This window comes from Lepidochelys olivacea (genome assembly GCF_965140295.1).
Source record: "Lepidochelys olivacea isolate rLepOli2 genome assembly, chromosome: 2".
Taxonomy (NCBI): domain Eukaryota; kingdom Metazoa; phylum Chordata; order Testudines; family Cheloniidae; genus Lepidochelys; species Lepidochelys olivacea.
The window spans coordinates 185,138,252-185,426,609 of NC_140412.1; the positions used below are offsets into that span (position 1 = coordinate 185,138,252).

Genomic DNA, 288,358 nt, shown 5'->3' on the forward strand with positions numbered 1-288,358 from the left:
ATAGGGAGGGTGGTGGCCTGATCCTATACTGTAATACCAAGATACCACGCTATGGTAGATCCTCTTCATAAGAGGCAGTCCTGCTCTAAAGGGCTTAAAAGCTAAATCAACAGGACAATGGGAGAGAGAGAAAGGGGCTAGTTTTTATTCCCATTTAGAAGATAGGCACAGAGATTAAGGGTAAGATATTTAGGTGCCTAATGCTTAGGCCTCATTGGAAACAATGGTAGATAGGTGCCTAGGTGCTTTGGAAAATTCCATTAGGCACCTATCTGTATCCTCAGGTGCCTAAATACTTTTCAAAATCTGGTTCTAACTGAGTGGCCCATGGTCACACAGAGAGTCTGACAGAGCTGAAAATTGCACCCAGATCTCCTGGGCCCTAGCTCAGTGACTAAACCCCAAGCCCATCCTTCCCCATTTATGAGCAATCTTAAATGGTAAAGGCCTGATTCTGCCAGCTGCAGCACCTGACAAAGTGGCTAGTCCAGTTAGCACTATATTAATTTGGATGGCTGTTTATAAGATACATACCACATGTAATATTTGTCCCTATAGTGTCACCCTAGCCTCGCCCACCCTGCTATAAAATGACATACCTGATGGCTGTTTGTAAGCATCAAGGGGTGTCATGCGATGAGAGTATGTGTGAATAAAAGTCTGCTTGTATCTAATTTTATACACCATCCATTCCGTGCAAAGAATTCTGCTTCGTTGGTGTCCATGTGGGCTAGTCAGGTCTAATTAACCTCACCATATAAGATTAAAAACCAAACACAACACCTCCCAGATGACCGTAAAGTAGTGAATGCTAGTACATCACATCACTCTCCAGTGACTGGCTTCGCAAACATGCTTCAACTGATGCTCAAGGCTCTTGTGCTGGAGTTTAGTCACTTCACATTGCAAGCTGCCTCAGCACCACCCAGAAAATTAAGGAGAGAGAAACAAAACTCCCATTTCATCTCACATTTTGCTGCAATAGTGGGGACAAAGACATTCTCAGGATACTTCAACAGGGCCATGCCAGTGCCACAGAACTTGCCAAATGAGATGCAACATCATCAGCCTAAAAAAACCCACAACGAGGAATTCCTTGCAGTGACTTAGCTACCATCCACAAGGAGCACAGCCCTTGGCGAGGTGGCAAGAGGAAAACATACTGTTCAGGCCTTGGAAACGTGGTCTGTGTCCCAAGTGTAAAGAAGCATTTTTTTGCGGTCAGACATGCACCCCTCTTCTGCTGCCTGCCCCTCCCCGTCTCAGATCAGCCCTATGCTCCTACTCAGCTTGCTGACCAGTGGCTGGTAGGGAAGGCATGCAGGACCTGTGTTTCAGGGAAATTGAGATTCAAGATAGATTCGCTTTAGGGAAGAGGCTGATGCAGGCGTGCATAAGCGAAAGGATGCACCATCAAGGGCGAAGTGTCAGTCAGCCCACCAGCCATTCGTGTTTTGGTTGCACTAACGGTGACTCGGGGCAGGCCCAGATGTTTAATAGTCGTTGTGACAATTGGACCATGACAGATAGACACAAGAACTGGCAGGTCTGCATATGGCTGTGTAATGTGTCATGAAAAGGGGCACACTGTGAAGTTGTGGGGCTGCCTGTTGCCATTTTTAACTGTCAGTCATGTGGGGACAAATCTAGTGCTTTCTCCAATGGGTGCAGCAGACCCCACCCCCAGCAGAAGAAATGTCATGCGTACACTGCCGGGCCGAGGGGGAGGCCAGACAGGCTTTAGCGGAGCCACCCAGCAATATGCACAGCCTGTATAGCAAATAGCTCAGCGCTAGGGTGGCTCTGGCATGCCAACATAGTGAAGGGGTCGGTGAGTGGGAAATTACTACTGTGCTGGGGCTAGTAGGGGAAGAGTGGGTGCCAAAGAGCTGATGCTACATCTGGGGGCGGGCAGGGCAGGGGGTTGTCACTTCATCATCAGTGCTGGATTGGAGGACTTGCGGGGCCTTGATTAATTTCATGTTGGCAACTGAGATATATATTTAGGCAGGCTATCCCGATTGGTTGTTTGTTTTGCGCTCTTATTGTTGGAGCTCATTGCAGCTTGTTTTGATGCTAAAATAACCTTTATTTATGTGTCACTTCCCTTTGATCATCAGGTATCAGTGGCCTAGCAGGACACTTAGTTAGCTGGGCCAATGGGCTGTTTCTGTCTCATTGATGTAGATTTTTCATATTGTGCCATTACCATAGCATCTGTGCATTGGACACTTTTTTTTGTTTAAATCCATCAAGCCCCAAGTGAAGAGAGAGATTTTGAGTGTCTTGTTATAGTGAGAAAGCTCATTTCAAGAGGTGAGTTTTACATATCGAGCTGACTGTGGTTCTAGGGTTGTGGTAAAATAACCTAATTGTGATGAGCTAGGGGCATGCATTTTGGAAACGGAAAGTGTTTTGTTATGAGTATGCCTACAATAGTGTGTGTTGGCGGCATCGATGTGCATTTTGTCTAATGCAGATCTCACCCTCTATCTCTTTACCTTGCCAACTCAGGGTGCCACTTACAAGAGTATCTAGGTCCCAAAAACATTAAGAAAACCAGTCAATAAAGCAGGATGATAAAGGGATTATGCGCTTGCCATCCATTTGATGCTTGTGACTACAAAGGACTAATAGCATAAGACACGTAGTTAAATGTTGACTTGCCGCAACCCTGCTGTTCCAGCTCTGGGCCTCTTGTGAGCAGAGTCTGCCAAATGCTTATTCCCCAAGTACACTACCAATGTCTATATAAAGCATGGCTTTAAAAATAACACTTGTGTACTTCTTAACTTAGATGATCTTCTTTTTGCTATGGAAAAAACTAAATGTGAGGAATTCGTTGACACATAGTGCCTGGCTCCTAAATGTTTTCCAGTGGGACTATGTGCTTCACAAAACGCATTGCACACATCTTGATGATGATTTGTAACTCTATACAAAACGTATAAAATGAACTGGTTTGGTTGGTTTATGATTATAAATAAGCTAGTGAAGTACAGAATAATATACATGGTAATATCTTTCTTACCACCGTCTATTCCAGATAGAATGAAAACTGACTTTTTGTGCACTTTCCCCCCGCTTTCACTGATGTGCAAAAACACTTGTTTAAGCATGAGACAAACTTATGGAAAATATGTAAATAGTATGTCTTTCTATCGTGCAGACAACCACCGTGTATCAGACCTGTGGTCCAGCCAGTCTGGTATTCTGTCTGACAGGGGCAAGGACCAGCTGCTTCAGAAAGTGTTGCAAGAAACCCTGCTGTAGGCAGATGTAGGCGTGATGGGTTTAGGGTGACCAGATAGCAAGTGTAAAAAATCGGCACCGGGGGTGGAGGGTAATAGGAGCCTATATAAGAAAAAGCCCCCCAAATCAGGACTTTCCCTATAAAATCGGGACATCTGGTCACCCTAGATGGGTTTGGGCTGTAAAACAGCGGTCTGAAAGAGTGGTAACATCTTTTCAGTGACTACTGGTGAAATTCAAGCCCCGTTGAACTCAGTGGAAGTTTTGCCATTGACTTCAGTGAAGCCAGGATTGATATGGTTAATTGAAATTGTTCCATTTCCTTTATATGAAGACTGATGAAGTGGGAGTGCTCTGTAAAACAGAGTTGTCTGTGTAAATAAATAGTTAATACATAAGGTGCTGTAGATGATTCTCAAGAAATATGCAGCATTGTTCCTGGGTTTTGCAGGACTAATAAAACTTCTTGTGCACAGTAAATGTTTTTTTGTGCATAGAGCTTTCCATGCAACTCTTAGGAATAGTATAAGCTGATCCCGAGCGAATTATTCTCTTAGCCCCTAATAACTAGAGATTGGTTTAGGCCCTGCAACATGAGGTTTTATATCCCTTCAAAACTCTTAAAAATATGTACTAGTATAACTCTGGATATCTTGTTATCCATACACTTTTAGTCTTTCTTTAAATTGTGCTTTAGATTTCTTTAAATCTGATCGCCTTAATTATAGCATGTGGCGATGAGTTCCACAATCTAATTGTGCATTGTAGACTACAGTTCCATAGGAGGTCACTGAGGCATAGAAGAATGAGTATGATATAAAGGTGATAGTGGTCTATGTCTGAGATGCTGCATTACTCATGACTGGCAGTCCGTGATTGATGTAGCTTATCCCAAATCTGCACTGATAAAACAAAACCTTTATTCCACACTGCACCATCCTGTCTATACAACTATTTTACAGAAGAACTGTTTTTGAAATGTTTCAAAGGAGAAACGCCAGTGAGGGCAGGAGCAAGCCCTATAGGGTTTAAATGAAAGTATTCAATAGCTCCTGTTGCTGATGCCTGCAGTAAGTGCTCTGATATCTCTGTAATCATAAAATACCCATTGCAATGAAAAGATTGGAACACGTGTTCTCCTTCCAGCCAGCTGTTGCATGTTCTTTATTTAAGCAAAATATAAAATTAGATATGAACAACCCTTATCTCCTAAAATACAGTTAATCTGAGCAAGTGCCAGATAGGCCAGCCGCAATGATGGACTGCACCGTTATCTGTTTATTAATGCAAATATCGATGATGAACTGCACGTGGTAGAAAAAACTATGGAATGCCAATCTGAAATCAAAGTAAGGTCTCCAAAATTGATGAGTGAAACGTTTAAGCAAGTGCCTGGCTTCAAGCATATGATCCATTGGTTACTCTTCTGCTTAAAGTTAGGTACATGCATAAGCAACTTGCTGAATCAGGGACAAAATACACATGGAACAATGACAGAAAAGGAAAAAGTAAAAATAACCATGAAAGCTTTTATTTAGAAAGCAATGCTTGCTCCACCATGATGTAATCCACTTAGGGGTTTTTCAGTCACTTTATTATTTATTGCTTGGTATCAAAAGAAATCAAACTGACACTGATTCAAGGCCATTGTGAATTGTAGTTAATGTTCATATTCTTTGAATAGTATGATGCATGTTTTAGAGAGAAACTGAAATAATAAGAGTGACAGTATGATGCAATCATGTAAACAAGAGCATATATGTATAGATTAAAACAGATTTCCCTAGTCTTATGCATAACAGGCTGGACCAAAGGAAGCAATAATTTGAGTTGTAACAGGCATTTGAGATTTTTTTAAAATTGGTGAATATCAAATAAAATCCTATTATAAAACAGGATGGATTAATAACATTTCTGCTGCTTTTCCTCTTGGTCTCTAAGCCATATCAGCATCTTCACTCCCCCGCAGGAGTTTTCTCAACACCTTGGAAAATAAGCGGAGTTAAAGTAGTTCATTGTTTACATGGAAAAAGGCCATTAATATATCTTTGATCTCCTCACTGAACACTGTCTGAAATGACATGGGATTTGTTTACATTACATTAGCTCTGAAGAAAAACGGTTCAGCAGCAAACACTGCCACAATAACGAGAGCCAGACGAGCGCGACAATGTCTGGCTCTGATCTTGCACGCTGGGTGGACCTCTGAGGCTGACTGGAACCCCGTTATCCTCAGGAAGGCTCTGCATGGACAGTTCATATAGGCCACTCTAGCTGCAGGACCAGGGCTTATGGATACAGATTCACAATTCTCCAGTGTGTGATTGCAGGATTGAGTGGTTCAGCCCATTTTAGAGAGTGTGGCCACATGCAAAGTTCAGATGCAGATCTGAAACTTCTCCTTTGTGTGGGAATATGTGGATTTAGGCTTTTGATTTGGGTCTACCTCTAGTAGTAATCATAGGTGCTAAGCGGAACTAGGGGTGCTGCCGTACCCCCTGGCTTGAAGCGGATTCCATTATATCCAGGGTTTACAGTTTGGTTCAATGGGTCTCAGCACCCCCACTATAAAAATTGTTCCAGCACCCCTGGTAGTAATATAGAGTAGGGTTCTGTCACAGGCTGGACAACAAAGGCAAGAACTTAAGTGGAAAATATTATGAGCCCAATAGACCAAGGCCCTGATGCTGCAATCTGATCTGCACTGGCAGACTCTAATACCTGCACAGAGACCATTGCAGGAGTTCATAGGTACAGAACAGATTACAAGACTGGGGCCTACATGACACAATCAGTAGGCCAAACATTGTCCTGACAGACACCTCTTGCAACCTTACTGGCATCAGCAGGGTTTGCATGTGTGTGAAGGCAGAATTTAGCTTAGTCTGATTCCTAAAAGCTCCCGTCTAGTCAATGAAGCAAGAGACTTCATGTTAATATAATTAAATGATACCTTAGTTTATTTCTCTCTCTCTCACTGATCCTGGAATGGGAGGATTCCTGGCTTCACCATCAATTACTTACTAGCTTTTTCACTCTAGAAGGGGCTTGGTTGGCCATCTACTACTTATAAACAGGCTCAATATATAAAATCTCTTCAAATTTAATACTCCAGAAAAATAGAAAACTTTTCAAGCATGGGGCTCTCACTCAGCTCTGTATTTCTGACACTTTCTCTGCCACCAGATAAAGGAACAGGGATCACTGAGGAATACTTCTAGCCTGGCCTTCTGAACAGGAGGGACTTTAAGTTTGTCAGCTACCAGAGCAGCTGTTACATCCAACATGTGCCAAGAGTTTTGTTTGTATACAAAGAAAGCAAAGGACGTAGAAGTTGGCCGCTCTTTTCTACAGTCCGAGCATAGAGAGAAAGAAAGTCGTTGGCGTCTAGACAATGGTGCATTAACGTTTCAGACTGACATTTACACAGTGCCTCCAAACTGCTTTGTTATGAGACTTGACATCAGGATTAAACACGATGCTGTTTGGCTAATACTGTGGACAAAACTCTAGAATCATAGTCACACTTTACTACAAGATCAGACTGTATTACAAGGACAGTTTGACCCTCCACCCACCCCCCCGAAATCACACTTTAAACAAAAACGCACTCCAACAGTTTTTTTTTTGAAGACAGATGAGCAGGTATGAGGTTAGTCTTTCAGAACAGCTGTCTGTCTTGTCTCCATCAGGATAATTAATAACCATCTTGCACTGGAAATGAGCTAGTCCAGCCATTTCTTACCTTATTCCTTTTACTTTCCTTGGCCCCTTTTCCCCCTGGAGGTTTCCTGATATATTCTTTTAATCAACCCTTTTATCTTTTTTATTTCTTGTTGCTGTAACAGTCTAAGTGTCCTTTTTTGTTGCTGCGGTCATCTCACTAGTCCGTGATCATCTGCAAGACGGCCCAGCGGGGTTGACACAGTGTGAGATGAGGCAGACAGGCATTGCCAGCAAAGCTTTCCTACTGCAGTAAGTGCAGTGCTGAAATCAGATGATTTCTAAGACGTCTAGGGGGACAAAGCCTTTCTTCTTCCCACAGTAAACTTTGATAAAGCCATTGTGTTCCTTTTCAGAAGTCACGCAGATCTGAAGTTAAAGAGGGGGAGAAATATTCAGATAAACAGTCACTTTATTCCACGAGCGAGTACTTACTGTGTGGGGGAGACTTGTGCTTATAAAGCCTGTATATAGAGCTGTCCCCTTTATATTTGAAATGGAAGAAACTGGAAGAAATGGAAGAAACTCCACCTCCACATATAAAGTGATGAAGGGTTTCCTTTTGAAGTGCCAGTATACACCTGCAGTTTTCTCTGACATAGGTGGGAAGTGTCTTCAATCATGGATTTTAAAGCAGGAACTATCACTGTGTGTGTGATTGTATAGCGTCTATGACAGTGGGAGCCAGTCATGAGGGAAGCATCTGGACTCTCCTACAATAGTAAGGTTAAATAATATATTCTCTGAAGTGACTAGTGATTTTAGGTAGTGTAGTTTTAGAGGGCCCAGCTTGAGACACCTTTAAGAGGCCTGCCTTTTACACATTACTGAGCAGCTGTCTTCTAAAACTCAGGCCCTATAAAGTTTATCAACGGGGCAAGCAACAAACAAACAAAGCACCCCAAATCTCTTTCAGAAATGTAAGCCAACAGTGAACAATGTGGCACTAAGGATCTGAATACTTCCAGCAAACAAGCTATTGAAATCAAACAGCATTCTAAAGTTGGGCATAAAACAGATGCATCCACAGCAGTGATGTGGGGCACTGAACAGTATCTCTCATGGACTCTTGCATCCTTGATGCTGTGCCAGGTGAACAATCACTTCATGGTGTTGTCTCTGTACAGGGGAGAATATGCTGCCAGTATGTGCAATATTTAGTTACTCAGAGGACCTGCAACTGACACATGGCCCTAAAATATATCTTATTGCATAATTTTCAGCTGGATGATGACTTATATTTATTACAGTAGTACCTAAAATGCCTCATCTTAGATTAAGGCCCAATTCTGGTAGGTATTCTACATACGTATAGGCTCAGATCCTCGAAGATCTTTAGATGCCTAACTTCTAATGAGCATAATTCTTTGTGGGTCAAAGAAAATCACTTATTCACATACTCAAAACATTCTCATTTCATCCCCCTCTGCAATAACTGAACAAGGGCAAGGTGGGCTTTCAAAAGGGTTTTGATCTTGCTGCTGATTCCCTTCAGAGCTCCCACTGCTGTCAATGGTAACACCCTCTATGAAACTGTGGGTTTCAGAGTAGCAGCCGTGTTAGTCTGTATTTGCATCACGAAAGCTTCTGCTCAAATAAATTTGTTAGTCTCTAAGGTGCCACAAGTCCTCCTTTTCTTTTTATGAAACTGGGGCAGATTTAGCGCCTAATTAGGTGGGAGGATATAGTTTCATAGAGATAAAGGGAGCATTAGGTCACGTACTCTGGCCTCTTGTATATAACAGGCCATTAAATTTCATCCAGTTACCCCCGTGTTGAACCCAGTAACTCGGATTAGACTAAAGCATTTTAGTCCTCAGACTAAAATGTTTTGTGCCCTACTGAGATGTCACCAGCACCCCAAGCCCCCTGCAGGGGCAGAGAAATGATTAGGTAGGATAGACCCAAATGATCCTAGCAGGTGAACCACACTCCATGCCACAGAGAAAGGCGAGAAAAATCTAAGGTCCCTGAAAATCTGACTTGGGGGAAAAAAAAATTCTTTCCAACCCCAGATCTGGTGATCAGTTGGACCCTCAGCCCATGAACAAGATATTCCAGCCAGGCCTCTAAGAAAGAGCCTCTATCACCTCAGAACACCAGTACCCCCTGTCCAGTGGCCTTCTTCAGCTGTGGTCAATCCCTGATGCTTCAGAGGAAGGCAATAAAGCAAAGACAGAATACATCTGGCCAATTGTGCATTGGGGAAAAATATTCCTCTCTAATCCCTGTAAGGGGCTGCCTGTCCAAATTACATGTCGCTTGCAAGCTTTTGATACTCTAGGTCTTACCTGTGGGAGCCTCCAGCTGGCACTCTGCTGCCCATTTCCAGTGAATAGGATGTATTGGGGCAGAAATGGGCACACTGTGCCCTGGCAATCCCTTGCCAGACATCAGGTCTAAGGAGGCTGTAGCAGCTGCCAGAACTTAAATCAGGAGCTACAAGTTGTGCAGGGGGCCAAATCAAGCCCTAGCATCCTCAGGGACTGTGGGAATGCAAAGGTGGCTTTAAGCTGTTTTTTTCCTTCCTTTACCTCTCAGGGGGTCCTGCATGGACCAGAGCTTGGCCAGCTTCAAGCTTTGGCTGCAAGCTGTAATCCTTGGACCCGATTCTTCTCTTGCTCAGGGGTAAATCAGGAGTAACTCTGTTAAAGCACTGTAAAAGGCATCTAAATTAATGGAGACTGAAGCCCCTTATTGCTAACAACTGTCACATTCGATTGGGACCCTGCACAGTGCTTCAGCTGCTACGTGGAACTAGTGCAGCTGATAAACGCAAAACAATATTGTGGCTGGGGGATGGGGGGGGGCGGGGGAAGAGAGTGAGAGACTGTTGGGCACTTACAGCTTGCTGTATCAAATTGAAATCTTCTTAAAATGGCACTTGCTCATGCTGCCAAAACCAGGGAGCAGCTGGGAAGCAACTCCCCAAGAAATTAACAATACAGACACTGAAAACCTGCCGCGGGTTCATGAGGTTAGAAAGGGTGTAAGTGCCCATTTCCCAGGCTACGTCTAAGATAGCGGGTGGTCCAAGGAGAGAACTGGAGGCAGAAAACACGATCTAATATTAGAAGGTCACGTCCCAATTCTTTGTTTCCGTTCTATTTAAAAAAAATTTGCTGGGATCCTGACTGTTCTCTGAACTTGGCAGCATATTCTGACCCTGAAGAATTCTTGTCCATCACTTTCCTCTTAACAGATGGGCAAGATGAATGATTTGGAAACGATCTTTTAAACTGCACTGTTTATTAATAGACTCCAAATCACATGAGTCCTAGACTTTGCATTTTGCCAAGTGGAAAGCCCCAAGTGGAAAATGCCCTTTGTCCAGCAGCAACTCTGAGTTTTTGCTGATTTTCACTGCTGTCTCTTATTTTCACCCCAGAATGTTCCCCTGGCTCCTGCACGTCTTAAAAATACCATTTCTCATTGCCATGCCACGCCTTGGTTTCCATTGAATCGTAATTTGGATACAAACTCACTACAGTTTCTTGCGGGAATTTAGAACTTTGGAAAGGTATCCGATTGACAGTCCTGGAGGCTGATGCCCTCGATTTATCTGTAAAACTGGTGCGGCCGTGTCCGCGTCCCTACGTTTTCTTGCCAATGCACTTCAATCCTGGCCTGAAATCACCAACTCTGTGGACTGAAGGAGGGTAGTTCAATCGCCCCATTCATTCTTTTTGCTTCTTGATTGAAACTGCCTGCCAGGATGCCTTTTGGGGTGATGTATTTTGTGCCCACTAGCTCCCTAGCATTTGGACTGATAGCACCCGCTCGTTTCACACAGGTTACCAAAGAATGTTCAGATGGTAATGACTACCCATCGGGCTAGACTGAATCATTAACAGACTAATGCAAGGCTACAGAGTCTATTCTCAATCCTCTGTGTTAGCCAGTCCCTTTAATACAACAGGGACACAGATTTCAAGTTGTCAAGACATTGATAACTTCAGTTCCAGGAATGGCCTGGAGGAAGATCTGCCCTCCACCGATCTGAGGGAAGTTAGTTTGGCCTAAATTTTCAAATATAATTTAGTGTTTTTTTGGGGGGAATCTTAATTTTAGGTTCCTGAGATACCTTAAAGGGGCCTGGTTTTCAGACAGTGCTGAGCAACTATCAAGTGAAAATCAGGCCCCTTTACAATATTTCAGGATGGGAACTCAAAAACTGTGCTACCCAAAATTACTAGTTAATTTGGAAAATGTAGGCTTCTGTGTTTTGGAGCTAGGCTGGGAGCATGCTCCATGGGTTTCAGTGTGCTTAGGGACTGCAAAGCCTAAAGCTGGATTAGTACAAGGCCCTGAGATTCTGTCCAGTTATTGGACTTTGGTGCTATAACAGCATGTCAGTACAATATTGCTATGTAGCAGTGTCAGGTTATAAGCACAGACTCTAGTTCTCTCGTTGTAGCAATGGCTCTTTCCTGGGAGGTTCTTTATGTAACAGAAACAATTTACAGGGCCGTGTTTTGATAAATGCATCACACTATGGAAAATTACAACTCTCCTTTTTGAAGGCATCTGCTTATCCAAGAAGCAAAGGACTGGATGAAAGGCATGACTGTTAGCCTTGGGTGTGAATTTCTTTGCCGCTTTGGATCTTTTGGATTACAGTAGTTCAACTTTTTCTGAAGCACAGGGGACCAGATCCTCAGCTCATATAAAATGGTGTAGCTCTATAGACTTCAATGGTGCTACTCCAATTTACAGGAGCTGCCCATCTGGCTTCAAGGCTTTTTCCCCCAGTGTTCATTTCCTTTGTTTTAAATAAGAAATTAGGGAGAATAGTAAACAGAGATTCAAAACAATAGATTATTCTGAGTCCTTTAAAGGCCATTATGGTCAAAATGTAAATGTTATTGTTAATGTTATTTTTCAAACATAGATTGCATAGGGATATATATTTAGATATGTTTCAAGATGCAGATTTCTTTTTTTGAGCAGAGGTTCACTTAAGACCTGCTAAGGTATAAGGGGAAGGCTGTAGAATGTGTGTTATTGAACTGATATGCTGGGTCAGACATTTCAGGCTAGAGAAAGATTTTCACATCCAGCTGAGGACACAGTCTCACATGGGAAAGTTTACACAACTAGTGTCGTGCAAGAGTTTTGTTTCAAAATCAGAAAAGCTGCAAAAGTTGTCTAGCTTTGGTTTCAAACTCAAAAATAAGAGCCTGCTCTTACTCTCCTGAAATCAACAGCAAAACTCACGTTTTATTCTAGAAGGTAATATCTTTTATTGGACCAGCTTCTCTCACCCACAGAAGTTAGTCCAATAAAAGATGGTATCTCACTCACCTTGTCTCTCTAATAGCCTGGGCTACAACACTGCACGCACATTTTTTTTTTTCTAGGAGGTGCAAAATTGAGCCCTATAGAGAAATTTTTCTTCTGAACCAGTTTCAACCCACACAAGCCTGTCACTGTACCCTGGCATGAAAAATGTTGATGTCTTTGAAGAATGCTTTTTTCCCAGGCTGAGTTTCATCTTTCATAATGAATTTTTCAAGAGCTCTTATGTTAAGTGGAACCCTTACATAATGCAAGAGACGGAGGAGCAAAATGTGCTGTTTCCCTTCTCCCCCTTCGTGTCAGTCTACACAGCCCACAGAAGCAGGCCTCCCAGCCCAAATCTACAGACTCTGGCTAGAGTGGCTTGTCCTAGATTCTAAAAAATAGTGATGTAGACAGTGCTTTGAAGTTGTGGCTTGGGCTGGGGCTCAGGCTCTAGCACCCACCCCACTCCCTAGGTTTCAGAGCTAAACTCCAGCTCAAGCTGCAATGTCAACATGCTGTCTATACAGTGCTAGCACGAGCCCTGCTAGCCTGAGTCTGTTGATCTAAGCTCAGAGGCCTGCTTCTGCGGGCTGTGGAGACATACTCTTAGCATCAGCTTTACCACAAAAGTTTGGATGAACCTGGAACTCAAAGTGTTTGAAACCATGCAAAGCAAAGACACAGGCAGACATGCCCAGGGTGCCTATGATACTGAAAACCTCTTCGCCTGTATTTGAAAATAGCCTGTATTTTTGCCTGTCTGTTATCATGAATTTTTGCTCCCGATTTGATATAATATTGTGAATACAAAAATTTCCTCATTTTCTGCACCGAGCACTTTATGGTTTGTATATTCTCTTCCTGATGTGCATACATAACATCCATTAACATGGCAGGGAGTTATGTCCAAGCATCAACAGGAGCATCCTGCAGTATGAAAGCCCTTGGTGACAAGCACTGTATTCGAAAAGGAGAAGCTCACATTAAACTCAATGGGCCAGGTCTCTGTTTTTTTTTTTTTTTTTTAAAAGTTCAATGACTCAGACTTGTGCCAGTTAAGTACAGCCCTGTGTGGGGGTCAGACCACCTCAGGGATAGTCCCAGGATGGTGAGAGGGATTCCTGTGATAGAATGACCCTTGTGGAAGTTGTGCAAAGTGGCCTAGATATTCCTTGCACCTCCCCTTCTGCATCTCCTTGAAGTGGCTGATCATAATTTGACCCCCTACATTTATTGCTTCGTTAGATTTTGTTCAGTCTCTACACCTTTCCCCCAGATCCCTCTGCATTTACTTGCTCACTCTGCCTGAGCTCTGTGCTATTTTCTGTTGAACATATTTTCTCCCTCTTCACTCCCTTTCCCCCAGCTTCTCCTAAGCAGACAGAGAACACCATAGCATTCAGGTTGAACTTCAGTGTTTGCATGGGTTTGGAATTAAGCAAGACGAGTTTGCTTGTCCTTACTAAAAGGGAACGAAGGGGTTGACAGACAGGATGAATTAGTCCACCTCTATTTACCTCATATATTGAATTGAAACAATGAACTGCTCCTGATGATAGCTCCCATACACTCCTATTGTGAAAGAAGGACAATAGGATGGTTTCATGTTTAGAGACAAGTGCCAGACTTTATATCGGACCTTTTAGAAATAATAGTTTGATGGGAAATGATACAATAAAATTGATCCATAGCATTTACAATGGTAGTCATGTTAACAGACAGGATATCATGTGTTTAACATTATAATCTGATTTAATTGCACAAATCATCTGTCAATCTACCTTCATGTTGACACATCAAATTCCCCAGGGTAGATTCCCCACTCCCTTCCCCCTTACCTAGTAATTTACACCTGTGCAAAGTGGTATAAACCCCTCCTATCCTGACTGGATCATGTTTTTCTATCCTTTTGTGCAGATGAAAATAACCACACAAGGTGCAGGGCAGTGGAAAATCAGGATCACAGCGAAGATATTTGCATTAATTTACTGTGATGGTAAAATACTTAATGCAGCTCATCTCACTTTAACAGCTTCAGCGTTGCCTAATGTACTTGCTGCAGGAGGCAGTCAAACTATATAATCTGAGTGCTCTTCCAATGTCTTATTTACAGGGATGATGTTGCCACAAAATGTTAGCATTTAGACATTCTTCTACATCAAAGGGGTGAAATATCCTAACCCACCATCAAACTGAAGTGCTAACAAATGTCACAAGCAAATGCTACATTAAAGAAACATTAGGGGCCAAATTTTACGCTGACCTAGACCCTCCTCCCCCATTCAACCGCATTAAGGTCAGTGGCATTGCAGAGTGCAAGTCAGCACAGAATTTGGCCCCTAGGGATATGAGATGTGATGCAAATCTCCGAAGGAAAGAAAAAGCCCCATGAAGAGGGGAAAATAATTATCTTTAACAGGATACACTGAGAAAGATTTCAAGCTGATGTCCATTCGCATCAGAGAACCTTGACTATATTTTCTCCCTTAGTTGTTTGTTGCCTTAGTTATGTTACTGTGTTTGTCACAGTGCTGATGTTCTTTTAATGTAGAATGGGCCAGATTCTGCTTTCATTTACACCAGTGCAATCCCATAGAAGCCCTCCATTGACTTCAACTGGATCCATTCAGTGTTCAGGAAAAGTAGTTATAAAACCAAATTTGAAATAAGAACACACCAAAGGCATATCCCCAGATGGAAGATATGCCCATCATTTTGTGTGCACATTTAAAAACAACATTAAAGAGGAAGATTTGATCAAAGACCTTCAGAGTGAATAGCTTGTGAGAGTCCAAACTGATGTACAGTAAACATTTGAAACAGGGGTGTTTTTAATTTTTTTTAAAAAAATCAGTGTGTAGCAATGAGGGGGAAAGAGAGGCACAAGGAGTTATGGAATGAGAAGGCATTTAAAATGATAATTAAAAGATCTCTAAGGATGTTGTTATCTTAACTCTGCTCCCTTTGAAGTCAAGCCTTTGGGAATTGGCATCCGTGGGAGCAAGGTCAGGCCCAATGCAAAGCAGTTTTGAAAATCCCATCCTGAATTATTTGGAAGCCTCTAGTGGTTCACATATTGCCCCATGTATCAGCATTCCCGTCACTATTACCCTCAGCCTCCCCTTCCCTCCTTTTGTCTGTTAAACACATTTGTTAAGTCTTGTCTTAAATTAAGCCCCAGTTCTGCAACAAACTTATATATGTGCTTAACTTTATGCATTGTTTGTTGACCCATCTGAAGTCACTAGGACAATTCACAGTCTGTAAAATTAACCATGTCCATAAATCTTTGTGGGATTGAGGATTTAGACCATAAACTCTTTGAGGCACAGTCTGTCCTCTCAGTGTTTGTTACAGCTGGTCAGAATTTTCTGAAAACATTTTTTCAGTGGAAAAATGTTGATCTGTCAAAACTGAAACTGTTTGTGGGAAAGGGTTGGTTTTCATAAATCTCCTGATTATTATTATTTTTTTAAGTTTATAAATGGTTGAAACATCTTGTTTTGAAATTGTCAACACAAAGAGTTTCATTTTCTGGTTCATAATTACTGTTTTGACATTTTTGAGTTAATTTATATTAAATAAAGGATTAAAAAGGCCAATATAAATGAAATGTATCAAAATTATTGAAAGGAAACATTTAGATCAGCCTGATCTGACTTTTGTTTCCAGACATGTTCATGCAAATTTTTGACATTTTGATTTTTCAGCCTGAGTTGGCATCTGAAGAAATTTTAAAATCTTGAAAGCTATCAGGGGATGAAAAAAAAACAGTTTCATACACAGCTCTAGTGTACATACCATGCGGCCATGATCCTGACTGTGCACTAGGTATTACCACAATACAAATAATATTTACTGAAAAAAATACTATGTGCTGTGAAAGAGTCTCCTCATGATTTCTTTGCACACCGAAAACTTCTAATGAAGTCAAGCAGATTACTGGGTACACAAGGAATGCAGAACTATGCCCTTAATGTACAGTAAATGGTATACTTCACTTACTTGGTTCTCTTTCAGAGTAATCTGTCCTTGCTCCTTGCATCCAATAAATGTTCTGACACACTTGAAAATCTTTTCGTCTTGTTGCACTCTCTGAACAAAATTAGCGGGGAAAAATCCTATTCTGTCCTCAATTCTCCCCTATGGAGCAAGCACATTGACAGAAGAATGACCTTCATACTTATCATAAATACCATTCATTTATTTTGTTAAAGGATATAGAGTATTTGGCTCGTACCTTCCACCAGTCTTCATTAGAATCTTCCAGCAGTGTGATCATATCACCTGGTCTATAATTAGAAAAGACAGATGTCGGGAATTTCGATTAAGATGTGTCTTAATTGCACAAGCACATCAACATTCATAGTGAAATTCTCCTAGAAGTGTAACCCAGCCTTGATCATTATATCTGATTAATCACTACAAGTGGATCTATGAAGCAATGAGAACTTCCTAAGTCAGATATGAGCACAGAAGCAAAATTTCCATCTTCCAGGCGAGAGAGGGTCAAACTCTGCTCTCAGTTATACAAGTGCCCAGCTCAGTGACGCTAACGTGGTTGTACCATTGTAACTGGGTGCAAAATTTGTCCCATTGAATTCTCCTGTGTATTTTGATGCCAAGGCAGCGCTATCAGGTCCTGAATGGCTCTGCTGATACTCCCACAAGCTGTAACATTTTTTACCTGCAGCTGAGTGGAGACACAATGAAGTCAGTGGCGCTGTGCTGATAAATATCAGCTGAGGATTTGGCCCTGTGTTTTTTGCACTGGCTCACATTAGAGATAGTTTGGCAGGGTACAATACCAGGATGAACACCCTGAGGTATTTTGTCTCAAGCATAATCTCTGGCCCAGCAACCTGATGGATGGCAAGGGAGAGTGCGTGTAACATCATTCTGTAGACTGGGGCAGTCTTCTCCTTCCTGTAGCCATGGACTGGTGAGGGTTGCATTAGGTGGAAGTTGGGGGGCACATGGCCATGACCCCCATTTCCCCCCAGGTCCTTTGGTGTAATTTGTACCCACAGGGCTAAAAGGGAGGAGTTCCTGTGCTCTCTAGAGTGGAAGGACTATTATTGTGCCTGGCTAATGCAGGCACTTGGCAGAGAGAAGGCTCCTGCAGCCCTCCCCCAACTTCATCCATTCTAGGGCCAGACACAATATGGCCCTGAGGTTTGATCCACACAGTCTGAGCCTTATTCCCATTCAGTTTAGCTACTGACTTCAACAGGAGCAGTAAATGGCTGTGAACGTGGTGGGTGATATATTAAACCAAATTTCACCCTACCTCAGCAATTATAACCCGACATCCCAGTTTAGAATACACAATCTCCACCGCTCCTTTTTATAGAAAGATATTTGTAGTAAAATGAAAAATCCTGTGTGATGTACTTTGATTCCAATTTAGTCTGAAACTGCTTAGAAATACCTATTTGTACCAGGGATCACCATGTTACATGAAGGCATTAACTATTGTTGGGACACAGAATCTTATCAGCCAGGTTCTCATGCTGTTACTGCTAAAGGAAGGCAGCAAGAAACCAGTTTTATTTAACTGACAAATATAATTAATCAGCACGGATGTAATTCTACACAAATATCTTTTTGATTCAAATGGGACATATTTACCTTTATAATGCATGGAGTCATGCTGTAATTGTTGAGTATCATAAGCCAGCTGACTATTTCCAGCCTCGGGCTGGGAGAATAATTTGGCCAGAAATATTAGCCTACTCCAACTTGCCATATTTGAGTCTGCTGGGCTCATCCCTAATATTGCAGCGTTAGTTCAGCAGATATCTGAAGACCCACTTTGATGCTGCATCAAGTTGTTACACAAACATGACACACTGTGCTGTTGGACGCAAGTTCTGCCCACTTCCCAATGTGACCAGCTCCAAGAGCTCTGTTCTGCTGGGTGTGAGCCTTTCCTTGGGGTTATGGGGGTTTTGCTGAAATTAATGGGCAATAGCCGATCCCTAATTTCTCCAGCTTTCCCCACATCCTATCTTGAACTCATTGTACAAGAGTGATGACATCACAGAACCATAAAGCTTCCAGTCTTTTTGGAACATGTCAGGAACTGTTTGGACAGTGCCTGCTAGAGACGGCACATCAGACCTGGGTTTGATTCCAAGCTACGCCACTTAAAAGCTAGACCAACTCCCATTAAAGTCAAGGGACTGAGTCTTTAATTTCTCTGTCTCTGTTTTCCCCTTTATCAAATGGGGATAATAATGCTTGCCAACATTTTTAAAGTGCTTTGGGCAAGCTTTTAAAAAGGTATTTAGGCAATCCACAGGTGCCTAGTGGAATTTTCAAAACCATCTACGTGTCTTACTCCCATTGGTTTAAATGAAAATCTAACCCATAGTGAGCAATGTGAATCCAGCCCAGGTCAGTAGCAACCAAACAGCATTGTTATCTGGTGGCTATTTGATGCTCTTCGTTGTGGTGGCTTTTGGCCACACAACAAAACCTACCACCATAACAAGTGTCACTAATCAAAAACTTAGCTGGCATCTCAACAGAGAAGGCAAGTCAATCCAAAGCAGTCCTTGTTTATCAACCATCAGGACAGACTGCAAGGCACACTTTTATACCTTGTTATGAGGGTGTGGGAGGACTCTGGCGGGGATGGTAAGCTCTTACGTCCGTGGTTCAACTTCTGGGTTATTAGACATGGTTGGGGAGGGTGGTTACATTACATTTTTAAATGGTGGTCCTTTGTAATTGAATGAGTGAGTGCGTAAACCAAAATAAACCAATAATGCAAAATGAAAGTCCAACATGCAGAGCATTTAGACATAGCAGCTCTGGATTCCTAGCAAGTGTCATCCTGCATGTGGCTATTTTTATCCAGTTATCACACCTGAAACAAAGCAATCATGGAAAAATGCCAGCCATGCAAAATGATAGCTCTGTCTTGAGCAAGGAGAGGGCACAGACTTTTCTTGAGTGACTTTGTAAGTATATTTTATTGGAGTCAGCATCCAACTGGTTTGATCTTGGGTGAAGCATGAAGAGAGCGGATATGTTTTGTGAACAGTGCCCAAAGCAGACAGCACTCCTAGAGCCTATTAAAGTCTCTGCAACAATCTACTCACTGTGGGCCTGCATCAAAGCCCACGGTAGTAAATGGAAAGATTTCCTTTGACTTCAGTGGGGCTTTGGAACAGGCCCTGTGAGACTGGACAAATCAGCACTAGTGCAGGGTTACATGAAAAAGTGCTAAAGAAAATATATTTGAACCAGAAGATTTTGCAATTCAGACCAACCTTCCATATAATGTAAAAGAAAACACACTAGCAGCCATTCACCATCTTGAGATCCTCCTCATTCCCCTTTTCTGAGACAAAGTCTCTGGGGGTGCGGGCAGTGGGAAGTCAGGGAGGGAGCAATCAGTTAAATAACACTGGTAGAAGTTCCAACATTGTTACTAGAGCTGGTTAGAAAATGGGGATATTTTTTCCTGTGGAAATTTTTTTTGTCAAAATCCCCTAAATTTAAAACCGGATACTTTTTCAGTTTTTTGGTTGCTGAAAATTGAAAATCTTTTGGCCAAAACAAAAGAAAGTTTGTCATTTTCTGATTTAAAAAAAAATCTAAAATGTCAAGGAAAGCAGATACTTTCTGCAAAAATATTTATTTAGTTGACAATCCAATTTTCTGTTAAAATTTTTTCAACCATCCCAAAAGAGATTTCAGCACTTAGGAACCTAAGTCTCATTAGAATCATAGAATAGCAGGGTTGGGAGGGACCTCAGGATGTCATCTCGTCCAACCCCCTGCTCAAAGCAGGACCAATCCCCAACGAAATCATCCCAGCCCGGGCTTTGTCAAGCTTGAAAGTAATTGAATGGGAGCATAATTTTCAAAAGCGCCAAAGTCACTGGACTTTGGCACCAAAATGACTTGAAAGTTTTACCCATTATTTTCTTTGTAAAAAGCTTCTCCCCAGCTCTGCATCATTTTCATAAGTAGAAAGAGGGAAAAGATACATAATTAAATAGCTGTGAGACCATTATATATATAAATAATATAATGCAAATAGCATAGCAAAAATTAGAATTAAAAGTACAACACTGATTTAAATCTGCACCATTCTCAGTTTCCCTGGGTCAAATCAATAAGTAAATATGACAGCACTTTACCTCATCTCCAAGTCTTCGTTCTCTTGTGGTACAAATTTGTACAAGGCAACGTAGGCGTGCATTTGTGATGTGTCTTTATAAACAGGCCCCTTTAAGGGGAAGAAAAAAAAAAACATAAGAAAACCTGTAAGTTGCTGGCTGCCTGAATTGCCATGTCCTGGACAGAGATGGGTCTGAGATGTAATATTTGGCTCCAGATCTGAACTTTTTTAAAATCTGGGGCCTTTCAATCCAGGATTTTCGTTCATCCCATTAAAGACATAGGGACAAGAGTCACAGCTGGCTCTAAATCAAAGAAACGTTTACATTATAGGAGGGTATTAGGGGATAAACATGACTTCTGAAGTTTGCAACAATTAGATCCTCTAGAACCACAGGTTCAAGTTCTTGCAGAGCTGACTCAGCTTTTCATCCTCCAGAAACAGATAAAGAGTGCTTTGTGCAGTTTACTATTTGTGCATATTTTGAGTGAGATCTTAAAAAAACCCATGCTCTCCGCTGTATGTTAAGGGCTGCATGCTATGTGCCTGGCAGTTTTTTACTGTCATATAGAATCATAAAAATATAGGGCTAGAAGGGACCTCAAGAAGTCATCAAGTCCAGCCCTCTGCGCTGAGGCAGGACCAAGTAAACCTCGACCCATCCCTGACAGGTGTTTGTCCAACCAGTTCTCAAAAACTCCAATGTTGGGGATTCCACAACCCCCCTTGAAAGAACAGGAAGCTTTTCCAAATAGTTAACCTAAAGCTCCCATGCTGTAGATTAAGCCAATTACTTCCTTCAATAAACATGGAAAACAATTGATCAGAGTCCTCTTTATAACAGCCCTTAACATATTTGAAGACTACTATTGGGACTCCCACCAGTTTTGTTTTTCTTTTCTCAAGACTAAACAGTTTTTTAACCTTTCCTCATAGGTCAGGTTTTCTGTACTTTTATGATTTTTGTTACTCTCCTCTGAATTCTCTCCAATTTATCCACATCTTTGTTGTGCCCAGAACTGGACACAGTACTCAGCTCTGGCCTCACCAGGGCTGAGTAAAGCAGGACAATTACCTCCTGAGTCTTACATACAACACTCCTGTTCTTACACCCTGAAAATATTAGCCTGTTTTGCAACTGTAGCACATTGTTGACTCATATTCAAGTTGTGATCCACTGTAACAATCAGATCCTTTACTCTAGTACTACCACTTAGCCAGCTATTTCCCATTTTGTAGTCGTGGATTTGATTTTTCCTTCCTAAATGAAGTACTGTGCACTTATCTTTACTGAACTTTATCTTGTTGAACTCAGACCAATTCTACATTTTGTCAAGGTCCTTTTGAATTTTAATCTTGCCCTCCGAAGTGCTTGCAACCCCTCCCAGTTTGGTGTCATCTACAAATTTTATAAGCAAATTATCTACTCCATTATGCAAGTTATTAATGAAATCACTAGATACACCCTCCCACTATGACAGTGAACCATTAATAGCTACTATTTGAATACTGTTTTCCAACCAGTTGTGCACCCACCTTGTTGTAAATTCATCTAGACCACATTTCCCTAGTTTGCTTATGAGAATGTCATGTGGGACTGTATCAAAATCAAGATATATCACATCTATTGCTTTCTTTCTATCCATTAGGACTGTCATCCTGTCAAAGAAGGAAGTTAGGTTGGTTTGGCATGATTTGTTCTTGACAAATACATGCTAGTTGCTCCTTATAACTCTATTATCCTCTAAGTGTTTACAAATTGCTTATTTAATAATTTGTTCCAGTATCTTTCCAGGTATTGAAGTTAGACTGACAGGTCTATAATTCCTGGGGTCCTCTTTGTTCCCGTGTTTAAAGATAGGTACTATATTTGCCATTCTCCAGTAGTCTAGGAACTCACCTGTCCTCCATGAATTCTTGAATATAATTGGAAATAGTTCTCAGATTGCTTCAGCTAGTTCCTTAAGTACCCTAGGGTGAATTTCATCACACCTTGCTGACTTGAATAATCTAAATGTTCTTGAACCTGTACGTCTCTATTTTGGCTTGTGTTCCTTCCCCTTTCTTGTTCATATTAATTAGCTGGTCACCATTAGCCTTTTTAATGAAGACCGAAGCAAAATAGGCATTAAACACCACTGCCTTCTTAATATCATCAGTTATAAGTGCTCCTTCCCTTCTAAGTATAGTACCTATGCTTTTCTTTGTCTTTCTCTTGATTTTAATGTATTTAAAGAATCTCTTCTCATTCCCTTTTATGTTTCTTGCTAGGTATAACTCATTTTGTGCCTTAGCCCTGGTCTACATTACACGTTTAGGTTGAATTTAGCAGTGTTAGATCGATTTAACCCTGCACCCGTCCACACGACCAAGCCTGTTTTGTCGACTTAAAGGGCTCTTAAAATTTATTTCTGTACTCCTCCCCAACGAGGGGATTAGCGCTAAAATTGACATCGCTGGGTCGAATTTGGGGGTACTGTGGATGCAATTCGACAGTATTGGCCTCCAGGAGCTATCCCAGAGTGCTCCATTGTGACCACTCTGGACAGCACTATCAACTCAGATGCACTGGCCAGGTAGACAGGAAAAGCCTTGTGAACTTTTGAATGTCATTTCCTGTTTGGCCAGCGTGGCAAGCTGATCAGCAGAGGTGACCATGCAGAGCTCATCAGTACAGGTGACCATGGAGTCCCAGAATCGCAAAAGAGCGCCAACATGGACCAAACAGGAGGTACTGGATCTGATCGCTGCATGGGGAGATGAATCTGTGCTATCAGAACTTCGTTCCAAAAGACAAAATGCCAAATATATTTGAAAAAATCTCGCATGCCGCTTCTATGATGAGCTGCATGCAATTCTAGGGGGCGCCTCTACAACTACCCCACCCCTGTACGTGGACTCCTGCCAGGGAGTCTCACGCAATGGGGATGAGGATTTTTGGGACAAGGAAGATGATGATGAGGAGGAGGTTGAAGATAGCGCACAGCACGCAAGCAGAGAAACCGTTCTCCCCGACAGCCAGGAACTGTTTATCACCCTGGAGACAATACCCTCTCAACCCAGGCTCCTGGACCTTGAAGGCAGAGAAGGCACCTCTTGTGAGTGTACATTTGTAAATATAATACACGGTTTAAAAGCAAGCATTTAATGATTAATTTGCCCTGAAGACTTGGGATGCATTCGCGGCCAGTACAGCTACTGGAAAATTCTGTTAACGTGTCTGGGGATGGAGCGGAAATCCTCCAGGGACATCTCCATGAAGCTCTCCTGGAGGTACTCCCAAAGCCTTTGCAAAAGATTTCTGGGGAGGGCAGCCTTATTGCATCCTCCATGGTAGGACACTTTACCATGGCAGGCCAGCAGCACGTAGTCTAGAATCATTGCATAAGAAAGCATGGCAGCGTATGGTCCTGGTGTTTGCTGGCATTCAAGCAACATCCGTTCTTTATCTCTGTGTTATCCTCAGGAGAGTGATATTATTCATGGTCACCTGGTTGAAATAGGGTGCTTTTCTTAAGGGGACATTCAGAGGTGCCCGTTCCTGCTGGGCTGTGTGCCTGTGGCTGAAAAGAAATAATCCCCGCTGTTAGCCACGCGGTGGGGGTGGGATGAGGGGGTGTGAAGCAATCTTCCCAGAGAATTGGGTGTGTGGGGGGGTTTAGTTGGGTTTGTGCTGCATGTTAACCCGAAAACCACAGCCCCTCCTTTTAAATGGCCAACCCAATGGGTGCTTGGTATGGGAAATGAGGGTGCTGCTATTTGAAACCATTTCCACATATTATGAAGGTTAAAGAAGCCAAAAGACTGTGGCTTACCATGGCTGTCTGCAAGCCGAAATCTGTTGCCCAGCCCTGCATGTGTGATCTCTCACACCAACTGGCAGGCCCTCAATGTAAGAGGCAAAATATGACCTTGTAAAGAAAGCACATGTGCTATGTAATGTTAACAGCTTGGTTCACCATGAAAGAGTCTACCTATTGTTCTCTAAAATGTGTCTTTTTAAATACTACTCTCCCTTTTTTTCCTCCCGCAGCTGCAAATGTTTCAACGCTCCCCCTATCATCTCTGTCCCAGAGGCTAGTGCAGATAAGGTGGAGAAAAAAATGCAATCGCAATGAAATGTTCTCTGAGCGCATGCAGTCCTCCCACACTGAAACAGCCCAGCAGAATGTGAGGAGGCAGACAATGTCAGAGTCCAGGAAAGCATAAAATGAACGCGAGGACAGGAGAGACACATGTGAGGATAGATGGCTGGAGCAAGAGGAGCGGTGGTGGCAGTGTGATGAGAGGAGGCAGGAAGCAATGCTGAGGCTACTGGAGGATCAAACTGATATGCTCCGGCGTATGGTTGAGGTACAGGAAAGGCAGCAGGAGCACTGACTGCCGCTGCAGCCCCTGTGTAACCAACCGTCCTCCTCCCCAAGTTCCATAGCCTCCACACCCAGATGCCCAAGAATGCAGGTTGGGGGGGCCCTCCGGGCACCCAACCACTCCACTCCAGAGGACTGCCCAAGCAACAGAAGACTGGCATTCAATAAGTTTTGAAGTGCAGTGTGGCCTTGTCCTTCCCTCCTCCCCCAACCCACCTAGTACTTCCCTCCTCCTCCACCCCTCCTGGGCTACCGTGGCAGTTATCCCCCTATTTGTGTGACGAATTAATAAAGAATGCATGAATTTGAAACAACAATGACTTTATTGCCTCTGCAAGTGGTGATCGAAGGGGGGAGGGGAGGGCGGCTGGCTTACAGGGAAGCAGAGTGAACCAAGGGGGTGGGTTTTCATCAAGGAGAAACAAACAGAACTGTCACACTGTAACCTGGCCAGACATGAAACTGGTTTTCAAAGCTTCTCTGATGCGCAGCCCACCCTGCTGTGCTCTTCTAACCACCCTGGTGTTGGGCTGCGCGTAATCAGCGGCCAGGCGATTTGCCTCAACCTCCCACCCCGCCATAAATGTCTTCCCTTTTCTCTCACAGATATTGTGGAGCACACAGCAAGCAGTAATAACAATGGGAATATTGGTTTTGCTGAGGTCTAACTGAGTCAGTAAACTGCGCCAGCGTGCTTTTAAACATCCAAATGCACATTCTACCACCATTCTGCACTTGCTCAGCCTATAGTTGAACAGCTCCTGACTACCGTCCAGGGTGTCTGTGTATGGCTTCATGAGCTATGGCATTAAGGGGTAGGCTGGGTCCCCAAGGATAACTGTAGGCATTTCAACATCCCCAACGGTTATTTTCTGGTCTGGAAAGTAAGCCCATTGCTGCAGCCATTCAGACAGACCAGAGTTCCTGAAGATGCAAGCGTCATGTACCTTTCCCAGCCATCCCACGTTGATGTTGGTGAAACATGTCTTGTGATCCACCAGTGCTTGCAGCACCATTGAAAAGTACCCCTTGCAGTTTATATACTGGCTGCCTTGGTGCTCCGGTCCAAAGATAGGGATATGTGTTCCGTCTATCGCCCCACCACAGTTAGGGAATCCCATTGCACCAAAGCCATCCACTATGACCTGCACATTTCCTAGAGTCATTACCCTTGATAGCAGCAGGTCAGTGATTGCACTGGTTACTTGGATCACAGCAGCCCCCACAGTAGATTTGCCCACTCCAAATTGATTCCTGACTGACCGGTAGGTGTCTGGCGTTGCAAGATTCCAGAGGGCTATCGCCATTCGCTTGTGAGGGCTGTGCTGTGAGGACTACTCTTATCTTGGTATTCTTGTGCTTCAGGGCAGGGGAAAGCAAGTCACAAAGTTCCATGAAAGTGCTCTTACGCCTGCAAAAGTTTCGCAGCCACTGGGAATCATCCCAGACCTGCAACACTATCTGTGCTTGTTTCCCGGGCCCAGAATCGGCATTCAACAGCATGAACCTGCCCCATTATCACCATGATGTCCAAATTACCAGGGCCCGTGCTTCGAGAGAAGTCTGTGTCCAGGTCCTCATCACTCTCGTCACCGCGCTGCCGTCGCCTCCTCACCTGCTTTTGCAGGTTCTGGTCCTGCACATGCTGCAGGATAATGCGCGAGGTGTTTACAGTGCTCATAACTGCCACGGTGATCTGAGCGGTCTCCATGCTTGCTGTGCTATGGCGTCTGCAGGAGAGCAGAGTGGCAGCAGAAGCGGTTGCGTTCCGTCATTCGATGACGATGGTTTGCAGCCTTACTGCACCGTCCGCTGCCAGCAGCACCCAGGACACAACAGTGGCGGCTGAGCTGAGCGGGCTGCATGCTTGCCATGGTATGGTGTCTGCGCGGAAAAAAGGCGTGAAATGATTGTCTGCTGTTGCTCTCACAGAGGGAGGGGTGACTGACAACATGTACCCAAAACCACCGACGACAATGTTTTTACCCTATCAGGCATTGGGAGCTCAATCCAGGATTCCAATGGGTGGCGGAGACTGCGGGAACTGTGGGATAGCTACTGTCATAAATATAAAGGGAAGGGTAAACCTCTTTGAAATCCCTCCTGCCAGGGGAAAGCTCCTCTCACCTGTAAAGGGTTAAGAAGCTAAAGGTAACCTCGCTGGCACCTGACCAAAATGACCAATGAGGAGACAAGATACTTTCAAAAGCTGGGAGGAGGGAGAGAAACAAAGGGTCTCTGTCTGTCTATATGCTGTTTCTGCCGAGGATAGACCAGGAATGGAGTCTTAGAACTTTTAGTAAGTAATCTAGCTAGGTACATGTTAGATTATGATTTCTTTAAATGGCTGAGAAAAGAATTGTGCTGAATAGAATAACTATTTCTGTCTGTGTATCTTTTTGTAACTTAAGTTTTTGCCTAGAGGGGTTCTCTATGTTTTGAATCTAATTACCCTGTAAGGTATCTACCATCCTGATTTTACAGAGGGGATTTCTTTACTTCTATTTACTCCCATTTCTATTAAAAGTCTTCTTGTAAGAAAACTGAATGCTTTTTCATTGTTCTCAGATCCAAGGGTTTGGGTCTGTGGTCACCTATGCAAATTGGTGAGGCTTTTTACCAAACCTTGTCCAGGAAGTGGGGTGCAAGGTTTTGGGAAGTATTTGGGGGGAAAGACGTTTCCAAACAGCTCTTCCCCAGTAACCAGTATTTGTTTGGTGGTGGTAGCGGCCAATCCAAGGACAAAGGGTGGAATATTTTGTACCTTGGGGAAGTTTTGACCTAAGCTGGTAAAGATAAGCTTAGGAGGTTTTCATGCAGGTCCCCACATCTGTACCCTAGCGTTCAGAGTGGGGGAGGAACCTTGACAGCTACCCACAGTGCAATGCTCTGAAAGTCGACGCTAGCCTCGGTACTGTGGACACACTCTGCCAACTTAACGCACTTAGTGGAATCGACCGTATAAAATCGCTTCCTAAAAAAATCGACTTCTATAAATTTGACCTAATTTCGTAGTGTAGACATTAGTCTCTCTGATTTTGTCCCTATATACATGTGCTGTTCTTTTATACTCCTCCTTAGCAATTTGTCCATGTTTCCACTTTTTGTAGCATTCCTTTTTGATTTTCAGGTCATTGAAGAGCTCCTGATGGAGTCATATTGGTCTCTTATTATTCCTCTTATCTTTCCCTTGCATCAGGATAGTTTACAGTTCTCTTTAATACTGTCTTCTTGAGAATCTGTCAGCCCTCCTGAACTCCTTTCCCCCTTAGATAAGGTCCTATGAGAAGAGAATCTCTCCATTCTCTGAGTTTGTTAATATCTTCTTATTTGAAGTCCATTGCCCTTATTCTGCTGTTCCCATTCCTTCTTTTCTTTAGAATTGTGAAATCTATAATTTCATGGTTACTTTCACCCAAATTGCCCACTTCAGATTCACTACCAATTCCTCTCTGTTGCTCAGAATCAAATCTAAAATGGCTGTCCTCCTGGTTCCTTCCTCTACTTTCTGAAATAAAAAGATGTCTCCAATGCAATCCAAGCACTTATTGGAAAATTTGTGTTTTGCCAGTTTATTTTTCTAACAGATGTCTGGGTAAAGTCCTCCCATTACTACCAGGTCTTTTGTTTTGGATATTTCTGTTATTTGTTCTTGAAATGCTTCATCCACCTCCTTGTCCTGATTTGGTGGTCTATAATGGACTCCTATCATGATGTCACCCCTATTTTTTTTTTTACCCTTTTGATCAGACCATTTTCAGCTGGTCTGCCTCTTACCTCCTCCTGGACTATAGAATAGGTGTATATATTCTTGATGTATAATGCAACACTTCCTTCCTTTTTATCCTGCCTGTCCTTTCTTAAGCCATAATTTAGCTTATGGACTAATACTTTCAGTTCTTTCTGTTTATTCCCCACACTCCTTGCATTTATGTAGAGACATCTAAAATGTTGAGCAGATTCCTCCACTGATTTCCTTGTTATTGCTCCTATGGCCCAACTGTAATTTTCCGTGTCTCCTCTCCAGCCTCCTTCCCCGCCAACATCTAGCCCTCTGTTAAAGTCACCTTTTTTATACGACGGGTATAAAGAGCTAGCCTGTGCTGATCATGCACAATGCTGAGTAAGGTGGTACATAACCATGAAAGCCAGAGCTCAAGGAAGGACTGGGCACTTTCCCACCTCAGGAAGGTTTGCCCAGTGTGCTCAGTGAGGGAGACCACTCCTTGCATTCCTTCTCTCCATATATGCCCTCACACAAGGGCCAAGGACAATTTGGCCAAAAGAAACTGCAAAAAGACCAAGATCCTTTTCAAATGATGTCAGACTCTGGATTGTGCAGCACCATTTTTATGCTGTCACAGCTGTTAGACTGCTCCATTGTAATCACATTCACATTGCTCTGGCTCACCTGTCATGATGCTTGTGTTGACCAGGCCAATTTATAATACTCACCCAAGCGTGTTTCTGTAAAAACAAGCCCCTTAAATCAATTAACATTTTCACTATACCCTCACTAAATCTTGGCCCATACCAGGGAGTTTATCCTTTTTGATTCTTCTCCAAAGTCTTCTGTTCCATTTTCTGAGTAGGTAAACACTGAAATAAAACAAAACACATGACATTTTAGGGACAGGTGAAGGCAATTCACCTCCCGAGGCCCACCTTATATCTCTCTCCCCTAATCCTCCCTTTCTAATTTTCACTACCGCTCTCAGTAATGTCCTTCTTTTATTAATCAGTCATTTTGTATTGCAGTAGCACTTATATGCCGCAACCAAGTCAGGGGCCCCATTGTGCTAAGCACTGTACAAAGAAGTAGCACAAGATAGTCCCTGCTTGAAGAATTAACAATCAGAACACACAAAATAAAAGATGGGAAGGGATACAGGAGAATTGCCCAAGGTCATGTAGCAGGTCAGAGGCGGAGTTGGGAATCGAGCCCAGGTCTCTTGATTCCCAGGCCAATGAGATTCTGGCAGCCTTACTCACACTGTGTAACACCTCACTTTGTGGGTAACTCCACTGAAATCAATGGGTCTACTCAAGCTGAAAGGTCCCACTCAGGGTTAATAAGGGTATCAGAATTTAGCTTAATCTACTGTAATTGTTTCATTAGCTGATTTATAACATGCTTCAGGTGCCTTCCCTGCTAACATCAATTGCTTTATTACACTGACTATGTTCCTTCTTCACTCTCTAAGAACAGTTTCCTAATTTTTAGAGAATGGTGTCCCCTACTTTTGGACAAAGCCCATCCATGATTTTAGTAGATGGAACCCATCAACTGTTCTGGGCCTAAGTCACTTTTCTAAGAGTTTAGTCCCAGTATTGGATTACATTTGTTGTTAGAAAAATAAGAAATACATGACAGAAGTCTCCAAAAGCAGTCCAAGCCAGTGATTGTTCTATGTATTGTTGTCTCCCTTCTCTGTGATTTAGTTTCATACTTTCAGAATAATAAAAGCCAAGAAGCCAGTGCACTCCTGCTGAATCTCTCTCTGCCTCCCCAGTGACATAGCAAGAAAAGGTCAGTAAGGTAATATCTGTTTTTGGGCCAACTTCTGTTGGTGAGAGAGACAAGCTTTTGAGTTCACACAGAGCTCTTCAGTTCTGGAGAAGAGCTCTGTGTAAGTTCAAAAGCTTGTCTCTGTCACCAACAGAAGTTGGTCCAATAACAGAAAGGATGAGTGAGGTAATATCTATCTAGACTTACATCATTCATAATGTGAAAAAGCTTTACAAAATTTTAGAGTGCATTTCTGACCTGAAAAGTCGACTGACTAAATATAACTTTTTTGTTCATCAGATTGGCTACCTCTGTGTATTCAGGGTAATTTCTGATTTCTCCATTCAGAAAAATAAAATCTTACTACTATTTTTTACTCTGGTCAGCAATGCAGAATCAGCTGAGTGCGTGAGCATGGTTCTATTTCCGGTGCATTGACAGAACTGAACACTAAGTGTGCTCCTTCCTGGAGATTGTTTCCTATACCTGAATCAGGTACATCTACACACACTCACTGATGGCAATGGGACTGCACAGATGTCTTTTACAGAATAATTTGGCTTGCAGAACTTTTATTACTGGTAATAATGCATGCAAAGTAATTAGCCCAATTGACTGGTGGAGACCAGGGTGAGTTTACAGAGTTGGCGGTTAGAAAATCCATCTTTTTATTTGTAAACTAAGCACACTTGATATTGTTATGCTTTAGCACTGTAGAGAATTAATTTCCCCTTGAAATTATTGCAATTAATCTATAGAAATGAATAAACCAGCCCATGTTTGCTGTGTCTCCTAGACTTCTCCATAGTGTGTTCCTCTTGCTGTTTCCCTATTGCATAAACCCTATTGCATAAACTGACACAAATCTGCATTTTTCTAAAACATTCCTTGAGGAAGGCTGGGAAAAATAAAACACATGGGGCCTGATTCATTGCTGTGTTACTCTAGCTTTATGGTGTAGTAACATCATTTAGAATCACTGAAGTTATTATCCCTTGTAAAGCGGGAGCAATGCAATGGTGAATAACACCCCAAGAATATTTTTAAATGAGTTCATTAAACTTTTAATCTTTGTTTAACTCATGCTCTTTGAATATTACTGGGAGACATGTAAAAGTAAAGGTCATAGCAACTATGGGGTTCATCTCTACACAAACCAGAAATCCATCTGTTTGCCCTTGCAGCCGTAGGAAAACCATGTGAGAACTCTGACAGCATGAAAAGGGTCTTGGCATTTCCATCATTAGCACAAAAAACACAGACAGTTTATTAAAATCCACCAAGAGGAAATATTTGGAGCAATTGCTGCATAATTTATACACTAGGCCTCTGAAGGATGGATCGAAAAAGAAAGTTGATGCCGATCAAAGGAATCATTAATGTGCTGAGGAAGTTATTTGGAGGTTTGGCACATGCTGAGTTCTTTAAACTGATCTATTTGAGCAAGTTTCTTGAGGCCTCTAAGTCATGCAGATCCCATAGAAAAGTTTCTTACAGGCTCCAAAAAAAAAAAAAAAAAAAAGGAGGTAAGTGATGAAAAAAAAGCAATCTGAAAACCTTAGGGGAAAAATGAAACTCAGGTAGAATGGATTCTTTCCAACTGGCCAGGTTGAGTTACAGTTCCAAGTGCTCAAGTGAGGTGGAAAATCCCCCCTCAGCATGTAACCCACCCATCAGGAGGAGGTGGGTGCCACTGATTGGTGGGCCACATGCTGAGAGGGAGGAAAAGGACTGAAACCAGAGATGTGAAATGAAAGGGTCGGAATGAGGAGCAGGGAGAAGTCTGGGAAGGAGGTAAAATGGGAGGTGGGGGTGGGAAAGGACAACTACATTTGACACCTGACCACTGTAAAACTTACTAGCCATATGCCAAAACCAATGGGGGATCTGCACTGTGGAGGAGGTGGATGTTGGGGTTCAAAGAAGAGAGGTCCATTCGCTGTGCTTGTGTTTCCCTCGGATTCAGCCAGTCTGCCCCTGCCTGAAGTTTGGGAATACTAATTCTTCTTGGTGGTATCGGTGAGCCTCGGTGCAACAACTCCTCCACTCCTGGCTTATAGGGTTACTGGGTGCCCCGAAGTTCTTTCTACACACAATCTTTCTATTGCCAGGACTGAACTGGAGCCCAATGGACACTGCAATTTCACAACTCAGTGTTCCAAGCTCCTGGCTAAGACTCCGTCACTGCACGCACGGAAGTCTTCATCACTGGGCTGCCAGTGATGGAGTTACCTCATAACAGTTACAACAGTACAAGAACATTACATTCAGATTCAAAAAGAGGACAAAGCATTTGGACTATTAGTGTTATTTATGATTTGTACTACAGTAGCACCAAAAGGCCACATCTGAGATCAAGACCCATTGTGCTGGGCCTGGTATGGAACACATGTAACAGACTCTCTCTGCCCTGATGAGCTAATAGTCTAAGTAGACGAGACAGACAAAAGGGTGGGAGGAGAGGAAGTATCATCATCCCCATTTTACAGGTGGGAAATTGAGGAGAACAGACATTAAATGACCAGCCTAAAGTCTCACAAAACATACAGGAAGTCTGTACCAGAGGCATGGACTGAACCCAGATGTGCTGAGTGCCTGTCCACTGTCACCTAAATCTGGTCATAGTGGGTATGGAAAATCAGTCCCCACAGGCCATTAGGAGCCAAGTAAATATGCAACACTGGTAAAGAGACCTTCCCAGACTCCTGTTCCCAACCCCTTGGCCAAAACTCTTCCTTAACTCAATAAACGAATAAACTCCCTTAAGGACATAAGAAAGGTCCACATTGGGCCAAATTCATCCCTCATGGATTCCACTTGTGTGGGCCAAGGTAGTGGAATAATTACACCAGTCATTTAGAAGAATATTTTTGTGCATCTGAAAATACTAGATGGTTCCAGAACTCACCACTGTTGCTGCGTTTCCTGTTTATATCAAACATGCTTCCTGAACCATCTGCTTCCTCAGGAACTTCTGCCAGGTCTGAAGTCTATGAAGAAAGAGAGGATGAATGGGACAAAATAAGGAAGAAAGTGGATAATGAGGTGAAATAAAATCACACAGGAGCATTAAGTGAAAGCAGCAGCTTGGTGTTTTGAGAGTGGAGGGAGTCAACATGAAGAGATTTGCTGATAACATGATATCCAACGGGGCAGTTCAAATTCTTAATGGGAAGCAGCAGGAAACCCAAATGAATGCCAGTTCTAGTATACAACAGATTTCTGGACAGCAGAAGAAGTTGGGGTTTAGGAGTTAATAAAAAAAGGTTGGTATCTGTACAGAGTAGCTATTTTTTGGTGCTTGTAAATCTTTATTTGCAGTTACACTTCATAACACTATAACAATTCATTAACCATTTATTAAAACATATATAATTCATTTATTAAGGTTTTAGAAACAGTTTAGAAACATATCCTTAAGAGGAAGTCTGACCTTAATTTCTCCAATTTGCTATGGAAGAAAGCTCAGGAGCGTGAAAGACCTACTGAAATTAGTCACATAATCACTGCACCTAATTTCTTCACTGGTATAATTAAAAAATTGAAAGCTAAATACCTTTGTTACACTTATTTTATGTATTGGTTGTACTGCAGTAGTGCCTAGAGGCTCCAATCAGGATTAGTGCCCCCATGGTACTAGGTGTTGTACAAACATAGAGGACAATCCAGTGCCAGGCTTCAAAAGTATATAGTCTAAGGGCCAGAGTCAGATATCATTACTTGTGTTGAGTAGCACCTTTCTGCATGGGTAGCTACATTAGGAGCTACTCTAGGATGCTACATTAGGAGCTACTCTACTTCTGCATGGGTAGCTACATTAGGAGCTACATAAGGAGCTACTCTAGATAAAGTCATCAGAATCTGACCCTCTGAACCTTCAGATTCTGAGTTCAACATGCTCATCTACTTTGGGGATTATTTTTAAAACATCTCTATAAACTCAGGAGTTTTCTGATGCATTTTCTAGTCTGAAAACCTATTTCCTTTTGTATATTCCTAAGGTTTGTTTATTTCTTGATAACATCTTTTTAAAGTGCTTTTGAGGATTTCATCCTACCATTTAATTTCTTCATGATACGGTGTAATTATACTTTACACACAAGTAAACTAACTGCTTTGCAAGCCTACGCTTGGGACACAAGAAGAAAAGACAAAAAATGTGCTCCAGCTAGCTTTAAAGCTCACCATCAATGATGTGGCTTTCTTCAACAATTTTCTAAATCTTGTTTTCTGTCACATGTTTATAGCAAAGCTGCTCGCTCATAGACTTTAAGGGCAGAAGGTACCGTTGTGATCATCTAGTCTGACCTCCTGCACATTGCAGGCCACAGAATCTCTCACCCCCATCTGTAGTAGAACCATAATCTCTGGCTGAGTTACTGAAGATCTCAAATAATGATTTAAAGACTTCAAGTTACAGAGAATCCAACATTTACTTTAGTTCAAACCAGCAGGTGACCCGGGCCCCAGGCTATAGAAGAAGGCAACAAGCACCGAAGGTCTTTGCCAATCTGACCAGGGGAAAAATTCCTTCCAAATATGGCAATCAGTTAGACCCTGAGCATGTGGGCAAGACCCACCAGCCAGACACCTGGAAAAGAATTAGCTATAGTAACTGAGAGCCCTCCTCATTGAGTGTCTGGTCTCTAGCTGCTGGGGCTACTTGCTACAGCAATCGCACATGGGCCACATTCCATTGTAGGCAGTCTCATCATGCCACCCTCTCCATAAAACCTATCAAGCTCAGTCTTGAAGACTACTAGGTTTTTTTGCCTCCACTGCTCCCCTAGGGAGGCTGTTCCAGAACTTCACTCCTCTGATGGTTAGAAACCTTCAACTAATTTCAAGTCTAAACTTGTTGATGGTCAGTTTATAGCCATTTGTTCTTGTGTCAACATTGGCCCACAACAAATAACTCCTTTCCCACCCTGGTATTTATCCCTCTGATCTATTTATAGAGAGCAATTGTATCTCCCCTCAGTCTTTGTTTGGTTAGGCTAAACAAGTCAAGCTCCTTGAGTCTCCTTTCATAAGGTAGGTTTTTCCATTCCTTTGATCATCCTAGTAGCCCTTTTCTGCACTTGTTCCAGTTTGAATAAATCTTTCTTAAACATGGGAGACCACAATTGCACATAGTATTGCAGATGAGGTCTCATCAGTGCCTTGTATAATGGCAATAACACTTCCCTGTCTCTACCAGAAATACCTTGCCTGATACATCCTAAGATTTCATTAGCCTTTTTCACCTTGGCAGCTCATAGTCATCCTGTGATCAACCAATACACCCAGAGCTTTCTCCTCCTCTGTCACTTCCAACTGTTACATCCCCAGTTTATAGCACAAATTCTATACTTACCTACATGCCTCCAGTTTCCATCCAGGACACACCACACAATCCATTGTCTACAGCCACGCTCTAAGATACAACCGCATTTGCTCCAATCCCTCAGACAGAGACAAACACCTACACGATCTCTATCAAGCATTCTTACAACTACAGTATCCACCTGCTGAAGTGAAAAACAGATTGACAGAGCTAGAAGAGTACCCAGAAGTCACCTACTGCAGGACAGGCCCAACAAAGAACATAACAGAACACCACTAGCTGGCACCTTTAGCCCCCAACTAAAACCTCTCCAACGCATCATCAAGGATCTACAACCTATCCTGAAAAATGATCCCTCACTCTCACAGATCTTGGGAGACAGACCAGTCCTCGCTTACAGACAGCTCCCCAACCTGAAGCAAATACTCTCCAGCAACCACACACCACACAACAAAAAAACTAATCCAGGAACCTATCCTTGCAACAAAGCCTGATGCCAACTCTGTCCACATATTTATTCAAGTGGCACCATCAGAGGACCTAATCACATTAGCCACGTCATCAGGGGCTCGTTCACCTACACATCTACAAATATGATATATGCCATCATGTGCCAGCAATGCCCCTCTGCCATGTACATTGGCCAATCCGGACAGTCTCTACACAAAAGAATAAATGGACACAAATCTGACATCAGGAATCATAACATTCAAAAACCAGTAGGAGAACACTTCAACTTCTCTGGCCACTTAGTAAAAGATTTAAGGGTGGCAATTTTTCAACAGAAAAAATTCAAAAACAGACTCCAACGAGAAACTGTTGAGCTTGAATTAATATGCAAATTAGATACCATTAACTTGGGTTTGAATAGAGACTGAGAGTGGCTGGGTCATTACACATATTGAATCTATTTCCCCATGTTAAGTCTCCTCACCCCTTCTTGTCAACTGTCTAAATGGGCCATCTTGATTATCACAACAGAAGATTTTTTCTCCTGCTGATATAGCTCATCTTAACTAATTAGCCTCTTACAGTTTGTATGGCAACTTCCACCTTCTCTGTATCTATATATCTCTTCTTACTATATGTTCCATTCTATGCATCCGATGAAGTGGGCTGTAGCAACAAGGCAGTAGGCCTTGAAGTGGGCTGCAGGCAACAAGGGCACACTGAGTCAGCAGTGTGCCCTTGTTGCCAAGAAGGCCAATGGTATTTTAGGATGTATAAGTAGGGGCATAGCGAGCAGATCGAGGGACGTGATCGTTCCCCTCTATTCGACATTGGTGAGGCCTCATCTGGAGTACTGTGTCCAGTTTTGGGCCCCACACTACAAGAAGGATGTGGATAAATTGGAGAGAGTCCAGCGAAGGGCAACAAAAATGATTAGGGGTCTAGAACACATGACTTATGAGGAGAGGCTGAGGGAGCTGGGATTGTTTAGCCTGCAGAAGAGAAGAATGAGGGGGGATTTGATAGCTGCTTTCAACTACCTGAAAGGGGGTTCCAAAGAGGATGGCTCTAGACTGTTCTCAATGGTAGCAGATGACAGAACGAGGAGTAATGGTCTCAAGTTGCAGTGGGGGAGGTTTAGATTGGATATTAGGAAAAACTTTTTCACTAAGAGGGTGGTGAAACACTGGAATGCGTTACCTAGGGAGGTGGTAGAATCTCCTTCCTTAGAGGTTTTTAAGGTCAGGCTTGACAAAGCCCTGGCTGGGATGATTTAACTGGGAATTGGTCCTGCTTCGAGCAGGGGGTTGGACTAGATGACCTTCAGGGGTCCCTTCCAACCCTGAGATTCTATGATTCTATGAAAAGCTTATGCTCTAATAAATTTGTTAGTCTCTAATATGTCACAAGTACTCCTGTTCTTTTTGCAGATACAGACTAACACTACTCTGAAACCTGGCTACTACTCTGAAACCTGCCACAAATTCTTGTTAGTCCTTAAGTTCATGACCTTGCACTTTACACTATTAAATTTCAACCCATTTCTATTACTCCAGTTTTCAAGGTCATCCATCTCTTTTTGTATGATATTCTGTTCCTTCTCATTATTGGCAATACCTCCCAACTTTTGCAATTCACAAATTTTATTAGCACACTCCCACTTTTTGTGCCAAGGTCGTGAATGAAAATGTTAAAGGTTTAAATGCTTGAAAGATGAAAAATGAAATTTGTTTTCCTGTAAATATATTCCACCTTTATACACACATTAATTGTTATTGCAGGGTTGCTTATAAATGTAAGGCTGTTGGCACTGATCTGTTAGAGCAAAAAACCAACCGACCAACCAACCCAACAGCATTAAAACATGTGCCTGGAATAAAAGTTATTTGGACTTTACAAACATACCAAATAAAATAAACCAGATAATGAATTAATTGACTTTTATAGTGCCTTTTTAATGGCAGCTGTATAACAAAACATATAAGGCTGGGTTAGCCATAATGTCTGAGTCAAATCACAACGTGATTAATTCCATTTGGCTTTGCTAAATTTCTCAGCACTTTCAGTTGGACACAGTATTTTCGTCACTTCTTTTCCTGAACTGTTGTTTAGAGCTACTTTGCTCTGTCAGTCCCCAACTCAGGAACACATCCTTAGCTATGGGAGTTAACAGGGAGCTGGTGGGACTGAAAATCATTTTATCTTGTCTCCCTTGCCAACACCCTGCCCTCCTGTTTGTCCCATCCACCTCTTATGGCTTGTCTTTTAAACTGTAAGCATTTCTGGGCAGGAGCTGTCAGTTATTATATATTTTTACTGTGCCTTACACAATGGGGTCCCAACCTGGTTGAGGCCTTTAGGCTCTATCGCAATATAAATGTTAAGTGATAAGAATACTGTGTAAAGTGGGGCAAACTATGGGGAATGTCACAGGCTGAACATGGACTTCCTAGCTCTTAGGTGGAAAACAGACATCGTTGAAAGAAATCCCAGATCACAGTTATTTTTCAACAGTTTGCAAAGGCTGGATCCCTGGATTTCCCACCAACTAGCTTCAAGACTTAACCTTCAGCAAATGTAACCCTTCATTTTGGCGCATTCAACACCAGACTCCTGCATCTCTGTAATGATTAAAAAGCCTTTGGCTCCATACACTGACAGTGTTGCACCTGAGGTGAGAATATCCTGCTATAATGAAATGTTTTGCTGAATATTGTGTCAGTGCCATAACAATCTCTGCATTATGGGCCTGATCCAGAGCCCACTGAAGTTAGTGTGTGTCTTTCCACTGACATCAATGAGTTTTGGATCAGGCCCTATAGGACAAATACTCTCACTTTGAAATACAAAGCCTCACTCCGAAAGAATTGATCCATCAAACCCTGAAGGAAGACTGGTGCCAAGTTTACATTACCTCAAACAATTTCCCCATATAAATATGCGCTAGAGGATTACATTTTGAGGGAAGCAGTGAAGTGATAGGTGCTCAGTTCGGAGCATATGCCTACCTTCCATTTATGGTCATTCAAGAAACCAGGCCAAAATCACCTAGAGGGACATGCAGATTCTAGATGTTATTGTGACATTGGTCTCAATAAGGTCATAAAAGCTGTATTCCTTCCTGCTTTGCATCTATTACCCACTTCACTGTAGCATAATCACAGCTGGCACATTGGGCAAACCAGGCACATCATTCACAACCTCCACTGTGATTGTAATGAAACAACAGCTCAGGGATGTGGGATGGAAGGACCAACAGTGAAGAAGTTAAGTTTCTGTAACTGCTTACCCATTGCTGACTCAGAATTTAACTGTGAGAAGTTAGGGTTTCCCATGTCTGTCTCTCTGTCTTATGCTTTTCTATATTATCTAACCACTGACGTGTGCTACATTTAGTCACAATCTGACTCCCTGGGAGAATAGCCCATGACAAAAGGGCATTCTGTACTTTACACCCACTCCCCATCTTGTTATGATCAAAAGTCCAGGGCAAGCTGATAATGCATCTGTGTTTTCTACACCTGAGTAATCATTCATAATTTAACATAATGCTTTATTGATTTAACAGGTAATAATTACATTTGTAGAACTCCTGTTCCAGTATAAATTAAATAAGCCAAAGAAAGAGCTGTAATCACAAACCGTGAAAGGTTTTAGAACTGGTTTTGGAATTAAAAAAAGGCGGAAAATTACTAAGTTTCTTTTAAAAGAGAAAACACTGGATGAGGGGCATGTCCTTTACTAACTCCTGTGCAGCTTTTACTTAGGAATTGTAAGTCTCTGGTTTCAATTTCTCTGTGCTTGCCTTTCTGAGTTAAATTAATGTCTGTTTAAAAGGCCATCTGTACCATTTAAGGCCCTGATTCAACACAGCAATTAAGCACCTGTTTAGGTCCCAATGAAATAATGGCTTAAGTGCTGTGCTGAACAGGGATGGATTGAAGCACCAGTTTAACATTAAGCAAGTGTTTAAGTGCTGAGCTGAATTGGGGCCTGAGTCCTATAGGCACTTTCTTGCAGTGATGAATTTCACTCTAAGGCAGAAGTTCCCTTTTCAAGTGCAGACAACACTGTAACAGAGAGATTGTCTGTTGACCACCTCCCTTCTCATTCATGATGGAGAATCACTCCCCCGCCTATGCCTCTCCCCCAGGCCCATGTAATGTATTGTTTCCAGCCATCTTTAATGAAATAAGGACCCAAGCTAGCACCATGTGATCAGCCAGGGCTTAAATTCAGCTGGAGCCCTCGGGAGCAGAGCTCCAGTAAATATTTTTAAACCTGTGGGAGCCTTGGCACCTCCCCAAAGGGCTAAAGCCCTGAGCCCAAGCGCCTCCCTATGGGGCTAATGCCCTGCAGCTGAAGCCTGGAGCCCCAAATTGTTGGGGGGAGGTGCGGGGAGCTCTGGGAAATAGTCTCTGAGAATTTAAGTCCTGCAGCCAACTATTCCTAGACTACTACTACTATCTAGGTCCTGAATTTCAGAGATGCCAATCACCTGCAATTTCCACTGAATTCAGTTAGAGTTGTGGGCATTCAGGACCCCTGAAAAAACAGCCTTCTGCTGCTTCAGTCATGGACTGGCCGACATGCTCAGGAATGAAAATGAGGGGATGTAAGGTGCTACCTTAATCACCTGCACGGTCTACCCAGATCAGGGATCCCAGTGCCATTGGGCAGCTACTCCCTCTCCTCTGCACATGGGCAAAGAGTGGGTGGAGGCAGAATTCAGTACCTGTTCTGCCCCTAGAACAGTGTGACTATACATTGCCTGCTAGTCATAGCTAGTTGCAAGATACCAATGGCTTTTTTAAAGCCGGTGCTGTGCCCATGCAAGTCACTTTTCAAATTTAAACAGTTTTGCTTATTTTAGGTTTTTACTTCCCCTCCTCTCCCTCCCAAATGATTCTAGCCTACGTGGTTTGTTGAATTTCAGCATTTTCAGATCAAAGTGAAACAGGAATGCTCACCTGTTCAACGTCTATTTTTCCTTCTTTTTAAGGGTTAGTTACAAGATGTTCACAAACTGGGTTTACAAAAAAGAATTTATAGGCCCTTTTCTAGTCTGGAATGTATTTTTTTTAATAGCCTGAAATTTGGACTTTCTGATGGAAACTAACACAACTATTGTGTATGGATGTGCTGTGATCCTGCAAAAGGAAAAGGGAAGATAAAACAGAAGAATTACAGAGTTCCGTTTGGGTGAATCAGATCCACTTCCAGAGCTGCCCCTCTTGGTCTTCTGTGCTAAGGAGGTTCCAAATCGGAGGGTTTCATACACGGGGTCGACTTTGTTGCCACAAGCTGCAACAGAAGAGGCAAAACAGAGATAAACACGTGAAAGAAAGTACCCATCATTATGTCTCCTTCACTTAGAGACTTAACTGCCCATCCGTCATTCCACTCATTCCTTGCTCCCAACCTTCCTATTGACTGAGCCGCCCCTAATCCTCTCCCATTGCAACTAAAATCACCTCATTTGTGAGAAACTACATGATCTACACCCATTCCCACTGTCCCACAGCCTCTCCCTTCTCCCACTTAGGATAAGTCTACACTGCAATTGGGATGGCATGTGTAGGCATCTCCATATTAGCTTTGATTGAGCCAGCTTGCTATAAGTAACAGTATAGGCGTGGTGGCCTGGACTAGCTGCTCCAATTCATATCTGGGGTCCCAGGTGGGCCTGTATTTGGGCAGTTAGCCTGTGCCACTGCCTGTACCGATGCAATTTCCCTGCTATTTTTAGCAAGCCAGCATGAGTATGCCAATGTGCGCTGCAGTTGCATCGCCTATTGCGGTGTAGACATACCCTTAGGCCATCCATCTCACTCGTAGATTCCTTTTCTCTGCTTTCTTGATCCCTCCCACACACACACACACTCTACGACTGGCTCTTACTTCCTTTGCAAGAGAGAGATGGGCCTTATCTCAACATCCAGCAAATTCTGGCCTTTGTTTTGAATGGAAGATATTTATAATATATGGTAAAAGGACAAAAGTCATTAGCTGTTCATGAATGGAACTGGATCTTCGCATAAGAGCTTAGCTCTACTTTGTGTCTTTGTGGCTATTTAAGGACCTAGCTGAAGCAATCTCGGAACCATTACCAATTATCTTCACAAACTCATGGAGAATCAACTGGTTCCAGGTGACTGGAGAAGGGCAAACATGCTAAATACTTTAAAAGGGGAATAAAGAGGACCTGGTGAATTATAGACCAGTCAGCCTAACTTCAATATTTGGGAAAGGTACTAGAACAAATGATTAAATAATCAGTTGGTAAGTACCCAGAGGATAATAGGATGATAAGGAATAGCTAAGATGAATCTGTCAGGAATAAATCATGCAAAACCAACCGAATTTACTTCTTTGACAGGGTTACTGGCCTAGTGGATAAAGGGGAAAGCAGTAGACGTGATATAACTTAATTTTAGTAAGGCTTGTGACACAGTGCCACATGACAGTCTCATGAGCAAACTAGGGAAATGCAGTCTAGATGAATTTACTATAAGGTGGGTGCACAACTTGTTGACAGCCCATGCTCAAGGAGTCATTATCAGTGGTTCGCTGTCAAACTAACAGGGTGTATCTAATGGGATCCCATAGAGGTCAGTCCTGGCTCTGGTACTATTTAGTATTTTCATTAATGGGCAATGGAGTGGCAACTATGCTTATAAAATTTGCAGAGGACATCAAGCTGGGAGGGATTGCAAGTATTTTGGGTGACAGAATGATAATTCAAAAGGACCTTGATAAATTGGAGAACTGATCTGAAATCAACAAGATAAAAGTCAATAAATACAAATGCAAAGTACTACACTTAGGAAGGAAAAAGCAAATGCACAACTACAAAATTGGGAATAACTGGAGTAAAGGATCTGGAGGGGTTATAGTGGATCACAAATGGAATATGAGCCAACTACGTGATGCATGAGAAAAAGGCAAATATCATTCTTGGATGTATTAAGAGGAGTGTTGTATGTAAGACACACTACGAAGCACTGGTGAAGTCTCAGCTGGAGTACTGTGTCCAATTCTGGGCACAAAACTTTAAGAAAGATGTGGAAAACTTGGAGAGAATTCAGAGGAGAGTGATAAAAGGTTTAGAAAACCTGACCAATGAGGAAAGGTTAAAAAATTGGGCATGTTTAGTATTGAGAAAAGAAGACTGAGTGGGGACCTGATAACAGTCTTCAAATATAATAAGGGCTGTTATAAAGAGGTCTGTGATCAATTGTTCTTCATGTCCACTGAAGGTAGGACAAGAAGTAATGGGATTAATCTGCAACTAGGGAGGTTTAGGTTAGATATAGGAAAAACCACCTAACTGTAAGCACTGAAACACTTTACTATGGGAGGTTGTGGAATCCCCATCACTGGAGGTTTTTGAGAATAGGTTGGACAAACACCTGCAAGGGATGGTCTCGTTATGCTTGGTCCCACTTCAGAGCAGGGGAATGGACTATATGACCTCTTGAGATCCCTTTAAGCCTTACATAGCTATCATTTTATAAGAACTGAGCACTTCTCCCAAATCTCAAAACAGCAAAAGTTTCAGTTGAGTAAAGAGAAAAATGATGCAAGCTAATGAATATGGGACTCCAATCCTACATTTAGAATCACAGGAGAGGACCCTTGTCCCCAAACAGAGCCCCAGTTAAGTCAGTAAGGTCAGTCCACACAGTTGTAGGATCAGGGCCTTACATTCACCTAGCACTATTCATCCCAAAGCACATTCAAGAACTGTGGACCTGATTTTCTATTATTAGAAATTTTAAAATCAAGACCGGATGTTTTTCTAAAAGTTTTTCTATGGTCTAGTTCAAAGAAGAATTATATGGGGAAGTTCTGTGGCCTGTGTTATACAGGACGTCAGACTAGCTGATCACAGTGGTTCTTTCTGGCCTTGGTATCTCTGAACGTACGCTCTCACTTACACTGGTGTAAATCAAGGTAAGTCAGCCAAAGTCTATACATTTACAGCAGTGTGACAGAGACCAGATTCAGGCTCTATATAACACATAGCATCACAGAAATGCAGCCTCCTCTAGGGTGGAAGGTGGTAACTAGTTAACCTACATAGCGGGGAGGTGAAAGATACTGGGATAGAGCAAGACAAACCTTGTTTTTACAGAAGAGCTGCTCAGAATATTTTGAACAGAAACAATTCTCATATTAAAAGGGTCTTTTTTTAAAAATGAAAATTTACACACAGCCATTTAATTTTAAAAAAATGTTTTGATGGAAACTACAGGCAAAAATATGAGCCCATTGGCTGCTCTCAGACACATTCTTTCATGTTAGTTATTTTCTTGGTTTTCAGTTTTTGCATTGTCAGTTTTGAATGGTCACCCTTTAATCACATGGAGGAAGTTTTTCAAAATTGAATTTTTTTTTTGGTTCAAAATTTTCATTTTCAGAATCGGGTGTAACAGAGAGCAAAATCTGGCCCAAGTATCTGAAGAAATAATAACTAAATCAGTAAAAATCAAACGAGAAAAGAAAGGAAGGTGAACAAGAGAGAATGGAAGCATAATTCATTCAAGATCCTGATTAGACCAGTGTTGAGCATAGTTCACTGTTATTTTAATATACAACTCTTGTGGTGCTTCTTCCCAAATCAGGCCTGGCTAGCAGCAATGCACAGGCTCCTCCCACTTTGAGCACAAGCATTGGTTTGGTGAACGTGATGACAGTGAGCATTTTATGTGCATTGTGCCTTTGAATCATGTAATATTGAAAATAAAAATAAATACATTTCTTTCAGTTACAGCTTTGAAGGACTATTTCTCTGAGATGGTGGAAGAACACCTGGCCCCTCACTGGCAAAGGAGTTGAAGGGCTGCTAAGAACAAACATAACTTCTGAGAGCATAGCGCAGCCCAAAAGAGATTGAAAGATAAAGCAGTTAAAACTCACCAATAGGCATCACTTCTTTGATGCAGCCAAACTGTTCATGAATGAGTAGTGGGGAACTGTAGTAACGCCGAAACCCCTTTGGCTAGAGAGAGGAAACATGTGACGTGTGTCTCTGACATGACTGATATTGTGTCACGGAGCATCAGAAATAATCTCAGCTGTTCTGCTAGTGGCATCATCCTTATTCCCACTAAAATAAGTCTTGAGAGCAGGAACAGACTCTCTGTTACAGACCAGCAATTTACCTCCTTCACTGCAGGGTGCCGAGAATAGGGGTTTATTTTTTTGCCTACTGGAAACATCTCATTTCTGTTTCTTAATGTTATCTGGAATAATGGCCTTCATTTTCAAACTCTATTTTACCTTCAACCTTACACAAATTTAGCATTAATAAGTTTAAATTAATTACAGCAGAAATGCTGGATCATAAAACAGAGGTTTTGCAATATTCTATGCTAAGGAATATTCTATTGCCACAGTATTTAAAGTATCGGGAATTGCTGATTTTCTTGTGGGTCTCAGTTTGGGTCTTTATCCCATATTGGTGTGACCCACTTTGGAGCCTTGGCAGGTAGAGACACACACTCATAAATATTGGCTTTAAGGGTGAGTCATCTTTCCTTATACAAAGCCAGAGCGGATGGGCTTTGCTCAGCAATTCTTTCCAGGAATCATCCCTTCGGGATGCAATGATGGTCCATAGCCTGTACTACAGCCCACTGGTTGCAGTAGCCTTCAGGATGGCTTAATCCTTCCTCTCCCATGCAGGAGTATTTGGCCAGTGAATGTATATAGTGATGGATCTATTCGCAATGCCTCCATCCTGCCCTGCTCTAATGTCAAATCCCTCTGCTGCCTTGTACATAGCCTATTAGAGCACAGTCTGCAGTGCACAAAGGGGATAGTCTGCCTGTGCCCGACCACTCCCTGTGGGTCCTATGCACTTACAGGTCGAAGGAGCAGGATTTGGGCCTATGTAGCAAAAGATTTCAAACAAAATAATCACATAGCCCTCAGATATTCTTTCTAGGGAGATACGGTATAACAGCCAGAGCGATGCCGCTTTTTTAGCACAGTTCATAATGAATGAAGTACTTTGTTAACTCAGTATTTACCATATCTTGAGATAAGACATTCTCAGCCTAAGGCTCAGGAATTCACTAGCCGGCAACATGGCTGTTACCATGGACATCGTTTTGATTAGTTATAGCTCATAGCTAATCAATGCTACCTGCATTTGGCTACCTTGTGTTTCCGCACTAATCTACGCTACATACAGGCTCACGTCACAACAAGAAGTGTGGAAGCCTCACAACTGGGTGACTTCATTTAACAGTGGCATTTCCAAATTGCCAGTAAAGAAATGTTTAGGGAGGATGTGTATAGCTACAATATCCAGATGGGTAAAGTTGCAGGGTGTTAATCCTGCTGCTATCGTGCTTCCACATAAAGACACAAATGGTGAAGGAATGATGGGGTTGACAGTTGTGATGCCTGTGGGGAACTGATGCTAGTGATTTAGAGCCTTACTTCCCCAACTACAGGCGAAATTCTGAGCGCCCGTAGGCCCGTAAAACTCCGGACTTAAGCTGAGTGGTGCCTGCTTCTGACAGTTCTGAATTTGGCCTTTCTTCGTTTGCTCCTGTATAAAAACTAAAGCACCACCACACAGCTTTAGCTGGCAATGTGTATAATGACACACTCCCCCCTCCTGAAGTCTGAAACAATTAATATGAACTAAATATGCAGCTTACACCAGACCAGCAATTCAATTCTTTAGTATCCATCTATCCTTGAGACTCAGCTTTCTGCACCAGAAAGTCCCAGGCTGTGACTACAATTCCGGTTAAAGCACATTCTGTTTTACCTCATGTGTAACTTCCATTCATATTAATAGGAACTACTGTACAAACACATGGAGAGCGCAGGCCCTGCAAGACTATGGGTGGATCTCCTAGCCCCTTTCAAATCAATGACAAAACTTTGATTGACTTCAGAAGGGCCGGGGCTTCAACCTATTTGTTCCTAACTTGTGTCTGGTGTAAAGCTTTGATTTCCCTCTTTAGCCTCCAAAACTAATGTGTGTGAAATATTTGCAACAAAACTCGAAATGTCTGAGATGCAAGCATTTGCTCATTGAGTTGCAGAGATCCGTACTATATAGCATATTCAATTAAAAATAACTAATATTTAGATTAATTTGACCCCTGTGTAACCATATACGCACATCCCTACAACAGTACAGAAACTGTACGTGTTTTCTCAGCCCTCGAGTCATAATTGCCATAGTCTAAATGAAAGGAATTTGATTTCAGATTAGCCAATGGGCTGCATTCAGGAGGTAATTGCTAACAGGGCCGTGTTTAGAGAGCTAATGGATCAAATGGGAGCTGTGTAGCAGTCTGTTCAATTTGTACCGAGCAGCTTGCTTACCAGTTTGCCCATACAACGCTGTTGTCCAATACTGTTGGTGCACTTGTGGTGGATGCTCATCTTACAAGCCTTGCAGCGGAGTCCATGTTTAGCATTTGTCCCTGTCCAATGCACAGAGATAATTTAATTAAACAAAATCAATACTTTCCATGCATTTAACAAGTGACCTAAATGCATCACAGAGAAGGTCAGTTTCAGTTTTGTAGGTATTGGTAATAGCCGTTTTCCCCCATCCTTATTTGTGTACAAACTCCCTTTGGCTTTTCTAGGTTTCTCCTGTTTAGGATAGTCTCTCCCAGGCTTCTCCCTGTTTTCCAGGATAATACTGACCTTGGTTATGAACTGGATTATTCTTTGGTTTACCATAATTCCTGTCCATGACCTCATAACCCCATAAATGCTATCACACCGGCCAAATCCAGGAACCTAGCGCCCAGACCTAAGAGCAGTGAGGGACTAAGCCCCAGGCTATAGGAGCCGCTCCACGGAGGCTGCTTTAATCTAGTGGCTGAAGTTAGGTTTTGTGTCCCAAATGTGCCTCCAAAGAAGTGATGGGCGGTTGTTTGAAGATCCACGAAAGGATGGATCCTATGGCGTGTCCTGGTCAGATTCCAGGGCACCCAGCCAGGCCCCCACCTGTCTCTGCCCACTGTAGAAAGAAGCTACCTTCCTGTGTCTTTGCGCAGTTGCTGGGTACATTTGTTGTCACTAGTCTCCTGAGGCATGCAGAGATTTTTCTCTCCATGTGTTTTCTGAGGTGCAAGACTCCCCAAGGGGATGGGGAGACGATGAGGCCATGGCCCCGGCTCTCCTGTGCACTAGGACAACAGTGCTTGTTGGACATACCGTGGTGAGTATGCAGCACCACTGAAGGAGCAGAGCAGCAGGCGCACTTCGCTTGCATGCAGGGGAACTCCCGGGGGGAAATTTTGCCTTCCTGGCACAATACTGGGTTCAACTCTGCATGGCCTCAACATGGAGAAGCACCTAATGACACAAGTGAGCCCACTGACTGCAGGGCAGGAAACATCCCTCTTGTTTATATATTCACTCACATCCATAAACTGTACTTAAGAATTCAATGTGAATCAACAGTTTAATGTTTAGGAAAGTATAGAAGAGCTGCAAAAATTTGCTCTGGGCTGAAACTTTGCTTTTCTGGGCCCATGCAGATAATTTTTGTTTTAATGGAATGAATACATTGAACTCCTGCTCATTGTTATCTACTCCGATACAGACTGTTGTGTGCAAGAGTTGGATTCATCTGCAGGCTGAGCACAGCAGAAAAGCTCTGAGATCTTCATCCGATGAAGTGAGCTGTAGCTCACGAAAGCTTATGCTAGTCTCTAAGGTGCCACAAGTACTCCTTTTCTTTTTGCAAATACAGACTAACACGGCTGCTACTCTAAAACCTCACATAGTGTGGGAGATATTAGAGCCTAATGGAGGGGAAGAATTGCATAAAGCCATAACAGAGAAAAACGATCGCTATTTGGATTGAATTTTCAAAAAGACATAAAGGGAACTGAGTTACTAACTTACAAGTCAATGGAAGTTGGTTACCTAACTCCCTTAGGCGCATTTGAAATGCCCACTCCCTAAATGGAACAAATTCACATGAGGGCACATTTCTGCTAGGGAAGCATAGGTCCAGAAACAACAGGATTATTTAGAAGGCATTTGTATGAGCTAGCAGGTTCTTGTGCTTTGAAAAGAGTAAAGAGGACTGAACATATTAAAGATAAATTTGTCATAGGCATCTTAGATAGGCAACTTTTCCATAAACAGCACTTAGGTCTTTAACCTCGCACTTATAAGAGCAGTGAGATGAGCTATGGGACAGTATGATCAGGCTGGTAAAGATTAAAATCCATGATCACAACGCCTTTCAAAATGATTTGTCATTATGATTTGTCATTATTATTGGCTGAGCTTAGTATGGTTATTTGGTGGGTTAGAAAACATTTCTGCTTTTGAAAGTATGCATGTGGAGATTGGTTATTTGGCTAGTTAAACTGGTGTACAAGCCGCTGTAATAAAACCTGAGTGATTGTGATTTCCATTGGCCAGACGACTTAACCCAATGAGGTACTGCTGGTGAAGGAAGTATGGCTGGAAAGGATGTCATTAAGTAGATGACAAAATATTAGCCTCCCCAGAAGTTACTTTCAGGTTCAGTCCTTTCTGAAATGTCAGGTGTCAAGATGGTGATGCTGGGTACCAGCTATAACCACAGGCAGATCTGGGAATTTTATGGAGTGTGCAAGCGATCAAATAGGCCAGCCATTTCAATTCTGGTCATGTCTTAATGTTATGGACCAAATTCTTCCCTGGATCACATACTGTATCTCCACTGGAGTTGAATAAGGCTGAAGTGAATAGGACTGCACAGGGCGTAGGTCAGGATAGAATTAGGTCCAACGTAATGTCTGACAGGGAGGGCATTTTCTGGCATTTGGAGACTGACTACAGAAGCTGAGGGCTGCAGTTAAACTGCTAGGTAATGCCCAATCCTGAGAGTTATTTTTATTAAAGTCATATAGGAAAAAATCCTTTTTCCTGTGCAGTTCTTTTTTTGAGTACTGTTTGCGTGACTATGGATTTTTTTTTTAAATTTACACATTGGGCCAGTTTCAATCACACATGTACAAACCAGTTTTGACTTCCAGCTTGTTTTACTGAGAACAGAATGTCTCCTTTTCGAAAAGTGAATGACTGGTGTAATCAATACAAAAACAGGACTTTGTCCTCTCTATTCTATTAGATTTATTGGGTGGAATAAAAATTTGAAAATGACAAGCTATTGCACTTGCAAGGAATAACTACCATGCATATTTGATACAGTGTCTACACTGGGTCTGATTTTCCTTTCACTTACATTGGTATAAAACCAGAATCTCTCTACTTATGCCTGATTTTCACCAACGTGACAGGAGAATCAGCCCCCTCGTCTTTATTTTTCATTTGAGTTGCATTGCTAGTCCAGTCATTTTAATATTGTTTATTTGAATGTCAGTATTTTAAATGTTTTTCTGATAAAAGCCTCTTAATAAAATATGTGATCTTAGACATCTATTGCTCTTATATATAATTATACACCTAAAAGATGTGCTAAATACATGCACTGTATCTACATACACTCTTTTCAAAACCAGAAGCATTTTCTCTTCTGGAACACACATCTGTGAGCATTGCCTGCAATCAACTCAACAAAACGAATTATAGAAGGGCAAGCACTTTATATTTTTATTAGTGAGCATCATTTGTCACCGATAGGTATGTCGTAACAACTTGAAAGAGAGGAAAGTTTATTTCAGGTGCACACTGGCATATAAAGAGAATCTGTAAATTAAAATGGAATATCTTTTAGCCACTCAAAACTTCAGTTTCTATTTTGCTGTCTTTTCTAACTGCACAATTTATTGCGAGAACTAAGCAACCCGGGAACAATTTTGCATGTATCTACCAGGCTTCCTTTGTGCAATAGCCAATGGATTTAGGAAAGAAGAGTTTACTTTGTGTCTAAATGACATTTCATTGCCATAGCTCAGTCTTTGAAAATGGAATTGCTGTATCATACATTTGACCCACAATAAAGCCTTCTGCTCTGGTTTCTCATCAGTCATGTTCCAAATCCAATTTGGTCTTGAAACCCTGGCCAAAATATTCACACTTGTGTAGCCAAAATTAAGTCCATATTTAGACACCCAAATAAGTAGCCTTTCGAAAGCACTGAACAACCAGTTTCCAGTTAGCTCAACAGAATCACATTACATTTTATAAAGGTGTAAATGAGAGCAGAGCTTGGCTCTTTTGGTTAGATTTTACTCTCATGCTTATGCAATCCCATTGACTTTGGTGTTACAGAGTGTAAGTGGCAGGGTAGATTTTGGAACACTGTTTGGTAGACTGCAATGTAAAAGAAAAAGGTTATGGACCAAATTTCGACGTCAGCTACACTACATACATTTGGAGTAGCTCCATTCATTTCAGTGGAGTTACTCTGAATTTACACCTGTGTACTCACATTGTGTCTAAAGAAATGTCATTGGGTATAAATGGTGCGTTTCAATGTTAATTGTAGCTAATAGGATCTGCCTATCTAAATCCCCCAGACATCAAGAGGAGACTATGGATCTATCTCAGCAGAAACCTCTTTACTTCTAATGCTAGAAGGCAGATAATGACAGTATGACTGGAAAACAGTGTACAAGAAAGTGTTTGTATATTTGAAGCAGTCTCTGCACTGAGGACTGTGCTTTGTCTATTTTAACTCTGCAGAGCCAATGGAAAGATGATGATGATGTAGAACCAACTCTTAAGGAAAGATAAAGGATGCGTACACCAGTTTCCTTTGGAGGTTTTCCTAAAATCTTCTGGGAGGCTGCAGTAAACAAATTACTAACGACAACCTGTTTGGTTCCTGGAGATGATTTTTCCTTGCAATGACTTGCTTCTCTTGGCAAGGCTCTTGTGTTTGACGAGAGAAGAATCAGGCTCATTGTGGGCAGGCTCTGGGCAAGCATTTCCATATGGCTGTGTCATTGTGCACCTCACACTTGAACACCAACATCTGTGTGAATTCAGTTCTGGGTCCTTCCAGAATGGTGACTGCTAATGTTGTCAGACAATACCAGATTCGGATGTACTTTTATGATGTGGCCTAGCTCACATTCAGCTACAATATGACCTAAGTCAGATGTTGTACCCAGATTTTCTGATGTGAGAGGCTCATGTGCAACCTTTTGACCACATTACTCTTTGTTTGTCTTTAGGACTCTTTTGGAGCATAATTTTCGTTTTATCCTGACAAGATTATATTTTGCAGATTTCCTGGGCACAATTTGCACCAGCAAAATTGGCATGCACATTTTCATATTGCAGTTCAATTGCAGATGCAAATCAGCCAAGTAGAGGGGCATGTGCTCTGATTTGTAATTTAATTTGCAGGTTGAAAACTGCAACTTCAAATTTGGTGGCCATAATCCACACACACAGAAAGGGAGAGCCTGCATCTCATCCTTTTAAAGAAAATTACCCCCTGTGACGCTTTCTTGGGGTGCCCAGAATATTAAGTCACTGTGTAACCCCCCTGCCTCAGCGAGTGAGAGATTTGCCGGTGCTAAACTAAGTGTCAGGGAGCTGTCACCCCTCTAGCAGATATCTCAGACAAACTTCTCTGGACAGAATTGGTTACAAATAAAACAAAAGTATGACCCGCTTCTAACAAATGAAACATAAAACTTTAGCAACCTACAATCATTTGGCTAAAGCAGTTCTCTTACCCTTAAAGTTTTTCTGTAGAGCTTACTGATTTTCAGTCAAATTAGGATCCAGATTTTCATGATTCCCCCATGCCCTACCAGGGGTCTCCTCAGCAAGTGGATAACAAAATGTCTTTTCACTTTGCCTTATATTTCCACAAAACTCATTGTTTTCATCCCAGAGACAAGACAACCCCTGTGGCCTTTGGTTTCCTATGCGGATTTCAACCTGTTTTCCTGTTGACTTAATATGCAATGAGAGCTTCCTTTGTGTTGGCATATGGGCTTACTTTGCATCAGAGATTTAGGAAGATCAACATTCCTATGTCTGGGAAAAACTTGTTGATCAACGCTGCCTGGTTATGTGATTTAAACATATTTTCAGTGCGTACTTACAACTTCTTGCATGACACCCCTACATACATCCCACAATGCTTATGAGGACCAGTGTGATATAAGCTTTTATTTGATACCTTATAGATGAGATCACTGGTCTTTCTAGTTCAGCCTCCTGCAGTGCCTAACCTGGTGCTTCAAAGAAAGATAAATTGCACTCCCACCCCATGATGTTCCTGTCCAGTTGTACAATGCTGTATGTGGAGGAAAGCAGTTCTCCTTATCCCCCATGCCGGCCGTTTTATGTCCTTCATTCATTCTGTATACACTCTTAGAACCATTCTCATGGCTCAGTGTCTTACTGCATATGGCTCGTGTGTCAGAAATGACACAGGTTCATGATTCCATCCCTTGAAGAATGAGCAAGGTTCGTCTAGTTCCTCAGCCCTGGGAAAGCTTAAGCGCGCACACACACACATAACTCACAGAGCTTTAGTCAGCTGATTAGTTCACAGCGAGAGTGATTGCAAGAAATGCTCAGCGTACCAATTTCTGCCTTTAGCTACTTCCCTGCAGCTTCAGTGAAATCACTGGTGCCCAGTGTATAGTTAAACTCTCTCCCCCCCACTTCCTGTTCTGCATAAACAGACCACAGACTGCAAAAAGAAAAGGAGGACTTGTGGCACCTTAGAGACTAACCAATTTATTTGAGCATGAGCTTTCGTGAGCTACAGCTCACTTCATCGGATGCATACCGTGGAAACTGCAGCAGACTTTATATACACACCGAGATCATGAAACAATACCTCCTCCCACCCCACTGTCCTGCTGGTAATAGCTTATCTAAAGTGATCCCAAGCTTTGTGAGAGTGTTGGATCATCCTTTAGGATAGGTTGCACTCTCACAAATCTTGGGAGACAGGCCAGTCCTTGCCTACAGACAGCCCCGCAACCTGAAGCAAATACTCACCAAGAACCACATACCACACAACAGAACCACTAACCCAGGAACTTATCCTTGCAACAAAGCCCGTTGCCAATTGTGCCCACATATCTATTCAGGGGACACCATCACAGGGCCTAATAACATCAGCCACACTATCAGAGGCTCGTTCACCTGCACATCCACCAATGTGATATATGCCATCATGTGCCAGCAATGCCCCTCTGCCATGTACATTGGTCAAACTGGACAGTCTCTACGTAAAAGAATAAATGAACACAAATCAGATGTCAAGAATTATAACATTCATAAACCAGTCGGAGAACACTTCAATCTCTCTGGTCACGCAATCAGACATGAAGGTCGCTATCTTAAAATAAAAAAACTTCAAATCCAGACTCCAGCGAGAAACTGCTGAATTGGAATTCATTTGCAAATTGGATACTATTAATTTAGGCTTAAATAGAGACTGGGAGTGGCTAAGTCATTATGCAAGGTAGCCTATTTCCTCTTGTTTTTTCCTACCCCCCGAGATGTTCTGGTTTAACTTGGATTTAAACTTGGAGAGTAGTCAGTTTGGATGAGCTATTACCAGCAGGAGAGTGAGTTTGTGTGTGTATGGGGGTGGGGGGGATGTGAGAAAACCTGGATTTGTGCAGGAAATAGCCCAACTTGATTATCATGCACATTGTGTAAAGAGTTGTCACTTTGGATGGGCTATCACCAGCAGGAGAGTGAATTTGTGTGGGGGGGTGGAGGGTGAGAAAACCTGGATTTGTGCTGGAAATGGCCCAACCTGATGATCACTTTAGATAAGCTATTACCAGCAGGACAGTGGGGTGGGAGGAGGTATTGTTTCATATTCTCTGTGTATATATAAAGTCTGCTGCAGTTTCCACGGTATGCATCCAATGAAGTGAGCTGTAGCTCACGAAAGCTCATGCTCAAATAAATTGGTTAGTCTCTAAGGTGCCACAAGTACTCCTTTTCTTTTTGCGAATACAGACTAACACGGCTGTTACTCTGAGACCACAGACTCTAGCAGCTGACTAACACATCACTTAGGGTCAGGTTCTCTCTTACTTTCGTGCAGAAGCACAGGGTCTCCTCTCTCTTCATACACTTCCAGGCACTCAACTCACCCCAAAGGGGTGCAAACTAGGTGGAGCCATGGTGCCTCTCTACCAAGCTGGCTCAGCTTGCCAGGGGAAATCAGATTGTGCCATCCTATTCCTAAAGGGATTGTGCCCTCAACGGCACAATTTGAGCCCACAATGGGTACACAGGTTAAAGGAATTGGAATCAAATCTAGGTTTTATCTCTTCCTTACTATGTTGACTAATTGAAGGTTAGAGGGATATTTTCACCTGTCTCCCACAGCTCACGTGGATGTGTTTGGAGCACCTGTTTGAAATGAAAGACTCCGTCTGAGTGCTTGATCCCATTAGAATGAACTTTCTGAACAGAAAGGGAAGAGGTGAATATTATCCTTCTACATTCATATCTGAAATGGCCACCTTGTAGCCTAGAAGATGCTGCTCCCAACAAAAGTGGAAAAGGCCTACATGTGAGTCTGGCCATCTCTCTGTTGGCTTCCTTCTGTCCCTGACCTCAAAATAGCTGACAGTCTGACTCCATCCTACTATTCATCCCCATCAGCAGATGTTCCACTAAACCAGACTTAAAGCACAGCTGGAAGTAATCACTGTAAAGTGCTAAATAAAATGTTCTTACCAGTCAGGATCGTGACAGTAACTTCCATTTAGGAATGATCAGCAATGTAGTAACTACTGCCCTTGCAATTAGATGTCAAATACTTCAGGCAACTTCAAATACAGACATACTGATCTGAGTTTCTAGAGAGAGCAATAATACAACTAACCATCTTGTTGGCCTATTTACTATTACATTACAAAAGCTACATTAAAATAATGTTATTAAGGTTGCAAAGTAAAGCACATGAAAGTTAGGAAATGCCAGATTTAAGGTTGTCTGTGCAGCCTTAATTCAGCCTCCTATTACATATGCATTATGATACAGTCTTTAATTAAATGATCACATATTACTTTTTCCACATTAAGTGTATAGGATGGACAGTGCTTACTGAATAGATAGCTCTTCAATATTTCTTTTCATCTTCATCACTCAGTATGTAATCCCACACATTATTTATTGCACATTATCCAAAACTTACTCTTCAGATAGGCTTATTAATTTCTTCCTGGGCTTTGCTCCAGTGCACTCATCATGTTATCTTAGTATTTTAAAAAATATTAGTGAATTTCACAACACCCCTGTGAGGTAAAGTGGTATTATTCCTATGACACCCATGGAGAACTGAGGCAGATTACAGCCAAAATATCAGAAAAGTCAACTAATTTCAGGGGCCCAATTTGAGAATACTAGGGCCTGATTTTTCAGAGGGGTCCAACCAATAAGTCTCCATGCACTACAAAACCTGGATTCATTCCCAGAGCACTGCTCCATAGCTCTTGCTTTCCCCAGCTCCTAGCCACCCCTATCCCTCCCACCCATTCTTGTTCCTATCTCCCCATTTTCTGCCCCCTTTGCTGCTACCCAGTCCCCGCTGCAAGCATTTTCTCCTAACTCCCCTTCCCCACTTCCCTCCTTGAGTTCCCCTACCCCTGTCCTCCATCTCTTCTCCTTGTTCCTGATCCCTTTGCATTCTAGTCAGGTGACTTCATTCTCCTTGCTGTCTGGGTGCCAGCAAGGGGATCACAAGAGAGAGTGTCTTCTTGTACTCAGTTCCTGTGCCAGGCACCACACAGGCTGGGGAGAAAGTCCTTCTCCTTCTCTCAGCTCCTGCTCCTCTGGGATGGAGCATGCTCAGTGCAAATGGAATCTTCAGAGAATTTAGCTACCAAATTCCAACAAGTGTCTAACTGAGCATGTGCAAACTGAGATTTTTTTTTAAAGAGGCTTTTAACTTGACCAGATTTGGGTGAATTTTCATGTAGATGGCAAAAAGCACATCCCTGACACCAGGCTGAGCCCTATGCCACATTTCGAGCTCCAAAGTATGAGGCATTAGATCTTCTCATTAAAATGGTTGTAATTTTTTTAACATGGGCAAAATGACATGCTTTCCCCTTAATACCATTCTTTGAAACAGCAGAACCCTTTCAGCTGGAACTTCCCCAAAATACTCAGCCTGAGGCAGACACCTGGCATGGGAAATGTCAGCCTGAACAATTTAAGTTTGGAAAAGTTACAAGCAACTGGAAACAGGCAAGTGCTAGGCAGCCTTCACTACCTGTAACATATCTGTCAGTTCAGAAAGTGGTTGAAAAGATACCTGGTTTTAATGTCCCTTAATTATGATAACACAGACACATAGACATGCATATAGTATCTCTCTCATTCATGCACACACACACACCTGAGGGAGAATAGACATTTCACATCTGTTAACAGGAAGGCCACGCTGTTTCACAATGTATGAAATACTGCATCCCTGCAATGTCATTTTGCTGAGGGGAATGAAAGAAACAATCATAGACTGTTGTATTCTATAAAAAGAAAAGGAGGACTTGTGGCACCTTAGAGACTAACCAATTTATTAGAGCATGAGCTTTCGTGAGCTACAGCTCACTTCCTCAGATGCATATCGTGGAAACTGCAGCAGGCTTTATATATACACAGAGAATATGAAACAATACCTATTCCCACCCCACTGTCCTGCTGGTAATAGCTTATCTAAAGTGATTTCCAGCACAAATCCAGGTTTTCTCACCCTCCACCCCCCACACAAATTCACTCTCCTGCTGGTGATAGCCCATCCAAAGTGACAACTCTTTACACAATGTGCATGACAATCAAGCTGGGCTATTTCCTGCATAAATCCAGGTTCTCACATCCCCCCCACCCCCATACACACACAAACTCACTCTCCTGCTGGTAATAGCTCATCCAAACTGACCACTCTTCAAGTTAAAATCCAAGTTAAACCAGAACATCTGGGGGGGGGGGGTAGGAAAAAACAAGAGGAAACAGGCTACCTTGCATAATGACTTAGCCACTCCAAGTCTCTATTTAAGCCTAAATTAATAGTATCCAATTTGCAAATGAATTCCAATTCAGCAGTTTCTCGCTGGAGTCTGGATTTGAAGTTTTTTTGTTTTAAGATAGCGACCTTCATGTCTGTGATCGCGTGACCAGAGAGATTGAAGTGTTCTCCGACTGGTTTATGAATGTTATAATTCTTGACATCTGATTTGTGTCCATTTATTCTTTTACGTAGAGACTGTCCAGTTTGACCAATGTACATGGCAGAGGGGCATTGCTGGCACATGATGGCATATATCACATTGGTGGATGTGCAGGTGAACGAGCCTCTGATAGTGTGGCTGATGTTATTAGGCCCTGTGATGGTGTCCCCTGAATAGATATGTGGGCACAGTTGGCAACGGGCTTTGTTGCAAGGATAAGTTCCTGGGTTAGTGGTTCTGTTGTGTGGTATGTGGTTGTTGGTGAGTATTTGCTTCAGGTTGCGGGGCTGTCTGTAGGCAAGGACTGGCCTGTCTCCCAAGATTTGTGAGAGTGTTGGGTCATCCTTTAGGATAGGTTGTAGATCCTTAATAATGCGTTGTAGGGGTTTTAGTTGGGGGCTGAAGGTGATGGCTAGTGGCGTTCTGTTATTTTCTTTGTTAGGCCTGTCCTGTAGTAGGTAACTTCTGGGAACTCTTCTGGCTCTATCAATCTGTTTCTTTACTTCTGCAGGTGGGTATTGTAGTTGTAAGAAAGCTTGACAGAGATCTTGTAGGTGTTTGTCTCTGTCTGAGGGGTTGGAGCAAATGCGGTTGTATCGCAGAGCTTGGCTGTAGACGATGGATCGTGTGGTGTGGTCAGGGTGAAAGCTGGAGGCATGCAGGTAGGAATAGCGGTCAGTAGGTTTCCGGTATAGGGTGGTGTTTATGTGACCATTGTTTATTAGCACTGTAGTGTCCAGGAAGTGGATCTCTTGTGTGGACTGGACCAGGCTGAGGTTGGTGGTGGGATGGAAATTGTTGAAATCATGGTGGAATTCCTCAAGGGCTTCTTTTCCATGGGTCCAGATGATGAAGATGTCATCAATATAGCGCAAGTAGAGTAGGGGCTTTAGGGGACGAGAGCTGAGGAAGCGTTGTTCTAAATCAGCCATAAAAATGTTGGCATACTGTGGGGCCATGCGGGTACCCATAGCAGTGCCGCTGATCTGAAGGTATACATTGTCCCCAAATGTGAAGTAGTTATGGGTAAGGACAAAGTCACAAAGTTCAGCCACCAGGTTAGCCGTGACATTATCGGGGATAGTGTTCTTGACGGCTTGTAGTCCATCTTTGTGTGGAATGTTGGTGTAGAGGGCTTCTACATCCATAGTGGCCAGGATGGTGTTATCAGGAAGATCACCGATGGATTGTAGTTGTAGACAAACACTCTACACCAACATTCCACACAAAGATGGACTACAAGCCGTCAAGAACACTATCCCCGATAATGTCACGGCTAACCTGGTGGCTGAACTTTGTGACTTTGTCCTTACCCATAACTACTTCACATTTGGGGACAATGTATACCTTCAGATCAGCGGCACTGCTATGGGTACCCGCATGGCCCCACAGTATGCCAACATTTTTATGGCTGATTTAGAACAACGCTTCCTCAGCTCTCGTCCCCTAAAGCCCCTACTCTACTTGCGCTATATTGATGACATCTTCATCATCTGGACCCATGGAAAAGAAGCCCTTGAGGAATTCCACCATGATTTCAACAATTTCCATCCCACCACCAACCTCAGCCTGGTCCAGTCCACACAAGAGATCCACTTCCTGGACACTACAGTGCTAATAAACAATGGTCACATAAACACCACCCTATACCGGAAACCTACTGACCGCTATTCCTACCTGCATGCCTCCAGCTTTCACCCTGACCACACCACACGATCCATCGTCTACAGCCAAGCTCTGCGATACAACCGCATTTGCTCCAACCCCTCAGACAGAGACAAACACCTACAAGATCTCTGTCAAGCTTTCTTACAACTACAATACCCACCTGCAGAAGTAAAGAAACAGATTGATAGAGCCAGAAGAGTTCCCAGAAGTTACCTACTACAGGACAGGCCTAACAAAGAAAATAACAGAACGCCACTAGCCATCACCTTCAGCCCCCAACTAAAACCCCTACAACGCATTATTAAGGATCTACAACCTATCCTAAAGGATGACCCAACACTCTCACAAATCTTGGGAGACAGGCCAGTCCTTGCCTACAGACAGCCCCGCAACCTGAAGCAAATACTCACCAACAACCACATACCACACAACAGAACCACTAACCCAGGAACTTATCCTTGCAACAAAGCCCGTTGCCAACTGTGCCCACATATCTATTCAGGGGACACCATCACAGGGCCTAATAACATCAGCCACACTATCAGAGGCTCGTTCACCTGCACATCCACCAATGTGATATATGCCATCATGTGCCAGCAATGCCCCTCTGCCATGTACATTGGTCAAACTGGACAGTCTCTACGTAAAAGAATAAATGGACACAAATCAGATGTCAAGAATTATAACATTCATAAACCAGTCGGAGAACACTTCAATCTCTCTGGTCACGCGATCACAGACATGAAGGTCGCTATCTTAAAACAAAAAAACTTCAAATCCAGACTCCAGCGAGAAACTGCTGAATTGGAATTCATTTGCAAATTGGATACTATTAATTTAGGCTTAAATAGAGACTTGGAGTGGCTAAGTCATTATGCAAGGTAGCCTGTTTCCTCTTGTTTTTTCCTACCCCCCCCCCCCAGATGTTCTGGTTTAACTTGGATTTTAACTTGAAGAGTGGTCAGTTTGGATGAGCTATTACCAGCAGGAGAGTGAGTTTGTGTGTGTATGGGGGTGGGGGGGATGTGAGAACCTGGATTTATGCAGGAAATAGCCCAGCTTGATTGTCATGCACATTGTGTAAAGAGTTGTCACTTTGGATGGGCTATCACCAGCAGGAGAGTGAATTTGTGTGGGGGGGTGGAGGGTGAGAAAACCTGGATTTGTGCTGGAAATCACTTTAGATAAGCTATTACCAGCAGGACAGTGGGGTGGGAATAGGTATTGTTTCATATTCTCTGTGTATATATAAAGCCTGCTGCAGTTTCCACGATATGCATCTGAGGAAGTGAGCTGTAGCTCACGAAAGCTCATGCTCTAATAAATTGGTTAGTCTCTAAGGTGCCACAAGTCCTCCTTTTCTTTTTGCGAATACAGACTAACACGGCTGTTACTCTGAAACCTGTTGTATTCTATGTGACTGTTCTGATGAAAACAACACTTGGAATTCCATGTCAGAGTTCCAAGTAGCTTTTAATGCATGGTTTCCTGTCTGACAGTCACTTTCCTCAAACTCCAGCGACCGCATCTACAAGCTTGGGACTGGAAGGATGTAGTTAATAAGTTTTTTAAGAAGCAGGTAAAGTTTATAATGCCTTGGTAGAAGTACTCCAGCGCTGGAATTTTTAGCACCCATGACAGAAGCCAGAACTGAATTGAAAAGAGCACAGCTCCTGTTTAAACACCTGAGTAGGTGGCCAGATCTTCACAAGAGCTCAGCAGATTGGGTGCTGAGACCAGATCCTCAGATGTATTTAGGTGCTTAACTCCCATTGATTCTATGAGAGTTAGAAGCCTAAAGATCTTTAAGGGCCTGGGCTTGCGTCATTTTGAAAATCTGGCCATAGGTGTTACAACTAGAGATGCTGCAGCATTTATTTTAATCCTTATTTAGAAAACTAGATGGGAAGAGAACATCTAACCATAGCTGCGTATCAAGGTTGGGAGAAGAGGCGATATTTGACTAATCCTAGATCTCTGGCCCGGGCCTCTCTCTCAGTCTCTCCTATATGCAACATATGGACAAACACTGTGCTGCAGGGAAATAATCTGCACCCCAGAGGATGAAAATACATGTAATCAAACAACCCCGTCCCGCCATCGTTTGCTCAGTCAGTAAACTCATGAACAGAGCTATCCACAACAGGGTAGGTTGGCTTTTTGTAGCTGTTGTTTTAAGACTGTTATCAGCTTGGGAGCCACTGAGAAAGAGCAAAAGTTTTCCAACCTGAAAAAAGTCAAAAACAAAACATAGAATCTAGTATTTGGGAATAGCTGGATTATAAATGGCTATTTGAAGGTAAATATATTATGTGTTGGGTGAGGGTGCGTGAGAGATAGAGAGAGAATTCACTGAGAGTTATTTGGTACAGGAGAATCAGGACCTTGATCAGTTAGGACTAAGGAGAGACGCTAGGAGGTTTTCCCCTTTGAACTGGGACCAGGTCTGTGAAAAAGAGCCAAGCTTCAGCACAAATATAACTACGCTGTCACATACTGAAACATACAACTCATTTTCAGAAGAAACCGAGCAAACGCTGCTGCTCTGTGTGAATCTACTGTGCTCATGTGCATACGGGGACTCTCCAGCATGCACTGAGCTTCAGATGTGGTTGGCTGCTTTCACTGCTTCAGAGGAGGCGTAGTTCCTGTCATTCCTTTCTAACAAAATGGACTTGAAATCTGCCTGGAGGGCAACTCAAGCCAGAAATGGCACTCACCTCTCTGCAGCCATTTGTTCTGTTCAGTAAACAAATGCATGGTAATGAATCTTGAACATCATGCCGATTTGACAGCAATATAAAGAGTGGTGGCTCTAGTTGTCAGGCACTTTACTTTGAGGGCTGATACAGGACGTTTAGCTCTATGACCTTGTGTAATCACATTTTTTCCTTAACTCAGTAAGAATGGGAGATGCTCTTGGATATCTAAAGAAAATAGATCTTGGGCCAAATTTGGCCTTGTTTTAACTAAATCAGCTTCTGTGGAGATATGCTAGGGTTGAATTTAGCCCCCTGTGCATAGTATTTATTCAATAACTGATCAAGGCAGCACTGTGATATCCAGGCCCTGCATTCCAAAGAAGTGCCCTAAACTGGAAACATTTGGTGCTAGTGTAGAAGAGGAAAGACAGTCTCTCCTTCCCCATCTGCTCAAGAAATATGCAAAGCACTCCCTGGGGGAAAATGCAATCCATTTAAAGGCCTTGCTTAATTCATTGCTCCAGCCCCCATTTAGCTTGAATCTATCCCTGGGTTGATTAAAAACTCTTTGGCTGAAATATTGGGTGAAGGCTGGAAGTAGCCACCATTCCACAATATTTTCTGAGGCCGGCTAGCACAGTTTAGATTCAACAGGACACACACCTGTGCAGTGTGGTAGAGGTATGTTAGTGGAAGATAATAATTTAGAGATGTTCTCTCATAAGGGACAGCATTACGAACATAGGAATTTAGAGATATGCCCTGGAAGTTGGGGTTGAGAACACAGTGGAGCTGTGCATAGCGGTTCACCACAGAAGCTCTCTAGTTTGTTTTATTAAAAGTTTTATTCCTTTCTCCTGCACAGTTTTTGTTGTTTAATGAACCCCAAGATTATTACATGGTGTCAGACGTGCTGAATGAGACGGAAACTGCAGTCATTTTGAAGTTAACGCCTGTGTTTGCAACTGAAAGCAGAGGCACCGGGAACATGTGGAGCAGCAGTCAGAGAAGGACAAAAGCTTTTGTATGTATTGTATGAGCACAATAGTAGCTTGACTAGCTTATGAAGGGGAAAAAAGCCAAAAATGGCTGTGTTGCAACCTCCATCCAGTCTGCAATTCCAGTCAGGCTATGCTGCAGAGGACTGGAAAAAATTCAGACAGAGATCTGAACTGTATTTAGCAGTCATAGGGCCAGAGGAGAAAAATGATAAAGTGAAATAATCAATCTTTTTGCCTGTTGTTGGGGAGGAAGTATTGGCTATTTATAGCAATTTTAAGTTTGAAGAAGGTGAAAACATGAAGTTAAGTAAAACGCTGACTAAATTTGAGGAACATTGCATGCCAAAAAGGAATGAAACCTTTGAGAGGCACAAATCTTTTACACGCGTGCAAAAAACTGATGTCACCATAGAGCAATATGTCACAGAATTAAGGAAAGTCAGTAAATTGGTTAGTCTCTAAGGTGCCACAAGTACTCCTTTTCTTTTTGCGAATACAGACTAACACGGCTGCTACTCTGAAACCTGTCAGTAAAACCTGTGACTTCGGTGAGCAGACAGTATCTAGTTGGAGAGAGAGTCATTTGTGGCATTAAAGACAATGTGTTAAGAGAGACAGTACTCCTTGAAGGAGATTTAACTTTAGAAAGAGCTCTCCAGATATGCAGGGCAGCAAAAACTGCGAATATGCAAGTCAAAGAGCTGAATTTATCAGAAGGGGTTATCCATGTATTGAGTACAAAAGAATATAGCCAGAATAGGTAAAATCAAAAAGTGCAACCACTCAGTACAAAAACCACTGCAAGGGGGAAGACTGAATGTGGAAGGTGTGGATCACAGGATCGTCCCAAACAGTGTGTGAAAAATAAACATTTTGCAAAATGCTGCAGATCCCAAATGCAGAAAAGATAAATGCATTCAGTTGAAGACAACCTGGTTGAGGAGTTTTTCATAGACATACTGGGATCAAGCAGTCCTGATGAGAGGGACTGGATACTACCCATGAAACTGAATGAAACAATTATTCCACTGAAACTGGACAGAGGAGCTCGGGTTAATATTCTATCTAAATAAAATTATGAGAAACTGAAAATAAGACCAAAACTGGGAACAACAAAAATAAAAGTAACTGGTTATTCGGGAACAAATATACCAGTCAAGGAGAGGTACATTGCTAGCATCAACCATAAAAACACCATGTACGACTCCTGTTCATTATAGTGCCAAAGGAGGTGACACCAATTTTAGGCCTTGGTGCATGTGAAAAACTCAATCTGGTAAAACAGGTGCTCTCACTACAAGGCCATACTGAACCTGGCTATGAAGCACTCATTCAGGAGTACCATGATCTGTTTCAAGGGTTGGATTGCTTGCAGGGTGAACATACAATCCAGATAAACAAACAGGTCCCTCTAGTTATCCACCCATGTAGAAAGGTGCCATTTGCACTCCATAGTAAACTCAAGGCTGAGCTTGCCAGGATGGAAGCGATGCAAGTAATACAAAAAATTGAGGAGCCAACGGAATGGGTGAGCTCCCTAGTCATTGTGGAGAAAATTAACGGCCAGCTACACAGATGCTTAGAGCCAGGAGACCTCAACAAGTCTAAAAAAAGAGAACATTTCAAACTACCAACCAGAGAAGAGGTTATGGCTCAATTTGCAAATGATCAATATTTCAGTAAATTGAGTAAATATCCTCAGGTTTTTGGCAGCTAAAATTAACTGAAGAAAGCTCAAAACTATGCACATTTAATACCCTATTTGGAAGATACAGATTCTTACACTTACCCTTTTGCATAGATTTAGCACCAGAAGTGTACCACAAATCCATACATATGATCTGTGAACATATTACTGGTGTTGACACCTCAATGGATAACTTCATCATCTGGGGCTCAATGAAAAAGGAGCGTGAGAGTAGATGTCAGGAAGTTTTGGATGCAACTAGAGATGCAAACCTCAAACTAAATAGTGAGAAATGGGTGTTAGGGTTTACAGAACTGGCTTTTGTTGGGGACATTATTTCCAACTAAGGTATAAAACCTGGTAAGAGGAAGAGTTCAGCCATTGAAATGATGCCACCTCCCCAGTCAAAGAAAGATGTTCAGTGGTTTCTGGGAATGGTTAATTATCTTGTAAAATTCATACCCAATCTATCTACCAAAGCAGAAGCTTTGAGAATAATTTTAGAGAATAAAAATGAATGGTATGGGGGTGCAGAACAAGAGGAATCATGGAAAGGCTTAAAACAACAACTGATACAAGAACCAGTGCTGAAGTTCTATGCACCAGGAAGGCTTATTAAAATTTCAGCAGATGTCTCACGGTCTGGGTTAGGTGCAGTGATTTTACAGAAGCATGAAGATTCTTGGCAACCAGTGGCATATGCATCCAAATCACTGACTGAGGGAGAAAGCAGATACTCACAGATTGAGAAGGAGCTTTTAGGAATATTGTTTGCCTGTGAGAGATTCAATCAGTATATTTATTTCAGACAGCGGAAGTTGAAATGGACTGCAAGTCCCTGATAGCATTATTTAGCAAATCTCTAAATGACTGTATAGTACCTTACCTCAAAGAATGATGATAAAGCTGCAAAAGTATGATTTGGTTATTCACTGAAGATGCACTTTCAGAGCAGAGCAGTGACTCCCACTACCAAACCAGAGAAGACTTTAGAGATAGAGATGAAAGCCTATGTGAATTCAATTCCTGTAGCTATCAGGAAACTAAAACAAATAAGAGGAGAAATGGAGAAAGATCTATTGTTGGGTATCCTTAAACAAGTGATAAAGGGGGGCCTGAGGAAATAAGCAGTTGCTGTCCAAATATAAGAGAGTATTGGAACTGCAGACATGAACTTACTGTGATAGATGGGTGATTTTCAAAGGCAAGGTTGGAATTCCAATGAGCCCGCCCCCCCCAGCCCCTCCAAAATACTACAGAAGATCCACGAGGGTCATTTCGGAATTGAGAAGTGCAAACAACGAGCACGAGAGGATCAATCACGACATCACTAATGTGGTAAGAAACTGCTTTTTATGCTTGAAATACAAGCCATGTCACTGGGCTTGTCTACACTGGCACTTTGCAGTGCTGCAACATTCTCGCTCAGGGGTGTGAAAAAACACCCCCCTGAGTGCAGCAAGTTTCAGCCCTGTAAAGCGTCAGTGTAAACAGTGCCCGAGCGCTGGGAGCTACACCCCTCGTGGAGGTGGTTTTTCAGAGCGCAGGGAGCTCACTCCTATATAAATGAGGAAGATGGGGGTTACAGGGTGCTCCCCCAAGGTACAGAGTGTCACAGGGAAGATGTAGAGATATGTTTGTGGACGTTTATAATTTAGAGACGCTCCCTCATGTGGGCCAGTATTATGAATATAGGAGTTTAGAGGTGTGCCCTGAAAGCTGGGGTTGAGAATACAGTATATAGCTGTGTGCAGCATTTCACCACAGAAGCCTTCTAGTTTGTTCCAGATGTGAAGAGCAGATAAGTAGGATGGAGGATTTAAAAACCTCTACATATAATTTAAAAATAGAGAGTAATGAAAGGAGGCAAAGAATTTATTTATAGTGATCTGCCTTAAAAAAGTGACAGTATTGGTCTGACTTTGACGTGTTGTTAAGTTTACACCTTTACTCTCTTTTCTTCTTTTTCTTTTTACATTTTTGTTGGTTGTTAAGGAAAGAGAGCTCCAGCATAGCCTTGAAATCACTCTTTTCAATGAATCGTGAAATATAGTGTCAAACTGTGTACAAACCTCCCTGAGCATAATATATTAGCAGTGTATCAATCAGCAGAAGATAGGATGTTAACGTTTTAGAGCAGGAAATTCATTTCTGCTTGAGTCACTTTTAGTTCCCATGCATCCAGAGCTGCTTAAAAATTTCACATAGGTATTTTTAACATGTAGAAATAGAATGGGAAAAAGAAACGAGTTCCTTTGTATGCAGGCAGGCTGCAAAACAGAGCATAAAATTAGAAGCGACTTCTCAGTGACAGAGCTTTCTTTAGAAATACTGTGTAAGGACAAAATGAATGAACAGGCAAGTTTTTCTTCAGGGATTGGTCCTGAAAAAAAACCCTTCACCAGTAAAAGTGTCACACGTAAGTTTATTTTTCTCTCTCCAACGTGCATTGGTGAGAACACTTGTCCCATCTGTAATTCAGCTCTGTAATGTCTACAGCAGTAACACTATTACTCAGTCATTAGGTCATGAATCGATCCTTGAAATAGAGTTTAAGTGGCACACTGGCCTTCTGTACCAGGGCGAATTTTCTAGGGCTTTTAACGTTATGAAGATGATGAGCTGATTGCCTCACAGTGAAAACATAAAGCAAGAGTTCTCCCAGCATTCACTTATCAAATATTCAGCAGCTTTGCTAACTACTTCTGTCCTTGAAAGGATATCCACCACCACATTTCTTAAAATATCACCTCTTGCTGAAGATTATCTAAATGTTGGTTACGACACAAGAGCAACATGATAAATAAATTAACAGCCAAATGTATTATTGAAGCCAAAAAAGAAATGCAATATATCATCTCTAATTTACTGTATTTTAAACAAACTGGCACTGATGTCTCAATAGCAACTACTCCTCTGCAAAACAGTGATTGCCAGTGTCAGGTGAGCTCTTTGCAAGCCATATACAACAGAACTTTGTAGAGGGTTGGTTGTTTTGTCTGAAAGGCAGATAAAAATTGCCTAAAGCAGCACAGTACTAATATTCAGATTTATCACCTCTGCTGCAACTTGCTAAATGGCAAAAAGCAATACATATGAAACAATATTTTTAATGGGGAAAAGTGGCTCAGATAAAATAACCAACCCAAACACAGCTTTAAAAACACTACAGGGTACTACAGGAGAAGCCAAATTTGGGCCAATATTTTCAAGCTGGGTTTCCTCAACAGACACAACCTAAGCATGTGGCCTGATTTTCAGAGCGGCTGAGTACCTGGATTGCTCATGCAAATCAGGCAATGTTGGATGCCTAAATACAGATTTCAGTGTCTTTACTTCAGTCACCACCACATATATTACAGTAGATGTTAAATAATTAAATTAAAAAAAAACTTCCTATAGAAGATTTCCCTTGGAGGATAAAAAGCAGAAAAGGGGAGAGCTACTTCTGGAAAGCACTCAGACACTTTGGCGATGAGGGTGGTATAAGAACCTGACCAGAACAGAATAAAGAACAGGAGAAGCAGCAACCTGGACCAGTGGCCCAAGTAAGGACCAGCACAGGCCAAGGGTTTGGGCTAAGTTTGGGCAAATAAAGTCCAATCAAATGAGATTTACAATTCAATTCCTAGATCAAAAAGAGATTTTTGATTTGGGAAGCCAGATTTTCAGATAATGGTCTCTATTTTTGTAGGCACAAGTTACTTGACCTGTCTTTTCAAATCTGCAGAAACGGACACCTGACTAAAAAAACAAAGTGGCTCCTGAGTGTTTTGTGAGATAAGGTTCTCAAAAGTTCAGATGCTTATCTGTATTAAACCTGCAATCTCTGAGGTCTACAACCCATGACTAAGAACCTGGAAGGTGCAAAAGGTAGAGGAGTACTTTGGCTATGCTGAAAAGGGGGAAAGAAACCCCAGGCTGGGAAATAGAAGAACAATCTGCTCTGAGTCCATCATAGCTAGGGGATTTTTCATCCCCTCTGTTCTGCTAATAACCGTTTGACGTTTTTCTTGCTTGTGGCACTCCATTACCAATGAATCTGAAGTGAAAGACAATGCTGTGTGCCAAAGGATTAAGACAATTTGACTATAAAATAGTTGCTTACTTAAAAAAAAACTTGATATGTAAACAGCTGATTGCCCTCTGGGCTTCTGCTGTTCCAAACTTCTTAAAGCTTTGGCTGTTTCCTCTTGTGGCACGAACACTAATTTGTTAACCCAACTTCTCTGTTGTGTACCTGGACTTGGTTAATGAAGACAGAGCAGCAGAGCTGATGCTGGAGCAGGCCAAATGAAAAGACAGATATCGGATTCACTTTTGCAACCTCTCCCTCCCTCCATCTTTCCCCCATTTTACAGAAGCTGCCCAGAAAGCAGCAGCAGAGGATAACTACACACACACACGCCTAATGTTCAGGCCGCTCTCAGAATCTGGCTACAAGCAACTTTCTAATCTGAAGCCAAATTCTGCTCTTGTATGCACATTCAGCTCTAACTGACTTGAGCTGAAGCCACAGGTGTGTACAGGTGGGCATAATTTGGCCCTGAGTGAGATAACCCCAAGGATCATATTTAGTAGAGCTGTACAGGAACCATTTCACAGGAAATTCAGCTATTTCAAAATTTCAAAACATTTGTTTTGGGTCAGCTGATGCATTTTGAAGCATTTCATTTTGATTTTGACTTTTTTTTAGGGATGTTAAGCCATTAAAAAATTAATCGCGATTAATCGCATTGTTAAACAATAATAGAATACCATTTATTTAAATAGTTTTGGATGTTTTCTACATTTTCAAATATATTGATTTCACTTACAACACAGAATATAAAGTGTACTGGGCTCACTGTATATTTATTTTAGATTACAAATATTTGTAGTGTAAAAAACAAAAGAAATAGTATTTTTCAATTCACCTAATACAAGTACAATAGTGCAGTCTCTTTATCATGAAAATTGAACTTACAAATGTAGAATTATGTACAAAAAGACCCTGCATTCAAAAATAAAACAATGTAAACTTTAGAGCCTACAAGTCCACTCAGTTCTACTTCTTGTTCAGTCAATTGCTCAGACAAACAAGTTTGTTTACTTTTTGTTCACAATGTCACTTGAAAGCGAGAACAGGTATTCACATGGCATTCACTAAGTTGTAGTTGGCATCACAAGATATTTATGTGCCAGATGCACTAAAGATTAATATGTCCCTTCATGCTTCAGTCATCATTCGAAAGGACATGTGTCCATGCCGATAACAGGTTCTGGTTGATAACCAACCAAAGCAGTGTGGACCGATGCATGTTCATTTTCATCATCTGAGTCGGTCAGATGCCACCAGCAGAAGGTTGATTTTCTTTTTTGGTGGTTCAAGTTCTTTAGTTTCTGCATCAGAGTGTTGCTCTTTTAAGACTTCTGAAAGCATGCTCTACACCTCATCCCTCTCAGATTTTGGAAGGCACTTCAGATTCTTAAATCTTGAGTCAAGTGGTGTATCTATCTTTAGAAATCTCATATTGGCACCTTCTTTGCGTTTTGTCAAATCACCATCCAAGACTGCTATAACATGAAATATATGGCAGAAAGCGGGTAAAACAGAGTAGGAGACATACAATTCTCCCCCAGGGAGTTTAGTCACAAATTTAGTTAATGCATTATTTTTTTAATGAGCATCATCAGCATGGAAGCATGTCCTCAGGAATTGTGACCAAAGCATGAGGGAACATACGAACATTTAGTGCATCTGGTACGTAAATACCTTGCAATGCCAGATACCAAAGTGCCATACAAATGCCTGTTCTCACTGTCAAGTGTCATTGTAAACAAGAAGTGGGCAGCATTATTTCCAAACAAACTTGCTTGCTTAGCGATTGGCTGAACAAGAAATAGGACTCAGTGGACCTGTAGGCTCTAAAGTTTTACACTGTTTTGTTTTTGAGGTGCAGTTATGTAGAAAAAAAATCTACATTTGTAAGTTACACTTTCACAACAAAGATTGCACTACAGTACCTGTATGAGGTGAACTGAAAAATACTATTTCTTTTCTTTGCCATTTTTACAGTGCAAATATTTGTAATAAAAAACAACAATATAAAGTGAGCATTGTCTACTTTGTATTCTGTGTTGTAATTTAAATCAATACATTTGAAAATGTAGAAAAACATCCAAAATATTTAATGCATTTCAATTGGTATTCTATTGTTTAACAGTGCAATTAAAACTGCGATTAATTTTTTAATCATGATTAATTTCTTTTAGTTAATCGCGTGAGTTAATTGTGATTAATCAAGAGCCCTACTTTTTTTTAATAATATGAAATACATTTTGAAGCAAAAAGTCATTTTGAAATGAAAAATCATTTGAAATGGAGTAGTAATTATCGAGATGCTTCATTTCAACTTTTTTTTAAACAAAATTTTGTTGAAATTGATACTTACAGAAAGTTTCGGTTTTGATGAAATAGTGTTTTCCAACAGAAAAACATTTAATTGGAAAATTTCTGACCAGCTCTCATATTAAGAGTTGGACACAGAAATAGGTAAACTCTGCCATCAGTTACAACCTTTGAATAGAATTTGGTCCTGGATCTATGGTTTACTCAATACAGCAGTGATAGCTTAAAAACAACTCTACACAGTAGCTGCAAAGGACATCAATTTTTTTTTAAAGAGGAAAGCCTCTCATTTGCTGGAAAGATCTTTTTCACATGACGAATACAGGGTTTCACTCCATATCTGCAATGCATGTAAAAGGAACTTTTCTTCCTTTGGGTCAATCGTTGGAGCAAGATAATTTTAATGGTAAATAAAAATGTCATTATATGTCATAGGCTTTGGTCATTAGTTCAGCCAGATAACTAAAACCTTGTATATATTTGGGAATAGCCTTCAGTCAGTGTTCAGTAGCTGCCCTGCTGCAAACTCCAGATGTAGATTTCAAGAGTCATGATTTGCATTGGTTGAGTTTACCCTGGATTCAAGCTGGAGTAAGCTGAACCTGTGCAAATTGTGGCTTTCCTTCTCTATGCTTGGGGTTTGCACGACAGCAAATATACCAGTTTCTGGTCTGATAGCTAAATCCCAAGCCTAGACAAGGCCTAAGTGTACTAGAGACAGGGAAGGAAATTGAGAGAGTTGTAATCTAGTGGCTTGTATTTAGGATCCAGTGGAGTCGATCAGGTGAGCCAGTCCCCAACAGCATAACTTAAAACGTAACAGGACTTGACGTGTGTATGTTTCAGAAAGGGACTTGTTGAGGGGCTGGCTTTTGGAAATCAGCAAAGGAGTTTATCTGAACCAATCAGAACCTTACAAAAATTCAGGTTTGATTTGTAGAAAGGGGTGAAGTTTGGGCTGTATCCATCCCTAATGATAACAAATGCTATTAACACAAGCAAGCTCCCACTCAGAATGGGAACAGAGCTCTCTCTCCTTAGGTACGACAGAGCTCAAGGCTGGGAGTTTCAAAAGAACCTAAGGGAGTTAGGTACCCAAATCCCTCTCAAATTCAGTTAATCCCCGTAGGCTCCTTCGAAATTCCCAGTCCTAGACAATAAATGGATTTGGTGCTTACTCTCCCAAAGGTGCCCCAGAGGACTAGCTGCAATGATGTTTCAAAGGGAGTTAACCAAAAGGGCCTGCGGGAGAAGGAAGGATCTTGCTGTTGGATGCAAAGCACCTCTAAACAGTGGAGTCTTGTTGGAGCCAGACAACAAATGTTTTTCACAGGATGACTCAAATCTGCTGCACCTTCAGATACAGCATTCCTGTGCCCTCTTTTCTGGTGCCCTTTCACATGTGTTACCCTCAGTGGTTGCCAGTATCACCTATGGCTACAGGTGGATCAGAACAGGGTAAATATGAACTTTCATGCTGAACAAACCAGAAGATGACTGCTGACCCCTGTCAGTAATTTTAAGACATCCCATAGCATGCAGCACATCAGTATTCACCTGTAAGCATGTACACAGATTGCACCCCATACTGCTGCTAACAATACCCTCTCTCTTCCTGGCAAGCTCCAGGGAACTATTCTGTGTGCATGCTTAAAGAGGACTGCAAGCTGTTCTCCTTTACGCAAATACCTGATGATTCTTAAAAGATCTAGAGCAGCGCAGGATCTATTTTGAGCTTTTCATGTGTCATTGTCCTTGGTGTGTGTGTGTGAGAGACACATTAGTGCTGGTGAAAGGTGCTGCATCAACAACCCTAGATATGGAAGTTTGCTGTATTGTACACTGGCCACTGAATATGCCTCAACCCTGGCCTGGAACGAAGGACCAGCTGGCATCTTCACATACGTTCAGTCCATAACCTCGCTACTGAGTTTATCAACAAGGGAGGCAGTTACATCTGTTATGGAAACACCGGTCGTGGCTGTAAAGTTGAGTCTTGCAATGCGTGCTTGCACACACACACACTGCTTCATAGATGCTGCTGGGGGAAGATGATATCCACTACTCCAGGGTGTACTCTGTGGTGTGCAACAGGGATTAAGCAGGTGGTGCAAGTGAGTCCTTTTAAAAAGAGAGAAGTAAGGTGTGTTCCACCACGTCCCCACCCAGTACCCTCAAGCCATCCTTCACTGGGCTAGCTGTGTGACTCTGGCCGCCCCTACACAGTTGCCGCTGCTCTGCTCCCAACACAGTTTCACACAGAGAGCTCAGGATCACTTTCTACAGTAGCTCCTAATGAATCATTTACTTGATGAATTTTGCTTTTCTTTTCATGAATTGGCTGCAAACAGATCAGTTAACTCTTTATTCAGAGTTACTTGATTAAAACTTTCTGCAAATAATTCCTGGTTTTTAACTTGAGTCCAAAATTTATTTTTTTGTGTTGCTTACACTGTAAAGATAAGTTCACCCTTGACCAAATGAGCATAACTCTGCCAAAGGCACCTCAAAGAGGATCTCAGTGAAACCTGAAGCTTTACTTGAGTTCTCCCAGATAAAATTCATTTACAGGGAGTTACATTTATAGGGTTCCTTTTACAATAATTGGTGTCAATGAAATGAATGTCATAGCACAAAATGTCATGAGACAGAACTGTGGTTAGAGCTGAGATAAGAAACATAGTGTACGTCTACAGTGTAATTAGACACCCACAGTTGGCCCTTGCCAGCTGACTTGGGCTTGCAGAACTCAGGCTAAGGGACTGTTTAATTGCAGTGTAGACGTTTGGGCCTGGACTGCAGCCCAGGCTCCAAGACCCTCCCTGCTCACAGGGGCCTAAAGTCCAGGCTCCAGCCTGAGCCCGAATGTCTACACTACAACTGAACAGCCCCTTAGCCCTGAGCCCATGAGCTCGAGTCAGTTGGCACAGGCCAGCCATGGGTTCTTAATTGCAATGGTGACGTACCCCTAGACTTATGCTCTTCAGGTAGTGACCAAATATTTGGTTTCCAAGTTACCTCGTGCAGATAACCAGGGAACCTCCTAGCCATAGACACGCTGTAATCAGAGTGTCTGTTTGCAGAAAAAATTATTCATAATCTAGTCGTAAGCATCAGCTCTCTGGTGTGTCCTCATGAATGTCAGGCTGGGGTGTCAGCAGGTGTAGAATATCCCCTGCACCCACACATATAAAATAGACTTGTGTCAAAGGAGGCAAAGACTTCATTGTTTGTTTATATTGGGGCACCTCAACTTCTCCAACGTAGGATCCATATTGACGAGTTGTCAGGAACACAACATCCACTTCCATTTGTAATATGACAGTATGGCCCAGAGTAGCAATGGGTCCCATCATGCAGTGCTGAATGCTGGCTCCTAGGTTCATCACATCTCCAAGCCAAGCTACTGTATTAACGATAACGATAGCCACAAGCTATGCTGTAGCTTCCTGTGTGGGGCGCTTTTGCCATCCTTGATGTATGCAACATTTTACTTTCTTGAAAAAGCAGCTCCATTAGTTTCCTTACTTTATGGTTCCTGCAGTCCTTAAGGTGGAACTCCCATTGACTTGGTCCTACATCACACTTACCAAGCAAGTGGCAAATGCAGTCATCTATATAATTGCAATATTTAGATGGCCTACAAAGACAGATCTAGAGGTAGAAAAATAAAGTGCTTTCTAAAAAGGTCAGTTAGATGAGAGTCACGCTTGACAGCTGTATTCACCTCAGGAAAGTACTTACCAATTCTTATGAAAATGGTTCCCCCTGCCCCGCCCAACCCTGCCCAGTGGTGCATTTGAAGTCCAGTTTCTCCCCACATTCTTCTGTTTGTACTGCTCGATGCGGCAATGTCGCTACTGAGCAAAAATGCATTTAGTGAGAATTGTTTCAGTGGTAGTGGTGGTTTCACAAGTAGTCTGGGTTCAAAGTGCCTTGACAACGTACTTTTGAAAGTTTTGCCCACCTTCCCGTTTGCTAGGCAACAAACTTTACCCAGCTGCTTGAAAGTGTCTAACTGGAGATTAAACACATTAATTTTCTAAAATTTACAGTCAGTTAAAAATAATAAAGTTACAAATGTGAGCTATGCTTGGTGCCTTGCAAGGACAAATTAGAATTTGAAGTGGGCTTCCAAGCTCTTTTCTAGGCTAAACAGTCCCTGATCTTCCAATTTAAAGATAAAATTCTAACCTCATCTCAGAGGAGCAAGTCCTCCCAAAGGATAAACAGACCCAATATTTGCTTTTCAGTATTCACTTTAAAGTATGCTTAGATCCCTACTACCAAAGAGAAATATTAATTTCACACAGAGGTGCTGTACATTCCTCTGTTTCTTTACAGATTTATGGCTGGATATCACTGGGCACTCTTAAAACCAACAGGAGAGATAGCTACAGGGCTGGAATCAATTACTGTTCTTTCATGGCTATATTACAAAAGGCCCAGCTGATTGCCTATGAACTATTCCAGTATAACTAGCGCTACATTTAACTGTGTTACATTATCAATGGTAGGGGTTAGTACTTATTAATCGCCAATTTTAACAAAAAAGTCACAGCCTGTTACAATATTAATTTCAAGCTAACAAGGATTTTTAAGTTACAGTTTTATACCAAGTTCTGCTGCCACCTTTTCCTAGTGTTTCATGTCGGTTTCCCACCAGCTCTTCACAGAAGGGACGAGATGAAGCTAAAGTAAACAGGAGGCTGGGATTTTCAAGAGTGTCTCAATGAAGAAAGTGCCTCTGATGGGAGTTTGGCAGAGTGTGCACCTAATTCTCCCAGGTGCTTTTGAAAATACACCTAAAGGGATAAGGGAATTACTCTGTCCTCTTGCAATAATAATATCTATGATACCCTTTGAACGGAAGACTATGGCTCAATCCTCTAAGCCTTTACTCACACCAGTAGATCCATTGGGCCTGATCGTGCCTCCTATACCCTCACAGAGTAGAACAGTCAGATGCAGATCTCCCCCATTCTGTATAGAAATGGGTTTAATCAACGTCTGTGGCAATATTCCTCCCACTCCCCTAGAACAGAGTCTGTGCTGGGGGATAGTGTGGAGACTGGGAAGAAGGCCACGTCCACGCTTACAGCAGCACCGATGTACCAATATAGCTGTGCTGCTGTAAGATTGCTTGCGTCACTTTGTTATGCCGATGGGAGAGAGCTCTCCCATCGACATAATAAAACCAGCTCAGTGAGTGGTGGTAGCTGTGTTGGGATGCTCTTCCACCGACATAGTGCTGTGCACACAAGCGCTTATGCTGGCAAAACTTATGTCACTCGGGGGGGGGGGGGGAGTGTTTTTTCCACACCCCTGAGCAACAAAAGTTTTGCTGACGTAAGCGCTAGTGTAGACATGGCTGAAGAGAGACTGGGAGTGAGCACAGAAGGAGGGCAATGCACATCATTTTTCCGCTGAGCCTGAAAGATCAAGTGAAAAAGTTAATACAGTCACAAGCGGGATTATTCTTTGCACTGAGTCTCACAGGAGTCTTAGGAACTATCACAGCCAAGAAGTGGCCCTGGAAAGGAGCCAGCTGGCACTTCTGGCTGGGCCCAAACCTCATGTGATGGCACAGAGCCTCTCTGTGAATGGCCTGGTTTCATTCGGACCTTCCAAGTTTCAGTGCTGTTCCTATAAACTTTCCCCACAAAGATTTCCTCCACCAAACTCCACTCCTGCAGGTTCCTCCTCAAAAAGAACAATCTTGGCCATTGGCTTTAGGGGACTACTCAGGCACGCAAACAGTTTGCCACATTGAGCCTTCAATTAGGAAGCTTTAATTCAACAGAGATAAAACTCAGTACTATATCCTAATTCTGAGGCACGAACCCTAGTGCACATGAATCCTGTGATGGATTTTTCCATGTGCACACTTCTGGTTACAAAGTACTTCAGTTTCAGAAAAAGCAGTCAAAGGTACTCCAGGTAATGCACATAGCTTAGGAGTTTCTCATCAGCGATACATCCTTTAGGTCAATTACTTAAACAGAAAAAAACCCCAAGCAACTGAACATATACTATATGTAGCAAACTCCCCCCCCCCCACTACTAAAAAATCAAACCCATGTCTTTTCAACTGAAGGCTTCATAGCAAAGCCTTGACGACGGAGGCCACATTCAGCTTTGGTATAAATGGCCACAGTTCCATTAACCTCAGTGCAATTGAGTTATACCTGCTTACACTGCATCTGAGTTTGGCTTGTCAGTGTGCGCTGTCTTATTGTTGGAGGGATAAATAGGATTACAAATGCATGAATTCTGTATTGCACTTTATTAAAACGTTGTGATTTTTTTCTGTCTCTCCTCCTCCAACCCCCTCCAGTTTTATTCTTCTTTTAAAAAAACTTTTCCACAGGAAAAATAAAATAAAGTTGTTTTTTCCAAATTGGAGAAAGTTATAATAACTCTGCAAGGAGAGTATGCGGCAGTAATCTATCTCTCAAGTGACAAAGGTGAGTATCAGAGTAGTAAAAATCTACATAAGATTAGGACTGTTGCAGTCACAGGACCAGCCGTGAATGGATATGTCACAGATGATCAGCATCTAGGCAGACAGAGATCATTTGCCTTGTCCACTTCCCGTTTTTGCAAGATCTGAATTCACTATCTATTATATGGGCTGCTGATCCCAGAATACCCCCTAAATCCTCACAGTGGCCTTATGAAGGCCAGGGTGAACAAACATCTATCCAGAAGGTATTATTGCTTTAATTTATATTCAATGATTTAATGAAAATTAGTTATTCATGGATTTATAGCTGTTGTAATATACATATCACCATAAGGTGGGTGGAGGTTATGGATCAGAGTTAAGGTGAGTAGTGAAAGTCAACTGCTGTGTTAACCATTAAAGAAAATAACTTGTTATAAGGTTGTTTGAAATGAATGGCTATTTACTGACTGGGAACACTGAAAATACATTTCTAAACAGATTTATTTTCATGTCAGATATTTTTAAAAACAAGTTGGGTTAATTTCTTGATATACCATTTATATTTGCCTTAGACAGGATGTATTAACTACATGCAGTCTGCATGGAATGTGTGGAAAATAAGATTTTTTTTTGCCATCTGAGTCATTACGGGACATGAACCCATAAATGAGTAAAATGTTTAGAAGAGGGCCACAGATGGAGCAGGGTTTTTTAAATACACAATGTTTTCTTCTAAGTGTGAAGTACTGACACCATGTTTTCTGCTAAGTGCAAAGTACTACAGTGATGAGTGATGACACTCCATAGACTAGAGAAAAGAGAGGACATGTGGTTTTGATCACCCTATCGTTTTTAAGTTTCTTTTTTCTGACATGACATTACATTTACAGTTCCTGTCTTTGCTGGTGCTTAGATATTAAATGCTGACAGACTTTTTCCTTCACCTGATATGGAGCTGAGTTATCACATTCTGCCTCAAACAAGTGAAATAGGAGATAAGAAACAAAAACTGGGAAGAAACTCCCAAAGCTCTGCGTAGAACAGGGTCCTTGGTAATAGTGACCAGAATATAATTTAATGCAACATTCCTGTAGCGGGGAAAACACCACAGAGGCCTAACACCATAGCATTTCATTTCAGAAAGGGGGACTACACAAAAACAAGGAGGTTAGTGAAACAGAAATTAAAAGGTGCAGGGCCAAAAGTGAAATCCCTGCTAGCCCGCATGGAGACTTTTTAAAGACACCATAATAGAAGCTCAACTGAAATGTAATACCCCAAATTAAAAAACATCGTAAGAGAACAAAAAAAAGCACCACCGTGGCTAAACAACAAAGCAAAAGAAGCAGTGAGAGGCAAAAAGGCATCCTTTAAAAAGTGGAAATTAAATCCTAGTGAGGAAAATAGAAAGGAGCATAAACACTGGCAAATGAAATGTAAAAACGTAATTAGGAGGGCCAAAAAAGAATTTGTAAGAACAGCTAGCCAAAGATTCAAAAAACATTGCTATTACTTTTTGAAAGTACATCAGAAGCAGGAAGCCTGCTAAACAACCAGTGGGGCCACTGGATGATCGAGATGCTAAAGAACAAGAAGGCCATTGTGGAGAAACTAAATGAATTCTTTGCATCGGTCTTCACGGCTGAGGATGTGAGGGAGATTCCCAAACCTGAGCCATTCTTTTTAGGTGATAATCTAAGGAACTGTCCCAGATTGAGGTGTCATTAGAGGAAGTTTTGGAACAAACTGATAAACTAAACAGGAATAAGTCACCATGACCAGATGGCATTCACCCAAGAGTTCTGAAGGAACTCAAATGTGAAATTGCAGAACTGTACTCTGTAACCTATCATTTAAATCAGCTTCTGTACCAAATGACTGATGGATAGCTAATATGATGCCAATTTTTAAAAAGGGCTCCAGAGGTGACCCTGGCAATTACAGGCCGGTAAGCCTGACTTCAGTACTGGGCAAACTGGTTGAAACTATAGTAAAGAACAAAATTGTCAGACACAAATATGAACATAATTTGTTGGAGAAGAGTCAACATGGTTTTTGTAAAGGGAAATCATGCCTCACCAATCTATTAGAATTCTTTGAGGCGGGGTCAACAAGCATGTGGACAAAGGGGATCCAGTGGATACAGTGTACTAGATTTTCTAGTAGAAAATAGACTTTAGATTTTCAGAAAGCCTTTGACAAGGTCCTTCACCAAAGGCTCTTAAGCAAAGTAAGCTGTCATGGGATTAGAGGGAAGGTCCTTTCATGGATTGGTAACTGGTTCAAAGATAGGAAGGAAAGGGTAGAAATAAATAGTCAGTTTTCAGAACGGAGAGAGGTAAATAGCGGCGTTCCCCAGGGGTCTGTACTGGGGCCAGTCCTATTCAATATATTCATAAATGATCTGGAAAAAGGGGTAAACATTGAGGTGGCAAAATTTGCAGACGATACAGAATTGCTCAAAATAGTTAAGTCCCAGGCAGACTGTGAAGAGCTACAAAAGGATCTCTCAAAAGTGGGCAGCAAAATGGCTGATAAAATTCAGTGTTGATAAATGCAAAGTAATGCACATTGGAAAACATAGTCCCAACTATACATACAAAATGATGGGATCTAAATTGGCTGCTACCACTCAAGAAAGAGTTCTTGGAGTCATTGTGGACAGTTCTCTGAAAACATCCACTCAATGTGCAGCGGCAGTCAAAAGAGCAAACAGAATGTTGGGAATCATTAAGAAAGGGACAAATAAGAAGACAGAAATATCATATTGCTTCTATATAAATCCATGGTATGCCCACATCTTGAATACTGCATGCAGATGTGGTCGCCCCATCTCAAAAAAGATATATTGGAATTGGAAAAAGTTCAGAAAAGGGCAACAAAAATGACTAGGGGTATGGACCGGCTGCCATATTAGGAGAGATTAATAAGACTGGGACTTTTCAGCTTGGAAGAGAGACGATGAAGGGAGTGATGTGATTGAGGTCTATAAAACCCTTATTTACTTTCTCCACACCAGTCATGAAGTGTTATTACACCTTCTCATAACACAAGAACTACGGTCACCAAATGAAATTAATAAGCAGCAGGTTTAACACAAACAAAGAAGTGTTTTTTTTCACACAATACACAGTTAACCTGTGGAACTCCTTGCCAGAGGATGTTGTGAAGGCCAAGACTATAGGGTTAAAAAAAGAACTAGATAAGTTCATGGAGGAAAGGTCCATCAATGGCTATTAGCCAGGATGGACAGGGATGGTGTCCCTAGCCTCTGTTTGCCAGAAGCTGGGAATGGGCGATGGGATGGATCACTTGGTGTTCGCCTGTTCTGTTCATTCCCTCTGGGGCACCTGGTATCGGAAGATAGGATACTGGGCTAGATGGACCTTTGGTCTGACCCAGTATGGCCGTTCTTATGTTCTTAACATGGCCTGAAGTTCATCTTATTTTCCTCCTGTTCTTTTATTTCAGTCTGTAGCAGAAGCTTCTGATAAGTTGGAACTCAATTCAGTAAAATCAAATACACTCAAACACACATGCACGTAAAAGTCTTCTGTGCTCTGGAAACCTCTTCAAACCTACAGATATTTGAGTTTCAACCTTCCTCATTGCTGCCGTTAGAGAGAGAAATTCTCTTTCTTTTTTTTTAATTCAGCTGGTCTCTAAGGGTACATCTACACTGCCATTAAACACTCATGATTGGCCAGTGTCAGCTGACTTGGGCTCGGGGTACAGTGATATAAAATGGCAGTGTACACATTTGTGCACAGGCTGGAGCCTGGGCTCTAGGAGCCCATGAAGGGTGAGAGTCCCAGAGTAAAGCTTCAGCCTGAGCCCAAACATCTACACTGCAACTTTATAGTTCTGCAGCCTAAGATCAGCAAGCCCAAGTCACCTGACATGAGCCAGCCATGGGTGTTTTATTACAGTATAGACATCCTCAAAGTACTACTGCAAGAAACTGCCTTAAGATGGGAGCTCCCGTTATCCTGTAGTGCTCCCTTGAATGGGGAAGGCTCTCCCTTGTTTGGTCTGACAGGCAGCAACTGCTTCTGTGCCAAATCCTCCTTTTGCAACTCTAGCACAAGGGAATTGCACCCAAAAAGCTGAGAGCAACACTTGGCCTCCCATCTTTAAGGCCAAGCTTAAAGCATATTATTGTTCCATGTCTTGGTCATTTCCATAGGAATTTTACCTTTTGGGTGCTTTTGAATGGGTTGTAATGCATTTTGGGATGCACTATATGAAAAGCACTAGAGTAGCTTTTCATTGTACCCATCCTCTTCTGTATATTGGAACCGGTTATATGTATTTGACCTTTATCTCCTGACTTGACATCTGTAAAAAGAACACAGACAATAAGAGAGCCCACACTGAAAGGCAGAATTGGGGTCATTGTACTTGATGACAAAGAGGGATGTGATGTGCACATTTTCTGTAGGATAATGATGTTTCATGTTCCATTGTTTTAATTTTGCCTTCAGTGAAAAGAGCAACATAGAGAGCCTGCTGTCTGTGTTGTAAGTTTCTTGTTAGCTCTTAAGCTACAGTAAGATTTTGACACACTGGCAAGACAGAAGATCATGCTATGCAGAGCTCATCATTCAGCACCATACTCAACTGTGCTGTTCAGTTCATAGATCAGTGCTCCATTTAAGGTGAGCCTGGAATCCTTCTGGATGACAAAAAAAAAAAATAAAAAAAAATCAAACCATCTGAAGCCAAGCGGAGATTTTCCTGGACTCTTTCTCTCAGTGACCTTTACAAGTCTTCAAAACATATTTCAGCCTTTCCCTTCACTCCAATCAATAAAGAATTTTAAGCCATACGCTCATTACCCTTAAATATCACAGCTGATGGAAAATATGAATGGAAGGAATAAAAGGTGTTATGTTATTACAATGAAAATTCAGAATCACAACTGACCAGGGCAGAAATGGGTTGGCACAAGCTATTTCATTTAGAAGCAGGAAATACGATGAGATTTCCTGAAAAACTGCCTGTTTTGTTTCAACAGCCCTATGGCCCATAGTTACACAGCTTATCGGGAGTAATTGAGCTATATCAAATATTAATATTCAGTTACCACATGCAGTCCATAATACAATGCTATAAAATCAGACATGGCTATGGGAAGAAGAGATGGAGGGGACTGCTGTAATAGAGCAGCACTTTGTGTATGAGAAGCAGTTCCATATGTCACTTTACAGGGTGTCTAGACTGTAGAGTACAATGTGGTAAAATAAACACAGAACACCTTTGCCTTGCACCTTCAAGCGGAAGATGCAGCAACAGCTGCATAGCAGAGGTCTGAGCTATTCACTTGACTCCTCCAGGCAGCCAGAGAAAGTAGGTCACATTAGCTTCAACTCAGCAGGGATAAAAGGTTTCTTTCTGTAGCAAAAGGGCTAAAGTGTAGGCTAGGAAGCCCTTCAAGGGGAAGCCCTGGGAATATCCAGCTCAGGATGCAGGTAGGGCCAAACTGATGTTTTGTAGTATTGCTGTGCTCCAGGCCTTGCCTGTTTAAATTGTGTCATAAAGGAAGCTGAAAAAAGGCAAAGGGTGTATAAGAACTTGACTTGTGGGAGCTGCGCTTGCTGCAGGGAGTAGGCCCCACCTACCTAGAGCAATAATATTTTGGAATTGTATTGGTTTTCAGTCTTACTAATGTACACCGTTCACAGCATTAGTGAGAGACAGTTAAAAATGTGAACAGTGGGAAGCAAAGTTGTTCTGAGCTTATATTCTCAGCTGTATACATTGTTTAAACTAATACTTGAGATCAAATCCACATTGGCCTGTTAGGTTTAAATAACCTGTTGTCCTCAATCAGACCCACACCAACCACACTTCTTTTGCTCTAGGTCTCTAGTATTCCGTGGTGTTAATACTCTGTCCCATCCTCCTGGCCTCTGATCTCAAACAGGAAACTATTCTCCTCCTCTAAAGATTTTTTTTAAGGCTATATACCTTATATATAATAGTACTTGATGACCTGTCCCCAGATCCTGTATGCCCAAGATCAGCAAGCAGCACTGTCTTCAACTGCCACATTATATTTAAACTTTATTTAAAATACATTTTAAATTCAGAGGCTTCCTTTTTAGTATAGGTGTGACCCAAGAACCTCTTCCACAAGGAGGTACGGAAGGCTTGCCGGGATATCTTGAGATGAACATCAAAGGTTTGTTTGAGTATATTTGGGGGAGCAGGAAGACAAAGGAGATGCCTGGGCATCCCTCACCAAGGAAGTAAATGGACAGCAAATTTCTTTTGCAAAAGAGGGGTCCCAACCAGGCGTGGTTGAGAAGACTTTGGGAGAGATAAGCTTCTTTAGACAGAAGGTTAATCTGTTAATTCATTGAAGTCTCTCAAAAGCATGTTATGATTTTGTTTTGTATGTAACCATTTGTTTCCAATATTCTTACTCTCCATCATTGGAATCTCTCTTCTTTGATAATAAATTTATTCTTATTTTCACCATAAATACATCTCAGTGCTGTGGTGTTAAGGAAAGTGAAGGGCCTGAGTAGAATCTTACAAACTGGTGTGCGCTGTTCCTTTGGGAACAGCAGGCCTAGGTAATTCAATGGGTGTTCATTGGAAAAAGGGTTAGACACTGCAGGTAATGCTCTGAGAACTTGGGAGGTGGTGTTTGCCTATCGCTACCTGTACAAAGAGAGCAAGACCTGCAGAGGCTTGGAAGGCAGTGCTTGTGCTGCCAGAGATTGGTGGTTTCAGGGAGCTGACCCACAGCAGGCACAGACAAGACTCCTTCATGCTAAGGACAGGTAGTGGTGAGGTGCCTTATGACCCTGAGTACCTTTGGGGAACATCACAATAGGAATATCACTAAATACAGCTGAAGTCCTGGACAGTCTTGTCTTCTGCAGACTCACCATCCATTTAAAAACTCTGCAGGACGGCTCCAGGTCCCAGGAACACTGGAAAAGTTAGCTAAGACAGGACCAATGCCGCCAACTGAAAAAAAACAGCATACTAGTATCCTTAGATAAGAGAGCCAGAGACCCTCACAACATATAAGGTGCCACATCCTTATCAGCTCTGCCACATCCACATCAGCTCCCCGAATTCCATGGAGTTACACCAGTTTACACTGGTCCAACGTACAGCTCAGAAAACAAACGTATTTTCTTACATCAAACCTGGCATTTTGAAACCTGTCACCACGCTGAAGAACATGGTGCTGCTGCAGGTTTCTGTCTAATACTTGAGCTAAGGAAGTGTGTCACTTTTTTTACATGAAAGTATTCACTGCTCCACTCTAATTTTTCCTGAGGAATAACATGGGCCCGGTTCTCCTCTCACTTACTCACTTTTACAGTAGTATAACTCCATTGATTTTAATGGAATTGCTCCTGCTTTACATCATCGTCTGTGGGAGAATAATCATCCCAGGTGAAGTGAATCATCTGTAACACCGAGTATGCCAGCCAACATTCTTGAATAACAGCCTCCCTGTTGGCCTATTGATGGCTGGCATGGACCCCCTCCCAATGACATGCAGCGGATGCAGTCTCTGTGCCACCATCCTGCCTGCACCCCTCTCTCTCTCTCTTCTTCTGCAGCCCTATTGCAAAGCTGGTGTGGCAAGCCTCCACACTTGGGCAAATTTACACATAATCTCTGTAGGGTGAATCAGAATAGTAATTAACACTTTGGAATGCAGTGAAATAGTGTGGGACTTTCATTCTATTTGATTCATTAAAATGAATGACATTTTACCATATTTTCTAGCAGTACAGCCAATAGGAACCCATGTTCATCAAACCCCAACAGGGCAAAATTTGGCTCCATAGCTTCTGAGTTGTGATACCTATGTGTGTCATCATGGGGAGACATCTGTTATTTGGGTCAAGCTGCAACTGATGTTAACTACACAGCTTAAAGTGTGAGATCAAGGAGCTCACGATCATGTCAATGGGCTGGCTGGTATGGATCACCAGCCCAAGTTCCTTTGCACTAGTACCGTCAAGAACATCTCTGTGGTCACATATGGTCTGGGAACGCCACTCTGCATATTGTCTCTCACGCACAAACAAAATAATTCTTACCAACAATCATGTGGTTGCAGACATCACAGAAAGTGGGTTTTTTGAAGATGTGCTCCTGGAAAACATGAACCTGATTGCTTTCTGCCTGTTGTTGGAGTTTGATAGGTGTGGAGGACCGGCTCTCTGAGCTGGGGAGCTGGCCGGTGCTGGTGCTCACCTCAGGCAGCAAATCAACTTGTAATTTCACGTCACTGTTCGTCCTCTGGAAAAAGTTGTCTGCGCTTTTACTCCGTAAGCTTTTGGTCTTGAAAGAGAGCGATCTTTTCAGTTTCTGGAGCTGCAATGCAACAACAGAAGAGTTGATCACTTTGTTTTTTTTTTTAAAAACACACAGTTGGTCAGGGTCATGTTGTTAGCTGTATCATCAACTTTGTGCGTACATGTAAATTCCCACTGATATTAACAGTATGTTGGGAATGGATTATCCCACTGATGGGACTGCAATGTAATGACTCCACTCCAGTGAGCTACATAATCCACTCCAAAATCCAACTAGCAACTTGAGAGTTAAGAAAAGAGCTTGCAAGGAGAAAACTCATTACTCCTGTAGGCTCTAACAAACAACTCTGTTGCTGCCTTCTTAATAGGTACAACAACAAAGTCATTACAGAGTGTTATACACATACATCCTGGAGAGAATATATGCTCCTGTGTGTTCAAGCCTTACAGAAATTAAAGTGCCATACACCTATGGCATACGGTCCTTGAGTGGCAGGTAACGCTATTTCAAGAACAGCTGCTAAAGGATGCTGGAAGAGGAATGAATTCAGTGAGGTAGATTATGTATTTTTTAAAATGTCTTCCTTTACAATTCAGTGGAAACAGATACAATATTTACTGGGTTTTGTCCTAGAAATCCTGGTTTTAAAAATAAAAATTAGTGAAGATCAAGAGTTACAGCACTATATGTTTGACCAGAATGTCTGTGTAATTTTCCGGTAATTCAGGCTGGCACTAGTGCTCCCGCAAAGAATTAGCAGTGCTATGAAGGGCAGTGGGTGAGGTCTGGTACCTATCGTGGTGTGAGTTACAGAAGTTGGCAGATTTGACAGGCTCTGAAGTCTAAAGAGGGCAAACAGTCAGGGGAAAGAAAAGCATGCTGGGAAAACCTAAACTGCATCTCCTTTCATGTTCATTTATCTCTGACATACAGCATGTCCATTTTGCCTATCACACAGTATTATTTCAACTACAGCAATGCTGGGCCTTATTTTCTTTCTTGAAATTTTCCATGCCACATAGAGTCTGTCTGTGCTAACTAAGAGCATTTGTTTAGACTAGAAACTATTTACCCTGGAAACAATGGCGATTGGAAGTGATAATTCAAATTAATGGAAGGGAATGAGCTTACATACTTTCCTGAAAGTGCAGGCGCAGGTCTGTAATCCTGGCACGAGACCTGATGTAGTGGACTTGGAGCTCTGTTATAACCACTTTCCACCTCTGCTCCTATTTTTTGTTTTTAATCATGAAGCCTGTAGCAGATATTAGTGGCCAGAGGCTTCATAAAATGGTGTATCCCCCTGTTATGAATGGGAGATAGCCTCATCTCCACACCAGGCAGCCATAGGAACGGGCACAAGGGATACTCAGGCTCTTTTCCTATATTTCTCCATGGTCAATTCCATTGGTCCGATGAACATGCAAGGAGGGTCCACTGCCTTAGCTCAGCTCTCCAGGTTACCAACAGTCCAGGTTGCTCTGTTGTAAAATTCTCGGCACTCCTGTTTTACACCCTTCAATGTAATTAACTTTTTCTCACTAGTGACTTCTACTTGGAGGCTTCATGTGTGGCAAGCCCGGGTGTGAACATACAGCACACTAGCCTGCTGTTCACTCTGCAACTGCACACTAAAAGTTCTGCAGGATGCTTTGATGCCAGAGCCTCCATGTAGATAACTCCTTCCTGGGAGAGATCGTGACAACCCCTAAAGTGAGTTGTCAGATACATTTTCTTTCTTGGCATGCAGAAAGAGCCCCGAGGAGCTGTTCAAAGCAAATGCTAAAGTGTTTGCTAAAGACTCACTTACTTCCATTACTCTCCAGGAGAATCATTACCAAACAGAGATCAAATGGTTAACTACTAAGCGCAAGGACAAAGTAGCTGCTGATTTCCACAGCTACATCCACTGAAGCTTAATACTGGGAATTTCTCAGCCTGAGAAACTCTGTACAACAGCACCAGCAAAATGGCTTATATACCCCCTCTTGCGTCTTAAGCCATTGGCCCCCACTGAGTCTCAACTGAGGTTACTTCATATCCCCAGTGACAGACATGAGATCAGCAATTAAAAAAATAAATCTCCTGCTTGCTATTGACCTCAGAGAAACAAGACCTCATTAGTGCAACCAAACACAGAGAATTATAGCAGCATAAGGTGACTGTAATGGCATTCATTATTGATTTGCTATCCATTTCTGCAGTGCCACATGAAGTTAATTAAATCTCAAACATTACTATGCTTCCACCATGGGCAGAAGACTAAGCTGTACTATAAAGTGTTTTAGCTCAAAAAACAAAACAAAACAACCTTCTCACAAAAAAAACCGCCTAGTTCGACAGATTAAGATTAGTTGAATATTATTTGCTCAGTCTCAGATACAGTGTCGTTTGCCAGAGAAGACCTCCACTGAAAACTAGACAGAGAGGCCCAAAGTTTTCAAAAAAGCCACAACCTGAGTGCCACTTGTGTGTGCAAATTTATGCATGCAAATTCTTTTGTGCACACTGTTACCAAAATGATAGAATTTGCACAGTCAGATCCCATTTGAAATCGCACTTGATGAAACAGACGAGTTGTACTCATATAAATCCGTCACTTTATATGCAAGTAAAAGTGCAAAAATTGTAGCCTGAGTGGTTATATATGATAGTAATGAACACATTTGGAAGCCCTAGACCTGATTCTCTATGGTTTTGCACCTAGTGTAGTTAATTACACACACGTGCAATTTAAGCGCAAATCCTGGTACGGCAGTGTTTTTTTTATCCACTATGCACAGATATAAATGACAGGACAAGGTGCATATGTAACACTGACAGACCCCAGTCATTGGCAGGCTCTTAGCTAAGGCTGTACACAAGACTCATTAATCTTTCTCTAAGTGGTCTTGGTGCCACTCCATGGGACAGAGCACCGCACCCAGGAGGTGTGTGGGTTACATAGGCAATGGAGAATCAGGCCCCATGTTTTGAAAGTTTGACTGAAACTAGTTATCTGTAACTACATTGTGAGGAGAAATTGGCCCATTAGAGAACCCTAAGTATGCTATTGGATGTGAATGCATATCTTTGCTTCTGATTTATCCTAATCTACTAGAGGGAGGATGATGCAAGCAACCAGCTAATTGGGGAGAGTTGAAGACTTTTGTGAACATGTAAATGGCAAAAGATGTAAAATATAGTATTAGTCACATACATGATTATGCTGCAGTCAAGCCAACACTGATTCTTTAAACAAAGATTTCTGTTTAAGGTAATTCATTTTGTTGAACACTGAAAGAGATCTTAAAAGACATGTCATGAAACAGTCACATACACGGTTTGCCTGATTTTCATCTCTTTTAGACAAATGTAATGCTACTGTGAGGCTACTGACTTACTGGAGCTAATATGATGTTTCACTGGTGTAAGTGAGATCAGAATCAGACTGAACATTTTCACTCATCAGAGCAAAAACATACACAGTTTCAAGATTTTTAATCTCTCTCTAGAGACAAGGCCACAACAAAACCCCAGATCTGAATTCCGGAGAAATTTGAGCTACAAACAAAGTTTACACCTAGATCTTGATCCTAGCTGCTGAAGACAGCAGCAACCCAAACTTCTAGGATTACCAACCCCCACAATTTGAAAATAATGAGTCAAGGCCTGAAACCCCTCACTCCCCATTAGATTACTTAAAGACATCTCACGATTTTTAAGCCAATACATGGCGATACTTTTCTGTTTTTAGGGCTTTAGGGTTACTTTTTTTCCTGCAAGCATAAGAGCTAGAAACTTTCACTTATAAATAAAATAAAAGTAAGCTGAGATACTCATTAGTTCAGAAACTGGGGGGTTTAAGACTCCCCCCCACCCCCCAACGAAATATTGCAAGACTTACAATAAAATCACACAGATGAACCCTAGAAGGCTCGAGTTCACTCTCTGATTTGAAACCCAGCATGTTTCTGTGCCTTTGAAATTAGGCACAAAAGTTCGCCAATCCCTAGTTAAAAGCATTATATCATCCAAGCAAATGCTGACAGCACGCACTGTACCCGGAAGGCAGGACACAGATAGCTGCAATAGCAACTTCTAAGAGCGGATTAACCTTTTCCTGGGTATTTTATACCACAATCTCTTCCTCCCTACTGTCTCACTGAGTATTCCCGCCCCAAAGATTCTCACAGCTCCACAGAAATAATAGTCTCATATTGTTTCCTCTGTTCCTTATTTCCTATGGCTTTACTGTGTGTGTCCTGATGCCTCCCAAGGTCTGGGAGAGTGAGGGATCGTTTGCCAGGATAGGTTGTAGATCATTGATAATGTGCTCACTCTCACAGACCTTGGAAGGCAGGCCAGTCCTCGTTTACAGACAGCCCCACAACCTGAAGCAAATACTTACCAGCAACTACATGCCACACCACAGAAACACTAACCCAGGAACTAATCCCTGTAGCAAACCTCGTTGCCTACTCTCTCCCCATATCTACTCTAGTGACACCATCAGAGGATCCAACCACATCAGTCACACCATCAGGGGCTCATTCACCTGCACATCTACTAATGTGATATATGCCATCATGTGCCAGCAACGCCCCTCTGCCATGGACATTGCCCAAACCGGACAGTCCCTATGTAAAAGAATAAATGGACACAAATCGGACATCAGGAATGGTAACATACAAAAGCCAGTAGGAGAACACTTCAATCTTCCTGGACATTCTATAACAGATTTAAAAGTAGCTACATTAGAACAAAAAAAAGCTTCAGAAACAGATTTCAAAGAGAAACTGCAGAACTAAAATTCATTTGCAAATTTAACACCATTAATTTGGGCTTGAATAAGGACTGGGAGTGGCTGGCTCACTACAAAAGCAGCTTTGCCTCTCCTGGAATTGACACCTCCTCATCAATTATTGGGAGTGGACCACCTCCACCCTGATCGAATTGGTCCTATCAACACTGGTTCTCCACTTGAGAGGTAATTCCCTTCTCTTCATGTGTCAATATATAATGCCTGAATCTGTACTTTTCACTCCATGCATCTGAAGAAGTGGTTTTTTACCCACGAAAGCTTATGCCCAAATAAATCTGTTAGTCTTTAAGGTGCCCCCAGACTCCTTGTTTTTATTAGAATTAGTGGCATCATTGTAAGCATGTGGTTCCGCTTGGACATGCATGCTCTGCTCTAACTCTGGGGCCCTAAAGGTGGCTCCTCTCAAACAGTAGAGAAATAAGTGGTAGCAAAACCCCCTTGGGTGAAATTGTGCCCTGGTAGGTATAGGTGCAATTCCCACTGGTTTCAATGTGAGTTGTGTCCAGCTGTACCAGGGATGAATTTTGTTTTAGAAACGCAAACGGCCAACTGTTCATTACTTCTCTGGTTTAAGATACACATGGAAAGTGGGAGGAGCCAAGAGATTTTGGTTCCTTTTTAATTCTGGTTTCATGCAACTAAAACAATTTTGTCTTGCTTGTTGTAACCACCACCTCCTCCTTCTCCTCTCTAGCACCACCCACATCACCCTGTTCTGTCCACTTCAAAATGTATCCCATGCTCACTGAACTTATCATGTGACCCCACTCTGAATCCCTTGGGTGGCTTCTCTGCCTCCATCACATCAGTTTTTAAGCTTCTTGGGCTCACTGTCAAGGTCCTGCTTTACATTTCATTCACCCTCCCTTCCCCATGGAGTTTACTTTATTCCCCAGTCAGATTGCCCCTTGTCTTCTGCTCTCCACCAGCAATGGCAGCAGATTGCACTCCTCTCTCTGGGGCCAGAGGGAGGGTTCTCCCTGGGGAGGACTGTAATGCTTCCCGGGGTTGTGAGGCACATGGCTACCACCTACCCTTAGTGTGAGGAACCCCTGACTGCGTCTGCTCCGGGTCTGTTACTAGCCACAAACCTCTGGCAACACAAGCCCTGCTTTGCAGGCCCCGCTCTTTCTTTACAGGTTAATGATAGACATACGCCAACCTCTGAATCCTACAAGTGTCACCTTGGAGTGCCCAGCTCCTGTTCCACCGGCCACTCACAGAATTCCCAGATATTGCATTCCCAAAAGAACCGTTCAAAGCAGCTTATCGGTTACACCACAGAACACAGCTCTGCTTAACACACAGCACTTAGATTTGTTTATAGGGAAACCAACTATACATTTATTTAACAAAGAACAGAGATTCACATGACAGCAAACAGAAGTACTGGAAACAACAGGTTACATTCAAAAAAACCATAACAGATATACTGAAGCCTAAACTTAACGAATAAGACACTGTCATGTCATAAGAGCAAAAAGCTCACCCAAAATCTTGCTAGCATATTACAGCCAGGCTTGGCTGGGCTCTTCTGTTCATGAAACAAGCATGCTGTCTTGCCTCCTCAGTGGAAAGACCCAGAGTTTTCCTCTGTCCCTACGGGTATATTCCAAAAATCCTTGGCCTGCACTTGTAAACAGGCTAACCCCTGCTGCTTGTGCTTTCCTGTCTAGTGTCCTCCCTGGAGACTTTGCAATCACTCCACTAGCATTTTGCTCAGACTGTAACTGGACGCCCATTGCGAACCAAACAGAGTGCTGAACTGACATGTAAACAGGTAGATCAAGATCTCTTGCCTGAGCCTAACCTGTTTCTCACCTTTTCTTGTGACCAGCCCTAAGCCATACCCCTTAAGTACATACAACTCCTTACATATTATCCGTACATACACTTCACAATGCATATGACGACCTGTGTGACACAGGCTTTCATCAGAGACCTTACATGACACCCTTTGGTGAACTAGTATGTAGATGCCAGACCTTGGGGGGATCCCTGTAACCCTTATGAAACCCTTATGTACCCCTGTGCCCTCTGCCAGTTGTCACCAAGAGGTCCCTGGGTCACAAGGACTGGCGGGGTACCAACGCTGTTCTCTCCTGGAAGTTCTGCTTTACAATCTGGAGCAGCATTTGTGGAGGTTGCCCAAGAGACAGGGCAGCCCAGTACATTTCCCAGCCTGCCTAGCTCCATCCTCTATTCAACCACCCCCACTGTCAGTTTTGGAGGCTGGCTCTGCACCTCCTTGTGCAGGGAGGCCAGTAAAGGGCTGGTGCCACTGCAAGAGGGCGGTGCGTGAATTCACGGCATGACTCTCCAAGGCCAAATAGTTTAGCCCTTAGCTCTAGTCACCTCCTCTCCCACTACACTGCCAAAAATAAACCAACAAGAAAAAGAAAGCACGCTCCCTTTCCCTTGTCAGGTGCTATGATAGCATGGTGGGAATTACAAATAATGAGGGATATTGAGGAAATTGGACTGAATCACCCACACATTTCTTCAGCTGCAAATTTTACAAAAATGCAGTAGTTTTGCTTAACTCTGTTCACTGGCAACACAGAGAATAAAATGCGGCACTGACAGACCACCAACTGCTGCCAGGTAAACACCCACCCTGCCCTTCCTGACAGAACCATTTTTTCCCTCCAGCTTTTCAGAGTCAGATTCAAAAGCATTAAACTCTTGCATTGCAGCAAGGGGAGGACTTCAGTACACGAGGTTCAGGGAGCATTCTCCAGACTCACCAAACAACACATCAGGTGCATTATCTGTTACCATGAGGACTACGGCCAAAAGCATGTCAAATAAAGGGAAGAACAAATGGTTGACAAACAGATAATCTTCTACCGAGTACACTTTGTGTTCTGGGCCAAGAAGCATTCAATTTCCATCATCATCTTCTGGGATGTATTTTAACCTAGATTAGTGTATGTTGATGTTAACAAGATTGGTTGAAGAACTGCATGTTACATATAGGGCCAGATTCCCAGCTGGTACTGATTAGCCTAGGTGACTTTGTTTCAACAGAGGTATGCTGATCTACAGCAGGTGAGGTTCTGGTCCACAATGTCAGTGAAGTGCTTATGGGACATAAGCAACAAACATGTTTATCTTGTTCAAATTGAAAAACAAATACAAAGACAACTGTTTTCTTAAGCCTGGATACATTATTTTTCTGGCTTTGATTTAAAAAGGCATTGCATCAAGATTTTAATAGGCAAATTCATGATTAAAACTATCTCAAAATCTACATCTCCTTTCAGTAATATTACAGCTTTCTGACAGTTTCATGGGACACAATCTAGACCACTGGCCAGATAAAAAGATATTTTAAAAATTCAAGTTAGTTATTTTTGTGTGTGCAAAAACTCCAGGTTAAACCTGTGAGCAAAACAGATTTATTTTCAACATGTACACACCATAGATAATAAACAGGCCAGATCCTCGACTGATGTAAAGTGGTGTAGCTCAACTGGCTTCAACTGATGCCAATTTACAGCAGCTGAGATATAGCCCAATGCATTTGTTCAAGGGTTGAATATCCAGCCTTCTTGGAAAAAACACATCCTTATCCTCCATCACAGTCAAAGGGAGTGACCATCCCTATAGAATCCGTTATGGATTATATTTGTATGGTTTCCTAGCAGATTAGATAGACAACATTATAACTAATACATTTATTTTTGTTTAAGAAAGTCATCAAACTGCCTGCCTGGATATGTATTGAACTAGCCAAAGGCGAAACCTTATACACCATGTCTAATGATAATGGCCAGGCAAGGTGGCCTGTTAGCGATTCATTTACATCTCTTGTTCAGTTATCTGATTTAACAAAGAACAGAGGACTACAAAGCCTCCAAATTGTACCCTTTGCTATTACATGAAGCTCTGTGTTCATGTTACTGTCACTGTTAGCCTCCGCTATCTCCTGACTTTGTGTTTGACGTGGCTTTTGAATTGTGTAATCTCTTTGGGGCAGGGCTTATCTTTTATTTTGTCTTTGCCCAGTGCCCAACACAATGGAGGCCTGGTCTGGATATTACTGTAATACAAATAGCCATAGTGGAAAAGCCTAAGGAACTCAGACGGCTGTGTAACGGGTCCCTGCAGAGCCCTCCTGGCTCCTGCCCTGCTGGGCTGAAAAAGTCACACGAACACCTTTTGGTGCAGTGCTCACCTGGTGCTTTTATTTACAGGCTGTGCTCCGTCCCACCACCTTTCCACCATACCAGTAGTCCCCTTCTTACAGTCCACTGGCAGGCAAGAGTGGGCAAGCTATCTCTCTCTGCTTTCCTCTGCCTTTCCTCTCATGCAGCTTCCCTCTTTCCAGCTCCTCCTCTTGCTTCCTTCCCCTGGGGCTCTTATCCAGCCCCAGCCTGATGAGGCAGCAGCTGTTCCAGCTTCCCCAATCAGGGCCAGGTGATCTACCCAGCTCCAATTCACCTCCCTTAATTGGAGCTGGAGTGACAGAGGGTTGGCTAGCAGTTTTCTGTCACACGCGGAATCCTAATAGACGTTGAACACTCATCACTCTCACTCAAGTCAATGTGAGCTACAATGCTTAGCCCCATTCCAGGTTTCATCAAGAGACGTGCATATCTGATCAAAATATCCAAACCAAAGTATCCAAACCAAATCTCTTGATAGGTATCCAAATGGTTTGTCTGCTCATCCAAACCTTGACGTACCATATGAACCTCTTGATAGCTTAGCATAACTAGGCTGGAAATCTCATGTTCCTTAGTATTTTCTGCTCCATTTGGACCAGAAGCATTGGGACACTGCAGTTTCTGATCTTAAAAAGAACAAAGACGTGCCTATGTATGTGAAAATACAAAGAGGGGGTTTGTGCATGAGAATTTAGTGCCAGTGAAAGATGTCAGCTTGACAGTCCTGGGAATTAAATCTTTTGTCTATTCTGGGAACAAATTCATCACAGAAATTGACAGTAGAAGCATTTCCCGCACTCCTGTACCAGTGTGCCTCAAATCCTGTCTGGGTAAAAGGGTAATTCATTCTTCATGCCCATTCAATCCTTGGCCTTTGCTGCCGTTGAGAACAAGGGTGCTAATAATTGTGGTGGTGGTTACGGTGATGTGGACATGTACCCAATGAGAACTTGTAAGAAAAAAATCAGCATGTACTTAGGCAACTGAATAGCCTTGTGATTAGAGCTAGTCAGAAAAACAGGACTTTTTTTCCCATGAAAAATTTCAAATTTTCAGTGAAAAATCGAAAACCCGCACTTTAAATATTTTGAAATGTCACTAAAGTGCCCCATGGAAGCTGTAGCTTAGGTGCCTCCTGTTCTCATTCTCTCGTATGGGCTGAATGCCCTGGTTGGACATGTCCCATGATGCACTACATGATCTCCCATCTTGGCGAGAGGAGGCAATGCATCATAACAGTCACAGGGCCATGGCGCATCACAGGAGATGAAACCTAGCTGGAGAGACCATCCCATAGTAGAAGGGAAGCATGATATACCCAAACTACAACTACATTGATACAAACTGGCCATCAACACGTTTAGGTTTGAAATTAGATGAATGACAGTTTCTGACCATCCGAGGAACTGCCTTCCAAGGGGAGCAGTGGGGTCAAAAAACCTAACTGGTTTCAAGACTGAGCTTGATACGGCTAGAGAGGGAATGGTATGATGAGACTGCCTACAGTGGTACGTAGCTGATCTGTGGCTGCTAGCAACAAACATCTCCCATGGCTGGTGTCTTCGCTAAGTGCTGCAGTGGAGCAGCTGCACCCGTGCAGCTCCGTAAGCGTAAACCAGCCCTTCTTTCAATAGTCCTTCTAAAGCCCTGGCGTGCAACATTTCAACATAGTCGCTCATTAGATCATCTGACAGAAAAGAATTCATCTGTTTTATTCGATAGCTTGGCATCCAAATCATGAAAATTACATTAAAAGTCTGAAAGTAAATAACATCTGCTGAGCTCATAGCACTCTGCCCAGTGACTGTCAGTAGTTCTTCCTTTGTAAACATGTGTATAAATCACAACACAACACAGAACCTCCATGACAAAGGCATGTTGTTTGTTTTACAGTAGGGCTCATGGATGCATCACCCTCTTCTGCCACTTTTCATGCATCACCTAATGAAAAGAGCCGCTGGCCTCAAGAACAGGGAACGAGACTGTAAATCTTGTAGGCTGTTGAATGTCTTGTTTAACACATGTGGCAGCAGTTGCAGCAATCTTCTGCAATTTAGCTTGTAAAAGATGCTCTATACTGGAACAAACTAAAAAAAAACCTTTATGACTCATTTTGTTGTCACTGTGGGTCAGCTGACTCTTCTTTTTGCCCAGAAATCTAATATGAAAGCTGACACATTAAGTAACAGAAGGCTTATAGTAACTTTCTCATTTTTTCCAAACATTCCTGCAACTTTGTTTAAAATATATATATAATTTGTTTACACCTTCTGGTTTGGTACTTTGGGTTTTACCTCAGTCATCTGGTTGCTAAGCAGCCAGTCTTTGCCATTGTTTGTCCTCATTAAGACGATGCACATGATTAGCATGTCTTTTGCTTCTCAATATGCCCTGAAGTTGAACTGTTATCTTTAAGGTCTCGTCTGGGAATTTATTATTTCACTGCCCCACTTGGATTTCTCTTTTCTATATGGTACAGTGATTTCCGAATAGTAGAAACCTTGACAGTTACTTAACAATTAATAATTATTACGGTATAAGTACTGGTACAAGGTGGGTTTTTTCTTTTCTTTTTGAGAATAAAGGGCCAGATTCCAGGCTGGTGTAAATCCATACAGATCTACTGAAGTCAACAGCACTATGTTGATTTTCACTAGCTGAGGGTCTGGCCATTGAGAATGTTATAAAAAAAACAAAATATAGGCATGACATTTTGCTCACCGTACCCTTCTGAGTAATCCTAGTGGAGTCAAGGTTCTAAGGTGCCAAGCCTTTGACCCTACATAATATCTGTATACTGATGATTTGTGTGACATTAATTTCCACCTCAGGTGTACTTTGCTCATTGTAACTTCAAAATAAGTAATTAAACATAAGCCCCATATACACCTGTGCTTCATGACAGCCATCAGCTAAAGAGCTCTGGCCCACCTACATCTGAAAAGATCCAGTGGATTTTGTTTTGCTCATGGGGTTTTTTTTTAAATCTTAGCCATTTTATAATATTCAAAGTCAGCCTGTTGAATCAAGTATGAAAACTTATTTGGCATAGATGCTGATACACATAACATCAGCACCAGATCCCACATATAATCTCATTTGTACTGTCTTAGAACAAAAAAAGGAAGGTCCAGAAATCCGTGGGAGTTGTTACAGCTAATATGCTAACAGTGTTTCCACTCTTTAAGGGGTTAAGAACTTGCCTGTTAAAATTGCTTCAAATAAAAACATAACTGATCAGTTCTGCAACAACATTGTCACTAGGCCAAATCCTGAGACCTTTGCTCACGGCTTACTCCCACTAACTTCAGTGGGAATTATGCCTGAGTAAGGACTTTGAAAGAAATATGAATCCTAGAGTGGAAAAAAAATAATTTTAGTATCTTGCATTGTTCATAAAAATAAGATTTTTGCACCAGGAAAAGGCCAGCTGGCTCACTGTACTTGCCCTTATCTGGATAATCTTAATTCCAGCTTCTTGATTTTTCACCATCTCTGTGAATCCTCTGCTTCTTCAGCACCAAATACAGGTTTATCTTGCATTTGTCTGTACTTCCTGCTTCTTTTACCTCTCACAGTCACTTGTTTTTATGTGTATTAGTTCTATCTAGGTTTCCTATTTACTTGCAGTGCGTTAAAACTTTGCTAGAGATGGACCTGAACCAAAATCTTGGAAACCCCATGCTATGCAGAAGTTTGGAAACTGAGCCTGGATCTGAATTTTATCTCTGAATTATCAACCAGACCTCAGTACGCTCCTCTATATTCCCCAGCCTACAACTAACTATTCTTTCCCATAAAACTGAAATTGCACATCCGAGTACTGCAGCTTGTCTCCATCACTTTGTTTTAAGCTCTTATCAATGTGAAAGATCTTATCAATATCTCTCTCAATTTTTTTTATCCTTTTCATAATTTTAAGAAATGTCTTTTAGGTGATCCCCAAATCTCAGCTTTTTTTGCTCCTTTATCCTTCCTTCATAACTAAAATTCTTCCAATTTGATGTCATATTTGCTGCTTATGCCCTACCCTCTTGAGAGTAATATCTTTCTGACGTACAGTGGCCAATACTGGGCAAAGAGTTTTGGGGTGGGGTGGGGAGGGGAGTCTAGTGCTTCTTTATATAGCAAATGTGTCACCTTCTTAGTTTTATATCTACGGCTAATACAACCCTGCATCTGGTTTGCCTCTTTACTGCTGCTGAGCCTTATGCTGATGGTTTGAATGATTTTTCCACAAAAGCTCCTATATCTGGTTCAGTGAACTAGATGATTGTTCTATTGAACACATGTTCTCTAGGGGGTGTGTCGACACTACGAAATTAGGTCGATTTTATAGAAGTCGATTTTTAGAATTCAATTTCATACAGTCGATTGCGTATGTCCATACTAAGTGCATTAAGTCAGCGGAGTGCGTCCTCACTACCATGGCTAGCATCAAATTATGGAGCAGTGCACTGTGGGTAGCTATCCCACAGTTCCCGCAGTCTCCGCCGCAGCCCCTTAGAATTCTGGGTAAAGCTCCCAATGCCTGATGGGGCAAAAACATTGTTGCGGGTGTCGTCAGTCACCCCTCCGCCCGTGAAAGCAATGGCAGACAATCGTTTCGGGCCTTTTTAGCATGCATGGAGCCCGCTCAGCTCACCGTCACCGCTGCTGTTGTGGGCAAGTCTACTGTGCGGGCTGTTGTGATCCGAGTAGCCAATGCAATCATTGACGTTCTGTTATCAAGGGTAGTGACTCTGGAAAATGTGCGGGCTGTTTTAGATTTTAGGTGCATCATATTCCTGTCCCTTGTCACTGGTGAAGACATTCCAGTCTGGTCGGTGCTGTAACACCCCATAGCACTTCTGTGGGTGACACATGTAACAGCTCCAGGGCTCTTGCTCTTTTGCCTTGGCCGAGGTACCTTGCCCTACCAGGACCTCCCAGCATTCGACACAGAAGCACCTGCAGCACCTGGCACTGCTACACAGCAGCAGCTCCTGGGTGCCTTCGCAACATATGGTAGGACAGCTAGCTGTCCTCGTACATGGCGTAACAGCTCCACCACTTCCACTTCAACTCTGCTCTCCTGCGAGCTGGAGGCTTCTGCCTCAGGCTGCTCTCCCATCTGGCAGCACCGTGCGGTCGCGCCTAGCCCTTGCCCCCATGCCTCATGAAGCCTGGACAGTAGTAAGGAGCAGTTCAACTACAGGCTGAGCAAGTGCAGAATGGTGGTAGAATGTGCCTTTGGATGTTTAAAAGCTCTCTGGCGCGGTTGGTCAGACCTCAGCACAACCAACATTCTCATTGATATTGCTGCTTGCTGTATGCTCCATAATATCTGTGAGAGTAAGAGGGAGACGTTTATGGCAGGGTGGAAGGTTGAGGCAAATCGCCTGGCGTCCGATTTTGAGCAGCCAGACACCAGGGCGATTAGAAGAGCACAGCAAGGCGCGCTGCGCATCAGAGAGGCTTTGAAAACCAGTTTCATGATGGCCAGGCTTCGGTGTGACAGTTGTGTGTGTTTCTCCTTGATGCAAAATCCTTTGTTGATTTTAATTCCCTGTAAGCCAACCACCCTCCCCCCTTCGAAATAAAGTAACTATTGTTTTGAAACCATGCACTCTTTCTTTATTAATTTTTTAAAAATGAGATAACGGACAAGATAGCCCAGGTGGGGTGGGGGAGGACGGAAGGACAAGGCCATATTGCTTCTTGCAGCCACACTAAAAATCAAACTGTTTGAATGACAGCCTTCTGTTGCTTGGGCCATCCTCTGGAGTGGACTGGCTGGGTGCCCGGAGCCTCCCCCTCTGTGTTCTTGGGCGTCTCGGTGAGGAGGCTATGGGACATGGGAAGGAGGGTAGGCAGTTATACAGTGGATGCAGCTGGGGTCTGTGCTATTGTTGGCTTTCCTGCAGTTCCAACAGATGCTTCATCATGTCCGTTTGCTCCCCCAACAGATGCTTCATCATGTCCGTTTGCTCCCTCATCGTGTCCTGCCTCCGCTCTTCATGCTCACTTAATTCTTTCCTGGCCTCTGCACTGAATGCCTCCATGCATTAAGCTGTGCCCTATCAGTGCAGGAGGACTGCATGAGCTCGGCAAACATGTCATCGTGAGTGCGGTTTTTTTGCCTTCTAATCTGTAATAACCTCAGGGTCGGGGGATGATAGGGGGAGCATAGAAACATTCTACGGTCTACGATTCTGGGGGACTGCATGGCCACCTGTGCTGCTGAGTTTGCCATGCTGACCAAACAGGAAATGAAATTCAAAAGTTCCCCGGGGCTTTTTCTGTGTACCTGGCTAGTGCATTGGAGTTCTAAGTGCTGTCCAGAGCGGTCACAATGGAGCACTCTGAGATAGCTCCCGGAGGCCAATACCATCGATTTTTGTCTGGACCACCCCAAATTCGACTAAGCAAGGTCCATTTTAGCGCTACTCCAAATTCAACTCAGCAAGGTCGATTTTAGCTGTGGGGAGGAGTACAGAACTTGATTTTTAAGAGCCCTTTAGGTCGACGGAACGGGGTTGGTTGTGTGGATGCAGTCATTTTTAAATCGACCTAACATGGCTAAATTCGACCTAACCCCGTAGCGTAGACCAGGCCTTAGTTTCTTGTTCCTAGACCAGTTAGCAAATAATTGACAAATGTAGGGTCACATAAACAATTCAAAACCTTTCCAATCTGATTGCGTATTCCTCACTATCTATCTGGTCTCTGATTTTAGTATTGTCTGCCACTTGGAGATATATATTTTTCACTTCCTGCTTCAAAATGGTTCAGAAGCTTGGAGTAGAAGTGCTGAAATCAAATCTTTGGGCTCCCCACATCAACCTATTTCCACTGCAGAAAATTTCCATCTAAATCTGTATTTTGGCTCATATGTGTTGGGCCATCAGTAAGCTCAGTGCTCTATAAACATAGCCAATGTTCCACCCACAGGGGCTTTCAGTCTAACTTGGCAGAGAATTATTATAATAAAATAAATCCTGACACTTTATAAATATGTAAGAAGGCACAGTCACTGTGCGAAGGAGCTTACAGTGTAAATATATACAGAAATATCTGATAAATTCACTTATCCCCTGACTGCACTTTATCATATACCTTTGACTGCCTCCCTTGCCCTCTGGCCACTAATCCATCTCGTTGGTGTTTATTCTAAGTAGAGCTGTCCAAAACTGGTTAATGGGAAATTGTGATATTTCAAAAATTTGTTTTCCATTCTGATTTGGAACAAAAGCATTTTTTAGAAAATTTCCTTTAAACTGAAAGGTCTGTACATTTTTCGTTTGGGAAATTCTGATATTTCTGAGAGAAAATCTGCTCTCTGGACCCAGTAGCTGCTGACTGAAATTAACAGGATTGTCAGTTTTGCTGCCCACCACTGAATAGCAGGGGTAAAACTGACAAAATTCATGTCAATTTCAGTCAGCAGGTGCTAGGGCTTCCCAGGTTTGAGGGTCTGGGAGGGACCTACCACACAGACGGCCCTGGGGCAAAGGACCCCAAAGCTTCTAGACTGCTGGACCTACTGCCTCTCCAGGCTCTGTGGAGCTTGGGGCAGCTAACTCACCATTTGGTGTCAGACAACCTGGGGAGTCAGCTGGCCTGGGAGTCTAGACGCACTGGGATCCCCAGCCTCTGGGCAGCCTGCCGTCTCTCAGAAAACACATGCTTTTCTCCAATGAAGGCATAGTCCAAGTGTTAGACTAGAAACAGCTTTTCTGTAAACATTTCACAGCTTCCATGTCCATTATCATGTAGCTCTGCAGGGTTAAAAATGTGGAGTTTTACTTCACAGAAAGGGGAGATTCTGAGTTTCTTAGTGAGTTATACGTAAGAATAGGATATGATGCTCAACCAGTGCACCAGAGTCCTGACCCAGCAAAGCCGTTAAGGACATGCATGACTTTAAGCATGTGAGTAATCCCACAGTCAATGGGGTAACTCAAATCCTTAAAGTTACACACAAGCTTGAGCACTTCGCTGGGCTCGAAGAGAAGGAGGGAGTACCAAGCACTCAGACTGTCATGGTCAGAGGTGCATAAATGAGTGAGAAATTAATCAATAGCAAAAAACCCATTGACTTCAATACAGAGAGGGTCTTACCCAGGATATTTTAGAGCAGGAACGGGCAAACTTTTTGGCCTGAGGGCCACATCGGGGTATGGAAATTGTATGGCGGAATTGGAGGTGGGGGTGCAGGAGGGGGTGAGGGCTCAGCTCTGGCTGGGGTACAGGCTTTGGGGTGGGGCCAGAAATGAAGAGGTCAGGGTGCGGGAAAGGGCTCTGGGTTGGGTTGCAGGGGTGGGGTGGGGCTGAGGATGAGGAGTTTGGGGTGAAGGAGGGGGCTCCAGGCTGGGACTAATGGATTAAGAGGACAGGAGGGGGATCAGGGATGTGGCAGGCTGTTGGGGCATAGGGGAGGTGAGGGCTCTGGGGTGGGGCTGGAGATAAGGGGCTTGGGGTACAAGATGGGGCTCTGGGCTGGGATAGAGGGGTTCGTAGGGCGAGGAGGGTGGGAATCAGGGCTGTGACAGGGGATTGGGGTGTGGAGGGATCAGAGGTGCAGGCTCTGGGCAGTGCTTACCTGCAGGGGCGGTGCCTGCAGATGGGGCAGCATGCAGAGCTGCCTGGCCATGCCTCCACATACTACATAGGAGCCGGAAGGGGGTCATGCTGGCTGCTTCCTGGGAGCCATGCAGAGCGGGGCAAGCCTACTACCCTGCTCCCTGGCCGGAGCACTGGAGAAGGGCAAACCCCCACCCCCACTCCCTGGCAGGAGCTGAGGGCCAAATTAAATGGTCTAATGGGCTGGATGTGGCTTGCGGGCTATAGTTTGCCCACCCCTCCTCTAGAGGGTTGCATAGAAGGAACCTAGGCAGCCATAGGAAGAAATGAGAGAGAGACATGATCAGGGCAGAGCTATGTCCTGACTCTCAAGGCGCTGAAAGGGTACGAACTTGATGTGAGTGAGGATTCTGTTCTTCTTCCTGTTTGCTATGAAGGAGCTTACTCTCCCCTCCTCCTATTCCATGGCCCTTTCCCCTTAACCATTAATCGCCATCTCTGCTGAAATCTTTTTGGAATATTTAAATGAACAACAGCTCTTAAAATTCATATATCTGTCATGGCAGAAATAGCTTCAAAAGTCTGGTTCCTGCATTCACAAATAGGCACTGTAATACGTGGCTTGATCTTCAAGAGTGCTTGGCCCCCAGTAGCTCCCAATGACTTCAGCACAGGCATTGACAGTAAATGCTGTGTGCTCAGTACTTGAAAAATCAGGCTGATCACGTAGACCAGGAAGGAGCATGGTCCTGCTGTCCTCTGATGATATTGGAGGGGAGGATAAAAGGCAACCAGCACTTCCACCCCAAAGGCAACAGAAAGATAGGAGGAGGAGAGGAAACGAAAGGTTGATTTGGAATGAAGTCCCAATTCTCCTAGACTGAATCCAGGTTTGTAGCAGGGCTTGTGCCAGAGTCTCAGGTTGGATATGAACCTGAGATGGCACTTTTCTGAGCTTAACAAAATATGGTCATAGAGCCAAATTCTCTGCTGGCATAAAGTGGCATAGATGCATAAAAAGATCTGTGCCAACTGCTCTTGGGAGTCAAATGAAGGCTATTATACTGGTCAACAAGTGCAATGTTTATTACTTTGTGTTGGGTCAATTATTTCCGAACTGTAGTCTTGCTTTTCATATACTGGGGAGGCTACCAGTTTTATTGACCACGAGGTATGATACCTTGGGGGAAGGGGATCTTTTCAGGGGCTCAGCAGTTGTTGGTGGAGCATAACTGTGTGCCCCCATGGTTATTGCTTTTGGTGGACTATATTTGTTATAAATTGCTTATATTCCCAGAAAGAATTGGCTTAATTTTATTACCTTCTTTTTTCAAGAGGTCTGAATTTCTACAGTCTTGTATGGATTGTTGGACTAGCTAACTCCTGTGGACTGAGTCTCCAAAACTGCATTCTCGGTGTAGTGCAGCTCTGAGAAGGACAGGACTGTTCCAATTTTAGAAACTTGCCATTGGTTCCTGATGTGGAAAGGCCTTCATTTATCTATATTAGACCAGTTCTGCTGGAGCTATTGCCATCAATTCCCCCTTTCCTGATCTCTAAATAATAATCTGTCAGAGGTCTGTGCCATGTGTCACTTAGACCAGGTGGGAATCACTGCAAAAGTAATAATTATAGTCTACACGCTACTGGATTTGCTGACACAATAAAACTGAAAGAAAATCCCACCCAGCAACTACACTAGCCAGCTCCCCACTACATGAGGTCCCTCCTGGCCAGCTTGGGGGCACATCAGAAAGCTTGTACTGCCACTGCCCATACTGTACCTATCAAGCATTCTTACAACTACAATACCCACCTGCTGAAGTGAAGAAACAGATTGACAGAGCCAGAAGAGTACCCAGAAGTCACCTACTACAGGACAGGCCCAACAAAGAAAATAACAGAACGCCACTAGCCATCACCTTCAGCCCCCAGCTAAAACCTCTCCAACGCATCATCAAGGATCTACAACCTATCCTGAAGGATGACCCATCACTCTCACAAATCTTGGGAGACAAGCCAGTCCTTGCTTACAGACAGCCCCCCAACCTGAAGCAAATACTCACCAGCAACCACACACCACACACCAGAACCACTAACCCAGGAACCTATCCTTGCAACAAAGCCCGTTGCCAACTGTGTCCACATATCTATTCAGGGGACACCATCATAGGGCCTAATCACATCAGCCACACTATCAGAGGCTCGTTCACCTGCACATCTACCAATGTGATATATGCCATCATGTGCCAGCAATGCCCCTCTGCCATGTACATTGGTTAAACTGGACAGTCTCTATGTAAAAGAATAAATGGACACAAATCAGATGTCAAGAATTATAACATTCACAAACCAGTTGGAGAACACTTCAGTCTCTTTGGTCACTCGATTACAGACCTAAAAGTGGCAATTCTTCAACAAAAAGACTTCAAAAACAGACTCCAATGAGAGACTGCTGAATTGGAATTAATTTACAAACTGGATACAACTAACTTAGGCTTGAATAGAGACTGGGAGTGGATGGGTCATTACACAAAGTAAAACTATTTCCCCATGTTTATTCGCCTGCCCACCCCCCACTGTTCCTCAGACTTTCTTGTCAACTGCTGGAAATGGCCCACCTTGATTATCACTACAAAAAGTCCCCCCCACCCCGCTCCCTTGCTGGTAATAGCTCACCTTAAGTGATCACTCTCATTACAGTGTGTATGGTAACATCCATTGTTTCATGTCCTCTGTGTATATAAATCTGTGTATATAAATCTACCTTCCACTGCATGCATCCGATGAAGTGAGCTGTAGCTCATGAAAGCTTATGCTCAAATAAATTTGTTAGTCTCTAAGGTGCCACAAGTACTCCTTTTCTTTGTACCTATTCTGTTAACATACAAATAACGTTGGCCATGAGGGTTGCGAATTTGGAAAGTCACTTAAATAAATAAATTCCACGTAATGTGCAGGGATTCCTGGCCTGTAGTTGTAACACTCTGCACTACCTTGGGGGGACTTGGGTTTGATTTCTGTTTTTTTGATTCCTGTGCTTGAACTGGCAGGGGCAATGAATGCCTGGGTGTGCAGTGCATTTCAACTCAAAGGGAGGAAACATCCCCTTCACTCCCATTACTTACTGACTACTAAGGCCCAAATCCTAGGAAGACACCCTAAATGAGGAGGAAAGAGATCCATTTTGTTAGCATACCTAACATTTTCCATGACCTGATTGCCAAAATTCCATTTTCTTGGTGACAATAAGGTATAATACAAAAAAGAAAACAACATGAAGTTATACCAAGAGAGAAATAAATTTACATTCAAACATGGTAGACACTTTGTGATGCTTAACATTTTGGGGCAAATAAAAGGGAGCACACAGCAGGCCATAGAGGAGCAGCAGCAATGCCTTTCTTGTTTAAAAAAAAATAGTCATCATGACTCATTTATAGAGGAAATGAGGGTCAAGCCTCTGGAGTTTGCTTTACTTCAGCAATACTTATGACTTGAGCTGCACAGTTCTAGCAGCACTTATAAACCAGCTTCCTCCCACGCTAAAGGATTATCATCCATTTTCATTATAGGCAACTTTTAACTTGACTAGGCTTGACCCTGGACATTTTGTATGTACAGAAAATCTGAGGTCTGGCTCTGGCTTCTGTGATGAAAGCACTTGGGTGAGCTGAGGAACAGAGAGGAGAGAGAAGATGACTGGAAGGCAGAGATTAAGTGAATGACTGTTCATCTAGACCCATGCAATGCCTACGAGAAATAAATACATTTGTCATTAGGACTAACTACTGAAGATAGACTTCACTGCTGTGTACCTGCCAAAGCGTTGTCTATGCCCATATTTCATGAAACTGTTCTAGGATTTATCGAGCAGCTTGGATAAGTTCACATTTCTTTCTGGTTTTGTCATCCATGCAGAACTTTCCACTAGGGCTGGCCAAAAAACAACAGTTTTGTTTTGTGAAAAATTCTGGGGTTTCAAACTTTGTTTTCATTGTGATGTGAAAGGAAGCCACAGCCTTTCACAAAAATACCCAAGTGCAAGGGACTGACTTTATAGCTTGCTGGTTAAGGCATTCAGTTAGGATGTTAGAATCACAGAATCATAGAACTGGAAGGGACCTTGAGGTCATCTAGTCCAGTCCCCTGCACTCAAGGTTCAAGTCCCTGCTCTGAATCAGGCAGAGTCGGGACTTCAATCTTGATCTCCCACCTCCCAGGTGAGTGCTTAAAAGACCAGAGAGACCAGAATTGCATGCAGTGTTCCAGATGAGATCTCACCAGCACCTTGTACAAAGGTAATAATATGTTCATATCTTTACTGGAAATACCTTACCTAATGCATCCTAGGATTGCATTAGCCTTTTGCAATTGCATCACATTGGCAGCTCACAGTCATCCTGTGATCAATCAATATACCCAGGTCTTTCCCCACCTCTGTTGCTTTCAGGTGGTAAGTCACCTGCTTATAGCAAAATTTGTTGTTAGTCCTTAAGTGCATGATCTTGTACTTTGCGCTATTAAATTTCATCCCATTTCTATTACTCCAGATACGGATAACCCTTGAAAACTGGGGTAACATAAATTAGATGAAATTTAGATTTCTGAGACTCTCACAGTAAAGATCCGTTCTCTCTCAGCTAGATCATGTAATTCTACTGAAGTGAATGGAGTCTCACTAGAATAACTGAGATGAGAATCTGGCCCTAAAGCTCTATTCAACATCATTTGCTATAGGTACACCTGCTGGCCTTTGCTCTGTCCAATGAACCATAGCCCTATATTTCTTTGTCTTACTCTAAGGGATGGCTGAAACAAATGATTATTTTCTGTATGTGGAATTTACAAGTCTAAAGTGCGTAGCATTTTGCTCCTATCTGAACCAAATCTAATTGGCATGTACTGAAGGTCAGGTGTATTTTGCTTTCCATTCACAACAGCTGACTGCTAAAATGATTCTCATTAATATAGCAGTGCAAGTGTGGTGTTTTAATAATGCTCCCTTTCTAAATGCCATTTACAAACTTATCTGTATCAAGAAAACTTACTGAGCTGTCACCGATACTCATCTACAGGACTCACTTAGGAATTCCATTGGGGAGTCAAGCTCCCCTGGCTGGGAAACAGCCCCATTATTACAATTGTTAATGAAACAGGTACAGTATGACCGATCAATGACAAAAGCCTAAATGACAGGAATTCAATTTGATAAGTTCTGGCATGGGCATTTGGTTAAAAAGCAGCTCTACTGTGAAATGACTTATATACAATAAGAAAACTTTGCAGCCTAAACAGGGAGGATGATTGCACTTGAATTTAGATGCAATAGCTTCATTTCTCTAAACAGATCTGCAACCTGTTTACAGTGTCTGAATGCTCAATGCCAACATCACAAGAACTTCATTTTATATTCATCACAGATATGGATTGGAGGTTTTCTGAGCTGAGCCAAGGGTCCTTGGTCTCCTATTACAAGTATTGAGGCTCAGTGGAGTCACTCGTGATACTTGCCAGTGTAAAAGGAAAATCAGGCCCAGAGTTTATTCCAGTAAGTCAGTGCAGAGTGTCATTTTCAAAGTTGGATATCTGTGATGCCACAACTGCAAAATCAACTCATGCGTCAATTGGAAATGGACTTTCAAAGGCATGAAATGGGTAATTCCATGCCCCAAATGGCTGGTTCGGTATGTGCACTATTACCCATTTTGCATGAATGCCCATTTGTATGTGTATATACAAGTTTTGTGCATGGGGTAGACGCACTCACAAATCAAGTGAGCCCAACTCAGTCACCCATAGCTGAAAATGTGGTCCTACATCTGAAGTACATCTGGGCAAACCAACCAAATTTTGTTTTATGAGCATTCACATGAAAAAATGATAGCTTTCTACCTGCAAAAACTGCTTATTTTGTTTCAGTAAAATATTGCTTCTCTTTAGGCAAATCTGCTTTTATTGCTGGCACTGAGATTTTTTTCACACAAGGCTCAAGTCAAGTCATTACTAGCCAGTGCTAAGTCAGATATGCATCAAGAGACAGTAGACGTTTTTCTTTACTCTGGATTGCAGGGTGGGTAGGGGAAAGGAGAATAAACAGATCGACTTCCCATTTTACTTCGGATATCCTGATGCCCCAGAAGGAGCCACAAACCTAATTATATAGAGAGAAAATAATGCAGTCCCTGAATATTTGGTCAGCAGGTGAATAGGTGAGAGGTAAGAAAGAAAAGGACAAAGACAAAAGAAAAATATATCTGTTTATGTATATCAGTAGAGGGAAACAAAAAGTGTAGTTATTCAGAGATAGAACACCACTGTCTTACCTGAAATTAAAATTTCTTCTGTATACTTTTATTAAAATACTCCCCCAAATAAATGTGTTAGCCCAATACCTTAGCTCATTTTCTTCCCCTTAGAACTACCAACTTTATTTCCTTCACAATATGTACTCACCATTTTAGGAAGTGGCATGTAAAGCATCTGTGGGGAAGAACAGGAAATGCCCTTTTTCCCCTTAGGTTTTCTTTTTAAGTTGTTTTTTCTATTCCCTTGAAAATAATCATAGCAGCAGTTTGCATATTTGATATTTATTCAGTAGTGTGGAGGGGGAAGCAATAACTGCATGCTATATTACCTGCCCTTTTAAAATATTCATTGACCAGTAACCTATCCCTCATCTATGAAGCTTCATGAAGTATTAACTCTTTATGCAGGGGAGATCTCCATTAAACACTGTAGACCAAATCCTGCAAGATTAAACCATGTGTTATCCTATTAACATCAATAGGGTTGCAAGCCATTTCAGTCAGCTCAGAATTTGCTACTGATATCTTTGTTTAGAAACATTATTTAATTATATTACTTGTATGTGGCCCACAGGGTGGTAGGTAGTGGGTTCAAACTTCTGGATTGCTACTATAGATTGCTACAGGTATGAAGACCAGATCCCTCTCTGGAAGATTCATTATACTAAAAAGGTAGATTTTTAGTATTTTCCATTACCTGTATGCTGATACATAGAGAGTGCATAAATGTGCTGGGTATCTTTAATTGCTGTCACTAACCTGGGAGATATTTTTCTTTATTTACCTGTGAGCTAGTCACTGGCTACGCAGTAGATCTCCACAGTGCCAGCAATTCAATGTGCAAGTCAATTTTGGGTTGTTATGCAAATATCTCCGCTACGGAGCATATTTAATGGTGTGTGACTCTCATACACAGACCTGTACTTTACAAAAGTAGATGGAAATGGGCATACCTATGAAAGAATGCCTGATTTTCTGTGGTGTCCATCGACACCTATAAGAAAGAAATTTCTGGATGGCAATTTCAATGGAAGCCAGCTCACCTTGGCTATAAATCAAACCCTAGTGGCTTGGTGATTATGGTCACTGAACAACCAGAGCTCCCCATTGACCTCAATTGGGACTATAGATGCTCAGCACCTCAGAAAATTAGGCCTTGAAGATGCAAATAGAATATTTAAGTTGTTCTGGTCTGATGTCTCTGAAGATTTGTCCCAAATTATTAAACCCAACACTAATAAAACTTGACTAATTATAGAAGAAGTCAAGATGTGGGCTCAGTTAAGAAAGTTCCACTGAATTCAATAGGGACAGAACTAATCAGTATCTATACCAATAACTCTAAAAAATCCATAGCATTTAATGAAGAATTATCTCCTTCTCATGCGCTTTTTAATCATCCTATCAAACATTATAGCAGGGATTAGAATTCTTTATTGAATTCAATAACATGGTGCAAAAATTGAAATGTTATAATTTTCTATTACCTTCTATAGGATTTATCCAAAAGGTCCTAAAAGGCACAAGTAACCATAGGTGCTGGAACTAGAGGTGCTTGGGGTGCTGCCGCACCCCGTCTTGAAGTGGTTTCCATTGTATGCAGGGTTTACAATTCAGTTAAATAGCTCTCAGCACCCCCACTATACAAATTGTTTCAGTACCCCTGCAAGTGACAAGATCCCAGAGAAATAAATTCTCTTACAGAATACCTTAGTCAATTCCTTCCTTTTTTTAGGTGCGGAACTAGAGGACCCTACAAAAACTGGCCTTTTCCGTCTCACTAGATCTGTGGGGTCAAATACACAGGAGCCATAATTTAGAAACATATGTACATAGTATAATTTATAATTATTACAAATAATTATTAATTTTGAACCCACATAAGGTGGTTCTTACTATATATCTAACACACCGTTTCCGTTGTACTTAGGTGCCAAATAAATGCTTGTAATACCTAATAAATTACTATTATCATCACAGTATTCCTAACCATTCAAGCTGCAGACTTTTGAACATAGCAGGAATTTATATTCTGTTACAAGCAGGCCTAGTTATATTTGTTGCCCTTTGAATACACATCTGATACAACAATATCTACAGTATACTGTCCCTCAGGCTCATACATTAAATTAAGGGCAGATAATCTGAAAACTTGTGTTTATGTAGAGTAAAGCAAACATATTAGGGAATTCCTTAACATAAAGTCGTATGTTCTAAGCACATGTTCTAAGCACGTTTGTTGCTTTATATTAGAGGCTATACAATATTTTGTGTATTCCAATGCAATGACCCAAAGCATAAAGGATCATTGACAGCATGGTTGAGAGGAATGAGGCCTGATCTACACTTAAAATTTAGATTGACATAGCTACACTGCTTAGGGGCGTGTGAAAAATCCAGCAGGTGTAAATGCAGCTAAATCAATGGATTCAACAGGTGTAGATGCAGCAAAATCAATGGAAGAATATTTGCGTTGACCTAGCTATTGCTCATGATGGTGGTGTTCTTATACTAACAGAAAAACCCTGTCCACCGGTGTAGACTGCATCTGCTTTATGGGGTTATGCTGGCCTAGCTATGATGCCTAGCTATGCCTGTATAGTCCCCATAGTGTAGACATGGCCATAGTGTGGTGCTGGGAGTTAGATTCTCCTGAATTTTCTGGGCCACATTCAGACCTCATGTGAGTGCATCCTCAGCTGTGTGTCCTTGAACATATCATTTAGGGTTCAATTCAAGTACACTTACCCATGCTGAATTGTACCTTACTCTGTGAGCAGTTGCATTGAAACCAATCATTAAGGTGCTAGTCAGTATGAGCAAGGGTATCAGAATCTTGAACTTACCCTTTCTATGCATCAGTTTCCTCATCTGTAAAATGGAGTTCACAATACTTACCCAGTCAATGCAGGGTTTGTGAGGATTACTTGATACTTGTACATGGCATTGCAGTTTACTGTTGATTGGGATATACTTCCATATAAGGAATGTGATTCAATTATGAGAGGCTGTCCAATTAGAAATGCCTAATAAACATCTTTGTAGACACTTGCACAAAACTGCATGGCAACAAAGTTAGATTTTCACCAACCACTCACTTCCTGCCTGCTAGAGCCCTCCAAATTTCAGCTGCTTTTCTGGTAGCCTGAAATTGTGCATCTCAAAACATGCTCATCAGGTACTGCAGTATTGCTTGGCTGTCATCTTTTTGAATACAACAGTTTGTGTATGCACATTTCAAGCCTGCTTTCTGAAATATGGCCCCATGAGTCTTTATTCCTCAAAAGTTTTTATGCTGCTGAAGAGCTCCCTGTTCATTTTTAAAGTGGCTTTTTCTGTACAATGGAGAATACAATGTCCCTTCTGATCGCATCTAAAATAAATACTCAAAACATAAATATACACGTTACGTGTGTTGAAGTCTTTATATGCAAATAACAGTATTGACGGATAAAAACTTCAGACATCCAGGCCTTTTGCTTGTTCAAGTGTGGTGTGAGACTGGCAAAGCTAAAGATTATTGTTCGACTAGAAGTCATTTAGCAGTATCATGGCCTCTTGCCAGATGAGCCTAACTCCCATTGGCATTACTGGGAGTAGTATGGATGTATGACCAGGAGAAGAGTAATTTTATAGATAAATATTTTGCTTGATCTGATTTTAGGATCAGAATTAGTCCTTTTTGTTGTGCAGAAAGCATTTTTAACTCATCCAAGAAGCGCCTCATGCACACAGTAGTAGCCAAGTCTGATTAGATGAACAGAACCTAAAGCTTTATAACTTTTTGCTTGGCTCTGCCTGAGGACAGTATCATACAGCACCAAGGAGCCATGGCCGAGCACACACCTTCATGCACCTCATCTGTACATGGGGTAGAGTGCTGAGTGTCTCCTGTGAGGCACTTTCAAATCCCATGGACTTCTCTGGGAGACAAGGTTGCTCAATACCTACCAGGTAGATCCTGGTGGAGTTGGGCCCTCAGTGAATAACTGTCTCTTTTTTCATCTCCTCTAAAAATGCTTCTGTGTTCTACAGTGATGTCCCACAGCCCTACAGTTCACAGTAGTATTGGATCATTATTGCAGAATATTGATGGTGCAGGGCTTTTTCTTTTAAAGATAAAGGTGTGCCTTTATTTAGAGAATTCTCTAATTCTCTTCCTTGTGGTACCAAAGAACACTCTCAGCATGGCCCAAAGCATAGGTGCTGACTCTCTGGCTGCACAGATGGAAAAAAATCTTGGGTGCTTAGCACCCATCAGCAGCCAGCCCCCTGGCGCCTCCCATCCACCAGTGGCCCCACCAATCAACTCCTCCCTCTCCCTCCCAGTGCCTCCTGCCTGGCCCTTCAGACGTTTTAATCTGGCCCTTGAGCTCCCGCAGCGTGTAGTAGGCACTGGGCGGGAGGGGGAGGAGTGGGGAGGAGGAGTGCTCAGGGGAGGGGGCGAACTAGGTGGGAAGAGGCAGGGTGGGTGTGGAGTGGGGGGTCGAACATGGGCGGGAAGAGGCGGGGTTGGGGTGGGGGCGCAGCCTGGTGCAGAGCAGCAGGTTGAGCATCCCCGGGGCCTGGAGGAAGCCGGCATCCATGAAAGTACTGTGGCTTCCTATACTGTTACTACACTGCTTTAGGTCATTATTGTGGAATTCTGTGGAATACTACAATATATATATACTGTGGGCTAAAGCAGCAGTTTGACTTAAATCCAGATACAATGTGCCCCTTATCAGCTAAAGCAGGGGATGGCAAAATACGGCCTGGGGGCTGCATCCAGCCCTTCAGACATTTTAATCGGGCCCTCGAGCTCCCGCTGGGGAGCAGGGTCCAGAGCTTGACCTGCTCCGGCAGTCCCTCTGGGGAGCGGGGTCGGGGGCTTGCCCTGCTCTTCATGTGCTGTGGCTCCACGTGGCTTCTGGAAGCAGCAGCATGTCGCCCCTCTGGCTCCTACACATAGGGGCAGCCAGGGGACTCCACATGCTCCAGGGGGCTCCAGGAACTGCGGCCAATGGGAGCTGCCTGGATGCACCTCCACATAGGAGCTGGAAGGGGGACATGGCGCTGCTTGAGGTAAGTACCAACCGGAGCCTGACCCCCTTCTGCACCCCAATGCTCTGCCCCAGCCCTGATCCCCCTTCTGCCCTCTGAACTGCTCGGTCCCAGCCCAGAGCACCTTCCTGCACACCCAACCCCTCATTCCCATTCCCACCCCCACCCCAGAGCCCACACCCCAAGCCGGAGTCACCCCCCCCTCCACACCCCAATCCCCTGGCCCAGCCCGGAGCCCCCTCCTGCACCTGAACTCCTCATTTCTGGCTCCACCCCAGAGCCCACACCCCCAGCCAGAGCCCTCACCCCTTCCCATACCCAACCCCCAATTGCATGAGCATTCATGGCCCACCATACAATTTCCATACCCAGATGTGGCCCTCAGGCCAAAAAGTTTGCCCATCTTGGGCTAAACTGCCATTAGGTCCTGTGGTTTCTAAATATCTATCCGGACATAAGCAGTTAGGGTCAGAGACCATCTTTTTGTGCTGTTTTTGTACAGTGCCTAGCACAATGAGGCCATGGGCCATGCCTGAGGCTCCCAGGCACAACTGCAATGCCAATAAAAAATAAATTGTGAAATTGTCCAGTAAACAGAAGAGCACCATTATTTTGGAAATCTGCTTTGTTTCATATACTTTTCTCTTCCTAATTATACACAGGTTGACCCAGAAACTTTTCGCAAGTAAATCTATGAAACATTTAAGAGCACAGAAATTGGAGATGAGTGGTTGTTTTTTTTAGCAAAGTAATTTGAGCCAGATAATTAAAATGGATTGGGGGAAGAAAACCATCTCTTATAGAGAGCGGGTACGAATTCTTGCACCAAAATGACCATTCAGGCCCTATTTCAAATACTGATGTGTTTAAAAGGGAATGCCCAAGTTCACAGAAGCATCTGTCAGAAAATAACCCACAACTGTTTCCTGAACCTGCAACACATTCAGTTATTCCAGCCATGAACAAGTGAAAACCTTGGACCCATTCTCATGCCAAGTATTAAAATATCTATTGAAAGGGATTGATTCCCCCTCCCCCTTAAGAAAAATAAATCTCAAAACCATTTCTCCCCCTCAGTTCAAACTCTAGGGTCACCCAGGTGAATGGCAAGTGTTCTGAAGTCTGGCCATTATAAACATGTAATAGGCTTAGAACATTATAAGCCACAACAATAATAAATCCCTATTTTTAATCCTTGTCCAGAATTTCAATTTACAAAAATATACCTCCAGCATAGAGTAAAATCTGCCTTTTTTTTTAAAATACCAAATGGATTAAATACCTTTGATTCCTGGCTGGTAGTAGATGCTGGAGAGGGGGGTTGATCTGTGTTCTCTAGTTCATTCTCTTTCTCCACATTATCCACACTGACTTCAGTAGTGTTGCTTGGCGGAATCATTTTACCTCTAAAATAATACCGTTGCTATCGGGAAGAGAGCTCCAGTCCTCTCCTGCTTTTGTTTATTTAATTTGTTCTTTCTTCTCCGTTCCTGCAGCGCAAACACACTCCTCTCATTCTCAGTTTGGCTATATTTGAAGGCTAGAATTCTCTGGATTTTCTTTTTCTTCTCCTCTTCCTCCCTCACTCCCCCCTCCCCCGCCCCCTTCCCCTCTGTAATTCTGCTGCAAGGGAAGTAAGTTATTGATGGCTCTGTGGGTCAGTTGTGTGTCTGCTTCTGTGTTTTTCTTGCTCCTTCTTTCCTCAGAGTGAAGCCTGGAGGTGTAGAACAGAGAGTCGTGACTGTCAGCCCAGTGATCAAATGGGAGTGAGCTGAAGCAGAAAGCCTGAGCTGCTCACACACATGGGGCACTGGAGGGAGGAGTTGTATTTCTAATGCCTTGAACGGCTTTGCAGGAGCATGTGCTGTCATAGTAGTGAAAGAAAGTAATGCACTCACACACACACGCAACTGCACACGAGGGTTGAAGGAGCTGTTTTACCTTTTAGTAAGGCTCAAGATACGGGAGCGTGGCACCGTTTGAAGAAGTGCAGCTGCTCATTTATGTTCTAGTAAATTGTATGGTGTGGAGTGTGCGTTAGGGGGATTCCAGAAACGAAGAGGAATACATCCCCACCAAATAGGGACATCACAAATCAAAGGAAGCTGGCACTTTTAGAGCAGAAAGCTTCCTCCCAAACTTCTTGCTAAAAGGGGACATGACAGGCACACAGAAAACCCTCCCTGGTATCACATGCCCCTGGGTGAATAGGAAATGCAGGCAAAACAGCATCGCTCTGAGTGAGGCACATGGAATCGAGCATGGCAGCGGCTGTCGAAAGGTCAAATGAAGCATCCATGAGCTGCACAATTCCTACACGTGGAGGTTGCCACGGTGATAATGCTAGATGAGTAACTAAATGATGGTGTCCAGTGAAGCAGCGGGAAATATCTCTCCACACAGCTGAGAATGGTGTTGTCACACCAGGACCCATTGGGGGAATAAGCCAGTGCTGGGGACTTTCACTTAGTGGATCAGATCCTCAGGGTGTGTAAAAAAAAAAAAAAGTGTCACTCCATTGCCTTTCTGATTTACACCTGCTGAGGATTTGGCTCAGTACATTTACAAAGCTACTTACTTGCTGTTTCATCCTCTGTGCCCTTATACACAAGGCTGAGTGCATAGCATGTTCTTTAAAGGGGATTCTATGGGGCATTTTTGCTTGTATTCATACAGCATTATTGTGGCACGTCTCACCTCCTTTCCACACTGATTTAAGGGCTAAGCGCCTTACAGTCAGTAGGATTCGAGAGTGCTTGGCTCCTAGCAGACAGGCTTACCATGTTGTGGGGTGAGCCCCTTCAATTAGAGGGGAGCATATGACCCTTAGATATTAATAACATACTTTGAAAAGTAGTTTCTCCTTTAATCTGTGGTTCTACCCTGAAAAGTGGCAACTGATAAAAGTGGTAAGAATGGCAATTTCTTACTTGGCAGATTTGCTCACCTGCTATATTCAGAGGTAGATCCGCTGAACTTAGAGACACAGATACATTTTGACTGCTTTTCAATCCGTGTCACTATGGGAGAGTGAACTGGATTCTGTAGTGGCCCAGGCCTCAGCCACAGGATTGTTAACTAAGGTTCTGTTGCAGGGCCATATATTGTTCCAGGTAATTCCCCGGTGGTTTCCACAGGTGTAAATGAAGGTGGAATATGAAGACAATGGGGTTGTACGGGTCTAAGGGAGTGCAGAATTAGGCCTGTAGACTTCTTATCCTTTGTAATGATGCAGGGGACAGGAAAAAAGCCGCAGCCTTACTTTGAATCCCCAGGTAAATTTTCAGGGCTCTCAGGAAAAAAAAAAAAGAGCTTTTTACCTTTAAATGGAGTATCTTGGATACCAAAATCATTACCAGCCAATCAACACGGACCCTATGGATGCTCTTTGTACAGTCCCTTCAGAGCAGAACTGTACCTGCAAACATAATTCTTTGTTTGTCCTGTTGTAGTTAATGCCATTACAGCCATAAAAATGCACTTTGGTCACTCACATAAGGGCTGCAATGAAGCTAAGATGGCGCGGGTGGGGTGGGGAGGGGGGGATACAGAACTCACAGCAGTGGACTTGGCAGGGAAGCAAATTTCAAATTCTGTATTTTAAAAAAATTCAAGCAGAGTCCTAGATTGTGCCTCTCTGAGCTTTGGGGCCCTCCATCCATGTGTGGAGCTATAGAATCATAGACTTTAAGGTCAGAAGGGACCATTATGCTCATCTAGTCTGCCCTCCTGCACAACGCAGGCCACAGAATCTCACCCACCCACTCCTGTAACAAACCTCTAACCTATGTCTGAGCTATTGAAGTCCTCAAATCGTGGTTTAAAGACTTTGAGGTGCAGAGTATCCTCCAGCAAGTGACCCGTGCCCCACACTGCAGAGGAAGGCGAAAAAACTCCAGGGCCTCTGCCAATCTGCCCTGGAGGAAAATTCCTTCCCGATTCCAAATATGGTGATCAGCTAAACCCTGAGCATGTGGACAAGACTCACCAACCAGCCACCCAGGAAAAAATTCTCTGTAGTAACTCAGATCCCACTCCATCTAACATCCCATCACAGGCCATTGGGCATATCTACTGCTAATAGTTGAAGACCGATTAATTGCCAAAATTGGGCTATCCCATCATATCATCCCTTCCATAAACTTATCAAGCTTAGTCTTGAACCAGATATGTCTTTTGACCTCACCCCGCCTGCATGGAATATGAGGGTCAGGTGTTCCATGGCATCATCCCTTCAGAGAGTACCTGAGGTAGGAATGGGCCAATAGCAGGGCCTATTAGGCAACAATTGGTCAGATTTGAGGACAGAGTCATTGTCTCTCCTTCTAGCCCTGTGTAGACAAGTTTAAAAATAAAGGTAACCTAGATCCAGACCTGAAGAAGAGCTCTATGAAGCTTCAAAGCTTGTCTCTCTCTCACCAACTGAAGTTGGTTCAATGCAAGAACTTACCTCAACCACCTTGTGTCTCTGATATCCTGGGACCATCACAGGTACAACTACACAGCAAACTGAAGGTCCTTTCTGTTCAGGGGACTCAGGTCAGCTGTGGGCATGGGAGATCCTGCCAGGGAGATGTTGGTGAAGACACATGGACCTCTCTGTGGGTGGCCCTGATCTCCTTTAGATTCCAGGCAGTTTGGGGACACCACATTGGATCATTCCACAGAGGGTGCATGTCCGAGCCCAACAGAGCAATTTTTTCTCCTCACAGAACCCCTCCCAGGAGTATTTCCAGCCGATACTTATCAGTTTGAAGCCTGTACCTGTGTTCTGTTACTGGTTAGGGAGCTCAAACAGGTCTTGTATAAATTTTTTTGCCACTCCTCTCTAAAATAAACATGAGATCCTTTTAAGAGGCAGAGTAATACTTAATGCTCCAAGTATTGTAAAATCATGCACACATTCTGTATTAAAAGCATGTAATGTCATGAATGTAAAAGTGACTCTCCTACCACACTCAGTACTCAATTCTTTTTGTTTAACCAAATTAGTACCGACACCTGCTGCACTCCCTTCCTTCTCCCAATTACTCACTTGTCAGCCATGACTGATCTGCCAGTTACTTGACAATTAGCCTGGGAAAGATGACTCAAAGCTCAAATCTTAAAAATGCCTCTCCCCTCCCCCCATCAACAGTGATTTATCAAAAATCAAATATCAAGTATAATAAAACAGAGAGATCACATTAAATAAACCTACAAATCCTCTCTTTCCCAGTCATCCTTGAAAAAGTTGGCTCTGTGATTGATGCTGATCATTCTCTGGGTGAAGGTTCTTGCCTGATATGTGAGGTACTACAGTATGCCACTAAACGAAAGGCAATGAAGCAGATTCTCTAATGAAAAGATGAGTATAGATTTTGGAGCAGGGAAAGGAATTTTAATGAATAAATGTAAGAGTCTCAACCCCCAACTGTGGCTGCTTAGCTGCATGAAGCAGCTGTAAAGTCACAGCCAAGAATTCCCCTGACAGGGGGATCCTCAGGTGATGAAAAGCCAGCATAGATGGCTCCATGCCATCTGCTCCTCCCTCCACATAGAGGGGGAATTAGGGGCAGGGATGGGGAGCATAGAGGGCAGTGCACTGTGATCCATTGAAGCCTGGCTGGCAAAACGCTTCCTGAAGGACTACTGCAACTGGCATAGTTTGGAGCAGCACAAAGATTGTTCTAAACTACACCTGGGCTGTTTCAGCTCCTAGCCAGTCCAAGAATGGAGGAGTGAAATGGTTGCACAGGGTATGTCTACACTACCAACAACAACAACAAAAAAATCCTATAGCAGTAAGTCTCAGTGTCCAGGTCAACTGACTCAGGCTTGTGCTACGGGGCTAAAAATAGCAGCGTAGATGTGCTGGCTGGAGCTCAGGCTCACTGGGTTTCAGAGTCTGGGCTCCAGCCCCAGCAGGAACATTTGCACCACTACTTTTAGCCCTGTAATGCAGCCCCACGAGCCTGAGTCAGTTGACCTAAGCTTAGAAACTTGCTGCTGCAGGATTTTTTTGATGCAGTGTAGACCTACCTTGAAAGGCACATTTCTCCCCACTTCCTTCGGCTGCACTAAGGGTATATCTACACTATGGAGACTCTATCGGCAGAGCTGCATTGCCGTAGCTATGTCAGCATAACCTCCTGGTGTAGATGCAGCGCACTCTGATGGAAGGGGTATTTCTGTGGGTGTAGGAACACTACCTCCTCAAATGACAGTAGTTATGGCGACAGAAGCATTCTTCCATCAACAGCGCTGCAGCTGCGCCGGGGATGAGGTCAGCATACCTATTGTGGTCAGGGGTGTGGATTTTTAACATCCCTGAGTGATGTAACTAGGTCATCTTAGCTTTTAAGTGTAGACCAGGCCTAAGTCTGAACTCAGTACAGCTGAAAATCTGACCCACCTTCTCTATTCTATGCCATTCAGACACAAACCTCCTGACAGACATTTAACACTCATTTAAAGGAACAGGTATGGAATCTAGTTACATTAACATAAAAATTAAAACAAATGAATTCAGCACTTATAAAAGGGTTTTAGATTGACAGACTATGAGACTAACATCTTCTGATTATTAATGGGGTGGGGTGGGAGGAGAAGGGAGTAAATTACAGGCCTGATTCTTCACTGCCTTGGACCTTGTGCAATTATGTACACCAGTGCAAAGTGGGTATAAAATGCTTACAGATCAGAATGATAACATTTTGCACAGACTGCGCAGGTGTAGAAAATAACTACCTAAGGTGCAAGGCAGTAAAGAAGCAGGCCCTGGACAATCCCAGTCTCTTATACTTAGAATATAGAGGAGTAGGACACTCTCTGAAGCCACTTGGGATCTGACTATGCAGACCTAGCCAACCTAGGAAATGCTTAGATTGTTGGGTGTCATAGAAACCTTAAAAAAGATAGAAAAATTACAGCAGCTGCAGTACAAGTTGCCTCCACATCAGCCCCCACACCTGTGTGCTTCAACCCTGTTTGGGGGTACTTCTCTAGGGATCAAACAGTAGCTGGGTTTCTTTGCCTGTTCAGTCCTTTGCCTGTCTGCTGAGATCAGCAACAAATCTGCCATTGAGTATCATTGTGACAGTGATTATATTTTAAATGTGGATTAGCATTGCACAATTGGCCAGGTGTATTGTGGGATCCTTGTTTGGACTATCCTCTGAAGTGTTAGCTATTGGCCGCTGCTGGAAACCAGGATATCAAACCAGCAGTTTGCTTCAGTATGACCACTCCCCTGTCTCTAAGTAATGAGGTTGCAAGCACTTCTCAGTGGACAGCCACTGCACCATTACAGGAAACAGTATTACAAATAGCATCAGGTGGCTAATTATTATTTTTTTGCTTGCAATTAAGCATGCCTTGTCTGCCTTTAGTACAGTCTTATCAGTTCATCTGGCAGATAATATAGTAACAACCACCCCCACCCCTGATTCTGGTAATCAAAATGCCTTCTTTGAAAGGTACAATCAACCATGCCTTACATTGGAATCACGAGCCAACTAGTGCGGCAACAGCATTCAAGGCAATTGGGACCATTACAGTGCTTTGCTTTCTGGCTAAGGGATCTCAAATTACCTTTCAAAGTTTAAGGAAATAGGCCTCCCAGCACTCCAGAAAGTGATCATCATGAATAAAAAGAGTAGGCATGGAAGACACCAAACTTTAAATTAAACGTTGGATTGAAGGAGGGGACAGAAGGAACCCAAACCTGAATTTTAATTTCAAAATGGTCCCTCTCTCCAATAAGTGATTCAAAATCTGGATCCAAGTTTTGCAGCTTGTGCCTATCTCTAATAGAGATTATTTCACCCACCACTAGATTGGAATATAAGCTATGCAACAGCATGTAGCACCACTACACAGAAGTCTAGGACAGGACATGGAGAATGCACTTGCAATTGCCAGGAAAATTTAAGAAGGCAGAATATACAAGTAGATATTATTATTATACAAGTAGATATTTAACCAAAATCCTGGAATTAATACATCCACGTTTACAAACAGCACTACTGGACCCTTAGAAGCCACCAGGGGCCAGGACCTGATTTCACATCTCTGCTAGCAGCGTAGTGCCCTCTAACTGTGCAGGGATATTGATTCAGAGTCTATGGATTAGGGTTACCATATGTCTGTATTTTCCCAGACATGTCCAGCTTTTTGGTTCTTAAATCGCGGTCCGGGAGGAATTTTTAAATATCTAAAAACGTCTGGGATTTTGCCATTATTATTTTTCCCCAAAGAAGAGTTGATCATTCAAGAAAGAGAGTGAATGTTGATCATTTGAGAAAGTGAAAGTTGATCACTCGAGAGAGTGCCCGCTTTTTCCCCCTAGCTCCCAGCGCTTACACTGCGAAACATCTGTTTTGCATGGCTGGGAGGAGCGGGGAGGAGGGGGAAATTGGCGCGCTTAGGGGAGGAGGCGGGACCGGAGCGGGGATTTGGGGAACGGGTCCAATGGGGCAGGGAGGGGGCAGAGTTGGGGGGGGGACTTTGGGGAAGGGGTTGGAGTGGGGGCAGGGAAAGGGTGGAGTTGGGGCAGGCCACAGGCGGGGGGCACAAGCAAATACTGCCCCCGTGAAGTGTCCTCTTTTTTGAATATTCAAATATGGTAACCGTACTATAGATTCTAAGACCAGAACAGACCATTGTAATAATCTAGTTTGACCTCCTTCATAACACAGACCATAGAATTTTTCCAAAATTATTCCTAAAGAATAGGTTTTAGAAAAACATCCAATCTCGATTTAAAAATGGTCAGTGATGGAGGATCCACCATGACCCACAGTAAATTGAGGCAAGAGAACCACCTACTGAACCACTAACACCCTCTTCCTGCAGTCCGTAGATGCTTTTAGTAGGTTTGTCACCCATGTAGTGACCTAGCCCAACTCTGTTTAGCTGGGACGAGCTAACGTACAGTTATAGTACAGGGTAGCATGCGTTGTTTCTTAATAAAAGCCAATGCAAACTGAATTAGAGCACCATTCTGTGGTGAAAGTAAATAGAATCCAAAATGGGATTTGAGGCACATGCAGAACATAACTGATGGGGCATGTCAGCATCTACATGTATATTTGTTACACAGATATTTATGGCTTTGCACCAAAGTTAAAAAAGCTAGGCCTATACCATACTTTCTGTCTCGGACATCAGGAATGTGCCTATCATTAATATTTAGGCACAAACATTCATGCTGACTACAACATGAACCCTGCTGGTCACTGTAAGCGTGCAACACTTGTGCTACCTTGTTCTGATGAGGAAGAAAAAAGGATTTCTTAAGGTACCAGCCATCTTTGTTGGGAGACAGATCCTTTTCAGCAGTGGATGATGTGACTCCTTTATGCCCAGTGAAATCTATACAGTGCCATGGCATGTTGCAGGATGAAAGGGGCCACAGAAACGTAAGAAATTATCATGATCACGATCAACATTGCACTCTGCTGGATTAGTGCATGTGTCATGTACAGTGTGAATGTGTCTGATTATGATTACCCTACACGATTACTTTACGTAAGTTAATACGAAGGTCTAATTCTAGAGAGTGCAGAAAAGAAATGCCTAATGAGCCACAAATCGGGTATGAGGGCTCTTTAGAACATAAAACTCAATCAAACTAAAGGTGAGCATTTCACATCTCCAGGGGTTAACCCCCAAAGCACAGCTCTGTTGCTAAAATTTTTCAGGAAATGCAAAATCTGAAAGATGAAGCAACAACATGTAGTCTCAGACACGGCACCTTTTTATATAAGTTCCAGCAGTATTGGATTACTATTGCTTTGTATTTCTGAGCAATTCCAGGAACACAAAAAAGTATTTATGACACATCAACTTCTTGAGAATAAACTACTTTTACCTCTGAGAAATTTTAGGTGAGAATATCTGGGGCTAAATGGCTAATTTCAATGGTGGGTGACCGAGATTGTGCCCTAAACAAGGCATTGAAGATTTCTCTTACAGCAGTGAGTCAAAGGGATTTGTTTTGTTTTGTTTTGAAGCAAGGGAATTGTTTTCTAACTAAACTTTGTCCTGTTTGTGCTTGCCCATAAATGAGACGAGATTGGAAACAGCATTAAAAAATTCCCAGAGCCAGCAAAAGTGGGCCTGCACATGGTAACATTTTTCAGAGGAGGCTGAGATTACATAAGTGTCATGGAACAGCTGACTGCAACATTAACACTTTAGCATCAATAATATAGGCAGAGCTGTTTGTTCTGTGTCAAGTATAAAGCGACAGAACCAAGGCAGTCCAACATTCCTGCACACATACCATCCTCTCTCAGCAAGCACTTCCTGAAAGTAGAGTTCGCTAAGTCCCTGTACATTATCTTAGTATAATGTCCCTTACTGGGAAGCTATCATAACACAGGTAGTGCCACCTATAGTTAAGGCTGCCCAACACTTTCCATTCCAGGACTCTGTTTTCAGTTGCATATAACATTGCTAAACTAACCATTTGGACTGAAATTTTCTATCCTGGGTGTCTGTCTCAGGATGCATTTTTGGGGAAAGTTTCAGCTAAAATAGTTCAGCTGTTTCCAAGAACAATATTAAGGAAAAATATGTTGTTTTAACTATGTTAAAAAATTCTTACAACTGTTACGTTGAGAAGCTCTAGCACCTCCCTACTTTGGAGCATAGACTTGAAATTCATCAGGGATGTCAGAATGCCAAATCTGCCATCCCTGCAAAAAATCACCCAAATTATGAGAAATCTCCGTTCAAACATGCTCAGTAGTGACTTGTTAGAGTCTGGCAATCAAATTCTTTGAAGATTCCATCTGCACGGACCATGCTCCATCCCTTCAACAGCTCCTATGTGCCAACTGGACTGTGTCCCCACAAAGCAACTGAGTGTAGCTGAACAGGACTTGCCTTGCATTTACTTGTCAGGGGCTGTTGTGGCACCAGGCACAGGAACTGAGAGCAGAGGGATGTCTCTCTTGTGCTCTCAATGCTCACACCCAGGCAATGAGAGGGAGGATGAAAAAGCCTGATTTGAACTAAAGAACTGAGGAAAGGTAGTGGTGGCAAGGGGTGAACTGAGTGGGGGAGAGAAGGGGATAGCAGCATTCAGAGGTTTTGGGGAGTGGTATGGGGGTGATAGGAACAGAGAGGGCAGAGAAACCTGGAGTTTGTGTTAAAAGAGTTAGAAGGGTTTGGATTACAGGTAAAGAAAGAAAAAAACAAGACTTGTTCCAGTAACAAGTAACACAATTGGATCATAAAATCAGTGTGGAAATCCTAAAACTTGCCTCAAAGAAAAATGAAACACAGTCCAAACTACACATATAGAATTATGGGGTCTAAATTAGCGGTTATCACTGAAGAAAGATCATGGATAGTTCTCTGAAAACATCTCCTCAATCTGCAGTGGCAGTCAAAAAAGCTCACAGAATGTTAGGAGCGGCTAGGAAAGGGATAGAAAATAAGACAGAAAATATCATAATACCACTGTATAAATGTATGGGATGCTCACACCTTGAAAACAGCATGCAGTTCTGGTCATCCCATCTGAAAAAAGATATATTAGAATTGGCAAATGTACAGAGAAGGGCAACAAAAATGATAAGGGGTATGGAACAGCTTCCATAAGAGGAGAGATTAAAAAGTCTGGGATTGTTCAGTTTAGAAAAGAGACAACTAAGGGGGAATACGATCGAGGTCTATAAAATCATGAATGGTGTGGAGAGAGTGAGTAAAAAACTGTTATTTACCCCTCCACAATACAAGAACCAGGGGTCACCCAATGAAATTAATAGGCAGCAGGTTAAAACAAAACACAAGGATGTACTTTTTCCACACAACACACTGTTAACCTGTGGAACTCATTGCCAGAGGATATTGTGAAGGCCAAAAGTATAATGGGTTCTAAAAAGGATAAATGGAGGATAGGTCCATCAATGGCTATTAGCCAAGGTAGCCAGGGATGCAACCACATGCTCTGGGTATCCCTAAACCTCTGACTGCTAGAAGCTGGGACAGGCTGACAAGGGATAGATCATCCAGTAATTGCCCTGTTCTGTTAATTCCCTATGAAGTGTCCAGCACTGGCCACTGTTGGAAGATAGGATACTGGAATAGATGAACCACTGGTTTGACCCAGTAGCATAGGCGCCAACTTCCCTTCTTCCCTGTGGGTGCTCAACCCCCCCACACCTGGCCCCGCCCCTTCCCCATCCTCGCCCTGCCCCAATTCCACCCCCCTACCCCCAAGTCCCCGCCCCTGCCCCGCCTCTTTACCACCTCCTCCCCGGAGTGCGCTGCGTCCCCACTCCTTCCCCTCCCTCCCGGAAACTCCTAAGCACCGCCAAACAGCTGTTAGGTGGCGGGCAGGAAGTGCTGGGAGGGCAAGGAGCAGGGACGTGGCATGCTGGGGGAGGGGGGGAGAAGGAGGCAAGGAGGGGGTGCTAGGCTGCTGGTGGGTGCGGAGCACCAGCTAATTTTTCCCCGTGGGTGCTCCAGCCCCACAGCACCCATGGAGTCGGCGTCTATGCCCAGTAGGGCCATTTTTATGTTCTTATGTCCAAATTAACTGTGCCTTAGAATATCATAGAACTGAATCCTCTTTGGCTTTGGTCCATTATTATGGGCATTTTCTTCCTAACTTTGTCTACAGTAATAAATCCAATGATACTATTTGTAAAACAAGATTATGAATGGGCTTGGACTAAAAAGCATTTTATTAAAAAAAGAACAAAAAAGCATAGCGTATCTGTATTTCTGAACAGCTACAGAAGTTATTGTTTAGAAGGAAGAACTGTTAAATTTATGCTTCATATAAGGCCAAAAAACTGGATTATTTTTGTATCTTTACACATGGGTTCATTAAAACACTAGGTGATTGCTATGTTCCTACTGTGCAGACTGGGTAACATGACTACAAGGGATGCTAAATATCATTTAGAGATCAGACACTGAATTGGACTTGCAGCTTCTTCTCTGGTGACACTCAGACACAAGTAAAGTATTACTATGAAGTATAAAATGCTTTTTTTGCAGTCTCTTGTCTTCAGCATCTTGGAATATGCATGGGAGACATGGACATGCAGGAAACGGAACATTAAGAGGCTTTCGAATTGAAATGTTACAGGCAATTGCTGCATGCTAGCTATACCTCACACACAACTACAGAGGAAGTAATCAGCTGGATTTACAGAATAATTGGAGTGATATCTATTATCATCAAGACGATCAGATAAAGAAAACTTGTGTTTGTGGGGCATGTGGGTTGGATAAGTGGAGCAAGAATGCTGAAGCAAGTTTTGCAGGGACTGGTGCCAGGGGCACCCATCCACAGTGAGTGCGGTTTGATGATGTGGCTGACTGTTTGGGGTACAATGGGGCATGCTTCTCAATGCTGTGAGAAGACTGGAAAGAAGATTGCTGGCCAGTGACTCCTGTGTGTTGTGTTTACTGTTCATTGTGATGTGACTTTATGATGCTTTACATTATGAAAATAAATAAAAAATAATAATAAAATGATCCACATCTATTGCACTCCATTTCAGCTAGAAATGGGCCAGCATCAAATCCAGGGATTTTATCACATACAGGAACATTACTGCTAGCCTCTGTGAGCTGGAGTCTCAGCTCTTGTAAACCAGCCTTCCTCAACTGAAGTCAGTGGAGCTACCTCTGGGAACACCAGCTGAGAATTTTGCTCTAACGGACTGAACCAAACCTTCAGATCTGAACACCCCCAAATGTAGGGGCAGTTCAATTTTAAATATGATTTTGTCTCTCTCCCATTATCTAATCTTATCAGAACCTACTACAAATGCTCACATGTGCAAAACAGGGAAGGTTTTTTCTAGTATAAATGTTCAATCTTTTCCTTTGCTTCCCTCTCCCCTCCTTATTCTGTTATAATAAACAGGAAGGTTAACTTGTGTGCACTGATTATTAGAAACCTTAGGAAGAAGTAGAAAGACCTTATTTTTTTAAACTTATAGCGCTAATAGTATTGTTAAGACTGGAGACTTGAACAAAGACTTTGAAGTAGAGGATTAGGGGCTGAACAGTGGATTTTTATAGAAATATGCTCATATAAAAAAGCCTCTTTACTCTTCCCCGCCCAGCACTGTAACAGCTTTATACACTATAACTGGGATGACTGCTAGACAATAATAGATGGTATTGCTCAGGCACTGTGCTGAAAAGGTCCCCACTCTGAAAACCCACTAGCTCAAAAGAGATACTGCAGAGAATGATCCAATTTAGATGATGAATAATGTAATTTAGCCTATACATATGTGACCACCCAATGAGAGCTTTGTGTAGAAAATCTATTTTTATGTTCACCAAAGAAAAGCAAAGGACACACAGAATTATGATCAATAAGTGTTGAACTCCAAGCAGTTGATGCAAGGCTATTTTTAGAAATGGCTGGAAAAATAGACAGAACTAGTTTCCGCTGGAAAGTGCAGTCCATCAAAATAGAAAAAGCTTCACAAAATCATGTCAAGTTTGCCAAAATTTTGTTTGAGAGAAAAACTGAAACATCCCATATCAACATTTTGGAACGACAGGGTTTGATTTTTCATTTTGAAATGGCTTTTAGCATGGACTTTTTTAAAAAAATGTATTCTGAAATATACATCTAAACAAAACATTTGGGTTTAATCAAACGAAGCATTTAGATTTTCTGTTTCGGATCAAATTTCCAAGATTTCCCTTGGCAAAGAATTTTCAAGTGTTCCGGTTTCTTTCCAATTCTACATAAATATTAAAATCTCAAAATCCTTTGTGAATCAGAACTTCCGTCCCCCACCAGCTCTAGTTATTTTAGTTCTTTAATCTCCTTGAAGTCAAAGGATTTAGGATTAGTTTTAAAATAGGTCTTTAAAGCTGTTTCTCCGCCAACTGAAATATACATGACTAATTCAATGTCTAGAATTAATGTGAGCCTTAATTCTGTTTCCATTGAAACCAATGGCAAAACTGCCATTGACCTCAAAAGGAACAGAGTTAGACCAAAGCTGAGTGTAAAGCCGACAGATCCCGGTATTGAACCAGGGACCTCTGGAGCTTAGTGCATGAGCCTCTACCTCAAGAGCTAAAAACCAACTGACTGTTAGCTAAGGCTGTAGAGCAAACTCATTAATCTCTCTCTCTCTTCGTGGTCTCAGTGCTACTAGATGGGACAGAACACCACACCCAGAAGATGTGTGGTTTACATGAGTACTGCTGAAAATCCCTCCTCTAGTCTAGTGTGAGACGTTCTAAGCCAAAATTTTCTAATTTAGCTGCCTAAAATATTTGTACTTAGGTATGTAAATAAGTGCCCTGAAGTCCTGCAGCTCTTCTTTTTTAACTCTTAACAACTCAGGGTTGGCAGTTTTGCTCCCCAGCCCCAAACTTAATCTGATCATAATTTAAAGAACAAAAAGTTATTAATAGATTTATGGCCATTTGTGCTCCAACATTTATTGTTCTGTATTATTTGTTTAATGGCCAGTCATATGTTACAATGATTACAGACAATTAAAGACAAAAGGGGCAAAATTGTTACAAGCTTGGAATGGGTTACTTCTGTTTAATCTGCCTTGTAGTGTCTGGTGAGGTTTTGATGTTACCCAAATTAGTCACCATATTTTATAAAGGGTTGCAAGAAAATGGAATCCTTCAGCCAGACCTTCTTTAAGTGTTCTCACTAGAAAGTGGAATGGTGGTGTCTTTTGCTTAACATGATGGTGAAACAGCTTCTCGAATGGGGAACCAAACTTAAAACTAGAGTTGCCCAGAGGAGCTAGACCAGACCTGGAAATATCAAGAGGGAAGATGGAACCAGAGTGGCATTGTCTAAGAAGAAGACATAATCAGCAAAGACATTTTAAGGGGAGCAACACGTGACTGGGTTTTGCCAGGAAGAAGTAGGTGGGCCAGGATTCTGAGATTAATCATCTTGCACTGGGTTGACTTTTACAGGCAAATGGGAAGAGACAGCTCAATTGCATCTTGGTTGAGTCCTTTGGGTGACAAATATTTGAGTGGGAATCCTGAGGGAACGTCTCCTTATGCTAGTGTGATGACCGACCGGAATGAGTAGTCAATCCACGGTTCAGTGAGATAATTGTAAGGAACCTTAAAGATTCAGAAGTGTTTAGAATTAGATGATATGCTGATAATACAGAAAAGACAATAGACGTGGGACTTATATAATTAATTTAGCCACCTCAAGCAATCGGAATCTGCTTTTAGTCTCTCCCCTTAATAGATAGCTACAAATATGGAGAGAGGACTATTACTTAACTGGGAAGGGATGTATACATAATCTAATATTTCTATATTTTGTCTTTAAGGGTGGGGATTGAATTAAATGGCTAACAATAGTCTTCTTAGTGGGTTCAGGCATTCTTGCTGTACTGAAGAGGTGAATCAAACGCAACTGAAAAATTGTTCCTTGGAACAACATTTTATCTGTTTCTGGGGTCCCTCTCTTTCACATTCCCCAAAGCGAGCAATAAGCAGGGTAAATTCTGGAAGGAGTTCAGCATTTGTAAAGTAACACATCCCAAGTTGTATTTTTTCCTGTATGCCACAAAAAATTAATTATTACTTTTTAAAAGGTACCTTCTACTTGCAATGTGGATAAAATTGCAGCTGATCTCTAAGGCTGCTTGGAGAAGGAACATATTAATGAGTGAGAACTTAAGGAAAATTTAGATGTATTTCAGTTTTTTTCAACTCTGATTTTTTAGGAGTTTTAACTTTTCTTAGATAATTATATCTCCTACATTAGATGCATACAATTAACATGGTTTGTATTCTGACTAATATTGCAGTCTGGTTTGTCTACTGGATAATCAATGATGGCCTGGTTTTTAGAAGTGTTATACACCCACAAATATCACTGAAGTTGCAGGTGCTCATCGCCTTTGAAAGTTACGCCAGTTGTCCTTTTCAACTGCCCTTTGCGTTTTTTCCCCACCCTCATTTCCAGGTCTTCTTCCATGCAGCCCCCTACATCTCAATCATCTTTCCATGACTCAAATCACTGGATGATACCCTGTCCCCACTGAAGCCGAATTCAAATTTCCCATTGACATCAATGGACTATGATTTGACTCTGAGCCTTGAGAGACTTCTTAAAACACCCTTCTTTCAAAATCTGTTAATTCCATCCATCCCCTCATGGGAGTCTTATGTAAATTGATAGCTGCACCCCGTCACCTTTTCTCTCTGAAAGCAATAAAATAATGGAACTTAAAATCACCTGTACAAAACTACATTGTTCAATCAAATTGTTTTTTGTCACTTCCAAACCTTCATCTATATGCCTGTGTATGTTTTGCTTGAATGAACATAAAAGCTGTTCTGAAAAATTGTCCCTATATGTTTAACTGTATTTTTTAAAAAAGGGGGGTGGGTGTAGGGGAAGAGAAGAATAGAAAATGGGAGAGGAGAGAAATTTTCCTGAAAATTCCAGATACTGATTGTTTTAAAGAGAGATTTCTCAGCTGGTACAAATTGATAATGCCCAGTTGACTTCAGTGGAGAATGGCTATTTACACCAGCTAGGAATCTGCCCCAAAAGCATGAAGCAGCACTAGAAGCCAGGTAAGCTGGTAACCTACATTGCATCTGAAGAAATTTATGGATGTTTCCATTTATAGCTCTTGCAACTTTTTTCAGATTAAGCTGGAAGGCTCTTGTCTCAGTGTGCAGCCCTGCTGCTGCTGCTAGTCGGGAAACAACACAGTAAGGGTGAGTTTACAAAAAAGAATACTATACTAACAGCACTTAGCTTTGTATTATAGGAACTGTATTAACTACACCACTTGAGACATGGAAGAGACACTGCGAAAAAGCACCAATTAATGGCATTGTTGCTCCAATTCTGTAAAAGATTATGTACTAGGGAACTACTTGACAAAATATCAGTCACTGTGCTAAACGACAATGCTGAGCCCATTCCACATAGCTGCCAACCATTCCCAGTCAGGAGGAACAGTTCCTGTTTTTACCATTTATTACTTTCTGTCTCCCAAAGATGTCCCATCACTCCAAAGCATTTCAGTGTGGTTTAAAGGCATGCCGCTGTTAATATCCTTCAAATGCTGCAGTCTATGTTAGTGTAGGAAATAAGCCCTGCTATCTTAAAATTAGTTAGTTATAACCCAATATTTCACTGTTGATTCTGTTCCTACAAATATGCTTCCACCAGAGCCAGCTTTAGCATTTTGGGGTTGGCCTGAGAAAAAATTTCTAAGGAACCTCACATAAATTTAGATGGTTCCTTTCCACTCTTCACCTCAACTTCACTCACACCTGCCTCATCTATCCTCTCCTCCTCTGGCCTAACTCACACATCTCTTTTCTTTCCATTTAGCAGATCCCTTCCTAAGTAACACCTTGCCCCTCAAAAAAAAAAAAACCATCATGGAACTAATATGCTGTTTGTCCCCATCGTACTGTTCACTCTGCTTGTGTGTTCTACTCCTTCCCGCATGCTTTGGCTGCCTTACCTATTTAGGCAATAATGTCTCACTGTTTCCTTGTGCTCTCCCGTCCATCTGTACCCAGCTGTTGTCTCTTGTCTGATACTTAGATTATAAGTGTCTTGGGGCAGGGACCGTCTTTTTGTTCTGTCTTTGTACAGCACCTAGCACAATAGGCTTCTCATCCAAGACTGGGACTTCGAGGTGCTACGATAATACAAATTAATAACCACAACTATTGTGATCATACCCATCATGCAGATTTTCCCCACCCTTGGTGGAGAGGTGGAAGCAATTCTTTCTCCCATGGCGCCGTTGCCTGTTTCCCAGCCCTTGCTGAGGACCCTTCATAAACCAGCAAAGATGCACCAATAGCAAGGGCTGAAGTATCAGTTGTGGAGCAGCTCTCCTGCCACATATTGGGCCTGAATGTGCCCTGCTGAGCTGCGTGCAGACGAGATCCTTGTGTGAAAATCCACTCTCTTCCCATTTGGAAGGAGAGAGGGTGGAGTCACACAATGCCTCCAACCCTTCCCCCAGGCCCCGACTCCGCTGGTCTGGGGATGTGTGTGATAGGAGGAAGCAAGGAGTTCATTGTCACCCTCCACCAGCCAAGAGGAGATCAGGAAACAAAGGTAACTATGCCTGGGGCTGTACTACCTTGTCCGCTACCCCTTCCAAGGTGGGGAACAACGCTCTTTAAGGAGGATCCCGGGCCAACCATGGGCAGGCATGGCTCCAGTAGAGCTGCACTGCAAGGGAATAGGAGAGGTACCCCAGAGTCCCAGAACTAAGCACCCATATAAATTTCCCGCTGGAGTCCATGGGGTCCGTGGGCAGAACAGGTAGGGCAGGGCAACAGGCAGGGCAGGGCAACACACCTGAAATTTTGTAGTGGAAAAATATCCCACCAATAACTGCCAACCCTTTCCTGAATCCAGCTCTTCCTTTCTGGTGCAGACCTATCACACACAGGCAAATATACATCTGATAATATTCACCTGGACCTTTGAACAATTTAAAAGAATCCCTCCTTAATTAATTTGGTTTTCAGATCATTGGGAAGTGCTCACTCCACACAGTCCCTCCCCCACACTTATGAAGTTTCACTGTAGCCATTGTGTGCAATTTATCTGAAATCTTCAGACAAATCTCTTCCGCATTTATCATTTATAACATGGCAAAAGCCTCTGAATCTTGCTAACCATTAGAGTTCAATCAATCAACTTGAGCCAATGAAAGGAAAACCTGAAGCAAGCGAGACTGAGGAAACACTCCACTTTTCTATCTATTGTATGCCTAAAATAACCCTTTTTCTAGATCATTCCCTCTGAGCAATGGTCTTTCTATAAGATGAGGGAAAGCACTAGGTGCATTGCATTTAAATGAGCTTTCCAGTATACATACAGTAACTTCTAGGATCACAGCTGTGCATATCAAGACCCATGTTTTAAAAGGAAAATGGAAATGTTTTATAAAAGTTATCCCTGAGTCAAATTCTTCCCTCATTTGCAGTTATATAATCGCACTGATTTCTAGGAAATTACACTCATGCAATTGAAGGCAGATTTTTGCCCCATAAAAATCAGTAAGTTATGGAATGTTCAGATCTTTAAATGATTAAAAAAGAGGAATGCTGTTCCCCTACTGATATTGGGCCAGATCGTCAGCTGATGTAATTCGGTGTGGCCCTATTGAAATTAATGGAACTACTCTAATGTATACCTGTGAGGATCAGGTCCATTATCTGCTATTATGGGATACTTGTATGTCAAACCAGGTGCAACTGCAAGTTTCCCATTATTTTGATGCAACACCATAAACTGCCCCATATTCATTTGAAAGATTCATGAACCCCAGCAAACTTCGATGAACCCGGTCTCAGTTTCAAATATGCAACAAACCTTGATGCCAGCTGAGTTTCTTGTGGACTTGGGTTTCACTGCAAACATTTTGGATCATTAAAGAACTGAGCATCTGCCAGTAATTAACTCAGTGGTGGCTTAAATAGCTCAGTTTCCCCTATATTTAGGGTAGGGCATAGCTACAATAGCTCTGATACCACAGCGGTAAATGTGAAAAACATTGGAAAAAAGACTTTTAAAAATTATTTTTCATTTCTGCGTGGCCCAGCAATTTATTTGTTATGACTAGGACACAAACGCCTTGATGGTCAGGCCTCTGGTGCTCAAATATGTGAGCCACAAGAAGGGTCTGATCCTGCCAGGTGCTGAACACTTGCAACTCCCACAGACACCATCTGGAGTTAAGGTTGCTCAGTAATTTGCAGGACCAGGGCTCCAAATCTTTAAACTGTTTAGGTGAAACCCTAGCTCCATTGACATCAACAGCAAAATTCCCACTGATTTCCATGTGGCCAAGATTTCACCCTTTGAGTTTCACACATTTCTTAAGGTCGTGTCCTGCAATCCTTACTCACACAAGTAGCCTCAGTGAGGATACTCGTGAGACTCAGGGTTGAAAGGTCAGGCAGGCCCTACATTAGGAATGCCTTTATTCTTGTAGGATTGGGATGACACTTTGCCTTGTTTTTCCATTTGTACTCATAAAGAAGAGACAAAGAACTATGGGGCCTGTTGCACCATAATAATAGGCTTCTTAGGGCTATGACTTTAGTCCAAGGATGGTGCTGTTTACTTGTATATTAACATATTGGCCCAAAGGTCAAATTTTTTTTTTAGTTGTATAAATCAAATAATGCTAAAATCAAATTAACTACTGAGCATCTTGCAACAGAAAACAGGTTTTTAAAAAGGCAGATTAAAATATTTATATATGCTAGCAATGGATTTTTTATTCTGTTTAAGGTCACTGGTGGTGAACTTCTCTGTCTGCAGTCTCCTCTCTAGCAAACGGATAATATTTTTCTCAGAGCTATGATCTGATGTTCCCCACATAGTTTGCTAAATTGGTAAACCTTAATCTATGAAATAATTGACAGTTGGGACCATAGCAACTTCGGAGAATATGATTAGGATAAATTCAGGAGCAAGAAAAACATGACCCACTTCTGGAAAATCAATTTCTCTAGTAACAGGTGATTCAGTATTGAGTTTCGCCTTAATTGGTATAGGAGCTACCATACATTTTATGCATTCAATAAAAAGTGGCATGCCTCTTACAGCTATTCTAATCCAAACCATACTTTCATTTTGTTCCACATCAGCAAGTAACATTACATATCCTGTGTCTGAATATGAAAGTCATGCCATGCACTCCTTTTCTATTTCCATTTTTTTTCCATTAAACAATCTGAACTTTCATTTTTTCTCCCACTTTTGCTATCAGCAGCATGTGATCCTAGTCAGTCTTTTCAGATCAAGAGCAGGCTGAGAGTCTCAAGAGTCTGATACACTGCAAGGCAGCAAAAGGGTTCCTGGTCAGGTAGTGCCGTTTCACAGACTGATCTGCAGCTCTGACGGGTTTGGAGAAATACCTGAGGCTGGGGGGTCATCTGATCCAGACTTGCTTAGGGATAGGCTACTGCTGCATGCCTGAGGGCTGAGTCACTGCAGGCTCTGTTGGAAGGGTAAGGCAGTGCAGCCGGGTTATTGATGCATGCCGGAATGGTGACTCACTTCAGGTCTGTTGGAAGGACAGCTGAATGAGCAGCGCTGGTTTGGCTGTGGGTTTGTCTCACAATGTGCATCTCTCACAATCCAATGTTGCTTCCCGGGTGCCAAAAGTCCTGTACACTGCAGCCAGTTAATACTGGTTGAAAACTGGTTGACCAAAAAAACCATGCTTTTGACAAAATAATTTTTTTTCGTGGTGTGTCTGCTTTGTGTGGAAAATTGACTTTGCATCTAAATTAACTTTTTAATCAAAGAACTGAATACCCAAAACTGAAGTGTTACTGTTTTTCAGCCAAATGCTGAAAAAAATTGGTTAGGAAAAGCCATTGCTGTGTTTCATGGGAGTTGGGCCAGGTTCCCCAGATGAATGCCATCTCCCATAATGCCACACAGCCAGGGACTCCCATGCCACATTGCAATAGCTCAGTAAATGGGGAAAGCATGATGCATGATGAGGGATTTAGCCCTGGTCTACACTACAGAGCTAGGTCAATGCAAGACAGCTTATGTTGACCTAACTCTATAAGCATCTACACTAAACGTTGCTCCTGATGATGTAAGTCACCCACTACGCTGACTTAATAATGCCACTTCCATGAGAGGTGTAGCGCTTAGGTCGACATACTTAATTCAATGTAGAGTTAATGTAGACAGTGTGTTGCTTACATCGACTGTTGCTGCCTTTCAAAAGTCATCCCACAATGCCCCACATTGACAGTTAAATCGGTGCAAGCACTCCTGGTGAGGGCATGCACCGCCGACACAAGGAGCGTAGCGTGGATATGCAAAAGCTATTTAATTACTGCAGTGGCTGTACGTTGATGTAACTTAGGTCAACATAATTTTGTAGCACTGACATACCCATAGTCAGGCCAAGGAGCCTGTCCCACAGCAAAGAATAAGAATGGCAGCATGAGGCACCATAGTGGTATTTCCAAATCAAGTTTTCAGCCAAAATTTATCAAATTTCAGCTAAAACATTTTGGTTTTCAATTTTTTCCAGAAAGTAAAAATTTTCCATGGGAGAAGAAGTTGTCCAACTAGCTCCATTGCCAATATCTTCAGCTTGCCCCCAACAACCCCAACAATGCAGGTATGTGCTGTCAAGTGATATGTCACAAAATAAGTGTCAGAGTAAAACATAGTTAACTTAGTATCAAAATAAGCAGATCTCAGACTACTGCACCGATTCTTTTCATGTTTAATTCAATAAAATGCAGTTTATCTGAAGCAACTACAGAATGATCACCAGTCTATCAAAGAATCGAGGGACCCTGGCAAAAAAATTGAAGGCCATCTTGCTTCAGAGTACCTATGGCCGTGAACATGTGGCATGTAGACACAAACGAAGTTGAGCACCAACCATGCCAGCAGCTGGTTATAAAGTTGGCTAAAAGTTGTAGTCTGTAGTAAATAGAGCTGCTTGATTTTTTTTAATCAAAAAATTTTTAAATGAAAAATGGGACCAAAATGAAAAATTTCAAAAATACTGGTTTTCACTCAAATATATGATTCCCCTTGTAACTCAGCAGTACTATAAATGTTCAAGTGGATATCTAGAAAGTGAATTGACATTTCTAAATCTCCATTATAGGTATAACAAGACTGTAGGAAGTAAAGAAAATGACAATAAGATAGACCACCTTCTGCCTCCAATTAAAATGAAGACCTGACAGCCAATTACTAGTGCATATCTATCTGCAGCTACCCTGAAGAGATGGTATTAATAAGTGCCCTGGTACTGTTGCCTAATTAGAAGGAGAGTTAAAGTTATAATTTCTTGCTTTGAGCCATTGCAACAATCTGTCATAGGCAACAGAGAAAGTGAGAGTCAGAAGTAATATTTCTTTAATTTAATATTCAGAAAATTTCATTTTCTAGCCACCAGCATATATATTTTTCTCTAAAGAGTGAGGGAGAAATCGAAGGGAAAGAAGATAGCCCTAAGAAGCCACAGTTTAAAACAATGGCTTCCAGATTTTGGAAAGCTGAGCCCTCTTCAAGAAAAATGAAGCCCATCATGTCCCCAAGCAATCCTGCCAGGTGATGCTAAAGGACAACCCATCTTAATTTACACACCTTCGAAAACTCACATGCCCCACACTTGAGCAATGGCTGATCTAAAATATATATTTCTTTTGAGCCCTGGATGGTTTCCAAGTTGCTGAGTTTTAGTTCCCTTGGCTCTGACGAGTGAGACGCTCTTGGCTGAAACATCTCTGCTAATTCTATTTTAAATGTTCTGTAGGGATTTCAGACAAGCCTTTTACCTCCCCGCTGTTGTTTCTAAAGGTCCCTTTACCCCGAACTCAAGATGGAATGCAAGATGAGGGATTCAGTTTGTTCACTCTGGTAGAGCGCCAGAGAGGGAGGGCTCCCCGCTCCATTTCTATCCCCACCTTCTCCTTTTGTTCGCGCACCAGTAGGGGAGCACCAGAATCTGGCCTCTTACATGCAGAGGTCAGATCTGAAATTCAGTCATCTCTAGGGCACAATCTTAGCAGCACAAACCAATACTACATAACTGCTCAGGACATTTCTATTAATAATACTTTGCCTGCCCCTAAGCTGGTGTAAACTGGCATGGCTCCTTGGACTTTAATGGACTCCAGCTGAAGTTCTAGCCCATTATAGCTAATCAAACTGTAAGGGGAAGTTTAGGTAGGCATAATATTGTTACCCTAACTGGAGTTTAGCCAGGAAAAAACATTGCTTTTGTGAAAAACAACAAGAGATTTGTAATGACCACAAATTGTCAGGGCCTTAGTTTTAAATATTGTTGAACAGACAGCCTTTCCAGCAGCACAGCAATCCCTAATGTTACCCTGGGTCAGTGGCTCAACAGCGATTCTGAGCGAGCGGTACACCTACTGAATCTGCCACTGCCGGCATCACTTTGGGTTTCCCATCTAAGTCGTGACGAGACCCACTCTGACTTAGTTTATTAGATTTTATGAGACCATAGCTTTATGGTGTGTGCATGAATCGAGACAAACTGCCGCAATAGGTTTATGCTGGATTAACTAATAGTGTATTCCAAAAAACTTCTGCCATGCATTATTTATTTACATTGCTAGTGAAAAATGTGCCATAGTAATATCAACAGAGAGCAGCTAGCACATAATATTTACTACCGAACTAGAGTCATTTCAAGTTCTATTCCAATACTTGGAGTGGGAATCTTAGAAATTACTATTAATGTCATCTATTTACAGCATAATCGGAACAAGCATAATTATTCTTAAATGTTATAGTCTAGCTGCATATGCTTAGTGTTAAGTGTGATGAAAGGTAAGACTTTATACATAAATAAGACAGGTTTTTCCCCCCAGCTGCACAATTAAAACAGACTATTGCTTTCATACGTCAGGTGGCAAGAATGTATGTAAACATGTAGTTAAATGGTATGAGTCTCTCTTCCCCCGCTCTCCCTTCAAGATGGGTGATGGGATATATTAAGGTATGCATTCAATTGCCACAGCATAGCTAACCATTTATCTGGTCTCCAGGCTTCCCACAAAAAAGATGATGATTTCTTACGCAAACTCCCTTAAGCCCAATGGCCCTAGAACATTCCCTTGCTGCTCAGCGGGGGAGCCTCTGCTGTACTGCACAAGTTCAGCGGGGAGCTCAGGGTTGCTGCTCATAATAGCGATCCCTGTGCTCCCCAGAGCTTGCCCAATCTTGTTCCCGTTTTTGGAGCAAGATGCTAAAAAGGGGCTGAGGAGCAGATGGGCAAGGCTTTGTTCCTCTCCCTTCCCTTCCCAGTAGCCTGTAGAAGGGGCCAGCCAGGGAGTAGCAAGCCTAAATGGAAAGAAAAGTTTGAACTTCTGCTGTGTGCAAGGAGCAGTGCACAGGGCTGTGGCTTAAAAGTCACAGTCTAACCGTGTGTCACAGGTAGGGTGACCAGACAGCAAGTGTGAAAAATCGAGACGGGGTGGGAGGTAATAGGTGCCTATATCAGACAAAGCCCCAAATATCTGGACTGTCCCTATAAAATTGGGACATCTGGTCACCCTAGCCACAGGCCTCTAACTGGAGCTGCCTGCTTTTAATGGAACCCTTATTAATTTCAATCATGACGCCGCATACTCCACTTTGCTTACACTATCTCCCTTGCTAGGCATTTTGGCCAAGATCTCTTATGTCAGTAGAATCCTCATTCCCCATTAGCAGTAGAAAATTGAAGCTTTGAAAAAAAGGGAGAGAAAGAAGAAAACAGATTTAAAAAGACAGAACTACCATTTAATAGTAGAATTCAAAACAGTTTGTGTGTGTGTGACCCCACTCTAGGCACCATGACACTTTATGAAAACTAGCATCCAGTATCAGGCTTGATTCTGCCAACTCACTGAGCTTGTGCAGTATAGTCTTTTCTCTGGAGATGTGCCTTCAATTTCTGATTATAGAAGGTCACTAATGAAATGGAGTTCAATGTCTTCTAATAGACAACATGGGGTTAAAATGCCTAAGCCCTGTCTGAGTTACAGCTTTCAGTGATGCCACCATAGGTGGGACTGGGACTGTTGGGAATTGGGAGTCAGAAAAATTCTAGTGTTGACAAGGCCCTGGAGCCTATGGTCACAACTTCATCATTCAGCCAGATAAGGTGCTAAAGAGTAAGTCAAGGTGTGGCATCTGCAAAAAGCACCCCAACTTTCCAGAGTTCATAGCCCTGGCTTACCTGGTATCAGGAGCAAGGGCCTCAGCTAGCTTAATGCCCAGACAATCTAACGAGCACAGCTGGGCTCCAGTTTAGCCACCTCTCTGGGCTGGTGGACTCAGCAGACCTGCTCTTAAGACTAGTAGTAGCAGGATGCAGGTTATTCACAGCATTTGCTCATAGCTGCAATAGTTCCTTGTACCTGTCTTGGACTCAACCCTGCTCCTGCCTGGCCTCACTTCATGCAACCTGGTTCTGACCCTGGGCTCTGACTCCTGGCTCTGATTGTGAGCTCTTACATTTGACCTTTGATTCTAGTTCTGATCCTAGGTACTGGCTCCTGACTCCAGCTGTGACTCTTGGTTCTGGCACCAGGCCTCTAACTCCAGCTTTGACCCTAGGCTTTAATTCCTGGCTACTGACTTCTGTTCTAACTACTAGGAATGACTGCCTACATCCTGGTCACTGGAAGGCATGGATTTCATAGATACACACCCTGAAATTCACAGAATCTGGAAGGGACCTCGAGAGGTCATCTAGTCCAATCCCCTGGAAATTGATCCATTTCAAGGCAGCATAATTGTGTTAGCCATATATAGTTTGTTTCTGAGTGTTTAAAGGTATTAATCATTTATGTGAACTTTGGTTTATAGTTCTTTAAGATGCATTGACATTGATAGAACTTGTGTGTGTGTGACAGAGAGAGAGAGAGAGAGAACATGTGCTCTCATACAGAAATACTTGTTGGTAGGATGACTGAATGATCCAGAGGTCAGAGAGAAAATGCACCTGGAAAGCATTGCTGATGGATGCTCATGCTGTTGTGAGTGATTTGCTTTGGAGGAGGCCAAGACGCTTCTGTTGTGAATTCAGCTTAAGAAGGTCACTTCTACAAAGACACCGCACAGGAGGGGAATGGCAAAGTGATTAAAAGCAGCAGAACTCACAGTTCAGCAGTTAGCTAGTGTTAGGGAATTTTCCCTTGTAGACTTCAATACAGCTGCTCTAAGGAAGCGAAACGGAAAAAATGAGGAACTCAGTATTATGACTCATGAGCCCTGAGGTATGTATTTTCATCCTCTCAAAGTTTTCGTTTTAACTTTTTATTTGTAACTTTTATATAAAAAAATACAAAAATAGTAGAATTCAGATACTGCATTTTTTTTTGGCCTGGAAATATTTTCAAATAAACTTACCTCTAAATAACGAGTTGTCAAGGTTCCTTCCCCACTCTGAACTCTAGGGTGCAGATATGGGGACCTGCATGAAAGACCCCCTAAGCTTATTCTTACCAGTTTAGGTTAAAAACTTCCTCAAGGTACAAACTTTGCCTTGTCCTTGAACCCTGTGCTGCCACCACCAAGCGTGTTAAACAAAGAACAGAGAAAGAGCCCACTTGGAGACGTCTTCCCCCTAAAATATCCCCCCAAGCCCTACACCCCCTTTCCTGGGGAAGGCTTGATAAAAATCCTCACCAATTTGCATAGGTGAACACAGACCCAAACCCTTGGATCTCAAGAACCTGATTGCTTTTTCATTGTTCTTAAAAGAAGAATTTTAATTAAAGAAAAAGTAAAATAATTGCCTCTGTAAAAATCTGGATGGTAAATACCTTACAGGGTAATCAGATTCAAAACATAGAGAATCCCTCTAGGCAAAACCTTAAGTTACAAAAAACACAAAAACAGGAATATACATTCCATTCAGCACAGCTTATTTACCAGCCATTTAAACAAAAGAAAATCTAACGCATTTCTAGCTAGATTGCTTACTAACTTTTTACAGGAGTTCTGAAGAGCATTCCTGATCTGGTCTCGGCAAAAGCATCACACAGACAGACAGACAGACAGACCCTTTGTTCCCCACCCGCCTCCAGCTTTGAAAGTATCTGGTCTCCTCATTGGTCATTTTGGTCAGGTGCCAGTGAGGTTATGTTAGCTTCTTAACCCTGTACAGGTGAATGGGGTTTTGCCTCTGGCCAGGAGGGATTTTTATAGTTCTGTACACAGAAAGGTGGTTACCCTTCCCTTTATATTTATGACACGAGTAATTCTAGTGAAGTGCTTAAGAAACTAGCTCTGGCAGCACACTTGCCAAGCAAGCCAAATGGTTGGCTTTGGAACATCTCCCTTACCGGGGAGAGAGAACTAAGTATGTTACTAACAAAGGGCTACATTGTCACAGACCTTACTCAGCTGCACATGGGGATAAAGGGGAGTAAGGAATGCACCTTGCTGCCCTGATCAGCTCTAGTCAGATTGTGACTCTGGAGGTGGTGAGGAGAATAAAGGTACTTGTCCAATTCTCCCTGTTGTGAACAAGAGTGAAAGAGGGACACAGAGTGGGAGGAGCTCTGGTTTGCCCCACTCTCAATTCACCAGCATTGATCTGCAGCACAGCAGAGTGGGTAAACTGCACCACTGAAATGGTGAAGTAATGAACTCTGTCCCTCATAGAAAAGCAGAATCACAATTAGTTCTCTGATCTGCTCCTTACTCAGGGCACATTCTAAAGTTACAGTGTAGCTATAAGACCCAAATTCTGCTCTCTGTTTCTGCAGCTACAGAATCTTAGTTCTGTAAAATCAAGACCTCAGCCTAACACCCCATCTCTGCTAATCCTGTTTTTAACTTATTATACCATTCAGTTAGGAATGGATGACAAAACTCAAAGGGGGAGGGGGAGGGGAAGGGGAAGGGGAAGGAGAAGGTGAGTGGGGAAGAAGGAAAAAAAGAAAGAATTACAGAAACAGCAACTGAGAAGTCACAGTCTAAATTATGTGTAATATAATCTAGTTTTTCTTATCAGATTGCATCTGAGAGTGTTGGTATCTTTCTGTTTTCAGTTTCTCCAGCTATGTATCTGTGGACTTCCTTTGGTCTAGGAAACCCCCTCCCAATGGAGGGGACATATCTCTTTGCCTATATCTGTTGGCTCTTATCTATGAACAAGATCTGCTGAACACTGAGTTTTATATCTTTCTTTCTGGCAAGGGTCAGGAATCTCCTTATTACATAAGTATGATGAATGTTAAGTCATGGTTGGTAGTTCTTCCGCACTAGATTTAGGACAGATGTGCAATCTGTCCACCATCTAGAGTTAGATTCCTAAAACTCCTGGCAGCCATCTCTCAAAAATACTGTAAATGTTCACGCTCAAGTTGATCCCAATGAACCTTAAGGAACTTCACCATGTTTCAAGAGATAAAAGAGAAGAGAATCTCCCAAGCACTATGCTTTGTTTAGTAACAAAAAATCATTATTGTTCCAATATGAATCTTTCTCTGACAGCTAGGTCTTGCAGTAGCTGACTAAATGGTTCTGATAGTCTCTTGACTGGGAATTTTGGCACTGATTTCAAGAGGGGCAGGAGCAAGCCCAATGTCTCATTTCTGAGCACGACCTGATAGGAACATCAGAATTTCCGTAGTAGATCAGACCAATGGTCCAGCTATCCAGAATGTTGCCTCCACCACTGGGTAGTATTAAAAGCTGCAGAGGAAGGTATTGTTATGGCCTAACCTGCCACAGGGAAAAATTCTTCCTAACCCCCATCACTTTAGGTGATTGACTTATTCCCTGAAGTATGAGGGTTAAAACCCTTAAAACTTCTTAATAGTTATCTAATGTGACTATGGATGTTTTCAGAATTCACTGCCAATGCACCCAAGAGGAAGAGACTTAGGGTGCTGATGGTTGGAGACTCCCTTCTGAGGGCAACAGAGGCATCCACCTGCCTACCTGACATGATGCCCCAGGAGGTGTGCTGCATGCTTGATACCCGCATCCAAGACATTACAGAGAAGTTGTTGATGCTCATAAAATCATAGAACCATAAGGTTAGAAGGTCATCTCATCTAACTCTCCCCCCCACCCACCAAGATGCAGGATTTGGAGCTAAACCATCCAAGACAGACGGCTATCCAGTCTCCTTTGAAAATCTCCAGTGAAAGAGCGTAGACAACCTCGATAGGCAGTCTGTTCCATTGTCTGTCTGTTCTTACAGTTAGGAAGTATTTACTGAGATTTCATCTGTGTGTGCTATGCTGTAGTTTGAACCCACTGCCTCCTGTCCTGCCCTCTGTGGCAAAAGAGAACAACTTTTCTCCATCTTTTTTATGGCAGCCTTCCAAGCATTTGAAGACCGCTCTCATCTGAGACTCCTCTTTTCCAAAGTAAACATACCCAGTTCCTTCAGCCTTTGTTCACACAGCTTGCATTCCATCCTTCTCATCATTTTTGTCACTCACCTCTGGATCCTTTCCAGTTTCTCTACATCATTTCTATACATTGGTACCCAAAATTGGACACAGTACTACAGCTGAGGCCTAACCAGCTCTGTCCCTCTGATCACTACCCTACGCTACTCATCCATGCGGGCACTCATGAGACTGCCAGGTCTGATCCTGAGCAAATCAGCACTGACTACAGGGTTCTGGGAGCTAGGGTGAAGGAGTCAGGGGTGAATGTTGTGTTCTTGTCCATCTTTCCGGTTGAGGGTAATGGCCCAGGCAGGGACATCATCCTGAAGATGAATGCATGGCTGCACAAATGGTGTTGATGGGAAGGCTTTGGCTTCTTAAGCATGGGATGCTGTTTTGTGAAGAAGATCTGCTGGGAAGAGATGGGGTCCACCTGACCAAGAAGGGAAAGAGCATCTTCACACGCTGACTTGCCAACTTATTGAAGAGGGCTTTAAACTAGGTTCAATGGGGGCAGGTGACAAAAGTCCACATGTAAGTATTTTAAAAGGTGACTTTCACAGAGGATTAGATGTTGGAAGGGGGGCACTGAAAATTACAGAAGGGTCAAAGAAGCAACAAGAAGGAAATCAGTGGGGAAATCTGATCAACATTTTAGATATCTGTACACAAATGCAAGGAGTATGGGGAATAAACAGGAAGAGCTGAAAGTATTAGTACATAAGCTAAACTAAATCATAATTGGCATCACAGAGACATACGGAGATAAGTCACGTGACTGAATTAGTGGCATAGAGGGGTATATCTTGTTCAGAAAGGACAGTCGGGGGGAAAATGGAGGAGGGGTTGCATTATACATAAAGGATATATATATATGCTTTTTCTCAGGGCCAGAAGGATATAGGAGGAAGACCAGCTGAGAGTCTCTGGATAAAGATACAAGGGCTAAAAATAGGTGTGATGTCATGGTGGGGATCTACTATGGACCACAAAATCAGTAAGAGGAAGTAAATGTGGCATTTCTAAAAGAAATATAGAAAACACCTGACTACCCAGACGTCTGTTGGGAAAGTAATATGGCAAAACACAAAATTTCCAATAAGTTTTTGGGAATGTATTGGGGACAACATTTTGTTCCAGAAAGTAACCCGGGGAACAGCCATTTTAGTCTCGATTCTGACCAACAGTGAGTAATTGGTATCAAATCTTAAGGTGAAAGGCAATTTGGGTGACAGTGATCATGAAATGATGATTTCATGATTCTATGGAAAGGAAGGAAGGAGGGAGAGCAGCAGAATAAGGATAATAGACTTCAAAAAAGCAGACTTTAACAAACTCAGAAATCTGGTAGGTAAGGTCCCATGAGAAGAAAATCTAAGGGAAAATAGAGTTCAGGCCAGCTGGCAGTTCCTCAGCATTAAAGGCACAACTGCAAACTATTCAGATGCAGAGGAAAGACAGGAAAGAACAGTAAAAGGTCAACGTGGCTTCATCAGGAGCTCCTTGGTGACCTGAAAATCGAAAAGGAATATTACAAAAAGTGGAAACACAGTGAAATTGCTAAGGAGGAGTACAAAACAACAGCACAAGTATGCAGGGACAAAATCAGAAAGGCTAAGGCACAACATGAGTTACACCTGCAAGGGACATAAAAGGCAATAAGAAAAGGTTCTTTAAATACATTAGAAACAAGAGAGATGAAGGAAAGTGAAAAATCCTCTATTTAGCAGGGAAGGAGAACTAACAACTAAAGACATCAAGAAGATAGGCTTAATGCCTGTTTTGCTTCAGTCTTCACTAAAATGGTTAATGGTGACCAGACACACAACACTATTGATATTAACAACCAGGGGGAAGGAATGCAAGCCTAAACAGGAAAAGAACAGGTTAACAAATATTTAAATAAGTTAGATATATTAAAGTCAGCAGAGCCCAATGAACTTCATCCTAGGGTACCTAAGGAACTAGCTGAAGCCATTTTGGAGCTGTTAGCAATTATCTTTGAGAAATCATGGAAGATGGGAGAGGTCCCAGAAGAGTGGAGAAGGACAAATATAGACTCTATCTTTAAAAAAATGGAAAAAGGAGGACCCCAGGAGTTATAGACCAGTCAATCTAACTTCAATATCTGGAAAGATTCTGGAGCAAATGATTAAACAGTCAAGTTGTAAACACCTGGAGGATGATAGGGTTATAAGGAATAGCATTATGGATTTGTCAAGAATAAATCATGCCAAACCAACTTAATTTCCTTGTTTGATAGAATTACTGACTAAGGGGAATGGGGTGGGCAGGGGGAGGGGAACAGTAGACGTGATATACCCTGATTTTAGTAAGACTTTTGACACATTTCTGCATGACACTCCTGTAAGCAAACTAGGGAAATGTGGTCCACATGAAATCACTATAAGGTGGCTACACAACTGGTTGAAAGACGGTACTCAAAAGAGTAGTTATCAATGGCTTGCTGTCAGATTAGGTGAGAGTATCTAGTGGAGTCTGCCAGAGGTCACTCCTGGCTCCCGTACTATTCAATATTTTCATTACTGACTCAGATAATAGAATAGAAAATATGCTTATAAAATTTGCTGAGGACACCAAGCTGGAAGGGGACACCAGCAGTTTGAAGGACAGGTTTAAAATTCAAAATGACCTTGACAAATTGGAGAATTGGTCTGAAATTAACTAGATGAAATTCAATAAAGACAAGTATAAAGTACTTTCAAAATCAAATGGTCACCTACAAAATGGGGAATAACTATCTAGGTGGTAGTACTGCTGAAAAGGATCTGGGGATTATAGTGAACTACAAACGGAATGAGTTGTCACTATGATACAACTGCAAAAAAGGCTAATATGATTCAGGGGTGCATTAATAGAAGTGCTTTACGTAAGGCAGAGGAGGTAAGTGTCCAACTCTACTTGGTGCTGGTGTCCAATTCAGAGTACCACAATTTAGGAAAGATGTGAACAAATTGGAGTCCAGAGGAAAGCAACAAAAATGATGAAATGTTTAGAAAACCTGGCCTATGAGGAAAAGTTTAAAAAAACTGGGCATGTTAAGTCTTGAGAAAAGATGAATGAGAGGGGACCTGGTAATAGTCTTCCTATATGTTAAGGGCTGTTACAAAGAGGACAGTGATCAATTATTCTCCATGTCCATTGAAGGTAGACCAAGTAATAATGGGTGTAATCTGCAGCAAGAGAGATTTAGGTTAGATATTAGGAAAAACTTTCTAACTGTAAGTGTCGTTAAGATCTGGAATAGGCTTCTAAGGGAGCTTGTGGAGTCCCCATCATTGGAAGCTTTAAAAAACAAGTTGGAAAAACACCTGTCAGGGATGTTGTAGGTTTACTTGGTCCTGCCACAGCACAGGGGGCTGGACTTGATGACTTCTCGAGGTCCTTTCCAACCCCACATTTCTATGATTCTGTGATTATCCAGTGAGTATGTGGCTTTGATATTTTTTGACAATTATTTTTGCATATTAATTTTGCATCAAATAAAAAGAATTCCATTTTATGAGTTTTAAATTTTGTTGCCTTTCAGTTTCACTGGAAAGATAATGCAGCATTTCTATTGATCTGTATCAGGAGTAGAGTGTGTACTTAAACAGAGATATGGCCACAACAGATTATAATCCAGAAAACTATTAGGCAAGTATGAATGAGTTTATGGAGGAGATGGTATGATGGGATAACATGGTTTTGGTAATTAAATATTCATGGTAAATAGGCCCAATGGCCTGTGATGGGATATTAGATGGGGTGGGATCTGAGTTACCCAGGAAAGAATTTTCTGTAGAATCTGGCTGGTAAATCTTGCCCATATGCTCAGGGTTTAGCTGATCACCATATTTGGGGTCGGGAACAAATTTTCCTCCAGGGCAGATTGGAAGAGGCCCTGGAGGTTTTTCGCCTTCCTCTGTAGCATGGGGCACGGTTCACTTGCTGGAGGATTCTCTGCTCCTTGAAGTCTTTAAATCACAATTTGAGGACTTCAATAGCTCAGACATAGGTGAGAGGTTTTTTGCAGGAGTGGTAGGTGAAATTCTGTGGCCTGCGTTGTGCAGGAGGTCGGACTAGATGATCATAATGTTCTCTTCTGACCTAAATATCTATGAATCTGTGAGTCCACTACTAATTGGTCTCAGCACTGATTTTCCTTCTTTTTATAACTATTCATCTGGTTGATACAGATTTTTATTTATTAGCATGGTACCTTGGTGTACTGTTAATGCAAAGAGACATCACACCCAAAGAGGCAGAAAGACAGACACAAATTACAGAGAAAGACAGAAAGATGAAACACTGGGAAATGGACAGAGATCTTTTTTAGTTTAAAAAAAGTCAAGCAAACTAATGAAAAATAAATCTCTATGCCAACAGTTCCACATAAAAATCACGTTATTAGTGTGACAGAGTCGGGCCAGATGGCTATAGGAGAGTAATAGAAGGCAGATATATTAGCCCCAGGCTAAGTAGGTCTCTTTTCCCTGGGTAAGGTAACAGGGAAGGTTCCAGAACAATCAGGAACCTTCTGCAGATAGTTAAGACAGGCTAATTAGAACACCTGCAGCCAATCAAGAAGCTGCTAGAATCAATTAAGGAAGGCTAATCAGGGCACCTTTTAAAAGGAGCTCACTTCTTTTTTGTGGTGCGTGTGTAAGGAGCTGAGAGCAAGAGGCTGAGAGGGAGAACGTGGACTGCTGGAGGACTGAGGAGTACAAGCATTATCAGACACCAGGAGGAAGGTCCTAGGGTGAGGATAAAGAAGGTGCTGGGAGGAGGCCATAGGAAAGTAGCCCAGGGAGTTGTAGCTGTCACACAGCTGTTCCAGGAGGCACTCTAGACAGCTGCATTCCACAGGGCCTTGGGCTGGAACCCGGAGTAGAGGGCGGGCCCAGGTTCCCCCCAAATCCTCCCAATTCCTGGTTAGACACAGGAGGAGTCGACCCAGACTGTGAATTCAGAAAAACAGCCAAGCGAGGGCTGCCATGAAGCTCCAAGGCAAGCAAATCCGCCAATAAGCACAAGACCCACCAAGGTAAAGCAGGAACTTTGTCACATTAGGTATTATACATGGGTTGCAACAGACACCTGCAATTACAGAGCTGTGCATACTGCATGGGCTGCAGGGATCTTTTTAAAAAAAATGAGTGCGTTATTTTTGGATGGATTTTATGCATAATTTAGTACAAAAGCTATTTTTATACAAATAGAACTAGAAATGTACCTGCAGAAACCAAAATGAGAGTAAGAGTCCCTCTCACAGGGTTCTGTACAAAGAGCCACAGGAGAGTATTTCAACTCAGCTATTTAAAGGGAAAGTTACCCTTTGACACTGAAGACATTGTACCAAAGAGCTGGAAAATAGCTGTTTCCACGGTTAGGAGGAGAACAGGTGGAACACAGAGAATGCTTGCAAACTAACTGCTCAGGTACTCACAGGATAACAATGTAATGTTGCTTAGTCCTTTGCATATTAAACATTCAGACATTGACATATGCCACCACAGACTAATTGTTAAAAGGATAAGACCTCACAAAAGAGGATTGCAGGTGCAAAACTTGGCACTGGAAATAAAACATATTTTCCAAGACATCGAAGTGCACCATGTATGGGAAAGAACTCAGAAAATCTTTTTTAAAAATGTGGCATGTAAGAAGGGTGTAAAGAAAAAGCAAAGCAAATTACAATAGCAGCTATAACTGGAACAAACATTCTACATCTAGGACAACCAAGCCTGAGTGCAACTCATCAGCTGATGGTTCAGTTCTGATGGTTCTTGTACATAGCCATGACGGTAAAACTCACCCTGCATGTTCTCACAACAACTCACAAAGAGGTACGTCCAACTTGCTTTAACCATGTGTAAGCAGCGTCTGAATGAACTCTCCCCTGACAGCTAGCTGGGAGACGGAGAGACTTCAGGAGTAAACTGTATTTAGATGAACATACCTACTCTGTTTAGATATCCAGCAGATAGAGTGGTGTTGCTCAAAGTGATCAACTTTGGCTGGTGTTGGGTTACAAATCATTTTAATACTGAATGCAGGGGTAGTGAAATGTTGTTATCAATGTTGTTGCCTTTATTGTATGAATAAAGGGGAGCAGAACTGTGCTTAACCTGTCCCAAATGAGAGGGTTACCCTCCTCTGAAAGGACCTCATTAAGCCAAGGGCTCAAATACCAGAGCCCCTGTGAAAATAAGAGGGGTGGGGAAAGGTGTCCCAGCCAGGAGGTGTGGACTCACCCTAAGGGTGTTATTTTAAATGCTTAAATGACAGCTGAAATCGCTTGTGGCAGGACAGCATTTCTGTCCAGCCTGCTAAAAACTGAAAATCACTAAGCCGACAATCACTAAGAGTCTGACCTGCAGAGGTCACAGCAGAGAGGCAGGCGGCGGCAGACGATAACTGACAGTCAGCCGGCGGGAGCGGTGAGCAGTCAGCCAGTGGAAGCAGAACGAATGGCTGGTGGAGCGGCCAGTGGAGAGGAATGAGTGGCTGGCGGGGCACCCAGCCAGAGCAAGTGCTCAGACGGCGGAGCAAGCAAGGTGCCTTCTTCTCTGGATGGGAGATGAACTGACACAGATGCACCTCTGAACCCTAGGTCCTCACTGATCAGAGACAATCACTGTGCGTGGTGAGGGGCACAGAAAAGGAACTTTTGGGTGTAGAACCCAAGAACATGAGGCAGAAGACACTGCCCCACGCACTCTGGAGTGGGTGTCCTGCTCAGTTTTATGATTATGAATCTTGCTTGTGGCATTTTCCCGAATTAATGTTGGGTGACTTCCCTCCTTTCATTAAACGTTTCTTTCCTATGCTCAGACTCTGTGCTTGCAAGTGCAGAGTCACCCAGGGGAGGTGTGTAATTTTGCCAGTTCACTGGGTGAGGGCTCGAGCTGGTTCTGTGATTATACTGTTGAAAAGGAACTCCTAGATATTGAATTCAGCCCTGGTTGCTGCTGGCCCCACCTGGCAGAAGAGTTACACATGTAAGCAGTCCCACAGGTGAGCAGGATTGTGGCTTCATTTACCAACATTAGTGGTTGGTAGCACAACATGCATGTTTCTAATTATATGAAATAAGAAAAGGAGTACTTGTGGCACCTTAGAGACTAACCAATTTATCTGAGCATAAGCTTTCATGAGCTACAGCTCACTTCATCGGATGCATAAAGTGGAAAATGCAGTGAGGATGTTTTATACACACAGACCATGAAAAAATGGGTGTTTATCACTTCAAAATGTTTTCTCTCCCTCCCACCCCACGCTCCTGCTGGTAATAGCTTATCTAAAGTGATCACTCTCCTTACACTGTGTATGATAACCAAGGTGGGCCATTTCCAGCACAAATCCAGGGTTTAACAAGAATGTCTGAGGAACAGTGAGGCGGGGGTAGGAAAAAACAAGGGGAAATAGGTTACCTTGCATAATGACGTAACCATTCCCAGTCTCTATTCAAGCCTAAGTTAATTGTATCCAATTTGCAAATGAATTCCAATTCAGCAGTCTCTCGCTGGAGTCTGGTTTTGAAGTTTTTCTGTCGTAATATCGCAACTTTCATGTCTGTAATCGCGTGACCAGAGATATTGAAGTGTTCTCCGACTGGTTTATGAATGTTATAATTCTTGACATCTGATTTGTGTCCATTTATTCTTTTACGTAGAGACTGTCCAGTCTGACCAATGTACATGGCAGAGGGGCATTGCTTGCACATGATGGCATATATCACATTGGTAGATGTGCAGGCGAACGAGCCTCTGATGTTATTAGGCCCTGTGATGGTGTCCCCTGAATAGATATGTGGGCACAGTTGGCAACGGGCTTTGTTGCAAGGATAGGTTCCTGGGTTAGTGGTTCTGTTGTGTGGTATGTAGTTGCTGGTGAGTATTTGCTTCAGGTTGGGGGGCTGTCTGTAGGCAAGGACTGGCCTGTCTCCCAAGATTTGTGAGAGATTTGCTCCAACCCCTCAGTCAGAGACAAACACCTACAAGATCTCTATCAAGCATTCTTACAACTACAATACCCATCTGCTGAAGTGAAGAAACAGATTGACAGAACCAGAAGAGTACCCAGAAGTCACCTACTACAGGACAGGCCTAACAAAGAAAATAACAGAATGCCAGTAGCCATCACCTTCAGCCCCCAACTAAAACCTCTCCAACGCATTATCAAGGATCTACAACCTATCCTGAAGGACGACCCATCACTCTCACAAACCAGGTCTCACTCAGTGCCGAATCCTCAGAGCGTGACAGTCTGTTACAGCCCCAGCTAGGGAACATTTCCGTTCAAGTGGTAGCCTCTGATACTTTTAGCTCCGGAGGTCCCTGATTCAGTCCCTGGTGACTTGGCCAAGGTGGTGGCCACTATAAATTGTACAGAAGCAACAGTTTTGTCAGCTTCTTCCAGTAACTCATTCTTAATCCTCTGTTTAGTAAATGGCAATTTCTGTCAAGTGAGTGTCAGTTGAGAAAAGGGATAGATCTTAGGCCTGTACAAACAGAGAAAAGAAGATTCTGTGGTTTTGTCTTCCCAGACAGAGAACAATTAAGGAGAGAGACTCTGAACCCAGAATAATAGCATTACAGTTAAGTGCTGGTGTTTTTTTCGGGTATGGAGATTTGACTATCAACTTTAATTAAAGTGCTTCCTCTAAATGCTGTGTAATGCAACTTGACTGAACTGAAGCAGCCAGACATGTCAGACTGAGAATATGAAAAGACTTGATTTTTCAGCAAGCAAAAACTATAATTTAAAATATTGATCTGTTTAAATAGCCTCTTTCCACATTTTGTCATTGGTGTCAGTATAACAAATTAGGAAACTCTGAATCTAAAGGCTCTTCCAGCATACAGATTATTGTTTGACTGTTACTGAATTCTTGCAAAAATCACTTGGTCTGATCCTAATTAATATACAACTCACATATATATGTAAATTGTATATAGCATCTTCTTCCATATTTTGCCCTGAACTCTTAAGCAAGAAGCTGTAAATAAATCTTTATAAAATAACTGTGTAATCTATTTGGTTAGAACAACAATATGTTTTAACAATGATGTAACCGAGTAGGTTTGGATCAAATAAAGAGCTCCCCTCCCCTTACAGCCTCCTGATTAATTCTGGGACCACTTACAGTGCATAATATTGAAGTCCTGCAGAGTCTTTGCAAGATCAGGGTGCTAGAATCAAACCAACCTCAACCTCCCCTCCCACCGTTTTTTTTTTGTTATGAAATGTTCAGATGAGGGGATTTTTTATTATTATTATTATTATTCTTACTTTATTTCCAAGCAGATCTAAAATATCAAGAGAGCGCCTTTTGTGATATTTCCAGCCCAACTTTGTAGACTCAAGAGGTTTGGATAGTTTAGATATGTATCAGAATTTGTGGATGCTTCTTCAAACCGAACCTGACCTCTGACCCTTTGTAGGTTTCACCTCTCAATAGGGAGCTTCATATCAAAGCGTTTGAAGTTACCCAAGATCTGGCAATTTATGAAGTAAACAACTAACTATTGACAAATAAATTAGACCCATGGTGGGCCCCAGCTACCCCAAAGCCTAACTTTGGTACAAAGTGAGCGTCAAGCACACAGCTATGCTTTAACTTCATAGAAGTAATTTAACCCTGGAAAATGCCGGAACATACCCAAGGACAATCTTGTCCATCTACTAGGAAATTAAATTGCAGTCAGCAGTTTAAGTTGGACCACCCTGCTCTATTCTTCCCAGAGTAACTATTTCATCCCAGTTTTCATTGCTTTGGAATACAATAAATGGAAAAAACAAACAAACTTAAGAGTAAAAAAGAAGCAAACTAGCAATCCCCAAATGTGAATTATTTTCTATACCACATCTATATCCACTCAATATAATATCTATCTTCCCTACTTATATGTAGGTTGGCCACTAATGCCTCCCTCAAAATAGCAGACATTCCAGTATTTCCAGAAAAGCGTGGGACTGCTCTTGCCAGAGTGACCTTGCACGTATGGTTTGTGCGAGATCACTCTGCACGGAGGTTGCCATTTTGAAGAACCCACACACATTGTGAGCATGAGGTCATCCTGGCAGGGGCAGAGCCACATGCTCTTCAAAATGGCATCCTCTGTGCATGGTACCAGACAAAACCATGTCCAGTTTTATGTCAGTACTAGGAAAGGGACAAACCATTTAAAAACAGGATTGTACCTGACTTAAAACCATATGAATGGGCTGCCTACTTATATGGTCCCCATCACTATAGTAACTGAGTGCCTCACAATCTTTAAAGTACACCCTCTTCTGACCCAAGGAAGAGCTATTGTCCCCACTTTACAGAGAGAACAAGTGACTTGCCCAGGGTCACACAAAAAGTCTGTGGTGGTGCACGGAATTGAATCCAAGTCTTCGGAGTCCCAGGCTAATACCCTAAGCACTGAACAGTCTTTCTCTCTCTAATATATACATTAAGACAGAGGTGGTACTGACCCTTTGGGGGCCCTAAGCAAGAATATTTTTGGGCTCCTCCCCACAACACATACTTAAAAAAAAGCAAATAGGGGGCTCCTTGAGCTGCTTGGGGCCCTAAGCAATTGCTTGGTCTCCTTACATCTAGTGCCGGCTCTGCAGTAAGATATATATAATAAGAAATATATATAGATAGGTATTTTGCCAGTTTATCTAAATAAAGCTGAGAGACACTATGAGTCGTGTGCTGTGTAACTGAAAAGAGAAGTTGTCTTGATATTTTCCTTATATTCACCTCTAACTATCGAGGACACATCCTGCCTGCTGCAGGAGCAACTGCCATTTTGTGTCTCACTTCCGATGCAAACATTAGAGTGAATCACTGTGTTCTTTCTCTCTCCCTCCTTCATGTACACTTTGTATTTTCATTTTGTTTTGTTGTTTACCTTAATGTGAAATAAACTATGTGTTTTGTTCTTTGCTTTTGGAGATAAACAGCAATGTGTACAGCAGGTGCACTTAAAGTTCATTCTCACTAAAGTTCATTCTCACTTCAGTGTTTTTACTAGTTCTATCACTATTCTCCATTTTAAGCACAGGGGATTTCTCTGGAACTGTTAATACTGCTAAAAGCAGAAAAAAAATTCAGTGAATTCAATGTATTAAATTAAATATGCCAAATATAATTATTAGAGCTGATCAGGAATTTTCCATCAGAATTATTTTCCAATGGAAAATAGTTTCTGCAAAATCATTTTGATTTAAAAAAATGATTTTCTGGTGAGAAAAGCTAAATTAAATATTTAGTTTCAGGTTGGTTTGACCTAAATTGGATTTTTTTTTTTAAGCAAAATGGTTCATTTGACTCAGTTCAAGAAAAGATTAAACTGTATTTCTGTATAATCACACTGCCTCCTGAGACTTGTAGTGCCCTATCGCCCCCATTGTCTCTTATTACCTGGACTCTCTAGAGGAACAATCTCCCATAGTGCAATGTGGAGAGTCCACTTTGACCAAGCTTGATGCATGGTACGTTTTGGGAATCACGTGACCCTGGGTTTATTATGGGAGTTGCAGTCCAGCCAGGGAGCCTGACCCACAGTGGAGAATGCGGACATCTGGGTTCTGAACTATAACTCCCATAAAACAATGTGTCACACTAAGAAAATGTAGCTTTAAGTTGAATGGACTTGAAATGAAGTGTATTGGGTCAAAACATTTTCATTTCAGTTGAAAATGTTGAAATGAAACATGCAGAGATTTCCAAATCCAAATTTTCAGGATTCCTGATCCATAAAAAGTCTTGAAATTTCAACTTTTCATCCCAAGGTGGGACAGAATCAAATGTTGAAATTTCAACATTTCACATGGGATGGAAATTCTGAAATTTGATTCACCCTAAAAAAAAATCAGATGACGTTACCATTCTGTAGTACTTTCAAGCTATCCAGAATGAGCTGCCAGCACCTAATAGGGATGGGCAAAACATCTAGCATCTCCATTAAAATAGCTTAGAGAAACAATTCTCTTTAATCTTTAGGAGCCAAAGCCTGGACTTCACATCTGTGCAAGGCAATAAGAATAATCCCATTACAATCCTGTATGGATAATGGCCAGAGCCTTTGCTTCACTCTCCACTTATTGGCCAGCAAAGCTGAGCTAGTGCAGCAAGTGTCACGATTTGCTGATGGTATGGTCATATCAGGAGATCAGACTGGAACCAGCATATAAGCCAGCAGTGGGGAAGACAATGAGGATCTAGTAGTTGGAAAAAAAGTAGGGAGAAGACAGCAACTGGCATGCTGGGGTGAGAGGGTCAGATTCCCATATTTCATAAATTGTTGCCGAGGTTTAGACGTTTTGTGTTATGAAGGGAAGATGAGTCCAGATTCCTTCTGTGGAGGACAAGAAGCAGGAAGCTTCCTTCCTCAGCTTTGTATAGTGCTTCGGTATAGAGGTCTGAGGATGAATATCCTCAGTGTTCAAAGGTTTAAAGCACACATTAAGTTAGGACAGAAGATGTCCTCTAGGCATCAAAGAAAAACCTCACACAGGGAGGACTGTACTGCATTTAGGAGAAATAATTACTAAAAGCAGAATCTAATTAAGACAAGTCATTTAGAGCATAGAGCCCAAAGCTGGAATTAACTAAGTAAAACACTACGTTCAAGGAGTTTTGGGTTTATGATATGATTCCTCCTTCATCCTATCTCACAGTCAGTGCTATTCTCCTATAATTCTTTTGAACAATAGTGTCCCTGCATGCAGCTCTACACATGTAATTTTGCTATATAATGGTTTTGAAATTCATTTATTAAGTATAATGCACAAGTTTCCATTTCTACATGTCGAGGACTCACGTCCTTCTATTAATGGTAAATTAAATCAGACATTAGTAGAGAAATAATACAAAAGAGTCCACACAAAGCCAGCTTGAGGAATTAAGTAATATTACTTTGCATTTCTGTTTTACTAGCTCCTATTTAATGACCTCAAAGTATGTTGGCAAAGGTTTTCAAAAGTGACTAGTGATTTTGGGTACCTGACCTAAGATACCTTAAAGGAGAAAATGAGGTCTCTTTTTGATGTCTCAACTTGGGCAACCAAAACCACTCAGCATTTTTAGAAATCTTGGCCTTTCTAAATGTTAATCAATTAAAGCTTAATCCCATTGAAGTCAAGGGATCAACCTCTCAGATGACATGAAAGGGGTCAGCCTCATAAATTGCTATTCTTCTTCTGCAGCATCTCCATTACTGGAGATCTGCAACCACAGTAGCCCATTCTGTACGATCCTCTGCTAATCTCTTTGTGGATGAATAGTCCTTTTGATCCATCCAAGATACCACATTTTCCATTCAAGATGAAGTTGCTGTTATCATCCCTATATTACGGATGTGGAAGGCAAGGGAGACAGAGAATAAGTGACTTGCTCAAAGTAGCAAAGGAAGTTAGTGGCAGAGCCAGACAGAGAACCCTATCATACTTCAGACCCAGTGGGCCAAATTTTCAAATTAGTTCAGCAGCCACAACTGGAGTCAGGTTTTCTAAGGAGCTTGGCTCCCATTTAGATGCCAAAACAAGCAGCCAGATTCTCAGGAGAGCTGAGTACTTCTGATGACCTGACCCATACTGGAGTGCCTAACTGGGAGCCGAGCTCTTTTAGAAATATGGCTCCAAATAATAGCTTTTTAAAAAGCAGGTATAAAGGCACTAGTTTGGGAGCAACATGCTCCATCGCCTCTGTCACTTGAAGATATTGCTCCTAAACATTAAGGGAGCAGTTTTTTAAATGGTTACATGCATTTCCAGAGGCTTGTTCATTCCTGATGCTTTCACTACAGCTGCGTCAAGACAGCCCCCATAAAAACAGCAGGGGACCGTGGTGGCATACGGGAAAGAACCAGACATACAACAGAAGGGAGTAGGAGAAATACAAGAGGACAGAGGGATCTGGAGTGTTAGAGAGAGAGATGGGGATTCTCTCTTCAGAAGAATTCAGCCCAAAGAAGTTCCTAACAAACATAAAAACGCTTGCTTGGAAAATTTCTCTGATGTTGGGTTGTGACTCCCCAAGTCTCAGTATGAAGAGCTGCCTAACTATATACACTGGTGTCAAGGACTGTTCTTAATCCTGCCACTCCAGCACTTGGAAACAATCACGCTGCTACAGTTTCTCAGGCACAGCCTACAACTTGTTAATTACATGTACAGTGGCAAACAAACTGAGCTTGATGCAGCCTCTTGGCTGCTGCTGCCCACCGCCCCTTATTTAAAAATAACAATGACTCCCTGTTTAAAGACAGTGATGCAGCTTTTGCAGAAATTGAATAATGATCACCACAACCTGTAACCAGTGGGCCCAAAATACATTGCACAGATCTGACTGTTTGTATGTGTCGTGTGCCCGTGTGAAGTGAAATCATCAAAAGGAAGGATGTGATTTGAATTGGCAAACAATGAATGAACAGTAGTAGACATAAGCACTTTGTGTGTCAAGGATTTGGCATACCATTCTTTATTCTAATTAATGTCATCCAAGCCTCCTACATCTGCCATGGGGCGGTATTTTAACGTCTTTCTAGAAAAGCGTTTTATGCCCAGTGCTATCTGAGTCCTGCTAAAACGCTCAGATTTATAAAAGGGCACATGCACAATTAAAAGCCACAGTGAATCCATGTGTACCTTTTGTTCTATTCAGTGGAACAAAAACCTATGTAACAGCTGGAATTTGTCTAAGTGAGTTAGATCACTGAGAGGCACAAGAGTCTGAAAAGGTTTCACATCTCCAATCCAGAAATACCTTCCTCCCATAGTGATCAAGGATAGGATCTGCATGGTCTGAAGTACCCATTCACATCCTGAACATTGTACTGAGAAAATTCCTCTACAATTTAGTCATATTTCAGCATCTAGCCATATTGAACAAACCTGAGCACCAGCTCTCCTGATCACAGGGAACTAGGATGGAACTGCATATCTTCTGCGGTGGGTAGGAAACTCTACAGTTTTGCCCGAGTCCGACGACAGAATCCACATGCCCCAATACCACCTTGTCCATGTCCCTTTGTCAGAGACAAACATTTGAACACCTGGATAAATAATCTTTCAATGTGTGGGTTCAAAGAATCACCTGTTCTTCCTATTGCCAGAGGCTCTGTATTATTCTGCCTTGTGCATTTGTTCTGCATCTCTACTGTTCAGGGGGGCGCTTTCTTTTTAAAAGCACCCCTGATGGGCAAAAAATTTTCCAACAAAAGTGCTAGTTTAGACAAAGCGTTAGTCTAAACGTATGTCTACACTACAAGTGCTACAGAGATACAGCTGCTATGCTGCAGCTATGCTACTGAAGAGCTGTAGTGTAGACACTTGTTACAGCAATGGAAGGGGTTTTCCGTTGATGTAGTAAATCCACCCCTTTGAAGAATTCTTCCATTGACCTAGGGGCAGCTACAGTGGAGGTTAGGTTGGTATAACCATGTCTCTTAGAGGTGTGAATTCTTCACATCCCCTGAGCGATGTAGCTAGGTCAACCTAACTTTTAGGTGTAGAACGGGCCTAAGTAATAGATTTTTCTGGCTCAAAAGCTTTGCAATTTCTAAACCGTTAAAACAAGAGGAAATGGTTTAGTTTCGGTAAGCAAACACTTACTATGAGAGGACCCCCTGTGCTCTGGTTCCTCATCCTCAGCCATTTACCAAGGCCCTCAATGGGTTGGAAGTTAGAATGTGCAACAAATGAATGAACAATAACAAGACAACTCCTTGGGAGTATCATAAGACACATCACAACCATCTTATTTATAAAAGATACCACAGGGCAGATCTTTCAAATTTGAAATAACACGGCAACATCTCATTGCAACATTCTACAAAATGGTGTAATATCTCAGCCCCTTCCCTCAATTTTCTAACTTAGATATGAACTCTGACCTATCATGAGCCAAACATGAAGCAGCACCACCACCCATGGGCTTCCTGCCATGGCTGCTACTGTTAATTCATAGGGCATAGTCATCCCAGGGCACCATGATTTCAAAGATGGAAAGGAAAGGTGCTAGAAGGATCTCTTGGCCCCCAAATCTTTACAGTGGTGGCAGTGAGAACTCCAGCCCAACCCACACTGTGTGAGCCAGAACTCCCTGCACCCTATCCAGGGGAAACAAATAAAGTGAGAGAATATAGCCCAGTATTTGTGAGACCCCAAATGCGACCTATAGTAAAACACTTGTTCTATATTTTTATTTTTTATGTTATCCCTGCATTTAAGATCCATCCAAAAACCCAGTGGTCAAATTGAATTACAAACTTCAAAGGAATTATTATAAATAGCACAAAGAGGGTGTGGGGGAGAGTGAGATTTTAAAAATAAGTAGATACTTTAGCAAGCAGACACTATTTCCAGAGTAATGCTGACATCATTGATGATGCTGATGCACAAACAAAGATGTTTTGGCAGGATAAGGTGCTATGTACTGCAGCTTCAAGTTGTCAAATAAAAATAGCAATGATAATTTCAGCTGCATCCAAAAGACAAAATATTTGCAAAGTGGAAAAGTTCAAAATTACTTGAAAAAATATTTCCAAGGTTCTCAGAGAGTATTGCAAACAAGGGAGAAGAATAACCACAAATCGGACCTGGTGTGCACACGGATTAGGTACTGGTATACCAATTTGGTTAGGGGGAATGATTTTTCTATCAATATAATTGTACCACAACAACCCCTAGCGTGGACACAGCTATGCTGGTATGAAGGTGCCTTATACTGGTATAATTATTCCCCTTCCCATATGGAAATAGCTATACCTGCATAAAGTGCCTTTATACTGATGTAACTGTGCCCACATTAGGGAGGTTGTACTGCTTTAACTATGCTGGTATAGTTAAAGTGGTACAAACTTCTAGTGAGACAAAGCCTTAGAAACCAGTAACCAAATACTGAAGCCCTTACTCACTGTCACTGAAGTCAATGGAAGTTTTGCCTGTGTAATTACCTGTAAAAACTGAAGGCTTGATTCTCCACTACCTTGGACCTTGTGTAAAAATGAATTCAATTTACACCTGTGTGTAGGTAACATCTGCACGTTTTATACTCACTTCCCATAGGTGCAAGATGCACTGGAGTTGTGACTCTGGCCCTGAGCATGAGCATTGGGATTTGGCCCCATATACATGTTTATTTGATAGAAGTCTTTTAAATGTTATGAATATAAGGAGTTTAGATCAGTGTTGTAACATCACAGCTACGAACGTGTGCAAAACCCCCCAACCTTATGTATGTAAACAAACACATACAAGCCTATCACAAACAGCAGAGCTGCTAATTAACAACAAGTGGGTCCTCCGATCTCAGGATATGACAGTGATTTGCTCTGTTGTAACCGATCAAATGCATAACCAGAGGAGGAGCTGCAAGTCTGTACTGACTGACCACAAATAGCCTTCCAAACAGAACTGGGTTTTGGACACCTTTGCATTCAAGAAGTAAATGAGGCAAATCTTCACTGTGAGCAATGGTGTGTTTTGAGCAGAACATTGCCCAGAAACAATCACAGGAGTGTCACCAAATCCAAGTGCTTTAGAAAGTCCTGACAAACACTGATGCACACACATTACAAAAGACTGCAGCCATCATCAAGAGGGGAGTTACCCATTTTTGGCCCTTAATACACCCTTTGTAATGTACTGGCTGGTGTGTATATTAGTGTCTTTTTGCTCTGTACAGCTGGACAGAATTAGTCCTTTTCAAGAGTTTGTGTTTCTGACACCCTCTGATGGCTGGCCTACAAAAAGGATCTAAACCCTAGGACCAGGGTCAACTCAACCAATTTCCCAAGTAAGCAGGGACATGTCAGGTGAGAGGGGAAAGCACCACTTCCTTGGCAAATAGGATGGAGCAAGGAATTGAAATGCCATCTCCCACCATTCCACCCCCGACACACACTCCTGTACACAAACCAGCAACCCTCCTCCTCTCAATCCAATTCTCCTCACACACTACACACACCTTCACCCACACAAACATATCTTACCAACTCTACACCACATATCTGGCTTGTACTTAGAACCATCTCTGAGCACACACAGGGCTTTCTACTTCCAGTTTTAGAACGGCTCTAAGTTATGTCTGGATGCCATTCTGAAAGCCAGAAATCACTAGAGTGCAGTGTCATTCCGGCTATGTCCTCTTTCCACTGCCCAGGCCCCCTACTGCAGGTGTCAGAAGGGAGGTGACATGGAGCTGCTACACCCAATCTATGCCAACCAGCGTTTCTCCCTACACTGAAGGCATCCTCAGGAGACTGGTCAAACCAGCTTTCCTGCCCCTTGCACCAACAGATCAACAAGAAAGCGTTGGAATGGGACCAAGGTCCTCGCCTAGTGCGTGAAGGAACAGAGTGGGTGGATGAGCATGGGGATGGATGCGGGAGGTTGTACTCGGAACATGCAGAATTTTTGTCTTGACACATTTTTAGTTTGAGCAGGTCTTTATACAGGAAAGTCTAGTCAAAGAAGAGGTGGAACTGGCTAGTATAGAGTACAAAAGGCCTGATTCTCCACTGCCTTTTACACTGAAGGGAGAGAAGTGCCTTCTCTCCTCTGAATTCTTTGGACCTGATTCTCTGTTGCCCTGCACCTTATGCAGTCATGTACGCCTGTGCAAAGGGAGTGCAAAATCAGTAAAAAACACTATTGGCTCAGAGTGTTGGCATTTTACACAGGTGTAAATGACCACACAAGGTGCAGGACAGCAGAGAGTCATGTCCAAACACTTTTAGCAGTAGAGCTGCCCCCCCGGGCAGCACCACTGGAGCCTGGTAGCAATGATTAGAAGGAACGGTAAATGGTACTACACAGGGTTTGAGCAGCGAACATTTCAGATCAAAGTGTGTTTAAACAATGTAGCAAAGAGACTAACAGCTTTCAATAGGCATTTCTTTTTAAGACTCCACTTTCTCCAGTTACTCAACTGGATCAACTCTCTTTAGCAACAAAGCTGAATGCTCATGCTCCTTTCATCTCAGCTCCTCCTTTGCTTTCCTTTCAAAGCTCTGACAGTAGACTGCCTCGGCATTTCTGAAAAGACGTTCTGTTGCGTACCACTCAGGTCAAAAAAAGGACTGCGTAATATTACTCTCTGTGTGTTTTAAGACTGCATGAAGACAGCTGTCACTGACTGTGTTAAATGAAGCAGTGACTCATACTATATTCAGAGTATAGAAGGAAGTGTGGGTAGTATTTCATATCTCTTGAAAAGCTATTATTTCAGATTACGTTTAAAGAGAGAAAGGCAATGACTTTAAAGAGAGTAAACAATAGATTATCTATGATGTATTATATACTAAAAAAGTTTGGTCACATTTTACGCAGAGCTGTCATCATCAGGCAGCATGAGGCTCACAAGTGACAGGAAAGTTCACAGGAACTTTTCAATAAAGTGTATCTGATGGAAAAAATTAAGAACTGGGCATGCTAAATATGCTTTATCTAGTCACTAGAACCAGATTTTCTGTGCTGTGCCAGCAGAGACACGCAGAATGAGGCCTCTTGTTTGCCTGCCTCACATGCAGTCATTCACACCTGTAGAAACTGGGTGCAAAATGCTACCATTCTAATCTGATAGCAATTCCACACCCATTTTGCGCTGGCGTAAATGACTACCCAAGGGGCAGGGCAATGGAAAATAAAGTGCTTGTCTACATGGTTCATTAGTGCATACCAACTCAGGGTTGTAAAGTGTAGAGCACATCAGCGTGTCACCCACTTCCTGGTGGTGTGGACCCCACAGGCACTCACTAAAAATTCTTTAGTGAACAATGATGTAGTACGGTTTGAATCGGGATGATGTAAATGCATGCTAGGAACTTTTAGTACAGGCCAGCAGGCGCCACCTGGACAGTTAGTACATGACACTCCCGTGTGCACTAGAATGTACACCCCCTGCTGGCAGTGGTGGATTAATGATTTTGCTGCCCCAGGCCCAGAAATAATTGCCGCTCCCCCACCCCAGCTCACCTCCGCTCCGACTCGGTCTCCTCCCCTGAGCACGCCGCCAGGTCCTGCTTCTCCCCACTACCTGCCAGTGTTTGTGCATGAAACATCTTCGTGAAGGAGGGGGGAGGGGGAACGCGGCATGCTCAGGAGAGGAGGCACTGCTGGGGCGGGGACTTGGGGAAGGGGACCAATAGGGGCATGGAGGGGGCTGGGGAAGGGGTGGAGTTGGGGCGGGGCCAGAGACAGAGGGCGCGAACCAGCACTGGGTGAAGCAGCCTCTGACTGCTATTATAAATTTGCCGCCCCTGCAAATTTGTCGGCCTAGGCGTTAATATGTCACTGCCTGTTGGTGCACTCTAACACACTGTGTAGACAAGCCCCGAGAGCCAAGGAATCCACAAGGAAAAGACAACAAACCTTGCTTTTTCCTCTTTCTTCACCAACTCCACCAGTATTTCGCTTCCCCTAAATACTTAAAGGAAAATGAAGCCCAAAAGTAAAAGCTGAGAACAGAAATAATCAATGAAATCTCTAAAACATTGTTTTAGTCAGAAACAAAAATTGCTTTCTTGATATCTCTGCTTTCCTGGGTTGCTGGATTCTTTCACAGACAAAGGCCAGGTGATAGCTACCACTCACATTTCCTGGTCTTCCTGCATGCACTCGGATACTATGGTAATGCAGGCCATATAAGTGCCTAGATAAATAGACCACCTATGGCGTGTCGGACTCCTTTTGAAATCATCAGCACTGTTTATTAATAATGAAGGAATTTATTGATGAGAAACCAATGGGAACCCATGGGAACTTTAACTTCCACCTGGCTGCCCATCAGAGAGACAGAAAATTTAACTCTATCATGGAGGACAGCAGCAGGGAGCTCCTCCTGCTCCCTTTAAAGTCAATTGGTTTCAATGCCAGTAGAGTTGGGTCAACACTGAGAGCTTCTGAAAATGCCACTGCTACCATTAATAGTGTTTTGCAAACTATTTGTATAATCTTCCCAATAAACCTGAAGTAGGTGGGGAAACTGAGGCATAAGTGAGGTTTCAGAGTAACAGCCATGTTAGTCTGTATCCGCAAAAAGAAAAGGAGTGCTTGTGACACCTTAGAGACTAACAAATTTATTTGAGTCTCTAAGGTGCCACAAGTCCTCCTTTTCTTTTTGAGGCATAAGTGACTTTCCCAAAGCCACCCAACAAATTGTTGGTATTCAGTTGGCTCTTGATGTTAAATGCCTTTAGACAGATCAATTCTAATAATGTTATAGTCTATGAATACAACAATGCAAATCTGGCAGAAACTGGTGGCTGAGCAGTCATGGTTTGGAAAGTGGATTGTTTACTTTGGCTTTTCATACAGTTGTATTGCTTCTAAGTGCTATTATTTGAGATTCTCCCTTGATCTTCTTTCCTCCTTCCAACATTTGCTATACTAATTTCATACTGTCCAGTGATGCTTTATCTCATATAGTTAGGCATTTATGGTTTCTGTGTTCCAGGGCTTTTCCTTTTTTTTTTTTTTTTTTTTTTGGGGGCACATGGATGTTCATTTTCAGCTTCAGTTGATGGTGCTGGTCTTGCGTGACATCTGATTTATGCTGCTGATTTTCTGGTGCACTGAGCAAAATCAAAGTAATGAAAATGACAACCAGCAACCTCAAAAGTTGCAAGTTTCATCATTTTTTTCCTTCACACTTTTTATTCAAAGGCCATCCAATAGTAAACTAACCAGCATAAACCAAAACACACGTACAAACAACAGGAAACTGTACTCCAGCCTCACTGTACTCCAATGGTGGCCTAAGTGCAGCTTACAGGCTTTTCTACAATGTGGCATAAACCTTCATCTTTAATACAGATCCCTGCTTACATTGCTCCATCTTGATCCAAACTTGGGCATCATACGATCATCTTAAAGACGTTGGCAGCTGTCAGAGTCTCTAGTTGATGGACACTAGTTGTGAACATCAATACAAGGAGTTTAGATCAATGTTGCAGTATCACAGCTAGGAACGTGTGCAAAAAACCCCAAAACCCTTATGTATGTAAACAAACTATCCAACCAAACACAAACAAGCCTATCACAAACAGCAGAGCAGCTAATAATTAACTAGTGGGTCCTCCAATCTGAGGATATAACAGCAACTCACTCTTCTGTAACTGATCCCTTGGGGGGAGGGATAGCTCAGTGGTTTGAGCATTGGCCTGCTAAACCCAGGGTTGTGAGTTTAATCCTTGAGGGGGGCATTTAGGGATTTGGGGCAAAAATTGGGGATTGGTCCTGCTTTGAGCAGGGGGTTGGACTAGATGACCTCCTGAGGTCCCTTCCAACCCTGATATTCTATGATTTTATGATCAAATGCATAACTAGAGGAGGAGCTACACATCTGTACTGACTGACCACAAATCACTCCTGTGATTGTTTGTCACGGACTTTTGTTGGTCAAAGATTGAGAGCCGCTAGTCTAGATTTTATTTCAGATTTACTTTTTATCTATCTGCTCTGAAATGCATGATATGCTCTTCCAAAGTAGTGGACCAGCAGAATTCTATCTGCAGGCTTTCAAGTAAATGTCTTTGGAAAATCCATACAAATTCTGGTCAAGATGTATTTTGTTGTCAGATGCTTTTTCTTCCTTCCCTCTACAAGCAAAAATTCATTCTATAAATGCCAACTTGTGTTCTTTGATGGAACAGTTTCCTGGGGTGTTTCATGACCACTTCATCTGTTCCAAAGGAAGATGGAGGACACCTTTTGAGCACCAGATGGGGAATAACACAACCTATTTGGTATAAATCTTATAACTAGCAGCTTAAAGGCAGTAATTGGAACAGCTTGATAAACACTTTCTTTTTCAGATGCTCCAAACTGCAATCTGGTGGAGAATAACCTTAATTTTTTAACAACCTTCCTCTGTTGTTGTTGTTGTTGACGACTAATACTGATTAGAGTAATTTCATATAAGGTGCCAATTTTGAGGCTCACTAAGGTAATCCGGCAAGTTAAGCAGTTTATATTCTAGGAGGGTTTGCACGACTACATTCCAGTCACACTCAGCCTACCTTTGAGCTCCCACTTCTTCCACAACGCCTATACAAGGATGAGTCAACCAAGACAGTTTTATTTATTGACAAGGTGCATGCAAAGCACATCTGAATAATTTGCATATTATTGCTGTTACTGTTGTCTTTCTGCCTTTGCCATGCTGGTTTGCTGCCCCTTTCCTGCATCCACTGTGAAAGTATGTGTTACATTCCTTGGGGCATGGACCATGTCCCATTCATGATACTGCGAGGCACATACTTGACTGCTGTAACATAATAAATAAATACATACAAATAATGCATGGCATGCAGAATTTTGGAGTAGAAATCTGTGAATCTGAGCAGAACATTGTCATTAGGGTGGTTATTCAGATCTCATAGATGCTAGTGCTGGGAAAGATCTATTATAATTAAACCCATCCAGTTCATCATTTTGTCAATGCAGGAATGCCGCCTCCAATACATCGTCTATTGTTCTGTCCAATAGTTTTAAATATCCCATTAGAGAAGTTTTCCCATTAGTTTTCCTTTGGAGACTATTCCACAGCCTACTACATCTCATTGTCAAAAAGTTTTTCTGATATTCGTTCCATACTCGCCTTTTCTTAATTCTATCCCAATTCCTTCTAGTTATATTGCTTGGAACCCCCCAGATAATTCTTGTCCTTTGCTCGGGTCAGATTGTAACTGTCTCTTGCCCAGTCCGCCCTAAGTGTGGTGTGTGTATAGAAGATGCTCTCCCCTCCTTTACATTTCCTACAGAAGGGTCACTCACAATTCTACTCGCAGCAGCACCCTGAGGAGGAGTAGGGGGCCATGCCTTCACTTTTACTGAAACCAGCACAGAAAATAGCCCAGGCACACTGAGGGGAGTAGGCTGTACCATCCTAGAGGATATTGAAGACTAGTCACTGCCCATACCCTGGGGAGGTCTCAGAAAGGCCATTCTGCCTCCCGAAGGCACAATACTTTATCATGCTCTCTGTGGGACAGCATGGCTTTGTCTAAAAGCCATAATCTAAACCTTTGTGTTTATGCCCCTTAGATATTCTGCAATGACAGCAGTTGAAGGCTGCAGTGAAGTTTCCAGCAGGAGTCCACAAATTTTGGATTTAGATCTAATTCCAGCTCTAAACTTTGGGCCCCATTTCTAACCCATTGACTTGTCCCAGCCATAAATAAAACCCAGGGGTCTTGGCCACCCAGTTGCCTACTTGAAGCATTTGTCTCTGGCTGTCACCCTAATCAAAACAACTAAAATCGTTTCCCTCTGTCCCACAAGCCAACAGAGACAGAAAAAATTTTTGAAATTTGATACAGAGAAAAAAAAATAATTAAAGAAGTGATGAGAGAGTGACAGATATAGCTGTTAATTTTGCTGCTGGGGGATTTCTGTCATCTGTTTTTTAAAACCTTTATTTAGATGTGCAGCTGCCTCCTTTGCCTTCCATTCTACCCCAAGGGTTCTAAAACTGGGGTCGGGACCCTTCAGGGGTTGTGAGGTTATTACATGGGGGGTCGCAAGCTGTCAGCCTCCATACCAACCCTGCTTTGCCTCCAGCATTTATAATGGTGTTAAATACATTTAAAAGTGTTTTTAATTTATAAGGGGGGGGTCGCATCAGAGGTTTGCTATGTGAAAGGGGTCACCCGTACAAAAGTTTGAGAATCACTGATCCTACCCCTTCCCACATGAGTCAGAGTGCTGCTGATTATATTAAGAAGTCAATCTATAGAACTGTGTAGAAGCAAATGGAACGTAACCCTTTGCCCTCAAGTTCCTGCCCTCCGCGGTGCATAAGTTTGTCTTTTCCACAGAGAAAAGAAGCAAAACAAACAAACAAACCATGTTCATGGCAAAAATAAATGAAACTGAACTGGAAAAAGAGTCACCTCCCACTCACATTTTTGTAAAAATGGTATCTTTGGCACAAATCTAAGAGCCTCTCCTTATCTGAGATGAGAAGTAGCAGTAAGAATGCAAATATTATTTGTGTGCCAAATCTTCTCTGTTATCTGTATGATTGGGGCTACTTTCTACCTTCAGAGGCATGATTATGTGCTTCCGAGGACACATTTTAGAACAACAGGAAGTGAACTGAAACACACAGGAGGGACCTCTGCAGACCTGCTGGCAGCCTTCCAGCTACCCAGATCCTGAAGACTGCCATTATGGAAGGGGGGGTCTAGGTTGGATATTACGAAACACTATTTCACTAGGAGGGTGGTGAAACACTGGAATGAGTTACCTAGGGAGGTGGTGAAATCTCCAGCCGTAGAGGTTTTTAAGGTCAGGCTTGACAAAACTCTGGCTGGGATGATTTAGTTGGGGATTGGTCCTGCTTTGAGCAGGGGGTTGGACTAGATGACCTCCTGAGGTCCCTTCCAACCCTGACATTCTATGATTCTACAAATTATGTGTTAATAGCTCCCAGTGCTGCTCTTTTGGAACAATTTACACCTGTGCACTAACCACCTTTGATATTGGCAACTGGGATTCATGACCCCTTCCCTTCATCATCCTGTCGCATGGATCACACCTATAAGGCCTTTGGGGCTGGGTTGTGTGGCAAACTAGTTTGTAGAGTCAATTCCTGTAACTCTCTCTCTCTCTCTTTTTTTTTTTAATACCGCAAGGAATGAAAGAATTCTCTTCCCTGCTCCAGAAAACATTTGGGAAGATGGGGCTTGGGAGTCTCCTTGCTGTGGTGGGAGTGTCTCTATTTTGTGATAATAAACTTATTTTTGTTTTCACCATAAATACATTTAGGTGCTGTGGTGTTAAGCAAAGCGGTGATCTTCAGGTGAATCTGACAAGTTGGTCTGTACTGCTCCTTTGGGAACACTAAGAGGAATGAGGGGTTAGTGTCTGCCTTTCAGTAACCTGCACAAAGAGAATGAGGCCTGGAAAGCAGTGCTTGTGTTGACAGAGACTGGTGGTTTCAGGGAGCTGACTCACAGAAAGCACGGACAAGACTCCTTGGTGCCTCACAACCTTAGGAGGAGTTTCAGAGTGGTATAAACAGCAGAAAATCTCTCAAGAGCATGTTCTCCAGCTATCTAGAGCTTCCTAATTCTGACAGGTTTCATAGTGGTAGCCATGTTAGTTTGTATCAGCAAAAAGAACGAGGAGTACTTGTGGCACTTTAGAGACTAAATTTGTCTCTAAGGTGCCACAAGTTCTCCCCGTTCTTTTTTCTAATTCTGGTTAGGCCAGAAATGCCACAGAAAGGTTTTCTCACGTTATTTCAGCTCCTTCCTTTCAGTCTCCAGCTATTACCAGGAAGGGTAATGGGGTGCAAAACTGGAAGAAAAAAAACCCCCCCTCTAAATACCTATCTAAACTCTTTCAATATCCAAAAAAAAAAAAAAAAAAGTTTAAGTTGCGAGCAGACTTTTCCATTGGGTCTCAATTTATCCAGTGCATTTTGCCCATCTCTAGTAATAATTAGTTCAAACCCAGACACCATCTGACCTTTTTTGAGTGCCAAACAACTCAGATTACCCAGGAATACTTTGGGACTTCTGTTAACCACACGCATTTAAGGCAAGAGAAGTGAACAAAACAGGCACTTCCAATTTAGAGACAGTCTTCATTTTAAGCGTCTTAGAACAATATTAGCTAACCCTATTAACTGTGACACAAAGGAGATTATTTGATAGCTTCAGAAGGCTCAATACAGTCTAGATGTTCCTGATTATCTTGCCTAATTGACTTCCTACAACAGAAGTCTGTACCATTATGACAAACATACACTGTGAGGGAAGAATTAACCCTGAAAATGCCACAATGTAACAGGGCTACTGTCATAAATATAAAGGGAAGGGTAACCACCTTCCTGTATACAGTGCTATAAAATCCCTCCTGGCCAAAGGCAAAACCCTTTCACCTGTAAATGGTTACGAAGCTAAGGTAACCTCGCTGGCACCTGACCCAAAATGACCAATGAGGGGACAAGATACTTTCAAATCTGGAGTGGGGGGACAAAGGGGTCTGTCTGTGTGATGCTTTTGACGGGAACAGATCAGGAATGCAAGCCTTACAACTTCTGTAAAGTTAGTAAGTAATCTAGCTAGAACATGCGTTAGATTTTCTTTTGTTTGATGGCTGGTAAAATAAGCTGTGTCTTTTTGTAATTTAAGTTTTTGCCTAGAGGGATTCTCTACGTTTTGAATCCGATTACCCTGTAAGGTATTTACCATCCTGATTTTACAGAGGTGATTCTTTTACCTTTTCTTTAATTAAAATTCTTTTTTTAAGAACCTGATCCAAGGGTTTGGGTCTGTGTTCACCTGTACCAATTGGTGAGGATTATTATCAAGCCTTCCCCAGGAAAGGGGGTGTAGGGCTTGGAGGGATATTTTGAGGGAAGACGTCTCCAAGTGGGCTCCTTCCCTGTTCTTTGTTTAAAATGCGTGGTGGTGGCAGCATACGGTTCAAGGACAAGGCAAAGTTTGTACCTTGGGGAAGTTTTTAACGTAAGCTAGTAAGAATAAGCTTAGGGGGTCTTTCATGCAGGTCCCCACTTCCGTACTCTGCAGTTCAGAGTGGGGAAGGAACCTTGACAGCTACTTTTAAAGTGAGAATCATGTAACATTCTTTTAAACCAGGGATTCTCAACTGGGGCCACAAAGGGCATGTCTGCACTGCAGTTAGACACCCACATGCCAGCTGAAAGAGGCCAGCCGTGGGGATCTAATTGCAGTGTAGACATACTCTAGGAGATGTCTGGGGGGGGAGGGCAGAAAAATACTCATAGCTACATGGGAGAGACATCCTGGCTACATGGGAAAGGGTTCCCCATGTGGGGAAAGAGGTCCAAGTATGGAAAAGGTTGAGAACCACCATTTTAAACATCTGGTAAGACAATTTTAGCAACTCCCTTCAAATACACTCTTAGTTTTACCCATGAGGTAATCCAAACTAATCCAATCTAACTAAATCCAAACTAAACATGCTGGATCAGACTTAATATTATTTGATATTTATACAGTGATTTTCATTCTGAAGCATTTTAGGAACTATAGGGCCAAATTCTCTGCAGATGTAAACTGCTGCAGCTCTACTGAAATCAATGGAGCGGTTCACTGTCCCCTGCCCAATGAACACTGCCCTATTTTCTCTTCCCACTGTCCTCTGAAGGTCTGTCACTTTTTCTCCCTTTTGCTACAGCCCCTGTTCCACTGAACCCTGTATGGAAGCTCTGCAGCAGTGGGTAATAGAGTGCTCTAAACACAGCATCCTCCTTATATGCAGTCAGACTTAAAGGAATTCAAAGAAATGCTCAGGAGAGATTAGGTGAGACACTGAGCACAATTCACATAAACAAGAGACACAGAGGGCTGCAGGGCAGGGAACGGTGCTGGGATGAGAGCAAGGAAGAATGTTCCTTCCATCTATCAGGAGAAAGAGAAGAAAGCACCCCTCCACTCCCACAACTCCTATAGCTGTGGCCACATAGCTAGAGCACAGGACTGGACTCAGAAGACCTGAGTTCTATTCCCATTTCTGCCCCAGGCCTGCTGGGTGACCTTGGGCAAGTCACGTCACCTCTCTGTGCTTCTGTTTCTCCATTTGTAAAACAGGGGTGGAGGGGATTATACTGATCTTCCTTTGTGAAGTGCTTGGAGATCTACTGGTGAAAAGCAAGAGCTAGATATTACTTCAAGATGAATTTTTTAGAAAGGCAAAAGGGTTCATTCTACAAACTATTTCATTTTTTAAGTCAGGACATACACCCCAAAACAAAACAAACGTGTGCTTTTTCCCTTTGATGGATTCAGCCCCAGGAATGGAACAGACCTGTTCATCTGTAAGCTCTGGCACTCTGCCTTTGAAGAAGAGGAAAGAACATTCCCTTTCTTTTTTAAAATTAAAATGAAAGATGTATTTGTTTGACAGAGGCTTTGAACTGGCAAAAAGAACCCCTGGTTTTATGAGCTGTATTAAGGTTTATTGTCACAATATTTGTGTGCTAATTTGTTCTTCAAAGTCCTTTGGGATGAGTTCTGTGGGTGAGATGCTGTATAAATATGGATGGGACAGCATTGCGCCTTGCATTTATCAATGAAATATTTATGGCGTTCAGAGCTCCAGACACTTCAGTGCTATAGAAAGTGAGAAACCACATTAATATGTAGCTGTCATTTAACAATATATGCACTACAATTAAGAGCAATATAGAAGCAATGTCTCTCTAGCAATCCTAATCTCTACTTTGAAAACTCCCAGAATAAGAAAAAAGTGGTACTTCCCCCCAAAAAAGAATTAGAACCCTAGAAGACTCAGAGATAAATCATTAGGGGTTTTAAAATGATTTTTCCAAGAGGAAGAAATATCATTGTAAGTCAAAATAAAATCCATGCACATTTAGATCTGATTCTAGAACTCCTCCCTCAAAGTTCAAGAATATGAAGGTCCATTACACAACACACTAGCCAGGTTCTCCGCTAGCGTAAATCAAGGAAGCTTTAGGGGAGTTGGAAATATGCCTATCTGCAGCAGCCGAGCAGCTGGCTCATGGTATTTTATATCCTGTAGTAGCTTTAAAACACTTCTTGATCCTCCACAGAGAATCGATCATAGGCTAATAAGAAATGGAAGGCTTTTAAGAAGAAATTTTAAAAGGAGGAAGTAACTTGGTGACATATAAAGAATACACACACTGGGCTAGATCCTCTGGTGTCATTCAGGGTAGCGCTACTAAAGTTGATTTATAGCAGCTGAGGATGTGTCTCATTTTCAAGGTTGCTTCAGGTTGCTTCAGTGTGGGTAACACATTGCACTTGCATCTTTGGGCATACAAAGAATGACATTGTTATTGGTTGCCATAGTTCTGCAGGTGTGCAGCTGTAATGATCCTTTATTTATCATTGTATTTTCAAATATCATGACTGAACATATTTTGTTGTGCATTCCTTTAGATGTAAGGGCTCAACCCTATACACTTTCACTTACCTGAGTAGTCCTAGTGAAGTCAATTGTTTGCAAGAAGTTAGGCTTTGCAAGAATATGCACAAGGACCTTTCATTTCATTTATCACTGCTGCTAGGAGTGTCATTATTAATGCTAAATATTACCCTATGAAGTGGGCCTTTGGTTTGAAAAACCGTGTTTATATGCCCATTGCATGATCTTTCCACTTTCCTTCTGGGGTACATTGCTCCATCCTGCTACTTTCCTGATGAGCTCAGCATGGAATGAGAACTGATAGAACCTCTACGCTCTGAATGCTTCCAATGACTGCCACTCAGTCTGTTTCAATTGTTTGCTGATTTGCAGCAATGTGTATAGGCACTTCCTCAGTACAGTTTCATCCAGTAGCTGGACTAACAAGTCCAGCTGTGCCTGTAAATTGATATTTGAGTCCCAGCAAGACTAGTTAAGTGTTTGAAAAGCTTGCATTATCTTGCAGAATAGTAAGGCCTTCTTGGTAAATATTATTGGTGGCAAATACCTTATCAAAATGATAAAGCTAGTTGGAATTTTAAAAGAAATATCCATGGGTAAATGTTATTTTCAACTTTATTTTTTGAAAATTCTAAATGAAACAAAAAATTTAATAATGCTTCCAATGGAAATGTTTGTTTTTCATTGCTTTTGACAACTATTTTTTTTCAAAAATTTCTAATTTTTGTTTTCCCAAACTATCTTTTTGCTATAACAAAATAAATTATGCCCAGAATCAGGTGTTTGGTTTTTGTGTGGTACTTTTCTCTCTTCCCACCATCCTTGCTTTTGGCATTCTAACTTTTCAAAGCCTCTCCAGTTTTGAAAACAGAGTGACAAAAGGAAATATGAAACAGTATAACTTTGCCACTGTAACTTTTCAGAAGCTCAGGACTTCCTCCCTCATGTCATCATTCATTCTACTGCATTTGGTGACAAAAAAGGAGAAAAATGAAGACAGCGAATAAACAAACATCTGAAATTTTGAACAATTTTCTAAAAATGAATCAAAATGAAAAATGTTCCATTTGAACTCAACAACTGAAAAATTTCACTATAAAAAACTCAAGTTTTTCAACCAGGTCTATAAAAAGAACTCTAAAAGCACTTAAATTGGTGCTTTTGTTTACACTGTTTTAAAATCAGGATTATGGGTAATGAAATTATTCAGTATTAAACTATAGGATGTTGTCTTAACTATTTTTGAATAAATGTAATAACAATAATGGCCTCTTATACAGGCTTTTCATCCGTAAGTCTCACAGCACCATGCCCTTGTAAATTAGTGACTAATTAATGGAAATCTGATGTATTTGAGTTCCCCCCCAATAAAAAAAGAGAACAGTTTACAGAACCTTTAACTTTGAAAATACCATTACATTGTTCACTTTAAGCCATAATCATACTCTTTACAGATTCTAAGCCCTGCTTTGCTAATTTTAGCAACTGTACTAAGGAATGAAGGCTTTAAAATGTTAATCAATTGAAACATTATTTACAGAGCGGCAGTCAAACAATGTGACTCAGAGGGCTTTCTGAAAGAGGCAACAGAAATGTTGAAAAGCTTGAACACCAAATAACAAAAAAGGGTTCTGGAAAGAGACAAGGCTAAACAAACTATTAGCAGATGGAAATAAATGCAAAATTACTATTTTTGTTTAATGCCAATAATGCTCTCAGGACAGTCTCTGCCCTAAAGAGGCCCCAATCCTGGAAATGATTGCACTTAGTGAGCATCCTATGGGCTTCTCTGAGGCGCCACATGGGCACAGGGGTCTATCTGGGTCGAGAATGTTGCAATATTGGAGCCTGTAATGCAATAGAAGCCAGGACACTCTGGGAAACTCAGATGAAAGAGTTAGCTTCGATTTTTTTAAGTGACTCAGCAACCTCTTTTTGACTGTCCAAGCAATGAGCTCTTGTGATAAAGTGAGAATTTTTTGTACTGTTTTTATGAAGTACATAAAATATGTACTATATGTGCCTCAGCTTATATATGTATAATATAAAATATAAGCTTATATATGTATAATGTAAAATATGTACTATATGTGCCTCAGCTTACCTCTATAACATAGTAGGCATTGCTACCTAGTGGGTATAAAATGGTTAACACGGCTTCTGCAACAGCGCAGGAGACATGAAACATGCGTCACCTAGCTACCTGGGTGGAATGAATGGGTTGTTAAAGAACTGGATGAAATCAACCTATACCAACAGAGAATCTGGAAAGACAATGAGACAATGAGAATGAATGAACAATCCACACCTAAGAGCAGGAAACCCTGGCAGGACGACAGAGGGGGGCAAAAGGTGTCAGGTGGCTGGAATAAGGGCTGCCCTTTGGAGGAATTCAACAGCTCTCACCCAGGCTAAGGACAAAGAGAGGGAGATGGAGCCAGTAATGGAGTCCATAACAACTTGGCTGACTTACTGCACTGGTTTGGCTGAGACAGACTATGACTTAACCATTGTCTCTCTTCACTAATCCTAGGACTTTCGGATTCTGTATGCCAGTTGACTAAGTGATTGTTACTTTGGTTTGAAAATGTTGCCTTCTGTTGCTGCAAATACTCACTGAGAGCATTGTGCCCTGAAGAGTTACAGCAGAAGTTTGGCTTCGCTGGATTCGCTGCAGGGAACCACAGAAAGAGTCAGGGATTGTTGATGCCTGAAAGCCCAGTGTCCAAGTCTTGGATGCCATGGGCCTGCCCCTGTGGAACTATGTGAACTCTTGGGGTTCAGCACAGTAAAAGGGGCCACTCCCAAGGGACTAGTTACAGGTTGGGACATAGACCAGATCCTGTGGCTCCGTGACAGCTCCTATATATGTTTTAAATAAGAGGAATGTGGTGGTTTAATTCATGTGGATTCGGAGGATGTTCCAGGCATGGGGTGTGGCATGGGAAAATTGCATGGACATGGAAGCATGAGAGAGAAATGGAGTACCCTGGTGTGGGTGCAGGGGGGATGCATGTGAGTGGGGTTGGTAGAAATGGTTTGTTTGGGGGGGGGGGGGGAAGATGGGTGGTAAGAGACAAGGCATCAAACTTTCAAAGTGATTGAGGAGCTTAAGTTCATTTTCCAAAGTAATGTAAGCCCCTAGGAGCCCAAGTTTCACTGAAAGCCTGTGAGATTTAGGGCTTGTCTACCCACAGAAGTTGTAGCATGTGAACTATACTCAAACTACAACAGTGCTCCCCCACAGCTCCTGAGTTTAAACACAATTAAACAGCTGTAAATGAGATTACACCAGTATAGTTTATTCCTGTAAGGGATGAGAATCATCTATACCCACACAAGGCACTTTTATACTGGCCTAACTGCACCCACACTAAGGATTGTATTGACATTACTGTATGTGTATAAAAAAAACCCCACACACTCCCAATAGTTGTATCATTAGAAAAAAGTGAATGCCATGCCTAAGGCTCCTCAGAGTGCCGAAGTTACTTTTCACAATGGGACTTCAGCACTTGTGAAAATGTTATGCAAGGTCTGTGATGTATCCTGAGGCAGAATTGACAGTGAGGGTGAGAAGGTTAAACTTGAGGCAGTGTGCACTATGTGGAGTGAAATAGGGGTCTCAAAAGATTCATTGACGGGGGTGAAATTTTTCTCTTATTATATATAAGTATGGGCTATGGTTTTACATTTTTCTGACTAAAAGTCCAAATGAAAACTAGGATAATTGGCAGTGCTGATATCAAGACTCCCACAGTCCTCTGCAAGCTGCTGCTACTCTGCTTCTTAATGGCCAGGTCCCTGGGGCTTCTGTGCTGCATCCAGATGATGAAGGGAAGTAACCATTGGGACCCCACAGTGACTCAGTCCCATGTTGTGTGTGTAGGTATGGAGAGAAGAAGCTTCCATGGCATGGGAAGCATATTTTAAATACCAAAACATTCAACTTCCTCAATCTTTGCATGGTCTCATTAAAAATGCAAGGGCTAGACAACATGGTATTAAAATGCTGAGTGCCAGCCTACACTAGACTTCCCAGCCTTGCTACCCCAGTGGAGTTGCACCAGTAATAACAAGAGTGAGAATTTTAAGCGGGGGCAGAGGCTGTAGAAAAGGGACATTTGTTTATAAGGCGGGAAGGAAGAAAGCAATTCAGTTCTCTCTATGTGCGCTGACATTTCTAGTCATAGAATCATTTAGCTGAGCAGTAAAAATAAACCACCATGGCCAGACAAGCCCCTTTTTCACAACTTCTTTATGGGGAATGCTGGAATTCCAAAGTACTTTCCCAAAGTAGAGGCAGTAAAGTATGCTCCAATACTTATTTTTTTAACCATCGCCAAAGCAGTGCATAAATACCAGATGAGGTACAAGAACATAGGATTAGTCCGCAGTTGGTCTACAATGACCATTGGCAACTCATGGATATTGTTGCCAAACCTTCAAGGTTTAAAAGGGACATTCTCACAACAATCGGTCTCTGCCTACCAAAGCTATATAAGAACAGATGATCCTATGATAATACAGTTTTTGAAGAATGTAGACAACGCGTAAGCCTAACTCTCCCTATTGTTGCTGTATATATGGAACTACTGATGGTTTTTCAGGTCACTGTACCTGTTCACAATTATTCTGACATGTTTCCGTTCATGTGGCTTGGCAGGGACATGCAGAAGTGATACAAAGATGTGCCATGGCTGAAATATTAAGTGGGCATTTGGAGGCCAATGCTTCCCCCAGTTGTACCTTTGTAACTCCAGTAAAGCCACTGGCATTTAAAGGCTTCAAAGGCTGAAGGCAGAATTTGGCCCTTGGTGTTCTAAAATCCCTAAGCAGACAGCCCGATGAGCTTCTCCTTTATTCCAAGCACAATGCATGCATACTAGAGAAATGGATAATGCAGAACTTACCACCTCTGAAGGACCACATGCTGAGAAATCTTGGGAGTACAAATCCAAGTATTCATTCCACTTAGCGCAGAACAGCAAAGGTACCTCACCTTCGTGGTTAGCTGCTTTATCATGAGTTTGGTACGTTGTGTGTTTTATGCTACTTTGCTTATGCAGTCATGATAGATTAATACATTCCAAGGCCAGCAGGGACCACTGTGATCATCTAGTCTGACCTCCTGTATAGCACAGGCCAGAGAACATTCCCAAAATAATTCCTAGAGCAGATCTTTTGTAAAAACATCCAATCTGGACTTACAAATTGCCAGTGATGGAGAATCCACTATGATCCTTGGTAAATTGTTCCAATGCTTTCATTACCCTCACTCTTACAAATGTATGCAAAAAGAAAAGGAGGACTTGTGGCACCTTAGAGACTAACCAATTTATTTGAGCATGAGCTTTCGTACGCTACAGCTCACGAAGAAGTGAGCTGTAGCTCACGAAAGCTCATGCTCAAATAAATTGGTTCGTCTCTAAGGTGCCACAAGTCCTCCTTTTCTTTTTGCGAATACCGACTAACACGGCTGTGACTCTGAAACAAATGTATGCGTTACTTCTAGTCTGAATTTGTCTAACTTCGGCTTCCAGCTATTGGATTGTGTTATACCTTTTTCTGCTAGACTGAAGAGCCCATTTATCAAATATCTGTTCCCCATGTAGTTATGTATAGAGTATAATCAAGTCACTCCTTAACCCTCTCTTTGTTAAGCTAAACAGATTGACCTCCTTGAGTCTATCACTATAAGACATGTTTTTTAATCCTTTAATCATTCTTGTGGATTTCCTCTTAAGTCCCTCCAATTTATCAAGATCCCTCTTGAATTGTGGACTCCAAAACTGAACCCGGTATTCCACAAACTGTCGCACCAGTGCCAAGTACAGAGGTAAATAACCTCTCTGCTCCTACTCAAGACTGCCCTGTTTATGCATCTAAATGTATAAGCTTTCACTGATTAATACAAACTTGTTTTAACATTCTTTACAATTTGACATGAGATACAGCACTAACCTTGCCTGTATAACCAAGACTTGGATTGAGAATGAGCCATCTGTACGTCCAGCTCTACCTTACTAGCTACCCAACACAACACATGCTTATGGCAGGACAAATAAAAGCCTCCCCCCCCCCAAAAAAAAAAAAACATAGTGGGAGACGCAGAAGGGGAGATAATATGGACACAAAAGCCATTGTGAGTACCTTACATGGCACGGGAATCCAGGAATGGAAATATTTCATCCTCTCCTCTCCCTAAGTGGTATAAAGATAACTCCCATTCCCCTCCTGAGCTAACCAAATGGCTGTCCAGCATGACACTAAAGACCTCCACGCTCCTGACTCTCAGACTCCAAAGACTAGGTCTGATATTCAGCCTGATATTCAGGCTGATAAGAGCAATCAAAGTGCTCCATACAGTGAGTTCCCGTGTTCTCCTTAACAGCATAGTAGTAATGAAAGGAAGAAGAATACTAAGAGAAGTTCATCATAAGATGAGCATGTAGGCATCAGTGTTAAAATCAAATTTGCATTCAAGCTATAAGAAAACAGGGAAGCATAAAATACTGTGTGCCCAGAGGTGGGAAGGAGGGTTTTGCCTGCTGGGGAAATTCAGAGAGATGATCATTCTTAAAAACAGATTGTAAAGCTCTTGACTAACATTAGTGAGCAGTTACTCATACAAGTAGCTCCACTGAAGTCAATGGAAACACTTACGTAAGAACCTTTCAATCAGAACGAGTAAGGAGTCCACAGTCTGGCCCTTCTATATTTATTTCTGCATCTGAAATAAACAACATTCAGTGCCTCTCATTCTCTCTTCCATTTTTATTTGAAAATGTCTAGCATGTCCATATAAAAAACCAACAACCCACACTCGATGTGACAAACCTATCAAGTATTAGTAAGCAATAAGCATAAGTAAGTATTTCTCTACATGGGGACAATTCAAATATTTTATGGCTGTACCTTTCCACACTTGTTCAAATGAATGACTGAATTTCTGACAAGCTCACTACATATTACAATACTACCAAAAGGAACCATGAACAACACAGTGAATCAATTAATAAAGGTTAATACATTACCTTAGATACTTATATCTGAGCAACCGAGGTCTCCTGAGTGACCTATCAGGGATAGATTACAGCTTTAGATGACAAAATTACTTCTTTACTTTGATTATGTGCTTTGAAGAAAAAAAAGCCATAGAAGTATTAAGGACCCAACCCACCGTTAATAGAATTCAATAGAAGTCTTTCAAACAACTTCCATGGACATCGGATCAGGCCCTAAAATTGACCAAAATAACAGAGGGGCATTAAGAGCTCAAAGCCATTCTGTTGTGATGACATGAAAGTTTAAGCCTTGCTTAAACTTGCAGGAAAAGACAAAAAGGTAAAACATTTGCTGCTGTACAGAAGCCTGATGCACTCGAGACATTCTGCCAATAAATCATGGCATTTTAGATGTGACTTGCCAACTAGAGTTCAAGGCAAGATTTTCCAGTAGGCTTTCTAAGCAGAAAAATCTTGCCAACAAGTACACAGTAGCTTGATTTAATGATATTTAGGGTGAATAGCTTCAACAGTATTTTGCCCTTCTTTTAATCCAACCGTGTTACCAATTTCAATATGAAGAATAGATTTATTAAAACAGTATATGCTTTTTGATCAGTCCAGAAGTTTGCCATTCTATAGTGACAATGGCTGCTCTGAAACAGTTAAGCTGACTGTCTACCAAGCCTCACAAGCAATCCTAACTCAAATTTGTTTGTTCTCCTTCATATTATTTAAATTATTCCACTCCAACTGAACTGTCAGAGGGTCATGAACATTTCTCTACTGTGTAATACAGTTTAATTACTTGGCTTTCAATATAATTTTTTTTCAACTTTGCAATGCAGTAATGAATATTTGCCTAGGTAGATCAAATATCAGGCTTCAGTCTAAATCTATTGAAGTTAAATTGGACAGCCAATAAATTAGGGTTCAGAGATCAAGATTTAAAATAGCAATGCTTGACAACAGACATTAGTTATTAATAAGGCTTACGCAAGAACTCAGAACAACAGTGCAAGTGACGGAAGGTGGTTGGCTGAAAGGTGATTAATGACTAAAAGACCATGTGCCACTTGGCAACTTCCTCTAGCATAGGTATGAGCTAGGGATTTAGAATGACAGCTCCTTGCTAATGAGGTTTCTTACTTAGGAAACAGATTAACCTTTCAAAGACAAGTTTCTTGGTGCTGTCACTGTCTGTCTCAATCGTACTTCCAATCAGAAGAGATCTTGAAGGTTACCATCATTAGAGCTGAGCAAATAATTTGCAACAAATAATTTATTCCGTGACTCTAGTTCTAAATATTCAAAGAAGCGTCCACTAATTTTGCTGTCTCTGTTTTTGAATACCCAGCTTTAAACTCTGATGGTTTGATTTTTAGAGGTGCTCAACACCCACACCCACAACTCCAGGTGAAGTCAGTGGGAACTACAGAAGCTCTGTACTTCAAAAAACCCACAGGCCCTAACTATCTCAAGTTGGACAACCAGAAATCAAGACACCCAGAATTAATGGACATTATTAAAAAAAATCTGTCTTTAATTTCTCTGCTTGTGGAATATCCAGAGCAGATTGCAATTCCCAGACACCAATTGGTTATTAGATTATTTTTCTAATTTTTAAAATTGATTGACCTCAAAGAGTCTGCTCTATTTGGCATGCAAGCTGCATTGCTTAGTTGTAACTGATCAGATAGTCACATGACATTGTCATGAGATTTCTTCACTGACTGGTCAATTATGCAAGCACTTCCAGTGCACATACTCTCATGTGTGAATTGAACATTTGTTTTTTGTGAATGTGCTTTTGGAGAACATTCATGCTGGGTGAATTTGATCATTCAAATGTTCATGAAAAGTGAATGCTGAAGCAATCCACCCATAGAGTCTCAAGATTTTTAAGACCAAAATAGACCATTACAATCATATAGTCTAACCCAGGGGTCTCAAACTCAAATGACCATGAGTGCCACATGACCACTAGTGCATTGGCCCGAGGGCTGCATCACTGACACCCTACCCTTGTTGCCCCCGCCCCCACTCCACCCCTTCCATGAGGCCCCTCCCCTGCCCTGCCTCTTCCCACCCCTTCCCTGCCCCCATTCCTACTCCCTTCCCCAAGGGCAGGGAGTTGAGCTGCAGGAGGTGTGCAGGGTACGGCAGGGGGCTCAGGGCAGGGTGTGGGGTGCGGCAGAGGGTCGGGAGGCAGGGTGCAGCAGTGGGCTCAGGGCAGGGAGTGCAGGAGGTGTGCAGGGTGCAGCAGGAGGCTCAGGGCAGGGAGTTGGGGTGTGGGGTGCAGGTGGCTATGGGCAGGGGTTTGGGGTGCAGGAGGGGTGCGGCAGGGGCTCAGGGCAGGGAGTTGAGGTGCGGGCTCCAGCCCCGAGCCACCGCTTACCTAGAGCGGCTCTGGGGTGGCAGTGGCGCACACAGGGGCCAGGGCAGGCTCGCTGCCTGCCTGCCTGCCCTGGCCCTGTGCAGCTTTGCTCCGCTCCAGGAAGTGGCCGGAATCGTGTCCCTGGGGTGGGGTGGGTGGCATACGGCTCCGTGTGCTGCTCTTGCTGCTCCTCCAGGCACGGCCCCCTGAAGCTCCCATTGGCCGTGGTTCCCCGTTCCCGGCCAACGGAAGCTACAGGGGGGGCCGTGCCTGGGAGCTAGAGTAATGCACGGAGCCCTCTGCCCACCCCCGGGGGCTGCAGGGGCATGGTTCCGGGTGTGTCAGAGAGCGGCCGGGCGTTCGCAGCGCCACGGGGTAGGCGGAAGGGGGCGCGGGAGGAAAGGGGTGCGGGGAGCTTGGCTGGCTGCATGCAGGCCACGTGTTTGAGACCCCCGGTCTAACCTCCAGGATAACATAGAATGTGACCCATTAATTCTTGCAGTGGAGTGACTTATTCTTCCTTACTATTAGTGATAAAGTCAAAGCAAATTCATTAAAACAAACAAACAAGAGACTATTCCTGGAATATGTTGTGGAGACGAGGTAGAGCCATAGCCACCCTCCAACCCCACCCCGAAACAGCTGAGATTCTTTGGAGGGGTCTAGCTGTTGCACAGTCCCTCACTCACAGGGATTCTTTTCTGGGGATGGTTCTGGTTCCACCCCACTTCAGCACCAAGTGGTACTTTCAAGGCACAGTCTAGCCCCAAATGCTTTAGGATAGCTTGAGTAAGAAAAGTGATAGGACTACAAAACCAAATTCAATTCTAAATAGAACACAGCACTGGAACCCCACTCTGGATACATTTCAGCCAGTGTCTTAGTCCCCTGCTTTGCATGGCAGTTCACGCTGACAACTTATATTGTCAGCCCAACTGTGACAGCATGATTAATATTTTCAGACCAGCTTCACAGTATTCGGGGAGAGGAGAGTGACACAAATGACTCATCATGAGACACTTCAAACTGTAAATTTTCAGAACACCCTGAAATTTTAAAAATGCAACAAACAAGATCAAAAATTTAAGCACTGCTCTGCCAGTCTCCTGGTTTAGATACCCAGGCCTGCCTCCCTAATTTTTACTTTCTCTAGCTCTGAATTTACATGTGACCTGCTGGAGTTTCAGCCTATTTCCCAGCCTGACTCACAGCTTGCACATAAACAGCTACTGTGCTTATGTGGAGCTCCATTCTTGTATTTGTCGGTTTAGTTTATGGATTTTACCATGACAGTGCAATTAGTAGGTAATATGCATGTTTCTTGTTTAGTAATAGACAGCAGGAGCCTTAATTGAAAATATGCTAATTTCAAAATGAACTGTTATTTTTAGAGATGCATATGCATTCATACTAGCCAATTCATTGAAATAAATTGCACGAATTCTTAGAGATTCATAGATTCACAGGTATTTAGGTCAGAAGAGACCATTATGATCATCTAGTCTTATCTCCTGCACAACGCAGGCCACAGAATTTCACCCACCACTCCTGCAAAAAACCTCTCACCTATGTCTGTGCTATTGAAGTCCTCAAATCATGGTTTAAAGACTTCAAGGAGCAGAGAATCGTCCAGCAAGTGACCCGTGCCCCATGCTACAGAGGAAGGTGAAAAACCTCCAGGGCCTCTTCCAATCTGCCCTGGAGGAAAATTCCTTCCCGACCCCAAATATGGCAATCAGCTAAACCCTGAGCATGTGGGCAAGATTCATATATCAGAATCTTGATATATGAAGAAAATTCTTTCCTGGGTAACTCAGATCTCACCCCATCTAATATCCCATCACAGTCCAATGGGCCTATTTACCATGAATATTTAATTACCAAAACCATGTTATCCCATCATACCATCTCCTCCATAAACTTATCAAGTTTAATCTTAAAGCCAGATAGATCTTTTGCCCCCACTGCTTCCCTTGGAAGGCTGTTCCAAAACTTCACTCCTCTGATGGTTCGAAACCTTCGTCTAATTTCTAGTCTAAATTTCCTGGTGGCTAGTTTATAACCATTTGTTCTTGTGTCCACATTGGTGCTGAGCCTAAATAATTCCTCTCCCTCTCCGGTATCTTCATAAATGATCTGGAGGATGGTGTGGATTGCACTCTCAGCAAATTTGCGGATGATACTAAACTGGGAGGAGTGGTAGATACGCTGGAGGGGAGGGATAGGATACAGAAGGACCTAAACAAATTGGAGGATCGGGCCAAAAGAAATCTGATGAGGTTCAATAAGGATAAGTGCAGGGTCCTGCACTTAGGATGGAAGAATCCAATGCACCACTACAGACTAGGGACCGAATGGCTAGGCAGCAGTTCTGCGGAAAAGGACCTAGGGGTGACAGTGGACGAGAAGCTGGATATGAGTCAGCAGTGTGCCCTTGTTGCCAAGAAGGCCAATGGCATTTTGGGATGTATAAGTAGGGGCATAGCGAGCAGATCGAGGGACGTGATCGTTCCCCTCTATTCGACATTGGTGAGGCCTCCTCTGGAGTACTGTGTCCAGTTTTGGGCCCCACACTACAAGAAGGATGTGGATAAATTGGAGAGAGTCCAGTGAAGGGTGACAAAAATGATTAGGGGTCTAGAACACATGACTTATGAGGAGAGGCTGAGGGAGCTGGGATTGTTTAGCCTGCAGAAGAGAAGAATGAGGGGGGATTTGATAGCTGCTTTCAACTACCTGAAAGGGGGTTCCAAAGAGGATGGCTCTAGACTGTTCTCAATGGTAGCAGATGACAGAACGAGGAGTAATGGTCTCAAGTTGCAGTGGGGGAGGTTTAGATTGGATATTAGGAAAAACTTTTTCACTAAGAGGGTGGTGAAACACTGGAATGCGTTACCTAGGGAGGTGGTAGAATCTCCTTCCTTAGAGGTTTTTAAGGTCAGGCTTGACAAAGCCCTGGCTGGGATGATTTAACTGGGAATTGGTCCTGCTTCGAGCAGGGGGTTGGACTAGATGACCTTCTGGGGTCCCTTCCAACCCTGATATTCTATGATTCTATGGTATTTATCCCTCTGATATATTTATAGAGAGCAATCATATCTCCCCTCAACCTTCTTTTAGTTAGGCTAAACAAGCCAAGCTCCTTGAGTCTCCTTTCATAAGACAAGTTTTCCATTCCTCGGATCATCCTAGTAGCCCTTCTCTGTACCTGTTCCAGTTTGAATTCATCCTTTTTAAACATGGGAGACCAGAACTGCACACAGTATTCCAGGTGAGGTCTCACCAGTGTCTTGTATAACGGTACTAAAACCTCCTTATCCCTACTGGAAATACCTCGCCTGATGCATCCCAAGACCGCATTAGCTTTTTTCACAGCCATATCACATTGGCGGCTCATAGTCATCCTATGATCAACCAATACTCAAAGATCCTTCTCCTCCTCCGTTACTTCTAATTGATGTGTCCTCAGCTTATAACTAAAATTCTTGTTATTAATCCCTAAATGCATGACGTTACAATTCTCACTATTAAATTTCATCCTATTGCTATTACTCCAGTTTACAAGGTCATCCAGATCCTCCTGTAGAATATCCCTGTCCTTCTCTAAATTGGCAATAACTCCCAGCTTTGTATCATCCACAAACTTTATTAGCATACTCCCACTTTTTGTGCCAAGGTCAGTAATAAAAAGATTAAATAAGATTGGTCCCAAAACCGATCCTTGAGGAACTCCACTGGTAACCTCCCTCCAGCCTGACAGTTCACCTTTCAGCAGGACCCGTTGTAGTCTCCCCTTCCAATTCCTTATCCACCTTTCAATGTTGCTATTGATCCCCATCTTATTCAATTTAACTAATAATTCCCCATGTGGCACAGTATCAAACGCCTTACTGAAATCTAGGTAAATTAGATCCACTGTGTTTCCTTTGTCTAAAAAAATCTGTTACTTTCTCAAAGAAGGAGATAAACTCCCTTGGCAAGTAAGTTAGACTGACCAAAATTCTGTCAGCTTATTTTGGAGCTCAAGCTTCTCAGTCTGCTAAGGCATGATCTCCATGCCAGGGAGATGTCTCCTGAGCATTACATCCCTTCATCCTTCACATCACATCAGGGGTAGTTGTAATCTTCATCTGGTATTTTACTTACTATATTTTAAGTACATCACAGAAGGGACAGTATTTTCAATATGTCTTTATACTGCACCTAGCACATGGGACATTAATCACAATTAGGTCTTTGGGTGTTACCACAGTATAAATAATGATTAGCATGAGAGTTTTTTTTTTTTTTGAGATAATGCTAATCATGCTAATCACATCCCTTATACATTACACACACTTTGGGGCAACCTGTATTTTTAAGTGTGGGGTGGGGGGTGAGAGAGAGAAAAAAGGGGAAGAGAAAACCCTTGTGTTGGGCCATGGCTAGAGCTCAGAAATATTAATACACACAAAAATTGAAAATACAAAACAAAACTTCACAAAAATCCATGGGAGGTGGTGCTTTCCCATTTGTCCCACTGTGGGGTCAGGATCTTGCTGGCTGGGAGAATGAGCTGAAGCGCTGATAATCATAGAATCATAGAACATCAGGGTTGGAAGGGACCTCAGGAGGTCATCTAGTCCAACCCCCTGCTCAATCCCCAACTAAATCATCCCAGCCAGGGCTTTGTCAAGCCTGACCTTAAAAACTTCTAAGGAAGGAGATTCCACCACCTCCCTAGGTAACGCATTCCAGTGCTTCACCACCCTCCTACTGAAAAAGTTTTCCTAAAATCCAACCTAAACCTCCCCCACTACAACTTGAGACCATTACTCCTCGTTCTGTCATCTGCTATCACTGAGAACAGTCGAGATCCATCCTCTTTGGAACTCCCTTTCAGGTAGTTGAAAGCAGTTATCAAATCCCACCTCATTCTTCTCTTCTGCAGACTAAACAATCCCAGTTCCCTCAGCCTCTCCTCATAAGTCATGTGTTCCAGTCCCCTAATCATTTTTGTTGCCCTCCGCTGGACTCTTTCCAATTTTTTCATATTCTTCTTGTAGCGTGGGGCCCAAAACTGGACACAGTACTCCAGAGGAGGCCTCACCAACGTCGAATAGAGGGGAACGATCACGTCCCTCGATCTGCTTGCAATGCCCCTTCTTATACATCCCAAAATGCCATTGGCCTTCTTGGCAACAAGGGCACACTGTTGACTCATATCCAGCTTCTCGTCCCCTGTAACCCCTAGGTCCTTTTCTGCAGAACTCCTGCCTAGCCAGTCGGTCCCTAATCTGTAGCAGTGCATGGGATTCTTCCGTCCTAAGTGCAGGACTCTGCACTTGTCCTTGCTGAACCTCATCAGATTTCTTTTGGCCCAATCCTCTAATTTGTCAAGGGCCCTCTGTATCCTATCCCTACCCTCCAGCATATCTACCTCTCCTCCCAGTTTAGTGTCATCTGCAAACTTGCCAAGGGTGCAATCCACACCATCCTCCAGATCATTAAAGAAGATATTGAACAAAACCGGCCCCAGGACCTACCCTTGGGGCACTCCACTTGATACTGGCTGCCAACTAGACAGACATGGAGCCATTGATCACTACCTGTTGAGCCCGACAATCTAGCCAGCTTTCTATCCACCTTATAGTCCATTCATCCAGCCCATACTTCAACTTGCTGGCAAGAATACTGTGGGAGACCGTGTCAAAAGCTTTGCTAAAGTCAAGGAATAACACGTCTACTGCTTTCCCCTCATCCACAGAGCCAGTTATCTCGTCAAAGAAAGCGATTAGTCAGGCATGACTTGCCCTTGGTGAATCCATGCTGACTGTTCCTCTCCTCTAAGTGCTTCAGAATTGATTCCTTGAGGACCTGCTCCATGATTTTTCTAGGGACTGCGGTGAGGCCGAGTTCCCCAGATCCTCCTCCTTCCTTTTTTAAAGATGGGCACTACATTAGCCTTTTTCCAGTCATCTGGGACCTCCCGCAATCGCCCTGAGTTTTCAAAGATAATGGCCAATGGCTTTGCAATCACATCCACCAACTCCTTTAGCACTCTCGGATGCAGCGTATCTGGCCCCATGGACTTGTGCTCGTCCAACTTTTCTAAATAGTCTCAAACCACTTCTTTCTCCACAGAGGGCTGGTCACCTCCTCCCCATGCTGTGCTGCCCAGTGCAGTAGTCTGGGAGCTTACCTTGTTCGTGAAGACAGAGGCAAAAAAAGCATTGAGTACATTAGCTTTTTCCACATCCTCTGTCACTAGGTTGCCTCCCTCATTCAGTAAGGGGCCCACACTTTCCTTGACTTTCTTCTTGTTGCTAACATACCTGAAGAAACCCTTCTTGTTACTCTTAACATCTCTTGCTAGCTGCAACTCCAGGTGTGATTTGGCCTTCCTGATTTCACTCCTGCATGCCTGAGCAATATTTTTATACTCTTCCCTGGTCATTTGTCCATTCTTCCACTTTTTGTAAGCTTCTTTTTTGTGTTTAAGATCAGCAAGGATTTCACTGTTAAGCCAAGCTGGTCGTCTGCCATATTTACTATTCTTTCTACACATCAGGATGGTTTGTCCCTGTAACCTCAATAAGGATTCTTTAAAATACAGCCAGCTCTCCTGGATTCCTTTTCCCCTCATGTTATTCTCCCAGGGAATCCTGCCCATCAGTTCCCAGAGGGAGTCAAAGTCTGATAAATCTGGTTTTAAAAAGCAAAGTTAGCTGGAAAGAATAGGCCAATGAGAGATGAAGATGCCCTCCCTCATTGGGACAATTAGTGAGGAGCAGTCTACACAGCCTCCTGGATGATCTCCCAAAGTTTTTTAATATTGGTAGCCAGCCATCTCTCCTATTCCTCTCTGAAGTTCTTTGCAGAGATTCTGTCCCCCTGCTAGAGTTTTGTGGTGGCTTAGTCCAGCTCCCACTGAAGTCACTGAAAAGAGCCAAGTTGTCTTCAGTGGGACTTAGATCTGGTCTGTTGTCCTCCTCTCAATTTGCCGAGGCATGTTGTAAAGCTAAATCCTGACTGCACATATCTGTCAACATATTGTCGCAAAAATCTTAGTGGATAGGAAATGGGAATATATTTTTATATACATTCAGATACAAAGTCCAAGTATGTACCTTCCCATGTTTAGCTATTGTAACAAAATCCCAATAATGGGAAAAAGCCGAATATATTTTCATACCATATGTCAAACATTCTTATTCTCTCTGTCATGACGACACATCCTAAGAAGGTGAATGATTGGGGGTAATTAGTGTCCATGATAACATTACCTATAGCTTTATCATCACTTAATTAACCCTGATTAATGTCAAAAGAAAACATAGAAATGTCAATGCATTTTCAATAACTCTCTACTGGTGTGATTAAAAGAACTGGTAATGTCATCGTAAAGATATACACTGGAAAGATAGGGATCAAAATATGCATTCCAGTTTTAGTTTATTTTTTTCTGCAAGGGGTTTGCCCTCTGACTCCAAGGATCAACATCAACAATCCCAAGATACTGTAGCGCCCATGATGAAATTTCAATCCTACATGGGATGAAATAGGAAGAGAAGAAATGTTGACATTAAAAACCAAAAATGAAAGGCAAATACTTGAATGGAATTAAATCATGGGAGTGCCTGGAGGAAACTGAATGTGGACAGTCTAACTTCTTACAAAAGTAAGGGAAACAAGGAATTGCTTGGAAACATTTGAGTAACAGAAATATTCCATATGACTTCCATTCACTCACATTTCTGGTTTCATATGAAGCCACCCTGGACAGAACCCAGAGCTCATTCAAAATCTCAGCACAAGTCTTAAACTGAACCTTTTGGTAGGTTGGAAAAAGTACACTTCATTGGCCTCCACACTTTCAGGCCTCTATATGTCTTGATTGCAGCCTAGATCAGAGATAGAAGTTCCAAAATACCACAAGTTGCATTACTTCCAGCTAGACTGGAAACAGCCAGGAGCAACTTCAAGTCTTATAACAAAGCCCATCCTTATATTTCCAGCCAACCTGTGCAGACATCATGGGTTCAGTTACACATCTGGGCTGAGATTTCCAAAACAGTGCTCTAAAACTTAAGTGCTCTGTATAATGGAAGGTGTGTGGTTAAATATCCTGCACTGATTTGAAAATGTCAGCTCCTAAGTCTTGATTATTTGTTTCATTTACTGTCTAATGTCCACAGTTAAGAGCTTAGTTTGTCAGAAAAAGATGACTATTTAGAAAGTTTGAAACTTTTAGCCAATACATTAGTAAATTATTGTATTACCACATTTTCAAATTACACAATGGTGGGGAAAGAGGGTTTATACTTTGATCACTTTGTCATACTTTATATTAAAGTGGTGTCTACACAATTGGGTATATTCACCATTTCCAAAATCCCAATGGATTTTCTTATCTATTAGCATTATTTCCTCAAAGTATTGGAAACCTTCAATAAATGCACTTTAAAAAGGAAAAACCCGGGGAAGTTAATGAGTTCAGTGATGTAACTTTGGAAAGCCACAGCTCAGCTGATCACGTGAAGAAGAGCTCTGTGTAGCTTGAAAGCTTCTCTCTCTCACCAAGAGAAGTTGGTCCAATAAAAGATATTACCTCACCCACCTTGTCTCTCATATATCTGAGATATATTTTGTAATACACACACAAGTTCCCGTTATTTTCATATAGTTACTTTACATAATATACCAGAACTTACACTGAGCACAGAGCACTGAGACTCAAAGGCAGGACACAAAAAACATTGGACTAAATTAATCTTGCACAAGTCAGCACAACTACACTGAAATCACAGCCACACCTGGAATAAGCAGTACAATTCTACGGACGTTGCTTCCATTGAAGCCAAAGAAGGGGTCAAATAGGTTCAACAGCAAGTCTGTTGCTTGCCTTCAGTGATCACTTACCTCAATATGTATTTGGTCCATTATGTGCAATGAGGATTTTAGATCAATAAGTTTGAATGATCACTAAGGACAACGGACAAATTGGTTATAGGCAACCTAATGATCAGTGGCTAAAAGCACAGCTCTGCATTTCTATGATATTTTCCTTATATAAATTGTGCTAACTGTATTTTCCCTACTGGATTCCTTTCCCCTGTATTCCCGTAGCCTTGCGCAAGTGTTTAACCTAACATTTGCACGGATTTAAGACTGCTCCCTGACCATTAGTCTTGTCAACTGAAGATGGTTGGCATGTGCATTCATTTTACTAAGCCTTTACTTAAATAGATGAGGGGAGAAAATGTTGCTGGAACTAAAAGGAGATTACCTATATGTATGTGAATCTCAAGATGCAACAGGCTTTATTAGGCAATGATACCACCCTGAAATTAGGTACATTTTCTTGATCCCCATTACAATTTATCGTGAGCAAAGAGCAGCTGTGCCAGTATGTATAAGGAAGAAACCAATGAAATGCAAATTCGCAAAGGACTAATTACCAAGCAGGCAGAAAAACTTCTATTTTGAGTCTGTTGAATAGGGGATTAATTTCTTATGCCATGTAATGGAACATGAAATCTGCTAGATTAGGCTGCTGTATGCCCACTGTTTTCAGATTCTTACTGAACCACTCTAGAGTTGCATGAATTTCAGCTGAAAATAGAGGAAAAAGGCTCTCGATTATATACAGCACACTTCACTAAATGGTCTGTCAAGCAATCCTACAACAACTCCAAGTACTCTTAACACATCTTTCTAATGAAGACATACTTCTCAAGTATGAAACAGAAATGCACAGTTCTTATTTTGGCTCTCAGCAGATGCTGAAACCTGGGACCAGATTCCACTAAAAAAAGAAAGAAAGAAAAAGCATCTTTGAAGTGTTTATTTTCCTTGGATTAATAACAACTGACACACATTTAATGAGCATGTTTTCATTCTATTTAGTGATAATTGCTTGCAATGCTTGAAGTTAAAGTGAAGTACATCAAGAGACCTATCCATAGGCAGAAGGGCAGCAAAACTGTTACCTTTCCCCCAAAAGATCTAAAGAACTGATCCCCTATCAAGTAAATAGCTTCATTTCAGAAGAATTTCATTGTAGTTTTACTGCCATGCAAAATCACAGAGGGCTACTACACTATAATACCTTAGATTTAGGAGGTTCCAGTAACTGTATTTATAGCTAGCTAGATGAACCATATTACTGTACCTTTAATCCCCTGCAAAATACTCTGATTTTTTAAGGCTAGGAGCTATCTTTTTATTCTGTTACTTTCTATGCGGCCCATGAATTTGTAGCATTCAACCCACCCTGAAGTTCAAAGAGCAGCATTACCAACTTGACTTATTCTATTAGCGTTCTAGATCTCCCGTAAAGAAAGAAGCAAAACTGAACTCCATGATGCTGAACTATTCTTCAATGAGACTTGGATTTGGCCCTATTTGCACTGAAGTTTTGGGGGGTTGTAAATATTTTGGATGAATTTAAGTATTTGTGAGCCACGTCTCTGTCACTTCCACAGCATCTGGGGTCCCTGCACATCCTTTACTAGTGCAGTTTAGTCTTGAGGATTCACACACAGCTGCATCCACTGGCCACTCCCCCATCTGCTTATCTAGAGTGAGCTGGTGTGACAGCACCCACTTTGGTCAGAGAGACGGGCACCAAGTTCACTCAGTGTGGCCGGGCAGTCAGTCGGCTCTTCTTGCCCGAGCCTCTATGGTAGTCCCATTCTGGGCTATGAAGAGTGTAAGTTTCAGTCCTGCTGGGGTGTGTGGGGTTTCCCCTCATACTTGGTGAGATCAGCTGACCCTGGTACTCAGGGCATCTGGAAACCCCTTCGGTCCTTAAGCCTCTGAGGACAGGTGACCTACAGATATAGGAAAACCCTGGCCGACCCACACCGCTGGATTCCAGCTCAGGGCCCTTAAACCATACAGGTGGAATCAGGCCTCAACAACTTCTCCTACTATGCCCTGAGCTCCTTCTGACCTCCCTGGGTTTTTGTAGGCTTCTGCAACCTGGGGCTCTGATCATCCCTTTTCTAGGTGCTGCCTCTGAGCGACGTCTCAGCAGCTTGTTAGCAGGAGTTTCCTTCTCCAGCCCGCTTGCTCCTCTGGCAGCCACCCTTCCCCTCAGCTCCTTTATTTTCCCAGTTGCTGTGAGGCTGCCAATCAGCACTGGCCAGCAGTTCCTGCAGTCAGCCCTTGGTTGCCAGGCCAGCATGGGATATACACACCCCATGACAGCATGTTTCTAGCACTTGAGAACCTCACACCTGTATCTTTGTTTTCAACACCCCTCTGAGGTAGGGAAATAATAAACAACAGCTAACTATTATATATTATTTCCTTTTTACAGATGGAGATTGGAGGCAGAGATACTTAAGTGACTTGCTCAGCATCACACAGGCAAACTCTGACAGAGCCAGGGACTGAACCTAAATTTCTTGGATACACTCCAGGCCTCACTGAAGTTAATGGTAAACTTCCACTGACTTTACTGGGGCCAGGATTTCATCCCTTGAGTCCCAGTCCAGCCTCTTAACTGCAATAGCAACCTCCTATATGCCTGTTCTCTAGCCATGCCTTCAATATCCCTTATGCACAACGATGAGAGAGGCACCTCTGAGCAGAGTTTTGCAGTGAGCACTTGGTATGAAATCCTCCCATGCCCTCTGTCTGCTGCCAACTCTGCCAGTGGTGACAGCCCTGTGACAGTTCCACTGCATTTAAGGTACTACGAGAAAGATGCAGGACGTGGCCCAAAGAGAATTGGAGAGAGAGATGGAGCATGCAATGAATGACATGTCACCAAGCTATGCTCTCATGAAGGTATCGTGAATGTCAGCACAATAGCTATAAAAACCATTTACTCTAGTTTCCAAAATATGATTCTATGATTCCTGATTTTAGGCCACAATTCAGAACAGCAACTAAGCATATGCTTAAGTTCCCTTGACTTGGGATTTAAATACCATACTTAGGTGCTTTTCTGAATTGGGGCCTGTAACAAAGATACTACCCCAGCACACCCTCTTGCAGACCAGAGTGGCAACACAGTATTTCTGCTTCAGTTTCCCCATGGGGTCTTCAGCCCACTTCTGCTGTAGATGTGGCTTAGCCATCCAGCCAACTTGCTTTACAGAGATCAACCCCTTCTGGGGTAGGGGAGTCCTTTAGTCAATATCCAAGAGAAGCACAAAACAACAGAATGTTTGGCCCAGCTGTGATTGGCTATCAGTCCCTTTCCTTACAGGCAGGCCCCAGCTGCAATGGCTTGTCTCAACACCCAGTATCAGGTTCCTGGATTCAATCAAACCAAATGTCTGGTCCAGGTCCACTCTCCTACCAAGGGGTTCAGGCAGTCTGCAGTCTCCAGCCACCTCCTGGCCCCAGCCAAGCTTCCTGTCACACACTGAGGCTGCCTGTCTGCTCTCCTTCACCATCAGGTCTCAACTGTTAGGCTTCTCTCCTTTTAAGTCCAGCTCCCAGGCCTAACACCCAGTGCAGGTGAATAGGGCTAACGGAACCAGTCTCCTCTTTAACCCCTTCCCATCTGGTGTGGGGTTTATATGACCTGTCACAGGGCCTGTACACACAGTGTTACACACAGCTCAATGTCTAATGCAGGGGTCGGCAATCTTTCGGAAGTGGTGTGCCAAGTCTTCATTTATTCACTTTAATTTAAGGTTTTGCGTGCCAGTACTACATTTTAACGTTTTTTAGGTCTCTCTCTCTATGTCTATATATTATATAACTAAACTATTGTCGTATGTAAAGTAAACAAGGTTTTCAAAATGTTTAAGAAACTTCATTTAAAGTTAAATTAAAATGCTGATCTTACGCCGCCGGCCCGCTCAGCCTGCTGCCAGCCTGGGGTTCCGTTCACCTAGGCCAGCAGGGGGATGTGTGGGGCCTGCGGCTGGGACCCCGGCTGGCAAGGGACTGGCAGCCAGAACCCCAGACCGGCAGCGGGCTGAGTGGGGCCAGTGGCTGGGACCCCAGACCAGCAGTGGGCTGAGTGGCTTAGCCCGCTGCCGCTCAGCCCACTACTGGTCTGGGGTTCCGTCCGCCGGCTCCTGCCAGCCAGGGTCCCAGCTGCCGGTCTGGGATCCCGGCTCTGCCCACATAGAGTGGGTACCTACTTTCTCCCTGGTTCTAGCCCATTCTCTTCCTCTCTGTCTGCACTGAGCTGAGGATGGGAGTGCACTGAACACAGGGCTGGGGGTGAAGGAGCAGGCTGGGAGTTGGGGTATAGGGTCTGGCCAGGAGCTAGAATGAGGGAGGGGGCTCAGGGTTGGGGCAGGAGGTTTGGGTGTGGAGTGCTTACCTGGGTAGCTCCCATGTGGTGCGAGGGGTACAGGTGGGAATGTGGGGGAGGGGTGCAGGAGCTCCCATTTGGTGCTCATGGTGGGGGTGGGAATGTGGGGGGTGCAAGAGTCAGGGCATGGGGTGTGGGGGGGCTGGGAGTGTGTGAGGAGGGTGCAGGAGTCAGGGCAGAGGGCTAGGGGCATGTGTGAGGGGTGCTGGAGTCAGGGCTGGGATCGTGGGGGGGTGCAGGGGTCAGGGCAGGAGGCTGGGGTGTGTGGAAGGTGCAGGGGTCATGGCAGAGGGCTGGGTGTGTGTGAGCGGGTGCAGGGGTCAGGGCAGGGGGCTGGGCGAAGTGTGCAGGGGTCAGGGCAGGAGGCTAGGGTGTGGGGGAAGTGTGCAGGGGTCAGGACAGAGGGCTGGGTATGTGTGAGGAGGGTGCAGGGATCAGGGCAGGAGGCTGGTGTGTGGGGGGTGCAGGGGTCAGGGCAGAGGACTGGGGGTGTGGGCTAGGGTCGTAGGGATGTTCCCAGCCCCCTGCCCAAAGCGGCTCACGGCAGGAGGCTGGAGGGGATATGCCCTGATTCCACCCCCAACCCCCTTCCCCAAGGCCCCATCCCCTCTTCTCCGCCTCCTCCCCGGAGCAGTGAGCGTGCTGTGGCTCCACTTCTCCCCCTTCCTTGCAAGGGCCATCAGCTGTTTGGTGGCAGGGAGGGAGAGGAGGAAGAGCAGGAACCCAGCATGCTGGGGGAAGAGGCGGGGGAGGAGGGACTTGCCTGCTCTGCAGCAGCAGCCGGCAGGACCAAGCTTCTTCACGCTTCCCCCGCGGGGTGAGGGAGAAGAGCGGGCCGGGGCGGGCAGGATTTTTAATGGCACACTGCTGCCTGCCGGTTCCCGGCCTGGGTTCAGCAGCAGGCTGAGCAGGGCTGGCAGCTAGGGCCTGGCAGACAAAAGCGTGCCATTATTAAAAATGGGCTCGCGCGCCATCTTTGGCGCATGTGCCATAGGTTGCCGACCCCTGATCTAGCCCTTAATATGGAAGAGGATGAATAATAAGATGGCAAAATTTGTGGATAAGAGAAAATTATTTGGCTTTGTCTGGAGTGGATTATGAGGAACTTCAAAGGGGTTGCATTCATGTGGGCAACACAATGGCAGATAAAATTCAGCCTAGGTCAGCGAGAGAGCATACACATTGGGAAGAACTGTTCGTACTACTCACACATGGATGAGTTCTAAATCCACTGTAACCACCTATGGAAAAGAGCTAGGAAACGCTGTGCACAGCCCAGTGGAAATATCTACTCCATTTGTTCTTTTGAAGCATCCTTTATTGGCCACTGTCAGAGGCATTATACAGGACGAGATGTATCATTGGTTTGATCCAATATGCAAGTTACTCTGTGCCCATGCACAGAACTTTTATGTGGACAATTAATCTCATCAAGACAGCTCTCTCTGTAAAACTAACAGAGCTGGAACTTTCTCCAGAAGCACACATATTGACTATAAAGAGGCTCTGATGAGTCCATGCCCCAATTCTCTCTCCAATCAGCTATGACTTGACCCTTCCAGCTTCCTGACAGTGCTAAAACTTTCTTGTTTCTTAGCAGTAATGGCAAGCACCTTGATGTTTTCACCATTGCTTTTTAACTTTTCACAATGGTAAACATTTTCATTCACAGGTTGAAATTAGAACCTACTGATCCCAGCATAAAAACCTTCAGATATACGTTACAGTCATATCAATGCTTCAGAATGATGGATGTTTTTGAAAAATACTGGTAAACTCTCAAAGAACATTGTGGGGAGGGGAACATTTGATTTGGGGTAGTTCCTCTAATAAAACAAAAATAAAACCGTTTTTTTCACAATGCTGAATACAATAGTAGCTCCTTAAGGGAAGTGGTGTATAGCTTATCAGTAGATGCATTACAAATTAGAATGGACATAGCAGTAAAGAATATATCATTGGGAACACTTCACAGTCTCTGGCTCTTCAACTTCTGGAAAACATAAAAAGCTGAAAGCTATGTTCAGGGATAGTGGGTTTTTTTCTAAATGATTTATATAAAATTACATAACCAGGTCACCTTATATTTTAAAAGATAAACCCCAAAATAGATCTGGAAACTATAACATAATGTTCAGCTGCATTGTATAGAAGAGAATGGTTGAAGTGTAATGGTTGTAGATGTTGAAACTCAAGAGATCTTCAAGGTGGTTATCGGCACTCTAAGGATTATGCTAGCTACAGCTTATCCAAGTGATATCCATGTCCTTGGAAACAACATTTTTCTAAATTGTCCACCATAATCAAGGCTTTCTGCATATTGATATAGTAAATAATACAATGTTTTCAGTTTAAAAGATTTGGTTTTTATTATCTGGACACTTGAAAAACCCATTGATGCAAGTGGCTTATATAAATCTGTGTTAAATATATCAGGGATAAGCATTAAAATACATGCTCAAAAACTCTCAAAACCTTGACTGAGTCACTGCAAGTACTGTATGCAAATGGGGAAGGGGAAGAGGCTTTGGCAACACAAATCACCAGGATACACTGCAAAAATGACATTTAAAATAGGGCAGTTTAGGTAAGAGGCTTCTTTTGGATGCACAAAGAGAAAGGGAAACGGGGAAACTCTTTATGTGATACAGTGGACTTCATTCTTTTGAGTTATATTTCGCTGTCCCTCGCTGTATGAAGTATATCTTGTTCTTGTTGACTCCAGTTAGAGCATGCTTGGGCACTATGTTTGTAAGGCCCACCAGTGCCACTGAGGTTGCTGCACAGGCAGACAGAGCAGACTAGCCTTGAGGTATGGTGGTTTGATAGTCTATAGTTTAAAGCTAAATTACTCCCTCCACAGAAGAAGAGACATGGTGAACTTCTGAATGTTCCAAGTTGGGTAAGCTCTAAGAAACTCAGCTACTTGCTTTAAATCACTAGAGTCTACAAAAACTGGCTTGAAATTGCATAAGAACATGAGCTCTCACAGGATTTCTGATACTTGTTTGCAGTGGGGTCAGAAATACTATGACAATAAGAAAGGAAAAATTACAGGAAAACCTAGACAAAGTTTAAAACACTTACCAGCTAGGAGGAGAGGGATATGCAGTAGGCAGCAGCCAGTTATAAAATAGCTGCATTAGGGCTGCAGCTTTCTGCCTCTGCTAAATTTGAAGGGCCAGCTACAGGAAGACAAGCCAAGAAAGAGTCCCTATAAAAAACAGCCTTGTGTGAAAGAAGGTAAGTAAGGACCAGGCAAAGGTAAAGCAAGGGTCTTCTGAAGGAAGAGTTGCTTCTGTGTTTTGCATACCACCACTATATCACCGTACATATAATTAAGTAATTAGAGCATGTGCCAGTTGTGACAATTTGCCTTCAGACCACTTATGCACAAAATAGATCAAAAGCATAGATACAAACCACTGCTTAAATTTGAATAGTGATGGCTACACATCAGCCACTGCCCCCAGCAGAAACAGAAACAGCATATGAAGTCAGCACAATGCTGTTATATGACCTCACAGTCTCCTGACTGGTAGAGTAACACAAACAGGCAGAGTCCCTGGTATAATGATTATAAAAAACCACTGGCAACATTTAAAAAAACATCTTAGTATCTTAGGAGCCTGATTCCCATTGTCATTCAAAGTCCCTTTTGAAACTTTTACCTCATGACTGTTTATTAGTGGAGGAGGTTACAAAGGCAGCTCCCCTCCTGCTGCTGCTGTCAGTTTCTCTTTTCTCTCAAAGGCAGGAAGGACAGACACACCTGTAAGTTTCTCAGAGTTAGTTCCTAATAAGTACTTCCCACCTTGAAGGAGCCACACACCTTTTAGGGTCTGTGTGGGTGTCACAAGAAACACCCACCCACCTAGCACAATAACTCTGTTATGATATCTCCAGGAGAGCTGGGGGAACATAGCACGCACTCCTCCTGCTCAGTGCTGGGCCAGTTTGGCTGATCAGTATACAGGAGGCAGGGCCATGACCCAACCCTACCCCTTCCTGGACATCTGGAACAACTGTCAGGGCTAGAGTCTCTCTGTTTTTGCATAAGAAGAGCTCCAGCTTGGAAGTTTGTGTGGCCCTGGTTGATATACTAGGGATTGAACTAGGGACCTCTACAGCTAAAAGCATAAGCTACTACAGCTTGAGATAAAGCTCTGAAGTATGGGAGAAGATCTGGGCTCTATAACAACTCATATCCTCTGTGGATTGGCACAGATGTGAACCTGTAAAACACAATCACCAGTGTGTAACATAGTTGCTCTGCTCAAAGGAAGCTCACCCCATGTACCTGAGCCCCACAGAGAGTCATATCAATGTTTGTATAGTTCCCACCACAATGGGGCCCTGATCCATGACTAGGGCTTCTAGGTACTTAATAATCCCAGACAAGCCCTGATTTACATGCTACTATCTGGGCCGACACGTCCGGGATCGAACAAGTGAACTGCCAGAGTTAAAAGCATGAGCAACTACCTCTTGAGCTGAAGAGGAAGGCTTGCAAAAGGGGCCTGTAACAGACTCAGACCTTCTGTGGCTTGGCACAGCTAACCCACACTCACCAAGGGGTTCCAATCTCTCTTTCCTTCTTGAGCACCAGTGTAGGGATAGACATAATCTAGCCAACAACTGCTATAGATAACACAATGGTGTAGGTTATTTGGAGATCTCCTTGGGACTAAATCCTTTACTGATCACTGACAAAGTCTGGGGGGATCTATTACATTTATCTGTTTTAAGAGATTTGTTGCCCCAGCTGCAAGTATGTGCCACCTCAGAAAATACTCCTCCCACCCATCCAAGGCTTGCAACTTAAAGAAAAAAGAAAAACCAACAACACAGGGTGAAATTCTCCACTGACATAACTCCACTGACTTTAGCAGAGCAAAGCTAGCAGAGAATTTGGCAGTTATGTAGCCCTTTAACCATGTAAAACATTTAAACTCTGAGCCAGATCCTCACACGGAGATCCTGACTCTTGTTCCTGCAAAGGCAAACGCTCTCCTGGCCTGTCTGATTTTTCAGGGTAGCCAGGAAGATGTAATAGGGTGGCAATGAACGGTAACTCAGATGTTGCTGCAACCCACAAACATCCACATGGGAACAAGGAACTCATACCAATGAGATTCACCTCTCTCTCTCCTCAAAGGGGCTTCCACAGACCTTCCCTTCCCAACTGCCATGTTGTGAGGGGCTGCGAGAAATAAAGCTGCAGCAGTAACCTGCACAGAGCAACCCCAGTAATGGAGAGGTTCAGGGACCTCAAGTAGAGCCCCTAAAAATAGTAGTTGGAAGGAGTCACAATGATTTCTTTTGCCCTCCAAGTACACCTCCTACCCTCACACTAGGGTGACCAGATAGCGAGTGTGAAAAATCGGGATGGGGCTTTGGAGTAAGAGGCACCTATATAAGATGAAGCCCTGAATATCGGGCCAGTTCCTATAAAATTGGGACATCTGGTCACCCTACCTCACACCATTCCCCAGGCTGCCTCTGTGGGGGAAGATGACCTCTTGGGAGGCTCAGTACAATCCTCCTCATGTAATAGACACCAAGGGGTGGGGTTGACAAGGGTCAGTGATGCTCACCTCAGTCTCCAGTTACCTGTGAAAAGGCAGCTCTTCACCCTCTTTTTCAAGTGACAGCTCCCTTTCAGATTTGCCATCCCTCTCCTGTGTCGTTCAGGGGTGATGTTCTGTCCTCTTACTCAGTGCTTGAACCAAAGTCCATTGAACCCTATAGGGTCTTTCCATAGACTTCAGTAAGCTTTGGATCAGGCCTTCGCACCCTGAGACATCCCGTACGTATATGCATATATGCATATAGATATGTAACAGGAAAAAAATAAATGGTTTCATCTGGGGTAAAATGAACAGTTCCTAAAGACAGTAAAAGAATATGGACTGTCCTCAGAGATTCCTTAGGGGGTAGTGAAATAATATCCAGAAGGGCAATGATGTATATTACTATCACAGTCTAGTTACAGATGGCATTTCTGTCTGGGAAATAATTACAATATCAGACCTGAATTGCTATACATGGCACTCCTCTAGTAAATAGTAGTAATGAAGCATAGAGTCCTCTTCATTTTGCATTAACATTGGAGGAACTATTTCTCAACTAGAGGAAAGACTAAAGTAACAATAAGAACCCAGCTTATTATCTAGTGAATTCCAAGGCATGTGCCATCCATGTGAATAACCGAAAGATAAGAGCTTTGAGTACTGCAGTCCAGGATCTTAAAAATTAATGAGACATTCAATAATTACAGGGCATGCACTGAAAAGAAGGTTGTTTCCCCAGTCACTGTGAATGACAATTATAGTGGCTCTGTAAACAGCACACCCACTCAATTCATTTTCTAAATTTTAACATTCAATGATAGGACTCTATATTTTTCTTTAATTCAAATCAAATTTTTAACATGCATCACTGATTAATACTTGGGGGAAAAGCAGCTGTGCGTTGTACTGATTAGGAGACAAATAGCTCATTTAATGAATAAATTGAACAAAGACAAATTAAGATATGTTGAGAGATTCTACTGTAATTTCTGCAACAAATATCTTCTGACTCTCCTTGCTTCCATACACACATGCACATCGAGGTATCTCCTATTAACATTAATAATGAACTGGAAATGAGGTCTGCGAGTCCATCAGATTGCATGCTGGGGAGGTTTGTATTAGCTGATATAAGAGTGCTTACATCCTCCAGATCAGTGCTCCCATTTCCCTGCTGCAGAAAGTGTTCAGACAACATACAACCCGAGGAGATTAGCTACTAGCAGTTAATAACCTAAGTGCCCCACTAGTTTATATGTTTGTGGTAGCACCCAGGATGTGGTAAGTGCTTTCCAGACATCCAAGAACCTTCAAACCAAACCTGTATGATGTATCTGAATCTATCACCAGCAGCACACAAGGAGACAGACCGCAAGAACTGAGGCTTGGTCTATGCTACCAACTTATGTCGGTATAACTGCATCGCCCAGGGGTGTGGAAAATCCAGTTATACCAGCTTAATCCCAGGTGTAGAGAGTGGAGTATCTACGCCAAGGGAGAAGCTCTCCCGTCAACGTAGGTAGTGCTTTCACTACGCACTGCAGCTCCCTCTGCTGCTGCACCGGTGCAGCTGCTCTGTTGCAGTGCTGTAAGTGTAGACAGGCCCTGAGCTTTTGTTGTCAATTAGCTCCTATCCCTGTAGTATATAGATGTCAACACATAAAATGGCATTTACAGGGTGCCAGTCACCAAAGAACTAGGCACTAAATATATTAAAATCAATCAAAATCAATAGAAATGAACTTTGAAGGAAGCTGATCTTGCTAGTCTAATATGCAGTTGTTCAGATGCATTTCTTCCTTTCTTTTTCTCCCCCCTGTGATTGCAGATAGTCTTCTGTGTACAAAGGTGTATTGGGTCAGGTTCCAAAAATGGTCCAACTGGGACTCGACTGCTTTTAGGAGGCTATTCCATAGTAGGGTGACCAGACAGCAAGTGTGAAAAATTGGGATGGGGGGGGCGGTAATAGGAGCCTATATAAGAAAAAGACGCAAAAATCGGGACTGTCCCTATAAAATCAGGACATCTGGTCACCCTATTCCATAGGAGTCAGCCCCCAACTGCATATTCACAACAGTCACAATGGTGTCTCTGTTGTAGTTGTGAGACTGCAGTATGACTAGATCAGGTCTATTATTATCTCAATTTGGGACATTTCAATTTTTGAGTAAAATTTTTTAATTTTGAGGGAAAAATTGGAAAAATAAATGTGAAAAAATCATCCCAACAATTCATCCTATTTACTGATCAGCTATAGAGAGCTATAGAGCTAAAATTTCAATGACAAATTTAATCAACATGTCAACTTTTGACAAAAAAAAGGGATGATTTTTGGGAGGAAAAATTGTCCTAAAAAATATAGTGCTACCATTTGACCCACTCATTTTATGTTTAATTTTCAGCTATATCGACTCATGAATGCAGTCCTATGTGGGAAGACTCATTGAAAGTCAACAGGACCGATGCATTTTTTTTTTTAAATTCCATCTCCAGACTGTTCCAGGACTTTCAGGTGCAATAACGGTGCACAATCAGCCCAACTCTTAAAGCCTGATTCACCAAATTTACATGAGCAAATGTGGGCCTATTCTGATGCATACACTATTGTTAGGCATAGAACAACTTTTAGCACTTTGCTTGGAGAGTCACGGCTTCACAGCCAGATTCACAGAAGATAGATTGCAGTATTACCAACCCCAAATGATCAAAAATCATGAGATTGGATATAAAATAATGAGATTATGTAAAAACAATAGATTTAGTGTTCTTTTTATTTGTCTTCTGCTGTTTGAGCCTTTAGGGCGCACTGGGGTCACATTTTGAAGCTTTCTCCATGAGGGCTAGAAGCTTACTTTTTCTTTTAAGAATGAAGGCCAAAATCATCACATACCCACTTGAATCCAGGAGCAAGGGCTTTAAGGAAAACAATAATTATCATGAGACTCATGACAAAATCATGAGAGTTGGCAACATTGTAAAGACAGTCAAAACAGCCCATGGATGTTACCTTACTAATATTCAACCTGTTTCCATGTTCAGTTTTCTAGTTTACTTACCATCAATTTGTCTTAATTTGTTTCAAAATGAGGATAGTCCTCAGGAGTTGTTACCAAATGTTATTTTAATCAAGTGAGACAGTTTTAACGCTTTTTAAAAAACAATTATAAAAAGTAGCACACTGTGCTAAGAGGTAATAGTGGGGGAGCTATTTCTAGAAAGCTGCCATTCATTTTGTTTACCTGTGTGAGTCAAGAGTGTGGTTCATGTGGAGAGACTTACAATTAACATGCGTTGACTGATTTCCATTATACTTCTTCACAGCGGGTTGCAACATTAAAAAAAAAATAACAGCAGCAATAAACAGCATGATTTATAGACAGAACACAAAGCGTCTCAATGGTGTTAAGCAGAAAAGAAAAGGTAAATAAATGAGCGTGTCTAGGTTTAGCAAGTCAAATAGAATTAAATAGTATCACTTTTGTAGCACACTGAAGGCTGTGGGACCAGTCACTGAAAGCCCCATCACCATTCCCTGTCTTCTTTAGAGGATGCCTTCTCCTAATTCCAGTTGATCAGGGAAACAGATCTCCTATTGAATGAGTACCTGCACTGGACACCTGTCACTAGGAAGGGCCAACAATCTGCTCAGCAGCTTCCTCACCCATCCTTAGCTAAATGAGCTACAACAGCATGAGCTAAAGAGTCAAAGCTTTCTGACTGGTGCTGCAACAGACTCATCTCCTCTGTGGATCAGGCACAGAAGTAGACCCGTAGCACACACTCACCAATGGGTTATATAAACATTCTTAAATACAAGCATGCATTTGGCCTTTAAAAAGTTTTAAACAAGGCCAGTGATGTGTGATCGTAGCCATTGTAAACACTCTCTGCTTTGGGCAGGAGCTGTCCTTGAGGACAGAGCAGAGGAGAACGTCCTTTCTTGTATTAAAGACAAAGGAAGTCAAAGGAAAGCTCAGTGGGAAGAGCTATTGAGGTTAACTGCTTTCTCCATTCTGTTCCATTTTGGCTCAGTAGAGCTGCTTTACCCTAAGGTAAAGTGAACCTCACTGAGACAGACATTGCTAGAGCTTTTAATTGGCTATTACTGAGAGGTGGCCATGAGAATATTTCAGCCTGATTTTTTGAACAGAGATTAAGGTGCTGATTTACACTGACTTTAAAGTGTTGTTTCACTGTGGGAGCAGTGTAAATGGGCCTTAGTGTAAAAAAGAATAAAGCCCACTACATTTATAAAGCATCATTTCATTTTGGAGTACGGATTTGTCTACTCTTATTTACTAGAACAATGGAGTAGAGACATGTCATCTGATGGAATATACACCGTGCCTAGCACCATGGGCCTGATTGGGGTTGTGGGTATGACTGTAATGTAGATATTAAATAATAATGTAAATCCCCAGAGTGTTTTGTCCAGTGTTTCAAGTGATACGGCTTTTTGTTACTTTTAATGTCAGATGAATGTACAGTCTAATAGACCTCACTGCTACAAAATTTTCCTTGATATTTTTAGTAGCTTAACTATTCACTGACATCTACTGCAGTTTGTGCATCTAGTGATCATTTAGACAAGTGCATTTAAAGTTCAGATATTTTTAAAACTTTAAATGTCAGCAACATATTATTTTGTATTTCCATCTTGTAGACTTTCTGTAACTACCAAAGCTATTGTTACAATATTTGGTGTACCTAATAATCTCCATGTCAAGAAAGATAAGTACATTAGTAAAATTGTAAAAAATAGTAAAAATCACAAGCATAACAGATTTTGAAATGTGGTCATACAAAACTAGGCCACAAACATTCCTCTGTTGGGTATAGATTTGAATTTAAGAATAAAATTCACTTCCTCTCTTCTTGTGACCCTTTGTGTTCCATTTCAAGGCCATTATTGCAATAGAATTTTACTCATTTGATGTATTATGGAAAATGAATGCCAAGCTTCCATGTTTGAGTATTTGCAGAGGAAGCTGCCTATTTTATATGGGAGGGTGCCTTTGCTGAAACAGCAAATCCCTCATCAGAGTCCTGACCCAGAGGCAATTCAATTAATCAAATAAGGGTCTGACTACACCCTTTGCAAGCAGGACAGCAAACGTATTCACAATAACTTTGTGTGACTGTGATAAGAGAAAGTTTATATTTAAACTCTATGTCCATCCAATAAATCCTACATTGACCTAGTTTTTTGTAGAAATGATGCCTCAGGCAAGGTCTGCATGCCCCAGAAAATAAAAACACCATTAAAATGTTCTAAAATTTTCTAATCCTATTTTACTGCTACCTCTCCCTGAGTGATTTAATACCCCACTGCTTTCTTCCAGCACTCCTGGTTATAAGAATTATGTTCATTTAAAGGTCAAATAGAAACACCAGGTGAATTCTGTGACACATTGCAACTAACCAACACAGCACAAATTTCATACATCAAATGCTGAATCCTTGCAAGCTTTCCAAAACTCAACTTAGAAAAAATGTCACCAAGTAAATTTGAATAAACAATGCCTTTGAGAAAAACCAACCTGCTTGCAGACAGTACACATCAGAATAGGAGATTTAATTCCGTGAGTAACCTATTTGCTGTGAATTATTCATTCAGTTCCATTCAAAATGGAAATAACTTGTACAAATTGTTTGCTGTAGGCACTTAGAAATGATGAATGTGTTTGGGTAGGGTTAGATTCTGACCAGCTCCTACATGAATATGCACAGGTGAGTCCCTGAAATTTTGTCCCTATAGTTTATTTAAAAAAATACAAAAAGTTTATCTTTTGAATAATTTTACTCTGCAGAGATACTCCTTGTATTTCAAATGGAGAATACCAGTAGGTAATCCTGCTCAAATAGGTAGAAAATTTTAAGTGCACCTATTACAGTCTACAGTCTGATGTGGAATGTTGTCAGACAGATAAATTCCACAAATGCATTTGTTATTCAAATTCTATAACTGCATGTTCCCAATATATGTAGGGATAAATCTATTAGCATGCACAAAGAAGTGTTTCCTTGCAGACACCACATAACTGCAAACAGCTAGACTAGATGCAAAGGAAGGTCTTGTAGGAAGATGTGGTACTAGGACTCAGGAAATCTAAGTTCAACTCCTTGATTTTCCTCAAACTTCCTATATGACCTTGGTCAAATTATTTATTTCTGCTTTGTCTCACTTTCCCATCAGTAAAATAGGGATAGATAAAGGGAGGGGAAAAAAGGGAGAATTACTATTTAGATTGTAAGCTTTTTGGAGTAGGGACTGTTCCTCACTACAGCTGGTACACTGCCTGGTACAAGGGGGCCTTGAACTTGGTATTGATCTCTCTGTATAACTGTAACACAAAATAATAATAGAACTATATTATACAGTAGCTGTAGATCTAGCCAGGGAGTTTTATGCACAGTCACCAATTTGCACATGCAGCTTCTGGTTTGCTTTCACAAACGCAGGTTTTTGCACATGCCTATGTATTTACCCTCTCCCCCCCAAAACAAAAACAAAAACAAAACCCCACCAAAAAACAAAATACCAAACTTGAGTGATTATTTGTACAGAAAAGTCATGCAGAGAATTGGTCTTGCCATACTTCAGAAGTATACTTCACCTTCATCCTCTAAATCCATTTACCTCAGGAAATTGAGATGATTTTTTTTTGAAAAAAAAGCTTTTCTAAATGACGAATTATTCCTATGCCTGGTGTTTCTTGATTGTGAACCCCCCCACACACACACACATAAGGAAAGCTGCGAATGATAATGGATTCTTTAAGAAAAAAAAAAAGCAGCTCTTCACCTTTTAAGAGGGTATGTTAAATGTGGCCTGCCCACACATCAATTAAACGAGGCAGTTTAACTATGGACTATTGTTTCTGTTCTTGGGTACTGCATATTTTTATTACTTCCTCTTTTAACCTGCCAGCCACCCAAAATGTTTCTTTGATTGAACCAAAGAAATAATCATGGGAACATTTCAAAATAACAGCCCAATTAATACTGATTTATAGCGAGACTCTTGTAGAATGATTTATCATCTCCATATGGCTACAAAATGGGTTCAAAAGGATTAATGCTTTGAGCATAAATTCTGAAGGATGCCAAATCATTTAAGCCATTGGTTTATCCCATGGCACAGTACATTTCTTCCTGCAGAGCAATCCTGAAAATTTAGGGGAAAACTATTAAGGAGCTGCTTGGGAATTTAGTAATATCACTTAGTCAAAATTACATACCCTAAAACTCTCCTGGGTAGCAAGGTTGTCATCTAATGTAGGTAATAATTCTTTATCCAGGCAAGCCAAGAGCCTCTTGCTGCTGAATTATTTATTAGTAGAGCTGGTTGTCTGTCGAGGCAGATAATGGGAAAAGTGTGCTCAGCAAAAATACAAGTTGTACTTTTAGTTTAAAAGAATAAAGCCTTTGCACACAATTTGTTAATTACTACATTTATTTTCCATTTGAAACATGTTTCATAGCTGACATGACTAGTTTAGAAACCTATAAAGACCACAAGACACCAAAATAGATATAGATATATGTAATGAACTGGCTAGTATGTTTTGTTTTGATAAAGCATCTTATATATTCCTGAATTATTTGCTTTTACAGCTCTCTAATCTCTAAACACATCATTATACAAAGAAAAGGAGTGGAAAAATGGTGACTTTTTAATGAAAACCCCCTAAGTGTCACAGAAGCCATACGGCTTAAGTTAATGGGAATCATAAAAGGGAAAAGGAGGAGCAGTTCTTTCATGTGTAATCTTGGTGGTATTGAAACATCATAAAAAGAAACCCTAATAAGAGGTGCTGCCAGTAGGCTCAGGGCACCTGCTGAGTAATAGGTAGTTCTCGCCTAATGCTGTCATCCCTGACTCCTGCTGTGAGTAAAGGCTCAGTGTGACATTGGAATCCAATGTAGCTTTTGATATGCATCTCTCTTTGTACCATTGAGGGTATCCTACTATGATTGAAGGAAGGATGCCAACTTGTGATCCCTGATTGAGTGAAGTCATGTAGCTATGGATCAATGTCTTTGTTAACATCTGGCTTTATTGTGGTAATTCATCATTTGCTCTCTAGGGGCCTGATGCAGCTCCAATTCAAGTCAGTAGAAAGAATCCAGATGACTGAAGTGGAAGTTGGATCAGGCCCTAGAGTCACAGAGTCCAAGGACAGAAGGGATCATTGTGATCATCTAGTCTGTCCTCCTGTAGAACACAGGCCATAGAACAGCTCTTTTAGAAAGACATCCAATCTTGATTTTAAAATTGCCAGTGAAAGAATCCATCATGACCCTTGGTAAATTGTTCCAATGGTTAATTACCCTCAATGTTAAAAATGTACACCTTATTTCCACAGCCTGCATTTGTCTAGCTTCAACTTCCAGCCATTGGATTATGTTATACCTTTCTCTGCTAGATTGGAGAACCCATTATAAAATATTTGTTCCGCATGTAGGTGCTTATAGACTGTTTTCAAGTTTTCAAGCCTCTTTGTTACACACATGACAGTGATACACTCAAGGAGCTCAACCTAAGGCAGGTTTTCAATTCCTTTAATCATTCTTGTGGTTCTTCTGTGAACCCTCTCCAGTTTATCAACATCTTTCTTGACCAGAACTGGACACAGTATTCCAATAGCGGTTGCATCAGTCCCAAATATACAGGTAAAATAACCTCTCTACTCCTACTCAAGAGTCCCCTGTTTATGCGGCCCTGAATCACATTATTCCTTTTGTCCACAGTCTCACACTAGGAGCTTATGCCCAGCTGATTAACCACCAAACCTTTTTCAGAGTCACTGCTTCCCAGAATAGTCTCCCATCCTGCAAGTATGCCCTACATTCTTTATTCCTAGATGTATACAGTGATGAGCTGCCAAAATCTTAACAACCGGTTCCCTATAAAAAGTTCTGATTTAAGGGATGTGCCCCAGTATGTATTTTTTGTACCAACAGGGTTACCATACATCCGTATTTTCCCAGGAAGAATTTTTAAGAACCAAAAGGCCTGACCTGTCCGGGAAAATATGGATGTATGTTAACCCTGCTTAAAGTTCTTTTTTAAAAAGATGGGCCTGAACTAGAAATGAGCTCTGTTTCACATGTGTGGTTCCCGGCCACTACCTGGGGGTGTGCTAGGGTGACCAGATGTCCCGATTTTGGGGTCTTTTTCTTACCTCCGACTCCCTGTCCTGATTTTTCGCACTTGCTGTCTGGTAACCCTAGGGTGTACACAAGTGTGGGTCCCAGCTGCTCCCTGCCCCCCTCATTGAAGCAGGTGTGCAAAGTTACTGCCCTGGGAACTGCAGAGCACCAGTGGACGTGGGGCCAGCTGCAGACAGGGGCGTGGGGCAGGGCTTGCTGCAGGCAGGGGGTGCAGGGCTGGCTGCAGGCAGTGCAGGGGGTGCGGACCTGGCTGGAGACAGGAGAGTGCGGGGTTGGCTGGAGGCAAGGGGTGCGGGGCTGGCTGCGGGCAGGGCAGGGGGTGCAGAGCTGGCTGAAGACAGGAGGGCGCGGAGTTGGCTGGAGGTAAGGGGGTGTGGGGCTGGCTGGAGACAGGGCAGGGGCTGACTGGAGGTAGGGGCTGGCTGCAGGCAGGGCAGGGGGGTGCAGGGCTGGCTGGAGACAGGGGCTGGCTGCGGGCAGGGCAATGGGTGCGGCAGGGGCTGGTGCGGGCAGGGCAGGGGATGCGGCAGAGGCTGGCTGTGGGCAGGGGCTGGTTGCGGGCAGGGCAGGGGGTGCATGGGGCAAGGGTTGGCTGGATACAGGGTAGGGGGTGCGGCAGGGGCTGGCTGCAGGCAGGGGGTGCAGGGCTGGCTGGAGACAGGGCAGGGGGTGCGTGCGGCAGGGGCTGGCTGCGGGCAGGTCAGGAGGTGCGGGGGTGGCTGGAGACAGGGGCTGGCTGCAGGCAGGGAGTGCGGCAGGGGCTGGCGGCAGGCAGGGGCTGCGGGGGTGGCTGGAGACGGGCTGGCTGCAGGCAGGGGGTGCGGCAGGGGCTGGCTGCACGCAGGGCAGGGGGTGAGGGGTGGCTGGAAACAGGGGCTGGCTGCAGGCAGGGGGTGCGGCAGGACTGGTGCGGGCAGGACAGGGGGTGCATCAGGGCTGCAGGCAGGGGGTGTGGCAGGGGCTGGCTGCAGGCAGGACTGGGGGTGCAGGGGTGGCTGGAGACAGGGGCTGGCTGCGGGCAGGGCAGGGGGTGTGTGCGGCAGGGGCTGGCTGCGGGCAGGGCAGGGAGTGCGTGTGGCAGGGGCTGGCTGCGAGCAGGGGGTGCAGGGGTGGCTGGAGACAGGCTGGCTGCGGGCAGGGCAGGGGGTGCGGCAGGGGCTGGCTGTGGGCAGGGGTGCGGGGGTGGCTGGAGGCAGAGGGTGCGGGGGTGCCTGGAGGCAGGGGCTGGGTGCGGGGAGGGCAGGGAGTGTGGCAGGGGCTGGGTGCGGGCAGGGGGTGTGGGGGTGGCTGGAGGCAGGGGATGGCTGCGGGCAGGGCAGGGGGTGTGGCAGGGGCTGGCTGCGGGCAGGGGGTACGGGGGTGGCTGGAGGCAGGGGGTGCGGGGGTGGCTGGAGGCAGGGGGTGGCTGCGGGCATGGCAGGGGGTGCGGCAGGGGCTGGCTGGAAGCAGGGGGTGCGGGGGTGGCTGGAGGCAGGGGATGGCTGCGGGCAGGGCAGGGAGTGCGTGTGGCAGGGGCTGGCTGCGAGCAGGGGGTGCAGGGGTGGCTGGAGACAGGCTGGCTGCGGGCAGGTTGTACAGGGGTGGCTGGAGACAGGGGCTGGCTGCGGGCAGGGCAGGGTGTGTGTGCGGCAGGGGCTGGCTGCGGGCAGGGCAGGGAGTGCGTGTGGCAGGGGCTGGCTGCGAGCAGGGGGTGCAGGGGTGGCTGGAGACAGGCTGGCTGCAGGCAGGTTGTACAGGGGTGGCTGGAGACAGGGGCTGGCTGCGGGCAGGGCAGGGGGTGTGTGCGGCAGGGGCTGGCTGCGGGCAGGGCAGGGAGTGCATGTGGCAGGGGCTGGCTGCGAGCAGGGGGTGCAGGGGTGGCTGGAGACAGGGGCTGGCTGCAGGCAGGGTGTGCGGAGGGTGGCTGGAGACAGGGGCTGGCTGCGGGCAGGGCAGGGGGTGCGGGGGTGGCTGGAGGCTGGGGGTGCAGGGGTGGCTGGAGGCAGGGGATGGCTGCGGGCAGGGGGTACGGGGTGGCTGGAGGCAGGGGGTGCGGGGGTGGCTGGAGGCAGGGGCTGGCTGCGGGCAGGGCAGGGGGTGCGGCAGGGGCTGGCTGGAAGTAGGGGGTGCGGGGGTGGCTGGAGGCAGGGGGTGCGGGGGTGGCTGGAGGCAGGGGCTGGGTGCGGGGAGGGCAGGGAGTGTGGCAGGGGCTGGCTGTGGGCAGGGGGTGCGAGGGTGGCTGGAGGCAGGGGCTGGCTGTGGGCAGGGTGGTGGGTGCTCATGGGGAGAGCAGCAGGATGCAACCCAGGCCCAGCAGAGCAGCCGGGGACCCACCAGGCAGGATCGGGAGCCCCAGGGCCAAGGGAGCAGCAGCAGCAACAGGGCTCGTTCTCAGGGCCCAGCGGCAGCCCACATGGCTCCTGCAGCGCAGCGCCCCCGGCAGCCGGAGGAGGAATTACATCACTTCCCGGCCAGAGCCCATCAAAGCCTCAGCGCCCCCTGCAGGGAAGTGGGTTAACAACCGGTTCTAAAACTGCTTCAAAATTTAACAACCGGTTTGTGCGAACCGAAGCGAACCGGCTCCAGCTCACCACTGGATGTATACATTTAGCCCTATTACAAAGCATGTTGTTTGCTTGCACCCAGTTTACCATGTGATCCAGACAGCTCTGAAACAGTGACCCATCCTCTTCATTATTTACCATTCCCCCAATTTTTGTGTCAACTGAAAACTTTATTAGTGATGATTTTATGTTTTCCTCCAAGTTATGTTAAATAGTGGAGGGCCAAGAACAAATTCCTACAAAACCCCACTGGAAACACACCTGCTCAATGATGAGTTCCCATTTACGGTTACATTTTGAGAACTATCAGTTAGCCAGATGTTAATGTGTGCCACATTAATTTTATATCATTTTAGTTTTTAAATCAAAATGTTGTGTGGTACCAAGTCAAATGCCTTACAGAAGTCTAAGTACTGTTTAAGTACTATTACCTTTGTCAAACAAACTTGCAATCTCTTTAAAAAATTATGTTAGTTTGACAGGGATATATTTGCCACAAACCCATGTCGATTTGCATTATTTAAATTATCCTTCTCTAATTCTTTATTGATCAAATCCTATATCACTTGCAACATTAACTTGCCAGAGATAGACATCAGGCTGCCAGGCCTATAATTATGCAACTCATCCCGTTCACCCTTTTTAAAAATTGGCACAACATTGGCTTTCTTCCAGTCTTCTGAAACTTCCCCAGTGCTCCAAGTCTTATTGAAAACCAATATTAATGGACCAGCAAGCTGCTTAGCTAACTCTTTTAAAATTCTTGGGTGCAAGTTGTCTGAATTTGCTGATTTAAAAATGTCTAACTTTAGTAGCATGTTTATCATCCTCCAGAGATACTAGTGGAATGGAAAGAGTATTATCATCACCCAATGGTGAGACTTTAGCATCAATTTTTCCCCACATACAGAACAGAATATTTATTGAACACATCTGCCCTTTCTGCATTATTACTGATAATTCTACCATTTCCACCTGGTAATGGACCAATACCATTGTCAGGGTTCCTTTTATATAATATATATATATTTTATATATTTCTAATATATTTTAAAAACTCCTTATTGTCCTTAATTCTGCCGGACACAGATTTCTCTTTGTATCACTTTGCTTCCTGTATCAATTTTCAACAATTCCTAACTAAAATATATATATAAATTTTTTTATAGCTGTCTTCACTTCCTCTCCAGACCAAGTCAGTTTTTTAATCAGCACAGCCCTTTTCCTCAATTGCAGAACTGTGGCTTTTTGGGCATCCAGTAAGGTGTTCTTAACTGATTCCCAATTATTCACATTTTTCTGATTAAATTCTTCCTCCCAGCTGATTTGGCTCATAACTGTTTTGAGCTTTGTGAAATTGGCCTTATAAAAGTACCAGACGACATATATATAAATATATATAACTTGTCTGACTTTATGCTGCTTGCACATTAGAAATATGATCAAGTCATGATCACTTGTACCTAAGGTACCATTAATTTTTAGTTCTGTGATAAATTCCTCTTTATCTGTTAAGGCAAGGTCTAATAAAGAATTCCCCCATGTTGGCTGCAACATGTGGACTGTGCAGAAATTTAGATGTTTTCCAGCTATGCAGCATATGGCCACAAGGTACTTAAACTCCTAATTTAAAGCACATGATACTCCTCTTGAAATCCGTGGGACTCCTCATGGGCTTCAAGTAATTTCATAATCACTATTTCCTGAAACTAAATATAATCTCAGTTTTTTCACTCTCACATCAGATATAAGTATCATAATTTGTTGCCCAACATTACTCCATCCAATTTAACTATAAGCTGTTCAAGTATTATCTGCAGTTTTACACTCTTGGGAGGAGCTTCCCTTCTGTCCATGAGATATCAGAACACCCTGGAGACGAATGGTCATTTGGATCTGAAAGGGTGCATATACAGCCCTGAACATCAGAAAAATGAGGCTATGACATAAATAAAAGGCACTTGGCCCACAGAGTATTCTTCAATTCAATTTGTCCACTGAACTAGTGCTGTTGGGGCAATACCTTTACATGCTTCCAGATGGCAAGGGCTTAGCTAATTTATACTGCGCATTAAATTTATTTGACAGAAATGAGCCCCAGCTACAAAAATTCAGCTTCAGAACTTGCATATCCCAAATTCCAAGGCTGTATGGATCTGAAAATTTATTGTGTTATTGTAGCACTTAGGAGACCTCATCACAGGTTGGGTACAAACACAGAATGAAAAGATGGTCCCTACCCCACTTCAGTTCATTAATATAGGGACCATTTGCAGTATTACATTCTGAATTTTAGTTTAGATTTCAAACTTCCCTCTCCCCACACATCAAAGTTCTGGTATTTGGGTGCCTAGTGTTAGTTTGGTCTCATCTGTAAACTGAACTCAAAACTAGTGTGGAATAAAGATTGAATTGAATATAAAGTTGTTTGCAATGTAAGTTTCTGTTTTGCCAATAGAGCCAGAGTCATAAATATAAAGGGAAGGGTAAACATCTTTAAATTCCTCCTGGCCAGAGGAAAAACACTTTCACCTGTAAAGGGTTAAGAAGCTAGGATACTGACCAAAATGACCAATGAGGAAACAAGATACTTTCAAAGCCGGGGGCAGAGGGGGGGGGGGGGGAACAAAGGGTTCTTTCTGTCTGTGTGTTGCTTTTGCTGGGACCAGAGCAGGAATGCAGGTCAGAACTCCGGTAAAAATTCAGTAAGCAACCTAGTTAGATATGCGTTAGATTCTGTTTTGTTTAAATGGCTGATAAAATAAGTTGTGCTGAATGCAATGTATATTCCTGTTTTTGTGACTTTTTGTAACTTAAGGTTTAGCCTAGAGGGATTCTTTATGTTTTGAATCTGATTACCCTCTAAGGTATTTACCATCCTGATTTTACAGAGGTGATTCTTTTACTTTTTCTTTAATTAAAATTCTTCTTTTAAGAACCTGATTGCTTTTTCATTGTTCTTAAGATCCAAGGGTTTGGGTCTGTGTTCACCTATGCAAATTGGTGAGGATTTTTATCAAGCCTTCCCCAGGAAAGAGGGTGTAGGGCTTGGGGGGATTTTGGGAGGAAAGATGTTTCCAAGTGGGCTCTTTCCCTGTTATATTTGTTAGACACTTGGTGGTGGCAGCAAAAAGTCCAGGGACAAAAGGTAAAATAGTTTGAACCTTGGGGAAGTTTTAACCTAAGCTGGTAAAAATAGGCTAAGGAGGTTTTTCAGGCAGGTCCCCACATCTGTACCCTAGAGTTCAGAGTGGGGAAGGAACCTTGAAAGCGAGCTTTTCTTGTCATGCAAAAAATAAATTGCCGTTAAGGAGCAGGTGGACTCTCTGTCTCTGTGTGTATCTTTCCGACGTATATGCCTGTACACAGATGCTGTATTTGTCATTTTAATAATCCATAACACTCATTTTGTACAGATTGCTTTACATTTACCCAGTCCTCCACTTTATTTCCTGCCTAAAATAAAGACAGAAAGTAGTTACCATATTTCATGAAAATGGCAGCACAATTCTCTGAACAAGCAACCTTGAATTTCCTTCCTTTTCCTTTTTAAGATTTAGTGGCTGCCTACAAGCTCAGTCTTTAGTATATCAATCAGTTTCACATGGACACACCACAAGCATCACAAATGGCCCCTCTCTGGATGTTAACAACATGGTACTTCAGTCACCAGTGACATGTCTGAATCACTGACCCTGTGATTACAGCTTTCTCCAAACCCTTCTGCAAGAGGAAACCGGTGCTCCATTTGCAACAGAAGAGTTAGTGCCCTTTCTATTTAAAAAGCAACTATGATGACTCACTCACAGTAGACCAGCAAAACTTGAGGTCTACATTCCAGTGCGTCCCTGACCTCGGATTCGATAGTATGTGAAAGTATAAGATATTCAAATTTGAAGGGATTTTTTTTTTGACATTTTCTGAAGATATATGTGAAAACCTCATTCACATGATGGGAATTCCACAACCTCCCTTGGAACCCTATTCCAGAGCTTAACTGTCCTTACAGTTAGAAAGATTTTCCTAATATGTAACCTAATTCTATCCTGCTCCAATTAAGCCCATTACTTCTTGACCTACCTTCAGTGGACAGGGAGAGCAATTGATCACCATCCTCTTTATAACAGCACTTAGCATATCTGAAGACTTATTAGGTCTCCCCTCAGTCTTCTTTTCTCAAGACTAAACATGCCCAGATTTTTTTAACCTTTCCTCATAGGTCAATTTTTCTAAGCCTCTTACCATTTTAGTGCTCTCCTCTGGACCCTCTAATTTGTCCACATCTTTCTTAAAGTGTGGTGCCCAAACCTATACACAGTACTCCAGCTTGAGACCTCACCAGTGCCAAGAAAAGCAGGACAATTACCTTCCATATTTTACATATGACACTCCTGTTAATAGACACTAGAGTGATAATAGCCTTTTTTGCTACTGCATCATACTGTTGCTTTATATTTAATTTGCGATCCACCATAACCACCAGATCCTTTTTCAGCAATACTACTGCCTAACCAGTTATTCTCCATTTTGTAGCTGACCATTTGAATTTTCCTTCTTACTTTGCACTTGGCTTTACTGAGTTTCATCTTGTTGATTTCAGACCAATTCTCCAATTTGTCAAGATAATTTTGAATTCTAATCCTGCCTCCAAAATGCTTGCAACTCCTCCTAGCTTCATGTCATTCATAAATCTTACATGCACACTCTCTACTCCATCCCCCAAGCCCAAGGATAGACTCCTCTCAGATTGACAGTGATTCATTGATAACTTCCCTTTGATTATGGTCTTTCAATGAGTTGTGCACGCACCTTATAGTAGTTTAATCTAGGCCACATTTCCCTAGTTTTCTTTATGAGAATGTCAGGTAGGAGTGTGGCCAAAGCCTTACTAAAATCTATATGTGTATCACATTTACTTCTACTGCTATGTTCTTTTTCTGTTAGGGGTGCACTTTGAGATGTTGCCAATAACCTTTAAAACTCTGAATGAGCTGGAACCCCGTTGTCTAAGAGACTGGCATACCCTACTGCGTACAGCAGACAAGATCACCTGGGAAGCTCTTGTGATCAATTCCTGGCATTAGACATGCTGGGAATTTCTATCTACAGCATTTCAATCATAGTATGATCCATTCCCAGGGCCAAATTCGACACTCATTTACATCAGTGAAAATTCAGAGCAACTCCCCTAAATTAAATGGTGTCACTGTAGGCCTACACCCATGCTAGGGAGAGGAGAATTTGGGCTTAAGTGTTCAAGTACTGAACTTTCTGCCCTTGAACTGCACCCATCAGCCATCTATCAGTGTGCCACATTTTTTTACATCCCATTAGCTAGGATATTTCATGGGAAGAAAATAACATCTGCACTCACTCCATCTGGATTCCCATGTAGCTCAATATACAATGCCCTCTACCATCAGGGAAGAAAAAAGAAAGGAAATCCATACAAAATTAATATTGAGTAAAATGCCAGTACCAAGCTTCAAAGGATGTTTCTCTTTTGGGGAATTATGAAACCACTTGGGTCAAATTAAAAATGGATGCAAGTCTATTGAAGTACATGGAGTTATGCATACTAACTTCAGAGGTGAGTTTGGCCTATTGGGTTTAATTTGTCTTTATCATCTCTCTGCCACCTGCTCAGTCCAAAAGAGAGCTGTAACATTTGTTTTTAATAGTTCTGTGCTGTCTAGATAATCTTGCTATTTTTCATCACCTGAAAAAGAGCTCTGTGTAGCTCAAAAGCTTGTTTCTTTCAAGAGAACTTGGTCCAATAAAAGATATTACCTCATCCACCTTGTCTCTCTAAAGACCTGGAACCAACATGTCTAAAACACTACCGTAATCAAAGTACTACATACTGTTTCCAATTGAAAGGTGACATTTTAAATCTTTATAGAAAGGTGAAGTGTTTTTTTCTTATTCAATAAGTGGGATTTTTGATGTTCAGATTATGATGATTTCATCTAGGATTTGACTAGAACCTTCTTTAAGCGGGATGTTCTCTTCATTCTTGAAAGCACAGATTTAAAATCCAACTACCCTCTGTTTCTCTACAATTCTTCATTCTTTGTGAACTACCAGAGCCAAACATGTTAAAACAAGAGTTTCCTCTCCTATGCCTTGTTTTCTGTTAGCGATCTTTGCATTGAAGCAATAAATGCTGAATATGTAATATTACAATATTTTCTACAGTTAAAGGGTAGACATCAAACACACTATATGGCTGGGGTGCTGGCTTACACCAAAGAACATGTGGGTCTTTGATATTTATTAAACTTGATTTTGAATACTGGTTTATTCCTTCAAAGGAAACAGGAAACTTCTGAATAAGTACATTTATTTTTACACACACACACTTTCTTCAAGATTCCATCAGTGTGAACACCTTTCTTTAAGTGGTAATATGGAGCTGGAAAAGCTCAGAGCGCAGGATGGCCCAAGAAAGCCAGAAGCAATGTACTCTGATAGTAGATGGGTTTAGGATATCTTGATGGAAAGACAGGAGAACCTGGTATGGGTAACAGCAAGTGTGTATGTAAGTGTGTGCATGGCAATATGGGGAAATGGACTAAAGGGCACTTCTATTTGTAAGTCTGGGATCTTCGGCTAAACTGTATTACCAGAGTTTAGGGTCCAGCACAAGAACAGAAACTAAATCGCTGCAAGAGACTCAGATAACACAGTTTTCAGCTGAGCTTCACTTTGAGGGCCTGATTCTCCACTGTGTTATACCGATTTTGAAACCAATTTACGCTAGTGTAACAGTGGAGAATAGAGCCCTATGTTCTTTCTTTAATTCAACCCAATATCCAAAGCTAAATGTATAGAGTGTCATCTACCAGGAATAAAGAATCTCTATGAAATCCATGAAACCAAAACTGCTAAATGTTACACTGTTCTCCTCCGTATCATACATTTTTTCTTCTCTGAACAAATCCAAACATTTCAAAGGGTTGGCACATCCAAAAGCTGTTGTCTGGGCTGGTGAAGATTTTATGTGGAGCCAGTTCACCTTCCTTAGTTCAGAAGAGACACTGTTCTGTGACTGGATTGAGAATGGTTTCAATGAATGTCAATATTAGCTTTTCAAGCGCTAATGCACTGCACTCAATGTGAAAAATCTGCTGTAATCACTACGCTGAGAATTTGTTAATTAATCTCACACCACACAAGAGTGATGGGATTTTGTGGCTCTAGGTTGGAGCTACAGTAGCTAGTACAGCAGACAAGAGCTGGTTAGAACATTTTCAGTGTAATGTTTTGAAGAGATGTAATGGTTTTTGACTAAATTTTCATCAGGGGCAAAGAGACAGATTCACTCACACTCTATAATCTGGTAGTTAGGACCCTGTCCTGAGCCATAGAAGACCTAGGTTCATGTCTCTGCTGTGCCTGATTGAGTGATGTGGGATGAAAAACTTTGCTCTGACTCAGACAGAACAATGGCTTGAACCTGGATCTCCCACACACCAGGCCATTCACCCACCTTCCCAAGTCGAAAGCCTCAGGTTTTGATCTGAAAATGGACCCTGACAATTCTGTTTTCATAAAAAACAGGTTTTGTTTTCATTCCAATATTGAGTTAAAACACATTTTAAAACCTCTGAAGTTGCTACAAGAAAGGAATCATCCTCATGTCAGCTCTACAGCAAATACACATTCTCCCCAGAGTCAGAAAGACTTTCCATTTTCATCTCATCATTGAAAGTCATCTGTAGCTAATCATTTCAAAAAGAGAATTGGCACTTTTTCATCTTTAAGAGGCAGTTTTACTGACAAACTTAATTAAGGAAACTAGGCTGATAAAGGAAGAAAACTGATCTTCACAATAGGAGATCCGAATTAGGCTCATGTGGTAAAAGTGTATTTCGACCAGAAAGTAAGCAGCTTACTGTATAACTCTGAATTTCAGCAGAGATGCAGGAATAGAGGAGTTACACTAAAGTCCTTCAGGAAATACAACTCAAGTAGGGGAGCTCATTTTCCTTCCAAGTATGTCTGCTTGCACATCCAAGTGTGTACTGAAGCCTCTAATTCCAGCATTCCTCTAATATCAGCGTATCCTTGCCATCAAAATAATCAAAAGGAAAAAGATAATGATAAAGCCTGAAGAAAGAAGAGTAGAGCACTCAGGGAAATTATTATAATATTTTGGCAAGTGTTCCTCTGCTTTGCCCGAAGAAGAACACAGTTATGGCGGGAGGGAGAAAAACAAAACCCACAAGCAAAATGGACTAAAATAGTCAAGGCCTACAGACCCCCATCTCCCCTGCCCTCTCTCCCAGTCGGAGCAGGACACTGGCAGGAGAAAAGTGAAAGGGTCAGCCGCAGGTCCCTGAAACATAGACATCTCCTATAAAAATAAATTTAAACAGAATAGATGATGACTGGCCATTTTCATTTCATGGAAAGTGAGGGGCAACTGAAATAAAAAAAGAAAAGGGTGAAGTTACACTTTAAGCCACTTGCACATGTTCTACTGACTTCTACAGGAGATGTATACAATAAAGAAATGAAATAACAAGTAAATCATACAGCCCAAAGAAGTTTCATGTTCTGAGGGCAGTCTCCACACAGAGCCATGACTTCTTGACCACCCTGACCATTCATCACTGTTTTCCAGATGGCACTTTCTCCCTCAACCTGTTGCCTCCAACCGTAATATCAAAAAAGTTGGTAATGTAATTTATTTCCTATCACCATTCCAAGTACTCACACAATGCAGAGGGTTGCCAGTTGGCTAACGTACACCGAAAAATATCATTCACCAAAGACAAAATGTCTATTTAAAAAGTCTTAATGGGGGGAATGACAAACGCGCACATTCACTGCCACGTTCCTTCAGAAAAGAGATTTGCAACAAAGTTGTGGCAGTAATTGCCAAAGAGCCAGATTATGCTACCCTGACCTGGAGTAATGCTGTATTTCCCAAGTAGTCCCATTGAAACTAAATTGGACTTCTTGTGGAGGAAGATATTTTTCAAAGGAAGGGTTTCAGAATCTGGCCAATAATAATTTCATGCATGGCTCCCTCTGCAGTCACTGTAGGAGGCTAACATTTTCAGTGCATTGCTCGGGACAATTCTTATTAAAGTGTAGGGGGGCTTCTGCACAGACTGAACTTCAAAAGTTTCAGTAACTTTAATTACTTCCGATAAATATCTAAATGGTTGGATAATCTGGACTTCTTGAATTCTGAAATTTTAGAATGGAAATTTTCCAAGAAAAGTGTTTTTGCCATGAGCTTTTTACAACTTGCTACCTGCTGGGAAAGAAGTCTCCTGATAGCAGTGTTTCTTGGGGTGCTTGGACACTTCTCTTTCCAGTCTGAGCCAGACCTAACAAAGGAGGTATAGAGCCGTGGCAGCAAAAAGTAGGGAGAAAAGTATAACTTTTTAAAAGTTCTAACTTTTTCTTTTAAACCAAAAGATTTGATTTGGATGCTGGGCAACTGTACAGCAGGTTCTTGTTTTGCCCAAACTGATTTGCCCCTCTTGAAAGCTATTATAAAAGTCCATACATTACCCTATTTTCAAATTAGACTATAATGTAAATTAAATATACCTCTAACACTGGGAGAGTTATGAAGATTAAGGTAAAAGGATGTGACAATGGACTTCAAGAGACATTTCAAACACATTTACAAAGTTTAAATTTGTAAAATTGAATGGGTAGCTTGTTAAGGAGTGTAATACACATGTACTTAAAGGAACCCTAATCATTTGCTTTATATTAAATACTGATAAAGGGTTTACACAAAACTGTCTCAGTTTTGATTTATCATCAGTTATCAGAGAAACAATTGGGTCCTGGTTCACAACTAAGGGTCCTAGGTGCTATGGTAATACAAATAAATAATAAAGCTATACTTGACTTGATAAATTAGCTTGTCTGATACTGTTCACATGACATATATAATGTCATGGGACTATCATGAAATGGTGTTTGGCAGGGAAGGTAAACTATTTTACTTTTCAAATGCCAAGTTCCCTTTTTTAGGGTTATTTTTTTATAATGCTTTTCCCATCAGTCACAAAGCATTTGGGATGAAATTGTGGACACACAAAAGTTAATATCAAAACTCCCATTGACTTCACTGGGTTGGGATTTCACCCATAGCCTTAAGACCATCCTTAAAAATTGCCTTCTTTCAAAATCTTATTAATTCCATCTATTCCCTTAGAGGTGTATTAAGTAATTTGATCAGTGAATGCTACCACCTCCCCCACCCAATAAAAAAAGAGAGAGAGACAAGAATGGAGCTAAAATCACCTATGCAAAACTACATTGTTTATCATGTTTTTTTATCACTTCCCTTCCTTCATCTATATGCCTGTCTATTTGTCTATGTAGAACGTGAGCTCTTTGGGACAGAAGCTTTAGCTATGATTTTCAAAAGTGATCAGAGATTTTGGGTGTCCACTTGTGACACCTTAAAGGGGCCTGATATTCAGAGGCTCATCACTTTCTAAAAGGTATCTTGAATTGGGTCTCCAAAAAATGGAGAGACCCATAATCACTAGCAACTTAAGAAAATCTGGTCATTGTCTCTTTAATTGTCTGTAACCCTTGTAACAACACAAGTGGCCTTTCCACAAATAATACAGAACAATAAATGTTGGCGAATAATAGACAATGGTTTGTTTCCTTATATTACTTTTTTAACCCCCTTTAAATCATAAACTAAGTTTGGGACCAGGGGAACAAAGCTGCTAATTCAAGTTAACTGCTTAAAAAAATGAGAGTCGAGGAGTTGAGCCAAATTAACATCAGACTGCTTATTTATGCACCTAAATAGGGATCTAGGTATATATTTTTAGATTCTGGATTCTGGTTCAGCTCAGAATTCAGGGGCAGGCAGAAGAGAAGTTCACATGTTTTGTTCCAGATTATGCCTGTCTCTACACTTTAGGTCACAACCTACTATGTTTTTTATTTTCTGTTGCCTTTCTTTGGAGTCTCACGAGTGTTTCAAGGTACTGCTTTTAATTTAAACCCCCATCCCAAGGATGTTTTCCGTCAGGAATTTTATGATATATTTTCTTTTGACTTTAATTGTGGGGCATTATATACCAAAAGTATTCTAGTTCAAGTATCAGTTGTCTGGGTATTTTCTGTATTGGTTTGAACTGGCTCCCTAGACCCAATTCGTTCAGGGGTTAGAGAATGTACACATCTAGGTCCAAATTTCAGCCTCATTTCTGTTTTTTTGGGTTGTTTGAATCTTATGGGTACTCTGGATGCATGTTTTTGCAGTGAGTGTTCTTGTAAGTCCATAAGCTCTGCACGCTGGTACATACTAGGAGGCATCAGTTTCAGGGCCAGAGTAGCTGTATTCTGACTTGTGGAGGATTATTTGGAGCTGGTTGCTCTTTAAAAAAGGTCCAGCACAAAAGGCTTCTAAGTCACACCTCAGTATGTAATGTGTGAGTTCAGTTTATGTGGTAAAAAGTGGACAATGTCTGTCAGACAAGAATGACATAAAATACATCTTGGATTAACAAAGTCCTGAGCTGTTTGCTTACAACTGAATTTTTAAAAAGTTCCCAAACGGCAGTGTAGAGTTCAAAGCCTGATCTGAAATTACTAAAACAACAGTCGCACACTGATAAAATAGAATGGACTTGTAAATCATTAACCATTTAAATAAAACACAAATGACAACAGTGGAATATACTGAACCAGAAGTACTAGCAGCACGTTGACCTGCAAAATTCAATCCAACTAACTGTTATTTGCATTTCCAACAGCAGTAAAACACCTAACCCCAAAACATAGATTTTTATTTTATTGTTTCTATGACAACTCTTTGCCTTTCATGCCCATCCAAGGAGATGAATGGTGGAAAACACTTTGTGGTAAATTGATTCCCTCTCTTTTATTCCCTTCCATATGGTGCTGTTTTATTCAAAGATATTATTGATTCCAGTAATGTAGATTTCAGTGCCATTTTTGTACAGAACATTAATTCAAGGCTATGAACATTCAAGGCTTTAGTAACTTATATTTTTATATTTTCAGTGGACTGCACAGTCTCTTTTTGCTGACACTAAGACAAAACGACTGTTTAGTTTTTGCAGCTTGCAGCAAACTATAGATAAGGATTTAAAAACAGAAGTATTCTTGACAGATCATGTAGTTTGCCAGCATTTCGTAAATGACCCATTATCATTATTTCTAGATATATTTTCTAAGTGCATTTTCTAAAATGTTTCACATTCATCTAATTAATGAAAGCACCACTATATTAAAGAGACTCCTCTCTAGACCAGTACTGTCAATTAGTTTTAAAAATCAGTGTAAACATAGTCGTTCTGTAACGGAAAAGCCACCCTCAACCAACCAAACCAGATAACTAATTATATCTTAACAGGCTTATACCTTATTTATAGAGATCAGAACTTTCCGAGAGTAACAAGTGATTTTGGGTGCTTCATGTTTTGGGTTCCCTACCTGATGCACCTGGGTGCTGTTTTTCACTTGTGCTGACCCCCTGCAGTCCCATTGACATCAACTGGAATTGTGGGATAGACTAGATAAACTGGTGTATTCACCTGCATAGAGGCAAAAATAGTTTTCTAGCTTTCCCCATGTAATTGTGTTCAGGTGTTATCCAACTTCCGAAAAGTTCTGGAAATAGAAAAAGTATGGAGCAGCCATTTTTAAGAGAAGAAAGACCTGGCTTTCAACCTGCCTCTGTTTGAGATTGCAGCCTCACAAAAGCAAGCTGGGAAATGCTATCCCATGCTGGGAAAAGGGGGTGGGGGTGAACGGCTGGAGTCCTTTTTAAACCATCTCCTCTTCTTTTTCAGGAAAGCAAGAATTCAGAGCTAAAAGGCTGCTGGAGCCTGTTATATAGAAATAGGTAAGGTTTCAGGAGCAATACTCACTTTGAGTTTACACCTAGGCTGAGATTTACAAAGGTGCCTGACTTTCAGTCAGAGTTGGGCACCTAGCTCCCTTAAGTGTTATGAGAAATAGCCTCCCCAACAGAGGGTGCTATAGTACGATCACACATAGGAACGTAGAGAACTCTACTTTCAGAAGTGTTTGATGAGACAGAACAGTATGTGTGGAGGAAGTAATACAGCCTGGATGTGGCACTGTCTTAGCTCTCTCACTTTCTATGCTAAACACTGAACATTAGTCACCTATGAAAATCCCACATGTTTTTGTTTCACTTCAGTGATGCACACAGATTTAATCTTGTTTGTGTGTCTAGCTTAACAATACCATTTAAAGAATTTATCTAGCCTAGACTTATATTTAACTTGCTACATCCTCTGATAGGCCTATTTCTAAGATATCACAGTGGGACGTACACAGTATTCATTCTGTACTACCAATATACTGCAATATTAGAAAAGGAAGCAAGGATGAAATACCAGAAGAACATTAAAATGTGGTTCCACTCTGAAAAGTGGCTGTAGAAAAATGGTACCTTCTTAACACAGCTGCTGATGCTAGGATTATATGTTCAGAGTCAGCCTGATTGTTTCAGTAACAAAAGTAGTTTTTACTGCTGCATTGTGTAATTCTGCAGAGTTCACACAGCTAAGAGAAAGTGCGCTGGATTTTCTTTTCTTGTGTAACATCAACATTATTATTAACTAAATTCTAGTCAGATACAACGGCGCAACTGCAGTTGGTTGGAAAATGGGCTTTTTTCCTCACCACAGAAAAGTGTGATGAAAATGAAAACAATTGTCAACATTTTTCATGGAAAAGTTTGACTTGGTGAAAAATTAAAAACTAATTTTTTTCAAAGCCCAAACATGTTTCAGTTTGGAAACGCCCACTATGATGCCTCACGGGCATTGTAGTTCAGCTGTCTCAGCTCCCATTCCCATCTGTGGACCAGACTCCAGAGTCAGACTATATCTCCCATGATCTACCACAGACTCCCCTCATGATGAAGGAGATGACTGCATCATAGAAGTCCCTGAACATGGTGGATGTGGGAGACATAGTCTGGCTGGCAAACTTGGCAAAGGGGAGAATGAAAACACGAGGATACCGAACTACAACTCCTATGAGAAACTTTGGCAGAATATCTAAATTAAAATATTTCAGGTTTTTGACCAAAAAAATGATTTTTTTTCTCAGAAAGGAGACACTGAGAATTTTCATTGTGTCAAAAACCAAATTTTCAGTCAAAATGTTTTCAGCTAGTCCTATTGCAAACCCACAGACAGCAACTGCTTTGCAGAGGGGTCACTAAGTCATCAATTCTCCTGCAGAGCCTATATCAAGGTGAATGGTAATGGTTTGTGAGGCTACACCTCACTCTGAGTTTCTGATTCCATCCAGAGTTTACAAGGCTTGCAGTTAGAAACAAAAATGTAAGCTAAGTCAGTTCACTATGGAAATCAATAGAGGAGAAACATGGAGCACAATAATGATAGTTTTATAAAAACAACGAGGAGTCCGGTGGCACCTTAAAGACTAACGGATTTATTTGGGTATAAGCTCATGCATCTGAAGAAGTGGGGTTTTTTACCCACGAAAATTTATGCCCAAATAAATCTGTTAGTTTTTAAGATGCCACCGGACTCCTCGTTGTTTTTGTGGATACAGACTAACACGGCTACTCCTCTGATTCTTGATAGTTTTATAGTCATTTTTCAGTGCAGAACTATATTTATGTAAACAAGAATTTATAGCATAAGTTAGAATTTGGCCAGGACACGGGGGTTAATACTTAAGCTGGCTGGAAAACAAGATTTAGGTTCCATAAATAAATCTGAACAAAGACATTTGTTTTTGTTCCATGTCAAAATGAGAACTGGACAGCTTTTGAACTCACTGGAGTATTGCTCCTCTACCCCAAAATAGCCCAGTGATTAGGGCACTTAGCTAGCCTGTATGAGATTCAGGTTCAAGCCCTTGCTCTGCATAATTTGGAGCACATCCCACTTTGGGTGCAGAGGAGCAAGAAGTTGAACCTGAGTGTCCTACCTCCCAGGTGACAGCCAAGCTATTGGCAGTTCTGGGGTGGTTACTCTGACAAAAAACCTGTTTTGCTGCAAAATTCCTGACTAGTTCTAGTAAAAATCTTTATTCTTGTAAGTGCTGTGGGATTTTTAGTGATGTGAGAACTAAAGGCTAAATTCAGGGGAGCTGCTCAGACTTTTTGGTTGACCGGAAGATATCTTCCCATGTTCTCAAAGGTTCTGGACCCACAATGCTTATTCCAAGAAATTTGACTCATTATCGGTTCTATGAAAACTATTAAACAAAAATAAAACCAAAGCTAATCTGTTAATAATATTAAGTTAAACTAAGAATAAAAGCAATCCAACTGCCAAATCAACAAGTTCATCTCAGTATTGGATTGGAATTAAAATCTAATAAATCTGATGATTTACACAAGAAATAATCAATACATATAAATTCTAAGAAAAGCTCTACTGAGGTGGTTGTCCATTTGGTTATGAACCCCCGCTGAAGAATTTTCAGAATCAGATCTTCAACTTGGAGCTAGTTAAATATTTTGATATTCAAACAAAACTTATTATTAAGTCTGAACCACAACCTCAGAGCCAATTAACAAGTTCCTTCTTTAGATTTCAGTTCTAGTGTGGTGGCTAACCCTTCCTCTCCCACCTCCAAAGCGATGTCATGATACAGATTTTAACAGAACACTTTGGTAAGCAGAAATCTGACAAATCTTATGTACCAACATGTAAATTTCTTAGGCCTTTTAAAACACACAACACACTTCAATCTTTGGGGCTGTTTAAACCTGGGGAACTATCTTTCTGGCACCTTCCCTGTATGGACATTACAGGTGTGCAGAGACACACATGCATACCACAGCCACACCCCCCACACCTTAAAATTAAAGAACAAAAGGGTGGGATGTGTCTCAGCTAATAAAAACAAAAGACAACAATAGAAAACAGAAAGCTAAGATTCTTAAAACAACACGGGGTTCATAAGCTCGTCAACTCTTGCAGTCTTCTGGACTCTCATGGAGTAGGAGCTGGCACTGCAGTCATAGAACCAGATGGTGATATTGCTGGCGAAATGATTCTTGCTTGCAGACATTCTTTTTGTCTTGACTTTGTCTCCTCAAGGTGTGAGCCTGAGGGTTTTAGAAATGTCGGTCTTCCCTCCAGTGGCTTGTTGACATCTTGATCTTATCCTTTATTCATTTGGTTTGCTAGCTTCACTCACCTCTGTCTTGCTGCACCTCCCTCCAAGGTCTTCAGACAAGTCAGGTGCAACGCCTATGTTGGAGCCATGCAACTTGATCCCGTCTGAATTTGGTCATCCTTAGCTAGCGTCAATTTGGAAATGTCCTGCTTAACCTACCAATTTAAAAACCTTTTGGCGATTAAGTCCATGACATCCCGTCCCCCAAAGTACCAAAAATACAGAACATGAGACCACTTTGACAAAACAGACATGGATGTCTGGGTGAAAAGGTCTCGCGATGACATTGTGTCACCATTCTATGGCAAGTTCCACCCAAAGTCCTGTAAACATAAGTGTCTGACAAGTCCCGAGCAACAGCCAGCTGCTCAAAAATCCATCCATCAGCAAAATTAAAAATAAAGTTGCACATTTTATGTCATTATTCTACTTATATACAAGAAAATTTACAGCACTCTTTATATTTAGGAAGTGGGCTATAAATCAAAAAGCTTATCTTTGAAAGTTTCAACTTGATAGAGAGAAGCTACTTTAAAACCCCTCAGGTTAAAACCATTTCAAAAAAAAAAATATATATATAAGGTATGCATTCCCAGGCTATGTCTACACTGCAGCTGACTGAGCCTCCCATCCAGTGTAGACAGACTTGCACTAGCAAGGCTTGAGCTAGCGCATTAAAGATAATAGCATTTATAGAATATCAGGGTTGGAAGGGACCTCAGGAGGTCATCTACTCCAACCCCCTGCTCAAAGCAGGACCAATCTCCAATTTTTGCCCCAGATCCTTAAATGGGCCCCTTAAGGATTGAACTCGCAACCCTGGATTTAGCGGGCCAATGCTCAAACCACTGAGCTATCCCTCTCCCCCTCACTGACATAACAGCTCAGGCAGCCACTTAGACTCTCACACCCACCTGACCCCCCCTCCCCATTCTGAGCTTGGGAGCTAGCCTGCGTGTCTGCTGTGAGCTGCAACATCCACATTGCTATTTTTAGCAGACTGGCTCAAATGAAGTTAGTGCTCATCTGTAGTGCACACAGATCCCTGGACATCCTATTTCTCTCACGAGTCAGCAGTTTAGGTTTACATGGCAGCTGGCTACCTGTGCATGCTTGTGTGGTTGAGAGCAATTTCACAAGACAGGTGCATGATATAATTTAATGGATAACAGTTTCATGAGTGGCTTGGTTGTGGTTCTTATATTGCACCAATCACTAGTATCTAATAGCTAGGCGGGAGACAATGAGTGGCTGCGATGCTGACTTTTTATTTGTGAGCATCATTTCCTATGGGCCCCACCCTATGACATAACTGCAATAAATAAAAGTCACACGTTGCTTTGTGCAGCCAGGGAATGAAGGATGGCATTGATGCATTAGCATAGCTGTTTATCAAGCTGCTGGTGAGGTACACATTTCAGGTGTCTAGATAAAAAGGAAGGTGGTCATAGCCACTGTGATAGAGGTCATATTTCCTGGCTTACTAAACAAAGCCGAACGGAAGGTAGTCTGCTCATGCTATCGGTACACCATTGCTGGTGACATGGGCTACCTCTCTGTGTGGTTTCACCAACGGTGTGAGGATGCATACACACAGCCACCAGAGTACTGTCCAGAAACACCAATACCCCAGAAAAACAGTTTGGCCACTGCGCATTGCTGAACTAAACAAGCCAGTAAGTGCCTGAGCTTTGCAGAAGTCATAACTATAGTAGCAGTAGTGAGGTGCTGATAGCTATGGGGACATTAGTGAATGAAAAACAGGAGCTGGGTGTGTAATAGCGCCATCTGCTGGTGTAGACCAATATTACACCCATATTGTGGGGACATTTCTAGTTAACAAGAGCACAGCATAAAGTAAGAACACTCGGTTTCATGTTTACATCATCCAGCGTCTAGTGTCACCTGTATTTCAAGAAAACCCTGACCATGCCACATCTGAATGCAGGAATAAGACAAAAAGAATTTGCAGGAAGATATTTATCACTTCCTGCCTCACTTGTACTTCAAAGGAAGAAAATAATGGAGAGTGATCATCAGCAAATGACGCTGTCGTTCTGCACAAACAAATGTCGTGGCTTCACCTCCAAAAAGCTATGGCAAGCACAATACAACTGTATACCAGAGACTAGCTTACTAACATGCCAGTCCAGTCACTCGCGGGGGCTTGGCAGCAATAGAGGCTAGGAGACAAACCGCCTCTGAACAGTACCGTCATTTATTTTTCTCCATGAGGGTTTTGTTATGTTTCTTTTATTTTACAGCAATGACAACACCATTAGCCTAATCCCAGCTAGTCATCATGGAGTAATAGATTAGCCAGCTTGAAAACATGATCTAAACTTTAGACAGTACTGTAGTTAGGACATTAGCTTTTTCTAATGTATTAGCGGGGATTTCAGTTCAGACAGATACAACTAAGAATTTTTTTTTCTTGTGCTTACATTTATTTACATTGGGTGTTTCTGAAGAAAAGTCATTTCTGAATTACAGTGCCTGCTATTTTTAAAAAAAATCTTTTCTTAACTATAGATTTGGTTGAGAATTTGAAAGTGGAAGGCAGCTTGGGTGAAAGTGATCAAAACCAATGAGGTCATGATTCTAAGGAATGGTAAGAGGGAGAACAGCACAATAAAGAAAGTGGATTTCAAGAAGGCAGACTTTAGCAAACTCAGGGAGTTGGTCGGTGTTGTAGTAGCCAGACAAGGTACTAACAAACTTCAACAGGACTTTATTTTTTAAAGTGGAAACCTCTTTTCCAAGCTGCTGCTGCACCCTCAGTAGCTCTCCCTCAGCCTCTTCAACTCCTCCCCCCTCCTTACTGTTTCCTGTCCTTTCAGGCTCCCAACAGCCGGTGCTCCCAATTCTAATAATTACAAGCAACATCTAAACACCACAGTAGGTAAGATCCCTTGGGAAACAAGTCTAAGAGTAAAAACAATTCAAGAGAGCTGGCAATTTTTCCAAAGAGACATTATTAAGAGCACAAGAGCAAACTATCCCACTGCGTAGGAGAGATAGCAAGTATGGCAGATCTTTAATGGTATGAAACTCAAAAGAGTCCCACAAAAAGTGGAAACTAGGTCAAATTACAAAAGATGAATATAAACAAATAACACAAGTATGTAGGGACAAAACTAAAAAGGCCAAAGCACAAAATGAGATTAAACTAGCTAGATACATAAAGGATAACAAGAAAACATTCTACAAATATATTAGAAACAAGAGGAAAACCAAAGACAGGGTATGCCCATTAGTCAATGAGGGGGGTGAAACAATAACAGAAAATGTGAAAATGGCAGAAGTGCTAAATGACTTTTTCGTTTCAGTTTTCACCAAAAGGATTAGTAGCAATTGGATGTCTAACAGAGTGAATGCCAGTGAAAATGAGGTAGGATCAAAGGTTAAAATAGGGAAAGAACAATTTAAAAATTACCTAGACAAGTGTTTTCAAGTCACCAGGGCCTGATGAAATACATCCTAGAATCCTCAAGGAGCTGACAAAGGAGATATCTGAGCCATTAGCAATTATCTTCAAAAAAGTCATGGGAGATGGGAGAGATTTCAGAGGACTGGAAAGGGGCAAATAAGGGCAACCCGGAGAATTACAGACCAGTGAGTTTAACTTCTGTACCAGGAAAGATAATGGAGCAAATAATTAAGTAATAGATTTGCAGAAATCTAGAAGATAATGAGGTGATAAATAACAGTCAGCATGGATTTGTCAAGAACAAATCATGGCAAACCAATCTAATAGCTTTCTTGACAGGGTAACAAACCTGGTGGATAGGAGGGAAGTGGTAGACTTTAGCAAGGCTTTTAATATTGTCTCGCATGACCTTCTCCTAAACAAACTAGGGAAATACAACCTAGATGGAGCTACTACAAGGTGGGTGCATAACTGGTTGGAAAACCATTTCCAGAGAGTAGTTATCAGTGGGTTCACAGTCAAGCTGGAAGGGCATAATGAGTGGGGTTCCACAGGGATCAGTTCTGGGTCTGGTTCTGTTCAATATCTTCATCGATTATTTGGATAATGACATAGAGAGTACACTTACGAAGCTGGAAGGGGATGCAAGTGCTTTGGAGGGTAGGAGTAAAATTCAAAATGATCTGGACAAACTGGAGAAATGGATGAAATTCAATAAGTACAAATGCAAAGTACTCCACTTAGGAAGGAACAATCAGTTGCACACATACAAACTGAGAAATGACTGCCTAGGAAGGAGTACTGGGGAAAGAAATCTGGGGGTCATAGTGGATCACAAGCTAAATATGAGTTAATTGTGTAATAATATTTCAAAGAAAAAGCAGTCATTCTGGGATGTATAGCAGGAGTGTTGTAAACAAGACGTAATTCTTCTGCTCTACTTCATGCTGATTAGGCTTCAACTGGATTTTACGTCCAGTTCTGGCCACCATACTTCAGGAAAGATGTGGATAAATTGGATAAAGTCCAGAGAAGAGCAATAAAAATGATTAAATGTCTAGACAACATGACCTATAAGGAAAGATTGAAAAAACTGGATTTTTTTAGTCTGGAGAAGAGAAGCCTGGGGGTGCGGGGACATGATAACAGTTTTCAAGTACTTAAAAGGTTGTTACAAGGAGAAGGGAAACAAATTGTTGTGTTTAACCTCTGAAGGTAGGACAAGAAGCAATAGGCTTAAATTGCAGCATGGACGGTTTAGGTTGGACATTAGGAAAAAGTTCCTGACTGTCAGGGTGGTTAAGCACTGGAATAAATTGCCTAGGGAGGTTGTGGAATCTCCCTCCTTGGAGATTTTTAAGAGCAGGTTAGACAAACACCTGTCAGGGATGGTCTAGATAATACTTAGTCCTTCCAGGAGTGCAGGAGATTGGACTAGATGACCTTTCAAGGCCCCTTCCAGTCCTATAGTTCTACGATTCTATATTTCTGGATTTGGAAGGTCTTCTCTCTCGACTTTCCCACTCTTTTAAAAAATATCCTTCTTAGTTTTCCACTGATGTTTTTAAATCATTTTTACACAGTTTAGAAACTATATTTTTCCGTGCCCAATCCTGTATTACAGAAGTCAGTTGGAGTTTTGCCATGGATTTGAACGGGAGCAGGAGCAGTCCCATATTGTAGGGGATGTTATATTGTCCAAGATGTCAAGAAGGATCAGAGTTGTGGACCCTAGTTCTCTCCTCACCCTCTTCCTCTCCAACACAGGATCTGAATATCTTTCATTTCACTCATTGAATATCACTCACTGAATATCATTAATTTCACTCCTGCAGTGAAAGGCAAGCCTTCCACTCACAGGTGTGGCCCTTTCAGACTGCCAGGAAAGGCTTTAGCCAGCCACCAGTCAGCCAGACACCAGTGTGTTCTTGGTCTGCAGCTTCTTCCAGGCTCTGCTTACAAGTGTTTGTGTCTCAAAACACATTGAAATCTTAAAATAAGAACATGTGCTCTGGCCTATCATGCATAAAAGTCACTGTCCTGCTGTGGTCTTGGCCGCTGTCAACGTATTGGGAAAGTGGACTGGCTCCATCGAACCCCTGACGGTTGATCTATGCTGCAGCCAGGAATACAAATGGCAGCTTATGGAGACATGCCAGCACTAGCTGTATTCGAGCTAGACTGCTAAAAATAGACATGAGAGTGCCATTGCGTGGGCTTCAGGGCCAGCCACAGAAGCAAGCGCATACCCAGGGGATCAAGCAGGTTTGTGCAGCTGGTGCTGAAGCCCACACTGTGGAATCCTCACTTATATGTTTACGGAGTTAGCTAGAGTACAGCTCGTGTAGGTATGTCTAAATGAGCTGCCATTTACACGCTCAGCTGCAATCTAGACGAACCCTTCCTCAGCATTTTCTGGATGTATCTTATTAGTAAAGGGGAAGCCATTTAGCCTATTAGGTTTAAAAGAACTTTTGCCTTTTAGGCACTACAGTAATTGTTTAAATTAGTCACTCAAGTGCCTAAAGCACGGGGGATCAGCTCTCCCTGAGATCCACACGCAAAGAGGAACCTTCATGTGCGGCTCTCACCCCCACTTCAGGAAGTGGAGTCAGCTGCCTTTGTATCGGTCTCTCATCCTACTCCAGATCCAAGCAGCTGAAGATCTACAACTAGGGATGGGGCAGGGCCAGGAGTTGCATCATCTCCGTCAAATCTGAAACTGCATGAACTCTTCTATGCTGCTCCTTCCCCATTTTATGGTAGGGAGTAGAGGAGCAGCTGGAGCTGCAATACAGCTGCATTACCTAGGAGCAGAGGAGGGCATAGGAAGACCCAGGTCTGTTAGAGGGGCACAGGCTCTCTACCAAGATATCATAGGCCTTTGAGAGATCTCGGGAGATGCATGGCTTTGAGGGGGGCTTGGGTGGGAGGGGCAAACCCTTTGTTCACTTCCTAACAGGCAGCAGAGACTGGGCCATGAGATGTCAAGCACAGTCTGTGGGAGTTCTTTAAATAAGATGTGTGTCAATTAATTTACTGGGCCTGATCCACCACTGCGTTACCTCAGTGTTACATGAATGTAACTCCACTGAAGTCAACTTATGCTTTCATGTGCTGTGGTAAGTCAGGCCCACTGGTTTCAGACTTTCACCAGGTTGTTCCCATGCGCCATTTTTTGGAAGGCCTGTGGGCCTGCATCTCTCCTCTGCCACAGCTCTGTGTTGCATGGCTGAGGGAGGGTGGAGAATGCAGCAGGGACCAAAGTGCCCAGACACTTAGTCTGTAAGCTCTTGTATTTTCTTAGCTGTGTTCAAGACCTGTAATGCAGAGTTAACAGGCGTGTGGGCCAGTAAACCAAATCTGCCTGTTTTCTTTTAATTTCAATACCCATTTGACAGCGTAGGAGACTGCCAAATAATCCACTAGAGAAATTCCGGGTTTGCGTATTTGCATCTAATCAATACATTTATTGCTGGGGTATGTATTTACAAGTAAGAGTACTGTTGTCCTGACTACGTGTTCTAAGGAAGCAAACGGCTTGAGTAAAGATCTCAGAGTTTTTGTACGACTGTATGATCTGGCAGTACTGTCTCTAGTATCTTGATTACATACATACCTGGTTCTTTCTGTATCTGACTGTGTCTAGCATGGCTGGAGGTATTGTGTATGATGGGCAGCCAGTGTTTCACCCTATCTGTGATTTGGGGGGCGTGTCATAAATATAAAGGGAAGGGTAACTACCTTTCTGTATACAGTGCTATAAAATCCCTCCTGGCCAGAGGCAACATCCTGTTACCTGTAAAGGGTTAAGAAACTCAGCTGGCTGGCACCTGAACTAAAGGACCAATAAGGGAACAAGATACTTTCAAATCTGGGGGGGAAGGCCTTGGAGCAGACACCATCCTTTTGTTCTTTTTATAAGGCACCTAGCACAATGGGGTCCTACTCTATGACTGGGGATGCTAGGTGCCGCAGTAATACAAACAAACAAACAAGAAGTCGTCGTCTCAGACAAGACTTCAATCTGCTTCCTAGAAGCGCTAACTTGAGCCACTGATATAGGGTCCTGATTAGACCCTGCACTAGCGGAGGATTGCTGCTGCATCAGGCCCAATCCGGTTCTCAACATGCCCTTTACACCAGGTGGGGGCACAATGGCCAGAGTCAGCATACATGCAACAGAGGTGTTCATTGCAGGCCAGCTGTGAATGTTTCCAGCCCCTTTCCACCTCCAGATCAGTGCAAAGGGGGCCAATCTGCCTGGAGACTGCAGGCCAAAATTATCTTCTGTTTGCCAGCAATTTAAGTTGGGTATGAAAAAACCTATAGTTTCAGGTTATTGTGTGCCATTTTGCCTGTTCATTTCATTAGATTTCTTTTTCTTCCTGTTCCCCTAATCCTCCTCCAAGAACAAAAACCCCTCTGAATGCACAAATATTTTGACAGAAGCTGTATTTATGCAAGACTTTGGTCTCCAAAGGGGAATTCGGCAGTCTGTTCAGAGTGAGGGAACACATTTAAGAATATCACTTTCTTAACCCCCAGTTTTAAATCCTCTAGCTATGGGCAGAGAAAAAGGTGGCAAAAACATACCTGTGTTTGGAAATGAGCAGCTGGCTCCAGTCTGCAGAGAGACATGTCTAACAAGTGAGCTTCAACAAAAATGAAAAAGAAAGGGCACGTTGGCAAGCAGCTTTTATTGAGCAATAACTGCATACTAAATGCAAATACAGCATTGAGTTCTGCACCATCTAAAACTTCCAAGAGTCATTATTAGGCGGATATGCCTAAGCATTAAGTGTTCATCCAAAGCCCATTCAAGTCAATAAAAAGACTCCCATTAACTTCAACAGGCTTTGGATCAGGCCCTTAAGAGCTATATTCTCCCTTACACCAGAGTCAGTCCACTGCAGTTTACAACTGTGTAAATGAGAGGAAGTCAAATTCTGTACTTTTGTCTTTGGTTGCACATTTACCACTCCTATTTGAGTCAGAACCGAGGGCTATTTGGTTCTTACAGTATACCACCACCTTGACTGGCAGGGATTTATACAGTAACTTTCTTGTTAGCACCCTAAATCCACTAAGGGAGAGGCAATTGGGATATGAAAAATAGAAGTAGAATACATAAAGGGCTAGTGCGCACAAAGGGAGTTAGGCATTTAACTGCCATTTTAAGTATCTACATCCAAAATGTAGATCTTCAAACCCTCTGCTCAGCTGCTCCCAGCCCTGTAGGTGCTTTAAGTCCCTTGGGAATGTCTATGCTGCATTTAAAAACCCATGTCAGCGAGTCTCAGAGCCCAGGTTTACAGACTGCGCCTCGCGAGGCTCACCACTATAGTGCTAAAAACAGCAATGTAGATGTTTGGACTCAGCTGGAGCCTGGGCTCTGAAACCTGGAGAGGGTGGTAGGTTTCAGAGACCGAGCTCCAGCCTGAGCCCAAATGTCTACACAGCTGTTATCACCGCAGCATGAGCCCTCGTCTGTAGGCCCAGGCTCTGAGACTTGCTGCTGTGATTTTTAAAAACCACACTGTAGACATACTCTACATTCCACCAGTAATGTCCCCAGTGGGCATGCCAAAAGCCACTAAGGGCTTGTCTTCATTTACCCAGGGATCAATGCACGGTGATTGATGCATCGGCGATCGATTTAGTGGGTCACATCGACCGCCGATTGCTCTCCCGTCAACTCCTGTACTCCATCTGAATGAGAAGCGCAAGGGGAGTCGACAGGAGAGCGGCTCCCATCAATATAGCGCAGTGTGGACCCCGCGGTAAATAGATCTAAGTATGTTGACTTCAGCTACATTATTTACGTAGCGGAAATTGCGTATCTTAGATCGATCTCCCCCCATAGTGTAGACAAGGCCTAAGTCCTGATACTGCAGAAAAGCTCAGTGCCTAAGCCCTGGTAGGATTCACACAGTAGGTGTTCCCACATTTATATTGCCTGCAGGGCTCAATCGGGTAGGTGAGGACAAAGGACACCTAACCAGCACCGCGCATCAAGGTGCACCTCTTATACTGCCTGGGAGACCAGGTTCAAATCTCTGCTATGCCTGTTGTGAATCCAAGTCTCCCATCTCCCATGTAAGTGCTATGGGGGGTGGAGGAAGGGAAGAAGGGGGACAAACACCCCCATCGTTTTTGTGAGAAAGGCCTGACCTGGCTTAGGTGCCTAACTCCAGGAGAGGGTTCACGGCTGTAAACTCTAAGTGATGATAGACACCTCCCTTGGGGTCAGAGTTAGGCACCCAAGTCCCTTGGGGGGCTTAGGCCTTATCCCTCTCCTTGGAGTTTCCTACTGGCTAACTTAGATGGCTTCCTGCTCAGCTTGATGGTGTCTATGGATCTCTTTTCTTGTGTGCCTAACTCTCCCTGGCATAGTATAAAGCGCCTGGGTGCCTAATTAAGGGCTGTGAATTCCACATTTAGAAAGCTGTGTAGGGTATATATGATAGGGTTCTGGCATGTAGGGCACTCTATTTGCCTAAGCCATGTCTACACTGCTCTTTATACCTGTGCTAGCTGGACGTGCTGTATCTGTACTCCATATACCACCATAAGCGCAGATATTTACACTCAGCATTGCCATATCTAGCACGGCTGTAGATGCCCAAGCAGTACCTCCCATGTCTGCACTGCATTTTTAGCAGTGTAGTGTCCTGCTGCTTCCCGGCTGCCAAAGCCTTTCCCCACCACAATGAGAGAGCCTTTCCCCACCATTGGAGCCTGCAACAGAGAGGCAGCTGGGAAAAGCTCCAACGGTGGAGAGCTGCTGGAGCCTCTCTCTGTGGCATGTAACTACCTGTGTTGTGCCTATACTCTACATTCCACCAACAGTATAGTCATAGCCCAAGTCTCCTTTGTGTAGCTAGCCCAAAGTGTAGACATGATCTTGTCATTCTTGCATCTTCATGTCATGATAACATTTGTCCTGCAATACACTATGCAGAGGCCTAGGCTTTCAGATAAACAGCAGAGATCTACTCAGGCATGTTTTGGGCTACTTTGATCGCTGATCTAAACTCCTCTTTTGCAGAGATGTGGCAGTATGCCCCTAAACTGTGATCAGATTCAACACACAAAATAAATCCTTAGTTGTGTGTGAATTTGTCAGGGCTAAGCCAAAGGTAGTGACAATCTTACCCTTTGAGGTGGAAAGAGGTGCCTCTCAACTAAGAACAACTCCATTTCCTTGCTACTGCCAAACAAATTTAGTCTCTTATCAAATTATTAATGGAAAACACATAACATGTAATACAGTCTGTAAGCCGGTGCTATTTCCCCAGTGCATGTTAAACAACCATCCAGGCTCTTCAGTCTGAATCCCCCCACCCCTCCAGGGATCTGCTTTATTCACACACATCTCCACATAGTTATCCCTCCTGGTTTTAGTACATTACATCACACCCTTCACGCTGAAATTTTGGCACACAGGGAAGAAACCTGTCTCTTCATTCCTTGCTCATTTGCTGCTACTTCCATCTGCTCTATGGGGTTGAGCTTGACTCTTTTGCCCTCTCTGCTAAAAGTTCTTCTTAAGATTTCTTTTGAGTGCTCTCATTTCCTCACGCCCGTTGATTTCCACTTGACAGCTTTATGTGGGAGGCTGTTTGTTGGCAGCTAGAGCACATGGTCCAAATACATCCAGTGCTTCCTTCTGATTCTGATGGCCACCCGGTGCTGGCTGATGACTTCTCAGATCTTTGTTGGTGATGAAATCTTTCAAAACAATGCCTGAAATCTTTTGTAGGGATTTATTTTTTGAAGGCATCTGGTTTTCTGTGTAATATTTTAGTAGATCTACAGTTCTCGCAGCTGTATGTTAGTGCTGAAAATATGTTTGAGTTGAAATTTCTCAGTTTTGTTTTGCTGCTGTATATCTTTCATTTCCATACATTGTTGAGTTTAGTGGATGCCTTTCCTATCCTTGGTGTCACTTCCTTCTTGAGGTCTCCAATGGCCAATATGGTTCTGCCCAGATAGGTGAACTGTTCTACTTCTGTAACATTTTTGGCTTCTAGTGTGATTTACTGCTTGATATCTGGGTTTCAAAGATGTTCATTTTGGCATGACTGATTTTGAGCCCTGCTTGGCATAACTGATTTTGCCAAGTTGTCTGTAGTGCAATCTCATCAGCAAAGGTTAGATACTGTAGGCATCTGCGATCTATTTAAGCTATACCCTTGTTTGTGTTGCTAATCCACTTCTTCATTAACCAGTCTATACCAATGCCACACAACAGTGAAGACAGAATGCAGCCCTGATACTCACTGTTCACTTTGAACCACTCTGTTACCTGATTGTTCACCCTTACAGAGCACTTTGCAGCTCTGCATGAGGCCGTGATGATGTTGACAACTAGAGTGAGTACTCCACGGGACTGAAGAATCACAGTACATGTCTGCAGTGTTCGGGCTGTCAAATGCCTTTCAAAAAATAAAATAAATAAAACTGATGATGGGGGGAGCCTGCCTTTTGGCGTTCTGTGTCCTGCTTCCTGACCAGCAGAGTTTCATGTACAATCATCTAACGGCATGCAACAGGCGGTGGTCCTTGAAAAAGTGTGACAAACTAAGAAGAGAAAATGAGCAAGGGAACAACTGAACCGGGAAAGAATGACTTTTTACAAATGTGTGGTGGAGAAATTTCGATGGAGAAGAGATTAGAGTGATAGGAAACCAAGTGAGAGTCAGGAATATGTGTAGTCTTGCCTTTGTGACTAAGCTGAGGGCTGTGATACAGGAGAATTCAGGACCAAGACCTAAGGCCTGCCTTGGTTCCCCCTGCTGAATGGGCCTGATTCAGCATGGCTGGTGCTGGGGGAATGCAAACTGCACTAGCAAGCACCAGCAAAGACCACTGTGATCCAGGGAGATTCACCCTCTGGTGGGAGCAGGAGGTATTGTCTATGTGTCTCAGAGCAGTGCAAAGGACTATGCCTAATACCTCATTTTAACTGCATGTAGGCATAACCACCCCTCCTATATATGCTTAAATGTAACAACCTCTCTCTTTCTGCTGAACAGAGAGATAGTGGAGGTAGCCAGGGACCGTAGCTCAAGGAAAAATGAAGAAGTACAGCAGATTGCAAGAGAGAAATTCATACCAACACCAGGAAGAGACAGGTCTATATGATCAGAGACTCTATATGGAAAAGAATCAACAGGCTTGTCACCAGACCAGATCCAGAGTAAAGAAGAGTGTGCTATCTACCAGAGGCAAGGATACGAGATATGGATGTCAGGCTGAAGAGAACTGTAACCGAAGTGGGAAAAAAGCCACATTGTGCTGCATGTTAGCATGAATGACACTGCTAGATTCGCACTGGAACGGTCAAGAATGACTATACTCAACTGGGTAAGAGTAAGATGATTAAAGAAGTGGCAGCTCAGTTGACTTTCAGGGAATGCTTCTGGTCCCTAGAGAATGCAGATGAAGGCATGACTATATAATGAAGATCAACAGATGGCCCAAGAACTGGAGCTATGAGGAAAGTTTTGGGATGATCAACCATTAGGAGGCATTCATAGAAGAGGAAAAAAGACAGAGTCCTCTAGACTGATGGACTCCACTTGAGAACCTGGGGTATTAACCTTCTGGGATCAAGGGTGCATGATTGATAGGAAGGGCTTTAAACTAGGAGATGAGCGGAGAAGGTTGGGAGAGGTTCATGAAATCTCCACACCTGGCTTCAGTACACAGGAGCAGGAAAATCAGCTAAATGAATATATAGTAAGGGATAATGGTACACCACCACACTAACTGGGTGAGGTCCAAGGGCAACAACTGAAATGCTCATACAAATGCAAGGAGTCTGGGCAATAAAATGGAGGAAATGGAACTGCTGGAACTGGAGGTCAAACCAGATATTATAGGGATTAAAGAAATACCACTTATGACTGGAATAGAGTTATTGAAGGGTATGTGGAGAGAGAGGAGTAAAGGTGCTGGGGTAGTGTTGTACATCAATGAAGCAGTAACCTTTGAAGAGCTACAACAGACAAAAACCAGAATCTGACTGGGTCAAAATCATTTTGGGGACGGATTGTCTGCTATAGATGCCCAGGGACTGATTCAGAAATGGAGAGTGATCTCTTTAATATTATGAGAGAGAGAAATACTACTGGGAATTGTGTCATAATGGGGCACTTTTGGGGGGTATAGATTGGAGAATAAATGCTACTAATACTGGTAGGGCTCAGTTATTCCTGGATGTGATAAATGATAAATTTTCATCAATTGTCACTGAACTAACAAGAGGTGATGTGGTTTTAGACATTAAGTCATGAATACACCATAGGAGAGCTGTTGTAGGGAATACCTTGGATCAAGTGATCACAAGTTGATTCCATTTAAATTTAAGTGGAAGGATAATCAAAGCCAGGTTGCCAGCTATAGTTTTTTTTTTATTTGAAAAGGCAGACTTTGGGAAATTAAGGGAATTTGTTAAAGAAGTCATCTGGACTGAAGACCTCAAGGACTTAATGCAGATAAGGCTTCAAATCAACTATACAAACCCGCACCCCACCACCAACACCACCGTGTGAAATTTGCATCCTAAGAAAGGGGGGGAAACGTGTAGCGAAAGGTGCCGACACAGGTGAATGAATAGCCACCTCAAAAAATTTATTAGATGTAAGCAGAGAGACTTTGGGGAATGGAAAAAGGGGCTGATAGTAAAGAAAGCTATATTGTGGAGGTTAGGAAATGCAGTAATAAAGTGAGAATAGCTAAAAATCAAGCTGAATTAGCTCTTGCTAAGGAAATTAAAATAAAGAGGTATTTAAGATATATAAATAAAAAGAGAATGGGTTAATATGCAGTGTTGATGGGAAGGAGATTAAAAATAATCTAGGTCTGGTCCAAAAACTGAATGAATACCTTGTGTCAGTTTTCAGTAACGATGATGTAGAACGTGTGCATGTACAGATGATGGAAATGAATCTCTAGATATGAAAATTACCACATCTGAGGTAGAAGATAAACTTAAAGATCTGAATGTGCTCAAATCAGGGGGGGCTGGATAATTTCCAACACAGAATATTGAAAGAACTGGCATGTGAGATTGCTAGTCCAGTAGCAAGGATTTTTAATAAATGTATCTACTCAGGCATGGTATCATTTGACTGGAGAATAGCTAATGTCGTACTTCTATTTAAGAAGGGGGGAGGGAAATGATCTGGTCAATTATACACGTTAGTCTGACCTTAGTAGTGTACAAGGATTTAGAGCAAATCATGACTGAAAGTATAAATTAAATTCATGGAGGTAAATGATAAAAGGGATGTCATACATCATTGGATTACCAAAGGAAGATCATGCCAAACTAACCTGATTTCCTTCTTTGAAAAAATAATTGATTTTTTTAGATAAGTGCAGTACATCTAATGTATTTGGACTTCAGTAAAGCATTTGACACAGTACCACAAGGGAAATCAGTTAAATTAGGGAAGATGTGGATCAGCAGAAGCATTTTTAAGGTAGATAAGGAACTGTCTCAAGGGGAGAAAGCAATGGGTTGTGCTAAAAGATGAATTATTGGCCTGGAAAGATGTTTCTAGTGGAGTTCCTCAAGGATTGGTCTGGGAGCCAATCTTATTCAATATTTTTATTAAGGACCTTGGCACACAATGTGGAGTGCGCTAATGAAATTTGCTGATGATACAAAGTTGGGAGGCATTGTCAATACAAAGAAGGTCTGGAATATTTTACAGAAAGATCTGGATGACCTTGAAGACCGGGGTGACAGACATGGGCATGAAATTCAATAGTACAAAGTGCAAGGTCATGCACTGAGTGGTCTAATAAAAATTTCTGCTAGAAGCTGGGGGGCTCAACAGTTGGAAGTGACAGAGGAGAAGCAATATCTGGGTGTGTGGGTCAATTACAGGATGACCATAAGCCACCAATGCAATGTGGCTCTGAAAGAGGCAAATGTGAGCCTTGGATATATTAGGCGAGGCATTTCCAGGAGAGAGAGAGAAGAATTAATGCCATGGTACAAGGCACTGGTAAGATCTCATTTGGAATACTGTGTACAATTCTGGTCACCCATGTTCAAGAAAGATTAATTTAAATTGGCACAGGTGTAGAGAAAGAGATATTAGGATGATCAGGGGAATGGAGGGACTATCTTAGGAGACAAGACTGGGAGAATGTGACTTGTTTTGTCTTGCAGAAAAGGCTGAGAGGGGATATGTTTGCTCTCTGTAAATACATAAGTGGGTAAATACTAGGGAGGGTGAAGAGCTATTTACACTAAAGGACAATGTTGGTACAAGAACAAATGGATATAAATTGGTCATGAATAACTTCAGGCTGAAAGTTAGAAGCAGCTTCCTAACCATCAGAGCAGTTAAGTTCTGGAATAACCTCCCAATAGGAGTTGTGAAGGCAAACAACTTAATTAGTTTTGAGAGAGAGAGAGTGACAAATGTATGGGTGCAATGGGGATGCCTGTGATGGTGAGAGGCAGGGCTCTACAGCCCTGGGGCTCACTTCTGGTTTTTGTGTTATGTTCCTCCAGCTCATGCTTCAGTGTTTCAGTCAGTCACCTGCAAGGGTCAGGAAGGGATTTTCCCCCCTCCAGTGTATGCTGGAATGGTTTTTATCATCTGCTTCCTCTAAAGTGTCAGGGATGGCCATGTCTGGAGATGGGACATTGAGCAGGGTGGGTCAGGGCTCTGAGGTGGCATCAAGTATTCTCTCTCTCAGGTGCTTGGCTGGCTGGTTCTTACTCACCTGCTAAGGGTCTAACTGATTGTCATCTGTGGGGTTGGAATGCAATTTTCCCATAGGTCAGATTGGCAGTGACCTGGGGTTGGGGGAGATTTGCCTTTCCTGCAGCACCTGGGTGAGTGTCACTTGTCAGGGTTTTCTGGGTATATCTTATTTAATCATTTCCATGCCATTGCATGGGCCCCAAGCGCAAGTTCACCTTGGTCCCTCCTATTCTCTGCCTATGGAACATAATAGCCTAGTCTCCCGGAATGGAGGAGGGGCCTCATTTCCATTGTTGGGTTTTGTGTATTGGTGCTGGGTGCTGTTGATGGCCTATGATATAGAGGAGGTCAGACTAGTTGATCTAGTGGTCCTTTCTATGACTAACATTGCTCAAAGACCTGCTGGATCAAGACTTACATGTAGTACATTATTCCCTTCCCACACATCCTTGCTCCAAGTCTCATTGGCTCTAGAAATTTCATACTGAAAATACGATGGCACAACTTGGTTGTGACCGTTAGTTCTTCTTGGAAAAGTAGTACATCGTTTTGTGTTGGAGTCACAAAATGCATGGGAAACTGGTTAACCTGACACAAGGGCACACCATGAACTTCTTGACCTGCAGAGATCTTACTGCTTCTTTCCACATAAAAAGTTAAAAGCTAATTTAAAAAAAGGAAAGCATGCTAAAGTTATGATGTTTGCTGCCTGCTTCTGAATCTTATTGGTTGGGAGTAGGAATTGAGTCAGAGTTCCTGCCCAGGGCTGAATTATGAGGCAGTAAAGCAAAGTAAATGAACTGTAGGATTTGAACCCCTCTCAGTGCAGCATCTCAAAATAATTTGGTGTAGCTTTACTACATGCTATGAGCCATGCTATTTTACACCAGCTGATGATCTGGCCCTTACACTTTGGAGCTGGTTCTGATCTCACATTGCTTGTATAGCTGTCTAACTTCATTTACACCAGTGTAAGTGATCAACCATTGTGTGTGTGAGAATCTGTACAGAAAAAAATTGCAACAAATTGATCTACAAAAATCTTAACTCTAATGGGCCAGATTCTCACCTCACACCAGTTTTACTGTGTAACTCCACTGAAGTCAATGGATCAAGTCTTGAGTGATCATTAAATCATTCCTGATTTATACGGATATACATGAGGTCAGAATCAGGACCACTGACTATAATACAAAGATGTGTAACTTTAGAGTTTGGGTGGTTTATAACGTTTCACCGAGACAAAGTGCAGAAAACGCCACTTTTAAAAAAGAATGTGGCCTGTGTAATATTTCAAGAACAAAAGTCAACAATTGTATCAATGGTGGTATACGTGTGAACTAACAGCCATGGGAGCATCGCTGGCATTCAGGCTGTGCATGGAGATTATAACTGTCAAGGAAAAATACCTCTCATGCTACATAACGCATCAAAGATTTGCGCACTCTTGTTTATTTCACTCTAGGATGACACTGAGATTTTTTCCAAAGTAGGCACAGGCAGTAAAGTTAAGAGTTAATGGTTAATCTGTAAATGAACCCTATAAATTACTACAATAGTTAGCCCTTTATAATGAAATCTAGCCAATGGTATATTCAGAATGCATGAAGCTGAGTAGGCAGAAATACAGAAACTGGCATTATTTCCTACAAGTGGCTTTTATGCTTTCCACATCAAATTCAGTACCAGATAGACTATGATTTATATCAGCCAGACTTCAAATTCATTGATCCAAAATATACAGCTGCCTGACTCCTTTTCACAAGAAATCCATGCTACTAAAAGCCTGTGCAGAGACAGGGTTGTGTTTAATGGTAATGGAAATGACCTGGCAAAGTATCAAACGAAAATCCTCATCCCTCTAGAAATACATGAACTGCAAGCTCCTTTCAAATGAGCACGCTTCAGAGCCAAAGGTTTTGTATTACTGTTCTACCTTCAATGTGCTTTAGTGTGGGAGAGAGCCTATGGACTCAAGTGATTGTAAAAACCATATTCACTAAGGTGATGGGTTTGCAGAGTCAGTTCAAACGTGCATCCAAAATCTCAGATTTCGATCTGGAGTTTTTCTGAACATCTTTGGCCTAGGAATCAAGCTAAAGATCTCTGGAAAACAGGCCTTCTGGTAAAAAGAAAAGGAGGACTTCTGGCACCTTAGAGACTAACAAATTTATTTGAGAATAAGCTTTCGTGAGCTACAGCTCACTTTATCGGATGGGCTTCTGGTGTTACCTGTTTCCATACAGGTGAATATTTGCTCCATTTTAGTCTTATGATTCTTCCAGTCTATCCAGTCCTGGCTGAAATCATGAAGTACACAGCACAGGTTTATGAAATCATAAACGCAAGACTTCTTTAAATTTCAAAATAGGACTGATTAATTGGATAACTATTCAAACTGATTCATATTAAAGGGGGTTCAAGCCACAAAATTCAGATCTGGATCCAAATTTCAAACAGCACAAGGTTTTTGGTTTAGAGATGTGGGGGGCTGGTTTGGGTTGGATAGGGACATTTAGTTTATTTTAAAAAAATCTAAAGATTGGGGCAAATGCACACAAAAAATTAATAAAAATATGAGTTAGGATCATTGTAAAAAAAATCCTCCCGGGTCCATCAGACATTCCCTGATCACTTTGTGCAGCCCACATAACTGATTTTCCAAAAAAACACCTGGGAGAAAAAGATAAGCTTTGCAATATGACCTGAACACCAAAAGCTGAGGCTCGGGCAGACCAACAAAGGAGGTAAATTCTAGAGTCAAGGAACATTCACTAATTACCCTTTCTCCAGAATCCTCCTGATGAAGCTAGAGGTCTGCTGGCACATGTGTCACAGCAGATCAAGATTACAATGGGAGAGACTCAATCTTTAAGATATCTAGTATCTAAAGCATCTGTTTCAGAGCAGCAGCCGTGTTAGTCTGTATCCGTAAAAAGAAAAGGAGTACTTGTGTTAGTCTCTAAAGTGCCACAAGTACTCCTTTTCTTTTTAAAGCATCTGTATAATTCAGATCCTGTTCTCTATTCAGATAGAAAACACTCCCAAAACTCAAGGTTACCGATTGGCAGGTTTTGGTTCAGGACCACACATGACCTATATTTAGCCTGACCAGTCAGCACATCTAAAAAAAAAAAAATAAAAAATTGAGAAATAATCATTTGCTATTCCATTAACATGCAGTAACTGAACGACAGTGATGGCTACTGCAAAGTCAACATATGCCAGCAGCTATCACACAGTGGGCTCTGAGATTGTACAGTTTTCCCATTATGCCAGGAATAGGTGATACTGTGGTATCTGTTGGCAAATCTTGGACATATAATGTCAACCATTGTAGCTATGTTAATGATTTCATATGATCCAGTAAGGTACCTTATGTAGTAATTCTTCTGTTTTATGGATGAAATTCTGCTATCATACTGCAAAGGTCTAATTCTGATCTCACATCAGTTGCATACTGGTGTAACAACTCCACTGGCATACCATGCCATCTTTCCTTCTCTGCTGCTGCTGGTGACGGCACTGACTTTAGAGCGGGGCTCCCAGCTTGCAGCTGCCACTCTCTAGCTGCCCAGCATCACCACCAGAAGCAGCAGCGCAGAAATAAGGGTACCTTACAGTCAGGACCCCTACAATTACAACACTGAAATTTCAGATTTAAATAGCTAAAATCATGAAATTTATTATTTTTAAAATCCTATGATCATGAAATTGACCAAAATTGACCGTGAATTTGGTAGGGCCCTAACTATGAAAAATAGGGAGTTTAAAGAGAGAGAGAGAGAGAGAGAGAGAGAGAGAACACACAGGCCAGATCCTTAGTTTGCATAAATCAGTGTAGCTCACTGCCTTTAATAGAGCTGCATCAGTTTAACCCAATTGCAAATATAGCCCTCTCTTTATACAGGCTATACTGAATTTAGTGGAGCTATGCTAATTTATGCCAGCTAAGGATCTGACACACAGAATGCATTATTATACAGGAGATGAGGAAGGAGAGGAAGTTGAGAGAGAATGAATACAAATATACAGTGGTGTGGACAGCTTGAGGATCTTATTGTGGTGAATTTGGGATGGCCAAGTTATTCATGAATTAGCCTGGTCATTGCAAACAAGTGGCGATGAATCTTTAGCATTCAGCACAATTGCATATTGTGTTTATGCTTCTCATTTATATCTTGCCTTTTTTAGTCATGCGGTGTGTTTCCCCTTTGAAGTGTTCGTTACTATGGAAACAAGGATGGCATCAGCAAAGGCACAGCCTACTGACATCTGAAAGGGCAGAATAAAGTAAGACTTACTTTGTTTTTAAATGTCTGACATGTATCCCAAAGCTAGTGATGGCTAGTGTAATTTACACTTCCCTGCATGTGCATTGCCCCTTGCACTGGGACTCATCCCACACAAATACTTGTGGTGTTTCAACGAGGAGGGAACAGATTTCAAATCTGCTGTGGGACATTTGCTGATTCATTGCATCCTTGCCTCAGCAATCACTGTGCTTGCCATGACCATCTCACCTCTCATGTAGCTGCCAAGTTAGGGTGGAGGAGAGGTAACAGCTGCTTTCTACTGATGCAACTTGTTCCCCAGCAGACTTCCCACTCCAATGGGAGTTACCGTTGTCCTGCAGTGTGGAGGTAAGGGAGAGAGAGAAAAGAGATCAAATCAGGCACATCAAATCTTTGGTCATCTCTGCTTTTCTGATCAACCAGCATTTGCTCCCTATATGCCACCTTATATTGGGTGCACTACAGACACTGGCCAAGATGGTGAGACGACCTGTGATTTTAGGATATTCAGTGTTTGTGTGCCCAATTTGAGACACCTTAAAGGAGTCTCACGCTCAAAATGCTGAGCGCTCACCCTCCAAAAACCAAGCATTTGTTTCAAGTGGGGCACTGAAAAATACAAGCCCTGAAAATCTCTAACACAGAGCACAGGAATCGAGTAGTATCCCATTAAATAGTTTGAGAGTCCGCTAGTGGCCCTCAGTCTAGAAGCCACCAGAACCCAGCCAAAGCAGCAGTGCATATATGTAGCCAGGCCTTCTATGTTAAATACGTTTAGTAAACACAATTTGGACACCACAGTGACCATGTGGTTCTTCCACATTATGTATTGTTTAAGAGAACAAAAGACAACACCTAGTCACCTTAGAAAATCATGGCCATACATAGGAATTCCATTCTATTTGATCAGCTAAAATGGGGCACATGGAAACCAACCATAAAGAGGCCTAATATAAACTCATATGGGCAACAGACTCTGAACCTGTATGGTAGCACTGCAGCCCTGAACAGAGACTTGGTTGAAGTTCAAGGGTTGGAATGTAACGCAAGCATTGCAGCACTCCTACCTCTATGTTCTTCTATTATATTGCTATCACAAGAAGCGCATGGAAGCCATGTGGCTATCAAATTACTGCTGTCTTACAGAAAAATCACAGGTTATAGCATTTGTTCAGTGCTATCTGACTCTGTTTCAAATAGTTCTGTAGCCCATACCCTTTTATTTCCAGGATAACTAAAGATGCAAAATTAAGGAATGGGTATTAAGTTCTGTCAAAAAAATTGTTTTGTTCCCTCTAGCATTTTTTTTAAATACAGTTCATCGCGGTCACGCCTTGAAACACTGCATTGTGCCAGGAAAGCCGTTCCGAAAAGAAATCCTTTCGTACTGCCTTTCAGCACTGTCTGTTCAAGGGCAATGGGTTTTAAGGTCCATTTATTATTTTCCAGCTTGTTTGCTGCATTCATAAATGGTCTATTCCTACTGCCTCAGAGTCCAGAGCTCCTTCTGGCTTGTAAAGCATCCCCTATACCTTGCTTTGATAGTCTTCTCTTCATTGGAACACTCCTCTCTCAGACTCAGACTATATGAATTACAGAGCATTACAATACTGCATCTTATTTGCCAGGTGATAGTTTACTGCCAGAAGGGGTCACAATCCTGCATTCCTTTTGTAAGTGAACTGCCTCTGATTTCAATGGGCTGAACAAGAAATACAGAATTGGGCCCAAAGTGATGGGCTGAGATAAAATCTGAAGCCACTAAGAGAACAGAATTAGACAGAGTCCTTTGTGATTTTGATAGCCCAGTGAAATCCCTCACTAGACTTGGAAAACTTCTCACTTATTGTTTATATTCTGTATTCAATTGTTCAACAATAGAAATCATTTCTTGAGGATAGTGATCATTGTACGAGCAGGCAGAGGCCTTGCCAGTAAATCCCTACAAATCTGTACTGTGCAGACACGACAGGGATGGGTGCCCTATAATCAATACCTTGTGCAGAAATGAGACTGTGGTACCGCACTGAAAAACTTGAGAAATCGAAGTTTGAAAATGGGCTGAACTCCTTACTTCACATTATGACCTGATTATATTGTTCTATAGGCGCTGTATTTTATGGCCCTCCATCACAGCTCCTTGTGGATTTATTACCACAGATTCATTATTTGTTGAGACATATATGCTTTCCTCAGTGAATAACCACAGCAAAAATACTTAGTATTAGCAAGTAGCTCTACCATAGAGAAACAAATCCATCTTTCTTAAAGGAGAACATGGGTGCCAATATTCAGAAGACATTGGATCTGAACCTGTGAATCAGAGCCCCCTTTAGCTCCCCTGAAGTCAACTTGGACTGGGACCATAGCTGTCAAAGGACCAACTTTTAGTGGTGATAACTTATTTGGAAGTTAGATAAGACTGATCTTGATTTAAGTGTTTGAAAAAGATATAGCAATTTTCCTTAGGTTTGAGATCACCATAACTGGGGCATTTTCATCCATTGTGAAATAAAATCAACATATATTTACATATTTCATGCAATCAGCTGAAAGTGGAGGCATATGTGGAAAGGAGAAGTATTGTAATTCACCCTTATCTGTACAGGTGCTGCAAGGCCAGAATATATAACTCCAGCATTATTATGAGACAGTTTAGAAAATGTTCTGTGAATCAAATTTCAAATCCACAAACAGCCAGATAGATTTACTTCATATAAGGAAAACCCAGGTTATTGCACAAAGTGGTATACTTTGTTCAACCGATGGTAATCTTCCCTTTGAGTCATTACTAAACTATTGTTCTAGCATAGCACTAAGGTCAATGTGATGCTACAGACACAATTGTTTGGAGGACACACAAAAGCACGATCCAAACTAATGGCCTTGTTGACAAGCATAGCAAAATTTACCCTGGTATCCTTTCATCCTACTCAAACTCCATTCGACTAAATACTTTTTAATTACATAAATTTTCCCCTGAAGTCGTATTTGGTTGACGTCTTCTTCACAGCTTGTCCTAAACCTGAGGACAAACTTAAACCTGATTCTGATCTCACAATGGGGTAAACTCTGTTGACTTCAAGTAGAATTAACTTAGGCTCTGTACCTACAACCCCTCAGGAAGGGATGAGGGTTGTATGGGTGTGGGGTGGCTGGCAAATGGTAACATGGGTCTGAAGGAAGCCACGCTGATAAGGAACCAGATAAGCAAAGGCATCAGAAAGGCAGAGATCTCAATCTAAACTGGGTAGGAATGGTTTGCTTTGTCCATGGCATCATAAATCTTTCCAGGTTGAGGGAATATTTTCTAACACTGCATGATTGACTTCAAAATTCTGTGGTTCTGTATGCCCTCTGTATAGGCATTTCCATAAATTATTCACGGTGGTGAACATTATCCTTCTAAATTCATGTACTGATTGTGTGCACCACACTGGCACTCAAAATGCAATGGGCAGCCTAGGTAGATTTTGAAGGACAGTCCCCCTCATAGTACCAGAACTATAACAGCATTGCTTCATTAGGAAACAATGGGCACTTGCTTTCATATTTTAAGTAGCTCTCTTTTCAGAAATTCTAAGCCAGCATTGTATATTTCAGCTCCAGAGGCCCCCTTGTGAAATAAGCACATACAAAACAGTTGACTCAAATAGATCTTTATTAGGATTCTATCAGTGACGAGGAACAGGAGGTGGTGGAGGCTAAGGAGGCAGGGCAACAAAACTTTAGTGGCTGAATGGAGAAAACAGGCTGATGCCTACAGCCCTAGGGAGGCAGAAAGTGAGGTGATTACAGTGGGAAATATGACTGAAGCTAACACACCTAACGACTTAGAACATAAGGTTTTTGTGGGAATCAAAGGGAATTCCCCCCACTCCCTATGTACTTCAGTATTGCATAATTAAATAGCTTTGTTATGGCATTTTTCACCTTCCTCTCAGGTATCAAGGACAGGATGTCAGAATAGATGGATCAATGGGCTAATATGTTCTTTTGTAGTTCCAGATGTCCGAACAGGGAACTGAATCCACATTTTTGCACTTTGAAGCCATCTCCAGTTAAGTGTAAAAATGGCAATTGATGTGCTCCCTCTATGTATTCAGTCAGAGCTGCTGGCTTTAGTGATGAAAATAAATGTTTACGGCTTTTTACTCTTTTTAGCCTTGCAGCATCTGTACAGATAAGGGTAAATTACAGTTGTGCAATCTCAATGAAGGAAATATCACTGAGGTATCACTGGGGACATAACTACTGTACCCTGGGGTTGGGTAGTTGTAATTTGGTCTCTGGAAGCTTTATTACTGCCCATGATGAATGAGACGGAAAGAACCAAAGAACTGGAAGTGAGTTTGCCAGACTCAAAGTCAGAGAAAATATCTTTTTGCTTGCAAACTGAACACATTTGATAATTAAATCGTGGCATGCAAATATACACAGAACCCAACAATACCCTTTTTTTACTAAGTTATTTTTTATAAGAAGAACCACACTTTAAAGAGGAGTAAGATCAGCTGAAAAAGAAATAAAATTGAAACCATAAAAGAGGGTATAAGTGTTGCTGCTTGTTACAAAATATATGTTCCTTCACTTAAGAGAAATCTCATCCTAATTGAATTGCTATTCAAATAGCTGATGAAGGCTTCTCTTGTGATATCCAATTAGTGGTGAACATTTCAGATTTAAGTGACATTTTTACAAATAGAGATGTAGTACGCATGAAGGTTAATATAGCATTAATGGGACTGATTCTCTTCTCACTTGCACTGGTCTTACACCAGTGAAACTCCAAAAGACTTGAAAAAAATTGCTGAACCTAAGAATGAAGGAGGCTGAATATAGTTTCCCCTCAAGAACTAGGTGATAAGAGCTGTGAAGACTTCCCTGAAATGTTAAAGTCACTATTCCAAAAATAAATTTCCTAGTAGAAAAGATACCAATTTATTTTAAAAGGCAAGCAGAGGCAAATAGCATGTCTGATTTCCTGGTTAAGTATTACAAAGCTGTTCATGAGCTGTCATTTTGCTAACAGTCTAAGAAAAGCCCTAAGGAATTTTTTTAAATCAACTGAAGACAAGGTTAATTATGGAGATCTATCTGCCTTATTTGGATGTGGAGACATGACATATTGCACCTACAAAACTCCACAGCCATCTAAATCTTCCCAAATTGTTGAGCCTGATTCAGTACATATCCAGCTTCTTTTTCTGAAATGGAGAGCTATATGCCCTTAATATCTAGTGCCAATCCCATCATTTGAAACTCAGAGATGAATTGGTGTGTCTGTGTGAAATCTCTCTTAAGTCAATGGGCCTCCACATGGACAAACAGGTCCACACATGTTTGTAAACTGCACCAGACCCAAAGTCAGCATAGTGGCAGCCAAATAAGGATTACATAACAGACCTGAACCTTCAAACATTTTTAAGTGAGAAATCTCCTGCAAACTTAATGTTTTTCTTCTTTTGTTCTTTCAATTACATATGATTTCATTTTTACCCATCTCTTCATGTATTGGTTTTGTCCAAGAAACAGGAACAGCTGACATGTCATAAGATAACCCATGTTTGAAGAATTAGCAGTTTGCTTGGAAAAATAAAAACTCCCAAGAAGCTATTCCCATAATTTTCTCAGCCCAGTTTTACAAAAAGAGCTTTGTGAAGGTTTACATAAGCCTCCAAGCTCTCAAGTGTTTATCTTAACAGGGACCTTGAAACACAAGGAATCAAATTAAGGCAATGGGCTGTGACATTTCCTAAATGGATTTAATACAGCATCAGGAAAAAGCAGTTTTAATAATTCAAGTACAATATCTCTATGATTTGTTGTCAGGGCACCACATATAGACTTGTGTACACAGCCTTTATTCAGCTGTCTAAAATGACACATTGTGCCCAATTGTTCTGTAACTCATACTGATATAAATTATGAATAGTTCACCGAAGCCAGTGGAGTTATGCTGTTTTATAACCAGTGTAAGTGAGAGGGAATCAGGCCCTGTAAACTTGATCCTGCAGTTCTTACTCAATGCCCTGTATGGCTATTGTACTGGTGAGCTATTCCAGAATGTCTTCAGTTTAAATGGATAAAAGATACTTGAGATTATTCTTTGAATTGCTTAAATATCAAATGGTTTCCTAAATCTCCTATTTTAACATCCAATAATTAGTATTTTTTCTAATTTCACGTGAACTCTTTCTTTAGCTATCTGTTTCACTCTACAAATAGTGCCATGCTTAATCCTGATGGCTTTCCAACATTATTGAAGAAAAAGATTTCCCATAAGGTCCACAATTCACTTAAAAATAAATCTTAAAGCCATGCTATATGTTAGAGAATCCTGCATTCTTTACAACATGGGGGGATATCCTTAGATAATATTTTCACTATTAATTTCTTTTTTTTATTATCAGTAGAGATAATCTAATGCTTCCTAATTACACCCAGTAGATCTGAACCTAATCTTGCACTCTCCACCAACGGAGTTACACTTGAAAATTATCAGTAGAGCTGTACCTTTATTACCAGTGAGAAAGCCAAATCAAACCCATGGGCTGCATATTCCTCATAATACACTAATAAAAACCAAATGTCATCCCTGTAAGGAATCAAACCTGCAAAAAAGGCTCAGTTTCTGCAAAACACAGGATACAAACCCCAAGATTAGATCTAGTAATTTTTTTCAATCAAAATGGTCTATTTTCTCAAAAAAAATTTCATGAAAAATTGATAACTGTTGAAGTTTTTTGATTTGTGTGAAAAGGGTCGTGTCTTTTTGATTGTTTTAAGTAGTGCTACTGAAGTTTGTTATTTACTAAAAATGGCTTTTGATTAATGAACAATTTCTAACTACTTCAATCAAAATATGAGTGAAATCTTTAGACAAGATGAAAAGTGGATAAATTTTGCACATTCCGTAAAGAAAACTTGGACATTTTAAATATTTTCCCCCAAAATAGATTTTATTTTATTTTTAACACTAAAAGGAAATCAGTATCTACATTTTTAAATATTCTGTGATCTGAAACTTTCAGTTGGTTCATAGAACAGGGCAGGTACAAGACATAGGTTACCATCCTACTTGTTCTCTCTGGACTCCTTGAAGGACACATCTGGATTTGGAGGCAGTGTACCTGTGAACAGGTTCCTCCTTCATCTCCTGGAAATGCTGGCTGGTGGGCCCTCTTTGTGAATTAACCAGCCCATGCAGTCCATCAGGGTACCTCCACCAAGTGTTTTTATTATTGTTTATACTACAAGTACACCACAACATTGCAGCAGTTATGTGGAGCCCCCTTCCTGCTCCCTGGCTCAGCCTTTTATACGGCTTGCTTTTCTTCTCAGAGCTACCCAGCTGGTAAGCAAATTACCTCACCAGCACATCAGGGACCCAACAGGTGCAAGTGATCCCATCCCTTCTACCTTTCAAACCCAAATCTCAGTCCTTTCTACTCTAACTACACCCTGTGCTTTGGGTATTTCAAGTGACCAGGGTGCTGGCTTCCATAAGGCTCCATTTTCAGCTACTAACAGCACCATATCACCAAGTAACCAAGACCTTGTATGTGCTTCAGCACACTATTAATTTTCAGGATGCTATAAATCTGATATGATTATTGTGATGTCTAAATATCTACAGTAATGAGAATTCCAAAGACAAATAGCAATATGGAGTTTTATAAGTTTGACAAGGAGTGCCAAGTACTTCTGCTTAGTTGGGATTTGCTATGTAAATATTAGTGATTGTTAACTTTAATTCACAGTATTTACTGTTGGATATGCAGCTTTTTAGAGAGAAATCCTAAATCCTCCACATGACCTACATCAGAATGTTGGAAAAAGATGCATCATGGTCTTCAAAAACAGGCAACAAAGTGATTTTAAGTTTGTAACCGTGAATTCTTTCCTAGGTGTTTGGCTGGTGGGTCTTGCCCAAATATTTAGGGTCTAACTGATCGCCGTATTTGGGGTCAGAAAGGAATTTCCTGCAGGTCAAATTAGCAGAGACCTGGGGGGTGAGGGGTGGGGGTTGGGTTTTTGGGGGTTTTTTTTTGCCTTCCTGGGCAGCATGGGGCACGGGTCACTTAAAACTAGGGTAAATGGTGGATTCTCTGTAACTTGGAGTCTTTAAACCCTGATTTGAGGACTTCAGTAACTCAACCAGAGGTTATGGACCTGTTATAGGAGTGGGTGGGTGAGGCTCTGTAGCCTGAATGTGCAGGAGGTCAGACTAGATGATCATGATGGTCCCTTCTGGCCTTACATTCTATGAATCTAACAGAATATCACAGCTAGACTTGAAAAAGAAAATGTTTCTCTTGAAATTGGGTTTTGTAACTCTCTTCTTGGCCTGTCACAGAGAAAGCAATTCTTCAAGAACTTCGGCATCCTGGTTGAGGAAGCTTCCATTTTCTTTTAAGTAGCTGGGCACAAGTTCAAAAGCAGAGGAATACTCCCATACAGGGACTGGAACAACAGCTAAAACCTTAAGCACTCTCTAGAAGCTTTAGCCCTGATCCAGAGAGATGCTGAGAACCTACTAGTCTCACTGAAGTCAAACTGGCCTCTGTGGGAGTGGATAGGAATTGCAGGTGCTCAGCACCTCTCTGGATCAGACCTTTATTTTGTACATCGATATACATGAAAGCAGGGCTGGGTGCTCACAACTCCTGTCAAAAAAAAAAACAACTTGTAGAAGGCCCTCAGTGGCACCTTGTAGTACAATACAACCTAGTTCTTATACAGTGGTTTTCACCAGTAGATCTCAGTGATTTATATAGGAGGTCAGTATCCCCATTTGACAGATAGGTAAACCGAGGCAGAGAGAGATGAAGCAACTTGACCAAGGTCACTCAGCAGGCCAGCAGCAGAGTATAGAATAGAACCCAGTTCTCCTGAATCCCAGGCCAATGCTCTATCCACTAGGACAAACTGCCTCCCTAGCTAAGATATACAGGGCCCAAACATTTCACACCTAATTCCAAATGGCAGTTTTCTTCATTTTTCCTAGATTGTCAACAGTCAGCATGTCAGGGCCTCTCATCCTACATTACATCTCTCAAGTCAATAATCAGGAGACAAGCCAAAGATGAGAGACATGCAAAGTCAAACTGTTACAAATATATATTCACTTTCACCCAGAAATCGAATGGTTAATGCCTGGAGAGCCTGTGTTGAAGAGAAAAACATATCTCAAGATATGCAGTGCATTTTCTAATGAAATAATAAAAAGTTTAGCTTTTCAAAAGCTAGCTGTTTTATTTAAAATTAATGAGTGTCAATAATATATGACAGTAAGAATCAGTAGGAAATTGTCTTTAAAAAAAGATCAGGAAAAAATTAAAAAAAGAAAGGGACTAACTTAGATTACAACATCAGAACATTTAACGATCAGAAGAGTAATTCTGTCAGCAAATAATGCAAGGGCATCGTAGCTTGATTCAGAAAGAATAAATGGTTTACAGACAAATTAATGACCCACATTTAGTTGTAAGTAAATGCTGAATAATGATGAGTCATTAACAGATTTCAGGTAAGTGTATATGTTATGATGAAGGAGGGAAGCATAAGTAACAAAACAATGGTGAAAGCAAAATTAAAGGTTTTTTTAAAAAGTGAATGGGGAAAAAGAAAAAAAGCGTGTGTGTGAGTGAGAGATTTCATGGGGTCCACTATTCACTGCTGGGATGCCTCCTTATGGCCATGTCTGGGGATTAGCTCAGCTCACCCTATGGTTCCTCTCTCTTTGGGACGTAGGGTAGTCTTTCTTCATGACTCAGCCCTCTGGCCCGATCATTATAGTCCTCCTCTTCTAGGGTTTCAAAGTTCCACATTTTAGGCAGTCTTGTACTCCACTGCCGAGTCTATACCACTTCCCCAGTGGCTGGTGGGGAAACCCAGGCCCACCTACTACTCCAGGCTGCAGCCCAGGGACCTGACAACCAGCAGCCAAGGTGTGCACAGTCCCACTCCTTGCTACTGTTTCCTGTGCTGCTCCTGCTTCACCTCTATCAGGCTCTTGAGCCACCATCCCCTGGGCATGTTCTTTGCTCAGAGACAAGACCACAGAGCTTCTATTCTCTCCCTGGCTTCTGCCTGTGGCGCTTCCTGGCTTTATCAAGCCCCACCTGTTCCTTCTCAGCTGTGCTCTATTTTCAATCAGGGATTGCTTATCCAGTTTAATTCCCCCCAGGTGTGGCCTATCAAGTTAATTGGTCCCCTGATCTGACTCATTAACCCTTTCAAAGCTGGTATGGGGTGAACACCTTGTCATAGTAATCAATAACTAAATCACATGTGTGTGTGTGCGTGCGCGCTTGAAACATATTATATCACAAGCCTGGTGGACTCATGTGAATGCAATTTAGTGTGAAAGGCCCAGATCTGTTGGCAGTACATTGTGTGAAAGAAAACCCTACAGTGAAGCTTGTGTTAACATTAATGTGCTTAAGCACCATCTCACATCTAATGGTCAGTAATCCCAGTCCCGTATCAGTCCCACTGCATTTTAAATGCATTTGTTACAATGACCTGAAAACATCAGTCCTTCAACTGCCATTAATAACAGATTTTACTCTGCTGTAAAAATTAGAGCTGGTCAGAAAGTAGTATTTTCCATGAAAAATGTCCAAAGAAATATATTTTTCATGTTATTATTATTATCTATATCATAGAATGTTTCTGGTTTTGAATTGAAAATTTTTCAATTTTACAATTCTTGAGAACTGAACATTTTTGTTTTCAGTTTTTCGTCAAAAACAGAATATTTCAAAAGAACCAATCATTTTCTGCAGAAACTTTTGTTTAGACAAAAATTTTTCACTGAAATTATGTTTCAATCAAAAACTGTGACCAGCTTTTGCATGACCCTGTACATAGCCCCAGCAATGTTTATATGCAGATTTGAAAGGACAGGAATAAACAAGCAGAGATAGATAAAAGAGTCCCCATATTATTTCCCTTTGTACATACTTAAAAACTGTGGTCAAGTTATCCTTAGAATCATAGAATCATAGAATATCAGGGTTGGAAGGGACCCCAGAAGGTCATCTAGTCCAACCCCCTGCTCGAAGCAGGACCAATTCCCAGTTAAATCATCCCAGCCAGGGCTTTGTCAAGCCTGACCTTAAAAACCTCTAAGGAAGGAGATTCTACCACCTCCCTAGGTAACGCATTCCAGTGTTTCACCACCCTCTTAGTGAAAAAGTTTTTCCTAATATCCAATCTAAACCTCCCCCACTGCAACTTGAGACCATTACTCCTCGTTCTGTCATCTGCTACCATTGAGAACAGTCTAGAGCCATCCTCTTTGGAACCCCCTTTCAGGTAGTTGAAAGCAGCTATCAAATCCCCCCTCATTCTTCTCTTCTGCAGGCTAAACAATCCCAGCTCCCTCAGCCTCTCCTCATAACTCACGTGTTCTAGACCCCTAATCATTTTTGTTGCCCTTCGCTGGACTCTCTCCAATTTATCCATATCCTTCTTGTAGTGTGGGGCCCAAAACTGGACACAGTACTCCAGATGAGGCCTCACCAATGTCGAATAGAGGGGAACAATCACGTCCCTCGATCTGCTTGCTATGCCCCTACTTATACATCCCAAAATGCCATTGGCCTTCTTGGCAACAAGGGCACACTGCTGACTCATATCCAGCTTCTCATCCACTGTCACCCCTAGGTCCTTTTCCGCAGAACTGCTGCCTAGCCATTCGGTCCCTAGTCTGTAGCGGTGCATTGGATTCTTCCATCCTAAGTGCAGGACCCTGCACTTATCCTTATTGAACCTCATCAGATTTCTTTTGGCCCAATCCTCCAATTTGTGTAGGTCCTTCTGTATCCTATCCCTCCCCTCCAGCGTATCTACCACTCCTCCCAGTTTAGTATCATCCGCAAATTTGCTGAGAGTGCAATCCACACCATCCTCCAGATCATTTATGAAGATATTGAACAAAACCGGCCCCAGGACCGACCCTTGGGGCACTCCACTTGATACCGGTTGCCAACTAGACATGGAGCCATTGATCACTACCCGTTGAGCCCAACAATCTAGCCAGCTTTCTACCCACCTTATAGTGCATTCATCCAGCCCATACTTCCTTAATTTGCTGACAAGAATACTGTGGGAGACCGTGTCAAAAGCTTTGCTAAAGTCAAGAAACAATACATCCACTGCTTTCCCTTCATCCACAGAACCAGTAATCTCATCATAAAAGGCGATTAGATTAGTCAGGCATGACCTTCCCTTGGTGAATCCATGCTGGCTGTTCCTGATCACTTTCCTCTCATGTAAGTGCTTCAGGATTGATTCTTTGAGGACCTGCTCCATGATTTTCCCAGGGACTGAGGTGAGGCTGACTGGCCTGTAGTTCCCTGGATCCTCCTTCTTCCCTTTTTTAAAGATTGGCACTACATTAGCCTTTTTCCAGTCATCCGGGACTTCCCCCGTTCGCCACGAGTTTTCAAAGATAATGGCCAATGGCTCTGCAATCACAGCCGCCAATTCCTTCAGCACTCTCGGATGCAACTCATCCGGCCCCATGGACTTGTGCACGTCCAGCTTTTTGGCTAAGATCAAGCTCTTTAAGCCTCATTGTTAGGCAGGTTTTCAAGTCCACGAATCATTCTTGCAGCTCTTTTCTGAACCCTCTCCAATCCTGCAGAAAATGTACTGAAGTGCAGAACTGGACATGGTACCCAGCAGTGGTCCCACCAATGCTGTCGACAATGTCTTATTAGCTGATTCGAGTCAAAATCTTGTCCGTGGCAAAAAAAACTGCAGTGGGGACAGAAGTAACTTGAACTTTGAACTTGAAAATGAACTTGAAAATGAACTTTTCAAGATGTAAAACATTCAATCTTGTTTAGCTAGTAGATTGTAACTTAGAAATGTCCAGCCTGCCTCTCTGAATTTTATGACATTTTATATTTTAGCTACGTTTATATTCTGCTGGACTTATTTTAGGATTCTCGCTCCATTTTCTGTAATCCTGAGCTTTGATTAAACAACCCAAATTGCAATTACAAGATGTGTCATGTTCAAAAGCTGTTGAATGCTCCTGCAGGAAAGAGACTGACTTCTGACCTTAAGGAAAGTGGAAGCAGCATTGCAGTAACAGCCTGAGCAGCTGCTCAAGGCATGGGAAATGAGAGACCCTTCTGTAACACTGTGCTGTGAGGGCATTTCCTCTTCCTTTGTTGCAGAAGAAATTAAAGCATAAATTCTGCAGGCAGAAGTCTGTGTTCATGTCTTCTATGGTCATAATTAAAAGGGAATCCCCACCAAATGTCATGATATTTTCAAAAGGACAAATGGCAGTTAAGCTCTTACGTTCCTAACTGTCATTTGGCTCTAGAAAATCTCCTGTCATCTTTTGTGTGATCACAAGAATCCCACTCAAACATCTGTAAATATGCACCTCTGACATTCATAGATCAAAACTACCCAGAATAACTCCCCTAGTAGCTTCAAAACACAAAGACAAATTTATGAGTGCAAATATACATAAGCAGATTGTAGTCCCCAAATTATCACATATAGGCACAGAGTGCAAATATCACCAGATCATCTTTGAGAGAGAACAGTGCACACACAAATGTTGAGTATTACAATTGTGCCTGTGAAGAGAAAGACTGGGATTCAACTCTTGAAAAGTTATTCTCATGAGAGAATATGTATGTGCAGCCATATCCTGTTGTGATCTATAGATCTGAAATTTATATGCAGTGCTGCTCAGTTAGGCAGATTTTCTTGATGTGCATTACTGAGATTTTCTTTAAGAGTTTCTGTAATGATGACAGAAGCTGCTGCTTGATTAAAACTTGGACATTTTATTTGGTGTGCTAGTTTAGATTAAAAAAAAGAGAGAAAGGAGGGAGGAAGGGTGGTGTCAGTCCAAGTCCCAGTAGACAAGTGCCCATCCAAAAGGCAACAACAAAGAACATTCCTGGCCAGACCATCCAAATAATGAATGGACACTCTTGGTATTGCACTGCAATTAGAAACTCGCGGCTGACCCATGCCAACTAACTCGGGCTCACAGGTCTCAGCCTAAGGGGCTGTTTAATTGCAGTGTAGACATTTGGGCTTGATCTGCAGCCTGAGCTCTGGGATGCTCCTATCTTGCAGGGTCCTAGAGTCCAGGTTTCAGCCGCAGCCTGAACATCTGCAATCTGGTCCATTTTATGAGCACCACATTCACTTTAAAATTAAAAATATGAGGCCCAGAGTTGAATGATTTGGGGCTTGAATAAAACATTGATGGATATTGAATATTAAAACAATTTCAAAAACGCCAGTATGAAAAAGCAAACAGACCAGGGCTCTCTCCTTCATAAATGCTTTATAACCTTGAAGGTCTTATTGACTTCCTGAATATGGTATGTTAAAAAAGGGGACAACGTATTTTAAAAAAAGTGTGAAGGCCACATTTAAGTCATTTCTCATCCAAGAATTCTTCCAGCTGATTTATTTGGATATTTTAACCCTTGAGCTTACTATATATAATCAAGCTACAAGCCTCAGTTTTCTCATCACCCATGAATTCTAAAATTCAGATAAATCCAATTATTCGTCACGTAACAGTAAAGGACTTCAGAGAATATCAGTCATTCCACTTAGCTGTTTAGCTCATCTTAATATCTTTTTTCCTCTTGACTGCTCCCTTTTTCTGTACAACAAATTTCATGGTTGAATCTGATCAGTATCCCAGTCTAAATCATTCCAAAACTGTCTACGGTTCTTGATTTAGGTGACTGTCTTCTCAAGCTTGTTTGTGGTGATATTACCACCCCTGGCCTTATTACCCAGTGAAAATAAATATCTTTTAATTTATGTCCTGCTATGTCAGAGCTGGGTATTTATTAATTATTATTATTCGTGTCTAGTTTTTTAAATTTATTAAAATTGCAGAACATTTGGGGACTGATTCTATGAATCTGACCCTAACTGGTCTGCTTAGAATATGCCAAGTGTGGGGAAGTTTTCAGCTGGAATAAAGCGGCATAGCAAGCTCCTATGCCAGCTGTTCCCTCCCGCCATATACTGGCATAGGGCTGAGAAGTGCACGTGAGTATTCCAATCCACAGCTGGCAGAAGATCACAGAGAGAGTGCAAATTAGAGCCACCTCACAGCTGTTCTAACTGATGCCACCAGGCTGGCTCTGATGCAGATGTACCCTGAGAGCAGAAAGGTGTTCTCCTTGTTCCGTGATGGCCCCCAGTACTGAGCATATCTCAGTATAGGAGAGAGTTTAGACCTTCATGCCTAAACCATCCTTGACAGCACAGACACACGTGAATTGGAACTTGATTACAAGGAAACACTGCAGCAGTAAGAGTGGAGCCTAGTTTTCCCGCTGCGCGTTCCTTCAAAGCTATGTTCCATTTATGGTAACTGTGGATATAATGAAATGTAAGGGCTGGTGGGAGCCTAATGAAGTGAAGGATGAAAACGAGAGGCGCCTCCCCATTGCTGTTGCTATGGCTCCCTAACTCAGGAACACAAAATGGAACCAGTAATGGGGAAAGTAAGGAGCAAAGGAGGCAGCCTGGCAGATATCCCACCTGCAAGAGCTGCAGGAAGCAAAGGACAGAGAACAGAAATACCTTCAAAAAAGCAGGGTCTGTTCAGAGTGAAACACTGCTTATCGTGTTAGAAGCTCCTGCTTGCAGCTCCTGGCTTGAGCAGGCCAGAATGCTCCCGACCAGCTGGAGAGAGAGTAGTCTGCCCCTTAAGGCAGAGAATCATCAGAGAGCCACTCTCTCTGGCCATTCCTCAGACCTCAGAAGGCTGACAATACTTCCTTCTTCCCTGTTCTTTACTCAAAGACTGGCTTTCAAAATGCCATCCATGGAAATTGAAATTTTTTGAAATGTCACTGGAATAAAGGAGCTTAAATTTTTAAATAAGCATCCAAGTTTTTTAAAAAACACTTTTCTGAGATGCAAACAAGGCTCCAGTCCCATAACTGACTCTTAATTTGAATAAAGAGCTGAGATTCAAAAATGCATTAATGACTTCTGGGGCCACCCCAAGTGACATGTCCTTGTGAACAATATACATTTCTTAAGTAGCTGGAACATGCCACTCCCTGACCCAAAGCTTTATTTCTGCCTATAATGCTGCCACAAATTACACCCCCTACCTTCCAATTTGTGAATACTCCTTGGATGAAGAACTGGCCTTTGACTGGCAGTAAATGACAAAATATCTCCTGGGTCCTCCCAAATAGTGCATCTACACAACTGTTAAACGGTAATGAAGAGCCTATGACATGCCACTCCCCGACCTAAAGATTAATTTCTGTACAAAGCACTCCCTAATATTATCTTTCCTTGTGCAAATAGTTCTTATATAGACAACTGGGGTTTCAACATACACTGATTACAAAATGCCTTTTGGGTCACCCCAAGTGACACTCTCCTGTATCCATTATGCTGTTGTGAAGAGACAAAGCTTCATTTCCTGGGAAAACCCTGACACGTTATGCATGCTCACTGCCACTTTGCATTTTCTGTGTAAGCAGACACACAAGGAACATGTAAAAAGCAACAAAATCAAGCAATTTGTTGCAAATCCAGCTGCAATGTTTTCACAGAAATATTTACATTAACAATTACAAATAAATAAGGGACTGAGAATCAGGAATAAAGGAACCAACTTCAGGCTCATTCCACCCAATGCCTCCCCAAGCAAGAACAATGGGGAGAGGGCTGTTGGTTGTACAAAAGGGAAGAATCACGGTCTTTTACCACCCTCAGTCCACCCCTTGATCCGTTATCAGATCTCTACTGTACAACAAGTACCTAGGAGAGTTGATCTCCATGGGAAGTGCTCGATGCTATGGGAGGCCCCCATATCCCGTCCTCCCCAATGCTATGCAATTGCACTGATTCCACTGCAAGCAGGTTCCTTTGTGCTCATGGCGGGGGTGGGGGGGCAGGAAGGAGGTGGGGCACAGGGAGAGAGGCAGGATTTGCTCCAATAAACAGGTCATATAGACAGAGAGAATATGGAAGGTGACCCTCCAGAATCAGGAAAATGCCTCCAAAGAGGTAAGAGAAATCATAACTCATTAGCATAGGCTCCCAATTCCTTTCATATTTCATTAAATGACAACATGGATTTAACAGCTGCATGGTCTTTCTGTTGCAAGCACAGAGCCAAAAAATCAATGACTGTGGGCCACAGATCACTATGGCTAGAAAACACCTCTAGCTGGGTGCCAACTCTTACGATCATCAATGAATCAGCTAGTTAAAAATGTGGAAATGTTTTGTTGGTTCATTTGTTTTGAATTCCAGCAGTTCCAGCAATTTCACTGATCCCCCAGTAACACTTTCAAATGTATTTAACTTTACAAAAAGATTCTGATGGAAGATTGGAAACAACTCTGACCAAAAAGTTATTTAAAGTGATATTAAAAAGATGGAAAGGAACAACTTAATATTTCTAACCTTTTCCAAAAGTGTACGGTGTGTAAAGGACTCTCTCTCTCTGAGTCATTGTGTGGGTGATTGGCAGTACGCTGTCGAGTAGAGGGAGAACAGCAGGGGTAGAGGAAGATTATGTACACCCATTGACTGAGTAATTTAATTTAGAGAAATCACTACATTACCCTCTTTCTCAGCAATACTACTACTCCTCTGAAACATTACATTCATCCTACTCCTGTCTTGAGAGTAAATTTAGAGGGATTCCTGTAGGTCTGCTTCAGATATTACTATGATTCCTCACTTTTGTCTGAAAAGGTTATTTGGCAGCATTTTGCATAAAGTTGAAGCTCTCTTATTATTTTTAACCTTTCATGTCAGAACAATTGCTCAGCTGGGCAATCAAAAGATGGCAATAACCACTTCCTCATCAATGTAAATGAGGGCTGGCTTGAAAGAGGAACAGCTGATCTAAATGAGAATAATTTTCTCAGTCTTTTTGACCTCCTTCAGCTTTTCCTGAAGTTGCCTACTCTTGTCTTCAGCTTCGTGCAAGTGTATCCTCCTGGGGCTGGACAACTGTAATAGATGTATCCTCCATAAAGCGATGCAAATCAGATGGACTGCTCTCAGTATCCACCCTCCTTTTTTTAATTAAACAATATGGTCCTGATCCTGCAAATACCTACTTGTGTGAATAGTTCCATGGCATTCAGCAGGACTACTCATGAGGGTCAAATTACTTGCTTAGCTAAGTGTTTGAAGGATTGAGGTCTATGACATTCCTGTGTTTCAAGCCAATGGTGGTAGTTAAGAATCATAGAAGTAGGGCTGACCAGGACCTTGAGAGATCATCTAGTCCATCTACAGTGCTGAGGTAGGACTAAGTATTACACCTAGCCTATCCCTGACAGGTGTTTCTCTAACCTGGTCTTAAAAATCTCCAATGATGGAGATTCTATAACCTCCCTTGGTAACCTATTCCACTACTTAACTATCCTTACAGTTAGAAAGTTCTTCCTAATGTCTAAACAAAATCTCCCTTGCTGCAGATAAAGCCCATTACTTCTTCACCTTCAGAGGAGAACCATTGATCCCCATCCTCTTTATAACAGCCCTTAACATATTTGATGCCTGTTATCAGATCTCCTCTCATTTGTCTTTTCTCAAGACTAAATGTACCCAGATTTTTAACCTTTCCTCATAGGTCAGGTTTTCTAAACCTTTCATTTTTGTTGTTCTCTGAATTCTCTCCAATTTGTCCACATCTTTCTTAAACTGTGGTGCTTAAAACTGGACACAGTGCTCCAGCTGAGGCCTCGCTAGTCCCAAGGAAAGCTGAACAATTACTTCCCATGTCTTACATATGATATTCTTAATACATCCTGGAATTATATTGTAAATTACTGTGAACATGTAATTATAAGAAGTTTATAAACATATATCTGTTTATGGCCAGAGTGCAGCCTACAGAGTTCTAAGCTATATTATATTACTATTCTCATCTTCAATATATTGCTGGAGATTCGTAGTTCCCAATATCTGGATCCAAACTATCAGGTCACTTAGCTGAAGAGCATTGTAAGCCCAGAGCCATATTCTCCATGGGCTACACCTCTGTAGTGGGACGGCACTTGCTTTGTATACACACTGAACACAGCCCTTTTGAGGGCTCCTGCCAATACAATCATAAAATAGTTTCAACTATTAAGTATAAATGTTCAGCATAACCAGGAAATTCTGAAAGCCATTCTTTTAAACAACAACAGCTATACACAAGGCTAAAGTGCCATTAATTCCCAAGATGTATGATTATTAGAACATAATATACACATACTTGGGTGTCTTATTATGGTTCTAAATAAGTTTTGCTGAATTTAAGGACTGATTAGGGCTGTGGGATTTGGCTGCTGGGCCAAATTATGCCCTGAATTACACTCTGCAAGATTGTCAAGGCAGAATTTGGTCCTAAATTTAGTGACTTTGAAAACTGACACTAGTCAGAAAATCCTTTCGCCTTCTGTGAACCAGGTCTTCATGAATAGATTCATTGTTCTACTGGTCCCGTTCAGTAATGAGTGCGCTACATCCCAGTCCTGCACAGCTGGAATAATATCAGTGATGTGAACTGCTCCTGATAGAGAGCTGAACTTTGTAACAGTATTATTACTCACATGGCCACAGGACTGTTCAAGTTCAATTTATAACAGGGATTTTTGTGCTTCAGAGGGAAGCACATTATTCAGGCTGTGTTATTGAAGTCCAATCCTACTCCAAAAATAATTGTATAAAAATGCACCTTTTCACTCAACAGATCTACTCCTTGTGTGGATTCAGTCATTTCTCTGCCTTTAGCCACAAAAGGTACCTTATTTAGCAATTTTTATTCCTGTTGTCATGGCAGAGACAATAAAGACTGAGCTGATTGTGATACAGGACATATCATTTGATTATTTTCACACATACAGACTATCTGGAGTCGTACCATTTGAATGACAGACAATACATCAGGTGTAATAATACCAGTTTGCCAGACTGACTTTGTTGTTTGATTTTAGTGGTGCAGGACACAGAATGTGAGCACCACTCGTAAATAAAATAAATTAATAAAAAACAACACAGTTATATGTAACTACTTATTTTTCTTTGGACATCGAAAAATAAATTCCCATACTGGGCACTGAACGGCTGGGTTTTGTGTATGGAGAAAATGGTTCAGATGCACAGCCCACATTCTAGTTGTTTTGTGCTTCTCAGGCAAAGAAAAAGCAGCCTTAAAGGACAACTGGGGATTGTCCAGCTATACCAAAAAAAGGACAGGAGACACTTGATATGGATTTAATAAGGCTGCAACTTTATTATTAGATGTCTGGGACTACCCAGCAGATAAAAGTGTACAGTGCCAGTAACCCCTGTTTATTTTGTAATTACCCGGGGGAGGAGGAGTGTGGCTTCCACCAGCTCCCCCTCTTTTTCCATCCCGGTCTCTCCAGCAAATCCACTGCTGGGAACTTACCATCCAACCCCTCTCATAGGAGGGGTAAGGTGGGCTATAAGAAAGTGGGGGGTTCAACCATAGGAGCCCCAAACCCACAACGTTCCGTTCCTTTAACCAGCATCTCCTTTTTAAGTCCTTTACCAGGCCATTTATCTGGTCACTAGATGCCTTCCCTATGGAGTACCTGCACTGGACACTGCCCCACACTTACTAAATAAGTTGTAACATACAGCCTACCACACCTTTTGTGCTCACCATAATAGGTGTTCCCTAACACCTGCTGTGGGGAAGGCGAAAAAAACGCCACTCCACCGAAGCCAATATGGTTGTGAGGGAAAAAATTCCTTCCCAGCCCTCCTAAAAAGGAGCGACTAGCACAATGCCCACAGCAGATTCAAACCCCACCTGATAATCACACCTCAAGGGGAGGGAGAGTGGGTGCTGCCTTGCCTGCTGCATGGCGAAAGAGGTTTCCAATGCCAGAGCTTGCACCTTTAAAGCCTTCCGCCCTTACATTCCAAGGGGCTGAGAGTCAGTGCTGCAAATCTGACCAACATCACCTTTTTGCAGCAGTTTCTGACCTTATTCCCGCCCCTGCCACAAAGCACTACTGCCTTCCTCCGGAAAGCCTGGGCAATGGCCTCCCTGCTTTCCGTTCAGGGCGGTCATTCCTGTACTGAAGGGCACTTATCAGTCGGGGTAGCACTAGCAATGCTGGTTCTACAATACCTACTTCCCAACCCCCTTCTCCCCTCTCCCCCAGCCTAGGGGGTAAATTCAGGGTGGGATGGAACTGGAGCTGTGAACTCCAGCAAACCTTGCTGGTATAATACATAAACCTTAGTTTGCTCTGACTTGCACTGGGGGGACCTGGCTTAAAGCCAAGTTGTATTCTCTCCCACAGCTCTTCCCAGCTCTGCTCCAGTGCAGCTAAGGATTTAGCCCATTGCCTCTTCACCTGGCTGGTAAATGACCTGTGTTTTTGGCTATCGGGGACAATTAAAACCAGTTTAAAATTAAAAACATTTATGAAACAAACTGAAAGTCAGCATGCTAAGCACCAAGGGCCAGTAGGCACAAGGCTACGCAGGACAGTGCATGCCTTTTTGGTGCCCCTCTGCCTTGTGGCGAGAAGGGTTAGGAGCATGAGGGTGTCATAAATATAAAGGGAAGGGTAAACCCCTTGGAAATCCCTCCTGGCCAGGGGAAAGCTCCTCTCACCTGTAAAGGGTTAAGAAGCTAAAGGTAACCTTGCTGGCACCTGACCAAAATGACCAATGAGGAGACAAGATACTTTCAAAAGCTGGGAGGAGGGAGAGAAACAAAGGGTCTGTGTGTCTGTCTATATGCTGTCTTTGCCGGGGATAGACCAGGAATGGAGTCTTAGAACTTTTAGTAAGTAATCTAGCTAGGTACGTGTTAGATTATGATTTCTTTAAATGGCTGAGAAAAGAATTGTGCTGAATAGAATAACTATTTCTGTCTGTGTATCTTTTTTGTAACTTAAGTTTTTGCCTAGAGGGATTCTCTATGTTTTGAATCTAATTACCCTGTAAGGTATCTACCATCCTGATTTTACAGAGGTGATTTCTTTACTTCTATTTCGATTAAAAGTCTTCTTGTAAGAAAACTGAATGCTTTTTCATTGTTCTCAGATCTAAGGGTTTGGGTCTGTGGTCACCTATGCAAATTGGTGAGGCTTTTTATCCAACATTTCCCAGGAAAGGGGGGGTGCAAGTGTTGGGAGGATTGTTCATTGTTCTTAAGATCCAAGGGTCTGGGTCTGTAGTCACCTAGGCAAATTGGTGAGGCTTTTTACCAAACCTTGTCCAGGAAGTGGGGTGCAAGGTTTTGGGAAGTATTTTGGGGGTAAAGACGTGTCCAAACAGCTCTTCCCCAGTAACCAGTATTAGTTTGGTGGTGGTAGCGGCCAATCCAAGGACAAAGGGTGGAATATTTTGTACCTTGGGGAAGTTTTGGACCTAAGCTGGTAAAGATAAGCTTAGGAGGTTTTTCATGCAGGTCCCCACATCTGTACCCTAGCGTTCAGAGTGGGGAAGGAACCTTGACAGAGGGCTACATGGAACACTGTGCCAGTGGCCTGTGAATCTACTTCTATAGGGATCAATAGGACATCCCCAGGTATTTGTCATTGACAGTCCCCATCTATTAGTACAGCTCCCTGGCTGTGTTAGTAACAGGAGTTTGGCTGTGTAGCTGCCACACATCAAGATGCCAGCTGAGACAGCTGCACCTTTCCACCCAGGACCGGCTCTAGGCACCAGCAAAGCAATCACGTGCTTGGGGTGGCACAATTCCAGGGGTGCCATTCCGGCCATCCTCTTTTTTTCTTTTTTTTTTTGCTTTGGCAGTTGCGCTCTTGGAGCGGCTTTTTTGCTTTGGGGCAGCAAAAAATTTAGAGCTGGCCCTGTTTCCACCAACTCTGAATTCGCTTATGGCAACCTTGTTTACTTCGGCTTTGCATGCAGGGGCGAAGGGAAACAGTATGGCCCTAAAAACGGAGGAAATTGAGATGATTCTGATACATATATATATATATATATATATATATATATGAATGAACAAAAGCGGAATCTCACCACTGAACAGATTGTAGCGATAACTCTTAGCACATATGTAGTACTCTATGTGTCAGTGTAAACGTCTCACATACTTTACATCATGAATAGCCAATAGACAGATCGCAGGCCAAATCCGGACTGGCACACTCTTTTGATCAGACCCCAAAATCTTTTTATTTACTTATTATTATGATTATTGTTGTTGTTTTTAAAAATCATTTTCTATAGAGTCTGGACCTTGACCAAGAAATTTGGACCTTGACAAAAAATAATTGACTGCCCCTGCTTTATATGATAGCATATTTCAAGCTGATGGGATAGTATTTGTGCAGTAGGGGTTTCATGTGGTGTTACCTTGCTTCTTCTTTATTGTTTTCTACTTCCCATCTAATTTATAGTTATTTAAATATGTTTTGTGCAAGTTTTTTGGTTCTGTTTGGTCACCTTTTATTTTATGATCTATGAAGAAAATGCTGAACATTTAAGACATCTCAACCTGAATTCATTTGGCACATTAATTGTCCTTTCTGATATCTATCTCAATACAGTGTTGACTTTCTGCTCTGGGAAAGTCATTTGAATGACCTCTAAGAATTGTTGACTTGCTTACTGATCTCATGATTATGTTGCATTTTGGTTACTGTTCTGATGTCTCTCTCTGCAATGTTTTACATCATTGTAAAAAGATATATATTAAAACCAAGACTCACATCCTGCTATGACTTTTTAAAACCATTCTTTGTATTTCCATCTCTGTGTTGTTCCTGTTTTCTGCCAATGAGGAAAACGTGCATTTTCTTTACTTTTTCATATTATTTTTTAAATGCAGAGTGGATCTGTCAGAGAAATGATGTCTAAAAACACCAGACAAAACAACAAGGCAAATAATCACAAGAGAATTACATAAAGAAGAGTCCATCCTCATGTATTAACCCTAGCCAACTGAACTAAATGACAGAAACCCTTTAACCTTCAAAATCTGCTAGAAAATTTACCCATCATAGTGCTTCCATTTTGATTAAAAAAATAGATGTTTTCACGCCGCATAAATCACCCAACAAAGTTCATCATCAAGCATTATCGAACACAGCTCCAGAGTTTCTAGAAAGCAGCTCATCTGCATGGTTAGATAAAACCAGTGGAATATTGTTTCAGATTGTAAGGTCATCTTGGCAGGAATTGTGTCTTCCTGTGAATCTGTGCAGCATCTAGCACATTTTCGTTGCTATTGTAATCTTAAAAATGAAGAATAGTAATTTGTTTTGTCTAGTGTGGGTGGTCAACAACAGGAAAATGAACTTTAATTCATCAAATTCACCACCTTCAATGTATTTCCCTTATGTTTCTCAGGGCTCCAGATTGTCCATACATGACACTTTTTGCATCTTGGATTTTAATGTTGCTCTCTCATTTAGATATCATGAACATGATATTTGACCCTCTAAGACGTGGTGTGTATCTCAGATAGAGTGCCTTTTGCAATGATGAAAAGACTTGACTACTTGAATATCTTAAAAGGTAAGAAGGGGCCATAAAACTGCAGTAAAGAACAAGTTACATACACGGTCTCTAAAATATTAAAAGCTGAACAAAATAATGGTACACAATAATGATGTGCTGTAGGAACTTTGTGCAGTCATTTTCACCTGTGCGAAGTGAGTGTAAAACACTACTATTCTGATATGGTAGTGTTTTATAACTTTCCTGGGGACTTCACCTTGGCATCCTGGGAAGCCTTGCTTGCTCTTGTGTCCATGAGAGTGCCAGCTGGAGTTTTAACTCCTGATTGACTTCTCTGGCTTGAGTGGTTCTAAGAGTAAGGACCAGGAAAAAAAAAAAGACCACTGGTCCTCCAGGTTGGGGGTTGAGTGATAGGCCAACAATCTGCTCTCATAAACACACACACATGAAACACAACAAGATAGTCATTCCAGCAAACAACATGTCAAAGAAATGGACTCTGTCTCAGCAGAAGTCAAAAGTCCTGGAGAAAACCATCAGGAAGCCAAGACTTCCTTGGTAAGGACCTTGATAAGGTCTTTACTGAAGGTAAAACAAACTATGGAAGTAGTTTCTGGACTATTAGAAAAATGGCTGCAACAACAAAAGCCATGCTGGTGATGAAAGGAATGGCCAACTATAATCTTGAAATGTTTGGAATAAGTGAATGTCGATAGCCAGGAGCTGATAAAAAGTGATTCAAAGAATGAGACTGAAGTCATAATATATTTAGGGAGGCTACTGAAGTCTAATTTCTGTTATATAGACTTAGCTTTTAAAATGTTGACCAGAAAAATGCACACACACTCATTTACACACATCATTCTTTGTTCATCCACATTTATAATTCACGAAATCCCAGGAAACAATAATATTTTGCACTTCTATAGCTCTTTGTTTAATCCATAGATCTCAAAATGCTTTACAAAGCTGAATAACCATTATTATCCCTATTTTATGTATGGAGAAGCCGAGACACAGAGAGATTACATAACTTGGCCCAAGATCACATAAATCCATTGCATAGTCAGGGACAGACCCAAGGCTTCCTGACTCCCTGCACATGATTAACTAGACAGACCATGGCTCTTTTGAAAAAACAAATGAGTTTAATAATTGTCTGTATTGATGGACAAATCACACAAAACATTAATGGCTGCTGTTCCAGACTTCACTAATCTGTTCAAGTCCATTTCATGGAACTATAATGCATGCCAGTATTATCAATCCTATTATTTTAATATCATACTATTGGTAAAAGCTAATCTTTAATTACATATATATTATCACATCCTTACTACATTAAAGCTATGCAGAAGGGTATGTTGCATTAGAAAATTTCCTGTAGCTAGCCTAAACAAGCATATGAAAGAAAGAATTGTGTTGGCTATATAGAGACGCGAGATTGCACTGATTGAAAGAGAAAGCATATAGAGATATTGAAACAGAGCTACAGAGAGTCTGCACCAGTATGTTTGTCATGCAGGCAGGCTTATGCACAGCAGCATACGCAGCACACGTTATTTGCTCTGTATCTCTTGAGAAGATCACATTAGAAGGCTGTGTGACACTCAATTCAAGTGACAGCACAGATATTCTACAGTATAGGCTGAGCGGTAAGAGTGAGTTTGTTGTAATTTTATATAATCAGGGATGAGGATTGGTAACAGAGTTGGCAGGAGGAAAAGCCCAGTACACCCTTTGAGCAGTCTGGTCATAGCAACCAGTGCTATAGCTGTCAACAATGCAGGAGGAAGACACAATTTTATAGCACCACTCTTATTAATGCACTGACCTACTATACTGAGACCAGTATGGAGTTGCACCATCCCCAAGGTTGCTCCAAGGGGGGTTTTGCCTCCCAAAGTCTCCCCGCCCAACAGCCCTGGCTCTGACACAATACTTGTCCCAGCTCCTCAGTGCATAGGACAAGTATCCAACCTATGAAATTCCCAGGATAGTGTAATCTGTTCCCCTTGCAAGGATGACAACATCCCTTGGCTGGTGCAAAGGGGGCAGGGCCATGGCTTCATCCCCTTCTTGCCCCTCACCCTTTGGGTGATTGCTTCCCCACGGTCTCCTGAGTGCAAGCACTACAGTTCTTCCTAACTGGTAAGGAGGGTGGAATGTGACAGAAGACTCCTCACTCTGTCTCCTACACACCTGGACAAGGACCAAGAGCAATCTGGCCCTATTAATGGATTATATTAAGAATTACCTTCGTTTTTTCTTCATAAGCAGAAGGCCATTATTACCAAAATTCCTTTCACCTCAGCAATGGCAACTTTAACATCTGCTCTTCCTATGTGATCTTGGGCAAGTCACTTAGGGTACGTCTACACTTCAAGCTAGTGGCATAGGGCTTGTCCATACTGGCATGCTAAATCGGCAGTGCTGCGATCAATGCAGCGGCATTGATTTAGGGGGTCTAGTGAAGACGTGAAGTTGCTGGGACAGTGCTCTCCCATCAACTTCAGTATTCTACCTCTCTGAGAGGGAAAAGGAAAGTCAGCAGGAGAGCATCTCCCACTGACATAGCATGGTGTAGACACAGCATTAGGTCAATGTAAGGTATGGCATTCAGGGGGGTGATTTTTTCACACCCCTGAGCGATGTAACTTACATCCACGTAAGCAGCAGTGTGTCTGGGTGTTGCTGGATCTGTGGAGTTAGCTGTGGTGATGAATGAGTTTCTTCTACATAGCTGTTCGTAAGGTTCCACTGCTGAAGCTGATTGTGGTGCCCCTGAAGTTGATGCTGGTGCTGCAGTGTTCTAGAGAGAGTTTGATGGGTGAGTGCTGGTTGGTGAAGTTGCAGTGGAAATCTATTTGGGAGTTTACGCTGTCCAGAAGATGAAAATATCATTGCTGTATCAGGTATATAATTGGTTTTATATTGTAATTTTCCCAGAAATTCTTCCTCAAGGTGGCCCATGAAGAGGTTGGCCTATTGGGGAGACATCCTAGTATGCTTGGCGGTTCCCATAGTTTGGACAAAATGTTTGTTGTTGACTGTAAAATTGTTATGAGTGAGGATGCAATGGATGAGTTTGGCAGTGTGTCTGGGGTGGATGTCTGAATGATGTCCATTGTCTTGTAGATATTTGAGGCAGACAGTGATGCTGTCATGGTGAGGGATGTTGGCTTATAGGGACGTAACACCCATGGTGGCAAGTGTTGTGGTATGAGTGAAGTTGTTGATGTTGCAGAGTTTCTGCAGGAAGTCGGCTGTATCCTGAAAGAAACTTGCCCTTGGTGTGGTGAATGGATGAAGGATGGTTTCTCTGAGTCTTCATATTCCTCCAGTAAGAGTGTTGTGGCCACATATGATGGGACTGCCTGGGCTCTCTTGGTTGTGTGTCTTGAGAAGCATGTGAAACATCCCTGGGGTGGGTTGAGTGGGATAAGGTTGTAGAGTTTAGTTGTTTGGGGAAAGATTTGATGTTGACATTCTTGTGTCAACTTAAGGTTTTAAGATTGTTCTGCAAAGTGTAAAATCTTAAAGAGGGTAAAACATAGGAACACTTTTTTCACTCAGCAAGACCCTGATATTCCTGTGTTTTGCATGGGATTTTTGCTCCATGCAAAAAAAATTATGTTGCATATTTAACTCTATTTTACAGGTAAACAACAGATTAATTATGTACCCTGCCCAAAATATTAGACATCTTGGCGCATCATGCCAAAGCAGATGGATGATGATTGATTTGGACAAATGGTGTTTTTTTTAAAAACACTGCTTCCTGTGAATAATTAAGGAGGCTCATTATCTGCACAATTCAACAGATACCCATAGGGCAATCCAAATATTCACATGCTTATTTCAGCAGAAATAGACCTCTGCACCTTCTGCGATTTACTGGTCACTGATCCAAGTGAATCAGGTTGTTTTGGGAAAATATGAGTGTCATGGGCTGAATTATAAAAGGTCAATATTAATTTTATACTAATTTCCATCAAGTTGCAGACATTTCTGGGAGAGTTTCCCTTTTAATAAACTCCTTCCATTTGGACTCTGCCATTCCCCCATTCCTGTGGGGAAGGATTCCACTTTTATCAGTGAGAGTTAGTTTAGTACACTAATTTTTTGATGCCACTGTGCCAGCCACCCAGGAGCCAAGACTATTTAATAAGAAGAATTACCAGTAAATCAGAATAATTTTCCAGCTTCTTGCAATAAATACTGTATTTAGTGTTGGAGGGATATGAGTCAGCAGTGTGCCCTTGTTGCCAAGAAGGCTAATGGCATATGAGGCTGCATTAATAGGAGCATTCCCAGCAGATAAAGGGAAGTGATTATTCCCCTCTATTTGGCACTGGTGAGGCCACATCTGGAGTATTGCGTCCAGTTTTGGGCCCCCCACTACAGAAGGGATGTGGACAAATCGGAGAGAATCCAGCGGAGGGCAATGAAAATGATCAGGGGGCTGGGGCACGTGACTTACAAGGAGAGCCTAAGGGAACTGGGCTTGTTTGGTCTGCAGAAGAGAAGAGTGGGGGTGGATTTGATAGTAGCCTTCAACTACCTGAAGGGGAGTTCTGAAAAGGATGGAGCTTGGCTGTTCTCAGTGGTGGCAGATGACAGAACAAGGAGCAATGATCTCAAGTTGCAGTGGGGGAGGTCTAGATTGGATATTAGGAAAAACTATTTCACTAGGAGGGTGGTGAAGCACTGGAATGGGTTACCTAGGGAGGTGGTGGAATCTCCATCCTTAGAGGTTTTTAAGCCCTGGCTGGGATGATTTAGTTGGTGTTGGTCCTGCTTTGAGCAGGGGGTTGGACTAGATGGCCTCCTGAGGTCTCTTCCAACCGTAATATTCTATTATTCCAGCTGAAGAGCTGGCAGAATTGGGCAAGCTACTGTCAAAGAAGATACAGAGACAAATTCTAACTTGCCTGTTCCATGGGTGTGAAAATCAGCACAGCTACACATTCTGGCCAGGTCCAGCAGCCAGAACACCTTCACTGGAGACAGAGGTGCTATTCAGCTGGCATCTGACCCAGTCCCTCGTCTCTGCAGTCAGAGCCTGGGATATTTGATAGTGGAGCCAACAAGGAGAGAAGTTCAGGAGCAAGGTGGTGCCTTCCCTTATGCCCCAGCAGGAGGCATGGGGACTCCCCACTGGAGTGAAAGCTAGAGGGGCAGTGAGGGAGCACAGCAGTCACCATCTCCCTCTCCCAGCAAGCACGTCTCAGTTAACAGATCCAGATTGGAGTGGTCAGTCAGCAAGGAGCCAATCAATCTGAAGAAACCCGCCCCTTTCTCAAGAAAACAGCAACAGTAGGGGGCATCTCTTCCCCAGGCACTGTTATTTGGGGGTTCATGTTGAGCCCTGGATGCTTCCCTCTGTCTCTCCACCGTTCAGATAGTTCAACCAGGACACTGTGTGGAGAGAGGGAGAAGCTGGCAATAACAAAGGCCAGGGATGGGTGGGAAGGTAGGTCCCTACTGTGAAGCTATTGAGTAGTCACTCCATACCCCATACAAACCATCAGCCAGTTTGCCATGTAGCTCCCCACCCCCATGAGTAGAGCTCCCTGATGATGTGACACACAGCTGTGAGCTATTTGCAAAAATAAGTGTCTTGTCTGCACGTCAAGGTCTTACTACACTGGAAATTTTTGCCACTAATGACACACATTTCATAGACCAAACAAAATTACATTGACAAATCCATTATTCAGATACACTTATTGGCATGTTCTGGTCTTTCTTGAGCACCATTTATGGACAAGATTGTCATACCAATCATTGCTAAAAGGACTGGCTCCTGGATATGAACTTTCTATCTATCTAGCTTTTAGTCCGAAGGATAACACAGACTAAGTGTAACACTCACTTGGTAACAGATATCATAGTTCAACAGCAGTACACTATCTTCCACTTGAACTTCCAGTGTCTGAGATTCCCTGATAATGCCCAAGGGAAATGTACATGTACCCAACTCAGAATATTTATTTCTTGTAAGAGAACTGAGTATTCCAGGTCTAACTCATCAAAGCATCCCTGTAAGGCTATGGGTGACATGATCACACTAGTTATGCTTGACTATATAGAACTGCATTGCTTGGGTGAAAATGAACAGAAATTGACTGACACACACATTGCCAACAGGATATTAGCAGAAGCAAGAAAGAGGAAACATCGCTGACACTTGACAGGTTGCAACGGGCAATGAATGGCCACTGAAATGTTGACAGACACTTGTGGAAGCTTCATTATTAATTCAGCTTCTAGTCTGCAGCTCCAGAATGGATATGTAACCCACAGAAATGCATAATGAGCCTTCTCAAATAAGTGTCAGGCTGACAAAGATGGCTCCCTTGGGCTGTCTAAATGTCTATTTAAATGCAGATGCTAGCCTTCTAATGTGAAGGAAACAAATGTTTGCAACTTGTACATCACTATGTGTAACACTCAGAGAGATAGGTCTTTTATATTGATATAGTGTTACGAACTCCCAAGATTTAATCAGGAGTAACAGAATTTTTGCCCCGATAGAGCCGATCTTGGGACGGCACTTCTTGGGAGAGTCACTGCAGCAGAGGCCACGGTCACATGACTCTGTGCATTTGAGAGAGTGATAGCACTGGGAGATGGGTTCAAACCTTAAAAGATGGACCAAAACCACAAAACAATCTTTTTTAAATGAATTTTAGGTCCAATCTCATGATTTTGTGAAGAGGGGGCTGACTCATGATTTTTTAACTTTTGAGCTTGGCAATGCTGTATTCATATTAAATTTTTAAGCATACTTTAAGGAATATAATGTAGAACTATGGAGCCTACATTTCATACATTACCCTTTTTCAAGACTTTATTGTGCCTGTTCTTATTCAGCCAAACTGGGGAGTAAGGCCTGCCTGCCCTGTGCTTCGCTTACCCACATCTTGGATTCCAATTGCGTGTGGAGGGTAGACACTGCGTGCCAGACACTCCCATTGTGAGCCAGTGGGTGGAGGCTTGACTCCACGAGCACCACCTCTTACTGGAGGGGGAGAGAGCTTCACGTTTAAAAAGAGGAGCGGAGAGACATTGTGATTCTTTGAGTCATGATTCCTTCCCTGTGTAGCTCCTACGGTGGTCCAGTTACATGCAACCTCTTGTTAAGAGCTTCGCCTAAAGTTTTTGTCTAGCCCCATAGAAAATAACTCTGCTGCCTGATAATCAATTGTACCAAACAAGAAGGAGCAGCTATTTGGAAGTTAAATATAATATTTTTTAAATCACCTCTCCTGGGGATTTATTTATTAAAAAGTCAGCCTGAGGCAACTAATACGTCTTCTTATGAAGTTATTTTGTACTAATAATCAACATTAAAGCTTTGCTATCTACTTGCAAAAAGCTGTTCTACATATGCAATTCACTATTTTTTCCTGGAATCATTACATAGTCACTTTTAGAAGGGCTTTGCTCAGGGAAAATAATTTTTTTTTCTCTCTTTTCTCATTGCATAATGGTGGCAATCAAATCAAAGCTGGTGGGGGGGTGGGGGGATGTGTAAAAATAGCTGTCACTGCAAAAATAGTGTGATTAATGTGGGCGATTCTTGCCTCTCCTTGAAGTCAGTCTGTTCCAGTTAAATAAATAATGCAATGTTTTTGAAGAAAAAGATCATAAAAGAGTCAAAGGAGTTTATAGTAAACTATCAGATGATGTTTTAACATCACAGGCCAAATCCTCAGCTCGTGTAACAGCATTGCTCCATTGAAATCAAGGGAGTTATGCTGGTTTGCATGAGCTGAGGATTTGGCCCAACAACATTAGTGTATTCTTTTTGTGAGTCTGCATCTCTCTAATAATAACCAACAAGGGGCAGGATTCACTTCAAAGCACTTTATTATGATCCTTTATGTACCACAAACTTTCTAAATCTCATTCTATCACTATATTCTCCCTAGTTACAACAAAAACAAGACACACACACACACACACACACACACACACCTCTAGAAATTAAGAAATGGACACCTGGATTTGTTAAAAAAAATCAAACTTATTAAGATGCTAATGTGCTCACAATATCCTTGGAAGAGATCTGAGTTATTTTGGCTGTTCTTGCAGATGTCAAAGAAGTAAGGGCTCATGACAGTCTGAAAGACTGAGGTTAATTATTTAAGACCAGCAAGAAACATGAGTAACTGTGATTCTGAAAGAAAGTAATTTATTGCTAATGAATGAGTGACTTTAATTAAGTAACCATGCTAAAGTTTGTTTCACGCATCAACTAGATATAACCTATATAAATTGTCTCATGCAACCTCCGAGTTAGAATGAGATCACCCATTTTCAAGTGCTATTTAGCCTATGCTAAGATACATACACACTGCTGGGAATCATGCAGACAATGTGCGGCCTTGTGCTGAGAGTATCTACTAACACAATTTTATATCTCACATACCAAATGGCTGATACATTTTTTAATAAACACCTGAACTTCATCCTAGGCAAATGTACAACATAATAATCAATTACACAAAATTTACATCCACTAAATCCCTGATTCAACAAGCATTTAAGCACTGTTTAACTTCAAGCATTTGCCTTATTCACTTTGAAGTCAATTGTATTTAAAGTTGAGCATGTGCTTAATAAATGCTTTGCTAAATAGGGACAGAATTAAGCAAGTGCTTATAGATAGAAAACTTTCAGTGAGACAAGTCAAGTCAAAGAGGAAGGATGGTCCAGTGCTCAGGGCACTAGCCTGGGACTTAGGAGATCTGGGTTTAATTCCCATGCCACAATCTTGGGCAAGTCACTTAGCCTCTCTAGATATGTCTACACAGTACTCTAAAATGAGCCTCCCACTGTAGGCTGACAGACTTGGCATAGCAGGGTTTATCCTAGTGTTCTAAAAAGAGTCATATGGCCAGTACTTTGAAGTTGCCACTCAGCCCTGAGAGCCCACCCCTGTCCCTAGCTTCAGAACCCTTTCACCAACAGAAGTTGGTCCAATAAAAGACATTACCTCAACCGCCTTGTCTTTCTAATATCCTGGGAGCAACGTGGCTGCAAAACATCTGCTGTTACACATATTTAACAAGGGATTCCTCTAACCCTCATGGGAGTAGGGAGGATCCTCCATGGACTCAGTGTTGCCATCAATCATAATGTTTGAGACGTTATGCAGGATACAGTCTGTATATTAGTCATTGAGCTTAGTTTTCTTGCCCCATTCTGCTTTTCTGTAACCTTGGGCTAGTGTTCACTATAGGTGAGATAACTCCTATTTAGATGAGAATGTGGTGATGCTGGCTCTGGTGGAAATTTCCAAGGATCCTGCATGTGGCTGGTAGAAGGCATCTCTAGCAGAAGTGACCCAACAGAGATCAGGGGAGTAGCCCTGGTTCTGGAGGGCAGAGTGAAAAGTTTTTGGTTGCAAAAGGTCATGAAGAAGGTGTAGTTCATTAAGGGAGACCCAGTTTGAAAGATATGTGATCAGATTCCCTATAGTCCCCAGTTTGGTGCCAAGTAAAGTCTCCGGCATAGATGGCAGGATTCTGGAGTTATGGTAGAGCAGGAGCAGGCCAAAATTAATTAGACAGCTTGCAGACATTAGCCATTTTAAGCTGACTGACCCTTACGATGTCATAGTAGTCAGATGTAGTTGGTAGACTCTCCCCGACTGCTAAATTAGGTCTTACATAAGTGTCTTGGCCATATTTTTCATGCAATTTCATGTAATTTATGAGGCTGAAACCAGAGATGATGATCTGATTGGCAGTAAGGGAATTAGCATGGGTTTCTTGAAGGCAGAGGACATTGACAGTGTCAGAAGGCAATGTTTTCAAGAACTGAGCTCTTTGTGGCTGATAGGCCCTTGACATTCAACTGTAGCATGTTGAGGGAAGGGTCAACATTTGTTGCATTTCCAGTACATCAAGCATATTCAGCATTTTTAAGCAATTTTAAGGCCACCTACAAGTCCATCTCAGGTGGCTGCTCAAAAACAGATATATTATGCCTGGATGAAGAATGTGAAGGCCTCCTTAAACATTACAAAAAATGCAGTGATTCAGAAATAGCCAACAACCTCCAAGACAGTCTAAATGCAGCCCAAAGAGCATGCTTGGAAAAAGCAGTCTCAGAAATGGACATGCCAGTATCTGACAGGAAAGCACTGACACTCACAAGAAGTTTGGTGTAGCACAAAACCTACCAGATACACAGCAACAGTATATCTCTCCAACCAGCGTCACTATAGCAGACAAAGATACATTTTTAAGGTGTCAATAAAAAAAGAGTGGCATTAATACAAGCAATCTCTATAGCTCAACCAAGATGAAAATTTCCAAACATTCTCTAGGGAAGAAACAAATGCACTGAAATAAATGAAAACAGGATAGCCTACCACTTTGACCATGCATCACCAGAACTACTACAATATCTTAGGGAGAAAAGCCAACACAAGTTGTCCATCTTCGTGTCCTGTGTTGTACAGGAGAACATGATAACCAAGTTAAGGTGATAGCTTTACCAATGCCAGGTAAAGACCATTCTGTAGTAGCCAGCTATTGCCAAATATCATTTGAGTTGTAGTTGCAAACTCCCGAAGCAGATGATCCTACAGAGAATTATGCCCACAACAGAACAACTTTTGAGTGATGATCAGGCAGCACCTGTGACCAAATGTTAGCACTTACGACATACAGTGAGAATGGATTTCAAGAGAAGAAAACTGGAGATGGCTTTTTTGACCTTACAGCAGCCTATGACACATCTGAAACACTGGTCTGTAATAGAATATGTCAAGAGTTCTTCCTAGATGGGCTGTCATGAGAGTTGAGACGATACTCTGAGATAGATGTTTGAGGTGGTTCTGGGCCATAAAATAAGCACCTCGAGAGCCCAAAAGAATGGATTCCTACAAGGCTTAGTGCTGGCATAAACTATGTTTAATGTATTCACCAACGAACTATCTCCAGGTGTTTCATGTACACCAACGATATCTACTTGGCCTCAGGGGACTGTGAATTACAAAAGACTGAAGAGAACCTGAATAGTGATATGGTCACCATAGGTGGCGACGGAAGAAACAGAGAATTAAATCAAGTACATCAAAGACAATGTCAAGATGTTTTCAGTTATACCATGCTTAGAGCGAACTTGAATTTAACAACTTTTTGAATGATCAGTGGTTGGCACATAATCCAAAGGTATAGTATCTAGGGGACATCCTAGATTGCACACTCATATAC

At 42.3% G+C, this 288,358-nt stretch overlaps 1 protein-coding gene across 1 annotated transcript; it reads right to left on the reverse strand.

Moving 5' to 3' along the window:
• Window positions 1-4,375: 4,375 nt before the first annotated feature.
• On the reverse strand, window positions 4,376-116,827 carry STAC (SH3 and cysteine rich domain). The gene is made up of 11 exons (XM_084620785.1): window positions 116,544-116,827; window positions 86,150-86,426; window positions 47,406-47,506; window positions 44,973-45,054; window positions 41,239-41,354; window positions 33,183-33,264; window positions 29,300-29,364; window positions 20,415-20,503; window positions 16,499-16,550; window positions 16,264-16,401; window positions 4,376-7,344 (listed from the first exon to the last, which is right to left on the reverse strand). Exons 1-11 carry the CDS (start codon window positions 116,658-116,660, stop codon window positions 7,246-7,248), a joined length of 1,218 nt encoding a protein of 405 aa, XP_084476911.1. The 5' UTR covers window positions 116,661-116,827; the 3' UTR covers window positions 4,376-7,245.
• Between the last annotated feature and the right edge of the window lie 171,531 nt (window positions 116,828-288,358).

Coding starts and splice junctions, on each gene's coding strand:
- STAC (XM_084620785.1), bottom strand. CDS start 116,660: ATGATTCCGCCAAGCAACACTACTGAAGTCAGTGTGGATAATGTGGAG. Junction 45,055..47,405: donor AGCGTTGTATGGGCAAACTG/GTAAGCAAGCTG, acceptor TCCTCTCTCTAG/CCAAAGGGGTTTCGGCGTTA. Junction 16,402..16,498: donor CTAATGAAGACTGGTGGAAG/GTACGAGCCAAA, acceptor CTTGCTCCATAG/GGGAGAATTGAGGACAGAAT.